This window comes from Sinohyriopsis cumingii, chromosome 1 (assembly GCF_028554795.1).
Source record: "Sinohyriopsis cumingii isolate HCF-2022 chromosome 1, ASM2855479v2, whole genome shotgun sequence".
In the NCBI taxonomy this organism is placed as follows: domain Eukaryota; kingdom Metazoa; phylum Mollusca; class Bivalvia; order Unionida; family Unionidae; genus Sinohyriopsis; species Sinohyriopsis cumingii.
In genome coordinates this window covers 166,958,968-167,168,055 of record NC_142961.1, presented here as the reverse complement: position 1 = coordinate 167,168,055, position 209,088 = coordinate 166,958,968, and the positions used below count along the sequence as shown (strand labels likewise).

Genomic DNA, 209,088 nt, shown 5'->3' with positions numbered 1-209,088 from the left:
AGAAACTGAAACAAATGTTTTCCCTCTCCTGGTTGCATTGGATGCTATATTGTTGCTAGGAACCCAACCTCAGCAAAATTCTGGTAGAACATATACTATGAAAAAATCCATTTAGTTTGATAAATATTGAATCAGCTACTCTGGGTAAGTTAAATACAGGTTTTCCATTCAGTTGCTATTGAAGTCATATCACTGCAAGAGGAACAACCCTGCACATAAACAATGTTGACATAGCATGCCAGATGGAACATTCCTGCAGAATAAACCTGAACACAATGCTGAAAAACGTGCCAAAAACAACATTCCTGCAAACTTTGATCCAACTGGCCTGGCAGTGTTTTTGAGAAGTTGAGAATAGAAAATGTGGATAGACAATATGCCTCAAGTGGTTTTTGGCCAGGTGAGATAAAATTAGGGTCTATTGTGAGTGGAAGAAGTATAAAATACAATACAAAATACAAAACAAAACTGATTTAATTATTAAGAATTAATATTTCTATCAACAAGTTTTATTTTTCAAAGCTTACATAATTAGATGCTAAATGACTGGACATTTTATAAATACATGTATACATAAGACTGTACAAATAGTTTAAAAAAATATATATTGCAAATACTTTTCTGTGAATATATCAAATTTAAATGAACAAACTAAATAAAATTAAGCTAAATTGTATTAGATCCATAAACAATTTGTGCGACTCCCATTAGTTTAATACATTAAAGCTGTTTATTTTGATGGAAGAAAGATTATTTTCAATGTTAACTGAGAGGATCACTTAGATGTAATAGTGTGACTTACTAAAGCTTAGAAGTTTATGTTTGGCTTTTCCCAAAATTAATTAAACTAGATCTGCAAAAAACGTCATTTTGCAATGTGCTTCTCAATAAATCTACAAGTAAAACATGAAATTTGCTAGTCAAAATTCAGATAAAAGCTGAAGAAAAGTTTAAATTCCCTCATTTCAAATGACAATTTATAAGTCAAATATTCTGTTCAACTAATCCAGTTTCTCTGTGCCTGTTAATTTAACACTTTCATTTCAACCCATTCAAATTATGTAAATCTGAAATTTGACTGAATGTCAAGTAAGATGTCACAATACTTACAAAAAAGTATTATTTCTGACTGTTAATGTAACTGTTACAGGATCTGTTGAAGATCAAACAAGTCAGTTTTTTGTAATAAGACTGCATATTTTAAGTGGTCAAATAATAATATTCTTTCTACTCTAAGAAGTGAAGATTACACTTTGAGCTCACTGATTACTTGTGATTTTTTTCACCCATTTTTTTTCATGAATATCTTGCCCAGGAATTTTTACTCAATGAAGAGACATACTATGTTGAATTATAAAAACATTAATTACCCAATATTATACAGAATAGCTATAAAAAAACTGATTTTAAACAACAAAGCCAAGCTAATCAGCTGACACTAACTTTAGTCACCTAAACCAAATAAAGTCGTAATTGATGCAGCTATAATTATAAGAATAAAATTAAAATGCCTCATCTAAATGGTTTTAACTGATCGATACAATTTTACTTTTTCTTTTCTTGTAACACTGCTTCTTGATACTGCTGTCTTGTAGGTTGGTCAATAATTCTGGGACAAGATCACATTCATGGGTATGACAATTCTTATGTGTAACTAGCATGGACATCCTTCAAGGGCAAATAAACAATCATGTAGCTAGCCAAATGTTAAATTCTGCCCAGTCCTGTAACCATGAATGCAGATATAGCTAATTATTTTTTTTATATAAACAATCAGAAGAAAACAAAGGTAAAGACCTTTTGTCAGTGAATTGGAGACACCGTAATAGGTAGAAAGATGGTTTAGAAAACCCCAAATAGCAAATTTTAATGATCTGATTTAAGATGAAGCAGATGATGATTGCCTTTTTAACAGTTCTATCAGGTAGACCAATGTATTGTTAAAAGCAAAAATATGGAATCATTTTTATCCCTTGCCCTAAAATTTCTATTTGGAGACAGAAGGATTTGTAAAAAATTTCATGTATAGGAAGTTCATATTCATATAATAATATTAATAATAATAATAATAATAATAATAATAATAATAATGATGATGACCTTATTTAAAGAGGGTAACACAATTAGCTAAAAACTAATCTACAAAGGAATTTATTTATTTAAGCTGCACCTCTGAAGCCATTGGATATATTGGGTTCAGAAGAAGGAAATAGAGTGGGCATTTCTAATCTCAACTGGAATACTATTCCAGAGCAGAGTTCCAGAGTATTGGAAACTTTTTTTAAAAAACTCCTTATCTGGCTTGGGAATTTTATAGTTTGGTAGACATGGATCACAGGTGGGGAGTATTACCAGGTAGCCTATACTGGAATAGTGATTGTAAATATTCAGGAGCATTATTATGAGATATCCTGTACATTAATTTGGCTTTTCTCAAACAGATTCGGTCTTTAATACGTAATATTTTTAACCTACCAGCTAAACTTTCCTTGCTTTCTTTCTGGATTGATATTAGCCCAAATGCTCTTTTTTGAAGATGTGCCAGCTTTGCTATGTTTTTATCATTTGAATTACCCCATACTGTACTACAGTAGTCCAAATATGGTTGTATGTAACTGTTATAAAATAGTTTTCTGTGCCTTTCAGGGAGAAAATGTCTTATCCTACTGAGAAGCCATAAACTTGAATTGACTTTTTTACTGATATGTTTGATATGTTCAGTCCATGATAGGTTATTATCTACCAGAACACCAAGTAGTCTATCATGACAAACCATTTGCAAATTTTTATCCTTACATGTCAGACACAGTTCATCATTACCATGATTTGTCCTTTTTTGCCATGTTGAGATAAGGAATATTTTAGTTTTACCAGTATTTACCACCATGCCACTGCATGTGCACCAGTTGTCCAGTTTGTTTAGGGCATTCTGTAAAGAAATTTCGAGTTCATGCTTTGTGTTTTGGATGTCTGACAATGTTGTGTCATCTGCATAAAGATCTGTAGATGATATTCAGTCTCTTAGTAAAAGTGGTAGGTCATTAATAAATAAAATGAAGAGTAATGGACCTAGAATTGAGCCTTGTGGTACTCCATATCTAACTGTTTCAGGTTCAGACAGAATATTATTTATGTAAACAAGTTTTGTTCTCTCATTTAAGTAAGAAGTAAACCATCTAATTGTTCTTTCATCACAATGGTAGATTTTCAGTTTCTTCAAAAGGATTTCATGATCCACCATGTCAAAAGCTTTCCTGAAATCTACAAATACAGTTCCTATTATTCTACCTTGGTCAAGTGCTTGAAGCCATTTATCAGTTAGGGAGATCAAGGCATTCTCACAGGAATGGTTCTGTCTAAAGCCTGATTGATTTGGGTGTAACAGCAAGTGTTTGGTTAAATATGACATGAATGAGTCATGGACATGTTTTTCAATCAATTTGGACAAGATTGGTAGTATTGAGATTGGTCGGTAGTTATCAACATCATCCTTAGAACCTGATTTGTGAATAGAAGTTACTTTTGCAGTTTTCCATATTTTGGGGACAGATGAGGTTGCAATACTTAAATTAATTATGAATGTTATGCTATCTACAATAGCAAAGGCAGAAGATTTAATGAGTCGTGGACCAATCTGATCAAGTCCTGTAGCTTTCTTGGTATCAAGTTCACTGCGACATTTTTAAACAAAGTTTTTTGACACTGGTGGGATAGAGAAACATACCTCCTTAGAGATTTTGCTGCTGCAGAACTTTTTCGGTTCATTAAAGTTGTTTTCTATCACTGGTTCTTTTAACTTTGTGGTAATGTTGGTGAAAAAATCATTGAAAACATTTGCAATGTCAGTTTCATCAGTGACTATCGTGTCATTTACCAGAAGTGAGTGAATTTTATTTGTCTGTTTTTTGTGCGTTCCTCCAGTGAGTTCATTGAAGACTTTCCAAATGGAGTTTGTGTTGCTCTTTTTGTTTTCATGCAATGATTGATAATAAGTTTTTTTAGCTTTTTTAATCATACTTGTTATTTTATTTCTCCATACTTTATATTGTGCATGGTTTTCCATAGCCTTGAATTTGTCTCGTGTTTTCATAGCATCTAGGATTTCAGTAGTAAGCCAATTAGGTTGAATTTCAGTCTTTGCTCGATGTACTTTCAGTGGTGCATGCTTAGATACTACATCCATGAATAAGTCAGCCCACACCCTCATAGCTTCATCTATGTCATTCAAATTTTGGATCATATTCCATGGAACTTTATATAGGTCACTGAGAAATTGTTCTTCATTAAAATTTTTGAACGATCTGTAAGTGATCGTTTTATGTGTATTTTATAAGGAAGCAATAGGCATGATGTTGTACACTTCTTTAATTTAGGTCATATTCATTACCTAGACTCGGGTGACGTGTACGGATAACAATAAAAATACAAGTCAGCATTTTGCTGTGTATAGTTTTCATTGAAGAGTTCCAAAAAGTAAATGGCAAATCTTGACCATAAATCTAATATGTACACCACTCCCTCGATAACTCGCACCCTGATAACTTGTGAACCTACTTATAACATGGGGTCAGGCATGGATCCCATTTTTTAAACCAGAAAATACCCCAAAAATTGATCTATATTTGTTGAACTTGAAGAAAATCGAGATTAAAATTGGTAACAGAAACTTTGATGAATTGCTTGTTTTGTCATAAAAAATGGTTGATAGGACCTGGAAATTTTAATCAACACTATGAAATATCAAATTTAAAAAAGGTCATATAATTTTTTACATTTTCTTTCCAAAAGACATTCCTAGCACACCTCAAATAATGATATGTAAGGAAATTTTGATCAATGAAAATGTCACTCACACAGAGTGGAGGCAGTACTTTAATAAATAAATACAAATTAAATAATTTTTTCATCAATGAAATTTGTTTCTATCTTTTAGTTCCTTTTAAGTGTAATCATCATAAATGCAATGGGTCCTGTTGTAATTAAACGTAAAATGTGTCAATCTACCGTAACAGCTATGTCTGCGAGCGTTTCTCTGAGAACCTAATTAAGTGCCAACCTTGTTTTGATAACTGACTTTCGGAAGTATTTGTTGCATCGTTGCACTGAATTAAAAGCAGGCCTCCTTTGTATTATCACATTAATTATGTCTTTTTAATCAAATAAAGGAGGTGATATAAAATAAAAAGTTAAAAGGCATGAAAATCATACAAACTTAAAATCTAGTGGCCTTGGTCATATGTCGGGTGAACTCACTTCATCTGATCAATCGAACACTTATAAATGTTATTGTGAATGTAACATAAACTACCTTAAATTAACCAATTCTTTCATAAACTGTGATCAAAGATAACAAGGCAGCCAAGCAAAATGAATACTTCATAAAATTAAGATTTTGATTTCACAGAAACAGACCACTGGGCAAGCAAGTTTCAGAGAATTCTTGAACTGGCACTTAGAGATATTCTCAAGGATGATAAGAAGTTTCATTATTAATTCCAATTAATTAATTCACGACATCAATATTGTACTAATTGAGCAACACTAAAACTGAGTTTCAACATAGACGATTGTCTTAAGAAATAAATGTTGCATGTTTTTGAAAAAAAGGAATCTTGTTTGGTGGTGTATCAACAGTTAGTCTAGTTCCTTGCTCAGTGGACTCCCGATTTGGCAGGATAATATTAATACCACTACAGGAACCAGACTCTCAAGAAAACAAAAAGCAGTGACATAATACACAGATTTTTTCCCCTACATGTTATGGTTATTGAAACCAGTTGGAATGATCTTTCATATCTTGGACATTTTGAAAATATATGTTATTTAAACTGAATAACGAACAACTTTATTAGAAAAAGCTTGTTATTAAAAGTTCTTATCGACGTGATTGTAAAATGAGGATTAAGTCAATAACAGCCCAGTTTTCTAATACAGCTCTCCCACACCCATGGCTTTCATGATTTTTTTTTCAATTTTGTGGAGGTCCCTCAGTAACTCGCACCTTGCTTATAGTGCGGTCTATGTTTGTTGACCCCATTGTGCGCAAGTTACTGAGGGAGAGGTGTAAATGAAGTTGAAAAGGGAAATCTTGGATGGTTTTTATATTTTTACTCCTGATGTGAAAGTGGATTTGATGCATGGATGAATGGTGGATTTGATGCATGGATGAATGGTTGATTTGATGCATGGATGAATGGTGGATTTGATGCATGGATGAATGGTGGATTTGATGCATGGATAAATGGTGGATTTGATGCATGGATGAATGGTGGATTTGATGCATGGATGAATGGTTAGCCAGATGGAAAAAGAACTTGCAGATATTGGAACTACCAATAGCAAAGGGCACATCTAGATTACTAGTCATTCATTCATATGTATGTATGTATGTGTGTGTGTGTGTGTGTATGTATGTATGAATGCATACATATCTCTGTGTGTGTGCATGCATGTACGTATGTGTATGCATGTATGTGTGTGTATGCATGTATGTATGCCTCTGTGTGTGTGTGTGCATGCATGCATGTATGTATGTGTGTGTGTGTGTGTGCGTGTGTGCATGTTTCTGATTTTTAATGTAGCTTTAATGCTATGTTGTCTGCAGTGTGGCAGTTTACAGTGATGTCTAGCACTGTCGCATCATGCCGCTGACATGCAGCATAATGTCCCACCTAGTTACATTATCCTGACACCAGGCCGACCAGTCCTCATACTAACCTCTTAATGCTGAGCGCCAAGCGAGGCGGCTGCTAGTACCATTTTGATAAGTCTTTGGTATGACTTGTTATATAAAGCTCTTTTCTCATAACAACAAAAGTGTAGTGACCAATGTAAAGAAAAGACAAATGGATAAAAAAGTAAAAAATATTGAACTCAAGAAATGTGATCAGCGAAAGACACATGTACAGATCTAATATATACATTGTACAGTATACAGATCCAGTACTTACAATGTACATGTACGGATCCAGTACTTGCAATGTACATGTATAAATTCAGTATTTTACAGTGTATACAAATTCTCAAATGCATGTGGAGTCTTGCCAAGCAAATGAAAGTGTGAATAATAGATGGACAGATGGACAAACAAATCAACAAAAGCACAAGAAAAATATTGAAAAAGAACTGTCTTGAACTGTTTTTGAGTTATGTTTTGGAAATGAAACAGGGATGGATGGGCAGATGGAGTAATGGATGAATTAAACTATTTTTTATTTACATTCTGCCCAATGAAGTTATTCTCATAATTTTTTATAATTAGTTTTTGATTTGCCATAATTAAAACTTTAAAACTGTCTCATCTCTACCTTTAATTCCCCATCACCTTATCATTTTCCTCAGTTTTTATGGCAGCAAAAACAATAAAAACTTAGCAACCAAAAATTTGCAATGGCCACATCAATTTTTAAATAGGACGAAGGTTAGAAATGCACCACTCTGAGTTCTGAAAATTAACAAAATTACACAGTTTTCAGGATGTGGTCTCAAAATTTCCCTGCTAGGCTAAGAATTGTCAGTCCCTTGCATATATATGTACCTATTTTAAAAAGTATTTTATGGATCGAAGACCGTTCTAATAAAGCAGTGTTATCTATTCTTTCCATTAAATGTGTGGAATAATGGGCAAATTCAGTGTATTTGGATGTATGATATTGGTCAGAATCATTTCTGATCTTGGTTAATACTATCCTTCAAGAAAATAATCTCAAAAACTGCTGTGGTGTGTACCAGTATTTGCAGTTTGAACATAAAAAAATAAAAAGAACACTTGTAAGATGACGTGAACAATGCTGTGGAATATAAATTATAACACAACATAGCACAACATGGTGGAATATAAATTGTAACAACATGGCAGTTTTACAATTAAAAAAATAAACAAGCTAAATCAAACATTGGAAAGACAGATGACAAAACATATGTGTACTAGGAATCTAAGCATATATGCAAGAAGTGCAGTAAAACCTGAAACATTCCAAATGTTCACCTAACCAGAGTGAACACTGAAGTTACATGGTTTAGTGAAAATTGGCTTTTCCACATCTCTTGACTGCTTCTTCTGGACATGTGTTCTAGTTGAAAGCGGTGCCAAGACAAAAAAATAATGTTAGTGTTTTAGGACATTCTTCTATACTATAAGTTATATTTGCATTAACAACCATACCCAACAAGAACAATGCAAGGCACATACTTGTATTATTGGATCTGCTTGATTCTACATAACAACATGTCATAAAGAGATTATATGAAAATAAATAATAATTTAGGTAAAATTTAGATGAAATCTATTAAAAGTTGTGTCTCAATCCATGTCCAACTGTATTACTTTTCTATAAAGAGAAGGAATTTCACTCAATATGCTATCAGTCTGAGGAACAATGAATTTTTGTTTAATGAAAAAACATTCATAAAATTAACAGCTCAGTTTTTTTATATCATAAGACAGTGTCAAATGTTTGAAATAATTGATAAAGCAAATGAAAATTTTAATATGATAAATTCAATAATCTCATGGTTGCATTAGGAGTACAAAGAGAGATGGAGGCATTCCCTATCTACAAAGTGATATTTTGGATGGTAGCTCAACCATCTCAAAAGGCAACTGCTAGTTTCCTTTTCAGTTCAGTTTTGGTTTAAGATACATTTAACAGCTTATCAATTAGATCTAAACTAAATACAACAGTAAATAATACTTATGGGCCATAAACCGTGCAAGGAATAGAAAAAGTTTGGATCATGGTGTCCATGGCTAGATATGTAAAGTAATGCATTCACAAAAAGCTGTATTCTACAACCACATGACTTTGACAATGAGTTCACCATGTACAAGAAAAAGCTGTATTCTACAACCACATGACTTTGACAATGAGTTCACCATGCACAAGAAAAAGCTGTATTCTACAACCACATGACTTTGACAATGAGTTCACCATGTGCAAGAAAAAGCTGTATTCTACAACCACATGACTTTGACAATGAGTTCACCATGTACAAGAAAAAGCTGTATTCTACAACCACATGACTTTGACAATGAGTTCACCATGTACAAGAAAAAGCTGTATTCTACAACCACATGACTTTGACAATGAGTTCACCATGTACAAGAAAAAGCTGTATTCTACAACCACATGACTTTGACAATAAGTTCACCATGTCCAAGAAAAAGCTATATTCTACAACCACATGACTTTGACAATAAGTTCACCATGTCCAAGAAAAAGCTATGTTCTACAACCACATGACTTTGACAATGAGTTCACCGTGTACAAGAAAAACCTGTATTCTACAACCACATGACTTTGACAATGAGTTCACCGTGTACAAGAAAAACCTGTATTCTACAACCACATGACTCTGACAATGAGTTCACCATGTACAAGAAAAAGCTGTATTCTACATCCACATGACTTTGACAATGAGTTCACCGTGTACAAGAAAAAGCTGTATTCATACCATATGACTTTGACAATGAGTTCACAATGTACAAGAAAAAGATGAAACTTAAACTATGTAGAGAAAACTATCTAAATTATGAAATAACTAGAAATCTGTCCATATGCCACAGATGACCCCACCAGTACGATGCAATTAAGGGCAAAATACTTTATCAAACTGGGGTTGTTAACTCCATTAAATTTTGCTGGAAAACATTACAAATCAAACTCGACCTAGATCTTTTAACATGAAGCCTCCTACCAATTTGTTTTAATCCATGATGTCTTTCAGAAGTAACTGAGTTAAAATTAAAGGGCAAAGTTCAAAACCAAACAGGGTCCACAACTCCATAAAATACTGCTAGAAAATGGTGACAATCAAGCTCAACCTAAAACCTAAATGTAAAGCCTCATACCATATTTAATTTCAACTAATTAAGTCCTTCAAAAGTTACTGAGCAGAAATGGAATTAAAGAGCAAAGTTTTAACTTAAATAGGGGGCAGTATTCTGTAACATTTTGCCAGAAAACATTGACAATTAAATCTGATCCAGGTCTTCTTAATGTTACACTTCATTACAAATTTGATTTCAATGCATCAAGTCATTAACATGTCATGGAGAAGAAACATGTCTGAATGGCAAAGTTATAAGTCAGACAAGTGCCATAGCTCTAAATAATTTTGCCAGAAATGGTGAAAATCAAGCATAACTCTGATCTTCTTATGCCAAATTTAATAATTTTGCAAAAAAATGGTGAAAATTTAACCTGATCTAGGTCATTTTAATGTACAGTTTCATACCAAATTTGATTTCAACACATTAGGTTTTTAAAAAATTTGGGATGGGATGGGACATTATGTGACAAGATGGGATGGGACATGATATAATGGGACAGGATGTGAAGTGATATGATGAGCAAATATTGGTGACACTATATGCACACCATAGTTATGTCTGGGGCATAAACCTATTCCAGGGGCATAAAAATTACAAAATTTGATTTTGTCTCTTGTCTTCACTTTCCCCATTTCTGTTGCACATACACATGAATGCTTGCTTTTAGTGGTAAATGGAAGCTCTGAGATCAATAAACACACCTGAATACACTAGTATAATATATTTTTAAACTTAAATATTTTGGCTTCATTTATTTAAAGTGTGCTAGATATTATTTTGATTGCCATCTGTACAACTCCTGTAATGCTGCATTTAAAAATATTCTTATTGACTACTTGAATAATCGCCAATTTATATCAAACAATACTTTAGCAAGGTGAAATCTGGAAGACAGGGGACATTCAAAAGACAATGGACAGCTTTTAGCTGACATCACAAGCTTACCTCCCTTTCAGTCATATCTGCATCATTCATCCATAGCATATGCTTAGTTGAAATGAATTTCCTTGACGACAAATTTCAACATTTCCAAAAACATGTGTATCTTGTAAAAGCTGTATAAATACCTAAAGCATCTAACCAAAGACATATGAATTCATACAATTATATTCTGTGGCCCAAAGGCATTGTTTAAAAATATACTGCTAAAAATTTATAACTGGTCAATCCATGTGCAATAGCATATTATTCCATATTTGCAACATATGTCAATTAAAATACTGCATGCATTTAACTGAAATTAGTAATATGTACAGTCCTACCCACTTATATCATCACCAGTCATGTTGACAAACCACTTGTACTGACAAAAATGCAAAGTCCTGAGCCCTGGTCTTTTGTTACAACCAAATTTGTCATGCCTGAATTTGACACTGAGATAAAAAAAATGTATATGTTGCCAGAAGACCTAGGTCACAACTTGAACAAATCTTGTTTTCTAATTGTTTCTGATGACAAGATGCCAGTTTTGACAGATACTTTTATCCACAATTATCTGATGCAGCTGCAGGATTTAATGTTGCCATCAAATCAATAAACAGGCATTTGTTTGGATCTCCAAAGTTAGTCTTTCATGGTGACTTCAATAGTGCATGAACCCTTCATCAAAACAAGCCAGCTACAAACATTAATAAAAAGAATTTCATCACTAATCTTGAATAAAGGCAATGGATTATGCTATGGATAATAACACTAATTACATATGTTACTCTATATGTGTGTTCTGGAATTTGTGATTTACAACTACTGCTTGAGCATAATTGAGACTTTTAAAAAAAATTGTTCACTAAATGTTTTGTGATAAGTTGACATTAACATTTATAACGCAATTTTGAGAGAATGCATAACTTGTGGACCATGAACAGTTTGATCCCCTGGGTCGCCTCAATAACATAACTACTGTTGCCTCAGTCAGACCAAAAACTAAGCCGATTTATTTAGCATGTAAATAACAACTATGCAGCTACGTTTTACTGGCGACAATGAATATCATAGTAAATTCTTTAGTCATACATGTTGGCTGATGATGGGATATAGATCAAATGAGAACATTTTTTTACATGTGCTTTTTAACAGGATGTAACCATTACAGAAATTTTCTAACATGTGACTTATACTCTAATTCATGGATTTTTCACACACTTGTACTTAATGTGTTGTGGACTTTATTACACAAAGGTAACAGACATATAAGTTGTCAAGATACAAGTGTATTTCACACCCATTTGGTCTTCATTTATTCAAAATTTCTTTTGTCTCTTTCTCCAAGTGTAAAACCTACTCAATAATGACAGGTCACCCCTTAAATTCTTATTTCATATGTATGTGGGACAAAGAGTAATTTGCTTATCTCAGCCCCACCCACCCCATCTCGACATCTGCTTATGTTGCCAATATTACCTCAGGCCCAAGGGTGTCATGATAAATGGGTAGGACTGGATAGAAAATAACTTCTCAATTAAAAGTAAGACCCTCAAATCATTTGGTTTTAAATTAAAAGATTTTCACTAAACATTTTTTTTAAGTTATCCACTGTAGATGAACAGTTATAACTTTTTCCCAGTATTTAGTATGTGAATGAATGAATATTTCCATCTTTTGCAGTGCTTGTGAAGACTGGTATACAAGAAAGATGACACATCTTTTTTCCCCCAGGGAACTAACTCAGACAGGACTGAAAAACTCTCTTTACTTGGTGGAAAGGCATAACATATTAAATTATGTACAACAGATCTGAATCTGTGCTGTTTTATGATTTGAAGTGAACAGCATAGACCTTATCTGCCAGCACATTATATGACACAGCTGATCAAGATCTATGGTGTTGGCATGGTAGGTAAATGGCACTGTTTTCAAGTGTTCAGAAACAACTTGAGATGAAGGAAAAGTGGTTTGACCGTCAACAGCTTCAGTCCTTTTCTCTTAAAATTAGTGGGTTTCTTGTATCTGAAACAAAAAATGGCACAGTGAAAGGCAAAATTTACCTTGAATACTGTATTTTGATATTAAACCTCTGTTACTAATAAAACATGTGGTAGGTGTGTGACAGCATAAAGCATCTAAATATCACTATTTGCTACAATGTTCCAAAAGTAGGGGATAGGCTAATGGTGCTAATATTACTATTTGCGACATTGTTTAAAAAAGAGAGGATAGGCTTATGATTGAACATGGTCCTAATATTGTTATTTTCCACAATGTTCATAAAATAAGGGATAGGCTTATAATTGAATATAGTCTTAATATTGCTATTTGCTACAATGTTCATAAAGTAAGGGATAGGCTTATAATTGAATATAGTCTTAATATTGCTGTTTGCTACAACGTTCATAAAGTAAGGGATAGGCTTATAATTGAATATGGTACTTTTATGTCAGATTTACTTTAATTAGAATTTGTCTTGGTCTAAATAAATGGTTTACGCAGAACAAAAATGGACTTCCACAAATGTACTCATTCTGCTAAAATTAGTGGCACAGTGTAATAAAAATTATAAAAAAATAAATAACTAGATATTAAACCTTATTCTGGGAATCTCTGGGGTTTTTTTTGGTGGGCTCTAAATTCTGCATTTTGTTTCCTTTAAATTCTGTGATGATTTCATTATATTCTCTGTAAAATTTCAGTGCAGGTCAATTTCTTCAATTTCTGTTTGATACAAACTTTTTTAATTCCGAGATTATTTGTATAGACAAAAAATTAAAAACACTTCATCCAGCAAACTGTGAACAACGAATTGTGGTCCAAAGGACAAATGTAATTCAAACAGAGGATATTACACATTTGGCCATTTGGTATAAAATTTATGAATTAAGTTGAACAAAAATATTATATGGCACAAGCTGTGTGCAGTGAGTGTCATACTGTATTATTCAATGAGTTTCTTAAATAACATGTCAAATTAACACATGTTTAAGACATTTGTTTTATAAGTTAATGTTAGAGACTTTGCACTACTTCATGTTGTCGCTATAACATTGCAAAGCTTTGTTCAATCTGACATCATAATGCTAATGTAGGTGAGTGCTATGTGGTAATTATACGTTACTGCATTAGTATGGGAAAATATGAAGGAGTTTTTTTCTGATTAATGCTACACAACCTTGGAAGTGCTGTATTATTCTGAAAAAACAAGTTCTTATTTTCCAATACAAAAGCAGTAACCTTTTTGTTATATACTCATTTCTTTTTCCTCCCCCAGGCTTAACAATAAAGGAATACACTACCAGAAATAAAGTAATTGAATTTATTCTGTATTTCAAAGTAAATACACAGCTGTACATTCATAAATACACAGTAATGATATTAATGCACATAGAGCAACTCCCAGGAACCTTTGACCTTTGTCACATGATAGTTTTAAAACAATTCTCATTTTGGTCTACTTAAAAGTGACATACACATTGAAAATACTTTTGCATTTGGTCTGGAATGGATGGTTTTGTTGTTTAGTTTATCCAACACATTTCTGCTTTTCTGCTTATGATGAACTGAATGTATTGGGTCAATTCAGTGTAGTAAAGAGAATGTGATTTCAGTTTGAAATGTCGTCTAAATTATGGTACAATTTCGGTTTGTATAAGGATTTTCATGATATGGGTCATGTCATTTGGATTTGCAGAACTAAGAAAGTACATTTTGGGGAAATTCAAGATATATAAATGTAAGTATATTTATTCCTATTCTTATTACGAGCTAAAGAAGATATATGTTTATGCCCTGTCACTTGCATGCTCGCTGTTGGATGAACCAAGCTATGACCTATATCATACAGTGTATGTCTTCTATAGCTAGCCTAACATTATATCCAAATAGTTAAATGTGGAAAACTGCAAAGCAGCTGTTGTGTGACAGTCCATGTAGTTAGCAGAAAAAATACTTTTTTTTTCATCTTGGCTTATTGGCTCTGTGGCTCTTAATTTCCTATCAAACCTTCAGCTACATTTTTTTCTTGAATTTAGTGTTTTGACTGACAGGTAAAATGGTATGTCTCTGATAGATATGTTTGACTGACAGGTAAAATGGTATGTCTCTGATAGATATGTTTGACTGACAGGTAAAATGGCTGTTGTTGTTGTAGGGTTTAATGCCATTTTTCAGCACACGATAGGCTATACATGGCGGCCAGTATTAATGGTGGAGGAAGAACCCGGGAAAACCCCGGAAAGAACCACCGACCCACGAGAAGCTACTGGCAAGCTTTCTCACATACCTACATTAGCCGAATCCGAGACTCGAACCCACGCAGACAGAGGGTAAAACGGTATGTCTCTGATAGATATGTAACAACCCTTGGCCTCAATATGCATTTCTGTGCTATTTTTTATAGACCCTATACAGCACACTGGCCATAATCTGAACCATTCTATTTGCAGAAAGTTACAAATATTTCTCCTAAATAACCATTTAAATGATGAAATTAGTATCTTCAGTTACTGCATCTCTCATGTTTGTTGCTGAAATTGAGAATGTCATGTTCATTTGTTTGCTTGTTTGAAAGTTTCATTTGTGACTCAGTGAACTCATCCAGACTGTTAACTTTATCATCTCTACTTTCAAATAGACAAAACAGCTCATTCAGTTTATTCACAAACAAATGTAATAAACTGAAAGTATAAGTGTCTGCTACATGAATGTACATTGTTTGTTTACAATCAATGTAGTTCCTAATACAGTAAAACCTGTCTTGAGAGACCACTGCTATGAGAGACCGCCTGTCTTGAGAGACCAGGTTCTCCATGTACAGATTTAGAGATTATATAGTGTTATAACCTGTTATGAGAGACCACCTGTCATGAGAGACCATTATGTTTTGGCAGAAGGGGTGGTCTCTCAAGACAGGTTCCACTGTACATCATACTATTTTTAGACACATGTATCATGCAATATGAAGCAGCGCAATGTGTGAAGATACTGAACAGTAATGAGTTAATGGAGAAAAAAATGAGCATATAATAAATTTATATTTCAGTGGTTCATATCTCAAGGGGATGGAACATTCAAATATTTTATACCTAACTTATTTTGCTAATTCTCTAAAGGTTAAAGTCTTCTGATACAGGACCTAAGATCAGATAATATTCTCATATTCATATTGAGACTAAACAAAACAATCTGATTGGCCAGTGATTTAACCAATCAGACTCAGACTCTGGAAGGATCAAAGCATGGGGCACAACTTACTTACAAACTAACACAAATATAAGTGCTACCTACTTACTTACAAACTAAGACAAACATAAGTGTTACCTACTTACTTAAAAACTAAGACAAACATAAGTGTTACCTACTTTTGAGCTTACTGTAATAATTAATAATAATTAGCGACCTAAGTGTTGCACTAACATTACAACTGGTAACTGATGCAATAGCTTTTGTTAAAATTGTTCTTGTTAAATCCATAAAGGATTACCCTATTCTAGAGTCTCCAATTTTGAAATAAAAACAGTATGTAAAGTTCCCTCTCCAATGAGTAACCCTACAGAAAAGAACTTGCCAATATCTGATGAAAACAAATTTTTTCATCATTCTCTCAAAGCTTCATTGCATTCTGTTCAACTAATCTTTTTCAACATCCCAAAGATGGTGTTGTGTTTAGGCTGTGACCTATTCCAAGACTGTGTAGCATCTCAGTTGTGACCTTAGATTCATCAACACATAAAAAACATAATGGAGTAATTTAACCTAAATAATACTGCTTACATCACTGCTAAATAGTTCACTGAATACTTAATTAATTGAATATTTAGTGAGATATGTATCTGAACTTATAAAAGTATACTTGCAATTGAAGCATTACTTTGGATGGCTGTGAACTTAATCAGTGACAGCAGCAATAACAAATTTAGATACTGACAGAAAAATGTAGATCTATTTTTAGCACATTTTACAAGGTTCTTTAATACATTGAGATGTTGATGGAAAAATGGAGCAGAGTGCAAAAACTTGGTGAATGATTGTTTTGCCATAAGATATAATGTCTCACCTACGAATTATTAAAGGTGATACGTGAAAAACCAGACCAAAGAAGATTAATAGGGCCAGTTTAACCACGTAACACTAAAAGACAAAAACCTAAGTAACACTAAAAGCAAGACAAAAACCTAAGACCCAATAGGAAATTCATGTAAGGCTCTTAGACTCCTGGTTTTTGTAGGGTTTTGAAATTGAGATAAAGTTCTAACTTTTTGAAAAGATTTATTCTGTATAATAACCATCACCATAGATATAAAAAATGAATAAGAAGCCCAGGACCTGACTGATAAGTCCACAGCCCAGGACCTGACTGCTAAGTCCACAATCATGACATTGCTGTAAAACTTGAGTGAGTATGGCAAAGAAGGAACTGTTTTTGCTTCAAATTTTTTTATTCATTCAATGTAGGAATAAAATCTATCTGGAGTTTAGAAAATATAGGCAAATGAAAAAACCCAAAACCTAATCCAAATATGTTATGACTGTGAAACTAACCCCAAGATCAAAAGGGTGAGATCATGCGTCACCAAATTAACTGTTGTAGCTTCATAGTTATTCATACGAAGTAAGAAGAAAATCAATTTAAGATGTTTAGGAAATAAAACAAATGAAGACCTTTAACTAAAACCTTGATGCAAATATTTGATAACTAAAGTCATAGGAGCAAATAAGTGTGTCACAGAATGAACTGTCTTAGCTTCAAATGTTTAATGTGAAGTATGAAGAGAGTCATACAAAATGTTTATAAAAAAATTAGCTTATGAAAAACTATAACATTAAACCTTAATGCCAGATTTATATGACTGGGACCTTGACCCCGAGGCAACAAGGTGAATAAGCATGTCATAGAATGAATTATCTTAGTAACTTCATAATAATTCTTACCAAGCATGATGAGAATTTATGAAAGAGGTTAAGGAAATTTATGCAAATAAAAAACTTTAACCAAAACCAAAATGAAAGGTTGATGCCAACAAATCAGCTTTCTCTAGATGTAATTTGAAAAGATCTCACCAGTAAGTCAATGAGTTAAAAAAATGTAAATAAAGTAGAATGATGATGGTAAAATTACAATTTACCTTTACAAGTTCAACCTGAAAATTGGAATGTAGCATGATCAAATTATATCAATGCACCACTGGCTTTTGATGATGAGCTGATTTTATCATATCTATAAATAAAAGTAGGATGACTAATTTTTTTCTACTAATATCAAGTACTGAAAAAAGGGCATAAAAGTTGTGGATGGATGACATTAAACTCTAGTGAAGTTCATTCAAACACACCTGCCATTGTAACAAGCCGAGTATCAAAATTCCCTGCAGTAAAAATCACAATATACAGGTGGAAGCCTTTATTGATGTGATGCTTCTACCTGACATGGTGACATAGATAATTGTATTTTGGGACATTCTTCACAAAATTAGGGATAACCATAATGTGTCAGTCACTATCTGCTCAGGTTCTGATTGCACTGTCACAAATTGAATGTTTTATTGGCTTAAATAATACAGTTAACACCTGAAGAAAGTACAGGAATCCTATGCATCTATGTATCTCAGTCTTATTTCTATCTTGCTGCCAGGCCTGGCTCTAGGATGTGCGGGGTCCAAGGCAGCATGCATGGCCCAAGGCAGCAAGCAAAAAAATTGCATTGCGAAGTTGATTCCCTGAAAGCCCAAGGCCCAAGGCGGTTGCCTCATTCGTCTTGCCCGAGGGCCAGGCCTGCTTGCTGCCAGCTAAGTCACCCCTCCCTCCCTCTCTCTCTCGCTTTCCTATCTTAAATTATTCTATTAGTGTGACAACAAATTTTTTAACTAGACAACAACAAAAACCAAATTTGGATTTCATGACATTGTTTTTGTTCGTCACAGTGTCTTTCATTTCTGAAATGTGTACAAAGTAAATCAGACATAAAAAAATTAGGTTAACAGCATGTTCTAATGTAATCTGAAAGCAACGTGCATAGTTTTATCACTTGCAAAATTCACTTCACAGAGATTTTGGTTAAATTTGCCTTTGGGTTAACAAACTGTGATAAATATAGATTCACATAATCACCAAAATTATAAAAAAATCATGGAAATGCCTTTTACTTCCACATTTACCTTAATATACAAAGCCACTATACACATATATCAGTGAAAACAAGTCCACTTTATCAAAATAATTACCTGTTCAGTCTTTTATTTCAATGTTCTTTCTGGAATCAATGTTCAAAGAGGCTATTTTCTGTATCTCTATCGCATTTTACAACTAATTTTCATTTGTCATTGACATGGAAAACTTGTATTCATCTCTGAGCATAACTGATTTTAGTCAACTCACAATTCTAGCACAGCGGGACCATCTTTAATCTCATCTTGTTCCATGAAAGCCCAACATCTGGTGCTGACAGTCTGCTTCTTTGGCTTGTAGTGTTGGAACTCAAAAAAAATGGCATAACCTGCAAAGTATGGAGGATGTTAATTCCTGATTACAAAAAGTTATAAATTCTATGGCAAATATTTACTTACTTCAACCTACTAAAACAGTATCTTACTTATGAAAAGAAGCAGTATGAAAAATAAATGCTTCCTTAATAAATCTGAGCTCATAGAGAGATGTGCATTGTGTTATTAGATAGATTGTTTCATTATACTGGCATAGAGAGATATGGACAGAACCAAATCAAAATGTCTCCATTGCAAGCAGTAGAGACAGAACAATTTTCTTTGATGAATCCAAATACTTGATACAAGCCAACAAAAACCTACCTATCTGCACAACTGAAGTCAGACTGCACGATGTGCAAGGACATGACTACAAATTACTGCACCATGATCAGACTGCTCCATGTGCAAGGACTAGAGTACAAATTACTGTACCAGGATCAGACTGCTCCATGTGCAAGGACTAGAGTACTAATTACTGCATCATGATCAGACCACTCCATGTGCAAGGACTAGAGTACTAATTACTGTACCAGGATCAGACAGCTCCATGTGCAAGAACTAGAGTACTAATTACTGCATCATGATCAGACTACTCCATGTGCAAGGACTAGAGTACTAATTACTGTACCAGGATCAGACAGCTCCATGTGCAAGGACTAGAGTACTAATTACTGCATCATGATCAGACTACTCCATGTGCAAGGACTAGAGTACAAATTACTGCACCAGGATCAGACTGCTCCATGTGCAAGGACTAGAGTACTAATTACTGCACCAGGATCAGACTGCTCCATGTGCAAGGACTACAGTACTAATTACTGCACCATGATCAGACTACTCCATGTGCAAGGACTAGAGTACAAATTACTGCACCAGGATCAGACTGCTCCATGTGCAAGGACTAGAGTACTAATTACTGCATCATGATCAGACTACTCCATATGCAAGGACTAGAGTACTAATCACTGTACCAGGATCCGACACCTCCATGTGCAAGGACTAGAGTACTAATTACTGCACCATGATCAGACTACTCCATGTGCAAGGACTAGAGTACAAATTACTGTACCAGGATCAGACAGCTCCATGTGCAAGGACTAGAGTACTAATTACTGCATCATGATCAGACTACTCCATGTGCAAGGACTAGAGTACAAATTACTGCACCAGGATCAGACTGCTCCATGTGCAAGGACTAGAGTACTAATTACTGCACCAGGATCAGACTGCTCCATGTGCAAGGACTAGAGTACTAATTACTGCACCAGGATCAGACTACTCCATGTGCAAGGACTAGAGTACAAATTACTGTACCAGGATCAGACTGCTCCATGTGCAAGGACTAGAGTACTAATTACTGCACCAGGATCAGACTGCTCCATGTGCAAGGACTAGAGTACTAATTACTGCACCATGATCAGACTACTCCATGTGCAAGGACTAGAGTACAAATTACTGTACCAGGATCAGACTGCTCCATGTGCAAGGACTAGAGTACTAATTACTGCATCATGATCAGACTACTCCATATGCAAGGACTAGAGTACTAATCACTGTACCAGGATCAGACAGCTCCATGTGCAAGGACTAGAGTACTAATTACTGCACCATGATCAGACTACTCCATGTGCAAGGACTAGAGTACAAATTACTGTACCAGGATCAGACAGCTCCATGTGCAAGGACTAGAGTACAAATTACTGCACCAGGATCAGACTGCTCCATGTGCAAGGACGAGAGTACTAATTACTGCACCATGATCAGACTGCTCCATGTGCAAGGACTAGAGTACTAATTACTGCACCATGATCAGACTACTCCATGTGCAAGGACTAGAGTACAAATTACTGTACCAGGATCAGACTGCTCCATGTGCAAGGACTAGAGTACTAATTACTGCATCATGATCAGACTACTCCATGTGCAAGGACTAGAGTACTAATTACTGTACCAGGATCAGACAGCTCCATGTGCAAGGACTAGAGTACTAATTACTGCATCATGATCAGACTACTCCATGTGGAAGGACTAGAGTACAAATTACTGCACCAGGATCAGACTGCTCCATGTGCAAGGACTAGAGTACAAATTACTGCACCAGGATCAGACTGCTCCATGTGCAAGGACTAGAGTACTAATTACTGCACCATGATCAGACTGCTCCATGTGCAAGGACTACAGTACAAATTACTGTACCAGGATCAGACTGCTCCATGTGCAAGGACTAGAGAACAAATTACTGTACCAGGATCAGACAGCTCCATGTGCAAGGACTAGAGTACTAATTACTGTACCAGGATCAGACAGCTCCATGTGCAAGGACTAGAGTACTAATTACTGCATCATGATCAGACTACTCCATGTGCAAGGACTAGAGTACAAATTACTGCACCAGGATCAGACTGCTCCATGTGCAAGGACTAGAGTAATAATTACTGCACCAGGATCAGACTGCTCCATGTGCAAGGACTAGAGTACTAATTACTGCATCATGATCAGACTACTCCATGTGCAAGGACTAGAGTACAAATTACTGTACCAGGATCAGACAGCTCCATGTGCAAGGACTAGAGTACTAATTACTGCATCATGATCAGACTACTCCTTTCGCAAGGACGAGAGTACAAATTACTGTACCAGGATCAGACTGCTCCATGCACAAGGACTAGAGTACTAATTACTGCATCATGATCAGACTACTCCATGTGCAAGGACTAGAGTACTAATTACTGTACCAGGATCAGACAGCTCCATGTGCAAGGACTAGAGTACTAATTACTGCATCATGATCATATTACTCCTTTTGCAAGGACGAGAGTACAAATTACTGTACCAGGATCAGATTGCTCCATGTGCAAGGACTAGAGTACAAATTACTGTACCAGGATCAGACTGCAAGGACTAGAGTACTAATTACTGCATCATGATCAGACTACTCCTTTTGTAAGGATGAGAATACAAATTACTGTACCAGGATCAGACTGCTCCATGTGCAAGGACTAGAGTACTAATTACTGCACCGTGATCTGACTGCTCCATGTGCAAGGACTAGAGTACTAATTACTGCATCATGATCAGATTACTCCTTTTGCAAGGACTAGAGTACAAATTACTGCACCAGGATCAGACTGCTCCATGTGCAAGGACTAGAGTACTAATTACTGCACCAGGATCAGACTGCTCCATGTGCAAGGACTAGAGTACTAATTACTGCACCAGGATCAGACTACTCCATGTGCAAGGACTAGAGTACAAATTACTGTACCAGGATCAGACTGCTCCATGTGCAAGGACTAGAGTACTAATTACTGCACCAGGATCAGACTGCTCCATGTGCAAGGACTAGAGTACTAATTACTGCACCATGATCAGACTACTCCATGTGCAAGGACTAGAGTACAAATTACTGTACCAGGATCAGACTGCTCCATGTGCAAGGACTAGAGTACTAATTACTGCATCATGATCAGACTACTCCATATGCAAGGACTAGAGTACTAATCACTGTACCAGGATCAGACAGCTCCATGTGCAAGGACTAGAGTACTAATTACTGCACCATGATCAGACTACTCCATGTGCAAGGACTAGAGTACAAATTACTGTACCAGGATCAGACAGCTCCATGTGCAAGGACTAGAGTACAAATTACTGCACCAGGATCAGACTGCTCCATGTGCAAGGACGAGAGTACTAATTACTGCACCATGATCAGACTGCTCCATGTGCAAGGACTAGAGTACTAATTACTGCACCATGATCAGACTACTCCATGTGCAAGGACTAGAGTACAAATTACTGTACCAGGATCAGACTGCTCCATGTGCAAGGACTAGAGTACTAATTACTGCATCATGATCAGACTACTCCATGTGCAAGGACTAGAGTACTAATTACTGTACCAGGATCAGACAGCTCCATGTGCAAGGACTAGAGTACTAATTACTGCATCATGATCAGACTACTCCATGTGGAAGGACTAGAGTACAAATTACTGCACCAGGATCAGACTGCTCCATGTGCAAGGACTAGAGTACAAATTACTGCACCAGGATCAGACTGCTCCATGTGCAAGGACTAGAGTACTAATTACTGCACCATGATCAGACTGCTCCATGTGCAAGGACTACAGTACAAATTACTGTACCAGGATCAGACTGCTCCATGTGCAAGGACTAGAGAACAAATTACTGTACCAGGATCAGACAACTCCATGTGCAAGGACTAGAGTACTAATTACTGTACCAGGATCAGACAGCTCCATGTGCAAGGACTAGAGTACTAATTACTGCATCATGATCAGACTACTCCATGTGCAAGGACTAGAGTACAAATTACTGCACCAGGATCAGACTGCTCCATGTGCAAGGACTAGAGTAATAATTACTGCACCAGGATCAGACTGCTCCATGTGCAAGGACTAGAGTACTAATTACTGCATCATGATCAGACTACTCCATGTGCAAGGACTAGAGTACAAATTACTGTACCAGGATCAGACAGCTCCATGTGCAAGGACTAGAGTACTAATTACTGCATCATGATCAGACTACTCCTTTCGCAAGGACGAGAGTACAAATTACTGTACCAGGATCAGACTGCTCCATGCACAAGGACTAGAGTACTAATTACTGCATCATGATCAGACTACTCCATGTGCAAGGACTAGAGTACTAATTACTGTACCAGGATCAGACAGCTCCATGTGCAAGGACTAGAGTACTAATTACTGCATCATGATCAGATTACTCCTTTTGCAAGGACGAGAGTACAAATTACTGTACCAGGATCAGATTGCTCCATGTGCAAGGACTAGAGTACAAATTACTGTACCAGGATCAGACTGCAAGGACTAGAGTACTAATTACTGCATCATGATCAGACTACTCCTTTTGTAAGGATGAGAATACAAATTACTGTACCAGGATCAGACTGCTCCATGTGCAAGGACTAGAGTACAAATTACTGCACCATGATCAGACTACTCCATGTGAAAGGACTAGAGTACTAATTACTGCACCATGATCAGACTGCTCCATGTGCAAGGACTAGAGTACAAATTACTGTACCAGGATCAGACTGCTCCATGTGCAAGGACTAGAGTACTAATTACTGCACCGTGATCTGACTGCTCCATGTGCAAGGACTAGAGTACAAATTACTGTACCAGGATCAGACAGCTCCATGTGCAAGGACTAGAGTACTAATTACTGCTTCATGATCAGACTACTCCTTTCGCAAGGACGAGAGTACAAAGGACTAGAGTACAAATTACTGTACCAGGATCAGACTGCTCCATGTGCAAGGACTAGAGTACTAATTACTGCATCATGATCAGACTACTCCATGTGAAAGGAGTAGAGTACTAATTACTGTACCAGGATCAGACTGCTCCATGTGCAAGGACTAGAGTACAAATTACTGTACCAGGATCAGACAGCTCCATGTGCAAGGACTAGAGTACTAATTACTGCATCATGATCAGACTACTCCATGTGCAAGGACTAGAGTACAAATTACTGCACCAGGATCAGACTGCTCCATGTGCAAGGACTACAGTACTAATTACTGCACCATGATCAGACTGCTCCATGTGCAAGGACTAGAGTACAAATTACTGTACCAGGATCAGACTGCTCCATGTGCAAGGACTAGAGTACAAATTACTGTACCAGGATCAGACAGCTCCATGTGCAAGGACTAGAGTACTAATTACTGCATCATGATCAGTCTACTCCATGTGCAAGGACTAGAGTACAAATTACTGTACCAGGATCAGACTGCTCCATGTGCAAGGACTAGAGTACTAATTACTGCATCATGATCAGACTACTCCTTTCGTAAGGATGAGAGTACAAATTACTGTACCAGGATCAGACTGCTCCATGTGCAAGGACTAGAGTACAAATTACTGCACCATGATCAGACTACTCCATGTGAAAGGACTAGAGTACTAATTACTGTACCAGGATCAGACTGCTCCATGTGCAAGGACTAGAGTACAAATTACTGTACCAGGATCAGACAGCTCCATGTGCAAGGACTAGAGTACTAATTACTGTACCAGGATCAGACAGCTCCATGTGCAAGGACTAGAGTAAAAATTACTGCACCAGGACCAGACTGCTCCATATGCAAGGACTAGAGTACAAATTACTGCACCAAGATCAGACTGCTCCATGTGCAAAGACTAGAGTACAAATTACAGGATCAAACATGTGCAAGGACTAGAGTATAAATTAATTGCAGCAACCACAAAAACCACTAAAACTGGTATACTACATAACTCAGTAATCGATCAGAAAGTTTCTTGATGAATATATTTAAGACATTTATTTATTTTTACAGATGGTTGATAAATATTCATGATAATATCAAAAAGTCTGAATCATGGTAAAGTGACTTGTCATCCAGTAGTAATGACTTGTCATCCAGAGTTCATTATTTCCTACATGTTTTCTGGTTACATTCACCTAAATAATCACCTATGATGACTACCTGACTGTCAATAATGCATATGTTACTGAAAACAGCAAAACATGTGATCTGGCTATTGACAGATGCATAACCTTGTTGGACAGGGTTACAATTTGTTTATGGACAGTCAAAACTGTTCCCAGGATTATACGACTTAGGAATAACTGCCACTGTCACAGTCTGTTGCACTAATGAGGGATTCCACAAACTCTGAAGGGCAAAAGCTGTCCATTTCTTTTTGCCTGAGAAGCTGGTTTTTGTTTGTTTGGCTTTAGCTGCTAACTCAAAATGTTTTTCTGTACACATTTAACACTTTGCACATTAAACTATGTTACTGTTTCAACATCTTTTCATTATTTTTTATGAAGAATCTGACATTTTTTCCACCGTATAATGTACATGTCTTCAAGGTATCAGGGCCAAACTTCAATTTAAAAAGGATAATCAAATAATTATTCAATAATGGGTATTAGGGTTCATACAGCTGTTGGTACATTGGTTTAAAAAAAATCAACATTTTCCAGACTGGCTTGAAACTTTTTCCAGATCATCTGTGATATCACATATAGTCGCTTATAAGTTGATTCAACTATAAGTTGACCTCCCCACTTTTAGGGCTATAAAAAGCTAATTTCTTTGACCATCCTATAAATTGGATTGTATTTTTCTGTTTGAAGAGGTGATCAAGTACCTTCCAGTTCACATTTGGTACATCCATTGCAAGTTGCACAAGTCCTCGTGTACCAAAGGAAGGGTCGGCATCCTTAAACATAATATATTCTTCAGTGGCATGGCTATGGAATTCAGAAGGATAAAACTGTGTGGCCAAGCAGCAGTGGGTAAATCCTACAACTATTTTTAGGAGGGTTATTTTGCGAAAATAAAGCTTCCTACAAAAACGAAAACACAAGGTCAATAACGTCAAACTGAAGCCTCTAACCGAATGAGACTTCTTCTTGCTTTTGTATCACTGAGAAATCAATGATGTCCATATTGTACAAATATAATAAATATTATGAATTTTTATATTGTGTTCGATGTAGAGCATCCACCCACACAAATGGATTAACAACAATAATAACAAAAAATAAAGACAACAATAACAAAAAAACAAACAAAAGCATGTGCTTACAGGCAAGTATGTGAAATATGGTACAAATAAATACAAATTTATTTCATCTCGTACAAAGACAGGTGGTGATATTGCTGCTTCACTGGGAAAATTACCAGGGCCTCTATGGGCTAATTATCCTGGTGAGAAGCATCTTCTTGATATAATTATTGTGGTCCTGGAACCCAACCTGACATCCAACTTGACGAGAAAGACCAACCAAGACCTGGAGAGTATCCATCAAATGCGACTGATTAAGCATGCCATATTCATGATGTCATGTACTGAAATCCAGATTTACAACGTTGACATTGCAGACGTGAAGCTGATACACATGTTCAAGTCTGTAAAAATTAAATCTCTCACAGAATCATTAGCTAATTGGTTGGTAAGATCTGCAATGAAAGGTAAACTAGTGCTAGGGGCTGGTAAAAAATCATAGATAACTATTATAATGGAATCGATTTATTATAGCCCAAGAGGATATTGGAGGGGTAGAGCAGTGATTAGTGAACTTTTGATGCAATAAATGACACACATTCTGCTGCTGCAAATTGGTTAGCATGACAGGCAATATGGCAAATTTATCTACCACCCACCAAAAAAAATTCAGTACACACATTTTGATGTCAGCGCTCCCAATGAAGTTCATCAAGCAGATATTTTATTTTTACCACATGATACTATTAAAACATATCAACGTCAATCACGCACATACAAATACACATTAACTGTCACTGATGTTGCAAGTAGATATGAAGAAGCAGAACCACTATCAACAAAAACATCAACTGTCATTGCATCTGCATTTGAATGAATTTATCAGTGCGGTGGTCTACAATGGCCACAGCTACTACAAATTGATCCTGGCAAAGAATTTCTTGGTGCAGTAACGTCGATGATGAAACAACATAATGTCAAAATTGTACTTGGACACATCGCAATTTATCGCAATCAGGCAATTGTTTTAATTGAACACTTGCTGAGCAGTTGATTGGCTATCAGTATGCGCAGGAAATATCCTTGAATAAAGTTCAGAAAGACAAGAGATCTCATGAATGGGACCAAGTGTGATAGCTGTGCTAAATAATGAAATTACTCGTGCAACTTCTATGCAACCCATCAGCGCGATCACAAAAAGACCAATAGAATGGCATGACTCCTTCTCAAAACAATCAGTACTAGGTAATGTGACTGTAAGATATTTAGATGAAACTGGTGAACCTCAAGGTGGTAAAAAAAAGAGAGACTGATCCTATCTGGAGTGTAACCACACATAACATTTCCAGTGTGGTAAGATCGAAAGGTAGAACTGCAATCCACACTCTTGATTCAACTGCTCCTCAATGTGGATTTGTATGCAAACAATTACAAGTAATTCCTGAGGATACACAATTACGACCATCTTCACTTCTGTGAAAGCAGGACATCAATGCCTCTACATCGATTACACTCAAGATAGGTCAGCATCACATTTTCGCATGTGTGACCAAGATTACTATTAATACTATCCAAGGTAAACTGTCTTGGATTATTATTCGAACACTGCCACAAAATTATTGTGTTACAACTTGCACAATGATTATTTTATATCTGAAAATGAAGTCATAGAGTAAGCCAAGAAAGGTGATATTCATCAAGGCCACTAAAATACTGTGACTTACATTATATAAACTAAATGTGATAACATACCTGGTGGGAGACTATCAATGGATTTCTGTATATGAACATCTATATTAAAGATTACATAGTTGTCCTCTTTGGCTATTGCTACTGGCGTATCTTGAAGTGACGTCAGATCTGATCCCTGGGAGTCTGAAAGATACAGAATAATTCTAAAAATGTAACCTGATGAAATGCTGAATGGTAAGCTTACCCATAATCAAACTTTTTTATTTTTTTTATTCTTGGAAGAAACAAAGATATAATGGTTTAGAGGAATGCAAATGTGCCCTAAGTGCAACCATGTATCACTGTGTGCTAAGCATATATGTACTACATATGGTAAAGCACACCCTCACTATAAGGCCCTTTAGTATAACAATATTCCTATTATAAGACAGGTGTGGTCATGGATCAGATTTTATTTCCTATATATTTATTTATTATATACTCCTTTTTTTTGCTGTTCTTAGTAAACACCGCTAAGTTATTTTCAGTCTCATCTGGAACTCACAGCTCATTGATTTCTCCCCAAAAGCATTGATTTCTCCCCAAAAAGCATTGATTTCTCCCCAAAAGCATACCATTCAAACAGTTTGCAAATTGTAAATGGTGGTGGATTTGAGCTGTTGTGCAGAAATGAAATTGAGAACCGATGGCTTGAAGGATGGATGGACATCATAAAATAGTAACCTCATTCTTATGTCAGGTTTGTAACAAATTAAACACATACACATATACATGTGACACAGTTTATTACTCTCTGATCCCTAACTACAGAAGTAAAAATATAAAGCAGAAAGTATAAAAATTACCCATCAATATTAAACAGATAGAGAAATGGACAAATAGGTGTGTAGCTTGATAGGTAGGGAGGAAGACAGATATTACTTGTATACATAGAAAGGAGCATTTGTGATAAAATTGCTAATTCTGTGCTTTGTGGGTTGCTGTAATTATAATTAATGATGACACATTTTATGGTCATCTTATTTGTCACAATGATACTAGTTTCAGTCAACTTCTTTCTCAACAAACAACCTGATGGTGATGAGATGACCTATTCAGCTTGATTTTATAATAAACCTGTGCAAGGGAATGGTGTCAGAGATAACCAACACAAGATGTGATACCATATGTATTTTGTTGTATGAGTAATAATCAGTTTGAAGATTTATTTAAAAACATGTGAAGAATGAATTAACTAGACGCTGACATCTTTTGTGACAGAACGACATCTGATTCTTGGTAAACAAGCACAAAAAACCATCTATAATGCTATGGTTAATTTTTACAAGTAATACTGACAATGACAGCTACAGTGCTAAACAGGATACACTGGGTCCAGCAACGTCCCAAACTCAACACCATCTACACTTCTTAAATAGTAAGAAATTCTATCATTATAAACCAGATTTTAGAATGGACAAATGACCAAATATTCTTCTGCACTGACCTTGTGATCCAATATAGTCACCATCTTCTGCTTATTAGCAAAAGTTTTTTTCAAACAAAAAGATGACACTTTTCCTGGTAAATATGACTGCATGAAAATACAATGGTCAACTTTCAGCTAAAAGTTTACAATATGGAGTGAAAAGAAAAATACCATACTGATTCTGAGTTTTACAAAATTCAATCTTCTATCTGTGGTTGAAATTTCAGCTCTGTAACTCAACTTGTATGGAGCTATGCCAATTTCCAGTCACCCTCTCACAGCTTTGATTGGCAACATTCAAACAAGGAACAGACAGAAAATTTCCTTGTAAGGCCATTGCAGTGGAACTGGATGAGACAAAACTACATAGGATGCTATAAGATGGTCACAAACCCAAGTTTTGAATTAGAAAATGGTCAGCACTGTATTTTGTACTGATATGTATTGTATATTGCATGTCCCAAGCATTCAGTTGAAAAAAATGTCCATGCTACTTTTGTAAATGTATTTGTTTAGTGGTGTAGATGGATGTACACATACATTAAATCATCACCTTCATACTCAGTTCATTTGTCATATTTTAGACATAGAAATCTTGCAATTGTCATGAGTCAAAGTGTAAATGTTATGAACTTAAATAAACTCATGACCTCTTTGTCTGCTAAATTCTCCAAAAATAGTTACCCTCTTGAAACTGTGATTTACATTACCTTTGACGGAGACTTGAATACGGGGGTCAATGTACTGTGTGGCATCCTTTAGTCCAATCTTCTCAATCCGAATGGTTAGCACTGACTTACCACCAAAGTGAACTGGCTTAGGTAACAGACTCCCTTTTGCTGAAAACAGAGAGTAACACAAGTATAATTCATTCTGATATAATGGTTCAGTGATTTTGTTGTGTAATGTAAATATAAGTAAGATGTTTAATACAGCTTTTTAAAAAAAATGTCAGCATGCCATAAATGTCATTCACAAATTACAGTTCTCCCTTCAAGTAACATTTGTCATTAACACTCTAACACATGCTGATATCCATGAACTATCAACTAATACTATCTGTGACAACAGTGTCAGCATCATGTGATTTCCAGGCACAATGCCATCTCAACAGACTTTCATGCTTAATGTCTGTCATCTAATTGCACTCTATATCATAAACAAATTAAAACTGTAATACCTTAAAATGTTTCAGTGCGCACTAAAAACTGAACATTATTTCACACTGTGAAAGTGTCAACATTAAATACTTGATTTCATGTCATGTGTTTGTCTTCTCTGGTGATAGGGCAATTAGTGTACCCTCTTGATAGTGCTGATAGGCTATTAGTGCATCCTCTTGATAGTGCCGATAGGGCAAATAGTGCACAGCTTTATAGTGTTGATAGGGCAATTAGTTCACCCTTTTGATAATACTGATAGGGCAATTAGTGCACCTGCTTGATGGTGCTGATAGGGCAATTAGTGCACTCTTTTTGGTAGTGCTGATAGGATAATTAGTGCACCCTCTTGATAGTGTTGATAGGGCAAATAGTGCACATCTTTATATAGTTGATAGGGCAATTACTGCACCCACTTGATAGTGCTGATAAGAAAATTAGTACACTCTCTGTCGTGCCGATAGGTCAATTAGTGAACTCCTCATTTATAGTGCTGATAGGGCAATTACTGAACACCTCATTTATAGTGCTGATAGGGCAATTAGTACACTCTCTGTCCTGTTGATAGGACAATTACTGAAAACCAATTTATAGTGCTGATAGGGCAATTGGAGCACCCTCTATAAAGTGCTGCTCATACAAGCCATACAAGTAACCCACATTATATTTGACGGAGTTGTATATTTAGGGATGTTCCAACAGTGCTGTGTCTTACTAGTGCATACAAATACAAAATATGGTATTTTAATAATGTGAAATTACAATATAATTGGCTTTCATTAGCTAAGAGCTTAAATTTAATAAAATAAAATTTAAGTTTTTATTATAAAACAATTCAAACAATTTAATGGGATTCGTGACCATACCCACATTATAATGATGAAGCAGTGGTATATTGATAGGCACTGTAATGATCAACCACTATTAACTGGAGGCAAATGTTTTTAGAGTTACCTCTCTTTGTAAATCATAATACAAAACAATAAAATTACACTAAGACTGAACAAAGTTTGTGCACACACTTTTAGAAGCAATTATCTTTTTATTACATGGTTTACTGCAGCAATTATCTTTTTATTACATGGTTTACTGCAGCAATTATCTTTTTATTACATGGTTTACTGCATAATGACTTCAGAATTGCTGCCAAAGTTTTATGAAGGTATATACATGGAATTATAATTCCATTTATATGAAACACAGAAGAAAATGATGGATTTTATTATACTGCAATGGACATAATTCTTGATAAATGTTCATAAGAACCATAACCCTTATAATAGGATTGTTGTTGTTGTTGTGGGGTTTAACGCCATTTTTCAGCACACGATAGGCTATACATGGCGGCCAGTATTAATGGTGGAGGAAGAACCCGGGAAAACCCCGGAAAGAACCACTGACCCTCGAGAAGCTACTGGCAAGCTTTCTCACATACCCACATTGGCTGAATCTTAGACTTGAACCGCCACAGACAGAGATGAGATGGCAGTGATCCGTAACGAAGAGCGCTTTAGACCACTCGGCCACTCGGGGCCCCTTATAATAGGAAAACAAGTTATTAGATGTGTTACTGCCATATCAAAGTCATGTGCATAATTAAAATAGAAATTTATATTACCAAATATTTAAACAGCCATCAGTTTATTTTACTAAAAAGCTGAATAAAAATTCGTAAATAATTCAAAACTGAAAAACAGTATATTACATGTCCCCAAGACTTTTATTGGTCATATTTAGTCGACTTGGTTTTTTAATAATCACATGATAAACTATACTGCAACATAACAAAATCTGAGAACTCAAGTACTGCTAGAACAAGAAAGTTAAAAGAATGCAAGACACACCAATTAACCCTTCTAGATGTCACATCAAAGTTAATGGCATATTAAGTGAATGCACACAACCAGATATGTGTACATTTAGAATTACTGGCAGGTGATTTTGAGATAGTCAAATTATCTCCTTTGTAAACCTTGATGATGTAAACCATGATGCTAAGAAGTACTCAAGCAATTAAAAAAATTAAAAAGCAACCAACATTTTTAAAATATAACATTTTAAAATATTCCATGACATCAATTTTTAACACCTCTATATACCTCTTTCTCTTTGTTCCTCACCTTCAATTTCATAAAATCTGGAAGATAAAACAAACACTTTATGAAAATCTTGTAAACAAATCTCAATACAGCCAAAGCGGTTCATACCAACAACTCATGTAAAACCATCTGTGAAGTGGTTTTTATTGACAAATGGTTTTTAGATTCAAGAACATGTACTGATTTTTGTTAGGACCCAGCCTTTATACATAGGTGATCCATAATATAGAAAGGAATGCTACAGCAGGTTTGATTGCCTAATTGAACCTCTCTCAGTCTTTTAGACAAAGAATATGACAGTTGATAATACATGAAGCAGCATCTTAAAGTAATGAAGTATGATTACAGTATCAAAACAATACAGTGATTAAACCCAGTCTGTCTAACACCCTTAAAAACACCCTGAAGTGATAATGGTAAACTCTGCAAGAGGCTAATTTCCTAAGAGTAACTGATTAAGGAAAGGTGACAAAATCAATAAAGCTGGGAGTCTGTTGTATTAAAGAAAATGAGTATTACAGTTGTGTCTCCTATGCTTGGATATTGTAAAAAAACTAAATTTTTGTCTTATACATCTAGAAACATTTTAGAACAAGTGGTATTACAATGTCTTCTTCTATTCTTCTGTCTTGGGATGTTTCTGATCACAAATATGAAAATGCATGCCATTTTTGGGTTAGAAAATGTTGGGTGACAAGAGAGATTTTTCTAAATATCATTAATTGCATTTGCAGTTAAGAATAAAAACAGCATTTAGTGAAAATCACTAAGCATTGATCCAGCTGGATAGAAATAGAGGGGCATTCCATTCCCTCCCCACCTTCGGTGCCCCCCCTCAACACCCTTCTAGCTTCTGCTCGCCTCTCCAATAATCACTAAATCTCATTCATTTTCCATTTATTCCACTTAATTTTTTGTTTATTTAAAGCAGGATAAACTGTTTATTTAAAGCAGGATTAATGTACTTTTATCTGTTTCTATGTCTTCAAGATTAATGCGAAATTTCATTACTGGCATTCAGTCTTTGTATTATAAACAATGTGCTTCATTACAAAAAGTGTCCAAAATGCTACAAATGTCCTTCTTTCCATCCACACTTTAAGAATTACTTGCCAGAAAACTGCTAAGGTAATAAAAAGTAGCATAAAAACTGAGCTTTATTTAATTTTAAAGATAGGTTCCTGAAATTCATCATTTCAGCTTCCAATACTTTCAAATACCAGAAATATTTTGAAAAAGAAAATAAAAGTGGTAATGCTGGCACCTGAAAGAAGTGGTCAATTTGGTAGATTTAATGCAAATTTTCAGTTTGAAAATATCAAAACCTTTGCATTGTTTGTGTGATTTTTTTTGGTCCTAGTTATATGAGAAAAAAAATCTCTATCCAATTATACTGAAACATAATCTGGGTACCACGAACAATACAATATACAACCACCCTGTATTTAACAATCCTCGATGTAGGCACTAGTGGGGCATGGCTGAATGGGGATTACTGACCAATGGATCTCACTGACCTTGACCGGTGGTCAAGGTATGCTGTCTTGAACTAAACTTGAGGTGCAGAAATTTTTATTTTCTTACGATATTTACCTTAACTGTGACCTGTGATCTTCAGACCCCAGAATTTAATGTTTCCTTATTACCCTAAGCGCAAGCCATTCACCAAGTTTGGTCAAAGAACTTACAATATAACAAAAGTTACTCTGTAAAATCCACTTTTCTTCTAAGTCACAATGACTGTGATCTTTGACCTTTTGACTACAAACTCAGTAGATCTCTTCCATACTGTAAGTACAAATCCTCCACATGCTATGATCAATAGTCTATAATTAAATAAATTATGTGAAGAAAAACAATTTCCCCATCACTCACATTAACATATGAATTGAAATCTAATAAGTTTCTTTCCTACCCAATAAGTCCTCGACAAACTTTGGTGAAGGTATATAGTCAAGAACTTAAGTTATTGTGAAGAAACCATTTTTCTTATTTCAGTCACAGTGATTATGTCATCTGCATATTTTGGTGAAGGTATATAGTCAAGAACTCAAATTGTTGTGCAGGAACCATTTTTCTTCTTTCATCCACAATCACTTTGACCCCTTCACCTATTTTTATCCTAAACTCAATAGTTTTGTTCCATTATCAAAGTGTAAGGCACTGACAAAATGAAGTCCACATATATAATGTAGAACTAATGTTATTGTGCAGAAACCATTATTCTTCTTTCAGTTAGTGATCTTGACCTTTGACCTTTTCACCTGAATCAAACTGGCTTCTTCCTTAGCCCAAGTGCAAGCCATCCACAAAGTTTTGTCATGGTCTGTGATGTACAACTACTGTTACTATGCAGAAACCATTTTTCTTCTTGCAGTTATGGCATGGCTTCTTCCTTACCCTTAACAAATCCATCTGCAAAGCTTGGTAACTGTGGATGGTGGATGTGAGTCACTTTTTCAGGTGTCATATTATCTCTAACTGCAGCTGCTCTCAGCCAAAGAAAAGTTTCACTTTTTTTAAATTTCTTCATCACAATAATAAAAAGCACACTGCAATTAGTGTGTCTAATGCACCCTACTTACCAAGTTCATTTATATGGTGGAAAAGGTAAACCCAAGCTTTGTGCACATTATATATATATATCCACCATCAAAACATTATTTTTTTTTTACACTAATATACAGTCAAAATTTGTGAAGACCATTCATGGGACTTTAGAAAAGTGGTCTTATTTCCTTGTTCTAACACTGTTATGGAAGTGAATGAGTATACTTCCTTATCATTAGACTGCCTAATAATGAAGTACACTACCATGTACATGCCTTATAACATTAACTATGTTTGTATTAATGACCTTATAGTGAGAGAGTGCTGTAATGAGGTCTACTAAAAGTTGTCCCCAATATCTGGGTTTGTTATCATTGTAGTGGAATGGTCTTAAAAATACTGCAATTATTTTAAAACCAATTATCACACAAAGAGACATCTGCCACGAAATAATCTGAAGTGCTTCAACAGCAAACAAGGGAATTAGTGTACAAGAAGACTCTCAGTTGAATGGGTACACAACAAGACTCTCTCAAGTTTAAGTTTATATTGCCTAATTTGTTATATGGTACAATATCCTTAATACACTATACAAATATAATTTTGTAACTAAAATGAGTGTCTTCTGTCCATGTTAGACAGGTGTCTTATATATAAAGGATGGTGATAGATGGTTTTCAAATTAACATTCAGAACATGCTGAATTTTGGGGCCAGCAACTACTAATGCAAATAGTGAAATTCTTCAAACAAATTGCTTGTTCATTCTAAACATTATTGCTTTCAGGCCACCAGGCAGGGAACAATTTCAAAATGCTGATAACAGAATGGTTTTGAACTGGGGTTCCTGAAAGGATTTTTTTTATGAATGTCATTTTATATTGATGTGCCCTGCAGATTGCAGTGTAGTGTATAAAATTCATCATGGCCATTACTGGTTGGTGGGAGCTGTCTGTGCCTGAAGCTGGGCTGCTACCACATCAACGGGGAAGTCCTTTGACCGTGTATTCAGTAACTTCTTGAATGCTGTAATACAACACAGTATCCTGGATATGACATGTACAAAATTTAGTCACACAATAAATTACAGGGAACCACTTTACAAGAAAACCCGAGAAAACAAATAGAAATGATTCTTAAAATAGAACTTGGCTATTAAAGAAAACAGAATAAAACCCTAGATTTTGCAACCTTTAAAATTTCAATTAGTACTTTGTTATATTGCTCAGTCCAAGTCGGTATGCAACTAGGTGTTACTATTTGCAAATGTTAAGTGTGTGGTTTAATGTACATGCACAAGACTTATGTAAAACACAATGTAATTATATATATATATATATATATATATATATATATATATATATATATATATATATATATATATATATATATATATATATACATATACATATACACACACACACACACACACACACAAGTGGACAAGATTTTGTATGAATCCCTTTCTGGCAGTGATCCAAAGTATGATGTATTCATAAAACCTAAAAACTTAGACCCTGACCAAAAAGAAGATAAAAAGATTTTAAAATACTTAATCTCAATGAATCATTCGTATAAAAACATCAACAAGATTAACATAAAACAGACTGGACTGTGTATCTCATTTTATCACAGAGATGAGAAATTAAGCACTGTAGTTTTCAAACTTTGAAGAAAGAAATTTTAATTCAAGCTCAAAATTAGATATAACCACTGCTTTAGAGTACAAATGTACTCAAACAGAGATTGCCAGTTGAAGAACCAAAGTTCAAAAATATTTCAATTATTCATATAATAGTGAGGAAAGTTGTTCATTCCCAACTGGGACTTTGGGCTCATGTTTATTCCCAAATGGGTTAAAACTATCCCAATTCATAATCGGAACCAAGTGCACTTAGTAGACACCTACAGAGACAACAAAATTCAAATTCAAGCATTTCCATCACTTTTCCAAGACAAGTAGTGATAACAAGATTTTCAAGACAAGTAATGAAAACAAGATTTTCAAGATAGACACAACTAACTGGCATCAAATGAAGTCTTTAGTGAAAACTCCATGCACATATGATGACAAATAAAAGAGAAATAGTGATATAAAGGATTTGCAAAATGGCCTCCATGGTCTGATTAGCACCATTTTCATTTAGAACCAACTAGACATCAATAAAAGTATTTTAGTGAAAACCCCATATTGATACAACTATTCAGAAGGAGTAGCGATAATAACATTTTTAATACTGCTGCCATGGTAGCCATGTTGTATGATAGATCAGCTCAATTTCATTTAGAACCAAGCAGACATCATACAAAGAATTTTAGTGAAAACTCCATGCTGAAATGACCATCCACTCAGAAGGTTGTTGTTGTTGTGGGGTTTAACGCCATTTTTCAGCACATGATAGGCTATAAATGACGGCCAGTATTAATGGTGGAGGAAGAACCTGGGAAACCCCCAGAAAGAACCACCGACCCACGAGAAGCTACTGGCAAGCTTTTTCACATACCAACACTGGCCAAATCCAAGACTCGAACCCACGCAGACAGTGGTGAGACAGCAGTGATCCGTAACAGAGAGTGCTTTAGACCACTTGGGGCCCCTTCCACTCAGAGGGAATAGCAATAACAATATTAATAGCAAGATTTTCAAGCTTGCCACCATGGTAGCAATACTGGTCATAAGATCAGCACCATTTTCATTTATGACCAACTAAATGCAATAAGTAGTCTTTCAGTGAAAAACCTCATGTTGATTCAACCATTAATTCAGTTGCAGTAGCGATAAGAAGATTTTCAATCTGTGGCGACATCATAACTAGCATTTTATTAAAGTCAATATCTGTCTCACTGTGACAATATAAATTCTATAGGAATGTCACACAGCAATGCCAGTGAGATAAGCAAAGCTGCCATAGTTATACAATTACACACTTTTACAAGACCTTTGTAAGAAGCATAATGTTTGGTTAAAATTACATCACATGATGCATAAAACAGAAATTAGTTCATTACACTAGAAGAGTTCAAGTTATGTAATCATGCACCATTTATGTGTGTGTTGATAATATTTGTAAGGATAGTTAAAATATAGTGGTTATTTATTACTTGAAATATTATTATTATTATTACTATTATTGTAACAATTCGTAGTTAAATGAACTGAATTTCAAATTTACATGATTCATGATGAGGTGAAGCTTAACAAGTGGTCCAAGTGGGTTTGATATCATTTACCTGACTAATATAACAGGTGACCGTTTCACTAAGCAGATGTATGTTGTAGTGTAAAAATCCATCTTATAGAACTACCTCCCAAACTTGACGTCATGTTGATTTTACCTATTTTATTATATCCCAATAAAAATTCTTTCTAAAGATGAAGGCATAATTAATATGCACTATCAGTCTTCTTGCAAGTGGCTTTCATCACAGCTATCACTTTAGCCATCCATGCTTTAGAACCTACTGATACACAATGCAACAGTGCTGGTATGCTTGCTTGCTTCCCACTAACCTTTAATAAGTAATGTGTTCAATAAAGATCCCATCACCTAATTTAAGGCCTGGCACTCAAAGGACACATGTTCTTATGTCGTCTTGTTATGTAATTAAGATAATCCAGGATAATTACTCAGCCATTATTTTTGTTACCTGCTATGGCCCAAGTGCTGATGTATGACTTTTGATGCTGGTTTGTCTTGGTACTGACACAGTCACATGATCAGCTTGCGACAATGGAGTCTACTGAGAGTGTGATATAAAATATATTTATTTCAGTGTTTTCCACACATATTACTCTTTAAGTTAGGCAGATTTTTCCGTATTGCCTAATTTTAGTTTTGATCTACTTAGTTACCAATGAGGGGGTGGGGTGGGGTGGGGTGGGGTGGATGGCATACAGAAAACTATTGAGGATTTATACCCACTTCTTTCAAACTATGCCCAATATGACTTCAAGAATGTTAAATAGCCCAGGTAATAAAATGCAAGGCCAACTCATTAATCAGCATCAATCACAACCATTATTTAAACAATGCAAGACAGAAGCTATATTTTAAGTCAAAATCAGATTACCAAATGCTTTCAGACTGGCAAAAAAGCTCTAAAATCAGATGTCAGATAAAACTGATTGTTATGCATGGATTTTCATTACTGAATTTGTCTCAGAGCTTAATGATAAAAGTATATATTCTATGTTTGATCAAAACTGGATCAGAAAAAAGGCCTCCAGAATGGAAACAATGTTGGCCATCCAGGTGCAACATCACCTAATTAATATTGCTCATTATCAAACTCCTCCAAGATTTTAATGTTATAAACCCATATTCCATGTTTGATTCAAATTTGATCAAAAATAATGAATTCCAGGGTAGTAAAAATCAAATACTGACAGATGGATGGATAGATGTACAATACACAATGGATAATGAATGCAGGGCTTTACCATAAGCAACTTTGGCCTCATGTCCAGGTGAGATAAAAATCATTGATTCTACACTATATATAAATGGCCTTTAGGTGTGCTATGGCCATTTACACAGTGTGTAATTAAATTAAAAGCTTCAAGACATCATGAAATGATAAACAATATGAAGTTCTGTTCTTAAATGACAGTTACAATAAAATTAGTGTTCATTAGATTTGACATTTATGAAACATGTTAACTCAAAGCATAAACTGTACATCTCGTAAAACTTAATTTTTGCATAAAAAGACATGCCAACTCTCATGATTTTGCCATAAGTCTTATGAAAATTACCCTTAAAATATGGACTTATGGCATAGTAGCAAAAACTACAGAAAAATTATTGTTGCCGAAAAGTCTGGATAATTGGTTCATCCATGTTTTATTTGGATCCGGGTTTCATCTTAAAATTAGTAAAATTAGTCAGGGAACCAGATTAACTTTACAAAAGCACCCAGACACTTTAAACTGCACATATTCGTTCATGTGAAGCATCTGCATGATCAAATTGTTGATTATAGAATTTTTAAAAATGGTGTCCAGAAAGTGATGGATGTTTAAGGGGAAAATAAGCTTCTACAAAAGTGTTACTAATCAACACAGAAGAACAAAAATGAGTACCCAGATTTTTATGAATAAAAGCTGGAAAGGAAACAATTATGAAAATTGGACATCACGTGTCAATTTGAGTATGTCTCGTGGTGGGAGTTATGACTGCCGTCATCATGTGAAATGGAAAACAATTTCCAAGAAGTATGTCAAGTTGAGAGATAGCAACAAGCCACTGAGCTGCATAGGGTTTGGAACTAGAGTTTGTGCAACTGTACTAATGGTAAATAAAGTCCACATGTACTTTACAAACTTTTCAGTTGAACATACTGTTTATTGTCGATGTGACGAACTTTTAATTACATTTTCCAGCTTTACAATAGCAGTTATTGATATTTTGTTACACATTACTGAACACTGGTCAATCTTACGAAGAAAAAAAATCAACTGCCTTACTGAGACGGACTCTTCAGAGTTGGCAGGTCTGCATAAATGACATAAAATGTATACTATATATATTCATTTGTAAGTTGAGTCAAACTGCAAGCAACAATGATCTTTAATGGCTGCAGCTAAATGTACTTGCAGCTCAGGGTCTATGCTTTCTGTTCTATTGATTACTCCTAACAAACTGCACATACCCAGATCTGATGATGAATTATGCAATGGCAGATCTTGTTCAGTGCAGTTTGCAGTTGGAGTAGTCTTATAACCGAGTATATAAGGAATATTTTTATCTTATGACCACTAAATAACATTCTCTAAACATGACATGTACATCATACTTACTGGATTCTATTTTCTTCAGATCATCAAGAGATATGCCCTCTATTGCACCCTGATGCTGAAGTATGATGAGTCAGCATTATTGCATTACAAATTACATTTCTGTATAATGACATATTTGCATCATAAAACATCAAATGCTTATAAAATTGTTTCAAATAGCATAAAATCCTTTAATAGTTGTTACTATTAAACTAATGCATTACATTCCTTTTCTAGGATTCCTGGTCCCCAGTCCAACTATTTATTCCCTTCTCCAGGTAGTATTGGAAGGCTAGAACTGAAAGAGTGAAGTCCCAGTCTGACTCCTTAGTAACAACCAATATTCAGAATACCTTCCACTTTTGACTGGGATCTAGAGTACAGGACATCAGAGGATGGTGTAAGTAGGGGATCTTTTAATAGTAGCATTACATAATTAAAATTAGTTTTACTCCCTGCTCCCCCCCCTCCTCCAATAAACGTCATTTACCAACTGGTGCAGAAACCATTCCATTAGGACCACATGGAAACCTCTGACAGGCTGTCCACCAGGATATTCATCTTGCCAAGAATATGGTGGATTCAGAAAGCAATCTAATGAGAAGGAGCAAGTGTACACCCATGATGCCCAAGGTAAACTACTACTGATGTGTTGTCTAAGGCAACCATAATGCATTGATGCCTGATAAGGTTGACAAAACTCTGTAATGCTAGGAACACTGCCAACATTTCCAAGTTGTCTATGTTAAGAGTAGATTGCTCCTAAGATCAAATCTCTGAAGAATTGCCCCCTCTGGCACCCCAACCTGAATCTAATGTGTCTGTGTAGAGAAAGGTGTCAGGTTCTGGTGTGTGAATTGGAACTATAGTCAGAAACATTTTCTGAATTGGTGACAAAAAAGGGGCAGTGAAAGTCAGCTCTGAGTGGGATTCAAGCTGATAGTGGGTTCTTGTGTGTTGTCCAGTTTACCCGAAGCAGGAACTGGAATGGACACAAGTAAAGTCTCCATAATAAACAAAGCTTGCAGTTAAGTTCCAAGTTGCCAGGAAAGGGATGTAAAGTCATGCTGATGACAGGGCCTTGGCCAGAGAAGCCATCAAGAGGGACAAGATTTGATTTGTTATTTCCAAAGGAACATGAAAACCTACTCTAAGTTGGTGAGGAAATTCATCTCCATTTATATGAAGCCCTGAGAAGGGACACAATCTAACTTCTCAGGTTGGGGATCAGACCAAGAGGAGTCACCAGTGACCAACAGTGGGTCAGTTCCTTCAAATAAGAGTCTCTGAGGATGCTGTGTAGGATTGGCATCCCTTAAGATCTCATGCAGCTGCTACGACCCACATCACCCAGGTAAAGGCTCTGGGGTGGAGGCAAGGATGAACAGAAGAGCTAGAACCTAAAATAACCAGAAGCATTTTCTGTAGAATGAAGATGGGAATGTGAACATACACATTCTGAAAATTGATGGAGTCTGCCCAGTCACAGGGTTTAATGGTGTTTGTGACCTAGAATGAGGTCTTCATTTGAAGAGGTATTCCCAAAGAAATCTGTTTAAGGTGGAACTATAGATAATGAGCCAAAACTTTCAACCTTACTTTGACACCAGCGAAATCAGGAAGAGAAACCCAGTATCTAGTTGTTTTCCACCCTCTCAACTGTGCATTTTCACTGAAGGGTGTGTACCTTTTCCCATAATTAAGCCAGTTTGGACTGGTGAAAGAAGATGGGGCCCATGACAGGGGAGGATATTCCTGGAAACAATAATGGTAGCCATTTTTTAATGTGGAATGGCCCGTACATAGGTCCATGATGCCCAATGAAACCCCTGAATAAAGGGTTGTATGAGTACTTACTAGATCCTGGGAAGAGAAAGACATGGCAGGAGAGGATGAAACTCACTTGGGCCAACCACTTCCCTAATTGGGAAAGGGGGAGGAGTCCAAAGACTTTCTCCACTGGCCTCTTTGATTGCCTCACTTACCAAATAACAGGCTGGAGAACTTTAAACTGAAGCTACTTTTGAGACTGTTGAGGCTGTGCATGCTTAAAGTGCTTGTGACAAGGTGTCAAAAGCTGATCATGGTGGGGGCACTTCTTGTAAATTTGCTGGTCCCTCAAATCATGTGATGCTATGGATATGAGGAGACCTCTGAAGTGTATCTTTGCCTCAATAGGTACAAACCTTAAAAGGTTCTTGCTGTAGTCTACCAAGATCATAGCTGCCTCTAAGGTAGCATTCCTTTATTGTTGAGGAAGCTCTACCAACTCCACTGGCATGGAGAGTGCATGAGGCCACCACAAAGAAATTGGCAAGTGAGGCAATTTTCACTAGAGTATGAGTCTAAAGCTCTATGGTTTTTTATGGGAGATGAGCCCAGGCCCCAGCTGATATCCTCAAGTGTAATGCATCTGAGTCCATGTAAGGGTTCAGGGTCACAGACAAAGAATAAACTTGATAGCTGAAGGAAAAGCCAGTGACTGAAGCATAGACAGGGGTACAGACTACCCATCGCAAATGGGATTACTGATTCCTTCTAGACCATCTAGGAGGTGAGTGGTGGCTTCTACCTTTTTCTTAGACAAGGCCAAAGGTGACAGAGCAAGTCCATGGATTGTCATGTCTGTTCTACTTTGAAACCGAGGCAAAAATATCAAGGACAGAATGCTGGCAAGATAAGGCTCACTTCCTGGAAAGGGGGTTCCCACATCATGTAGGGATCAAACAAGAATATGCAGAAGAGAGAATGCTGATCCAATCCCCCTCTCTAGTTGGGCAAGCACAACATGACTCCCCATCCTTGCAGGGATTAAGCAACAATATAAAAATGAGGCGGAGCTGCATCTACCCAATCTGCCTGGTGACAGGTGCTTGAAACCTGGTGACTGTCAGATGGCCAGTGCCTTGTGAGTAGTGTCCAGTGAGTGGTCACTGGACAAAGACTGGCATGGCAATGAACTCTTAGGTGTCTTTTCTTCCTTGGAAGCAGCAAAGGAATCAATCCCTCACCTGTACTAATGGCATTGAAATGAGCATAAAGGATCCTTGACTTTTAGGTAGTCTCCAAATCATGGAAATAATGCCACTTTCCTGCCCCAATGCAACCATTGTCTTTTCCTTACATGCAAAGATAGTCAGACTGCTCCTGGGAATGTAGAGGGTTGTCCAGTGATGTGGAGGAGGAAGAGAGGTCCTCTTTTGTGGAGTGACTTTTTCCAAAGACCTACACTTGATCAATCCACTGACAACAAACTGGGTCATCTCTATGAGCATGCACAGATGGGAAGGCAGGTTTCGCAGGATCTTCCTTGCTTGCACTTGCCTATACATTGCAATGTAATAAGTTCTGAATCAGGAAACAAAAATTCAGCAAATAAATATCCAGAACCATAAAAAGGAAGACAACAGTGATACAGTACACATGTGCCATACATGAGACCAAGAAGAAGAAAAAAAAAGGAAAAATATAGCTAAAGAGTCAGACTGGGGTCACGTTTTTTTCCTTCAATTTTATTCCTCCAATACTAACTAGAGGATGGAATAATTAGCTTAGACCGAGAATCAGAAGTTCCACAACCCGAACTTCTTTTTGCAAAACCACAAAAATATACCTTCAAAAATATATGAATGTCGATATAAATTATTTTGAATACTGTTATGGTAAATATAAGTGATGTTTATCTGTTTGGTGAATTTGTTGAAAAGCTACTACCGGTAATTTTATTATGCACTGGTTAATTTAATAAGAAGGAATGATGCCTACATCTTCTGTAAACTGGGGGGGAGGTTGTTGTTGTTGTAGGGTTTAACGCCATTTTTCAGCACAAGATAGGCTATACACGGCGGCCAGTATAATTGGTGGAGGAAGAACCCTGGAAAACCCCAGGAAGAACCACCGACCCACGAGAAGTTACTGGCAGGCTTTCTCACGTACCCACGTTAGCCGAGACTGAGACTCGAACTCACGCAGACAGAGGTGAGATGGCAGTGATCCGTAACGGTGAGCGCTTTAGACCACTCAGCCACTCGGGGGCCGGGGGGGGGGGGGGGGGGGGGGGGGGGGAATTGCGAAACTCATTATGAACATGTCAAATGATACTTTTCTACTAAGAAATTCTGTGAAACGACTTTTAATTCCTATGATACAAATGATATGTCAAACAAACAGAATAATTAATGTAGACAAAAGTTAGATAACATTTGTTTGATGCTTCTACTAACTGTAGTTAAGAGATTATTTTTGCACACCAACTACGATTCAATTTTGTCACTTTGATGGTTTCAGATTTATCTCCATGTCATTTCAAACTAATTAGAATGGTTAGATAGCATGTATATTTATGGAAATTGACAATACCTTACCAGAAGGGCTTTGCATCGCAGGTCAAGACATATTGCTATCTTGCTAAGAACACGCTGCAAAGAAAGAGAAAGCATAAAATGAACTTTGTCACAAAAACTGAAAGTGAAAATAAAGAGGAGTTAAAATTCTTGATGTCCATATATACTTAAGTAAGCTGTGTCCTGCTGCAAACAACAAAGACCTGATTTGCCCTTGCATAATACACCATCAGCTTAGGGTCTGTGTTGTCTGCTCACTGATTAGGCCAAGAAAAAAGTCTGATGGAACATCAATCAACAACAGATCTACCCAAGTATATATTGTAATTCAAGCAATTATAGAAAAAGAAAATGCGTAATTGTTTTCAACTCTAGCACTTATTATAAATAAATCTTTCACTAAACATCACAAAAGTCCTTTCTCAAATTGAGATTTTTGAATGTCTTTCTTACTGCTTGGTTGTTACAATGATTTTTTTCACCAAACCTTCATCAGGCATGAGGGGTTCAACAGACCCACACTTGGCAGGCACAGAATAATTCTGACCTGCCAAAAAAAATTGGAGTCATGTAAGTGCACAGACAAAATCTTCAGAGAATTTGCAAGCAGTGAAAAAAGTACTGGAAAATGAAAAAAAGAAAATTTCCAAAGTTGATATTACAGCCAATGGTATGATCTCAAAGTAATAACAACCATATGCAGTGTTGCCTTATTTGGAGACTGGTATAATAATAATTAGTGGTCTGAGTCCTTAATCATGGGTTAATTACCACGCCTAAAATCACACTCACTTATAGAAAGGATCACACTACCATATAAAAATTAACAGAGGATAGTTTTTCTTCAATCTAGATAACTGCACAACCTTTCTCTTTCTGTGAAAAACTGCATAAGAAGTGTACAACCAAAGCTATACAGTGCGACCCAAATATAAAGCACTCCACGATAACACGAATTTGGTTATAACACAGTTGTGCGTGGCTCCTGAACTTTCAAATATTCATTCGCACATGAATTTTTTTCTTTTTCTTCAAAGTATAAAAAATGCAAATAGTGTAAAAAAATGTATTAACATTTTGGGGAAGAGATTGTGTATGAATTCGAATATAATACAATCATGGCATGGTTCCTGAAATTTTAAATACATGTATGTGCATTTTTCTTGTACCTGGAAAAATATGTTTTTTAAAGTATGAGAAATAGTGTGTAAAATGTTTATTATAATTTGGGGGAAGAGTTCGCGAATGAATTCAAATATAATAAGATCATGACGTGGTTTCTGAAATTTAAGAATTTCACCAGGTTCTTTAAGTTTTATGCCAAAATAAACAGTATCGGAAATGTTACTTATTACTGATCCGTGAGTAAAGCCAGTAAGTTGTCTTTGTGATTGTCTTCATTTAATTCTGTATACAATTGTTGCTCAAACAATAGCTGACATGTGTTTTGCAGTGGTTGATAAAAGATTCTCAGAATTTAATAAACATCAAAAAATGAAAGCCACCAACATGTTTGCTGGACTTGGCGGTGTTATTAGATGCAATCAGTTGACCAGTAAATAATGTCCTCTTTATTAGCTGAAAATTGAAAGGGTATGAAACTGAACATGCATTCAGCTCAAAAATCTTTAAAAAAGCATTTTTCACATGTTTCTTTTGATATTCACAAAATCTGAAGCAAAGGTTATATGCATGCTGAAAGCATGTGTTGTTTGTTAATTATTCTTGCTGTAGTCATTCAAATGAATATGCGTTTAGTGTTAATTATTGGGAATTTACAATGGATAAAGCTACATGGAAACGAATATGAGAATATTTTAGCAGTATGACACAGACACCATTCATAGATCCTGGAATGTAATGAATTGTACATGTGCTTCGTCTTTTTTTAACCTAATTCTGCTGCTAATTTTTCCCCACTGAATTCAGACACATAATGATCTGTGACAAAATTACTGAATAGTTTAAATACGTGTGCAATTTTTGCAATGTAATTACATATAATATGGATTAACCACATGCCACAATGGTACAATATCAGACAGTAAATAAAAGGTATTAATACTCTGTTCATGCTATATATTAGACGTTGAAATCAGATACAATCTGTGATAAAATATTGAATATTTTAAATCTTTGTGCAATTTTTCAATGGAAATACATGCATTATGGATGAAATGCACGCCACGATGGCACGATAGTAAATGGTGTTGATACTCTATTCATGATATACATTAGACATGAATAAACGTATGTGTGCCAATGCATTGTTCTCTGAAAAGTAAAATAATGTAAAACCGCACATTAATGCGATCCCGCTATTAATGTGTTCCAATTTTTGGGATCACAATTATCGCATTATAGCAGGGTTCCACTGTACATGGGCACACCTGTACAACTCATGTTACATGTACACTGGTGTCAAACAAATTCTTTCCATAATAATAGTCTTTACCTGATGGCTTAAAAGAATATAAATCTAGTTCATCCTTCAGAACCTTACCTTCTGTTCATCTGTAAACAAAGGGGAATCACTAGTTGAATATTTCTGAATCTGTTTTGATAATCTGAAAAAATTAAGAAATAAAAATAACATAAGGAATGTTTGACACTAGATTTTTGTTCTCACAAACACTCACAGCAAATTAGGGCACATATTATGAAAATAATCTATTAGCACCATCTTTTTACAAAACAAATCAGGACTGGGACAAATTCACTTGTTCAATGCCCAGGATAAAATTACATTTGGCATGGGCAAGCTCAAAATTTGCAAGGTGCTTGCATGCAGTCAAGTCCAAAGCCATAAAAGTGAGAAGTAGCCTATCAGAAAAATATGTTTATCAATTTGTGTTAGGGAGAGTTAACATTACCATTAGTAATGAAATATCTCGAATGACAGGTGTTACTTTCAGAAATTTGAAAGATGTGATTTGATTGGTGAACCAAAATGTCAACAGAACATGACCTCTTGTTGGTGTCCATCAGATCTCCATGTAGCAAATGAGATCTGATTTTATAAAGATTGAGAAGACCTGACAGTATGGATGTCAGTACATATATACATTGATTAAAACTAACTAGCATACAGGGGGAATGGAAATTCCCTTTGTAAACCCCAAAATACTACCCATTCCATATTGTTATGGTATAATTTACTTTGACATTTATTCAAATGTTTTGGAAAATGAAAAGTAAAACATAAATTTGGAATATGCATATAAAATTATCACTACAGCTTTTGTAATCCATTTTAAAATTTTGTGTGTTATGTGTGAGTAAAATTTATATTTATATACTCTCAGTACCTTGAAAACTGCACTGCTACCCATTTTTAATCACTACTTTATATCATTTATACATTTTCATACTTAAAATTAAATAGCAAGGCTGGTCAAGACCTTTTCACTGACATCTTTGTCAATATCCATCATAAAATTATAAAATATGTATTAGAATGGAAGGGACAAATTGGTATTTCTTCTGCTATTGATATTAATAGAATGTTAACTCTTACTAATAACTTAAAATAGGATAAACTGCTTTTCAGAAAGAACACTATTACAGCTAACTTATAACTTTATACCTAACACAGATAGGTTTCTAGTTGGAAGGGAAATTCACACTTAATGTGCCTTTGAACTTACTGCTTCACTGATGATTAAGAACCTCATCTACACATCAAAAGAGAATCAGTAATATCAAGCAGCTTTTATTACCTGTGTTACATATAGTTCCTGATTTCAATTAAAATACATGATTCTTCAGTGAACTGCAGTTTTCCGATACCATTTACAAAAAGAAAGTTTTTGACATCATTAACAGAGTTGTCTATATGCCTGATTCAGAAAAGTGCCAATACATAAATTCTCTTATACTGCCAAAAATATATATGTTTGTTCATTATATTGATTATTAAACCTGTAATATTTTTTTAATGCAAGACAAGGTGAGAATGCAGTTTAATATTATTTTAAATGACCTGCAGAACCAGTTATTAAATAGTGAGAAAAATTATTCTTTCTCTCATTTATTATGGAAATTGTAGCAAATGAACGTGTTCTCTAAAATATTAGCATTCACTCCAGACAATTCAATAAACATAAGCAATTGAAGATTGGTTTAATTTAATTAAATCTGTATCTGCTGTATTCTACAAAACGTTGGATAACTGGCTCCATTAGGTGAGCGGGTGTTAGCAACCTTTGATAGCCATCGATTGCCTCAACTGGTTGACCCCAAAGGTCAAAGTCAGTCCCTCTTTTAAACGCAGCATGCCAAGATTCAATAGCTTTCTCTTCGTCTTCCAAGTCGTTCATCTCCCCACCATTATTGCATTTAGAAAAGAAATGGGACTACGATGTTTGTTTTTATTAGAGCTTTCCACTTCCTGATGCCGACAGGTGCTCCCGTCAACCATTCTATTGTCATAACAAAACATTGTTTCTTACATAATTACAAGCATACCATCATTTGTATTATTAGCATAAGACAATAACTGTATAATATTATACATCAATTTGGAATTTAAAATATGGGTTTTCGAAATCTACATGCTTTACGACAATTATCCCTTTTCCCATTTTCAATCACTACGCGTGCGCAATGTAGTATAGTAATTGATTTCCTGTCGGGATTATGCGGAAGCAATACTGTGTAGTAAACAGTATTTATGTCGATAAACGACGTAGATTACCCACTATGACAGCACTGATGCTGTAACATGGACCTTCAGAATGTCAGCTAAGACACTTATCCATTGTTAGGTAGAATGGGGAAAGAACTGGAAAGGGAAAAGTTGAAGGTCATTGTGTTGAGGAGCCAGTCGAGTAGAGCACCATGATTGGCTTTTCTTTTAAGATTTGTGATATAAAAACTTAAACTCTCCTCCTACATTAACTCTCGATAGGAATGTTTCCTACAAGCTCAAGCTCAGATAGCTTCTCATACGACTTCTTTTCAGAGGAGAACTTGCCAAAATGGAAAGGGATCTTCTTGCAAACACTAAATGTGGTAAGTGGGCATTGACAGCTAGCAGTCAGCTGATAACTTCATCAGTCCACTGTTCACGCCTTGGTTCAAAATGATGTGATAGGGACACGATGCACACCTTGGGTCTTTTGTGAATTGAACAATGTGGTTATGGGTAATTAGCCAAATGATTTTGCTTTGATTATATAAATGCCATTTGACAGATAAGGGATGACAAATTGAAGATGTTTAAAATACAAGTAGAGACTACTACAACTACTACCATCAGTACTTTTTCTTGTCATCGTCCAATATCCTAGTTTACAGCTTTCATTAAGTTACCTGTTATAGCTGTTTCTGCACCCATGGATAAAGGGTAAAACCTTATTTGTAGACTTGATATGGGTAGTACCAGTCATGTTGTATCAGGGGTCAAAGTACCAGGTGAAGTGGGTGTCTTAAACACCTACAAAATGTAAGCTTTACCTTCTTCTGTTAGGAAAGTGAAAATGACTTCACCCTGACATCATTTAAACATGCATTGGGTGACAGTCGTTTGTGACTTTTTTAGAGACTCCTGCCACCATACAGGTAGTTCTGTCAGTGTTTGTGTGTGTTGTAGCCCATTGTGAAATGTATTGCATGCTGACAAATTATTGCACATTCACTGGCATGTGTTTAAATAGCTGACCAAAAGCCTTTTCCTGAAAAAGTTATCACTGCCAGATTTGCACAAGTTACCATTTGATGATGAAAAAATACCAACTTGTGCTTCAAAACTGTAACATTAATATGTCAATAGCAGTTTGTCCTTAAAGAATAGAATCTGAGAACAGCACTTCCTAATTTGAACCAAAAAGAATCCAAGAGTTTAACTGCCATATTTGCATTATTTCCTTATAAAGGAAGTTTTGAAACCATAAGTGAAAAGGTCATGGGGTAATAATGGTGGACAGTAGGAAGTACCTATTCATTAGATTGTCATTTTTGTATAACTCATTGTACAGAGTAAGGAAAATATACAGTTCATAGAAGGCAGTGGCTAAATATTATGTGATAGAAGATTTAGCCTAAAAATATAATTAGTGTGACCCTACTATAACATGATTGTTAGGGTCCAGAAACAGAGATCATGCTATGTACTGGATCATGTTATAACCAGCCAGGTCAATTAGCTGAAGACAATGATGCTTTACCCTCCCTCCCCAAAAATTAGGGGTTATAAGTTGATTCAGTACTGTGGACTCGTTGACACAGTTATTAGCTTGTTCCTTAATAAACAAGAATTCTTTAAAATAATTATTGCATATTTAATAATGATTTGTAGGTTTACAAAATCAACAACATAAACATGAATAGTTGAGTACTTGTTCTCACCATTCGAATCTCTTTTTTTATCCATAATAGTAATTCCATCAAATGTGTGCATAAAGAAAAATAATTCTATTTTTAAAAAAACATTTTCAGTAAAATTCATAATTCAGATGTTGAGCGTTTCTAAAACGAAACCTGTATTTAGGCTTGATTTAGGCTTGAAAAACACATGTACTTGGTTGAAGTTCACACAGAAGATCAAAGGTTTTGACTTCATAATGCAACAGGTGTGTAAACTACCAGAACCAAGCTTGTCAGTATACCATTTGACCATGTGAATTCTGATCTGTAAAACATGTTGAGCCAATCTCTAAACAACAAAGAAAAAAATAAACAAACCCAATATTCACTGGAAAATTTGTTTTATAAGCAAAAAGCAGGGAGTATAATAATTATATTAGCCAATCTCTCCACCCCTATACCTTTAATGGTTTTGTTCCGGTCAGTGTTTACACTGGAAGCACAGTATCTTGTGTATGTGTGAATGATTTGAAGCTAGAAAATAAAAAGGATACAGATTAAAGGGGGGAGAGGGTTTACAGGTTTGTGACATTGACCAAAACTGCTGAAATTCGGTACATAAACATGTTTCAGTGGGTATGTATGAGGTTGATTGTGAAGACATCAGCAATCTATTGTATTTCCATAATATGATAGGTCAATTTATTGACATAAATTTGGGTAAGAAGCATTTGTAGACCACCACATTGTTTGCTTGACATAGGAAAACTATCATCAAAGCTAAGTGCATTTGTTTAACTCCAGACTTAACCCTGCCTGGGGCTTCAGACTTGAACAGAAAAATATTTATTTACTGTATCCCGTTATCTGTTGTAAATACCCACTAATTAACACTGACATCTATTTGTCTGAAAAACTAAAGCAACAATAATTGTTAAGGAACAATGGGGTAATTTTTATTAGAAATGCAGAATAGTATTCAATGGTTAACTGACTGAACCACAGTTGAGTACACTACGAATGCCATGTGCATGTGCTGATGGCTTTCATGTTTATTTTTTTATATATATATATAAATCATTGTCCCATAATTTGAATAACCCTTAGTTGTGAGATTAACTTTGATGATAGCAATCACAGAAATTTTTTTATTTATAAATTTGGATGAGACTCTTTTTTCTAAAATTTCAATGATTCTTTTTACACAGAATGCATTGAAGATACATGGAGAAGACTTGCTGGCATTATTGTTCGTAGTTCTGTAATAATAAGATTAACACTAATCAGCTGTTTATTCAGCTGACTTTCTTTCAAAACTAAGCTATAAATATTTTGGTACAAAGCTGTGTACTTCTTAAAGTAATTGGTGAAATTATTGTAAAATCTTGTGAGCCACATTATGATCATATTATATCCAATATATGTTCTCTTCCTCAAAATGATAATTAACTTTCTACATATTAATTTTCATGCTTTGAAAAAAATATTTTTTTTCCACAAACAAACAAATTTACAAATTTTCAGGAGCCATGCCATGAGCATGTTTTATTCAAATTCAAACACAATCTCTTCCCCAGAATAATAGTATATAATATTTCTCGTATTTTGAATAAATATTTTTGGTATACAGAAGATATATAAAACTTCTGGAGCCATTCCAGAGTCTTGTTATATCTAAATTCATGCTATAACTGAGCATGTTATGTCAGGGTGACACTGTATGTAGGCAAGAAACATATAGGACAATGTTTTGTTGTGGGATTTAGGAAGTGCTGTAAGGTCAAGGTTGTTTTCTGACATCACCCATTTTTGGGAAAATACAGCAAAGGTAGTCAAGCAAATACTACTCAACCAATGCACGATATTTCTACAAGTACATAAGCAAGTAATACAACCATCAATTTGCAATCATAACAATGGATTGTTGCAACAAAACTTGAAAGTGAGTGGCTGTATTAAGAAAATCACTCATTCTAAAAATGGATGCACTCACATGTCATGCATTTGTTCTTGGCTGTATTGATTTAGTTGGAAAGAAGGGCTTAGTTCATTCATACAGTGACTTTAATGCCTTGGTGTGTTGTCTGCGAATATTTAAAAAAATCACATTCAGAAAATTTACTATAAAAGGTAGTTGACAAGATTTCTAAACTGGTCTGAAATGACCCTGTAAACTGTACACGAGAGCAAAGTGCACAAGTGTCTTCACACTGTTCATCATAATTTTCTTGTTGCCAATAAAACATTACCATCCATATTGTATACAAAAAAATATTTAATTTTCATGCTAAATTATACATGCACAGTGTTCATTCCAGAAGATGAAAAAGGTGGCACAATGGCCCTTCAAATCAAGAGTATGGTACTTGAGAAAGAGTCACAAATACAATACAGACATCACATTTTTGGGAAAATCCACATTTCCATGGTGAAAATGATTCAGGCCATAATTTTGCTGGTTATGGACCAGATATAGTGGTCATCCTAGATGTCCTTGCCATGGCTCATAGTAGATTGATTAAGTTTGATTGCTGTTAGTTGGGAAGTCTTAGCAATATAATTATGTAATAGTGGATGTCCACTAAATTACTTGGAATTCACCTGTCAGCTAGTCATTACAGTATGTTCTCTTTAAGTTGTATAAAATGCCAGTTTGATATTCAAAGACTCGTCCACTAATACATTGACATGTGTATTAGCAGAGATGAAAAATACACTTCTGAGTGGAGAATCCAATGAGAATACCTAACTGTTTAGAAAAATATAATTTTTTTTAAATGAGATGGTGATTTTGATGTGGCTGAAAAATAGAGATTCCATGTGTAAACAAACAAAAAGAAGAAGAACTCACAAGCAAGTGTTAACAGTTTCATGAAAGAAAGAAAGACGTTGAAGCAATATATAACATGATTACATGAATTTTTTATTTAGTAATTGAAATAAAGAATATGAAAAATGCTGTGATTTTTTGTTGTCATTGCCCCAGTCACTTTTAAACTGTTTGGTTGATATGTTCCCACACATTCATATCCGTTGTTTTCACATGACGTCACAAAACATGTACTTCCATGTCTGCCATTTTGAGCACCTAGCCCCTCAAACCGGCACCTAATAACATTGTTCTTCCGCATAATTACGAAGGCACGTCTCATTTTTTGCATAAGAATATAATAATACATCACATTCTGTTTTGCATGTCAACCACACGAGACTGAATGCATGACTTTTCTACTTGTTTTCTTCAAGTAAAAAGTTTAAATTTCAACAATCTTAGTTATTCTTTCATAAGCAAATAGATCGATCGATAAACAAAGCAAAAACTAATGGATAAAGAAACAAGTAGAAACATTTAATGATTTTCAGTTTTCATGGGCTGAAATCATTCATTTGGTTATTGTTCAAGTTAAAAAGCTAATTGTTAATATATAATTTCATATTTCTAAAAGCATTTCAGGAATACTTTGTTTTGACATTAAACACAAAGTCATGTTCCATTTTGCACGTGTTTGTTTGAATACACTGAAGATGAAACGTCTTTTTGAACGGTTATCGCTTTCATTCAGTATCATCCTACGTCCATCATCTCCACATCAAATACAATATTTGACCATACTAATTAAACTGGTTTGTCAACTGTCTTTTGGCACAAACACCTGTTGTTGTGAAAAGTATTTGTACATAAAAGTTATGGCATAAAACACATGCTATGAAATTTTAATTCATAACTGATATTTTATCCCGAAAATCATTGTCCGGAAATACTCTTTCAAGATGACAATCTTAGGGATATGATACGACACACTTTTTAAAAATGTAAATATTGTCTGTTTGTAGAAAAAGAATGCATTTCTGTTTGATAGCAATATACATGATTACGGTTCAGATTCACTATTCTGTCTTTCGATAAAAGCAAGGTAACTTCCAGCCTTATTTTTATTTTCGTTCTATAGGGCACTTAATTTTAAGTTTAATCTATGCATTGTTTCAATGACATAAATGTCCTTATCAACAGTTAAATCAGATTATTATCTGAATATACATGATGACTGATGTTGACAAAGGTTTGTTAGGGACTCAAAATGGCGGTGCAAGGTGCGCGTGCATTGCATTGTGCGTATTTGCATACTCAATCATGACGTCTGTGAAAACAACCCATAGAACATTCTTTCAATCCACATGATGCATGCTGCAGAATTGTTCCCAAACAGCAAACAAATATTGTTTAGGTACTGACGTCTTACATTCTGATCAGATTATCCTTTTTACGAAGTCAACTTGAATATTGGTAAAACATTTTGTTGCAAAAAAAACATGTACAAAATGCATATATATGGGTGGTGATGGTTAGAAATTAGGCCAACAACGTGAAATTACTAAAATTATGCCCATAATCACCCCAATAGATTTGAATCTTTGGAAACCAAAATTAAGTTTAAAATAACTTCAACAAGCTGTGGAACCTTCAGAATATACTTTTTAGACAATTCCAGCTGAAAACTGCACACACCCAGATCTAACGATCACATTACCGTATATTCTGGCAGTTCTGGGCCTGTACAGTTTGTTAGGAGTAATCAGTAGAACAAACAATATAGACCCTGATCTACAGGTGCATTATGATAAAGCAGATCAGTATGTTGTTTGCAATTATACTCAAAAGTATGTATATATCATAAGTAGAAATGAAAGCAATAGTTGTTGTTGTATGGTTTACACCATTTTCAGCACCTTTGTCTTTGTGGGTTCGAGTCTTAGGCTTGGTCAATGTGGGTATGTAAGAAAGCTTGCCAGTAGCTTCTCATGGGTTGGAGATTCTTTCTAGTGTTTTCCTGGTTTCTTCCTCTTTCATTTATACTGGCTGTCATGTATAGATTATCTTGTGCTGACAAATGGAAATAAACCCCATAACAACAACATACACATGAATACATTTGGAATGTCATTTTTTGCTGAATTGCTGCTGCGATAAAATAATTAGCATGGATTAGATAAATGTGGTGGTACAGATTACAAACCACATCACCTTGTGTTGATTTGTAGAAGTCAAGTGGGTGTTGTCCATTAAAAAAAATCTTCTTGTGTGTGTGTGTGTGTGTGTGTGTAAATAATGAATAATGCATTGGCAGATATGGGTATGTGCAGTTTGTTAGGAGTAATGAGTATTGCCTGGTATCAATAGTCCGTACCTTAGTATACAATTGCAAGACTAAACATTAAAAATTTTCAGTACATCAGTAATGTTTATTACCTCTGTTATAGACACCCCATTTTTCTGCAAATATCTCATTGCCATTCTTTACTTCTATAAAGGAGTGGCTGTCAATGCCATCAAATAGTTGGTAATTTGTTCCACTCATTTACCACCTCTGGCTACAGTATTATTTTTATATATCAAGCCCATTGAAAGATTCCTTAATTTCAGGGATAGCCCTCTGGCAAAATATTTCTTTGATTAAGGTGAAACAAACTGTCATGCTTGATTCTACTTATCCAGTTAGAATTTTGATGTTTATATAATGTCACTTATAAGATATCTTAATCAAAATCATGTTGGATTCAACTTTATTATTCTTGTACAGACATTTGCTTCAATCCGTATTAATTCAGTCTTTAATTACTCTTTACAAAACATATGAATGCACTATGATGACATCTGTTAGCAGTTTCATTTCCACAAGGTAACTTGTCCTGTCCACAATCTCAGATGTCATGTTTAGCATTAAGCAACATTCTTGTTAAGAGTACATTCAATTAATAACATTTCTTTTTAAAGAAATACTGTTTTAAGTTTGTAAGCCAATGCATAATCTTCATGTAGAGGCTTCAGAAACATCCCATGCAAATTTTCAGGAATATGTCCAGATACATTATAAATTTGTTCAATATGTACTTATATGATACAATATGAAACATAATCACAACAGATCCTAGGAATATTTTAATGAAACAGTCTATTCAGCAAAGACATGCTTTACAAACTGAGTCATGTTACAAAAGGATATTAAAGCTGTGCAACAAATGAAAAGGTTGCTAATTAAGTGTGGTGTAACATGCACATGAACCACTCCGGTGGCCTAGTGGTTAGAACGTCCGCCTCAGATGCGGGAGGTCATGGGTTCAATCCCCGGCCAAGTCATACCAAAAACTTTACAAAAATGGTACTTACAGCTGCCTGGCTTGGCGCTCAGCATTAAGAGGTTAGTGTTAGGACTGATAGGCCTTGTGTCAGGATAATGTGACTGGGTGGGACATCACGCTACATGTCTGCAGCATGATGCCCCAGTGCTAGACATCACTATCAACTGTCACACTGCAAACATCGTAGCGATATGACTGAAAAATTGTTAAAGCTATGTTAAAAATCCAGATCACACACACACACATATATGCACATGATGGTAGGTGTCATCTGTATGTTTAATGGGTAGATGGGGGGGGGACATTTGAGTTTCTAATTGTTATTATTAAATGACAGGGATTCACTTATTCTAAACCATGTACACTTTTAAGTTTTGGTAACTGTTGTATCTCTTCAGAAGATCCAGAAAGGACAAATAACAGTGAAAATACCTATTCAGATCAAAGAACAACTACTTTTGATAGGTTAACAGTGAGGGTGACATTATTGTTAAAATTATAAACAGAAGAAAATGGAAGAAAATCTATAAAAATCTACTTACCAGAAAAAGCTACAGCATCAGCTATTCTAGAAGTATACAAGTTGACAATGTTAATAACCTAAATTCATAAAATTTCCTGGTTCTTTTCTAAAACTTATTTTGTGACCTTTCTAACACCAGTTGTAAGTAACTTCAAACTGAGGCCGGCCTTCTTTTCCTCAGATAAGCTTTTATTAGTATTGCAGAGTGGGAGCAAACCACTTGTAAGAGCTTGATGAAAACAATTGTAAAGCAAACGTCTGGTATGGACTTAAGTGAACAAAGTCAGCAGTATTCTTGACAGAACAGCCTTCTAATTACAGAGAAACACTGGTCAGCCCTGGTTTGAAAATTCACTCAACTGCTGAAAATTGTCATTGGCCATTTTGAGTTAGGTGAGTGAATTTTCAAGATAACCTTTTTAGAGCTATTCCATTGACTTTACATAATTGGTGCCATCATCAGATGTGAATACTTACATGACCATGGCACTGAAACTTGCATTTTAACTGGTTGTGGGAATTTATTACATAGATGCCCAGTTAACTTATAACTGACTCATTTCAGAGCTGATGGATTGACTGAAGGGTTATCTAGCCCATTATATATACATTGTTATGAAAATGAAAAGTGAAATTAAAGAAACAGTAGACATTCCCTGATGCTAGCTGATATAAACTGTATTACATGTCACTTAAAACTTGGGAAACATACATTATATATTTACATATAAATTGAGTCCAACTGAACACAGCATAGATCCTGATCTGTTGTTTTTTCTACTGATTACTCCTCACAAGCTGTACAGGCTCAGATCTGCCGGAACATTATGCAGTGGCAGATCTGGGTCTGTTCACTTTGTCATCTGCTTTGTATCGCCATCCTCCAGTGGACAATATTATTGCAATAAAAGTCTTATCAACCACACTGGATTTATCAAGCACTCTGTGGACAATTACTGTATTGCAATAGAAGTTTTATCAAGCACTTTTTGTAACAATTATTGCAATAGAAGTCTAATAAAAATGTCTTAGGAAGCAGAATGTCTGTGGACAATTACATCATTGCAAAAGAAGTCTTATCAAGCAGTCTGTGGACAATTACATTATTGCAACAGAAGTCTTATCAGGCACTCTGGGGACAATTACGTTATTGCAGTAGAAGTTGTATCAAACTCTCAAGTAGTTGGCATGTAATCCCTCCATGATAGTATTTACTGATTGTTCTTTGTTTTTATTTCTATACAGATAAATCTGGTTTCTCAAAACAACATATGTTTTGACATAAAGCTGAAAAACTAGCTCTGAGACATGTTACATATATAGAGGGAAACTAACAGGCATTGACACATGTCACATATATAGAGAGAAACTAGCTGGCACTGGGACATGTCACGTATATAGATGGAAACCAGCTGGCACTGGGACATATCACATATATAGATGAAAACCAGCTGGCACTGAGACATGTTACCTATGTAGAGGGAAACTAGCTGGCACTGGACATGTCACATATATAGATGGAAACCAGCTGGCACTGGGACATGTCACATATGTAGAGGGAAACTAGCTGGCACTGCGACATGTCACATGTATTGAGGGAAACTAACAGGCACTGGGACATGTCATATATATAGAGGGCACAGGAACAGTGACATTATTACTGTATATCCTGCTCTCATACAACAGTCTGCTGTTGGCACTTACAGCAGTCATAATTTGTGCTACAGCATCTTAGCATATATATTATGTTATAAATATAGTGCAGTATTTTGTTTCTTGTTAATTAAAATGATCATGTGCTTATGCAGTTTGCACCTGTCGGCTATAGTGGAAATGTTAGTGGTAATAGTCACTTCACTATTCTGCAGAGAAAACCACTGAATGTAAAGAGTATGAAGGCATTATTCAAGATCTCCACCCAAGCTTCAGAGCTAGTCAGATCACAGTTCCATTAATTATGGGATTGAGAATGTTTAAATGTGGATTCTCAAGGCACTGGACCACGCCTTAGCGGTTTGCTATTTTAAATATATGAATCATAGTTTTTCCTCTGTATATTCAGATGCATACATGTAACCCTCATCATTTGTGTTGATCGAATATCATTATCTTAATCTGATATAGAACAAGTTACATGTTCATTATTTGTATCATGAAATTATCAAACAGTGAAAATGAACTTGCCTCAAAACTCGTGTCTTGAAAGGATGGAGCAGTCTGCTTTACTTTGAAAACGGAAGTCCCATCCTCTTTTCTGTGAACTTAGTATTGTCTGTTGGTAACCCTTATTTGATACATGAGAGACTAGAACTTCAAAAAGATGGATGTCCTGGAAGCCACGACTCCCACCATTGAGGGTGCCAGTGATCACGTGTGAATAGTAGTTGTGCTTTCAAGATACAGTTTCCTCAATTTATCTGAACCAGGATCTTGTATGGCCACTGGTTACTACACATGTATCTAGTAGCATATGAATATTATGTTTATTAACCCTGGTAAAACCATAGAAGACCAGACTGCCCCAGTTACTGTTGTCACCCATGTTATTCTGAATGTTGTTGTGTAAATATTGTATACTAAAGCCTTTTCCTCACAGATTAACAGCTGGATACTTCAGGAGAAGATACTAGTAAGTTAAAATATGTCATTATTTTGTTGCACTTACTGCTATGTGTTATGCAAAAAGATGGTGTTTCACTTGAAGAAGGAAGTCTGTAGAAACAAAAATAAGCTTTGTTACCTTCAGTCATGCCAGTTCCTTTTCCATCTTTACATATTTACATATGAAATACTGTATATTTATGTAATCATTACTTGTATTCTCCATTTCATTAAGGCAAAGGAATATAAAACAAAATGTAATATGCATGATTTGTCAAATAATTTGAAACAGTACATTGCTAAATGGCAGATTTAACTTTTCTTAATATAATATACTGTACGTACTCACTTGTAAGGTGAGTCTGACTGCAGACTGTTTAGACTTAGATCTGCTGTCATATAATGTGCTGGCAGATCTGGGTCTGTGCAGTTTGTTAGGAATAATCAATAGAACAAACATCATAGACCCTGATCTGCAGGCATATTATACCATGGCAGATCATAATCTTTGTTGTTTGCAGTTTGACTCTGCTTATAAGGGAGTACTGATGATATGCAGTTACTGGGCCACCATCAGTATCAGAAATATTTCATGATTTTGATACATTTTCTTTTTCAAACTGTCAAGATACATAGAACATGAATTAGTATTTTTATCATTTGGATTACCTACGTAAGATCATTATCTGTAGAACAGGTTGTTCATTTGTTGTTAAAATCTTGTAAATTGCTCGGGTCTGATTCAGTGAATACTTGCATGAAGCTAACATGGTAGATTGTGCACTTCTTTCATTTACATGTATTTGATGAAACTGCCATAAAGAACATCTGTATTAAATAATCAGATTTCTTAAGCAGTGTGTTTTTTAAGATCCTATCAACTGATGCTGCAGAAATGAACCTTTATTAATAAAAAATCTGTCTTGAAAGGCCACTTTTCAGATTTTTCAGAGGTTGCCATTTAAAACGAGATTGACAACAGATCCATCTGCCAGGTTCAGAATAGATTTGCTGTTTACATTAAGGGCCACTGTCCCTGTACAGAAACAGCATCGATGAACTATAATGGACCAAACTGAGAACAGAAACAGATATATATTTTTTTTATAATTAGGATTTGTTAAAGTATGCAGTAGTTTCATCCTTTAGTGATAATGCTTAGGGACTAGTGATGATGTTTTGAGTCTTGAGCTGGAATTTGGTAGGGCTGGGTGTGGTACTGGAACATGTAATGGTAGGTAGAGGTTGAGTTGTTAAAACTCATTTAGTAAAACTTTAACAATTTTACCACTGTTGTTTTGACTTAGATAATATATAGAAGTTGAAGTGTTTCTGTATCCTATATGTCAGCCACTACAGAGTTTATATAGTTCAAGTTCATCTGACTTTATGGCTGCTGATTGGTCACTGCATCAACCAATCCACTTCATACTTCTATTGACTTGGCAATTAAAGATAAGTAAGATAGAAAAAAATATTATAAAAGAGATAGAATAGCAAGAATTGATATAGTAGATTAGTTTCACAAAAGTAAAGCTTATGTAGATATGGATATAACTTTTATTTGTGTTCATTTAAATTTTAGGTGTTTTTTTTTTTCTTTTTTAAAGGAAACTCCTGATTAAGTATCACTTGAAATTACAGATTGATATTTTAGAATTTAAGTATGGTATTTACCTGTGCATGATGCACACTCAAATGCAAACAAAATAGATCTTGAACTTCAGCATACAGTAATGTTGCTGGTAGAAAAGTAATCAGAGGTTTGTAAACTGTTCTGTTCAAGAAGGTTAGGATTCAGGGACTATTTGAAAGGGATACAGGGACTGTTTGACAGGGATCCAGGGACTGTTTGAAGAAATTACAATTTCTCTAATTTGTAGATAGAAAGAACTGATTCACTTCATGATATTAGTTGAAAACAATTACCTTGTGATAGATGAAGAAACAATAGCATGGTTGGAAATAAAATCCCCCTCCCATTAAAATAAAGGGTCAGATCCATATACTGTTACGACTGATTCTTCAGGACTTACTGAAGTTGATATGTATTATTGGGCATAATCTTTGCTTATCTGTAAACATATTTATCCCATATCACCAGAGTTGGTGAAGTTCTTGATGTGAAAAGGGGACAGAATAAAAGGTATTTACTTGCTTCAGCAGCCAAAGCTTCTCAGTTGTCACTGTATCACTAAAGCAATGAAATGAACATAAGAAATTTATAAAGTCAAGCCTGTAGTAAGCAGCCACCATCTGGAAATAAAATGCTACATTTCCAATATTTACCTTCTAGTCAGGCAAGTAGGTCTATGGGGGGGGGGGAACTGGCAAAAAAATATTGTTTAGCTCAACTGAGGCCTTGTGAGCTTTTAATATGGCCCTACTTCTGTTGTGCATTGTCTGTCAACAGTTGTTTCCACATTGGAAACCATAGTACTGATCTGATTTTAATTAGACTTGGAATATGGCTTTTTATTATTAAAATGTATTTCAAATTTGATAATGAGTTACACACATTAAATAGGTGATCTTGCATCTGATTGGCTGTCCTTTTTTTCCACTCTAGAGGCATCATTAAAACCTTGGTTAAGTTCTGCAGTGAGCAAGATGTAGTGTAATACATGTACTAATGAGGTGATCTTGCATTTGATTGGCTGAGCATTTCACACTCTAGAAGCCATATTTCTGACTAGTTTTGGTATGTACCAATCAACAAGACATTTTGTGGTTTCAGTAAAGCATGTTAATGAGGTAATCTTGCATCTGATGGGCTGACCTTGTTATCACATACATGGTCAGATTTCTGATCCAGTTTTGATACAGCTTGGAATACTTGCTTGTATTGTCATGTTCTCAGAGTGAGATCCACACATACCCGGTACTTATGAGGTGATTTGCATATTTTGGGCTGAGCTTAGTACTGAAGTAAAGGCTTTACTTTTGATGTGACTTTGATTAAACTCATGCATAAATGATAGGGACAAGTTACATGCTAATTGCATGTTAATGAGGCAGTCATGCATCAGATTGGATAATAATAAGAACAACAGTAATAATAATAATAATAATAATAATAATAATAACATTATTTAAAGATGGTGACAGTTAACTGCATGGAATTAATCCTCCTTGTAGCTGTCTGTTATATGATGCATATTTACATTCAAAGTACATGTACAGTACATAGTTACAAATGCACACACACCATTGATAATAAGCTGTATTTACAAATGGACATAATAAACAGAAAATTTAAATGAACATGTTAGGTACATTGTGTATATACAGTACAAAAGTAGTGAGGCAACAAAGTGGAAGGTTAGTGAATTTATACTTGAAGTTTGCAGTGTGTGCAAGATTTGCAAATTGTTGTCAACTATCACCCCAAGGATTTTGTCATAGGTAACCATTTGTAGGCAAATTTCATTCAACTAAGATTCAGTATATTTTTTAATTTGCTTTCATTTGTTTGGTAGTAATTATTAATACTTTAGTCTTGTCTGTGTTTACTTTCATGCCATTTTCGATACTCCAGGAATGTATTCTCAGTGAAGCTGTCTGAATGAGACCTCTTGGTCTGATTCTAGTTGTTTGAAATCTGATTGTGGGGTATCATCTGCATATAAGTCAGTAGATGAAACACAGTTGCCTATTTTCAGTATTTATGAATATGAGAAAGATTAGTAGGTCTAGGATTGAACCCTGTGTTATTCCACATGTAATTGGTTCTTCTGTATAAAAACTGCTGAAAGAGCTTGATGGAAGCCATATTTCTAATCTGGTTTGGTTCAGATTTAAGTGTGGACTTAAATCATAAAGATCTTTGATGGGCTTCATTGATAACGAGCAAGTTCTGTGCATGTTTATGATGTTATCAACCATATGATTGGTTTAGTTTGCTATAATAATAATAATAATAATAATGACCTTATTTAAAGAGGGTAACACAATTAGCTAAAAACTAATCTACCTTGAGGCCCTCATACAAAGGAATTCATTTATTTAAGCTGCATCTCTGAAGCCACTGGATATATTGGGTTTGGAAGAAGGAAATAGAGTGGGCATTTCTAATCTCAGCTGGAATACTATTCCAGAGCAGAGTTCCAGAGTATTGGAAACTTTTTTTAAATAACTCCTTATTTGGTTTGGGAATTTTATACTGTTTGGTTGACATGGATCGCAGGTGGGGAGTATTACCAGGTAGCCTATACTGGAATAGTGATTGTAAATATTCAGGAGCACTATTCTGAGATATCCTGTACATTAATTTGGCTTTTCTCAAACAGATTCGGTCTTTAATAGGTAATATTTTTAACCTACCAGCTAAACTTTCCTTGCTTTCTTTCTGGATTGATATTAACCCAAATGCTCTTTTTTGAAGATGTGCCAGCTTTGCTATGTTTTTATCATCTGAATTACCCCATACTGTACTACAGTAGTCCAAATAGGGTTGTATGTAACTGTTATAAAATAGTTTCCTGTGCCTTTCAGGGAGAAAATGTCTTATCCTACTGAGAAGCCATAAACTTGAATTGACTTTTTTACTGGTATGTTTGATATGTTCAGTCCATGATAGGTTATTATCTACCAGAACACCAAGTAGCCTATCATGACAGACTATTTGCAGATTTGTATCCTTCCATGTCAGACATAGTTCATCACTATCAAGATTTGTCCTTCTTTGCTGTGTTGAGATAAGTAATATTTTAGTTTTACCAGTATTTACCACCATGCCATTACATGTGCACCAGTTTTCCAGTTTGTTTAGTGCATTCTGTAAAGAAATTTCGAGCTCATGCTTTGTGTTTTGGATGTCTGACAATGTTGTGTCATCTGCATAGAGATCTGTAGATGTTATTGAGTCTCTTAGTAAAAGTGGTAGGTCATTAATAAATAAAATGAATAGTAGTGGACCTACAATTGAGCCTTGTGGTACTCCATATCTAATTGTTTCAGGTTCAGACAGAACATTATTTATGTAAACATGTTGTGTTCTCTCATTTAAGTACAAAGTAAACCATCTAATTGTTCTTTCATCACACTGGTAGATTTTCAGTTTCATCAAAAGGATTTCATGATCCACCATGTCAAAAGCTTTCCTGAAATCTACAAATACAGTTCCTATTATTCTACCTTGGTCAAGTGCTTGAAGCCATTTATCAGTTAGGGAGATCAAGGCAGTCTCACAGGAATGGTTCTGTCTAAAGCCTGATTGATTAGGGTGTAACAGCAAGTGTTTGGTTAAATATGACATGAATGAGTCATGGACATGTTTTTCAATCAATTTTGACAAGTTTGGTAGTATTGAAATTGGTCAGTAGTTATCAGCATCATCCTTAGAACCAGATTTGTGAATAGGAGTTACTTTTGCAGTTTTCCATATTTTGGGGACAGATGAGGTTGCAATACTTAAATTAATTATGAATGTTATAATGAATTTAAGTATTGCAACCTCATCTATCACTGATTTGCTGATCAAAGTTGGAATAAGGGCTTTTATCATTCAGGTCTGGGGCATTTTTGAAAGTGACAAGGTCCATACAGTGAGATGATCTTGCATCTAATTAGCAGAGCTTTTTGCCATTCATGAAGCCATGTTTTTGATCTGGTTTTGATCAGATTGCAAGATTAGGGTTACATGTATGTGACTAAGATCTCACATGAGTTCCATAATGCCAGGGATCTGCACAAGCTAATGAGGTGATTCTGCATGTGATTGGTTGGGCTTACAGCTCCAGTCTTTATTCCTTATGCACTTTTGATCAAAATCTAGCACTTTTATTTATTGTGAGATTTTGATGAAACTTGTTAAATAGGTTAATATTATCAGGATCTTGGACAAGGTTGATTAAGAACAAGATCCAAACATATTAATGAGTTATTCTTGTATTTGATTTGCTCAGATTATTACCACTTGATCAGATTTGTGCTCCATAATAAGCCTCTATTATCATTGTCATAGGTTCAGTAATAAGCGAAATCCGCTCATGTTAATGAGATACCTTGCATTAGATTAGCCAAGCTTGTTATCTTTCTTGATTTAGAGACCATGTTTCTGATGTAGTTTGTATAAAACTTTGTGAGTTTTATATTGTCAAGATTTTGGATGACTTTAACAGCAATATATTTTGCATAATAAGTATGTCTTTGTCTTGAGAACAAATTTTATTGGAATATGGTATTTAAAAAAAGGTAAAATCAGTATTGTAAAGTTTGAGAGATAGTTTATGTTGGATGAGTTCTCATGATATTCTGTATGCCAGCTTAGTGACATGGACAGCTATTATGTCAGGCATCTGAGTACTATAAGGCCCACTTATATCTATTGTTATTTATTTCACCTGTTAAAAAAAACCTGAAATATAGTAATCAGGTAAGCCTGATGTTGTCATGGAGGCATCAGCTAAATGTTTAAGTTCTAGTGCAATCCCATAACACTAAAACTACTTGTAGGAAACTTGCAGTATATATATTGCTTAGCAATTATTATTTGTTTTACTTGCAGTGGTGAGGTAAAAATACAACCTCAGATATCTGCATGTTTGTGTATAATTCAGTATACATTAACTATGAAGTTGACTTTTATCTCAGAAAGATTGCACAAGTAGACATTTCACTTCTTTTCAAAGGAGTATTGATTACTTCTGGGTCATGCCCCTACGATATGGGGCTGAGCCCCAGGATCATAACTTGAAAACTTTTGATTCCCCATATTGTGATCATTATCTTATATTTCTTAAAGCTCACAATGGATTTTTTGTTCATATTTTGGTTGATTCATTATGAAGCTATGACAGTTCATTCTACAACAGGCTGACTTGCCCCTTTGACCTTGGGGGTGGATGTCCCAGTTGTAGAAATTTTGTGTCAAAGTTTTGATTGAAGTTTTTTCTTTCTTTGTTTTCTTGTATTTCCTAATTGCCGTGATTGATTTTTTTCCATACTTTTGGATGCATCTTTGTCATCTTATACATTTGATCTTGGATATGAGTTCACATGCTTTACAGCAGTGCTTTAATCTTGGGCTTAAATTGCAGCCCTTGAACTTGTTTGGGACCAAACTGATGATGATATTTCACTAATGCTCTAACTTACCATAATTACTTTGTGGTAGACATGAATGTGGGTTTCTATTTTAAAAGATTTTAAATAGTATCATACCTGGAATTTTATTCATTCTTTATGTGTGATCTTGTATAGCTGTGTAATTTGATTCACCTGGATGAGAGAGAAATAAAATATAACATTTGCACTAGGAAGTAAAGTGTGGCAAACTTTCACCATCTTACCACAGTTATGAATTTCTCTTCCTAAATAAGAAGGATTACTTGTGAAATGTTGGAATATTTAACGTGTTCAAAATTTGATGTTTTTACATAGCTGTGGTTTCGAGCTATCCAAAGTTGCTTAAATTTGTGTAGGCTGGTGTGCATTGATTTGTGCTACTCTTACCATCAGTACTTGCTTAATAGATGAGACCAACTGCAAAATGCACAGATCTAGATCTGCTGTCACATAATGTGCTGGCAGATTTGGGTCTATGCAGCTTGTTAGGACTTATCAGTAGAACTAACAACAAAGACACTGATCTGCAGGCACATTATGCTATGGCAGATCTGAATCTTTGTTTTTTGCAGTTGGACTTGACTTACAAGTGAGTATGGACAGTAGTTGAATATTTGTTCCGAAGTAAGTGTGATTGTATAGAACTATTATAAAAATGTATTCTGTCACTAACTGTCCATAAAATAATAGCTTTCATAATGATTCAGAAGATCATAAACCCTTCTTATCACATGCACAAATAGAAAGATGTATTGAGGACTGATTTTGTACAATATTACATAGTTATTGAAATCACATCAGTTTTCCACAGCAGAAATTCAGCCTAGCCAGTCTATGGTGGGTTGTAAAATCGCTAAAGATCTTGTATACTTTTTGTTGACTGTTATTGGAGTTAATAAAGTTGTATAACTATTTTTGTTTTTCATTATTGAATAAGAGACAGAAGTTGCAGCTGCAACTATTTACATCCAGTGTCTTCCAGAGTTGATAGTATCACAGTACACATAGGAACCACATCTATTTACATCTAGTCTTTCCAGAGTTCATTGCATTACAATACACCTAGGTACCATATCTGTTGAATCCAGTTGTCCAGAGTAGATAGTTTAAAAAATACACCTAGTAACAACATTTATTTACATCCAGTGTCTTCCAGAGTTCATAGTATTAAAATACACCTGGGAACCACATCTATTTACATCCAGTCTCTTCCAGAGTTGATAGTACTAAAATACACCTAGGAACCACATATATTTGCATTCAATCTCTTCCAGAGTTCATAGTATTAAAATACACCGGGGAACCACATATATTTACATTCAGTCTCTTCCAGAGTTGATAGTACTAAAATACACCTTGGAACCACATCTATTTGCATTCAGTCTCTTCTAGAGTTCATTGCATTACACTACACGTAGGAACCACATCTTTTGACATTCAGTCTATTCCAGAGTTCACAGCATTACACTACACCTAGGAACCACATCTTTTGACATTGTCTCTTCCAGAGTTCACAGCATTACACTACACCTTGATAAAAAGTGACCTCATATTGATCACATCATATTGAGTTATGCCATAAGCATTGATTTAACAAATTTCATTAAATTAATAAGCATAGTATTCAGATGTCAAAGTAACACGTTTTCATTTCATTTTAGTTCATGAATATTGACTTCACATAGAACTATATAAGGCAGAGAAAAAGTTTAAAATCTAGGCTGTGCCAGGCAGTATTTGGATACAAAATTTAAAGAAAAAAATGTGTGGGTTGATTCACACATTCTTTTTTAAAATTTAGTGACAAAATCGTTTCCCATCTTTTTTGTGTGCATAGAAATGTAATATAACAGGTCATCATCTGCTCGACTAAATGGTATGTCCAGTAAAAACAAAATCTGATTAATTTAAAAAGTACATGTCAAATAAATTAAAAATGCAATGAAACCTGTCGATAACAGACACTTAAAGGACCAAAGAATTGTCTTTTGTGGACATGCGTCATATAAAGGTCATTTGGTTCAGTACATATAGATGATTTAAGTCCAGAAGAGTTGTTCTTTACGAGCATGTATATTGCATATGGAGTTAAATTGTATTAGTAAAGATAGGAAAAGTGGTTGAGAACTGTTGTCCTTGATGAGCAAGTGTCCTATATGTGGAACTGGAACTTTGACTGTACAGTGTAGCACATTGATAGGTCCTTCAAGCTTGCTTTCTAAGGTTTTTTAGGCTTCCTTTGGCAGCCAGAAATGAGCCCTGTCTCTATCACATATTTTGAAACCTTGCAGAGAAAAAAAAAATATCGTCAATTTACTGCAGTTTATGTGGCAAAAGTACTGGAGGGTGGACATGGGTTGTTTTTTTTTCAGTTGGCTTTGAATGCTGCACAAATAGAGTATCAGCACCATGCCTTTAATGTGCATTTTTTTTAAAGATCCAGATAGGAAAATAGAGCACAACATCAAGATATAATTGTCACTTTTTGCATCATTCGTCTATCATTCTGCCTGTCCATCTGTTCTGACTTCTTGTAACCAGCACTGTAACCCTTATTTATAATTTGTTTTTAATGTAGCCATGCCTATTAAATCTTTCTTCTTTTTGGGTCCAGTATTAACAGAGTTGTTTCCCTTTTCCCATCAATAATGCATCCCCACTACAACAAATGCTATGAATCTGCACAGCTCAGGAACCATAAAACCTATTCAAATGAAATTAGTGTATACATGGTCTCATACCTTGCTTACTAGAAAACATGATAGATTTACCAAACAACATGATTCAAATTTAACTTTGTAAATCAATTATTTTATTTACTTGGTTTTGTTTGTTTATCAATATATACCAGTACATTGTTTTATTCATTTAATGTGTTTAATTTAAACTGATATTTTTGTTCACATTGAAAACAAGTTGTACCTGCTATTCCTTGACATTTGTGCTAGCAAAATGTGTATAAAACTTATTTATGGTAGAAATCTTGCCAACATATGATGAGGTAGATTCAAAGTATCCCTGTTTTCAATTCATGTACATCTATGCCTATGTGGAGGCAAAACACTATTATTTTTTTTTGTGCATATATATAATGCTATGTAAAATTTGTTGTGATTTCACAACTTATGTAATGGCATGGAACTCCTACACCTATCAATATAGACTTAAAACCATTGGATATGATGGGACATAGGGGTGGGACACTTTTGCATGTATTATTGTGATTTTAAAGATAACTGAGAAATGCCTGGGGTTAATACTGCCTTTCTCAAAACATCTAACTATTAATTGTACTCTTTTTTTTTTTAATACATGAAAACGGAAAGAATTCAGTGTTTCATGTGGAAACGACATTTTTGGAGAATTTACAGGCTTCCAGAAAGAGCATTTTGTGAGACTCCTCATTTATCCTTTGAATATCTCATTTAAATTTGCCTATTGAAAGTATTTTAACTTTCAAGACTTTATTGTTGTTGTACAGTATGGAAATATTTTGTTGCTCCTATTTAGAATCCTAGCATCGCTGTCAGTTGAGATTAATTATGTATCATTAAATCCCAGTTATTCCAACATTTAGTTATGTACTGTCTGTTAGGTGTGATTGCATTGTGTATGTATTCCCATTTTTAAGCAAATTTTTGTTTTGTGAACAAATTTTACGTAGACCTTGAGACTTGTTATAAAACTGATTCCACTGAAGTTAGTAAATTGTAATTAATAAATGTCTTACCCATATCTGCCACCATAAACCTATCACTCCATAAAAGAGGTATTGAAGTATTAACCATTATTTTGTAAAAATTCATTTTTACAGAGGCAGTGATTATTAGTCCAAGTGAAGATGTCTTAATTATAGTAATTCATTCCTTTCTCTTTTTTTATCTGCAGGTTCACCATCAGACCCATCCATCTCTTTCTGCCAAAGAGGATGCTTTAGAATACATTGAGACCCTGATACTTCAGCTGCTGGCAACATTGTGTGCATGCGAACCACACACAGTCCCAGATGTAGAGGAGAGGGTGCAGAAAACCTTCCCTGACCCCATTGACAAGTGGGCAATACGTGATGCTCAAGGGGCTATTGAGAAGGTGGACAATAGAAATAAGAAACACTCGCCACTTGTTCTACCTGTGGAGAAAATCCATCCACTGCTTGTTAAGGTAAATATTTACCAGCTTTCCCTAATCATCACATCCCTTAATCCATTTTTTCCTTTATAAACATTTGCCCCCTCTAATTTATATACCTTCACAGTTGACCTTTCACCACTTGCTGATCATGCTAATCAAATAACCAATCAGCGACCATAATTAGACACATTCCTAACATTCTTTACATCCATCATTAGCGAATTAGTATTGTAAATATTTTAAAATTTTGAAGGGGTTCATCAATTTTTCCATTGATGATGATAAAAAGATGGGGACTTTGTAATGCTGATAGCTGATATTCCAGATTGTTGAAATGGAGGAGTTAGATTTATTCCTTTCCTGAAACCTAAACAGAACTTGGATGCAGTGAAAGGGCAGTGCATTGCAGTAAATATTGCAAAAGTTTGGAAAAATCTGTAGAAAGTGCAAAATGATGTTGAAAAATGAACAATAAGTCAAAGTTTCAGATAAATTTAATTTCATTTAAATTTCTTGAAGTGAAAATGATTTGGAAAAAATCCTTAAAATGTTGAGGACTCCAAGCTGCTTGAGAAGGGTCTTCTTGTCTCAAGCCAAAGCAACTTTAATATGCTCAGGATGAGCTGATACAGGCATTTTTCCATCTTACATATTAAATCATAATTCCAGTGTGAAAATAAATTGTGCAGGTCTTAATGCTAGTATCAGTATTTTCCAGTATTATGACCACCATATGAGATCATATTTGTAATTAGAAGAAGTCTGTTCTTTGAAATAATTAGGGTGTTGAAGGATTTTTGATGTATTCGAGCATGAAAATGACAGGGGTTGTTGTGGTTGGCGGTGAGACCAAGAACACATCATAGCACTTGGAATACAGTTCAAACATGGATGTAATCTGCTGTGATTGTTTTTTCTCTTAGACTGTAAAAGACATGTAATCCTATCAAGCTTTCCATGTCATTAATTTGCATAGTTGATGTTTTCTCTCCCTCTCTCTCTCTCTCCCTTTTGGGGTATTTCCCTACCTCACTAGGTTTCAGCTCACGTGTCAAAACATTGATGCTATTGAGATTCCCACTTTATAACCATTCATGCATATTAACTGGGCATGAAAAGTCAGAGATCTAATCTTGGAGATGACATTGACCTCAGGGACCATCCATACCCTTTGGGAATTAGCCCGTGGGTACTAACTAAGAAACTTTTAATATGCCAAACCAATGGGTATTAGCCCCAGGGTAATAACTAGGAAACTTTTTATATGCCAAGCCAGTAACCATGTATACTCTTACTTGTTGTGAAAAGACAAATTTATTTTTGCCACAGACATTGGTGCCATGGTCCATCCTTACCCCCAGTGGGCTTGGTGGTGGGGTCATATCTGGTAGGTTGTTGAGATCCATATATACACTTACTATGCATAAAAAAACATATATAGACATACCTTTTATGGGCAAGAAAACTATTTGGTAGCACCATATTTAAATAAGTGTTTCATTTGGATTTTGTTTTGTGTAAATGGAACTTCATGGATCAGTAGGAAAGGTAAAAACAAACACTATATATTGACAAAGAGGTCAGATCAGGTATACTGAATATATAATTTATTTGGCAACATTTTTTTTAAACTAAAGGAATTAAATCTTAATTGACATCCATTACCAGTTATTTTCAAAGTCAAACAAATGATTTGAAACACACACTCACAAACACACACGAATAAACAAACAACAAATGCCGATAAATGTGTGACTAGTTTTCGATATTCTTATTAAGGTCAATATATTTTGAAAAAAAGGAATGTCGTCGTTATAAACAATTACATTACTATCATAATGACATGCATTACCAGAACAATCTCATATGTATGTTGCGATATGAAACAAAAACAAATTTCTAATGAAAGCTGAATCAGTGAAATAAAAATGCAGAGACAAACAGTCACATGTACAATTATATATTTATATTCCTTTAGTGAATTTTTTTATAAAATTGTATATAATGACTTAGTATCGAAACCAGTAACTTTCTTAATCAGCGTGTTCATTTGTCCATGCACTGTATCAATTGGAATGAAAAAAGTCATGTAAAGAGTGATTATTTGTATTCTCATGTATTGAAACATTAGAGAAGAATTGAGGATCTATACAATTTTTTTATATGAAAGTGGTGATTATTCATTCTCATAGAAACTTTTTGAAGCTATTTTTCCATCATTGCATATTACATATTTTACTTTTACTTTTCATCATTTGATATGCAGTCAGTTATAACTTAGAGAAAATAATTCTTTTGTATTGGAGCTACCAAGTATATATTATATATTTCAAATCCAATTGCTCAGCAATTAGCTAAGAGATAATTTAGTAAATGGTTATTTTAAATCACGTATCAGTAAGTAATTACATATGTGATGATGGTCTGTGAGAATTACCATAGATGAAATTATTGGGCACAGGTGACAATTCATAATTACTACCAACTTTGGTGAATGAAATATCAATTTGGAGCACGGTCTTGATGACTGGACATCAGAGGAAAATTTTATTATACCCTCATTATCTTACAGTCATAAAATAGTTATGCTGTTGCATCTCTAAAAATGTATTCAACCTTACCAAAACTAGGTCATTGTGACCAAGTTTTCATTCTTTGTGACTCTGAATTTTCAGCATTCCATTCATTGCACCCTTATTATCTTGCACCATATTTCAGCAGTACTTTTTCAAAATTGGTATATAAAGTCATTTCTTCAGGATTTCTACTTAGAGTGCAAATTCCATCTCATGTATTTTCATCAGGGATTATTTTCAATTTAAAAGGGGAGAGGGCAGTTTTTATATGAGAAAAGTGTATCTTGTAGTATGTTTCACTAAACATGTGTCTGATGTGTCTGATAAATAAATTTTAATAAATATACACGTGAACTTCTTAAGATAAAATCTTAAGGGACCAAATAAAATATTCAGTTTTGAGGGGTTTACTGTTTATTGAGGTTTTCATATTTCACCAAAATGAGATGCAGTCATATATTTTCCCTTAGTTATACCGTAATGTGTATATTATTTTGATATAAAATAGGTATTTCTTAATTATTAATTTCCTTTGTCATTTCTGAAAACATTACATTCCAGACAGGTCAAAATGGGACATTACTTGTCTACATAAAAAGATTAAAATGGCTTTTTTTAAAAATCATTGCAAGTTCATAAAACTATGTATGCTTGGTACAAACTTGTGTATTCAGATTTCAAATCTGTAAAAATGTTTTGCTGGTTGGAAAAATAATGTTAAAAAATGTAATTGTTATCACTCCACTGTTACATATGTACTGTCAAGAGACTTTATAGCAACAGCATCATCAGAGCAACATTAAGGTCAGGTGCTTAGTTCAGAAGTCACCCTAACCAAGTTGTCATGCCACTTAGCATACACAAAAGCCAAGAGGTACATAAAGAATTAATATTGTAATTTGAAAATGAAAATAGTGGAACAAAATCTAGGACTATATCAATATTTTAAAGTACATTCAAGTACTAATACATTACAGACCCAACATGCTTAATAATCGATACATCATATGCAGATATTTCTGTTCTTAAATTACATCAGGATTACTATTGGTGGCCAAATGTTTCAAGAAAGTTGGCAAATTAAGGGGCAGCGAATAAGCTGAATGCAAAATATTATCAACAGATGTGGTGTAGCTTATTCCAGCACCAAACCTGTCAATCACTGGGTCCCAAATTGGTATTGAATTTTAAATAGAGAAATATAATTGTATTTATCCATCCTTGTTCTCACATTTTAAAAATATTAAGCAAATGATTCACATGGAAATAATTGTAAATTCCTACTGTAATGTTTGAAGTTGTTACTTGATGGCATACATGATGAATAGTCAGATTTTATATACTTCATAACCATAAAGTTGCTGCTACTAATGTTTTTATTCATGATGTAGTTGTGGTAGATTTATTTATTATTATCCAGACAATAAAATAAATCATCATTTACATATCTAATCTGCCTGTCCTATGAGTTACAAGTTAATGACAGCAATATTTGGAATGAAAAACTGACAGTTTTCTTCCACTTGTTATTTTATAGAAGATGGGATACTAGACCACTGATGAATTTGATGTGAAAATGAAGCATATAAAATTTTGAATATTTGCCCCACAGGATTGGTTGTTAGTCCTAATCATTTTGTTTTTGCTAACATTTATACTTTAAGTATTTACACTAATTTAGTTTCAGCACATGCAGTTTTACTTCTGTACATGTTTTTTCTGTACTCCACTGTTTGTTATTGTTATTGTGTGTGTGAGTTTAGTGTTTTGGTATTACAGATTCAGTACAGTGATGTCCAATGTCCTTACACATGTTCTATGGTATGTATGGTGAGTGAGTAGTATGTGAGTTGCTTGCATTGCACGTGCCTAACATGCAACTGCCAATTACATTAACAAGTTCCTTGTTCCATTGTTTACTCCTATCATGACGTTCCAGGAGTCAGCTTAAACATTTCTGGGTGCAATACGTTACTCAATATCTTGTAAATGGTATCAAAGAAAATAACTATTGTACTTCAGAATACTACACGTCGCTGGTAAGGTTTTTAGTAATTACATTGTGATTGTTTTATAATAATTGCGTACCTGTTTTGGTGTATTTTCTGTATGTGATATATTTGTTTACTTTTAGTTATTTATATATTTCATGTTTATATGTTGAAGGTCTTCTTCTTCTTTGTCTTTTCTTCTTCTGGTGATTTGTTTAGTCATCATTAAATATGATTAAAGTACAAGAACCCATGGAGACATAACTGTTATTTCTCCCATATACTTGCTATAGGTATTACATTTCTAAAATATTACTAGCCAATAATTATGATAGAACATTGTGTCAGAATTGTTCTTTTGTTGGTCTTTGTTGGCAAAAATGTCAAAAGTTAGTATCCAGTGTATGGATGCAAGCTTTGTTTTAAGTTTAAAATCCAGTAGATTTAGGATTATTTAGGTGTATATTATACAACATAGTCATGTGATCTGCAGATAAACATGATCTATATTGCTTCACAGAGCCTCTGGTACTATATTGCAGACAGTTGGAAAGGGTTAACTTAGCCATGTCTAAATATTACTATTAACCCATTGTTTACAGTGGTTGTCATCTTTGCCAGTGTTTGTCTTAGTTTTACTATAACCATGGCCCTAAGTTATTTAATAACGCTTGACTGACCTCATACCGTATGTACTTGCTTCTAAGTTGAGTCAAAATGGAAACAACAAATAGTCTATCTTCTGTAGCATAATATGCCATCAGATCAGGGTCTGTGCTGTTTGTTCTGCTTATTACTCCCTCAAACTTCACAGACCCAGATCTGCCAGCACATTATGCAATGGCAGATCTACGTTTGTGCAGTATGCAGTTTGAATCGACTTATAAGCTAGTACACACAGTAACTGTTATTTGGCAGCTACTTGGCCACATGTTGAGTAAGTTTCAGTTTTAAAGTTCATCTTGGTGTAAAACTTTTAACCTGGAACCACCTGGCATATAAAATGTGATGGAATACTTTATTAAGGTCATTCGCAGGAATAAGATTTATTTTTCTTTTCCCAGGAGGTCCTTGGGTACAGAATAGATCAGACTGTGACTGTGTACATTGTAGCAGTGCTGGAATATATTGCTGCAGATATTCTGAAGGTAAGAATATGGAGAAAAGTCAAATTGTCAGAACCAGTCTACATTCCTGTTTTGTTTGTATCTTGATGCATTACATTATGCTTTGTGCATACACAAATTGCCTTTCATTACGAAATAAAGTATTCCTTTTGCAGGTGGTGTATTTTTCAAGACAAAAGTTTTTAGTTCTGCTGTTCATTGACCAGGAGAGATTGTGTGATAGACTGTTCTTGGTCCATTCATCAGCACAAGCTTGTTATCATTACTCCTTCTAGACCACTTCATGGATTGCCAGAAAGCTTTTCACACACATTCATCACAAGGTCTTATTGGCACTAACTGAAAATGGTCCTGCTGGGACATCCAGATTGGCCAACTCGGAAGTCATCTTAAAAATCTTGTTATCGCTATTCAATATATGATAATATCAACACAGAGTTTACTGTACAAGACTGTTCATGATGTCCAGTTGTTCTATGACGAACATGTAGCTGATCTAATGTCTGATACGGCCATCTTGAAAATCTTGATATTGCTGCTCCACTTGAGTGGATGATCATATCAACATGTGGATTTCACAAAAGACTTCGTGTGATATATAGTTGGTCCAAAGTAACATTTGTGTTGATGTGATATCCAATAGGACTAAAGTCTTGAAACTTTTGATATTACTACTTCTAAATGAAACGTCATATCAACATTGGATTTTCACCAAAAGACTTTCCATGTTGTCTAGTTAGTCCTAAATGAAAATGGTTTCACTCAGACATGCATTATGCACCCACCCACCCTCTTAGCCATCTTGAAAACTTATCATTTCTCTGCCTGAGTAGATGGTCATATCAACATGGAGGTTTCACTTAAATATTTCTTATGATACACCACTCCTTCGATAACTCATGAACCTGCTTATAATGCCAGGTGAGGCATGGATCCAATTTTTTAAAACTAGAAATATAAAAAAATGGCCCCAATTTGTTGAACTTGGGGGAAAATCACTATCACAATTAGTAACTGAAAGTTTGAAATATCATTGAAAATGGTAGATAGGGGCTGGAAATTTGATTCAGCATTATGAAATTTTCAACATTTAATAAGAAGTCATAATTGTTTATACATTTTCTTTCCCAATGACATTCTTAGTATACCGTAAATAATACCGTAAATAACAATATTCAACGATATTTTGATCAATATAAATGGTCCTAGTGGAAGTATTATTTTAATAAATAAAAACCAGTTAATATAGTTTTTTTTTTAATCAAGTGAAATTTGTATTTTATTACTATTGTTTAGTTAGGTTTAAGTGTAATGATCAGAAATGCAGTGTACCCTCATGTGCTCAAACATAAAATGTGTCCATCTACAGCCATGTCCATGAGCATTTCTGTGAGATCCTAAATAAGTGCTGACCGTGTTTTGATATCTGACTTGCAAAAGTGTTTTTTGTAATGTTGCACTGAATTAAAAGCTGGCCTCCTTTTGTATCACATTAATTGCCTCTTTTGTATCAAATAAAGAATGTGGAATAAAAGAAATGTTAAAAGGCATGCAAGTCTTATATGCGTAAGATCTAGCGGCCCTGGTCGTATGTTGGTGAACTTTTTTCAATTGATCAATTGAACACTGTTATAAATATTACTGTGTACTTAATATAATTAGACCACCTTAAATTAAGCTACTCAATCATAACTGTGCTCAAATATAGGCAACCAAGCAAAATAAATACTTTGTGAAATAAAATAGCTTTGTTTCAAAAGATATGCATCATTGTGAAGAAGCAAGTTTCAGAATTGGTACTAAGAGCTATCCTCGAGGATGAGAAGAAGTTTCAGTGTTATTTGCAATGAAATCAGGGCATCAATATTTTACTAACTGAAATGTACAAAGGTTTAGTTTGACGTACTTGATTGTTACACGAAATAAATGTCACTAGTTTTTTGCAAATATAATCTTTTTTTTGGTGTATCAACAGTTAATCTACTTTCTGCTTTGGAGACTCCATACTTTGAACTCGGCAAATGTTTTTGCATACATGTGAAAGTTTTTAAACCATTTGGAGTATTGTTAATGATCTTTCATATGTTCGTTATCTTGAAAATAAATGTAATTTATACAGAATAACAGACAACTTTGTTAGAAAAGGTGATTGATTGACAGTTATTCTTGAAGCAATTATAAAAGAAGATTTCAGCCATTAAACAGCCCAGTTTCTGTGCCCCCCTCCCCCCAGTTTTGTGTATATATTTGGTGAATTAAAATGGTGGTAGCCATTTTGAAAATCATATCAATACTCCTCCTGAATGTATGGTCAAATAAACATGAGTTTTTCACTAAAAGACATTTTGTGATGTCTGTCTGGTGCTAGAAAATGGTGCTGATCTGATATTCAATATGGCTATCCTGGCAACCACTTAAAAATGTTGTTGCTACTCTGCCTGAATAGAAAGTTATAACATCATGGGGTTTTCACCACAATTCTTATGATGTCTAATAGGTCCTAAATAAAAATGGAGCTATCCTGACATTGCATACAGCCACCACAGTATCATATCAGCATGGAGTTTTCACCAGAAGTGAAAAGTGATCCATCACAGCCACCAGGGCAGCCATCTTGAAAATCTTGTTATTGCTACTCCTTTTGAAAGGAGAGTCATGTTGATATGAGGTTTATACCACAAAACTAATTTTGATAATTACCTGGTCCTGGATGAAAATGGTGCCAAGCTAACTTAAGATGTGGCTGCCACAATGAACAGATTGAAAATCTTGTCTCCTGAATGGATGGTCATATCAACATGGGGTTTGAACCAGAAATTTCCTAATGTTGTCCAGTTTGTCCTAAATGAACATGATGCTGATATTTTATCAGCATGGCTGCCACACTGGATAATTTGAAAATTGTATCACCCAAGAATACTGTAGCAGGGATGATTCAGCTCTCAACAATTAAACGGAAGAAATGGTCTTACCTTGAATTTCTGGAAATTCTTTTCAGCCTTTGAGTATCAGTCCTTTCATTGTTTTCTTCTCATAACAGTCTGTAAAATTAAACAACTAGCTCAGTGCTTGTAGGCATACTGCAGTATAGAATAATACAATTCAAACATACACATACAAAAAATGATGGAAGGTATCCATAAGATCAATAGGCTTAGATAATTTGTCTCCCCTTTCCCACTTGAGGGAAGAGACATTTGTGTTGTGTTGAACCAAACCAAAGCAAACTGGATATTTAGATTATATTTTTTTTGTTTGAGTCCCAGTATCTAATTAGGTTCTGTTAATAGTTACCTTATTTTTCAGTTTTATTACTCATTTTTTTTAATTTATTGAACTTTGACCATGTTGAAATCAGTTTATGAAAAACCACTTGAGGTAGACAAATGAAAATTTGTATATGCTTTTGCATAGATGACTTCATTAGAATTTCATACCATTGTAGTAATTTTTCAAATTCTTTTTAATATAATTTAAGTTTGTGGATAGACATTTTCACTTTGGTACAGAAACTTACATGTTTTGCAGAACATTATAGCTTTTTAGCTGTACTAGTCATAGGCCAGGAGAGTTTATGAGATAGCCTATTGTCCTTCATCTGTCCATACATGTTTGCACACACATTCATCACAAGGTATAGTTGGTGTGAAATGAAATGGTGCTGCTTGGAGATCCAACATAGTTGCCATGGGAGACGTCTTTAAAATCTTGTTACTTCTATTCCTTCTAAACAGAAGTCATTTTGATACAGGGCTTTATGATTAATCCTAAAGGAGAATAATGTTGATCTGTCTGACATCCAACATGGCTGTCATTGTGTTCATTTTGAAAATCTTATTACTGCTTGTCCCGGATTGCCGGTTATTTTTACGTTGGGTTTCACCAAAAGATTTATGTCTAGTTAATACTTTATGAAAATGATGCTGATCTGACTTTCAGTATGGCCAGTACAGTAGTCATTGTAAAAATCTTGTTATTTCTACTCTTCCCAAATGGATTTTCATATCTTTTTTGCCAAAAGACTTAATAAAATACTTCATAAAATATCTAATTGATCCTAAATGAAAATGATGCTGATATTACATTCACTACAGTGGCTATCTTGAAAATATTGTTACTGCTTCTCCTAAATGGATGCTCATATCTACTAAGGAAATCCAAGATATGGTTTCAACACTCATTAGTTAAAAAAAAGAAATGGTCTTATCTTGGATACCTGGAAATTCTTTCTCTTTAGTTAGTAAAACATCAGTCCCACTGAGGAGCTTGCATGTTTTTTGTTTTGTTTATTTGGTCTGAGATTCTGTTTGCAGTGAGGGTCTACACGTTATCAGTTGGTGAGGCAGGTCTGTTTAGCATGTAGGATATCTCAATACTTCCACTTATTTCAGTGTAACATTCATTAGTAGACCTCTCCGTATAGGACCACTGCTCCCAAAGGACATTATTTCTAGATCCATTCTCTTGTATCTATGATATTTTTAAACCATTATATAAACTACACCTGTCCATAAGGGACAAATTTAAGTTGCTTTGTTTCTCCTTTGTAGTCAGGGGTCAGTGTAATTAGTAAAAAAGAAGACATCATTTGTTATTTCAAATTGTTTCCAAGATCTTATCAGATATCCAGACATTTTCTCAAAATATCAACTAGAGACCTTGAAAATCTGTTAAAGGTCACCAGAATCAAAATTATTTTGAGATTGTCATGGAGAAAAACAAACCCATTCTAGTTGTTGCAATTGATAGAACATTCTGGAAATAAACATCTGTATGTATTTAAATGAGCAGTACCAGCAACTAATTGATTTTTTGTTTCAGTTGACAGGGAACTATGTGAAGAACATTAAACATTCAGAGATCACATCCCAGGATATCAAAGTAGCAATATGTGCCGACCAGGTGAGATCATTTTTGTTTCATAGGGATTCCAACCTTTCATCATTAATTTACTGTTTTCAAGTACTGCAGGGAAGTTTTACATTTGTATTCTATTTTTTTTTAATTGAAGGTGAATGGTGACAAAAAATCATTTTTGTGGGCTAAAGAAAGTTCAAGAAAGAAAGAAAATATTTAATGCATTTCAAAGGATCACTGTCTCTAGTATTGTACTTCCCTTGAATGATATCACATGATTACTTCCCTTGAATGATATCACATGATTACTTCCCTTGAATGATATCACATGATTACTTTCCATTATTACAACATGCACTCAGTGCTATGTAAATTGCATATAAAACTGCAAATTATAGACAAGATGTTGTAAGTAATGGTTTAAACTGCTTATTTTTGTTTTGTTAGCTTAAAACTTAGATTTATGAAATAAAAGGTCCATTTAGTGGAAATTGTTTGAGTGATGTGTATTGTTAGCTGAAATTGCCTAAGATCTATTGGAGTTAAAGTAAGGTGATGACTTTGAGTTAAGGTCAGATGCACAGACATTTTCATCAGAGTTGCTAGATCCTGACAAAATGGCACTTTGGGCTGGTTCTGAGGTATTTTTTCCATCAAGAAACAAATAATATGGTATTTTTTTATATATTATGTTTTTTGCCATATATTTTTTGCCAAAGATATTTGACTCTCCATTCAGGGTTCCCACGCTACCGGGAAATCATGAAAAAGTCGAGAGAAATTATAATTTTTTCCAGACTGTGAAAAGTCCTTGAAGTTCGCAATTATTGAAAGTTGGAAAACCCTGGGAATTTTCTGCCAACACTTGATGCCTGAAACAATCACGTAATTGAGTAAGAAGAACCACTGACCCTTGAGAAGCTACTGGCAAGTTTTCTTACATACCCACATTAGCCGAATCTGAGACTTGAACCGACGCAGACAGGGGTGAGATGGCAGTGATCCGTAACGGAGAGTGCTTTAGACCACTCGGCCACTAAGGGCCCTTTTTATTGTTGGTTACTGTTGGCTTGTGTACTGATCATGGTATTCAAAATAAAAAGGTTGATATTATAATAGGAGGTTTCTGAAATAAGTAGAAAAATGTTTGTAGAATACAGTATTATTTTTATTGGGTTAAAATTGACATAAAAATACCATATAACTAGTCCCAGTCAAATGTATATGCATTTGACCTTTGTCCTAGGGTCATGACCATCAGTTTAACTGTTGACTTTTAGATTTTTTATAGCCTCAGTTACGGTATTATATAATGTACTTCTGCATCATACAATAATATTGTGTCAGGTTTGATGAAATAGTAACTTTCTAAATTGTTATTAAACTTTTGATAGTCTAGAAAAGTAAATGTTCACTTTTTCTCATATAAAAATTTTCTTTGTATTTCAGTGATTTTTATCAAGTGTTAGCCTGATGCATTGTACATGTTGTAATGGTGAATGACCCATGGATAAATATTATTTATTATATGCTCATTTTTTTCTCCATTAACTATACATTGTCAGAATTGTTCAGTATTTTACGATCTTGAACTCGCACGCACTTCATATTGCACTCATAAAGGAACTACTTTCTATTGTAAACAAACACTGGATGCAGATGCCAGCACTTTTGATTTGTAAACAAATCATGCACACTCATATAGTAGGCGCTTTACATTTTGGTTGATTAAATTTGTTTCTGAATGAACTAAAGTAGATGTTTCATGGACTGCCACATAACAGCTGCTTTGCCATATTCCACGTTAACTTTTTTGATACAATATTTCTGATTTAGGCAGGCGATAGATGCCAGATTTCATAACATTGCTGGGTTCCTACAAATAACATGCAAGTGAGAAGGCATAAACTGTCTTGTTTTGCTGGTAATAAAAATGGCGAAACATCTACTTAAGTTTTACATCCTGAATTTCCTCAAAATGTACTTTCTTAGTTCTGCAAATTCGAATTATTATATGAGCCATGTCATGGGTTCTCAAGCTTGATTACACATTTCAAAATTGTACTGTAATTTCGACTATATTCCAAGTGCAATTACATCCTCCTTACTGAACTCAAAATGAAATAAATATTATATTCCATAGCGTCTTTTTGATAATTGCAATTGAAAGACTTCATATTTTCTCCACATTATGATTTCAAAACATTCAATGACAGAACAGAAACACACTTGCAGATGTCAACACACTGCTCCATCGCCGCTGTAATCTAATGAACTGCATGTTGAATTTGCACAGATAAATCTAGTCCATAATCATGAAATATCATAGAAACAACAACAATACCAAAATCTGTTTATTCCAGGTCAAATGGAAAAGTTGTTGCGATGCGCATTCATTCACAATATGACAGCAAATTTCAATTTTAAGTAGACCGAAATGCCATTTTCTTTTGAAAAATATGTCTAGCGTGCAACTAAATTCAAATTTATTTGGGCAGAGTTATATGCGCATTATTAATGTTGTGCAGTAATGAATCTGCGCATGTGTATTTAGTTTGGAATACAGTATACATTCAGTTACTTTGTTTGTTGTAGTGTATTTTTGTTTAATTAAGCCTTGGGTAGAATAAGGAAATGAGCATATACATGTAATAAAAAGGTTACTGCATTTGTATGGGGAAATATGAACTCATTTTGTTGGATGGATATACTGCAATCACAAGATCGTGCAGTATTTCCATCCAAAAATATTTTCCCATACAAATGCAGTAACCAATAAGTATTATACTAACATATATAATCTGTGCTCAGTGGTACAAAATGCTTCTACAGAGCAGAGTATTACTGCATATACTTGCTTATAATTCGTGTGTAACTGCAAACAACAAAGATCCTTATCAGTTTTAGCATAAATCACATGCATATCAGGGTCTTTGTTGTTTGTTCTACTTACTACTTGTAACAAACTGCACAGACCCAGATCTGCTCGTGCATTATGTGACAGCAAATCTAGTTCACTGCAGTTTGCAGTTGGGATTCGTCTTATAAGTGAATATTTACAATAATACTTGTTATATCTTTTAATATAGAAATACTTATAATGTCTTCAGAGTGTGAAATGATTTCTGGTACTTAAAATAGACCAGGCGAATGCACTATGTACATTTCGGTCATAATTAGGGTAGAATGATTGGAAACATTAATAACTGGGAAAGAAACAGCTCAGTTACACCTGTGAAAGTTTGAGCTTACTAAAAACAATACTTGCACTACTATATAACTATACAACTTTGAAAATGATGTTCATGACTTACTTCAGTCAGATACTGTTTGGCAGTGAACTGAAAATTGCCTCATGTTTTTGTGTGCTGATATTGTATCGAAATGTTGACACATGAGTGAAATAGATGTGTGTATTATGGTAATGTTAAGATTGGTATCTGTGCTGCTGGATTTGGTATTTTATCAATATCAGATACACCACCCCAACCTATGACATCACAGCAAAGGAAAGTCAGCAAGCCTGCATTATCTTTGGTGAAATTGTTAATCCAGGCAATTGCAAATTCCACTTTGAGTTTGTAATTGTTTATCTGATGGTCAAATAATGTTGAGAATATTAAAGTAGACACAAAATTACACGTCATTATTATTTTTGGAGACCATGTCGGTTCACTTAACCATTTTGATGATTCTTTAAGGATTCAGTTATGAAATTCTTTTAGATCAGTACTTTTTACATTGGAATCTTCAGAAGGTTACATAATAAATTATAGTACTTTTTACATAGGGATCTTCAGAAGGTTACAGAATAAATTATAGTACATTTTACATAGGGATCTTTAGAAGGTTACAGAATAAATTATAGTACTTTTTACATAGGGATCTTCAGAAGGTTACAGAATAAATTATAGTACTTTGTGCATAGGAAACTTCAGTAGGTTACAGAGTAAATTATAGTACATTTTACTTAGGAAACTTCAGAAGGTTACAGAATAAATTATAGTACTTTATACATAGGGATCTTCAGAAAGTTACAGAATAAATTATAGTATTTTTTACATAAGGATCTTCAGAAGGTTACAGAATAAATTATAGTACTTTTTACATAAGGATCTTCAGAAGGTTACAGAATAAATTATAGTACATTTTACATAGGGATCTTCAAAAGGTTACAGAATAAATTTAGTACTTTTTACATAGGATCTTCAGAAGGTTACAGAATAAATTATAGTACTTTTTACACAAGGATCTTCAGAAGGTTACGGAATAAATTATCTTTTGTTGTTGACTTAAGCGGTAAAATACAATAATACATGAATTATACTCAGACCAATGTCTGTGGGCTTGCAGACCAGTTGTGTCTCTCCAGCATACTAGGTAGATATTGTCATCGGAAATCATATTCAAATATCTTGTGATATAAATAAATGCTACCAAACTGACCATTTGAAATCATGTGATACCATCTTGCAGCATGATTGGCACAGTTTGTAAGTATTATTATAATAATGAACATATTCTACCAACTTATTTTGGGAAAAATGAGAGAGTGTGTACGGTTAAGTGAGAGATAACAGTTTGCAGCTGAAAAGATAAGTGATTAATCAGCTGTCATTGATGGATGATGTCAGTGTGTATGGTGAGATTTATGGTGGTATAGAAAACTACCCTTTTCCAGCTTATTGTTTTTTGACAGTTATTGACTTGCAGACATTAATACTCAACAGGTTTGACTGGTTATAATGTTTCACAATGCCTAGTAATATTTTTGGTCAATAAAAATAGTTTCACTTTTCTGTTGATATTAATTGTGATCTGGTGGGGGCGTTCTTATGTGTACAGACATATGAATGTATCATTACACCACTACAGCATACTCTATTTGTTCTTTATCCTTGTATCTGTACAACCGATTATTCTGACAAATGCCATGCCTCCTTATGAGTGGATAATCAGCATTCTACTGTATTGGATCTTGTGTTTATGTTGCCTTGTTTTGCTCAGACTTTACATCCAAGAGGCAATTTAAGCTATGTGGATGGAAGATGCTTTTATATATATATATATATATATATATATATATATATATATATATATATATATATATATATATATATATATATTCTTGCCTTGAGACAGATACTGTTTTTAATTTTTGTTGACCATTGTGAAAATTGATGTTTAGAAAATATTCCAGTTAAATTTAGCAAATAAAAAGTAGGAAGTTGATAGTTGTCTAAGGTTGATAACAACAACTGCAATATACACATGTTTATCTCTTGAAAATATGTGTCCCATGTCTTACACGAGATGTTTTACTCTGTCCACTGAGTGTGAAAATATTTGCCCCATGTGTTGTTAAAGATGTTTTACTCTGTTCACTGAGTTTGAAAAGATTTGTCCCATGTGTTGTTAAAGATGTTTTACTCTGTTCACTGAATTTGAAAATATTTGTCCCATGTCTTGTGCGAGATGTTTTACTGTGTTCACTGAGTTTGAAAATATTTGTCCCATGTGTTGTTAAAGATGTTTTACTGTGTTCACTGAGTTGAAAATATTTGTCCCATGTGTTGTTAAAGATGTTTTTCTCTGTTCACTGAGTTTGGTTAGGAACTTTGCAGGCTTCGCAGTCTTAATTATTTACCCAAGATGGCACGAACTGATAAAATGGTTAAAGTTTAACAAACTAATTTTTGGGAAGAAGATTTAGGTAAAAAATGCTTTGTGCGAAACCTTCTTTTAAACAACAGAAAGGCTAGCCAGCAGCACAGGCAATGATGACCATAAATAAAGCTAAAACTGACTGTGCTGCTTGCCAGCTTTTCCGTTGGGAGAAAGAAGTCACACATGAATGCATATAGTGGAAATCAGAGGCATTGTACACATTCCTTCTTTAGCTTTAAGTAAGCGTTTTGCATTCACAGACATTGTTACAGTTATGCAGATTGACTTGGTGCTTATGACAAACATAAATGTAACAGTTGTTTATTTGTTAGGATGAGTTTAAAAGTCTTCAAAAGTTGGAACAGGCTCATAATGACTTGGTTTATAATCTTCCGTTTTAGGTGCTGATGGACATGTTTTCCCAGGAGGAAGAAGTGTCCCTCCCCCTGGTGGAGGAACCCACACGACAAGAATCCTTGTCATATGAGGGAATTGTGAAGGACTTTATTTTAGAGGAGAACCAGTTCATGAGGGACCTCAACATGATCATCAAGGTCTTTAGGATCCCCTTTGTCAAACACTTTCCAAGGAGCAAGGTGAGTTTTCCCAAACCTAAAAGTGACCCATAGGGCTGGAACTATCATTGGTTTCCATTGAAATGAGTTGTTGGGCTGGAAGCTAGTGTGTTAAAGGTTAAATAAACACAATTAATGCATGCACACAAACACACACATGCACATTGTGGACAGCTAGGTTTTAGTCTTTTGATTTTGTCAGTAATGGCCATAGCCAGGAACTCTGTTAACCAAATCCATACATCACCAACAATCCATATCCAACCCTTGACAGCAAAAGCAGTGGCCAGGAGCTCTGATAACCAAAGGAATATTGCACCAGCAATCCATATGTAATCCTTGCTTTAATCCAGATCCCCTCCCAGGATCTACTTGTCATCCATATACTAGATGGCATTATATCCTAGAACTACTTATTAAAGTGTTCAGTTACAATGGTCTGTTTGTTTTTAAAAACATATGCATAACAATAAGTAAGAATTGTCAAGAATTCAGTGCGGTATTATAACATCAAATTACTCTGCTTTTGTATGTTTATTTTTCTTGCTTTCAGGATCTGGAAGTGATATTCAGCAATATAACTGATGTCTACACTTTCACAGCCAACCTGTTGGCCTCTGTCGAAGAGCAGGTAGAGATAGCCGCAGAGAATGAAGCACCAACAGTTGGCATCTGCTTTCAAGACATGGCAGAGGTACAATCTGTTTAGCATTTTGTTATTTTTTTTATTCAGTTGTCTCTTATACCCAATATCAATATTATTAGACTACATTGGTTGTATTTCAGGGTCTTTACGATAAGTTTAAATTCTTTGCATAGCTTTTACACTTTGTCAGGCACTATTTACATAATCTTATACTTTAATTTGTTCTATTTATTTTATCTGAGCATTTATAATCTTCCTTTGCGGCTAATGAAATTGAAAACAAAAGCAGTGAATTCATTGGGGGTTTTTTCTGTATTTTATTCCATGGCTCTATGGAAAATCATATTTTATGGTTGGCTGGTAGTGGTCTAAATTGGCAAACCAATATCACGAGTACTGGAAGTGTAATGTAGTTGTCAGTTAAATTGTCATGGGTATCTGTATTCAAAGGTTGATTCTTTTGGGTCTTTTGGAAAAAGTTGTGGTTCATAGCTACCACATAATCTACAGTTACTTCTTCAGTTATGTTATCCTATCATAATACCTTAGGAGTAAGAGCACTACCTCACAAATGCATCCCTCCTAGTTTAACTTTTAGCTATAAAGAAAGCAAAAAAAATTCTGTCCACATTTAAAATTGCAGAGGGTACTCATGCAGTATACCTGGAAAGTGTAGGATGTGAATTGGGCCACATGTGTGAAATTGCACATTTTGGAAAGAAAGGTTTCAGTTTTTGTCTGACAAACAAAAGGCTAAGTAGACAAACACTATCAAAGAGGACACCACCTTGGTCAGTAATTTCCTTTTGAAAGCAGAGAGCACTACTAAGGTAAAGAAAAGTAGGTGAACCAAGGAATCCCAAATAGTCCCGGATCTGCCTTCATCTTTTCAACTTTTGCAAAAGATATTATTTTCTGTAGAGAGCCATTCAACACGTCCTGTTAGGTTTGAAGCAGATTGACATTGGTTAGCATCAACTCAGATACTGATGCAGTCTGGGACCATTTACAGGGATCCATTATCCCCTAAACCCATCCCAGCAACATGAACACAGAAAAGATTGCTCCAGAGGCCTAGTGGTTAGAATGTCTGCTTTGGATGCAGGAGGTTGTAGGTTTGAACCCTGGCCAAGACATACCAAGACTTATAACAATGATACTAACAGCTGCTTTGCTAGGTGCTGAGCATTGAAAGGTTAGTAAGATGGCCTGTTGTCAGGATAATGTGACTGGGTGGGACATCATGCTACGTGTCTGTGGCATGATGCCTCAGTGCTAGACATCACTATAAACTGCCACACTGCAGACATCATACCGATATGACTGAAAAATTTTGAAAGCAACATTAAAAATCTAAATCACACATACACACACACACACACACACAGAAAAGAGCAAAATGAGGGTCAGGGTGTGCGAAATCCATACTTGGCCATCAGATATATATTGCTCAAGGTCAGTACAAATTCTGATCAGGCATAGATTGATGCCATAGGGGACTACTCACTTTGATAAAGTATCACTTGTCCTGGTAGCAGAATTCCAGCACTCAAGGGGATAACCCATTCGGATAACCCATTCATTACAGTGCCAGGATGGACCAATGTTACTCTATATTTAGTTTAGTGCCAAGCAGCCCAGTTTCTGTTGCAGTCATGGTCATTCAGTAGTTACAAAATGGTCCATACCTATGACAGATTCAGGTAGGCCTGGTGCCTTTATAGACACAGCTCAAATCAGTGTCATCACTGACTAATGTTGAATGGTTATAGAACAGCCCTTGACGACGTATTATTATGGTCCTGAAAACCTCAACCATGCTTGGACCATGGATGATACAGTCAGTGATTATCTTCAAATGACGATACTATATTCTAGATGTGCTTTAAGTATGGTTTGGATTCATTCTTGGCAAGTATTGCTAATACTGTCTCAGTTATTGCAGATAGTGTGTGCATCACTCCACTCATCACTTTATGAAGAACTACACTCACAAACTATTGTTTTTGTTTGACCCAATGATGACTAGAGAAAACTTAGCCTTCCATACGTCAAATTAAGAATTTTTTCACCTGCTACCACCTGAATGTTGCCCACCTCCTGCTCCATCAGCAGAACTGTATAAAGTCCCAGCATCCTCGTGGCCAAGAAAGATCAGCCCACATTCAAGAAGTTAACACAGTCTGGTTGAGTGGTTTACTTGCAATATTGGCTAGTAAGGCAGTTAAAAGATCCAATTTTGACAAAGTGTACAGATAAGACACACATGCCTTTATTTCATACAGTAATCCACGCTGTAGACTGAGATTAGCAAACCTGGGGATGTCAAGATCTTCAATACAGATGGACTTGGAAACACGTCATTGACTCAATGCTTAGTCCAAAATGTCATTGAAATAGGCTTAGTGTTTGACCTGGTCTGTATGTCAGTCTTTCAGCAAGTGAAAAATAGCTAAGCTTCATCTACCAACATTGTCTGTTGGCCACATGTGTGAATCATTTTTACAAATGGTGCATATGCTGAACAGGGTTATACAACACACACTTACCAGTGCCATGACATTGACAGTGAATGTACAACTCAGTCGAAAGACATGCGTAACTCTCAGTGTCTTCTTTCTTCAAAGAACATCACAAGGCCACTGTTAGTTCTTGGTGATCTTTACAGAGAAGAGCATAGAAACAGGAATAACTCCTCTAGGGCATGCCAAATGGGGAAATATCCTTAAAGACCCTATATGCATTCAAAAGCAAGATGGTTTTCAGTGACCAAAGATGACAAGAAGCAGAGATTCCCCACTCTCTCTCTCCATGCCAGCCGCCTTCCTTTATCATATATTCCTACAGGGGAACTCTCAGTTGGTTAACTGTGAAATGTTAAATACATTGCCCGAATGATCCATGCTTCCTGCAAATTGTCCTTAAACGGCTTCAGATTACATTCAGTGCCCTTCCCCATTGTCCAAGGCCCCCAATACTTTGAGTGTCCAGAAAGAGTCTTTCAGGGCCATAGTTCTGAATCAGGTTATAGACAATCTTCTCAGATAAAGGGTGTATAGAGATCTCAGATAAAGGGTGTATGGAGATCTCAGATAAAGGATGTATGGAGATGCTATAACTTGTTCTGAATGCCACGTGTATGGGATACTTCATAGTAAGTCATTGTAGAATTGCAAGATGTGTATCTCTATGTTCAGACATACAAGTACGCCAGGAAATTCCTGAGGTTTGTTGGGACATAGTATTTTAGTTCAGGTCACATCTCCTTTGGGCCATCATCAGTTTCATTTCTACCCTGCCTTGGTGATTTCAGGTAATCAAGGACAAATCACACATCTTTCCATCTCAACATTTCACCAAAGAATTCCATGACTGCTGGGTCTCAGTGCAGCAGCAGATCTTAGTCTCAAGTCACTTGTATATGAGATCCTGTCCAGTGATGCTGTTGTCTCTGTAGTGACTGAAGCTTTGCACACTGAAGCAATCAGTCCTTGTGTCCAAATATATGAATACAAATCCCAGCAAATGGGAGAACCTCACTTATGGTGGGTGTTCCATTACAGGTCAAGTCTTCAGGATTTGTATGGATGCCAGCACAGAGGGTTGGGTCCCACATGTCCTGCCATTGACTTGGGAAACCATTGTGCTCTTGCCTCCTCAGAACCAACTTTTGCATGTCAGTATATTTGAGATGACAGCAATAGCTAATGTATATCATTGGTGGCAAGACAAGTTATATGGAAAGGGCATACTTATCCTATCTGACAACTCCAGTGTGGTGAACTCTCTCCACAGACCTGTGCGACAAGTTGGGGATTTTCTCGGGTGGTGTCATCTACAATAAAATCCAGAATCAAGTTTATCACACCCTTCCAACCTTCCTGATCTTATATCCTACTGGCATAGTGTGCATTCCACTCCAGTAATAACTGAAGTAAGGACAGAATTGGGTTCCAGGACCTATATCTGAGTTAGGACAGAATTGGGCTCCAGGACCTATATCTGAGATCACTTTAATATGTCTCCCATATATGTGGGCAGACAACTTTTTTTTTTTTTAATAGTTGAAGGCTAAAGTTGGGAGAGCTGGGTTAGTGTCCTAAGACATTATGATTGGGTAAGCATTATCAAAGAAACATTTGTATTCTAAAAGTTGGATTTTTTTTGAATAAATGTGATTTCTCTGGATTAAAAAGGGAAAAGTGAGAAAAAGAAAGGAATTTTGTTATGTGTTTAAAGTTGATACATTTAGAGTCTTTCTGAGAGGTTATCCTGGTTTAACATGAAGCAGGTGAGAATGCATGAATCTTCTGGATAGGATGTTAACTGATTGCAGATTAACCTCCCATCAGTGCTGGTACATATCAGCAGTGGAATTTTCAGGGTCAAGCTAGACTGAGTGCTTTGCTCAGGAGTGCAACCATAATGGCTTGAGTGGAACCCAGATTCTTCACCTTCTGATACTACAAGCCTGAGCCCAGGATATAACCTAAACCCCAAACCCTGTGATCCTGAATCTGTGGTGTCTATCGTTAGGCAATGTTACCTCTCAGTTTTGTTAGTGTATGGTTTATTTCTGATTGTAGGATATGGCCTTTAATTGTTATGAGAAATATGTGGAGGACATGTTGGCACCTAGAGGCAAGGAGAGGTTGCACACCCTACTACAGAGAGAAGATATCAGTAAAACTCTCATGGTAACTTTCTGTTCATTTTATTGCAGTCTTGAAAATTGCTTTCTCTTTTCTTATTATAAAAAGGACATAAATATCTATACTTGGGAATATGTTACTTATAGTGAAACTTTTATTTGACAAACCCCTGTTGGCTGATGAGTCATATCTTTAAGTTTTTAACCAAAACTAGCCTTCAAAATTCAAACTACAACAATCTGTCAATGTTCCAAGTGAATTCATATACACACAGGAATTTTTATTTCTTCAGCTGCTATCATTTTCTAAATCGAGCTCAGGTTATGTCTTAGAAAGTTTATTAAAAAAATTATCCCATGTTTTCCCTTTGTGCTAATGTAATGAGTTTTCATAATATTAAATTATGTAAATTAAGCATATTGAATTTATAACAGAATTTTCACTGTTTATTCATTGGTATAACACATTTTGTCCAATTATTTTGCGTCAGAAAAGAAAAAAAATCTTGGCAGATTTAAATATGATGTTCAAAAGAGTAATATTTTGGCAAACTTAGTTGTCTTTCAAAATTTTTAAAAATTTTATGCATGTGAAGATATTGTTATTTATTGCATTTTTGTACTTTGCTCACAGGAAGACGGGCATGGGTTCAAGGATGCTATGAAGTATGTCCTTCCCAAGCTTCTTCTGGGACCAATCCATCACTGCCTTCACTACTTTGAAGTCCTCAAGGTCAGTTCATTCAGTTGTCAAAGGGAAACATGGTCTAATATTATACTATACTAAGTCTTGTTCTTTTAAATGCAACAATGATATTATTAGCAATGGGCATATCTGTGCTATATTTTATACGCTCACTGCAATAGTAGAAATGAACATAATTTGTTGCTGTCAGTACATCTGTACATTTGACCTGCATCCATTCACTGCAATAGTAGAAATGAACATAATTTGTTGCTGTCATTACATCTGTACATTTGATCTGAATCCATTCACTGCAGTAGTAGAAATGAACGTAATTTGTTGCTGTCAGTACATATGTACATTTGACCTGCATCCATTTTATTACAATAGTACAAAGACTATTTATTAAACTTAGAACAATGAAATGTAATACACTTCATTAGTAGATGACCTAGTTAGATTTGTATGGCATTACAGTTTTTTCTATTTTTAAACATTTTAGCATACATTAAATTTCTTCAGAATCCTCAATAGTGAAATTGCTGACATAACTGAAACTTAGAACAAAAAAGTTTAAAGCCTCTTTGTACAGTTCATAATTTTATTGGGATTTTCTTGACTCCAAAGTAATATGGGGAGTTCCTCTGTAAATTTTGCTACAAATAATCATGTAACATTCAACATCAAATATGACTTCTATTACTGAAAATAGAAAATCCTTTAAATGACTGTTTCAAAATCCTCTCTGAAGAATCTGACTAATTGGACTGCAAGCACATTGGCATTGAGGGCTTTCAAAGTTACATAAATTATATGAATCTGCCATTACATATAGTTAATGCTACTAAAAATAGAAGAACATTTAATAATTTTTTTTACAAACAAGCATATTAGAATTTGATGGAAAGCAGCCTAGGTTTGAGGCCTTTAACATTTTTAGAAATGATGCCCATTCACCATCAAATATGGCTGTCATTTCTAACCCCCAAAATATTTACTTAAATAATGAGCAGTGTCATTAGAAATGTATGCAGAAAGCATCCAACTTACCCAGATTTCTTGGCTGACTACTCTTACATTTGACAGATGTCAGAAAGCATCCAACTTACCCAGATTTCTTGTCTGACTATTCTTGCATTTGACAGATGTCAGCCAGGTGAGTGATCTCGAGATGTCTTGTTGTTAGTGGTATTTAGGTTGATCTGTCAAAATTGTAATTTAAAAAAAAAGCATGGTTAAAATTGGTCCTTTTGCTTTTTTTATGCAGGCTTTGATTAACTGTAGTGCCACTGAGGAAGATAGGGACTGCCTGGAGCAGGCAGATGGACTGCTTACAGCACTCAAAGCCATGCTGGAGAAGAAAATCACTGGCAGCTTCCTCAAGAAAAAACCATGGTTAGTGCCTCGATTTTATAGTTATTTTGAAGTGGCAATCATGCTGATATCATGGCTTTTTTGGCATTCATTACCTTATGATGTACTGTTGAGCCTGCCTTAAGATGAACTTATTTTAACCAATCCCCTGTCTTTAACAGTCACATTTTAAAGGTCTTTACATGAAGATTTAGAAGAAATAATCTTGTATTAAGCAGCTACATGTCTTATGAATCCAGGTGTTCTCTTCCATAAGGTGATAGCTGTAGACTAGTATTAATATTAGTACCCTTACTCCTACCATGTGGACAGGGTACTAACAGGAGCATATACGTGTCAATGGAGCAAGCCGGGTGTGATTCACACCCGGTGCTCTTTTAGCCTAATAATAACACTTTAAACATAATCCTTGCATATAGTCCAGTAAATTGAGTAGTCCTCTTATTTAATACCGGAAGTATCGAAAATCATTATAGGAATAGTTGTAAAATCTCGTTTACCTTTTATAGCCGATATTTTCATTTAGATCGTCCGCCATATTAGTTCAAATAATGATTACATCTGTTCTCAGCCTCGTTTGTTTGTGTGCCATATAAGGACATTGACGCCTTATTTGGAAACTTAAACAAATCGTAGTAAAAATTTGGTGCTGTTTGAGTCAGAAATTCCGCGCATTAAAAGTAAATACAGTTTATCGGCAACTTTGAAATTCCACCAAGAAGCGATTATTTGCCACTTGATTGATAATAATATAGCATAGACTATCCAAATATGGTCTGGCAAGCCTTATGTAGAAAAGGGGTCACGGCGAGAGTCTCGTGTTATCTGTCATGGTGGACACGATGAAGTTAGTGAAACCATGCCAATTTATTTTATCATGTAAGGGCTTAATAAATTCAAAATAAGCCAAACTTCTTTCACAACATGATAATACTTATGTAGTAGATTTCTACAGTTTGTTTTTCTGACTTTAGTGATGATATTTTTTGCTCCGTTACATGATATGGGATCAGTTCGTAGCCTCAACCACAACAAATCAAGTTGAGGCTACGACATCATAGCTAGCTGTAGACAGGTTTGACTGTGTATAAAATGAACATTTTGATAAGACCATAAACTCGTGTTTCTGAAGTGTCTTATCTTTAGGAATATATCACCATGGTTCTGTAATGAGCAGAACATGGAAAATTTGATACCATAATTTGTTGCAGCCAAAAGGAATGTGTGTGTGTGTGTGTATATGTATATATATAATGGTAGTTTATATATATTGATTGTAGCAGGTTTTTCATTACAGTTGTATTTCTTGTTAAAAATTCTAAACTGCATTTATGGGTGACAACTCCAAATTGAAAGTGCCTTTACTGGTTCCTAAGTATGTTCTAGTGGAATAATCCAAAGTGCCATTACTGGTTCCTAAGTATGTTCTAGTGGAATAATCTGAAGTGCCATTACTGGTTCCTAAATATGTTCTAGTGGAATAATCTGAAGTGCCATTATACTTCCTAATATGTTCTGGTGGAATAATCCAGAGTCATAAGTTATGTAGATTACATTATCACAGGAAAAAATTATTATTATTAGTAAAATCGCCATGTTCCAGACTGATATTATTAGCTAAAATTTTGTCCTTGGTCAATGTTAATAAATAATATGAGATAGTGGGACCTTTGTCAGAAACAGTAGCATTTTTAAAACCTGTTTCTTAATTTCTGATAATGTTCTTTCAGTTTTTTCTGTCAGTGATTTAAAAATGATGATTACTGTCTTTGGAATTGCAAAATTTGCTCAGTTTTGATTTTTTTGTAAGTGTATCTTCCTATTTCAATTTCCAGAGAATGATGTGAGATCTCAAGTTTTGTTTAACTCATTTTGTAGCCTTGCTCTCACAGCTGGCTTTGGCTTTCATTGCTATGCAATGAAATTGAAACTAAGGCTTGGGGTAAAAACAAAGTGGGAATAAAAAAAATTGGGGCATTGGATGGCACTGTGAGCATTAAAAAAGGAAGATTAAATTTAATAACAAAGAATGCTATAAGATTAATTTTCTTGTTTATTTGCCTAGCATGACTTTTTTGACATCATGCACAGTATAACCATGCTGATGTCAGTGCATGCACAAGAGATCAAAATGTATTCACTTGATATGAATAATCCTCAAAGCTTTTACTGTATTTTCCCATGACTGATATCATTCAGTTCTTTGTACAGATACACTGTGGGCAGGCCAAGACTAGCTTTTATACATCTTCCATTGGGAGGAATGTATTATGCTATGATGTTGTCTTTATGTTGGTTTGTTGCCAGTTTGGTTATCACAGAGTCACTTTAGTTGTCCACCACTGGGTAAAGGTCATTGTGATTGTAACAAGGAAAATGGTTACCACAAAATACATTGTATTCTTCACCAACTACAGTTACCAAACTTTGTGGATAGCTTGCATGTGGTGCAGGACAGTATCATATTAATGTAGGGCTCAAGATGACTTTGAATTAAATAAGAAAAATGGTATCTGCTTAATAACTTGAGTTTTCCAGCATCTGCAGATATCAAACTTTGTGGACACTTTGTATGCAGTATAAGGCTGAAGTCACTGAGATTGAGAAGAAAATGGTTCCTGCATGATAACATTATTTCTATGCAACATATCTCAACTATACTAAGTGGATGGTTTATACACAGTAAGGAAGAAGGCTACAGGTTGTGGGGGTAAATGTTCAAAGGTTAAGGTCACTGACACAAGAATAGTTTCTGCACAATAATATTAGTTCTGCATCACAGACCTAGCCTAGGTTTTGTGGGTGGCTTGTACTTAGTTTAAGGAAGAAGCCAATGATTTGGGGATAAAATGGTCAGTGGCCAAGATTGAAAGAAGAAAATGGTTTCTGTGCTAAAATATATTGTGCCATTCATGGTGCTTGTTTATACAAAACATTTCCTATCCGAAGTGTATAGGTTGTCAACATTTATTGCTATTTTAAAATGCTATAGTATATATAATTTTAATTATTTTATCAAGATAATTGAGTTTTTGGAAGTACATTTTCTCATAATGTTTAAAATTCAGGTTGCTTTTTTTGATGCAATGTTTTTTCTTCTTAAGGATATAATAGTTGAATCTAAAGCTAGAGGTTCAATTTTCTTTAAAACATCATACATACAATTAAGAAAGTATTTATAATAATGGTTTATAATCTTGTTACCTTGAAAACCTGTGACCCTTTCCATACTTTTATGGGACACTGATAAAAAGTTGGCCTTAAAAGAGGTGTCAACTCACATAAGAGGGAGATGAACAGTACTGTAAAAGTAGCATAGTTTGTACAACCATTAAAATTCTTAAATTTACATGATTCTGTGAAAATTCTTTCAATTTCTAAATTGTTAATTTTATCTTGGAATTGAAAAACTCCTTGAAATTTTCCAAGAACTCCTTGAATATCTGAGGGAATACAAAACAACAAAATATATAACTTTTCTATTTAGAAATGATTTTTATTTACATATTGTCACAAAAATATGTATAAATAAGGAAAATAGGGTAAAAATTGTTTGGATCAAATAACACACACATATGTAGCTAACAGCAGTAATATATGGAAAAGTTTCAGTTCCTGTAAGATAAAATACTGCTTGAAGACTTAGGAAATCCTTTCATGATGGCTGTATGAATCATGTCCTGGAATGAAAGACAAGGTGTTCTCCCATCAAAGGCTGCCCTCCCTTGAGTTTCTAACATGCAGTCTTCTGTAATTATGTCCCTGCCTGTATAGACATGGATGTGTACAGGAAACCTTGTGTCCATCTGTCTGTTCATCAATTCTTTCTGAAGTCTAATTAGTGCACTTAGTCCCATAATTGGATTGCCATGAAGTTTGGTAAATATGAGGGTTATCACATGACAATACTCATATGAACAATAAATTGCTTCTGCAATTGTTATTTCTTGCCATTTTTTTCTTGCAGCTGAATGCAGTTTATAATCTTGTAAAAACAACAGATTTCATTGCATTTCCATGCGATATTATGATCATCATTGGAAGATACATACATCTACAGATAACTGTATTGTGGCTATCTTTTTTTAGAGTTATTGCCCCCTTTTTTTAAATTACCTGAGAGAGAGAGAGAGAGTGAGAATTGTGAATGCAGTTTGCCTTGCAATTTTGCATAGATTGCACTCTGACTTGGTAAATATTATGGTCATCTTCTAATCATTTTGCTCCCATCATTTTTGTAAGATTTATTTTGCTTTTTGTCTCTCAGCTGGATGCAGTATACGACAGACATTTGGGAATGTAACTACTCTTGCTGTTTTAAGATCATCAGATGACATGTATGTTGACCAGTCATTATACAAGCTATTTTCACTATATTTACTGTTAAGATTCATCTCAATCTTGGGGTAGAGGTGGGTGTGGGAGAGACAGGGATATATTTACATAAGCAAATTGATCACTATTCCTCAAGTTGTCTAAATAATTATCAGAATCATTATGTCATTACTGAGTAAAGATTGTTTTCAGATATTGTAATCCTTTGGTCTTTTTTTAGGGAAATCTCTCTTAGGTTACAAGGCAGAACTGGTCGACAAGCAGTTGTACAAAAAATGTACGAGTTACAGAAGAGCATTGATGGTTGGGAGGGCAAAGATATATGGCAGAGCTGTAGTGAATTTATTATAGGTATGTATCAAGATTTTATTTATCTTATTTTTTTATAAGGCTATAGTTTTTTTTATTTATTGAGACATTATTTTTTTTTGTGTATTGTACAGCATTTTGTCACTCAGGATGTGGGAGGTCATGGGTTCGATCCCCGGCTGAGTCATACCAAAGACTTACAAAAATGATACTAACAGATGCCGCGCTTGGCGCTCAGCATTAAGAGGTTAATGTTAGGACTGGTCAGCCTGGTGTCAGGATAATGTGACTGGGTGGGACATCATGCTACATGTCTGTGGCATGATGCCCCTGTGCTAGACATCACTATAAACTGCCACACTGCAAACATCGTAGCGAGATGACTGAAAAAATGTTACAACTATATTAAAAATCCAAATCACACACACTTGATAATGCTTTGAAGAAACATATAAGTTGGGAGAACTGGATGGGGTTTTCAGCTGATAATGAATCAGTGATGACTGGAATTCATAAAGGAGTTGCATCCTATATTTTGAAAATGTCTCCATCAGTGTACTTAACAGGTTGTCCCTGTCATTTGATGCACCTTGCTGTGGGAAATATAGCTGATGAATTAGAAGGAAAGTTCCTGAAGTATCGACCTGACAATGTACTTCATGCAGACAGAGTTGATTTGCAGTGGCACCTTATTTCTCAGCTCGAAGACCCTATCACTGGAAGATATACATTTCCTTTTCTTTGTCATGTTGTGGAGGAATGTTGGTTCTTTACCATTTTAATGCTGACTGAGAGATTGTTCAGTATTGTTAACAAAACTAAAACTGAGTTCAGATGCAGGCTCAGTAACCCAGTACTGTGCTCTGCTGGGGTGCAAAACACTCCTGGTCTCAGCTTGTGCAAAGTGTTTTTGAAATGCAACATGACGGTCTGTAGCTTTCTAAAGCTGAAAGTGCTACCTATGAAAACTTGAAGCAGTAATTGATGTCAAAAGACCTGAGGGGTAAATAAATTATTTTGTACATATGTTCATTGAATTTATCATGTTATATGTGGATTACTCTTTATCTGCTCGGATTAGTCTTTTTGTCCACTTGGATTACACTTTTTCCACTCCAGGGGTTGGTGTATATGCACATGACAATTTGATGCATCATCATACCTTTATCATGATAATACTATATATTACAACAGCATACATGCCAAACATTACGCCTTGGGCATAATCAAGATACTTTTTTTCACCAAATTATGTTTTACACTGTCCTGTATATGGATTATGCTTTTATTGGTATATTTAAGAATAAACAAAAATAAAGCAATAAAAAGTTGTTTTTGCTATTACTATTATCATCTCTTTAATTTCACTCATAAATTTGAGAACGTTCTTTAAAAGATTATTGCTGTGTAAGAATAGTGTAAGTGTACTTTCCTTATTTGCTATTATAGCAACTGTATATAACCTGTTTCCAAGAAAACAGATGGGTTTCTTCAGATATGAACTTTTCCTCGCTGATTCATTATATTGATAAGCTAGCTAGTTAGCGGACCAATCTGTACTTTTAAACAAAATGGCACCAGATGTTATGCAAAACACTTTACGATGTGAGTTGTGTAATGTTATATGATGGAAAATATTAGAGCCAATGGATTTTTTCAAACTTAAAAATGTGTCAGATCACAAAAAAGGATAAATCAACACCACATTACAAACTGTATAAGAAGAATATGAGAGTAATTTACTACAGCATTCTGAGCAGATAATCATGCTCATTGCAGAATTCCCGTTCACATTCAGCAAAAATTGCACATGCAGACTAATTACATTGAGTGCAGAATACAAATAATTTTTCAGTATATTTTTTTTTTTTTTTTTTTGTATTCTAATTCTAATCCATATGGATCTACCCTTTGTGACAAGAATTTTGACTAGCTGCAGACCCTGGTTAGTAGCAAAATTAATGTATATTTTTCATATGTGTGCTGTAAATCTGGCATGTAATATACAGATTACACATTTTACACCCAAATTACTCTCTTTTGCCACTTATAACAGCAATAATTATGCTTATATCTCTCAAAAGGTTGGCATGTATGCAACAGATTCAATGTAAAAATGTAGTTCATAAAATTATTTACACTTGTAAGCAGATTACTAGATTTGCAGACTGGTTTAATTTGTCCCCTGGTATTAGTATTGTATATTATTGTTAGTTTTAACAATCCAATAAGCTTAACATTCCTGAACCCTTTAAAGCACAAGCATTATGTTGTAAAATAGTGATAAATTATTATGACAGAGCTGTTCACATAAAAATGAACATTATGCTTTATAATAAAAATTATATTGGGATTATGATACTTATTACTGATATTGGGAGTACAGTATTGTGACATATTAATCGTATTTGGTCTAGTTTATTGTGATACATACTGATCATATTGTCACTAGAGTATTGTGACAGTGATTATATTCACACTAGAGTATTGTGACATGTTGATCATGTTGTCACTAGAATATTGTGTCATATTGACACTAGAGTATTGTGACATGATCACATTAGAACTTGAGTATTATGACACTTATTGATCATATTGGGACCAGAGTATCTGACACAAATTATTCATATTAGGACAGCAGTGTTGTGATATTTATCATATTGGGATCAGAGTATCTGACACAAAATATTCATATTGGGACAGCAGTGTTGTGATACCTATCATATTGGGATCAGAGTATCTGACACAAATTATTCATATTGGGACAGCAGTGTTGTGATACCTATCATATTGGGATCAGAGTATCTGACACAAATTATTCATATTGGGACAGCAGTGTTGTGATACCTATCATATTAGGATCAGAGTATCTGATACAAATTATTCATATTGGGACAACAGTGTTGTGATACCTATCATATTGTGACATTAGTGGCAGTATGCAGCATTCATCACTTTAGTTAATTGGTTTGCTGGGATTAAGAGGGCCAAAGGTCTGTGATGCTAACTGACTTCTTTATTGCACAGATGGAGTCCTCAACAAGCACATGAAAGGAAAGACCACAGAGCGACATGTTTTCCTATTTGATAGTTTAATCATCCTTTGTAAGCCAAACATGAGACGGGCCTCTGTAACGGGTCCACAGGGGGAGTATAAATTGAAGGAGAAATTCTACCTCAGGAAGGTGGAGATCAGAGACAAGGATGATACAGAAGGTGAGGATTACTGTTTGAAGATCGTAAGAATTCAACCAGAAGGGGTTCTCATTTGATGAATAATCATTTTTGTATCGCCAGCAAAGCATATGCAAGATACAGTGAACACTTTTCCAACTATGTTGGCATCAGCATAAACTTTTTGTATTTAGACATTGTTATATGTACAGTAGGTCGCAGTGATAAACTTTTTATGCTCCATTAATCACATTTTTGCATTTAGCTCTGGTTCAATAACAGTGTTGGACATATAGTCATGAAACTTGATGGTGATATTCATTTTTAATGGTGCTACTCAAAACATGAAAAAGTAGGTGTCAATGACTTACTTTTCATGCTCCAGCAACTTTTCAAGTTTTTTTATACACCTGTCAAAGGTGGAGTTTTCTGTTAACAGTGTCTGCCCTTCTATCTGTCTGTTACCAATTTTGTTTCAGCACAATTACTCAAGTTGTCCACCATCTATAGTTATCAAACTTTGTGTGTGGCTTGCACTTTGGATATTGAAGAGCCCTGTCAATTATAACAGCAAGAAGAAAAATGGTTTTAGCAAAATAACAACCGTACATACTAAACTTTTTGGATGGCTTCTGATCTAACCATTTTGATTTTAAAGGGAAAATGTCAAGGTCACATTGATTGAAAGAATAAATATGGCTTCCACAGAATAACAAAATATATTTTATGTTACTGTGGATACAAAGTGAGCATAAGTAGTATACAAATTTATGATATTCTGTCATAGGGTACTAGCATAAGAAGTATAAAAGTTGATGGTGTTCTTCCATAGGGTACTAGCATCAGATGTATACAATTTTGATGATGTTCTGCCATAGGGTGCTAGATTAAGGAGTACAAAATTAATGGTGTTCTGCCAGAAGGTACTAGCATCAGATGTATGCAATTTTGATGATGTTCTGCCATAGGGTGCTAGATTAAGGAGTACAAAATTAATGGTGTTCTGCCAGAAGGTACTAGCATCAGATGTATACAATTTTGATGATGTTCTGCCATAGGGTGCTAGATTAAGGAGTACAAAATTAATGGTGTTCTGCCAGAAGGTACTAGCATCAGATGTATACAATTTTGATGATGCTGTGCCATATGGTGTTAAATTAAGGAGTAGAAAGATTATTGGTGTTCCGTCAGAGGGTACTAGCATCAAATGTATACAATTCTGATGATGTTCTGCCACAGGGTGTTAGATTAAGGAGTAGAAAAATTATTGGTGTTCTGCCAGAAGGTACTAGCATCAGATGTATAAAACTTTGATGATGTACTGCCATAGGGTGTTAGATTAAGGAGTAGAAAAATTTTTGATGTTCCGTCAGAGGGTACTAGCATCAAATGTTTAAATATTGATGATGTTCTGTCACAGGGTGTTAGGTTAAGGAGTAGAAAAATTAATGGTGTTCTGCCAGAAGGGTACTAGCATCAGATGTATAAAATTTTGATGATTTTCTGCCATAGGGTGTTAGATAAGGAGTAAAAAATATTGATGATGTTCTGCCATTGGGTACTGGCATACAAAGTAATATACATGGCTCTGCCTCTTAATTAATTGCATAAGAAGTTTAAAAATTGTTTGTTTTCAAGAACCACTTCTGTGGTAAATAAAACTACAGTACAGTAATTATATAAACCCAGTTGTCTATAATATATTTTCAATTTAGGTGGTTAATGTTTTCTTTTGATGTACTGTTTTTAAGACCATGCCAAGGTTTAAGCTTCCATCTCTCTGAGGTCAGTGGGAATTTCCTCTAGCTTTTCTGGTTAAATTTCAGTTCAAAGCATTGATCACTTCACACCAACTTTTTATATATTTTTAGCATGTTGTGTAAGTTGGTGGAACTTTATGTAAATTTAACATAATTCTTCTGTTGACAAGTTGGTTGCAACGTGCAGTCCATCAGTGATAAATACAAACTCAGATTCTGTGGCATCATCCTTTATTTTGGTACTGTTGTTGTTATTGCTGTTATTATTGTTTCATTAGTTATTGCTATTGTTATTGTCATTTTTTTCTTCAGATTATAAGAATGCCTTTGAGATCCAAGCCAAAGATCATCCCAATAACAGCATCATTTTGGTTGCCAAATCTGCTGAGGAGAAAAGTAATTGGATGGCAGCTTTAATAACACTTCAAACCAGGAGGTAATTTTTCCATAATGATATTGAACTGATTTAATATATGATCTAAAATAGTAACATGGTAAAGAAAGCATGGTGTTTCTTCACTCATTTGGTTGCTTTCATGCATGAACCACCTCCCAATTAAGCTGTTTACTGTTTTAATTATATTTTAGTTTCTTTGGAAAATTCCATAAAAATACAGTCTTTGGTTAGGGGTATTAATATTATGGGCAAAGTTTTTTTCCCCTGAAAAATGCTGTATGCCACAGCTGTATTCACTCGTTAGCTTTTCACTCAGCAACAAGTTAAATCAGTAGGATTTATAATCACTCTGAATGACAGATGAAATGTTCCTAATATAAATGAAGTTATGTACAAAGAATTGCTACCTGCTTGAACCAATTCATGCAAACTGGTTGATAAAGCTTATCAGCTATGTTATAAATAGGCACATAAACACTTTCTGAGGTTCTCCAAAACTGTTGGTGTTAGAATGACATACTATCGACAGGTGGATAAAATTATGGATAAGACTTAAACTTAAAACAGATATCTGTTACAGTAAGCAGGTCGGAAAAGTCTTTTCTTATTATGCATACAGTTAGCAGGGTTGGAAGACATAGAACCACTTTTCCAGTAGTGACAGCATCTATATCATGGTGAGGATTAAGTGTTAAAGTTCATATCTGATATTGTGGGCATACAGCATCACAGTATATCAAGGTGAGGATTAAGTGTTAAAGTTCATATCTGATATTGTGGGCATACAGCATCACAGTATATCAAGGTGAGGATTCAGTGTTAAGGTTCATATCTCATATAATGGACTTACAGCATCACAGCTATATCAAGGTGAGAATTAAGTGTAAAGGTTCATATCTGATATTGTGGGCATACAGCATCACAGTATATCAAGGTGAGGATTAAGTGTTAAAGTTCATATCTGATATTGCGGTCATACAGCATCACAGTATATCAAGGTGAGGATTCAGTGTTAAGGTTCATATCTGATATAGTGGGCATACAGCATTGCAGTATATCAAGGTGAGGATTAAGTGTTAAAGTTCATATTTGATATAGTGGGCATACAGCATCACAGCTATATCAAAGTAAGGATTCAGTGTTAAGGTTCATATCTGATATTGTGGGCATACAGCATCACAGTATATCAAAGGAAGGATTCAGTGTTAAAGTTCATATCTGATGTAATGGGCATACAACATCACAGCCATATCAAGGTGAGGATTCAGTGTTAACATTCATATCTGATATAGTGGGCATACAGCATCACAGCTATATCAGGGTGAGGATTCAGTGTTGAATTTCAAGTCTGATATTGTGGGCATACAGCATCACAGGATATCAAGGTGAGGATTCAGTGTTAAAGTTCATATCTGATATAGTGGGCATACAGCATTACAGCTATATCAAGGAAAGGATTCAGTGTTAAGGTTCATATCTGATATTGTGGGCATACAGCATCACAGTATATCAAAGGAAGGATTCACTGTTAAAGTTCATATCTGATATAATGGGCATACAACATCACAGCTATATCAAGGTGAGGATTCAGTGTTAAAGTTCATATCTGATAGAGTGGGCATACAGCATCACAGCTATATCAAGGTAAGGATTCGGTGTTAAAGTTCAAGTCTGATATTGTAGGCATACAGCATCACAGGATATCAAGGTGAGGATTCAGTCTTAAAGTTTATATTTGATAATCACAGCTATATCAGGGTGAGGATTTGGTGTTAAAGTTCAAGTCTGATATTGTGGGCATACAGCATCACAGTATATCAAGGTGAGGATTCAGTGTTAATGTTCATATCTGATATAATGAGCATACAACATCACAGCTATATCAAGGTAAGGATTCAGTGTTAAAGTCAATATCTGATATAATGGGCATACAGCATCACAGCTATATCAAGGTGAGGATTCAGTGTTGAATTTCAAGTCTGATATAGTGGGCATACAGCACCACAGCTATATCAAGGTGAGGATTCAGTGTTGAATTTCAAATCTGATATAGTGGGCATACAGCATCACAGTAATATCAAGGTGAGGATTCAGTGTTAAATTTCAAGTCTGATATTGTGGGTATACAGCACCACAGCTATGTCAAGATGAGGATTCAGGGTTGAAGTTCAAGTCTGATATAATGGGCTTACAGCATCACAGTATATCAACGTAAGGATTCAGTGTTAAAGTTCATATCTGATATAGTGGGCATACAGCATCACAGTATATCAAGGTAAGGATTCAGTGTTAAAGTTTATATTTGATATAGTGGGCATACAGCATCACAGTATATCAAGGTAAGGATTCAGTGTTAAAGTTCATATCTGATGCAGTGGCCATATAGCATCATAGCTATATCAAGGTGAGGGCTCTAATGTTAAGGTTCATATCTGATACAGTGGTATACAGAATAGCACACTTCACTGGTAAGACTGCATTTCACAGAATTAGAGTGTACAGACAAATAGAAAAATTGCTTCAGAAGTTACTGGTCAGCTATGGATATTTCTAGCTTTGGACTGTCATTCAGTCAGCAGCTTAGTATGTTGCAGTTAGTATTGCTTTAATTTTGATTCTTCTTTAAATACATTATCCAATCATAATACCTTAAGAGAACTACTACAACCTTACAAATCTAGCCCTCCCAGATAACACTTTTAGCTGAAAGAAGCTAAAGGTCATCAGTTCACCTAGATGGCAGTTGGGCAGAGTGTTCTCCATTTGGTATATGGATTGATGGCAAAATCCCTGAATATCTCAGTTATTTAGATGGCAGTTGGGCAGAGTGTTCTCCATTTGGTATAGGGATTGATGACAAAATCCCTGAATATCTCAGTTATTGAGATGGCAATTGGGCAGAGTGTTCTCCATTTGGTATAGGGATTGATGACAAAATCCCTGAATATCTCAGTTATTGAGATGGCAGTTGGGCAGAGTGTTCTCCATTTGGTATATGGATTGATGGCAAAATCCCTGAATATCTCAGTTATTTAGATGACAGTTGGGCAGAGTGTTCTCCATTTGGTATAGGGATTAATGACAAAATCCCTGAATATCTCAGTTATTGAGATGGCAGTTGGGCAGAGTGTTCTCCATTTGGTATAGGGATTGATGGCAAAATCCCTGAATATCTCAGTTATTTAGATGACAGTTGGGCAGAGTGTTCTCCATTTGGTATAGGGATTGATGACAAAATCCCTGAATGTCTCAGTTATTGAGATGGCAGTTGGGCAGAGTGTTCTTCATTTGGTATAGGGATTGATGGCAAAATCCCTGAATATCTCAGTTATTTAGATGACAGTTGGGCAGAGTGTTCTCCATTTGGTATAGGGATTGATGACAAAATCCCTGAATATCTCAGTTACTACTTCTGCTCATGCTAAAAAACATGCTGTAGCCATAAGAAACCTCACAAAAGCCAGATTCAGCTTTGGGAACTTATTATTGTAAGTTGTAGTCCTTTCACATCTGAGTGTACTCCATCTATTTTTCCAACATTTTTCTTTTCTTAATGCAGATGAAGTATTGCCCTTTCAGTTTTTTTACACTATGTCATCTTCTTACATTTTTGACAGAACATGATCACTTGCCTGGGTAGCCTGTGTGACATCACAATAAGATTGGGCTACAAATATTTTTATATGCATGCATTTTTCTATGCCTTCAGCTAATTTTTTGTATATGTATAATTACATCATTACTGGTACATGTGAGTTTTCTTTACCAAGACATTTTTAGCATCCAGTCACCATGCTTTAGTGATATTACCTGTACAGGCCATCCTTGAACCTTCCTACAGGTAGTATTGTAATTAAGATCATCTTCTGTCACTATTTTCCAGGTAACCGCCATTTTGTATAGCTCTGCACCCACCCTGTGTTCAAAACAAAGACAGGTGCAGGCCCACAGGTTTATAATTTCTCCTTGCTGCATGTGATATTGTCAATATATTATACCTATATGCTTCATTGTTTATTAGACCGTCTGTTATCAATTTCAGGGTAAAACTTTTTAAGGTATAGATCTGCACTGTGTTCAGATGAAGGTTCAGTGCCATGCAGATTTATAAGGTCTGATCTATTTGTCATACAGATAATGCCATGGACAAAGAGCATACTAGCAAGCTATAAGCCCAGCCTTTATCCTCTAACCTGTTTAACAGTCAGATTCATTAAGTCTCCAAACAAGCCTCTAAGGAGACCAATTTAGCTCCTCCCACAACCTCTTTGTTGATACAGGGATATTGGGAAATCAGCAGAAAGATTTAAGGGCACATATAGAACACAGACCTCTGAAAAACCATCCATTCAAAGCTTGGCCCTTTGAAAGCCACAAAGTTCTTGCAAACCAAAGTGGATAAAACACAGAGACGGTCCAATAGTTCTCTCCAATGTTTCTCCTCTCAGCAGCCTCCTCCTCTAAAAGAAATAACATCATCGCCACTTCATCATTCCCTTCCATTAGGAGGAAGACTCCAGTTCTTTGCTGCTAAATGAGACAAGATATGCCATGATGATCCATGGACTAGCCAAGTGGGACTTTACATCACTTTCAACACTCCTCCTCCTCTGTCCAGAGTCCCAACAGTTGCAAATGTTCCAACAGACCCAGATAAAGCCACCACTACGCAGCAAGAAATAATCAACCTTTTCCAGAAAAGTGCAGTAGAACTTGTTCAAAATACAAATGATCCAGGGTTTTATTCCAGATTTATCTTGGTCCCAAAGGCAAATGGCACTCTGCATCATATCATTGTTCCATGCACCATCATCATTCACATCCCATGGTACTTGATGGGAACACCGCAGCGCATTTTTAATGCTGTCCAAGATGGAAACTTAACAATCAGTGTGGACTTAAAAGATACATATTCTCATGTCTCTAATCACAAAGCTTTGAGGAAGTTCCTGCCATTTGCCTACAATAGCATCATATACCAATTCACTCATCTTCTGAACTAAGTAATGGCACATGTCTGAACCATTGTTGGCAACATCAAGTAACCTGGATGACTTACTGCAAAAATGTAAGTTGAGTTATATCTTAGAACACGACATAATAACCCTTGTTACTCTGCTTACTAATCTGGGCTTTCTTGTGAACAAGGACAAATCTGACCTAGTACCATCTCGACAATTTGTTCATCTAGGTATGGAGTTAATTACACAGGCAAACATAGTATGTCACATTCAGGAATTCAGTTTTTTCCCCACCTACTCAAACAACCTTTACAGCAGTTATTTCATATCTACCCAGAGCTGCTGAATTGCAGGTCTGGATCATATTAAACAGGCCCTCAGAAATAATCAGTTCTCACAACCAGTCATGGAGAAAATCACTCCAGCAAGAAGGTCTTCCACTCTGAAAGCATATGAAGGCAAATGGCAAATTTTCACACATTGCTGTACAAAATAACATATCCTACCTCTCAAGGCATCTGTACTGCAATGGCTAACTTCCATCACTGGCTCTTTGAATAGGGAAAGTTAGCACTGAGTATGATGAAAGGTTACTGCTCCACAATCACTGACACCTTTCATCATCACAGAAGAGAGGATGTTGGAAACAATTTATCTAACCTTCTGTCTAAATTTGGACTGCTCCAGTGGCAGTGGTTTAAGCATCCACCTTGGATGTGGGAGGACGTGGGTTTGATCCCTGGCCAAGTCATACCAAAGATTATAAAAATGATACTAACAGCTGCCTCGCTTGGCGCTCAGCATTAAGATGTTAGTGTTAGGAATGGTTGGACTGGTGTCAGGATAATGTGACTGGGTGGGACGTCATGCTATATGTCTGTAGCATGATGCCCCCAGTGCTAGACATCACTATAAACTGCCATGCTGCAGACATTGTTGTGATATGGCTGATTTTTTTTTTAAAGCTACGTTAAAAATCCAAATCACACACACACACACACAAACATTCTCTAAATTCAATTATACATGGCCAAAAACATTGTCTCTGGCAAAAAATGTTGTCTATGTGGCCAAAGTGTAACCTATCTTGGGTACTAACCTGGCTGAACAAGACACCTCTTGAACCACTGTCAAGGGCATCTCAGGTCACCTTTCATACAAGACCTGCTTCCTCATTGCATTAGTGATGGCAGACAGAATCAGAAAGATACATGACCTGTCCGCAGACCCAGATTATATGCAGTTCTGGCAAGATGGGTCAGTTTCACTCATGATTGCATCCTCTTTCATTGCCAAGAACAGACTTCCTTCCATGAGTGACCAGACTTCTGTTATGAAACCACTGTCTAGTCTGGACACTTCAGTTCAAAGCCACCTGCAAGATAAAGTTTGGGATTTAAAGTGGAGTCTTAATACAATAGAGTGGCTGCATTGAGGGAGATCACACCTATTTTACCTCTCAAGAAAGGACAGGACAATATATCAGCACAGACTATTTGTCCTGTATAAAGTGGGTTATTTGCTCTTCATGTAGAGAAATAACCCCAACTCAAATGAACTTATTACGCATTTTGGCTCGCTACGTTAGAGCAGTTGCCACCAGCTTAGCATTTGACCTGAACTGTTCTCTAGCTTCATTATTCAGGCTATGGGATGGAGATTCAGTCCACATTCTCTAGCTTTTATCTCCCAAAATCTGTCACCCTAAAAGGGCTCAGTTCAGTCTGGTGGGACCTAATATCCACGGCTCAAATGTTCACCTTAAAACGCAGCTTCATGACTTTTGCTGAATTTTTCAGGGGAAAAATTTTCCATATGTGAAGCCACTCCTCTCCAGTTGGGTAATCTAGGAGCTGTCTCACATACCTCAGGGGACTGGAGATGGTATCTCCAGGGTAAGGGGATGTATCTTTCTCCACCTCTTACCTATTCTCCTACGGTATTTTGATTGGGTAACATAGTTAAAGAAGAAACTAATTTTTTCTACTAAAACATTTCTTCTTGAATACTTACCCAGTCATGATACACATAACCCTCCAATCCTTCCCTCAGTTACAGCCATAGAGCGCATGCCTTATGCTTCAGTAGCAACTGAGATATTCAGAATTTTGCCACCAATCCCAGTACTAAGGAGACCTCACTCTGCCTGACTGCCACTGAGGTGGGCAGATAAGTTTTAGCTTCTTTTAGCTAACTGTATTATCTGGGAGGGCTGGATTTGTGAGGTAGTAGTAGTAGTCCTCCTAAGGTACAATGATTGGGTAAGTATTCTTGAAGAAACATTTTACTAGGAAAATTTGGTTTTTCAGTATGCTAGAAAGACGACTAGATGCAGTACTTAAGGAAGAGGAGAAGCAAACACCTCTGAGGTTACCACCACCAGAACATTATAGGTGAGTTAGTTAAAAAGGTATTGGAAAGTTAGCTGCAACTTGAGCCATGTTTCAGGTTTGAGATTTTTCCCAGTAGGAATGTGTTTAGGAATGTTCTACCAGGTTTCTTCATTTTAAATTATATTTCCTAAATTAGATATTTGATTTCTGTTACAGTTGTTTTTTAAAATACTTACTTATAGTTGATGTGTTTTATTAAATGTGTCTAATTAACAGCAACAATTAATACAATTTTATGCTCAGTTTGTATATCAAGTCAAGGAATACTTGTTTCTGAAATAATTTGTACAAATGAATGCCTGTATAGAACATTCTACCATCTTAAATATCTGCATCACATTTAAAGCCAACCTTTCTTTAGAAATGCCAGAAAAATGTTTAAAATTTTCATCATAAAGTGACCACTCAAGTCCTCTAAGTGGTTAGAGCTTCTTGGATGTGGGAGGTCATGGGTTTGAATCCCAGCTGAGTCATAAATCAGACTTATAAATGGTACACCGCTCCCTCGATAACTCGCGCCCGGATAACTCGCGATCCCGCTTATAATGCGGTGTCCGTCTTGGCTCCTGATTTTTTCCAGAGAAAATGTATTTAAAATATCTTTAAAATATGCTGAACATGAAAAAATTATGATAAGAATTCATAAATTAAACCTTGATATATTGCTCGTTTTATCATCGAAAATGGTGATTAATGCTCGTAAAAATATAATCCATATTTTGAAATTTTCAAGTTCTAAAGAAGAATTAATTTCAGAGATCTCGAAAACGCTTAATTACACGTATTTGGACGCCAATTTTTGATCTGAGACGCAGAAAATCACTGAGGCGGGAGTCCTTTGTACGCATGTAATAGGTGCATGGGAAAATTCAAAGATTTGCCGGTCCTGTTTCAGCCACCTGCTTTGTGGGAAAATGTGTTCATCAGTTAACTGTGCTGATATTTACAATGACAGAATTCAATGACTGAAAGACTCTTTGATGTACTGTTGCCATTTTATAAGAGTACATTAAAAAAAAAAAAAGAACATGATGCAACAGCTAGGCGGCTAGTTCGAAGGCTTTTGACTGGCGGCCAAGTGAGAAAATGTACTGATATTTAGTGATTGAATTCAGAGGCAGAAAGACCCAGTTTTAAAATCCTAGTGAGACCTCTGTTTAAAGATATCATATATTATGTAAGTTTTTATGATAAATAGTTGTCAGTATACTGTAAATAAACAGTCTGGTGAAATAGCGATCAATGAAAACTTCTGGTAAATGCTAACAGGTGGCAACAGAAAATGAAATAAACACCAATTAAACGTCTTCCTATGTGAAAGTCACATTCTAATCCTTTAATTCCGTTTAATTGTAAACATTATAATCACAACATATTCTGTTCATTGAAAACATGAAAGGAGTCAATCGACTGTCACATCGAAACCCGTGAGTACTTCTGTAGAACCTAATTACATGCCAGCTTTGTTTTGATCAACAACTTAGGGAAGTATTTGTTGCATTAAAAAAAGAATAGATTACAAGAGACCTGGGGTGCTGGATTAAGGGTCTTGGAGCTGCCTTTGACATAAAGCAAAACAGTAACAGAGACAGCGACGATGATAGTGACTTCGAATGTTTCAGTGAAACTGATGTCATTAATGCCGAGGCTGTTTGGGAGAAATTCGTACAGACTTATGGTCCTGAGATGGGTGTTTCTCTTGATGATATGGAGGAGTGGATTTGTGCTGACAATGATTGCCCCACAGCCGAATACATGTCAGATGAAACTATAATTAATTCTATAACGAACAAATTTGCAGCAGAAGACGATTCTAACTGGAGTAACACAAGTGTTGAAAGTGATGCAGACACAGATGTTGCACCCCCACCCCCACCCCTCTGCACAGGAAGCAATCAGATATTTTGATATTGCCATAAGGTGACTGGAGACCCAAAATGTTGACTACGTAAAGCTCATGCAGTTGAGAAATCTGAGGGATTTTGCTCAGTGACAGAGAAACCAAGGAGTAACACACACAAAAAAAATTAACTGATTTTTTTCAAAAAGTGAATTGATATTTGTCAAGCGTGGCACAAACGGCAAAAATTAACTTGTTCTAATTTACGTTGTTTTAAATTTGTAGACCAATTAAATATGTTAGTACTGATTAACCCTTGTTTTTTTTGTTTTCCATTTTACTTCTATCGCATTCAAATCTATCTATCTATCTATCTCTCGATCGACACTGTTTCTCAAAAAAGAGTCGATCTTTTGTATATAAAAAAACGTCTAATTTGGATCAAACAATAAAACTAGAATGTATCCAATTCAACATAAAAATTAGTGACGTAGTACGCAATGTGTGAAGTGGTACACATGTTAAACAAACGGAAACCATGTGGAATAATGTTTTCGATGATCGCCTCAATATACTGTAATTTATCCTGAAATTAATGTTATCCTATGAGGAAATAATAAAGTACACCATTGTGAAGAGATATTTATTAACAGTTAATCTCAGATCGATTATAAAGTGAGTATTCAACAGTATAATCTGCCTACCCCCCCCCCTTATTTTTCCGTTATGTCGTCAATCACTTTATTGGTTTTGGGCTTATTTTATAGGTCCCTCGATAACTCATGCCTCACTTATAGTGCGGTTGATGTTTCTGGACCCTGATGTGCACGAGTTATCGAGGGAGTGGTGTACTAGAAACTGCCTTGCTAGGTGCTCAGCATTAAGAGGTTAATGTTAGGACTGGTCGGCCTAGTGTCAGGATAATGCGACCAGGTGGGACATGATGCTACATGTCTGCAGCATGATGCCACAGTGCTAGAAATCACTATAAACTGCCACACTGCAGACATCATAGCGATATGACTGAAATTTGTTTAAAGCTACATTAAAAATCCAAATCACACACAAACACCTTAAAGTTACAGTTATTAAAAAATTAAATTTTTTAAAACCTTTGTGACATCAATCAAAATAAAATTCAATTTTGTTTTGACAGATTAAAAAAGAAGCAACAGTTAAGTCAATAACTCCTTTTTCTTTGTTGATCAGATTCTAGGGAGTAACTTGTATGGAAAAGTGCTAATCAGGAACTGTCAATTGCTAATATACTACTTTTAGCAAAATAATTGGGAAGGAGAATGAAAAGAATAGTGTTAGTGTTTTTAATAAATCAGTAATTATTATGAATTCTTTCTTATATGTCCACCATCTAACAGAGTGTATCATGTTACGATTTTGTCCAGTTATTAATCTGTCCATCTGTTCCCTGTTTCATTTTGCACAATAATTCAAGTTCTCCCCCATCTACTGTTGCTATACTTTATAAGTAGCTTGCATTTGTGGCAGGAAAGAAACATCAGTTTCAGGCTCAAGAGGTCAAGGTTACAGAAACTGTTGGAAGGAAAGAAGCTTTCACTTAATAAATTGACTTGTATACCAGATGGCTTGACCATGCTTAGTAAATGATTTGATTTGAGATAAGAAATAGCCTTTTAGATTTAAGGTTAAAAGTTCAAAGGTCAAGGTCTCAGTGGCTAACAATAAAATGATTTCTGCTGGACATGTTGGTTTTTATTGCCAATTTGGCAAGACTTTGGATCACTTGCATTTAAGACATGTAAGACACCTATCCTTTCAGGGTCATTAAGTCAAAGGTTGTTGTCACAGTGACAGTGATGGAAAAAAATTTAGTTCTGTACTGCATACCCAGAGTAAACTTTGTAGATGGCTTGTATGTGAGACAAGGAGGACATTTAAAGCCCATGCCCCAAAACATGAACAAAATGTGTGTCTGGCACATGTTTTAGACAAGAAAGGCACTTACACATTTGGGCGTCAGTGGTTCAGAGGACATTGCCACTGAGAATGAAAGAAGAAAAGTGGTTTCTGCAAAATAACTTGAGTTCTGAGTCTTTTACCTTAACTAAAGTTTTGTTGATGACTTGCACTTAAGATACAGAAGACACAAATTAATTCAAGATGTAAATGGATGAAAGAGGATTTCATATAAATAAATATAATAATACTATTTATCACATGGCATGTATGTATTTTACTGTTTATGTAAATTTTCTTTTATTGGTATTATTCATGATTTTGTAGTGGATATGCCTCTGCTAGGAAATTGGTCTTATTGTTTTAACAAAAGGAACATTGTGTTTAGATCGAGGATTATAGCATAAACAAAATCAACAAAATTTTATAGCTAATAAAAAAATTGCATTCACCAAAACTAAAATTGACCTGTGTTTTTTCTGTCAGATTTGCAATTGAGGACTCAGAGGAGAACATAGTGTTTGAGGAGAACCAGCAGTCCTCAGTTGAGAGTCCCCTAATTAAGGGTGGGACTCTCTTAAAACTAGTGGAGAGACTTACCTACCACATGTATGCTGATCCTAAGTTTGTCCGCACATTCCTGACAACCTACAGGTCGTTCTGCAGTCCCCAAAATCTCCTGGATCTGCTAATAGAAAGGTAAATGAAAAGGATGTTGTTCTCTTTTTATATTGTTGTCATTGTCTGATGAGACACAGGCATTGGCTTGGTTAGAGATATGCATTATCACAGTGAGCCAGGCTTAGCATGGTAAGACATGCATTATCACAGTGAGACAGGCTTAGCATGGTGAGACATGGATCATCATAGTGAAACATTAGCATGGTGAGACATGATTATACTGAGACAGATATTAGCATGGTGAGACATGCATTGCAGTGATACAGGCATTAGTATGGTGAGACATGCATTATAATGGTATAGGCAATAGCTTGATGAGACATATGCATCATAGTAATATAGGCATTAGCATGGTGAGACATGCATTATAGTGATACAGACATTAGCATTGTGAGATATGCATTATAGTGAGATTGGCATGTTGAGACATGCATTATAGTGATACAGGCATTAATATGGTGAGACATGCATTATAGTGATATGGGCATTGGCATGGTGAGATGTGCATTATAGTGATACAGGCATTAACATTGTGAGACATGCATTATAGGGATACAGGCATTAACATTGTGAGACATGCATTATAGGGATACAGGCATTGTGAGATGTGCATTTTAGTGATACAGTCATTAACATTGTAAGACATGCATTATAGTGATACAGGCATTAGCATTGTGAGACATGCATTATAGGGATACAGGCATTGTGAGATGTGCATTTTAGTGATACAGTCATTAACATTGTAAGACATGCATTATAGTGATACAGGCATTAGCATTGTGAGACATGCATTATAGTGATATGAACATTAGCATGGTGAGACATGCATTATACAGGGTCTGTAGTGGACCTTGAAAACTTTGAAAAGCCTTGAAAAATGAATGGTCTCTCAAGGCCTTGAAAACACCTTGAAAATTCAAAAATATTGTCTGGGTACCTTGAAAAATGTTGATTTTCTTGAAACTGAAAGGAATTAATAAATAGTTTGCGTTATACAGATTTAAATATAAAGGAAAAGGAAATTTAAAAAAAAAAAGAAATCAAAGCAAAGCAGTCTCTCGCTAAGTTTGTGCTGGAACAGAAATTTCCACATCTGGCCACTGCGCAGTCGTACATTTTGAACTTCCGATTGTATATGGCCCGGATGTAGCCACAGTTTAAATTCTAATCATTTGTACATTTTGAAATGTCTAGATGCCAATTCAAACTTCGGTGGCTAGATGAAGAAAACTATAAAGTTTGGATTATGAGAGCTTTGCAAAATGCAAATTATGCCAGAAGGATATTGATTTGCGTGCAGTGGGAGAGAGTGCTTTTCAGCTAATACGGCAAAACACGAAGCCTTCAGCATGAAATCGTGTTTGATGAAAGAGGTATCTATGAACAAAGAGATTCAAGTTTTAAAGTAGAAACTGTGTAAAGTCTTAATTATGAAATTAGTTTGATCCGGTTCTTTTTTGGTTTGAGTGGAAATAGGACAGAAAATAATTGCAATGAACATGATAAATCTAAAAATATAGAATACAACTAACTGAGAGAAATATTATTACAATATGAAATAGGTTAAAATATCCATATGCTGTTTTTATATAAGTGATAGCGTAAATAGAACATAACATTCTTACTTTTTGTTTGTTTTTTGGGTGTCAGTGAAGAAGAAAAGCAGGTACTGAAAAAGACATTGAGACAATGACAGCTGCTGATGATGACTATGCACTGAAAGCAGAGACTCGTAGTAAAATTTACATTATCGTGACATCAAATAGTTTGAGGAAAAGTGTTAAGAACAAAATCGCTGAACTTGGAGCTCTTGAAAAGCAAATTGATGACAAGCTACAAGAACTGAAAAAATCACTCTAAAATATTTTGGACTCTGTAAATAGTGTAATGTAGACAGAGTAAAATGAACATTGTTCAGTGACTGTACATTATTCTAATGCCCGGATGTAGGATGTTTAGGAATGGGAATGATATTAACGTAAGAGTAAGCATTAAGTTGTATTTAAGTACGGTTTCATTGATGTATCCTTTAAAATTAATGTAAAAATGAACCTTGAAAAACACGATAAAAAACCTTGACAAACCTTGACAAAACCATTAATATTTTGAAAGAAATATGCTACTAACCCTGATAATCGTGTCACAGGCATTAGCATTGTGAGACATGCACTATAGTGAGATGGGCATTAGCATTGTGAGACATGCATTATAGTGAGATGGGCATTAGCATGGTGAGACATGCATTATAGTGATACAGTCATTAGCATTGTGAGACGTGCATTATAGTGTCATAGGCAATAGGATAGGTAGTTTGTGGGCTGTTGATGTTTTGTATTTAAGTTTTTGCAAGTTAGGTACAGTGGGGGAGGGGAGAACACATCAATACACCAGACTTGTGGGTGTGAACAGTGGATTAAGATGAATACTATTTCTTACTTTGTAATTATTGCAGAGCTAGTTTTGGCATCAGCTTTTAGTGTTGGTGTTTTAAGCTTACAACCAATTTTTATTCTGCTCCATGTTTAGGTTATAAAGGAATATTTAATACTGCTATAAACAAATAACAAGTTACATTAGCATAATTTCTTTTACATAATTAACAGGGAAACTTGATTTGCAGGCATTTAGTTATATTAAGTTGTTAAAGCTTTATATAATTTCATGAAAATGTAAAATTAATTTGTGATGACTGACATAGTTGGGATACATTTTAAAGCAGTAGTGAAAAAGAAAAACAGATTTGATGATTGATTTTTACCTTGATTACATGCATTTCTCCCATGTTAGATTTGAGATTCATGAACCCCCAGTTGATCAACCGATAGAGGAAGAGGGGCAGAATGACACTCTGATGATACGGGATGATATAAAACGCTTCCGCAAAGAATATGTAAAGCCAGTGCAATTTCGGTAAGTTTAATAACTTGAAAAGCAGTCATTATATTTCTCTGAGATTGAATACTTTTCTAGAATTAATTAAATTCTTTGCTTAAAAGAAGGCTTTTGTTGACAACATTTACCAGGAGTACTGTAGTACAATTTAAAATGAAGTCATTACATTGTTATTGATACTTAGTAAATTTAAATCTTGTTTATGCAATCTAAGTGATACTTAGTGAAGTTAAATCTTGTCCATGCAATCTAATTGATACTAAGTAAATTTAAATCTTGTCTATGTGATCTGATTTTACACTTAGTAAATTTAAATCTTGTTGATGCGATCTAATTTTACATTTAGTAAATTTAAATCATCTCTATGCAATCCAATTGTTACATAGTACATTTAAATCTTGTCTATGTAATCCAGTTGATACATAGTCCATTTAAATCTTGTCTGTGCAATCCAATTGATACATAATAAATTTAAATCTTGTCTGTGCTATCCAATTGATACATAGTAAATTTAAATCTTGTCTGTGCAATCCAATTGATACATAGTAAATTTAAATCTTGTCTGTGTAATCCAATTGATACATAGTAAATTTGAATCTTCTCTATGCAATCCAATTGATACATAGTAAATTTAAATCTTGTCTATGCAATCCAGTTGATACATAGTACATTTAAATCTTGTCTATGCAATCCAATTGATACATAGTACATCTAAATCTCATCTATGCAATCCAATTGATACATAATAAATTTAAATCTTCTCTATGCAATCCAATTGATACATAGTAAATTTAAATCTTGTCTGTGTAATCCAATTGATACATAGTAAATTTAAATCTTCTCTATGCAATCCAATTGATACATAGTACATTTAAATCTTGTCTGTGCAATCCAATTGATACATGGTACATTTAAATCTTCTCTATGCAATCCAATTGATACATAGTAAATTTAAATCTTCTCTATGCAATCCAATTGATACATAGTAAATTTAAATCTTCTCTATGCAATCCAATTGATACATAGTAAATTTAAATCTTGTCTGTGTAATCCAATTGATACGTAGTAAATTTAAATCTTCTCTATGCAATCCAATTGATACATAGTAAATTTAAATCTTGTCTATGCAATCCAGTTGATACATAGTACATTTAAATCTTGTCTATGCAATCCAATTGATACATGGTACATTTAAATCTTGTATATGCAATCCAGTTGATACATAGTAAATTTAAATCTTGTCTGTGTAATCCAATTGATACATAGTAAATTTAAATCTTCTCTATGCAATCCAATTGATACATAGTAAATTTAAATCTTGTCTATGTAATCCAGTTGATACATAGTCCATTTAAATCTTGTCTGTGCAATCCAATTGATACATAATAAATTTAAATCTTGTCTGTGCAATCCAGTTGATACATAGTAAATTTAAATCTTCTCTATGCAATCCAATTGATACATAGTAAATTTAAATCTTGTCTGTGTAATCCAATTGATACATAGTAAATTTGAATCTTCTGTATGCAATCCAATTGATACATAGTAAATTTAAATCTTGTCTATGCAATCCAGTTGATACATAGTACATTTAAATCTCGTCTATGCAATCCATTTGATACATAGTAAATTTAAATCTTCTCTATGCAATCCAATTGATACATAGTAAATTTAAATCTTGTCTGTGTAATCCAATTGATACATAGTAAATTTAAATCTTCTCTATGCAATCCAATTGATACATAGTACATTTAAATCTTGACTATGCAATCCAATTGATACATGGTACATTTAAATCTTCTCTATGCAATCCAATTGATACATAGTAAATTTAAATCTTCTCTATGCAATCCAATTGATACATGGTAAATTTAAATATTGTCTGTGTAATCCAATTGATACATAGTAAATTTAAATCTTCTCTTTGCAATCCAATTGATACATAGTAAATTTAAATCTTATCTATGCAATCCAGTTGATACATAGTACATTTAAATCTTGTCTATGCAATCCAATTGACACATGGTACATTTAAATCTTGTCTATGCAATCCAATTGATACATAGTACATTTAAATCTCGTCTATGCAATCCATTTGATACATAGTAAATTTAAATCTTCTCTATGCAATCCAATTGATACATAGTAAATTTAAATCTTGTCTGTGTAATCCAATTGATACATAGTAAATTTAAATCTTCTCTATGCAATCCAATTGATACATAGTACATTTAAATCTTGACTATGCAATCCAATTGATACATGGTACATTTAAATCTTCTCTATGCAATCCAATTGATACATAGTAAATTTAAATCTTCTCTATGCAATCCAATTGATACATGGTAAATTTAAATATTGTCTGTGTAATCCAATTGATACATAGTAAATTTAAATCTTCTCTTTGCAATCCAATTGATACATAGTAAATTTAAATCTTATCTATGCAATCCAGTTGATACATAGTACATTTAAATCTTGTCTATGCAATCCAATTGACACATGGTACATTTAAATCTTGTCTATGCAATCCAATTGATACATAGTAAATTTAAATCTTGTCTGTGTAATCCAATTGATACATAGTAAATTTAAATCTTCTCTATGCAATCCAATTGATACATAGTAAATTTAAATCTTGTCTATGCAATCCATTTGATACATAGTACATTTAAATCTTGTCTCTGCAATCCAATTGATACATAGTAAATTTAAATCTTGTCTATCTAATCCAATTGATACATAGTAAATTTAAATCTTGTCTATCTAATCCAATTGATACATAGTAAATTTAAATCTGGTGTAAACAAAATGTGTTGTATAAGATAATTAGCTTGCTCTGTTTAATGACTGAACAGTGCTGATCTCTGATTGTTATTCATAAAGGGTTCCTTTTGAAAATGTTGCTATTCAGTTTTAAAAATGTTAAGAGCCTGTATATATGAGAAAAGTAAGTTGTAAACAATTAAAGAATGATTATTTGGACTCATGAGATTTGTATTTTGTCCATATAATCACCTGGGTATTAATAAAAGTAAATAGAACAAATTATTTTCTTTAAACATTAATCTTGATAATTTAACAGTCTTCATTATCCAGAAATCTATGCTGAAATGGTTTTTATGAGATAAGTTTGACTTGACTGTAATTTTGATGATTGTATTTAAATATTTCAGTGTTGTGAATGTGTTGCGGCATTGGGTAGACCACCATTTTTATGATTTTGAGAGGGACCAGGGTTTGCTTCACAAGCTTAAGGAATTCCTTGACACAGTGAAAGGAAAAGCCATGAGGAAAATGGCTGACTCCATTCTCAATGTCATACAAAGGAGGGTAAGTTTTATGGATATATATAATAGCCATAGTAACTCAGTGGTTAGTGTACTGGACTTATGACTAACCCAGTTGCAGGTTAGAATCCTCACTGGATCTGCATGGGTATGATATGTCCTTGGGCAAGGCAATTTATTCCATTTGCCCCATTACTAAATCTGTGTTGCTTGCTGTAAAACACCAAGCCAAACCAAACTGCAGATCTCAAATGTTTTTGTGAGGCTAAATGTTTGGGAACCATTAAAAAAATTAATAAGATTTACTCACATGAATAGCAACAAAATTGTTTATGATAATGTGCATATTTTAACTGTTTTAACATTTTTTAGCAACTTGGAGATAGGGTGAGATTGAAAAAATAAATCCAGTCAAAATTTATCAGATTGTGTATCCTACCCTAATTAGATAAGCAGTTGTTAAAATATCACAAGTTAAAATTTAAGAGTTCCATTTTTGGATGAAATAAATGAATTTAATTTTTCCTTTGAATGCATTCACCAATTACATTGACTGTGAGGAGAAGCTCCAATACCTCTTGAATCTAGTGATTGCGGAAAGATGGAATATTTTATCTTTAGCAGCTGTACACCATGTAAACAATGGGAAGAATCTCTTCACAATCCTTTTCCTTACCTACCCTCCCCAAAATAATGGGAAGAATCTCTTCACAATCCTTTTCCTTACCTCCCCTCCCCAAAACAATGGGAAGAATCTCTTCACAATCCTTTTCCTTACCTCTCCTCCCCAAAACAATGGGAAGAGTCTCTTCCCAGTTCTTTTCCTTACCTCTCCTCCCCAAAACAATGGGAAGAATCTCTTCACAATCCCTTTCCTTACCTCCCCTCCCCAAAATAATGGGAAGAATCTCTTCACAATCCTTTTCCTTACCTTCCCTCCCCAAAACAATGGGAAGAATCTCTTCACAATCCTTTTCCTTACCTCTCCTCCCCAAAACAATGGGAAGAGTCTCTTCCCAGTTCTTTTCCTTACCTCTCCTCCCCAAAACAATGGGAAGAGTCTCTTCACAGTCCTTTTCCTTACCTCTCCTCCCCAAAACAATGGGCATAATCTCTTCACAATCCTTTTCCTTACCTCCCCTCCCCATCACTTGGTGACTAGGGTTGTTGACTTAGTTTTAGCTTTTGTGTTATATGATGTACATTATATCTTGTACCTCTCACAGAAATGAAGTTAATATTTCTGGATTATTGACTATCCATTTACAAAGTTGGTACAGTATTGAGAATAAAGATATTTACTACATATTGTAACCATTATTTTGTAAATTGTTGATATTTGTTTGAATTTTGTGCAGAAAAGAGCGAAAACAACTTTAGTAGAGTTCAACAAATAATTTATTTCCCAAGAATACAAAGTGAAAATTTAAAAGGAACTCGCTGTGAATTAAATCACTAACAGTCTTAAAAGTTATATAACAGGTACAAAAGTGTTCAAAATAAAGGCCATTTAACAAAAAGGTGTTCCCATGTGGCAATGTTGGCAAGCTTGTCCGGTTTACAGTCATGTTCTTTGTTCAAGCGCCTATTCCTTAATTGTTGAGAACTTTATGCTTTGATAGCTGGCTTTAAAAACTCCTGAGAACCTAATTATTTAAGATTACAACTGTGGTATTAAATGTGTTACTTCAAACATGTGTGCCAGATGTTAGCAGTGATTAACCTAATTACTCAACTTAATTATTGTATTATGGATTAAGCCTGTTTGCTTGCACATGGAAATGAATGTTGGCAATGGCTTTAAGAAGTACTTCACTTTCTGGTATTCATTGTTTTTCATCTAAAAAATTTAAAAACAAAACTCAATTCACTTATAGCTGGAATATGTATGGCATGTATTTTAGTGTTACATATTGTTTCAGTTATTATTATTTCAGTGGGGTAGGCAGCTATACATTTTTCCAAAATATGACCCAGGGAGTAAGTCCTTGTGGGTAGGGAGAACCCTAGGGTAAATACAATTGCATGGTGTGAATTTGTCTTTTCATGTCCAATAGTTACAATATATGGCATTATGGTAGTGATCTCAGTAGTCAGAGATCATGGTCAGTCTAATAAGACAATAATGGTTCTTGCCCATTAAGTTTAATTAAAGACTATACAACATTGTCCATTGTCAAGGGAATTGAGACCCAATCTCCAGAATCAACATTACCATATTAGTGCCTACACAGTGAACTATTAAAGACAACTCAGACATTAAATTTTGTTTTTGTTTTCAGACAGAGTGTCCTGGTTCAGAGAGAGAGTTCACTTATCAGAAACCTCCTCCACCTATTGAAGTGCATCTGGCTCGACAGAAGGAGCAGTTTGATGTTCTCACAGTTAGTATTGATACAAAATAATACATACAGCTATATAATGGTAATGACAAAGAGTCTAATTGCTAATATTTCACCTCCCAAGAAATATTAAAGTAATTAAATATTTTCAGTCTGAAACAATAAAAAATACCAGTTGGCATTAAAAATTGGCATTAAAAATGGAAATGCACTTGTCCCGGTAATAATTTACCTTTGAAATTTACCAAAAATTATTTTTAGCTCTACTGGCCATAGACCAGATGAGCTTTGCCAATTATCTGTCAGTTTGTCAGCACAAAATTGTTATTGCTTCTACTCGTAAACTATGACATCTAAAATGACAGTGGTGCCAGGCAGGGCTCCATTATAGATTCCAAAGTAGCCATCTTGAAAGTCTTGTCGTTGTTTCTTCTGGTTGGCTTGTCATATTGACATTGGGGTTTTGCCAGAAAGCTTATTATGATGACTTGTTGGTCCTAAATAGAAGTGTTGTTAGTTGGATATTTCAGCCATCTTGGCAGCTGTCTTGAAAGTCTTATCATTACTCTTCCAGAATTGAAAGCCATATCAGTGTAGAATTTTGAACAGAAAACTTCTAATGATTTCTTGTTGGTACTAAATGAACATGGCACTGACTTGACATCAAGTATGGTTGTCATAGTACTCATCTTGAAAATCTTGTTATCATTACTCATCTTAAATGGAAGGCCATTTTGACATGGAACTTTGACCAGAATGGTATGTATGGTGCCATATTGGTCTACCAGAAGACTTCTTCTGATACCTAGTTGCTCATAAATGAAACTGGTGCTAATAAAAAATCCAGTATGGTTGCCATGATGGCCATCTTAAAACACTTGACACTACTCTTCCAAAATGGCTGGTCATATTGACATTGGGTTTTCATTTGAAGTCTTGAAATGATGTCTGCTTGGTCCTAAATGAAAATAGTGCTACTCTGAAACGACTGTAACAGCAGCTACTTTGAAAATTTTGTTATCGCTGAAGACTATTAGAGATGGCTTCAACCCTCAGATGTTTAAAGGAAGAAATAGTCATATGTTGAATTCCTGGAAATTCTTTTCGATCAATAGAGTGTCAATCCATTAGGGGATTTTTGTTTTTTAAAAAGAAAATTTATCTCTGGTTTTGATCAACATATTTTAATACATCTTCTTCTTTTTTTTATATTGCTTTATGTCTTTTATGCCGTGTGACAGGGATCAACATTTTATCATCATGATCAATTTAGTTTGAGTATATGTTTTGCATGATAATGCTTACAGAGGTTGTTGAATGCTACTAAAAGCTTAGTAGAGGCATGCTATGTATTTGCTATTGTCCATAGAATGATAAAGGAGGAAGAAGCTATTTCATTTTGAGATCCAAAATCAGCAGGAACTATCATGTCAATATTAATTTCCTATAGGTACTGTTGTTGGATGTCTTTTTTGTGTGGAAACAGTAAAATCAGCTTATGAAGCTGGACAAGCTGCAACAGTGCTGCAAAAGTCGAGGCTTTCTTATATATTAATTATTGTTTGGATTTCTTCTGCTGCTGATTCTGTTGCATATTCTTTCTTACTAAGTTATTGTAGGATTAATGATGTTTGTATATGAATCTTAAACAGACATGATAAACTATGAATACAGAAGTAATGATTGTTACCACCAAAGTTTTTGTCCTGTGCTTTTTTTTCAGCTTCATCCTATTGAAATAGCAAGACAGATCACACTGTTGGAGTTTGATTTGTACAGAGCAGTCCAACCTTCAGAACTAGTAGGAAGTGTCTGGATGAAGGCAGACAAATACAAAACATCACCAAATCTACTAAAGATGATTGAATTTTCCAATATGGTATGTTCTGCCTTTGTTGGAGTTTGGTTTAAAAGTTTTTGTAGTGTAATTGGTTAATAATGAGCCTAAAGGAATAAGTAAATATGTATAAAAAAAAGAATTTTAGTCTTAAAATGAAATGGTAAAAAGTACGTGAATTTAATTTATATTCAGAATCAAATTAGCTCTTTGCCTAATCTATAAATTTCTTGAATCTATATTTCAAATTACTGACCATTATGGTTTCTGATTTTATGGTTTAATGTGAGATTGTGTATTTATATCGATATTTACATTTGCACCTGTTGAATGGAAAGATATACAAGCTATCAAAAAAAGTCACAAAAAAAGGACCAGCTTCAAAGAGAATTAGTTGAACTGTTTATAAGTTGTTCATTAATAATCTGAACAGACAGAGTCTGTCATTAATAATCCAAACAGACAGAGTCTGTCATTAATAATCCAAACAGACAGAGTCTGTCATTAATAATCCAAACAGACAGAGTCTGTCATTAATAATCTGAACAGACAGAGTCTGTCATTAATAATCCAAACAGACAGAGTCTGTCATTCATAATCCAAACAGACAGAGTCTGTCATTCATAATCCAAACAGACAGAGTCTGTCATTAATAATCCAAACAGACAGAGTCTGTCATTAATAATCCAAACAGAGTCTGTCATTCATAATCCAAACAGACAGAGTCTGTCATTAATAATCCAAACAGACAGAGTCTGTCATTCATAATCCAAACAGAGTCTGTCATTAATAATCCAAACAGACAGAGTCTGTCATTCATAATCCAAACAGACAGAGTCTGTCATTAATAATCCAAACAGACAGAGTCTGTCATTCATAATCCAAACAGACAGTCTGTCATTAATAATCCAAACAGAGTCTGTCATTCATAATCCAAACAGACAGAGTCTGTCATTCATAATCCAAACAGACAGAGTCTGTCATTAATAATCCAAACAGACAGAGTCTGTCATTAATAATCCAAACAGACAGAGTCTGTCATTAATAATCCAGACAGACAGAGTCTGTCATTAATAATCCAAACAGACAGAGTCTGTCATTCATAATCCAAACAGACAGAGTCTGTCATTAATAATCCAAACAGACAGAGTCTGTCATTCATAATCCAAACAGACAGAGTCTGTCATTAATAATCCAAACATTAATAATCCAAACAGACAGAGTCTGTCATTCATAATCCAAACAGATAGAGTCTGTCATTAATAATCCAAACAGACAGAGTCTGTCATTAATAATCCAAACAGACAGAGTCTGTCATTCATAATCCAAACAGACAGTCTGTCATTCATAATCCAAACAGACTAGAGTCTGTCATTCATAATCCAAACAGACAGTCTGTCATTCATAATCCAAACAGACAGAGTCTGTCATTAATAATCCAAACAGACAGAGTCTGTCATTAATAATCCAAACAGACAGAGTCTGTCATTCATAATCCAAACAGACAGAGTCTGTCATTCATAATCCAAACAGACAGTCTGTCATTCATAATCCAAACAGACAGAGTCTGTCATTCATAATCCAAACAGACAGTCTGTCATTCATAATCCAAACAGAGTCTGTCATTAATAATCCAAACAGACAGAGTCTGTCATTCATAATCCAAACAGACAGAGTCTGTCATTAATAATCCAAACAGACAGAGTCTGTCATTAATAATCCAAACAGACAGAGTCTGTCATTAATAATCCAAACAGACAGAGTCTGTCATTCATAATCCAAACAGACAGAGTCTGTCATTCATAATCCAAACAGACAGAGTCTGTCATTAATAATCCAAACAGACAGAGCCTGTCATTAATAATCCAAACAGACAGAATCTGTCATTCTTCCATTTTTACATTATGGTAAATATGTTTGTCAGTCTTTTCTAGCTTTCCTACTATGTTAATTTCAAACATTTGTTTTTGCAATAATTATATTATTTGCTTCCCCTTGCCTTGGGCAGGTTTAATCCTGGTAGCGATTTTGAAAACAGAAAGCATCAAGGATAGTAGAATGCACAACACTTAATCAACTCATTCATTCATTTCTTGCCTAAATGGCACTAGGTGGATCCCTAAGATTATCCACTTTTTCATGTTTTAAACAAAGCAGAGTTCTCAATGTAAACAGTTAACCTGCTCATTCTCTTTTTCCAATTCCTGGAAAGTCCATTTTCAATGAAGGGGTGAGAGTCCTAGGACTGCAAATATATGGAATGTAAAACCTGTGTTGTCTGTATCCAATATTTCAAATATTTAGTTTGATTGTTTATCAGAGTAATTTAAAAAAATAAAAATGGCAGCTTAAATCTTTGTAAGTGGATTTGAAGGGATGAAATTCCCAGAGTTACAGAAAGTTGTAGAATTAATTGGAACGTAGAATTAATCGGAACTTATTGAAGATAATGAACTAAATCACATCTGTTTCAAAAAATAGAATTGCCCAGCAAATATGGTTTGAAACACAAACAACATGACAGTGTTAGGTACCATATTGGTATTTTTGACACATTTTTTTTTATCATTATACAAACTGCCAGGGGAGTGGGCAAATAAGATATTTGCATTTTTCTTTTTCAGTTCACATTTTGGTTGGAAAAGTGCATCATTGAAGCAGAGAACTTGGAGGAGAGAGTGGCAATAGTGTGTCGGTGTATAGAGATCATGACGGTTTGCCAGGAGCTCAATAACTTTAATGCAGTGCTTGAAATTGTTAGTGCATTGAACTCTGCACCAGTACATAGACTAGAGCATACATTCAGTGTAAGTTGGAGCTTAAATTCTGAGCAGAATATTTCATCATGCGAGTGGATATTCAATTGTCTCTTTTTTTCTTTTTCTTTTTGCAAAAGTGGAATATCATTTCTACCTGTGACAGGTAAGTTGTGTATCGTGTGCATGCTTAGTAATGGATTGTACACAAATTCAGTTCCAACAGGTAATTATTGCGTGTACGGAAATCCCATTATGCAGCAATGAAATTTGTCTGTGTCGGATCATGGGTAATAAGTCAGGGACAGTCGCAGAGAGTGAATTAAGCACTCTAAAAATGAACTTTTGATGTAAAACTGTTATGCAGGAAAGTGATATTTATGTTGCCCACTAATGACACCAATCAGATTTATTGACAATTCACTTGGTTGTTACCAAGTTGATGAAGCCAAAATGCTTGCTGTCAAATTATTCCAGTAGCAGTTTCTTTTTTTTTCTGTCATAAACTTTTAAAAATATCAACAGCAGCAGTTCACTGCATAGGCTAATAAAGAGACATACAGATTTAACTTTACACCACAGCACTAGTACCATCAGCATCAACAACAAATCCACTACTGCAGGAATCCTAATCATATATATTTCCTAATGACATATTGAAATATATCAGCAGGAGAAAAATGATATTGCCATAGTGGTGATGCCACTTTCATCACCACAATGGCAATAATAATATCACTTTTGGAACTACTTTTCTTTTTAGGAAGTATATCTACCTTTAGGCATGTTCTTCAGACCTGTATTTCCATATTTAGACCCATCATTAATTTGACAAAATGCACATTTTGAAGCATTATGTGTACAATCTAAATTTGTAAAAGTTGCTGTCCAAAATTATTGTAAAGTTTTAGAACTTATTTTTAGTTATGTATCAGTGCAGCTGATAATCATATTTACACAGAATGGAGAAACAAATCCATGCAAAGTCTTTTGCCTTAAAAAATACATAACAACAGAAAATCTATTTTATTTTAGTAATTTTAAGGAAATATTCACTTGTGAAGTGGACGCATTTTGTATTCTCACTTGTGATTTTGCCACTTGTAACAATACACTTAGGAAATATTTCCTTATATCTACTCAAAAAATGTAGATATCGTTTTTATAGTATATGAACAATTTCTTTTGGTATTGTAATTCAGATTTATCAAGTCTCTCTATTTTGGTAGCCTAGGATAATCTCTAAATAGTGTCCATTATTTAATATCACACATCTAATCAAGTAGTTGAGACTGACCAGTAGTTACTGCTTTGATGTTAAGCTCTGTGTCAGCCAGTGCAACTTCCTCCTGGACACAGTCTGGATAAGCAACTTTTAAAGCCACACCCTGTGATATTAATAAGCAGATAAAACCAGGTCCTGCCTATGGACACATTCCTGCTCTTTACGTTTCCCTCACATTGTGGCTTACTATAGTGCCATTGGATAGTGCCATTGGAATGGCACAATAATCACAGTATTTTTTGGTTTGTTTCAAGACAAAGTGAAATCAGTCTTTAAAGGACGCTCAGGGAACCTCACAATTATGACTTATATGCATATATATCTTGCTCATGGAGGTTAAGTATTTCACAAAACCTGTGAAAAGTAGGGTTCATCAATTTTTCTTATGTGAAGGCATCCACTAATGCAGGTTCCTCTATATAATACATTCCCATTGGAAAATAAGCTCTGCTGATTCTCAAATCCAGCCCATACGGAAATAGCAAGAAATGGTGTCTTTCCTGACTAGACAAAGCGAAGAAATTCTACCAATTACCTCCTCTTAACACTGCTAGGTAGCTACCTATCAACATATGTTTAGCAGTTTAAGCTTTTTTCATGTATGTGTGATTTAGCTTTTTAACGTAGCTTTAACAATTTTTAGTCATATCGCTATGATGTCTGCAGTGTGGCAGTTTAAAGTGCTGTCGAGCACTGGGGCATCATGCCACAGACATGTAGCATGACGTCCCACCCAGTCACATTATCCTGACACCAAGCTGACCACTCCTAACACTAACCTCTTAATGCTTAGCACAAAGTGAAGCAGATTGAAGCTTTTTGCTGTTGTATAATCACCACATTGCCTCCTGATATTTAAGAAAAATCAACTTGAATCCTACCTATCCATCTAGAAAGTTGGTATAATATTGATTATTAATGTATTTGCTACAAACTATGATTATTTTTGTATTTTGATCAGTAATTTTGTGAACTTTTAGTTTTATGTCCTCCAGCATGATACCATTTGTGCTTCTTGTTTGTTTTGTTTGCATAAACTGCTTGAATTTTGTTTCCCCTTTTTTATTATTGAGTGCAGTATTACGATAAGAAAACATTTATGGGTTGTTATTTTTGATTGTTTTTGTCAACCTTGCATGTAGCGATACTGGTCATGGACCTGAGTAATTTTTTGGATGGTCTATTGTCTGTCATTTGTCATCCGTCTGTTCATTAAAGCCAGTTTTTTATCACTGTTCCTCCTAAAATTCTTGGAGGATTGCTTGGAAAGTTTACACACATATTCATCTCATACTTTAGTTGGTCCTAAATTAAAATTGTGCTGCTCTGAAAATCTTGTTATTGCTACTCCTTGTGATACACATGGATATGTATAGTGCTGACTTTTAAAAAACATTGTTTTATAAGGTGGATTACTGATTTTTTAACATTGTTTTATAAGGCGGATTACTGGTTTTTTAACATTGTTTTATAAGGTGGATTACTGGTTTTTTAACATTCTTTTATAAGGTGGATTACTGGTTTTTTAACATTGTTTTATAAAGTGGATTACTGGTTATTTAGCATTGTTTATAAGATGGATTACTGGTTTTTTAACATTGTTTTATAAAGTGGATTACTGTTTTTTTTAGCATTGTTTTATAAGACAGATTACTGGCTTTTTAACATTGTTTTATAAGATGGATTACTGGCTTTTTAACATTGTTTTATAAGGTGGATTACTGGCTTTTTAACATTGTTTTATAAGGTGGATTACTGGTTTTTTTAACATTGTTTTATAAGATGGATTACTGGCTTTTTAACATTGTTTTATAAGGTGGATTACTGCTTTTTAACATTGTTTTATAAAGTGGATTACTGGCTTTTTAAGATTGTTTTATAAGATGAATTACTGGCTTTTTAAGATTGTTTTATAAGATGGATTACTGGCTTTTTAACATTGTTTTATAAGGTGGATTACTGCTTTTTAACATTGTTTTATAAAGTGGATTACTGGCTTTTTAACATTGTTTTATAAGATGGATTACTGGTTTTTTTAATATTGTTTTATAAAGTGGATTACTGGTTTTTTTAAATTTTATAAGGTGGATTACTGGTTTTTTTATACAACCTCTAGGTTAGTGCAGCATATAGTGGTCACTTCATTTAAGCTTGACATGGCATCATCAGTGGTTTTGTCCATATAAAAACATTGGTCAGATTGAATGTTTGGGGCCACACATCCAATTCAAACCTGGTAAGACAAGACATCTTTCTTCTCTCATTTGCACTGAAACCACATCATTCTTTGACTCTGTGCTTACTTCCCATTGGTATTCCATAGCTCCATAGCTGTTTGTTGGTCATCTTGAAGATATGCAGAAGCAGGCAGCACAGCTGTCTTTATGGCATACTCCAGCCTTTAGGCTACGTGAGTCTCAGCCGCAGTGGAGACTGTCATTGGCATTAATAATGAAGGCCACCTGGTGAAATATCTGGCAGCAGTAAGCCTCTCTGTTTAAGAGGCAGTTTAAAAAAGGGGAAAGGAAACACTGCTTCTCTTTACCCAAACCTCCCTATCATTGCCAGTGACTTGAGACCCCACCAGCCCAACAACAACCTGTCTCGTGGTACAAAGCTCACTTTTGGTATGCTTGGATTGACCCTTTTCCACAAAAGTAAGGGGTGATGCAGGTTAGTTTTGGAGGGTCTTTGGATTTCATTTATCTGGTCCCCCCTGCACTTTCATTTTCCTCTTCTGTGGCAGACATCCCATCTGATCCAGAGAAGGTGAAAATTTGCACAAAGTGATCTGGTCTTTACTCATCAAGTGGGTCATGAGATAGTTTGCATGTTGAATTCTCCTGGATTTTATTTTAGGGTTTTTCTTGTACCCAATGTCAACAGGAAGCTCAGGTTAGTCATAGATCTCTAAAAGCTTAGCAATTGCTTAGCCTTGCCTAAGTTATAAATGGAAGAAGCAGGGTCTTTGAGGCTTTTATTCAAAAACAGTGCATATTTTTATATCCCTGTGCACCCCATGTGTTACTTCAGAGTTTAATGCCATTTTGTTTGGTTTGGCTTCCAAGGAACTCTATACCTTGTACTCTTATATCAGTCTCACACTCAGACTTCAAGGACTGGTCCAAGATTGGCCACATATCCCTTTGAATGCCACCATCTCAAGTGGTTAAATTCTTTCTCTGGCTTTTTGTGGAGAAGAAGGCTAGCATTTTTCAATAGCAAAAGCTACAGTTACATGATTTCTGATATATTTTGGCATCATGGTAGAAGGGATATAGGTTAAAATAAGGATGTATCAGACTTGCAGACCAATTTTGACATGAAAAGACCCAGATCACTCAGTGTTTCTCAAGTGGAATTTTCATGGGATTTGACATGACTCAACACAGATAAATTCAAGCCTTTATCCATGATCTTGAAGCAGTTGCTATTTCTTTTATGGCAATGGTTTTAGCATGCATTTTGAACATTTTGCATGCATTTTGATGAACCTGAACCATATCCAGATCAGATCAGAAGATTCTATGGGGCTGTGATGAAACAGGGATTCATAGCTAAGAACTGGCTACCATTGATGAACAAACAAAAGTGGTTATCCCAATCCCACTGTGTGACTGATATATTGGGATAGGTGGCAACACATTACCTGGTCCTTTCTTTCAGGCATTACTTTGATGAATGGATAAAAGTCATGGGTCACAGCATCTCTTTGCACTGGCAAAGGCTGTTAAAGAGAACATAACCCCTATTGTCATGGCTGAGGTATGTGATATACACTGTGTACTCTGAGGTATGACAAGATTAGATACGCTAAATGAAAGTTTCAGCTCATAAGGTTTGGGTGATCTCTGCAAGTCTCACATTCAGATTCAGCATTTCCTTCTGAAACATTACTGAAGCTGTTGGTTGGCATGCACAGCCAACCTTCTCCAGTTTCTGTTCAAGATCTAGCATTTACAGCAAAAAGAATTGAATATGGTGGGTCCTATGGCTGTCACAGATAACCATTAGATCCATTTGACGTCAGAGAACCTACTAATGGGTGTGGATTTAGTGCTTTCACTAAATTTACCCAAATTTTCTCTGAAGAAAGCATCATTCATATTTTTAATCAGTATATAGATATCATATATTATTTGACCAATGGTTTTGCTGTCTTCATGTTACGAGAGTTTTTTTTATCCTTCATATAGTCTCTAGCTACATTATGCCAAATGGTATCTGTGGTAGCAGTTGGATGCACGTGGATTTCTTACTCCTATTACCCGTTTTCCTAATGTTAATGTGATAAGGGAATGTATTCAACCGAGAAAGTAAATTATTTAGTAAATTATGTTTCTCCAAGAATACTTATCCAGTCACATTGCTGTTAAACCATGCCAGACCTTTGAGTTAGCCTCAATCACTGTTAAATGCCAGAATCATCAAATTAGATGATTTTGTGCATCTGAGATAGTACCACAACCTTACAGTATAAGGTCACTGTTACCAACATTTGACATTTTACTGGATTATGTTATTTTGCATTTACCATTTGTATAATACTTTTCAACTTGGAATGATGAAACTTGCAGTGTGCCCTCACCCCAAGAAACTTGTACACCCATACAGATTTTAAAATTGAAATGCATCAAGGATATAAAAAATGCACAAACCTTACTCTTGTCATTCATAGGTTTATAAATTCTAACTCAGTTGTCACCAAGCAGTCCCTAACATTGTTATTTTCTTCATGTTTCAAACCAAACGAGGTTTTCATTGTCAACGAGGAGCCTGCTCACTTTCACTTTAACTTGTTACTGGAAGACCCCATTTTCAGTGAAGGGGTGGATGCAAGGCCTATACAAGCATAGAAGGGAAACAGTTTGTCATCTGCATCCAATGTATGCTGCATCTTATTCTAATATTTCTTTAATAAATTTAAAAAAAGGTGGAGAAAATGCCCTTTCGTCTCATTGTTATGGAAAATTATGGAATCATCTAGAGTTTATAGAACACTATGAACTACATCTTTCATGCTGTGTGAACAACACAGGCTTGAACACACAAATATGGATGCTGTGTTAGTTTTGAAGTTCTGTTTTATTTAAAATACGAAGAAGGTGACAGTGTAAGGGATCACTAAGTTATAATCAAGTTAGATCCTATAAATCAGTGAATTGAGTAAGTTTTGTTTATTTTTTTATATCCATGCTTTTCACTTTTAAAATCATTAGAGGGATACAAGCTCATGGGAGGGAGAGTACAGAGAAACTCTAGCAAGAGGAAATATCTTTATGGGTACTACACCCTCATCATAAAAATAGGTGACTGACCCATATTTTGCGCATTACTTTTGTTAAATTATATATTTTTTATTGTTCATGCTTAAACATTAACGTAAATAATTGTATGAATTTCCGTTGGTATCCCACCCATGCAGAAAAATTACTGTGACCTATATTTCAGATTTTACTGGCTTAGGTTAAACTTTTTCATTTAGCTATGTGCATACTATCCTATCAAGAATCATGAAACTTGGTTCATTTCAGTAGATTGACCTCTCCATTGGCCTAATGGTTAGAGCATCTGCCTCGGATGCAGGAGGTTGCAGGTTCAAACCCTGGCTGAGCCATACCAGAGACTTATTAAAATGGCTTTGGCTAAGATTTTCCATTTAGCTCATGATCGCAAGTTTGCTATATTCATACTCTCCTACCTAGAATGATAAAACTTTGTGAGTGGATGCATCATGATAAGTTCTACATCCTTATTGTAAGAAGTCTTTGTGATGTATTTCATGTTTCAGTGACTATGTTGAAATTGTGTTTAAAGTTCATTAAAGTGTTGCCATTCATGTTCCAATCAGGAAACTTGGCAATTGGCTGTATCTTTATTAGTAATATACCTTTAGAACCAAAAGGTCATTAGCTTTACTAATATAGGTTTAATTGTGTTTATGACCACAAAAATTTTTCCATTCTATGTATATCCTAGCCCACTCATGAGGTTCTTTCTGACCAGAGCCATATGAAGCAGGAATAAATGTTTATTCTTAGTAAACTTTCCATATTACTGTGGTGATTTTACGTTGCAGATTGTGATAAGTTACCCTCAACAGGTTAACAATGTATTGTAGACATGGAATGTGGACTAGATGAGTGTAGAGCATGCTGCATGCTTTATCTGTAGTGGCTAATCAAGGTAATTACTGATGCAGGACAATGCTTGTATTACTGGCAATTTCTCTATGATTACTCAGAACTGCTTCTGGGGGCCCCAAGTGGCCGAGTGGTCTAAAGCGCTCTCTGTTACGGATCACTGCCATCTCACCTCTGTCTGCGTGGGTTCGAGTCTTGGATTCGGCTAATGTGGGTATGTGAGAAAGCTTGCCAGTAGCTTCTCGTGGGTCAGTGGTTCTTTCCGGGGTTTTCCCAGGTTCTTCCTCCACCATTAATACTGGCCACCATGTCGGCTAATGTGGGTATGTGAGAAAGCTTGCCAGTAGCTTCTCGTGGGTCGGTGGTTCTTTCCAGGGTTTTTCCTGGGTTCTTCCTCTACCATTAATACTGGCTGCCATGTATAGCCTATCATATGCTGAAAAATGGCATTAAACCATACAACAGCAACAACAGAACTGCTTCAGTGGCCTAGTGGTTAGTGCATCTGCCTCGGATGTGGGAATTTCATGGTTCTAACCCTGGCTGAATCATACCCAAGACTTATAAAAATGGTACTAACAGCTGCCTAGCTAAGTGGTCAGCATTAAGAGGTTAGTGTTAGGACTGGTCAGCCTGGTGTCAGGATAATATGACTGGGTGGGACATGATGCCACACATCTGTGGCATAATACCCTAGTGCTAGACATCACTATATACTGCCACACTGCAGACATTGTAGCATTATGGCTGAATTTTTTTTAAAGATATGTTAAAAATCCAAAATACACACTCAGTTACTCAAATGTTCACCTAGCAAACTCAGGCTTGCTGCACTGGACACTGATAATAACTTCTATGAATGACGATAATTGTTAAAAAAAAAGTAATAAATACAAAAACAGCATTAATCTCTGGTTGTTATCACCTTATTAGTGTGCTTTCTACATTGAAGTTCTTTTTTGTTGTTTGTTTTATGCCCTGACACAGTGCATTGGTTGGTTGGTTTGTTTAATAGTGTGTCAGCACATTACCGGCTATATAGTCTCTATTAAAAGTTAAATTTTTATTTTGAAAAAGATCAAAGTTAAAATATAATCAGAAGAGGAGAAGAAATTCAAAAAGAACACTTTAATTTAAAAAATGGCTGAAATTTCTTTGTTAAGATCACTTTATGTCTGATCTTTCATCATGATAATTGTTTGCAATGCCTACTGGGGACTACTAACAGCTTCACAGAGGACGATGTAAATGTTGGTTACACACTGCATGATAATCGATGTTTGCAATGGCTACTGGGGACTACTAACAACTTCACAGAGGACGATGTAAATGTTGGTTATACACTGCATGATAATTGATGTTTGCAATGGTTACTGAGGACTACTAACAGCTTTATAGAGGACAATGTAAATGTTGGTTACACATTGCATGATAATTGATGTTTGCAATGGCTACTGGGGACTACTAACAGCTTCACAGAGGACAATGTAAATGTTGGTTACACACTGGTTAAAAAAAGGCAGAGCTGAATTTTGCTGTTAGCTACACATTTTCTTTCTCTACTTTAAACCATTAAAAGGAATGTGAATAACATACAAAAAGGGCTTTCAATATCAATAATAAGTGTAACATATCTGTTATTTTTTTTAACCTCCGTCATGGACCATTAAAATGATTACAAAGTTTGTTATGACCACCCTAGCAGAAAGTTTGAGCAGTAGTTGAAAGGTGAAATGAATGACTCACATGGGTTGGGCTAAAAATAGGTTTGGTCCTAAGTAGTAAATTTGCCTTTTCTTCCAAGTACCTGAACTTTACTTTTGTTGGACTACATATTTGAGTGACAAACAGAAAGTTCGTAACTTAATGCAACCTGTTTGCAGGTAAATTGTTTTCCATTCCAATTTCACTGTCAAAATTCACCAGAAACAGAATTAAATAGTCCCTTCCTTTTATAAATAAGTGGATTTGTGCATTTAAAGTAATTTGTCAGCACATGATATTCTATAAATGGCATCCGGTATATTTGGTAGAGGAAGAAGCTGGGAAAACTCTGAGAAGAATCACTGGGCCAGGGAGCTATTTGCAAGCTTTCCCACATACCCACAATGGTCAAGCTGAGGCTTGAACCCATGTGGACATAGGCGAGATGTCAGTGATCTATAAAGGCGAACATTTTTGACCACTTGGCCACCTAGTCTATCCTCCTCCCCCACAAAAATAATGCATGTAATTAGACTTTTAGAAATAATTGCAGTGATATTTACAAAAGATGAAGAATAATATGGTTTTAGTCAGTGAGAAGCTTGCACATTTCTATCATTAACTATGAAGACATATGTAGTACGGATCGATACATTTCTTATAACACACTGTATTGGTATGAACCCTGTGGTTTGTGATATATCATTGTACAGTCAACACAGCAGAATATTACAGAATTTCACTATGTTGTTACTCTGCCTTTTCTTTGTGTCTTCTACAGGAGGTCCCACATCGCTTTATGAAAGTGTTAAATGAGGCTAAAGAATTGAACTCTGACCATTTCAAGAAATACACTGAAAAATTACGTTCCATAAATCCACCTTGTGTTCCATTCCTAGGTATGTACTCTTATAATTGTGGTTATGATGATAGTGATAATTGGAAGGTGTTGGGAGAGAGATAATAGTATATTTTATTCAGTAATTTAGGCCACTGGACCATATTACAAAATACAAGTAAATATAATGTGCACAGTGGTTTAAAGAAGTTAAATACGGTATTCATCATGAATATACATACATAATTTCCAATAATTGGTGCATTATTTTATAAAGATGTTACTACCTCTAAGTATATTATTCACCATTCATTTGAGTTATCAAAGATTGTCAAAGACAAAAAGCTGAATTGATGTAGTAAGAAAATTTCTTATATTTAATATATTGCTATGACTCATTAGGGATACAAATTTTTCTACAGACTGAAAGAGATAATAAACTTCATTGAAGTATTTCTTTCTTATATTGTAATAAGCTGGACAAACACAAAACAAAATGGAATTCATCTTCTACCAAATAAACATTATTTTTCTGGCATAGTTTGCAATACATATTTCTCGCAGTGGGGGTGGGGAGAGAGAGAGATGTTGAACTTACAGATAGAAAGTTAAAGAATGAGGTTTAATTGTGCATCTTTTTTTTTTGTAACAAAAGATAACTAGCATGCAGTCTTTTATCCAGATGGAGCAGATTATGCTTTCTTTACTCTTGAAACAAAAAAAAATTTATTAAAAGCGCATTATATGGCTTATTCTGTTCTATTCAAGGAAGACATTGGACATTTATTTGTGATTCTGAGACTTCTGTTGTATGCTTGTCTTTAAAATTGTTCATACACCTGTATCTTCATCTTTTTCTTCAGGGATGTACCTGACTAATATTATCTACATTGAGGAAGGTAACCCTGACTTCCTCCCAAGACGCACAGAGGGGTTGATAAACTTCAGCAAAAGGCGGAAAATAGCAGAAAATACAGGGGAAATACAGCAATATCAAAATCAACCTTACTGCTTGACTGTGGAATCAGACATAAGGGTAAACAATTTTAACTTTTTGGACCTTCAGAATTATATTGGAATACTATATATATATATATATATATATATATATATATATATATATATATATATATATATATATATATATATATATATATATATATATATATATATATATATATATATATAAATACAGATGTTTTCTAAAAGGTGAATTTCTTTAAATGCTTTCCGACATAAATAAAGTTTATATTAGGTACAACAAACATTTCTTGAAAGAGGGTTGCATGTATTGATGCATAATGAATATATGAACATATGTGTATATATGCAGCTTTCCATTTTTATAATGTGGAAATTGAAGTTCATTACTTCTGACTGTGTTATGTTATGAACTGCCATAAAATGTATTCTCAGACTTATTGAATGTGTACATCTGGATGTTAAGGGAGATGGGGAGGTGAAGGTGCAGATTTGGGTCTGTGCAGTTTGCAGTTGGAATTGTCTCATTAGCGAGTATTTACAGTAGGTCATATTCTTAATGACTCAAAACTTGGGTAATTTGTTAGCCTTTTTGGTTATAGACCAGGAAAGCTTATGTCCATTGTCCATCCATCTGTTAGCACATGTTTGATATCATTACTCCTTGCTATTTGAGGATTGCCATGAAACTTTACACACATTTATCCCAAGGTCTAGTTGGTCTGAAATGAAAATGGTACAACTTAACCATTCGAAATGGCCACACATAGTGGCTGTCTTAGAATCTTGTTATTGCTACACTGCCTGAATGGATAGCCATATCAACACATGCTTTGACTGAAAGATTTCTTGTCATATCAAGTTAGTCCTAAATAAACATGGCACTGATTTGTTATCCTTATAGCATCATAGACAGCCTTCTTGAAAATCTTATTATTGCTACTCTTTCTGTAAGCAAAGTTGTGTCACCATGGGATTTTCACCGGAAATGAAAACAGTGCTGCTTGGACATTTAATATGACCACAACAGTGGCTATCTTGGAGATCTTGTTATTGCTACTTCTCCTGAATGGATGGTCATATCAACATGTGGGTTTTTGCTGAAGACTTCTTTTGATGTCTAGTTAATTCTAAATAAAATGCTGCTGATCTTTCATCTGATATGGCCACCATGGCAGCCATGTTGAAAATCTATTGCTAATTCTCCTAACTGGAAACATATATTGGCATCGAGTTTTCAACAGAGGACTTCTTATGGTACCTAATTGGTCCTTAAAGAAAATTGTGATGATCTGACATCCAATATGGCCAACACATTGGCCATCTTGAAAATATTGCTGTTATTACTCCTAAGTTGATGGTGATATTGACATGGGATTTTCACAAAAAGGCTTATTGTGATATCTGGTTGGTCCTAATGAAAATGATATCAGTGTTACATCCAGCATGGTCACTACTGTTGCCATCTTGAAAATCTTGTTATGTCTTCTCCAGAAGAGTGTATGGTCATATCCACAGGTAATCCGAGAATATCAGAGATGGTTTCTACATTCAGAAGTTGTAAAGAAGAAATAGTCTTATCTTGGATTCCTGGATACTCTTTTCAGCCAATAGAGCATCGGTTCTTTCATTGGACTCATGTTTTCTTAAATACTTACATAGACATTACAAATCTAGTTTCAACTTTGGCCAGTGAAAATCCATTTTTAACAATAGTCATTCAGAGAGTAACCTCATATGTTTGAGTCTCAGCTTGACCAAGTTGGGTCTGTGAAAAAGCTTGCCAATAGGTTCTGGTTAGTCAGTGGTTCTTTCTCTACCAAATATACTGGTTGCCATTTGTAGCCTCTCGCATGACATAAAGTATCATTAAATCTCATAAACCATAAACCTTTATGGCTAGTCTTTTTAGAGTCAGATGTAGGTTTTAGATGCACTAATATAATTTAAGAGACCATTGTCTATTGCCATATGAAGTCACATATAAGGTTAACTAAGAAATGCTAACAAATACTGGCATGAGGATCTGGCACATTTGATTTACACAAAAAGCTTTTAAAGTGTCCTAGACTTTAGGAACACAGTAGCTGAAACTTGCCAAATAAAAAACATAGCTTATTAAAGAAAAAAGCAGCCTAAGGAACAATTTCTTTTGATAACAAACATAAATATAATATTTCAATAAAAATTTGAGCTCATGAATATCCAAAAGTAGGCATCTGTTTGCTTATTACTTTTGTAGACAGGACTCTAATGTGACTTATATCCCAAATCTTATTCTATAATGGACAGTTGTAATTAACAGTTAGTGGACTGGAAAGTTTGACTTTTTCATGTAGGTATAAATTGTATGGCAGAGTTTGCAGCAGATTTATCAGGTTTGCATTGCATATACAATTTTTTCTTCCATATGGTAACCAAGCAATTAAAAACAAATCAACATTTATTATTAAAAAGGAATTGTTAATTAACAAGTTCAGCCAGAAGTGTGTTCAAGCCAACATGTGAGGGCTATTCCAGAGTTGAAAATGGGATCAAAACATACTTTTCAAAATAAAACCACTTGTTAAATTCAAATCATACAGGCTTTAGTCACTGACATGCATGAAACACTTACTAAAGTCTTGGTGATCTCCACCATCCATATCTACTCCCACCACATGGCCACTTAATTCTGGAACAGTCTGAACAGTTGCAGTTTTTACTTAATTTTTTGCTTTTTTTTGTTTCAGGATTATTTGGAAAATTTAAGGCCATTAGAGGATTTTAAAGATGAAAAAGAATTTAATGACTACTTGTATGCAAAGTCTTTAGAGATAGAGCCAAGAGGTTGTAAACAGCCCCCTAAGTTTGTAAGTATTTACAAAGTGGTTATATTGCACTGTGAATTTTAAAGGGCTAAAGTTGAACCCTTATTAGCTCACCTGGCCATAAGGTCAAGAGAGCTTATGGTAGGGACCTTTGTCAATCATGCTTCATCCATTCACTTGTTATTTACAACTTCTCAAAAACTGCTGACTAGAATTTAACCAAATTTGATTGAAACATCCTTGCATTAAGCTCTTTTAAATTTGCTTAAATGATGCCAAACCGCCACCAAATATGGCCACCATTGCTAAAAATAGGAAAACTTTGACCAGCTTCTCAAAAATGACTCGGCAGCATTTGACCAAATTTGAAAGAAAACATCCTGGCATGCATGGTTTTAAAATTTGTTCTGATGATACTGATCTGCTTTCATCTGCCATTGTTACTAAAAAAATAGGAGTAAACTTTGAACTACTTCTAAAAATCTACTCAACATAATTTGTCCCAATCTGCCCGAAAGTATCCTGGTATGATGGTCTTTAAAATTGTACTAGTAGATATTGATACAACATCAAATATGGCTGTCATTACTAAAAAAATAGGAAATCCTTTTAATGACTTTTCCAAAATCCCTTAACAGAATTTAGTCAAATTCAGCAGAAAGCATTCTTCTTTAGATGACTTTCAGTTTTATACAGATAGTGCTTGGCTGCCATTACTAAGCATGGAAAAATTGTAACAACACATCTCAAAAACCATTCAGCAGAATTCAAACAAGTTTGACAAAAAATCATCTTGACATGGGTCTTTTAAGTTTGTTCAAATAATGCTGATCAACCATGAAATGTAGCTAGTTATGAAAAACAAAAAAATGTTTAAGCGACAGTTCAACAGAATTTGACTAAATTTGACAGTCTCCTGGCATAAAGGCCTTTCAAGTTATGCTGGTCTGCTCTCAGATATGAGTACCATTACTCAAAACCCTCAAATTTGACCATATTTGAAAAAGAGAAACATTCTGGCATAAAGGGTTTCCAAATATTTACAAATGAAACACTTGCCCTTACAGATCACTGACATTTCATCTCTGAGTGGGTTCAAGTCTTGCTTGGCCATTGTGGGTATGTGAGAAAGCTCGCCTTTAGCTTCTCATGGGTCTGTAGTTCTTCCAGGGGCCTTCCCGGGTTCTTCCTCCACCAAACATACTGATGCCTCATGTTATGTGCTGAAAAAAGTCCCACAAAACCCAAAATTATCCATTGGACTTGTCATATTTTAGCAGCTAACTAACTATGTGGAATATTAATGGCACTTTCCCTGATAGACCTCCCTATATTATTATTCTGGTGCTCTGATAACCAGTTTGAGGGAAAAGGGGGTAAAGAAATATTAAAGTAAAACCAATGATTTTCAGAGAGCAATAGTTTCTTCTCAAAATTTACCATTACATAGGTTTCCTCTTTGGTGCCCCATATAACCATTAAAAGCCATGAGCAGAAGTGGGATCCTTCCACGGGCATTTGTATGATGACTAAGAATAATTTATTTCTTGCATATTTGTGCTAATAATTCGCATCAGAGGTTTTATGTAGTAGAATTTTTATTTTCAAATTTACTATACCACTATAACAACATTTGCCAAACGTAGTCACTCTACGTTAAAAATCCAAATCACACAGGCTTTAGTCACTGACATTTATACACATCGTCAGCTTTAGATTGACAAGGCATTTATGCAACAGAGCATATCTCTGGTATATATATTATATGTTTATGATGAATGCTTTTGACAGTTTTATCATTCACATGGAGTAGAAATGGTACTAAAACCATTGTTTGTAGTTCTTACTCGAGGTTTGGATTGGTTTGGTGTTTTATGGCACAGCAACACAGACAGGTTATTAAGTGCCAAGGCAATGGGACAAAAGTGCCTTGCTCAGCAATATGGTAGCTAACCAGGCCTGGGTCATAGTTGCCTCTTAGCATGCTGGAGAGCACATCAGGTCTATTTTATATCCCTGAGTCCACAAGAGGTATCATACTTCACTATTTCTTTCTTGCCATTTCAAATTCATTAATGGTGTTGCAGTTATTGTTGTTGGTATAAACACCAGCATTTAGCTTCATTTTCCTGATATTGTTGCATCTATCATGGTCATATAATTTGATGGGTTCAGTTAATCCATTCCCACATCATTCAAGACAGATTGTTCATTTTATCTTGCTTTAACACCTTTTTTCAGGCTCGAAAAACACAGTATTCTTTAAAGTCCCCAGGAACAAAGCCAATGTCTCGCCACAGTGCAATTACATCACGAAGCCACACTTTCACATTTAGTTCCTTCGCTGGTGGCTATACGCGTATGGAGGAGGACCAGGATGGTTCATCACTTAACAACTGCACAACCCCACCCACGCCAACTACACCTATTAGTCCCTCAGCAACCTCTCTGGCCTCGGACGCAGTGTTTGCTAATGTCAACATTGGCCAGGGTAAGTATCAGAGATTGGAACATTCAATTCAATCAAGAATTATGAATTCTAGAGTCATGTTTGTATACTATCATTCAACAACTTTATACCTTATTTCTTTGAATACAAAGCCTTAAATATGGAGGATAATTACATCTGTTAATGATGCCGTCATTTTATGATAATATATGTGAAACAAGATTTCATTTTTGAAGGTTTAGCATTTTTGAGGAGATAAAACATCTGAAAAGCATGGGTTTAGCTTATGTATCATTTTTAAACCTTGATGTAAATTTGTTTCTTTTTCACTTCTTACTTTTACTATATTGCATTTCAGTGAATTTGTGCAAACATATTTTCTCAGTAAATGTCCTTGAAACTTTTTTTCCCCCTGGTTTACTATATATTCACTCAAAGTTCTGTTGTTCCCTACATAGATAAATTTTAAACATTCCACATTGTAACATTATATATTTTTTAAAATATTCTTGATTGTACTCTCTCAAATTTATTGTTTAATTTTCTCTTTCAGGCAATTTATCAACAAACACTTCCAATGTTCCCACAGGGGACTTAATCAGCATTGTTTCTTCAATAGGAGATGAGGAGTCTGTGGGGCAACTTCAGCCCCCTCCCCTTCCACCCCGCCGGAGAAATAGAGACTCCACTAATAGTGATGTGTTCATGAGATCCAGTTCTCCTCTTCCCCCTCAGTTACCCCCCAGGACTGATCAGCCCCCTCCTGTACCTCCCAGAAGGGAGTCCAGTCACAGTACATTTCATACATTGCCAAGGCCCCATAGTGTATCACATCCCAACCCCTCACAAACTTCAACACAATCTCGCAGTGTAGTACAATCTTATAGTGAAAATATGTCATTCAGTGGAATCAGTCATAATTTTAGTGCTACTTTGCCACGATATGGAGACAGAGACTCCACAAATATTGCAAACATATTCAATTCCAATGGAGCAAATGAGGAAATTCCACAACTACCACCAAGAACGTATCGCTCACATCATTCTCGGAAAAAGAGTAGCTAGGACATATTAATGTATGGAAATATGACAAAGAATCTATGTTATTTAGAGAGTCGGTTCTATTGATGGTAGTAAAATGTGGTGTTGGGTTTCATATCTGCCTTCAGCAGTGACATCAGTGTTGCATTTTATCAGTAACCCTTGCCTATATGCTTTTAGTATCTTTCATATAATTTTGTTGATTACCTTGTACACAGTCATGTCACAGCTTTGTCTACCATCATGCTCATGTGAATGCAGGCCTGTTCACACTTCACCTATCAGACACCCACATGTATATGTGTGTAGAAGGTCACCACTTCATAAAAGACAAAGTTGTGTATCTAAGAGAGCTACTGTGATGTGATTGCAATAAAGAAATGAAATAGCTTAAGCGTCAAGTCAGAATCTGCCATTGTGATTATTGTCTCGATGTAAGATCTATGTGCATCTGTTAAGCACCACAATTTATTACTATCTGTAGAACCACGATTGTAATGCAGAAATATGAGTGTGTGTGTTTTCTGTCAAGTCTTTGTGTTGCAGAGCTCACAAGCCTGGATTTTAATTCAGTATGTATACCAGCAGGAATACTTCTGTTAATCACAGAATCACAGGCTGTTTAGAAATTCTCGTGATATTTGTCGTTCTCTGGAAATACCTTGGAAGCTTTAATTTGTACTTGAGTGACTGATTCAGTCTTTGCAATTATATATATATATATTTTTATATATATATATATATATATATATATATATATATATATATATATATATATAAGCACTGCATTTCTACTGTTCTTAACCAAAAGTGAGGTCCCACCTCAAAACTGTTTAGCATAAGACACACATGTTAAATTCCAATAAAATTATTATTGCTGTATTTTAATGAATTGTGTTTAAAAAAGAAAAGATGTTTTGAATTTACATAGGTCTTTCCTAGAGGCAGTTACAAATATGGACCTTCACATTTTGTTAGTCTAAGCTCAGGCTAATACAAACTGCCAAATAAATTTCACTGATATTGAGTAATTCTTTAATGTTCTGATATTTTCCAACATATTATGTATAGGATAAACCACAGAGAATTCTAAGCATTTTGAAATATAAAGCTCTTGAAATGAAAAAAGTTGTAGAACTACTTTGGCTTTTCAAAAATGAAATTACTGTAGAAGTCTATGCTGTTTTTGGATTATGGAGTATGTTCATAGCAACATGCTATAACGTTTTGTTTGAGCTTTTAATTTTTTCCCTCACATTGTGATGTAGTATGAGCCAATCTTACACATGTATTATGGTGAAGAAATGGAAGAGTACAAATGCGCCACGGATTCATCTCATTTTCTCAATGCTGTTAATCTAGGTTTTATAAGATAACAAGACATAGGTACAGCTTGTGATGTACAATTATAGAAAAAACAAAAATCACTATTTAATACAATGTTTTATGGAGGCAATATAATGATAATAATAACCGTATGATATTGATGGGTAAAGCTGCCATACAGATCTTCTGTAAAGTAAGGTTTTGTGGAACACTCAATATGTTGTATGTGATACATCTTTACAAACTACCTTAACACAAACTGGAACATTGTGAACATTGCCACCAACACTGCCACAGTTACTGCTTTAACTACCTGCAAATTATTTGAATCGTGATGTATCCTTTCATTATATATAATCAGTTTTTAATTACCACACTATTTTTAATGAATATCCTTTCATTAAAAAACTATAGGAATTTTCGAAGTGGGAACTCAAGTTTGAAAAAGTAACACTGGTGGTTGGCTTGAATATTCACCCAGTGCTATCAGATGAAATCCACACACTTATATACAGATAATAGACACCTCCATTGATATTTGCCCAAGACATTATCCTGTTCACTTAGCAAGAGGAGGCAGTGTTTGCTTGCATTTTTAGCTCTACTAGTTATCGACTAGAAGCACTTATGGGATGACCTGTTGTCTGTTGTCAGTTATCGGTTTGTTAGCACAAGCTTGTTATCATTAGTCCTCCTTTGAAGATGGCCATGAAATTTTAGATGCAGATTCATCCCAGCAATTAGATGACCCTGAATGAAAATGGTGCCTCTTGGACATCCATTATGGCTGCTGTGGTGGCCATTTTGAAAATCTTTTCACTCCTCCTGACTTGATGGTCATATTAATATGGGATTTTCACCAGAAGACTAAGTATGATCTCTGGTTGATCATTATCAAAACTGATGTCAATCTGATATCCAGTATGGCAACCATAGCAGCCATCTTGAAGATCTTATTATTGCTACTTCTCCTGCACAGAAAGGTTTTCACCAGAAAAATTGTGATTATGTCTAGTTGGTTTTAAATGAAAATGATGTCGATCTGACTTCCAGTATTTCCTTACTAGTGGCCATTTTGAAAATCTTGTTATCGCTAATTCTTATGGATTGATGGTCATAAAAACCTGAGGTTTTTTCACTGAGCTGAAGCTGTTTAGTTGGTCCTAAAAATATGGCAATGATTAATGGTAACCATTTTGAAAATCTAGTTATCACTTTTCCTTTTGACTATGTGTAGTTGGTCCTATATGAAAAGGATGCAATGTGACCTCCCAGAATTTGACAAATCTTGCAACAGATGCTATTATAAAACAGTTGGTCATTCAAACATTTTTCTTGCCATATATAATAGTTATTCCTGTATTAAAATGATGCTGATCAAACATCCTAAATGGCTGTTATCAGATTATGTCAATCTGACTTCCGATATGCCTGCCATGGCTTGGTATCACTAATCCTCCTAAATGGATGGGCTTACCGACATAGGGTTTTTCACTAGAAGACTTTTTATGCTGTCTAGTCAGTACTAAATGAAAATGTTGTCTCTTAGACATCCAGTATGGTTGCTATGGTAGCCATCTTAAAAATCTTGGTATCACTAATGAATGGATGGTATTATCGACATTGAAGTTTGCACTGGAAGTCTTCTTATAATATCAGTACTTAGCATTTAAATAAAATGAAATGTTCTTATCTTGGATTTCAGGAAATTAATTTTGGCCAGTACAGCATCAAGCCTTTGAATGACTTTTGTTTAAAAATTAGATCAAAATAAGAGCCATATAGTAAAATTTAATGACAACTAACAACTTAATACGAGGCATTGGTATAGATGAAAGTAGATTTACATTGCAAAGTAGAGTGTCTCTTTGCAAAAACATTATCATTTGATGATTAGTTATTATGGTTATGTCCCCATGACTTTGTACACATTCTGTCTGGTGAAGATCTGAACCTACTTTACCCATCTTTCTCCCTTTCTCTCTCTCAAAATTGAAAATTTGGAATGGCAAGGAATAGTGAAGTAGTTACACAGATTTGAACTCAAGCATGACAGAAAAATGAAAGTTTGCAATTATATAAACAGTGTTTCTTTGTATTTTTATCAGCAGATTCTTTTCAAGAGGCAAGGCAAATATTAAGCATCAAATATTGGCACAAAAGCATTGTTTAAATGAACCTATTGCCACATCTGTCAAATTCTAGCACCTGCTAATGCCTATTGTGGGTAAAGTTGTGAGCAGTTAGTTAATTTTTCAGGCACAGTGTCAGCTTGTTAGACATTTCATGTCTGATGTTAATCACCAAGATGACTAGCACTATGTACTCAGTACAGATTCAATGTTTGTAATGAAGTCTTCAGCATATGGTACAAATTAAGATTTTATATTTTGGGGTCAATCTAAAATACTGGGTATGCTAATGAGTAGACATGGTTATTTCTGCTCTAGTGACTTAACCATTATTAAACATGGACTGTGCTTACAGCAGGAGTACATTGACAACTTTGGACTATAATTGCATGAAATTATGTTGTTTTGCATTATTGAAATGCATTTATTTTTATTTTAGCATTTTGTTTGATTTTTGTTTTTTGGTACAGAATATGCAGACACTGCTTCTGTCGAGCTGATATTCCTCCTTTTGAAATCTTAGAGAAAACTCCATGATTGAATAAACATTTACTAAACAGCCTTCAGGTGAAATAAACATGCTTCAGGTGAGATAAAGCCCATTATTCTTGAAACTTCTGAGTAGGTTATTAAAGCTGAAGCTCAAAGTTCATAATTCAGAAGTCATGCTTTGAGCATACCTACATCAAAAAAGATTTAGTATATAAGGTACTATGAAAATTAACATTTTATAATTGGAACTTTTTTCTTATTATTATTACTAAATGAAAATAATTTTAGGCTTTGAGGTTGAGATTATAATTTTTGCTTAGAAAGTTTTAAGAATACAGTGCAAAGCCTTGATGGAACTCTAGTCTGTCTATAGATGACCTTGGAACTGTCTTCGGTATCTTTGTCTTCTAATTGTTTGCCATCTTTTTTGATATGCTTAATTCTTTAATATTTGATCTAGCACTCACTTTTAGCTCTCCGACTATAAGACCAAATAAGCATAGTATAGGCTTGTGTTTGTCATGTGTCCTCAAATGCTTGTTCATCACCAATTACTATTTTGCTGCTTTCAGCTTCACAACAAGATTACAGTAAACAGTACATTATTACTATAGAAACCAGCAGGGTTTTAATAGTCCATTTGGTTGATACTGAAATTTTTGCACAGAAACCATTTTTCTTTTTTCAGTTCAAGTTACCTTAACCTGTGACATTGTGCCCCCTAAACCAGTAGACTTCTCCATTACCCTAGGTGCAAGCTATCCACAATGGTTGAAGTATGTCTTATAGAACTAATGTTATTATGCAGAAACCATATTTCTTATTTCAGTCACTGTGACACTGACCTTTGACCTTTTGGCTTGAAAATGACTAGGGTATTTTCTTACACCAAGTGCAACCATTCAGTTTGGATGATGAAGAACCGAACTGATTGTGTAGAAACTTTCTTTTCTTCTTGCAGTCACAGTGATCTTGACCTTTGATCTTTTGATCACCAAAATTGAGATGGTTCTTGTTTACCCCAAGTTCATCCATCCACAACTTTTTGGTAACTGTAAAATTTTAGAGAACTTGAGTCGTCGTACTTTCAGTCACAGCGACCATATTGTTTGATTCTTTGACCCTGAAATGAACAGGTTTAATCCTTACCCCAATATTTAATGCTTGGAAACCAAATTTGGTAACAGATGAATGGACGGATGTCTTAACACAATGTTGTACAGTCAGTATTGGAAGAAATTTATACAGAAAGAATCCAATAGACCTAGATTTCTTGACCTGCTTCTTGCATTTGGCTATTAGGCAGATGTTTGCCAAGTGAGCAAACTTAGACCCACTTGAGCCTATTGCTCATTTTGGAAGTCAGGTGTTTTTTTGGGTAAGAAATCATCCATAACCAATCTTACTTTGATTATCATGCTTTTATTTAGTTTCTGTCTTCCTCCTTGATTACCCATTATTTTGACTGCAAAGTTTGAGGCAGTTTTAATGTAACTAATTTCTTTAGCCAGATAAGTAAAGTAAGATGGGAATTGGAGTGACAAAGAAAATTAGGAAGCTCTCTCATACTCTTTTATTTTTTTCATTAGAGAGAACAAGCAACGAAATGTTTCGACCTTCTGTTAGTGTTTGTTATTCTTTTGCCTCTGGTAGGTTTAGCAGTACACACTGTTAAATCAGAAATATTCATGGAGGATTTAATTCCATTGTTTTTTTAACAGGTAATGATTATTCACTAAATGAAATCACTTTAGAAATTAGAATTGTTGAGTGAATATTAAGGTGCATTACCTTCCTTTGTTGTCATTATTCTTTGTGTCTTGAAAATTAAGATTTTAGGTTAAGATTCTATGGGTAAGTTCACGACTCTAATACAAGAGCACTTTAGTGCAGTTCACAAGAGGAGCATGGTGTTCTATGTAACCATTGATGATGTTTTATTAATCATTTGAAACAAAACTATTTTACATTTAAGAACTTTACCAATATTTCTTTCAGTTTTAATTTTATATACGAAATAAGTAAAATGTAATTTAAAAAAATTGAAAGATAAAAGTAACCAATGTTTTATTTGAAAAGCAGTTTAAATATAGTTGATTGTATTTTCCACAATTTATGCTCACATGTCTAGAAGAAGCAAAGAAGATAAATAATATTTCAGTCAGCTTCCACAGCCTAATTGACTTGACATGAATTTTAGTGAACTTTTGGGTTTGGCACATCTTTCAAACTGTAGAGACATTACCATTCGAGGTAAAGTCTGTCAAATTTGATTTATTAGCACTTATGAGTAGCTTTTATTTCAAGAAAGGGACTGAGAATATATATAGGACACCTATATAAGGTCATTCTCTCCGTGTAATTAGAACTATTTACAGCTCTGTTAAGTGGTATGTTTTTATGTGATGATCTCAGTGTTCTTTTTTGCAGAAATGTTCATTCTGTGATTCTGAAATATTCTGAGAATGCAAAGAATATGCAGTGTCATTGTGTTAGCTTGCCCAGCAGTTACAGACTTGGGGGCAGGTTGTTGTAACATGTTAATTGTTTAATAGTTGTGCAATTCTTTCTAAAATTACTTGATGTTTATGAATTTAATGCATCATTACTGTTAATTAGGTCAACAAATTAACTGTGTTTTTGTTAATAGCTCTCAGCTATGGTTTACAGTTATGGTTCTTGAATCAGCTTTTTTTAAGGATGGTAATGTCTGATTTACAGCGATTTTAATGAATTTGCCACATTTGTTTATGGAAGCCTTATATTATATGGACAGGAAGCTACTGTATTTTGCCCATACCATATGGACAGGAAACTACTGTATTTTGCCCATACCATATGGACAGGAAACTACTGTATTTTGCCAATACCATATGGACAGGAAACTACTGTATTTTGCCCATACCATATGAACAGGAAACTACTGTATTTTGCCCATACCATATGGACAGGAAACTACTTTATTTTCCAATTCTGTATGGACAGAAAGCTACTGTATTTTGCCTATACTGTATGGACAGGAAACTACTGTATTTTGCCCATACTGTATGGACAGGAAACTACTTTATATTGCCTATATTATATGGAAAGGAAGCTACTGTATTTTTCCCATACTGCATGGACAGGAAACTACTGTATTTTGCCCATACTGTATGAACAGGAAGCTACTGTATTTTACCAAGTCTGTATTGATAGGAAGCTGCTGTATTTTTACCCATCAACAGGAAATGTTTGTATTTTACCCATCCAGAATGTACAGGAACTTCTATATTTTACTGATACAGTATGTACAGGAACTGCTATATTTTACCGATACATTATGGACAGCAAATGCTGTATTTTACCAATACATCATGGACAGGAACTGCTGTATTTTACCAATAAAATATGGACAGGAGCTACTGTATTTTACCGATAAAGTATGGACAGGAACAGTTGTATTTTATTGATAAAGTATGGACAGGAACTGTTGGATCCTACTGATAAGTAAGGACAGGAACTGCTGTATTTTAACGATACATTATGGACAGGAATTGCTGTACTTTACTGATACAGTATGGACAGGAACTGCTGTATTTTACTGATAAAGTATGGACAGGAACTGCTGTATTTTTAGTGATAGTGTATGGACAGGAACTGCTGTATTTTAATGATACATTATGGACAGGAATTGCTGTATTTTACTGATAAAGTATGGACAGGAACTGCTGTATTTTACCAATACATTATGGACAGGAACTGCTGTATTCTACCAATACATTATGGACAGGAACTGCTGTATTTTACCAATACATTATGGACAGGAACTGCTGTACTTTACCCAGTATAATGTGCAGCTGACTGTACAGTACTTAATCTACAGACAACCAAGATGATACAGTTTTTCTTTGATTTAGGAAAACTGTTTTTGTAATCTTGTCTTCCAGAAGCTAAGACTTAGGTTCTTTAAATGACACTCTCTTGAACATTTCTTTCTAAAGTAATTCTAAACATCAAATTGTTTTTTTAAGTAGAGAAATTGTTAAAATCACATATCATGACAAGGTCCGATTGGTCCTAATTGAAAATGCTGCTGATTTACATTCATTATGGTAACCATATTGACTATCTTGAAAATCTCTTTACTGCTACTACTTCTGAATAGATGGTCATATTAATATGAGGTTTCAATAAAATGATTTCTTATGGTATATGGTTGGTCCTGATTGGTGCCAATCTGACAACCACTATGGCCTCAATGGAGGCCATGTTGAAAGTCATATTGCTACACCTCCAGAATGGTAGCTGTTATTGATGGGTTTTCACAAATAACTTAAATCTAGTCTTAAATGAAAACAATGTCAGTCTGACATCTATTATGGTATCCAACTTAAAAATACTTGTCATGGCTACTCTTCCTGAATGGGTGGTCATATTGGCATGGAGGTTTTCACCAAAGGACTTCTTATGATGTTGTGTTGCTCCTAAATGAAAATTATGCCACTCTTGCGCACAATATGGCCGCCACCCCATCTATCCTGAAAATAAAGTCATCACTCAAGAATATCAATGATGGTCTCAACACTTAGCAGTTAAAAGACATTTTACCTTGAAATTATTTTTTGCGGAGTAGAGCATCATTCCTTTCAAGGGACACTTGTATTTATTACTGTAAAATACACTTTTCAGAATCTTTAGAAATGCAACTTTAAAATGTCTTTTACTTATAAGGAGTTAGTCACAACTATATTTTCTAAATTACTATAGCATTTGTAATATGCATTAATGACTGTTAGTCACCTGCCATCATTGTCATATTATGATTCCATCTGATGTCACTTTTCACCCTTTTGTCATCATTCGCTGTAGCAAGATGGATTGTTTTAATTTCCCTCATCACACATGACTTTTGTGCAATGAAGTAAAAATCGGACTTAAATTGTTTTATCTGACATAAAATATGGACCCTATATTTACCTGTATTCTTGTTCACTTGAGTGTTTAAACAAGTTCAAAAATGTAATATTGTATTGAATGAGAATCCCTTTTAGTAGCTTAAAGTAAAGTAATCTTTTCTCAAATGAATATGCATACCAGTAGGGTGATATTAAATTATTGCATGTAACTCTGTGACAGCAGAAATATCTAAGCAGATGAATTATTCGAGGCAGAACCTAGCTTAAGTACTGGAATAACTTGAATACAGTAAATGACCATTTGATGCTTTTATACAGAGAAAATGATCCTGAAAAAACTTGTTCATCTTGGTTTCACAGTTTTCATATAAATAGGTTACATTGATATCTTTTACTTCGTTATGTTCCTTATGCAGTAGTCCTGTGCTGCTGAATGGAAAATATACTATACAGATTTCTCTCAGAAAACTTCCTTACTTTAAATGTATGAAGCTGGGGCAATAGAGTGCTATAGATATAGATGCAACTATTGTCAGTCATGTGATAAATTTTATTATAATCCTATGGAATGGCTTCCAGAATGCTTGTTTGTTTTATTATGTGCATAAGATGATTTGTAATTGTGAGAGCATAAAAGTGCAAAGTATTATATTACATATGTTGGATACATGAATAAATGAAAATAAAAGTATTTAAAATTGTTTGTTTTTGTCTCACCTGTGTAAGCATAGAGATATATAAAAATCACTTTGCCTGTGACAGCTGTGTCAGCATTGTTGTCAACCATGTAAAAGTATTCCATTATACATCAGCTGCTGCATTCAAGTTAAAATCGTTACTGTGGGTTGCAACATTATACTGTGATATGCTAGAAGGCTTTATCTTGATTGTCTCACCTGTTTAAGCATCCATTTTTTTATCTCAAGATCAGCTGCTGTATTGATCATATTAAAGGTTTAAGGTTTTGTGCGCAGATACGGAAAGAATTGCTGTCATGCCTGTCATGCATTATAGTCAACAATATTCAAGTTTTATGTGATTATGGTAATCATAGACACAGGTTATTTCATATAATATTGACAAGCAAATGAACATGGGTGAGACACCAGATTATATGAAAAAGTTGATATCCTAGAGAGAAAATAATTTTTACAGTGATAAGAAGAATTCTCTTGACCAATACAGTTACTATTAGTATTTCAACAAGATGTGTTGAAGCAAAGATGTTGTTTGAGTGGTTATCCAGACAGCTGTTTGGTTTTTAAAGCAACTAAAAGAAAAGAATATTTTACATAATCTCCAAAATCACTGTGCTAAATTTAATCAAACTCTGTTCAAATATTCCTTATTAGATATTCTACCAAAGTTGTATTTTTGCCTTTCTACCAATTGTCCAGCCTCTTTACCGATAAAGTGAAAGTTGTAATTTTGACACCTCAGCAGAACAAAATTTTAATCAAGCTTTGTGGGAATGTTTCGTGTAAGCTGTTATAATTGTTTCTTTGTAGCCTTCACAGCAACCCTTTGGCTTCCATAGCAACTAAATGTTGAACATATTTTTAAAAAAATATTTTCATTAAAACCACTGAGTGATTTAGATATGTTTTTGTAAGTGTTCCTTATTATTTGTTCTATCAAAGTTAGGTGGAAAACACATCTAACATTTTTCTCATACTCCCTGAGTAATTTTAAATAAAAAAATTGTACGAGTGTTTCATTTTCAACCAAAGCTGATTTTCTGAAGTCTGTCTTTTGAACTCTTCACTTTCATGGCAACCAGTTGGAAACATTGTGACATGCCCATGTCAATACCTGTTACATTTGGCATTAAGTCTTGTGTAAGACAGGTCAATGATCTGAAGCCCACTGTCAGATGTACACCGAATATTTTGGAAGGTACTGTCAACTTGTCCTGCTTGTGTAAAAGAACTGTATGCAAGAAATATCCAAGCATCCATATCTGTAAGTTGAATAGTTTGATTGTAAAACTCCTTAAAGATACATTTATTAGATACATACGTGTGGCTTTTCTGAATATTCACACATCACATATACTGTCTTTACTCTTAGATATAGAGCGTCTGCCTCGGATGCGGGAGGTCATGGGTTCGATCCCCAGCCGAGTCATACCAAAGACTTAAAAAACAGTACTAACAGCTGCCACGCTTGGTGCTCAGGATTAAGAGGTTTGAACCCCAGCCGAGTCATTCCAAAGACTTATACAAATGATACTAACAGCTGCCTTGCTAGGTGCTCAGCATTAAATGGTTAGTGTTATGACTGGTCGGCCTGGTGTCAAGATAATGTGACTGGGTGGGACATCATGCTACATGTCTGTGGCATGATGCCCCAGTGCTAGACATTATTATAAAATGCCACAATGCAGACATCTTAGCGATATGACTGAATTTTTTTAAAGCTATGTTAAAAATCCAAGTCACACATACACACACACACTCTTAGATAATCATGTTTTTTTCTCGGTTTTAGTATATTACATTTAATGTTTTTGATCTTTTGATCTTTGTTTGATTACTCACAGCTTTTATCAAAATTTGGTGCACCAAAACTTTGCCGTTTTTACTCTTTGTTCAGCACTTATTTGCGGTTTTTCATGTACCATATTTACTGGGTTGTTTTTCAGCAGAATGAATGCATTGAGCCTTGGGCTCCTTGAGATAATTATGTTACATGTATTTATTTTTAAAGTCCGCTTGTGTGGAGTGAATTGCTGCTTCTAATACCTTTACTATAACAATAGAATTACTACTACTACTTTTATTTTTTTTTTGTTGCTGATGATTATGAGAAAGAGACAGATGCATAGTTTATCACAAAGGTTATTTACTATTCAGAAGTGTAAGGGTCACACAATTTCAGAAAGGGTCAAATTCAGTATGCACAGGGTATACTAGTACTAGCAATGGAGTCCAAAGTAGAATTTGTACATTATGTCTACGTCATGTACTGGCAACCTTTCAGAACTGCTGTGCAAGGTCCACTCAGTTGTAGAGTGCTACGTGTCGTGTAATATTCGTCCCTTTAATTTAATTATCATATTTAGTACATACAGTAGTTGCACCACACGCCTTTACCTGTTCAAAGTTAATGCTCATTAAAAAAAGGTGATACTTTTTTAAAACTCTACTCTGTCCATTAGCACAAGTTTGTTATTACTTCTATTAAACCTGTCTGCGGCGGTTCGAGTCTAAGATTCAGCCAATGTGGGCATGTGAGAAAGCTTGCCAGTAGCTTCTCGTGGGTCGGTGGTTCTTTCCGGTGTTTTCCGGGTTCTTCCTCCACCATTAATACTGGCCGCCATGTATAGCCTATCGTGCTGAAAAATGGCGTTAAACCCCACAACAACAACAACAACAACTTCTATTAAACTACTTTGAGAATTTATGGAAGACACACATTTATGCCGAGGTCTAGTTGGTCCCAAATATAAATGGTGCTTCTCAGTCATCCAATATGGCCACCACAGCAGCCATCATGCAAGTCTTTTTATCGCTACTCCTGAAAGCAGCATTGGGTTGTTACTTAAAGACTTCTTATGATGCCTAGTTCATTCCAGTGAAAATGGCACTAGTCTGATGTACAGTATGGCCACCATGGCAGTCATCTTGAAAATCTTTTTACCACTACTTCTCTGGAATGGAAAGTCAAACCAACATGGGGCTTTCACCAGAATTCTTATATCGAGTTTGCCCCAAATGAAATGCTTTTATTTTGACGTCTAATATGGGCACCATGGCAGCTGTCATCATTGTTTCTCCTCCTGAACAAGCCATGAGGCTAACAAGTTTGCATTAGACACTCCTTTTCACGTTGTCGAAGACCGCCTTCTTAGATGATGAAGTGTTGTGTTCTAAACAGGCCTCCTGTAACCAATGTTTCTCATTCAGACATCTCTGTATGGGAGCATAGTTACCCAATCTTGATGTTGACATCTTGGGGGACCTAGAGTTTGGATGCAGTTGAGTACACCAAGTCTCTGAAGTATGCCCACTTTTCTTCGACTTTATATATTGATTGTATCTAGTTGGCTGCAGAGTTCTTCAACAAATGACTATTTCAGATTCTGCTGTTTCATTTTGGAGACATTAAGCTTTTTGAACCATCTTTTGCCATGTGGTCGTCTTCTAGGCTGAATCTGGATATTGAGCTTGGAGACTTTGAACTTATGGTCAGTCCACCATTCTACATTTTTCATGACCCTTATCACTCAGACATCCTGCTTGTCATTTCTTCTGACGATGAGGTAGTCAATTAGATGCCAATGCTTGGAGCGTGGGCGCATCCAAGACGTCTTATTGCTGTTTCTCATGCGGAAGACTGTTGGCGATTAGAGGGTTGTGTTCCGTGCATTCCTTAGTACATGGAGTCTGTTGTTGTTACCATTGATAAAACCATTTTGCCAATGGCACCTGGCTAAATCTGGTAATCTGTTCCAACACTAGCACTAAAGTCAGTACGGATGATGAGCTTGTCTGCATTTGGTACTTCTGCAAAAAGAGACTCCATGTCTTAATAAAATTTGTCTTTATATGTCATCTGGGTTGGCCATAGTGGGTGCATTGGCGCTGATGAGAGTTGCATGACTTTTTGCAGTCACTGGGGGTATTATTTGCATTAGTCTGCTATTCACATATTTTTTGGGAGATTTATGATCTTGCTAACTGTGAATTGGCGGCAAACCCAATATGAGTTTCACATTGCTCCTCGTTACCTCAACAACTCCCGAGAGGGTGTAGCCGGCCTCAGTTAGGTGGGTTGTCATTCCTCAGCTAAGTGACCTTCACTCCGGGCTACAATCTGGATGTTGAATTTGGTCAGTTCTCTACCAACTAGAGCTGTTCTTTCTGGTCTATCTGCTGTTATACTGTCTATTATTGTGCATACGTTCAAGGCACCGATAGTGAGTTGCGTCGCCTTTGTCTGACCTAACAAGACATAGATGTCGCTTAGTACTTTAGTACTGGACATTACAAACAATTTTAGTAATACCATCCACAAATATATATTGGATAACCACAGGGCCGGCGCCAGACTATCTGGCGCCCTAGGCAAGGTTAGATTCTGGCGCCCCCTCACCCCGCGGCAAACTGAAGGTTTTGTATACGCGTAATTCCACGGAAAAACTCGTGGCCTACAAAAACACGCGAACGTAATTACGTCCTGAAAATTTCGTATACGCGCGATTTTCACTCACTAATTTTGCTTGTTCCGGTCAGCCTGATGTTTCGGTCAGACTGAATCTACCCGATTATTTGTCCCTGTATGAAAATAACCTGGATAAAAAACGACTCTCAATAAAACTGAAATTTATTTATTTATTTTTCAAAACTGTTGTTGATTTGGAGAAATTCGCCCCCTGAAATCAGCGCCCTAGGCGGCTGCCTAGTTTGCCTATATGGTAGCGCCGGCCCTGGATAACCCAACTACATAATGTATTGGCACTCGAATGTGCAGATGCTATGGAGATCCTGATTAAATATTAAAGAGTTGTTAATGTTCGAAAATACACACACCTTTTATTTCATAACAGCAGCAATATGCGTGTATAAACGGATACGGTATAAAAAAAAAAAAAAAAAAAAAAAAAACGTGTACTTGTACGGGTAATTCTAAAATGTAAAAAACAAAACAAACACAACTAATTTCCAGGTGCAACTCGCCTGGCACCTCTAAACCTCAAGGCGCCAGGGGTTCGCTTAAGCAGCAGAGGGGGCGAATCGGACATTTTGTCCAATCGTTATTTTGCTTAATTATTACTTTCTGCACTCAACGATCTAGTGTCGTCAGCGCCTGGTAAAAAAAAAACGACGACGTCGTTGGGGGATCGTCGCGTCGTCATTTGGTTTAATTAACACCTTCTGCGCGCCGATCCCCAGCGTCGTCAGCGTCCGGTAAGCACGTCGACGACCGCGTCGATGTCATTGCCCCCTCTGCTGCTAAGAGGTTATTTACAATGAAAATTATTTACAACTAACCGAATATTTGGTCAAGTCCGATACGATATCGTGTCCGAGGATCATGTAAATTTATCGTTATGAATCCATGTGGGGTCGACTGAGCATGACTAAAAAAGTTTCGAAAAACATTAAAGTCCATGTCACCGCCGCACCATGTCTGCCAAATATTTCGTAGCGTGTGTGTATCAACGCCGTTGAATACAGCAAGAATATTGCAGTTATCTCTGATTACTTTTGGAATCTGAGTGTATCGTTGAGTGACATATATCACGTCAGTGTTTTTATGCCTGCCTCTGGAAAATATCCTAGCTGGGTTCTTTTGATTGTCTAACATAACATCATCGTACACGACTAGATTGTTAACGTCGCCATCAATATCATCAATACCCGGTGCATCATTGATATCCGTAATAAACTCAATAACATTCTTTTTAGCGATCGCTGATGCATTCTCGTTGAAATCTTTCAACACCTCGTAGCATCGTTGATCATCTACGCTAGGAGCAACCAAATACAACTTATCCCACTTCATCCATCTCATTATTAAATTGAGTAACAATTGCGTCTTGCCGGATCCAGATGGTCCGATGATAATCATCCGGATCGAGTTTGGTAACGCTGCAACATGCTTAACTGGTTCTCTTGTTTTAGTCGCCGAAAAATCAATTATATTCATATCTCTATACATAAATTATGGATCTATATTGTGTGAAGTGTAGAGTGCGTACTGGCACAAATGATATGACAACCGTTACGACAAGAAATAACAGATCGGCGCTTACTGGTAAGTGTGTACAATGCGGTACAAAAAAATTTAGATTTATTTCTATTAGACCCGGAGATGTTTTAAAAAAAAGCGAGGAGGTGACATCGCAGCCAAATTGGCAAAACTCCCCGGAACACCGTGGGCAAAGTATCCAGGAGAAAAACACCTCCCAGGATATAACTACTGTGGCCCCGGAACACGATTAGATATTAGACTCGATGCTCAGGATCAGCCCAATCCAGGTGAGTATCCGATAAATGCTATTGATAAGGCGTGTCATGCTCATGATGTTGCTTACAAAAGTAGCGATCTGCAACAGCGTCATATCGCGGATGTAAAATTAATTCACGCGCTAAATGCTATTCCTGATAAATCCGTCAAAGAAAAATTGGCCTCATGGTTGGTAAAATCGGCTATGAAAGGTAAATTAATGATTGGCGCTGGTAATTAATAACAATCATCCAAGAAAAACGATGGATTCCATCTATTATTCTCCGAGAGGATACTGGAAGGGGAAGGCCGCAATTGGTAAGCTTGCAAGCGCTGCAAAGGTAACAAAGACCACTGCGGCTAATTGGTTATCCAAACAGGCTATATGGCAAATCTATCTACCACCGCCTAAACAAATCAACTTCTCGCGCTTTGATGTCAGCGTACCTAATGAAGTTCATCAGGCTGATATACTATTTCTGCCGCATGACAACGGTTACAAATACGCGCTAACCGTAGTTGATGTTGCGAGTCGATACAAACAAGCGGAACCGTTGAAAACAAAGTCAGCAACTGAAGTAGCCGATGCGTTTGAGCGGATTTATCGAAGAGGTCCTCTGCGCTGGCCAAATCTATTACAAGTTGATCCTGGTAGTGAATTTCGCGGCGCTGTTTTATCAACGCTGAAACATCATAGCGTCGCGATACGACGAGGTCATACTGCGCTACATCGTGATCAGGCAATTGTTGAACGATTCAATCGGACTCTCGCTGAACGGTTATTTGGATATCAATACGCGAAGGAATTCATTCAAGAAAAACGATCTCGTGAATGGGTCAAAAGGTTGCCAGGTGTAATTGCAGCGTTAAATAACGAGATTACCCGAGTAATCAACATGAAGCCCAGCGACGCGATTAAATACGAGTATATACCCGGAAAATTAAAAATAAATAGCGTTTCTAAGCCGATTCTTGGCGATGTCACTGTTAGATATCTATATGAACCAGGAGAGCTTGAAGGCGGTAAAAAAAGGGCTACCGATCCTATTTGGAGTGTTACCACACATAACATATCAACGATAACACGATCAACTGGTAGACCACCGATCTATAGACTGGATTCAACTGCTCCTCAGCGCGGATTTACACGCGAGCAACTACAAGTGATACCTAACGATACTCAATTACCCCCGCGTGGTCTTAACTAGCGCCGTTGCGTCTATTACACTCAAGACAGGTCAACCTCACATTGTTTTTGACATGACCGAGACTGTTATCGATCCTATCCACGGTAAATTGGCGAGTGTCTTTATCCGAATAACGCCAACTCATTATGCAATTGCAACTCGCGCAGTGATTATTCTGTTGTTGTCGTAGCGAGATTATTAATTCGGCATCAATATCAAAACGCCGCTGTTTTTTTTTATCCTGTTGGCGGTAACCCGAGAGTTTTCTATCAATGACGCTTGCATCGATGGTGACTTTGTCGCCGGCTTCGTCGGTGGCTTCGTCAATAACAATTCTTCGAAGCTGATTTATCCTTCGTACTCTGGACACTGCAAGATAGACTAGATTCGACCATTCGATGCGATTATCAACTATCCAAACAATTGTGTCCGTGATGGTTAGTCCCTGCGAGGAATGTATTGTTGTTGCGTATCCTAGCGTCCACGGGGATTTATCAGCACGTAGCGCGTCCTCGACGACGCTGATATCAACGAGCACGATATCATTCAGCACGAGAATTTGTTTTTCTGTCCGGCCTGGAATTTCAACTTCAATGTTCTGCCGCCGTGTGTCCGCGGGTCTATAACATAACGGCACTGGACGCGTTGGAAACTTTTCCTTATGCAACGTAAACAACTTCCGCTGAAGTGTGTCTCTGACTATCTTTCTACTCGCTACAATCAAATCGTTTGGTCTCCATGTTTCCCAGAATTCATTTAACGGCGTTTCCGGAATCACCTCGCGAATTATTTCACATTGAATTCTATCCGGCTGTAATCTGATTAATTTCTTAACCTCGCGCAGTTGTTCATCAAGTGCTCGGTAATCAGTATCGGTTTCTTCATAATAGTCCACAAAACCCCTTAACCAATCATGTGGACCCTCGCCGACAAATGGTGGTGGTTGGCCATGGTCCCCACACATGATTACCGCTGTATTCGCGCGCAGCAACCACTCAAGAAACATTTGTAAAGTATCTAACGAAACAGTACATATCTCATCCCAGATGATAATGTCGGGAATAAATTTTTCACCCATTCGATCAGGAGTCCACTCACCGCCGCTGTATCGAAAAAAGCTGTGATAAGTAACGGCGTCAACATTTCGTTGTTTTATCTCTCGCGCTAGTCTATGGGTCGGTGTAAGCACGATTATACTTGCCCGCGTTCGAAATAATTCAATTGCCCGAGTCGTCTTTCCTGACCCGCCACAGCCGCTTAAATAAACCGTCTTGTGTCTACAAATTGGATCAGAACACGATGGTGCATTAGACCATTCTGACAATTTATCACCGCGTAAGTAGTTGTTCTCAACGGTGACATCTGCTGACGGGGAATAATCGCGTCGTATTTCATTTTTAATTCTCCATGTACCCCAACTCTCGTCCGGACTAGTAAACTCGGCTACGTTTTCCTTATACTTTACGTCTATGTAAAACGAATCAACGGCTACTCTAACCGCGGTATCGGGGAATCTATTTATCATCGAGAATAAATTGATAGCGGCATATCCCAGCATAGACGCCCTCAAATGTGGATACGCCGGGCTGTCTCCATCGCTGTAGGTAACAACTGTACCCAACCTCGTTCCATTGGACAAGAAAGCTGTTTTGCAGTTCACGTATCTATTTTTTGCCACTGTGTCCTTGATTACGAAATCATATTCTGCGTCATCTATAATCAGCCGTGAGCAATATCGTTTGTAGTCGTGGTTTTTTCCACCTTGTGTGAACTTACCAATTATTCTTCTACCGAGATCTTTTGCCTCGCGGTTTCGTTGGTTAAATATCCTCCTGGACCATTCGATGATATATTCCTCGTCGGCATCAATGTTTTTTCTGGACTCGTCAATTATGCTATCTAGACGCTCCGGTTCTGGTAACCAGACTTCAGTCTGTGCCCGGTATGATATAATCGCGTCACTGACAATCAACGAAACTAGCATGCTACAATCAATCATATACCGTAGCAGCGCTATTGGCAGCCATCTCTTTTCAGCCATGTGTCTACCGATCCAAATATAGCAACAGCGATGGAGTCCTGCCGCGAATTCAAATGATACTATGCGAGCGAATCCGGTTAAATCAAAATCAGGCAGTGGTCCATTAATAGCAACACGAATCATTTCATGACTGGGGTGTCCAAATCGTCTAAAGTACTCAGCGGCGGATCCATACCCGAGAAAACTCGCTGGATAACAGGCAACCATATCAACCGAGATCATAGCGTCGCGGTTGTATTCAGTGTTCCATAGTCCACCGTGATAGTATTCCAAACAACTGGATTGTACATCCGGTAGAAATTCCCTGCGCGTTGGTCTCCACGCATTTTTCCTTGCTGCAACATGAGCTACAACCGATGGAATCGTAAAACAATTTGTTAGCAGTTGTTCATCATGCTCCTCAAATTCTATGGCGGTTTTTTTCATCCTGTTGTGAAATGCTTCAGTGCGATATAATTCACCGTTTGGTCTTACAAACTGATCAAAGGTATCCGCATCGTTTTCAGCGCTGCGAAGTAACCACATTGATACAGGGTCGTTTTTACACAAGTAGGCAATAGCATCAAATAGTTTCCTCTCCGCGAGAAAACCGTCCTTGGAGAATTGTTCTCCCAGGAATTCTTCGGGTATGTACTTTACTGTTCTATCCCGTGGAAATATTGTGATCACGGGCGTCCATGCGTGTTCGTTATGATCAATAATTTTGATTGGGGCTCCCTTCGATTTATACTTCGATTCGTATAATACTTCACCGGTTATCGTTGTAACGGTTATTGGAAATCTCAGCGATGTTTCTAATCTCGCTATGTCGCTGATGGTTGCTCCACGCTCTTTTACGGTTAGTTCCCACTGGTTGATTTTGCTACGTCGTAAATCAGTCAATTTGTTTCCTCGACATGCATTTGTAAAATGCTCTATTATTCGTTCTGCTACACAATTTATCCCAGTTGACTGTTTCATCGGTTTCAGTTTTCCGATATCAGGTTTCTTATTTAACGGGTATATTCCATAAACAACTGCTGTTTCAGGATACGCTCGTTCATAGTATGGTTTGTCAATTCCGGTTAACAACCCCGGCTTGGAGTCGCGGCTGACAGTGACTGTTTTCTTGTCGCTGAGAACTGGTTCAAATTTATCACGCATGATCCAATCGCCTGATTCCACCCGGACAATGAATTTTACTCTGAAGAAATACCTTTTACCGTCAAGTTGTGATATTATCATTGCTGCGCGGTTGTCGTTCATGGTAGCATCAACAATGCCATCAATTCGAAATGTTGACCAACTGTGAGATGCGCCATCACGCTTGAATTCATTGATACAATCGCGTATTTTACTCAACAGGGTTTTATCGTTTATTAACGCTTTTGATGTGTCCTTGAGGACTCTATCGAGATTAAACCTAATATTTTTCCGGGGTTTAATTGCTGCCAATCTCTCGAACTCATCCATATAATTAAAACAAGTATTTAAATGAAAGAATATAGTATAATGAATCACTGCAAATGGTTGATGATTGGGTCGACAACCCCGTGCAATAAATCATGTAGAGGTGAATTCTGCGGGTATCATTTACAAAGCGTTCGTAATGGTTCTCTTGGCCCCCTCCCGTGCTTGGTTTGCCACGTCGGTGTAAGAGGAAAATCACAGTTGTGTATCAATTGTGGCGGAAAGCGATACAGGGAACTAAAACGCTATTATGACAAGCGAATTAAAAACGCCGTCATCAACCCCACCGCCGACTTCGTCATCAAAACCCCCCAAGACTACGTTGAAAGATTCATAATTAAACCAAATAATAAATTAGACAAGTAGTATTATTATACAAATGGACCAAGAATTTCAGCCGCATCCCCTGCTCGTCAATTACGAGGCATCTCGCGACGGTATTGTTAGAAATCGTAGACTGAAGAAGCCGGTTGGATGGAAAAACAATCACGGGTATTTAATGTTTACTGCTGGAGGGAAAAAATATCTCTGTCACAGAATCATCTATGAATGTTTCCACGGATTGATCAAAGATACTCTCGTTATTGATCACATTGATTCTAATTATCAAAATAATAGACTGTGTAATCTGCAAGCCATCTCTCAGAGTGAAAATAGTAAAAAAGGCCAAACTGGTAAATACTCAAAGAAAGTAAAACCCGTAAAGTCATTTGATACAACAACTCACGAGGAAAAAATATTTCAGTCGATGAATGAGGCAGGAAAATATTTTGACATTTGTATCGCCTCAATACAATTTGTTGCAGAACGAATATATCAAACAGCGATCTCAAAAAAGACGGGTCATAGAATTCGATTTTCATATATAACATCAAAGGGAGATAACTCGTTTTGTGATAGCGTCGCATGACAAGAGTTACGTCCCTTGAAGTCTAATTAATGTTGCGTCCCTTCAAGTCCAATTAATGTTGCGATTAATTAATCATTTTACGATGAAAACTAATGAAATACACGCTATTATCTAACAGCTGTATTCTTTTTTTTAATGTTTTATTTGAGTATTTGGTTTCATTTAAATGCCGTGAAACACCATTAATAAGTATTTAAGGATTCAAACGATTCAAGGGAATTCAAATTAACACACACCTTGTGACTGACGCCGCTGTATTAGTCACTTTATATACAAGATGACTCGTTATAAGCCTGGGGCTTTCGAAAGCCAATTCAACTAATCAAAACTAACCCACGCTCTTGACCCGGGCGTGTGGTTGTCTTTTGTTCACAATCATGCAACCGGGTTAATTTAATTGGGTTGCTTTTGATTGGTTGAATTGGCCGTAGAGTTCCGCCCCGCCGTTTTATGTTTGTGCTGTCTTGTGCCGTCCCATCATCCATCAATCATTTCATTGTAAATATATTCATCCTTAATTAAGTACATGTAGTGATGTCCCCCAAGCATATCTTCTGGGCGGTCTACGATGACGTTTGTCACCCTAGGCCTCCCTCCCGGAGATGTATGCTTTGGGGTTCCAAGATGTGAATGTCCTTAATTAAGTATATGTATATGCCTGCAATCTGCCACAACACTCGAGTGGAGATCTACGGCATTGTACTGTCCATGTATGCCTGCAATCTGCCACAACACTCGAGTGGAGATCTACGGCATTGTACTGTCCATACAAAAAACGGGGTCAAAAATGGCCCCAATAATTTTATTAAAATTTTTGATATTAGAAATAAGATGTTTTATAAGAATAATGAATATCGAAGACATCAATAATATATTAACTGAGATTTCAAAATTAAAAAATCAAGGAATTGAATTATCTGATGGTCTCGACAGTGAAAAAATATTATCCGATTATGAGATTATTAATGAACAGTCGAAACGGGGGCGTTTTACCCTGGCCCGCGAGTATTTTTTTATAAAACGATTACAACATACGATTAATGAGAACCTGTACCACAATGACGCAAATGCATTCATTGGACTATTTACTGCCGTTGAAATAATACGAAAAAAACTCGGACGTGTTTATGAACGACGCCGGGAGATTTCTAGTAAGATCAAAAACATTAGAAGGATTATAGACGAAAACTCCGTGGAGCCCCCGATGGTACACTCGGCGGAAAATTAGAAAATTGCGGATCAATTTACAATAATGGTAGGTGAATCACTTACTACTCGGCTAGCCAGAGAGCGGCTAGCAGCGCTTAGAAAGTTTATACCGTTACGAGACAGAGTGAGAGAGAAACTTCAAACGCGACAACAAATGCAAACTGATTTTGCTGTTGGAAGTGAACAGTTATTTGCCCCGGTAACTAAAGCGACTAAGGATGTTACGGCGGCAACTGTACCCGTTCTTGGTGCGCTTGAAAAGATAGCGGCTCAGACCGAACAAACAAAAAGGTCTTTAGAAACACTTCCTGCAAAAATAGCGGCTGCTACAACACGGAGGCCGCCACCACTCGCTATAACCGAACCACAAGAACCCTATGTTACAATGGCCGACGAAGAAGAACTAGGCGCTACTGCGAAAGAACCAGAAGAAGAAATACCAGAAGAAGAAATACCAGAAGAAGAAATACCGGAAGAAAAAGAGGGGAATATACCCCGTATTGTACTCAAGAAGAGCACAATAGATGAAATTAGAGGCTTCAGCAACAGGGAAGAATTAATTAATTTTACTGCCAACAATTTTGCTAAGAACATACGAGATAAGAAGCATATCAATAGCGGTTACGAGAAAAATATAAAGTCGTTAAAGGACTGGGCAAGAATAGTGTATTTAGCGAGTAAACATAAAGATGCATTACCACATCGTAGTAAATCCGATTACGACGCATTCCACAAGGAAGTTAAGAGTATAACACCAAAAAAAGGAAAAGGATACTCTGTTGGTAAAGAATCCTACGGCGTTACCTGTCCTAATAGTGTTCTCAGTGATATATCACGGCTGGAAGTACTAATCGGAGGAAAACGAGCCGGAAATAACTCTACGGAAATAATCAATGAGGCCGCTGATATTTGCAAGCGGTTATTTGCAGGCGGTATTATGGACATTAATGCATATCGAACGCTCATAGACGAACTCGTGGATGATTAATTGGAAAACTGGTGTTTTTAATAAGGATGATCATACACTACAACCACGATAAACCAGTACTCGTCTACGTGGTAAACTCACGATTGCCTGTTTACCGCGCGTACTATGGAGATGGTCTCGGTAGCACCATTGCGGGGTTATTTACAAGAATGGCTCCAAAAGTAGCGCCGTTAGCCAAACAATTAGGAATGAAGGCTATTGATGTTATTCGTGATAAGGGTATTAGTGCCATTGGAGATGTTGCCGGAAGGGCGTTTTCTGCCGCACGAGACAAACTAATGTCATTGGTGAAATCCAGGAGAAAAAAACAGAAACCACCGGTAATGCCATCAACGACAGTGATGCCTGCAAATGTCAGTAAAGTAATAAATAACGCCGTGGAAGAAAAATTAGAGTCATTGGCGACGACTCCGTCGTTGGCGACTTCGCCATCCGCCGATGCGGCAACCAACGCGCTCATGAACGCGATAGCGGGAAGTGGTTTAAATTCAAAGAATTTACGACAAAAAAATCGCAATTGAAAACATCAACATGATAAATAATAAAATGTTTGCGCGAACCGCTGATCCCGCGTTTGATATGGATGCCCCAGTGCGCAGGGATGATTCTGTCCGTGATTATCAATATTATTCTTATTATGCAGCGCAACCTGACCTACGATCGCGAATTGAACTTCAAGTCCAAGATACCAGTAAATACTTTCTGCCGTGTGAAGCGTTTATCGAAATTGAGGGAGAACTCGTGACAAATGCCGCCGATAATACACCATACGCAGATGACCATCGTGTTCGAGTTGGCTTCGTCAACAACGGTATCATGGCGTTATTTGAGAGCGCCAGATATCTTATTGACGGACGAGAAATTGAATCAATAGAACGCGAGGTTGATGTTGCAACAACGATAATTGGGTTGGCGAGATACTCGGATGATTATACAAGATCGGCGGGCCCATCTATGATGTTTTCGAAGGACACCACTAATAACGCTGATCATCTTCAGTACATCAACGTGCTGGCGGAAAGAGATACCGCATTTGACCCACAAGCTGAAGCAGCCAATCCAGACCGCAGGGTAAGACCGGGCGCTGAGTTCAATATCATAAAAAGTACTAACGATAATTTTAATCTAGGATTTGCAACACGAGTAGGAATGTTGCAAAGACCACGCCGAAAGTTTTCATGCGCGATTCCACTCCATCACATATTTGGATTCTGCAGAAATGTCAGGAAGGTTATCTATGGGGCTAAGCATACAATCGCGCTGACGCGAAGGGGCGATGATAACAATGCAATATGGCGTGCTGCTGGCGTCGCTGCCGGTAAAGTCATTTTAACTAAAATGGCATTGTGGATGCCGGTGCTGACTCCATCAGTTACCACGGAAGCACGATTGTTAGCATTTATGGAACAGGGAGGGAAATCGCTGTTGAGTTGGCTAGCGGTAACAACTGATGCTAAAGAGGATAACGTCGCCGATACGTTTACATGGCACCTGGCGTCAAAACAGGGTGTTTCAGCCCCGCGTCATATATTCATAGCGCTACAGAATAGGGAACGATTGGGCAGTCAAGAACGCAGCCATATGATATTTGATCAATTAGGAGTCAGGGATGTTTCGCTGAGAATAAACGGACAACAGGAACCATCCGAGGATATACAGCTTAATTACGGCGACAACCATATCGCACGTGTGTACCATCGATTGCTGTCGTATATGGGTCGTGATCAAAACGTCGACACTGGTTTGCAAATATCACAACTTGATTTTAAAAACCTGTATCCGATTTATTATTTTTCGCTGGAACATCTTGATTTAACGAGACAATCCGTCGTTGATATACACTTCCGAGCTCGTATAGACCCGGCTGGTGTTAATTATAGAGCGGTTGCTGTCATTCTCAGCGATAAATCAATGCTGCTAGAAGGTGTTGGTGGACGAATGAGAATCGTTGATGCGCCAGTGGAAAACATGTAATTGAAAGCACAAACGCGTTTACAATAAATGTCGTATAGTGTCGTCAGTGTAGAGTTGACTGATGGTCAAGTCAAGAAATTACGATCAAAGTCGGCTAAACAATGCGGAACCACAATAACGCTGAAGCCGTCGCAGATGGCGGGTGGTAATCATAAGATATCGTTGACGGCGCGTCAAATAAAACATTTCAATGATGCGATGAAGAATAAAAAGGGTGTTCAAATAGATTTTTCAGCCGCAGCAATTAAAAACATGGAAAAGACCGGTGGGATATTTCCGCTGTTAGCTGCGATTCCAGCGTTGATTGCCGCGGCCGCACCAGCAGTGGCTAAGGCGGCTGCGTTGGGGGCCGTTGGTACCGCGGCGGGAATGGCATTAAAGAAGGCAACCGGGAAAGGCTACAAAAAAAAACGACCCGTGGCCGGAAAGGGTCTAAGACTACCGGGAACCCCGTATTCATGGTACTCGGGAAAGGGTCTAAGACTACCGGGAACCGTTTATTAACGCAGGAGTCAATGACTCCTGAGTCAATGACTCCCATGTCTAATTTTGATTTAATAGACGCCGCAAACGCGTTAGCGATAAAAAACTTCAGAGGTGTTTTTATGAGGGATCAATTACCGGCGGCACCAAGGAATATTGAAACAGGCATAATTAACCTCGATGGGTCCTCCGGAGCGGGAACTCATTGGGTTGCATACGCGATTGATCCGCGTGCAATCGTCTATTTTGATTCATACGGGTTAGCTCCGCCGAAAGAGTTCATGCGGTATATCCGGGCGTGTTCAGCCCGGGCGTGTTCAGCCCGGGTTTTTTATTCCACGCTGCCAACACAGCAGTTAAGTGACCCACCGATATGTGGCCGTGAGGTATTAAACGTACTTTCGGCGATTTCATCATCGCGAAAACCACCTCATGTGGTTGTAAACGAATACACTAGTGGGGTCGTAGAAGCTCAACGGATTTTAGAGAATAACATTTACAATAATAATGATTGATATTTGGGGACGACCGGTTTCGGCGCTGAAAGAATCCACGGAAACGGCCGCCGCCGACATAAAAAAAATAATTGAGGATGAAATCGCTGATATGTTGAATTTAACAAGTGTTGACCCGGGCGAAATAGTTGTATTTCAAGACCGCCAGGGTAAATTGAAATCCGGTAATGTGTCACTGAATGACGTTTTAATACGACAGCGTGATGCCGCCGAGAACGCTATTGCGCTGTATACCAGCGACGGACGAATCAAACCGGGTGAAGATATATCGATGATAGATGGAAGAATAAGTATACTTGGCGACAATTATATAACCATGTCGGATTCGTTAAAAAATTTGTATAATAAATTTAACATACAAGCAATTCAGTTCGAGGGGGTACAAGTATCTGTCGCCGGTATGCAATTCATTATCAATAGTTTTTTTGGAACCGCGATGATAGCCGAACCAAATCTTAAAACAATAAGAGATGCTATTTTGGAGTTTACGGCGATGTCGGCCAATTTACCCCCGTTGCGAAAAAATGTTAACAGGATCGATGACAACTTTGATAAATTCTTTGGTAAAAAAAATACCAAGCCGGATGAGATTACAATAACTATAAATGATATCACTGCGTATGGACAGGAAATAAAAACAATCAAAACTGATGTTGCAACAAACAAAAAGAGTGTAGACGCGCATGAACGGGAAATAGAAATAATCGGCGCTAATGTTGCAACGATCATAAATAATGTAGACTCGCATGGACGGAAAATAGAAACAATCAAAACTGATGTTACAACGATCATAAATAATATGGACACGCATACACAGGAAATAGGAACAATCAAAACTGATATTGAAGCGAATAAAAAAAATATAGACGCGTATTGGCGGGGAATAGGATTAATCAAAACTGATGTTGCAGCGAACAAAAAAGGTATAGACGTTCATACATATGAAATAGGAACAATCAAACTTGATGTTGCAGCAAACAAAAAAAGTATGACCGAGAATACACGGGAAATAGAAACAATCAAAACTAATGTTGTAACGATCATAAATAATGTAGACGCGCATTGGCGGGAAGTAGGAATAATCAGAACTGATGTTGAAACGATTAAAGACGGACTACCGAGAGTAGCAGAGCAATTCGAAAAAATAAAAACCCCTCATGAGAACATCATCAACACAGTATACACAATTCGGCATGGATCATTCGATTGGACTCCTACACAGAATACAGTAAATATCACCGCAACTGTTAAGGGTATTTATCGACTGACACTGGTTTCAATGATGCAGTTTAATATATTATCGTCGAGTTCATCCGGGTTTAACAATACAATATCAACAATTATAGACAAGAACGCAACTGAACAGTTTACAATTTATGCCGTTGATGGAAATCTAGCCCGGGCAAACATTACATGGTATGTGGAATTTGCAGCGAATCTAAGTAATTAAAAACACTAGCTCTTTTAAAATAAAAATGACCACCAAGGAAGTTGAATCAGAGGTATCACCGACGTCACATCAATATCGATTCGATACCGCAAAAGAATTTTCCGCGAACTTGAAAACGCTTTCCGAACAATACCGTGTAAAAATAAAAAAATACCGTCGTAAAATAACCGCCATCGACGCGGTCGTGTACTCGGTGTCGGGTATAGTAGCTGGCGCCGGTGTTATTTTATCCACGGTGACCACGATAACCCCGATCGCTGTTCCAATCGCTGTCTCCGCAATGACAACAGTTGCTGGAGTTGCCAACGCAATCACTAGGAAGATATCATCGTGTTTTCAGAAAAAACTCAACGAGTATACAGTAAAACATCAAATAGTATCCGACGCATACTCGAAATTATCCGGGTTGATCTCGTTATCGATTGATAATTTGTTCGTATCCGATGTTGAATTCTCCACGATGGTCCAGTTATATAGCTCCGCGATGTCAAAAATCGAGGATTTTCAACTGGAAGCCGAAACCACCTGGTTGTTAAAATTAGACACTAAAGACAACGAATAATAATAATGTCGCTGAACCCCGAAGGGTCTCAATTACTTCAGCGGATCGCGGAGAACACCACTCCGGTACAAACAAGTATGATATCGATAACATCAACGAAACCCGAATTCAGTGTGAACTTCCCATCACCGGTTCCAGTAAAGGAAATAGCGCTGGCAAAATTGCGAGTATATCACAGTTGGCCTAATATCCGAGCGGACGCATTTAACGGACAACAACCTAATAACTCGCTGGTTTTTGCACGGACAAATAAACCCGATGGGACCCCAAACTGGGAGGAGGTTACAATACCAACTGGGTCATACCAAATAGAGCAAATCAATAAAGAATTTCAACGCAGGATAAAATCGATCACAGGAAAGGAATCAAAAATCGCTATTACGGTTCATGAACCGACGTTATCGTCGACGATTGAAATAAGCACACCGGGGTATATGGTTGATATTTATAACAGTTCAATAAGAACCATACTAGGTTGGCCTGAGAATCCACCCGCGGACACCCCCCCATCAACTATCCTCAGACACGATAACGGAGATGGTGGTAGGCATATTGCTCCATACAACGTAAATATTGCATCGGTGATAGCGATTAATCTAGTGTGTGATGTTATCGAAGGGAGTTACCAGGTGGATACCAAGCAATCAAATCAAGCTCAACAGGGGTATATCCTTTATTCGTTTTCACCAACAGCCCCTCCGGGATTTTTAATCGTTGAGAGTCCGATTAATCCGGTCTATATGCGATGCCATGATCGGTTTTTAACGAGAATTAATTTTAGACTTACCGATCAGTCAAATAACCTAATTGATCTACAGGAGGAGGAGTTAGTGATCACTCTGTTTGTAAGATCATTGTAAATAACCTCTTAGCAGCAGAGGGGGCAATGACATCGACGCGGTCGTCGACGTGCTTACCGGACGCTGACGACGCTGGGGATCGGCGCGCAGAAGGTGTTAATTAAACCAAATGACGACGCGACGATCCCCCAACGACGTCGTCGTTTTTTTTTTACCAGGCGCTGACGACACTAGATCGTTGAGTGCAGAAAGTAATAATTAAGCAAAATAACGATTGGACAAAATGTCCGATTCGCCCCCTCTGCTGCTGCTTAAGGCAGTGCTGTCCAACCCGCGGCCCACTGGCTGATTTTAAATGGCCCGCCAGAGCTCAAGCAGCTATATAGTCGTTGCTTTTCAGTTTTCTGCCGCGGCCCTCGGCTTCAAGAAAAACATTTTTCAGTGGTCCATGGTGTAAAAAAGGTTGGACAGCACTGGCTTAAGGGGTGTATTTTATAACCAACTCTCGCGCTTAGCGAGCCAACAATTGCAAAATTGAAAATCAATCTGGACAACCCTCTGAATCTCTAAAATTTCGTTTCGCACTGACCCAGTTTACAATTTTTAAGTACTAGATTTCTTCGTGAGAATTGTATATGCTGTTGCAGAACTTTTAAAAGACCGTGAATATCCGCTTACTGTATATCTATGGTGGGTAGATTTAGGTATCCAGCCATCAGCTATTTAATATTTCTGTAGTTTGCTTTTGTCCGTAACTTTCCAGCTTCTTTTTTATAGTTTTTTCAATGCAATTTATTTAACTACATATTATGTATTTTATAATCTTTGTCAATTCCAGGTTTCACAATTATAATATGGCCAAGCTGTTGTTAAAAATATATCTCGCTCGACATCATCATGTAACTCAATTATAGACTCAGTTTCTGATACTGTGTTTAGTGCAGCATTAATTTACGTTATACTTTTCTTTATCACCGATGAGAGAGTCTATAAAAACTAGATATGGTATTGTTAGCAGGTCGGTGTCAGTACTGTTATCTTCTATTTCTAACAGAGTCTTTATATCATAAAAGTCCAAACCAAGTACACGAAATAATAAACATTTATCAAGTGTGTCCATGAGCTTACGTTTTTTTTTTTTAGAAACTTGTGTTTCCTTGTTTAAGCTAGTTTGTCAAACTCGTCGTGAATCTTCTTTATTCGCTCTGGATCTGGCTTTTTACCGCCATGAAAGTTTGCTTTTACAAGGTTTAGATTTATCAATAGTAAAAACATTTTCTTTATTTAGCTCAAACAGTGTACTTACCAAATATTTATCAACTTTAGCAGCAGAGAGGGTGAACAGACCATAGAATTCCGACAAAACAAATAAAACAAACAAATAAATCATCTCGTAGAAAGGTCAAGATTTTACAAATGAACTTTTCCTTGAGATGTTTTATTTCTGTAATGGACGATTGTACTAATAAAACCTCAGTTTGAAATAGTATCTGAAAAAATAAAGTACTCTACGTGTTTATTTATTTCTTGTTTATTTTTTTGACGACCAACGTTGGTAGGTACCCTCTCTGCTGCTATTAATTTACCACCATACCAAGTTTGATGAATATTTTTCAACGCGTTCTCGCTGTTCTTTCTCCTCATCTGTTTCATCTTCATCTGAATCTTCGGAATTTGTTCTATGTTTCAAGTAATATTCAAGTTCTGATGGTGGTTTTTCTATTTTTGGATTTATGTTCTTTCTGTGTTTATAATATATCATCAAACTTCTGTATCGATCTCCACCGCAATTTTTGCAAATCTGATATAATCCTCTAACGCCGTTGTTACATCCAACACAACTTCGTGGACCAGCATGAAGGTTTTTCTTTATAAGATAATTATGTTTCTTGCAATATTCTCCACGGCACCTTTTGTTGCATTTATCTGTTGTTCCTTGACGTAGCCACGCACACTTGTTCATTACATTAATGATATCTGTTTAATTAAATTTAATTTTATCATCACCCCTGTTACCCAAATATTTTATCAATACCCACACGATATCTTGTTCTTGGATCATGTAAATTTATTGTTATAAATCCATGCGGAGTAGCTTGCGCTCGTGAGAAGAAATTTTTGAATTTAATTATATCCATGTCACCACCACACCAGGTTTGATGAATATTTCGCAACGTGTGTGTGTCTACGCCATTAAACACAACTAAAATGTTGCAGTTGTCTCTGATCACCTTTGGAATTTGTGTATATCGTTGAGTAACATAGATCACGTCTGTATTTTTGTGTCTACCTCGGGAAAATATTCTGGCTGGATTTGATTGTTTATCTAGCATCACATCGTCGTATACAACTATATTATTAATAAATCCGTCTATGGAATCTACGGATGGTGCTTCATCAATGTCGGTTATAAACTCTATAACATCATTATCTTCATCCAGTAATCGTGCGTTTTCATTGAAATCTTTAAGTACATCATAACATCGTTGATCATCAACGGATGGTGCTACTAAATATAATTTATCCCATTTCAACCATCTCATTATCAGATTAAGTAATAATTGCGTCTTACCCGATCCAGATGGTCCTATGATAATCATTCTGATGGAGTTCGGTAGCGCAGGATGATGCTTAACTGGCTCTCGCTGCCGAGCTGCTGAGAAATCAATTATATCCATATATATTATAACATGAATTTATATTGTTTACGCTGTAGAGTTAAAACTCCAACTACTGATTTAGCTACAGTTATAACAAAAAATAAAAAAATAGCGTACGGTGGAAAATGTTCTATATGCGGTAGAAAGAAATTTTCGTTTTTACCTAATAGGCGCGGTGGTGATATTGCTAATTTGATGTCAAAGTTTCCAGGTGCTCCATGGGCTAAATACAGCGGAGAAAAACATCTACCAGGATATAATTATTGCGGTCCTGGTACTCGACTCGATATCAGGCTCGATAATCAAGATCAACCAAAACCAGGCGAGGAACCAATAAATGCTATTGATCGAGCTTGTCATGCTCATGATGTAGCTTATAAAAGTCAAAATCTACAAGATAGGCATATTGCAGATGTAAAATTAATTAATTCATTAAATTCTATAAAAAATAAAAATATTAGAGAATCATTAGCTAATTGGTTAGTAAGATCCTCGATGAAAGGTAAATTAGCGATTGGGGCTGGTAATTAATAATGGAATCAATTTATTATTCACCGAGAGGATACTGGAGAGGCAAAGCAGCAATTGGTAAACTCGCTGATGCAGCAGCGGTTAAACATTCTACTGCTAAAACGTGGTTATCTAAACAAGCAATATGGCAAATTTATCTACCACGTCCTAAACAAATTCAGTACGCGTATTTCGATGTCAGTGATCCTAATGAAGTTCATCAAGCTGATATTCTGTTTTTACCGCATGATACTGTGCGTGGAAAATCGTACAAATACGCGCTAACCGTAGTTGATGTTGCAAGTAGATATAAAGAAGCAGAGCCGCTATCAGCGAAAACATCATCTGAAGTAGCCGATGCGTTTGAACGAATTTATCAACGAGGACTCGGACCACGAGGTGGTCTACGATGGCCACAGCTACTACAGGTTGATCCTGGCAAGGAATTTCTTGGTCCAGTATCATCGTTGATGAAACAACATAATACCAAAATACGACGAGGGCATACTGCAATTCACCGTGATCAAGCAATTGTTGAGCGATTTAATCGAACACTTGCTGAGCGATTATTTGGATATCAATACGCGAGGGAATTTATTCAGGATAAAAGATCTCGTGAATGGGTTGCAAGATTACCAGGCGTGATAGCTGCATTAAATAATGAGATCACACGAACAACCAACATGAAACCCATTAGCGCGGTCACAAAAAAAAATATACCAACACAACGAAAAGATGTTGGAAAACAAAAAATATTAGGTGATGTCACAGTCAGATATTTATATGAGCCTGGTGAACCTGAAGGTGGTAAAGCGAGAGCAACTGATCCTATTTGGAGTGTCACCACACACAAATTATCTACCGTGACAAGATCCACTGGAAGAAATGTAGGCGTTTCCAGACCTGCAATCTACAGATGAGATTCGGCCGCTCCTCAACGTGGATTTACACGTGAACAACTACAAATAATTCCCGCGGATACACAACTACCACCAAAATCACTCCGGTGATTTCGATCACTTAACTAGCACCCAAGGCGCTGGCGCTAAGGGTGCCTGCACTCAAGGCGCTAGCGCCTCTACGTCGATTACACTCAAGACAGGTCAACATGGTATTTTCTCGTATATGACCGCGACTATTATCTTTTCTATCTACGGTGAATTGTCTTGAATCATTACTCGAATATCGCCATAACATTATACAATTACAACTGGCGCAATGATTGTTCTGCTGCTGTTTTAACTCAATAATAAATTCAACATCAAGATCAAAGTCGTGTTTATTTTTTTTATCAGATTGTTTGCATCCGATTAATTTTTTTCTTATTATATCATCATCGATGATGTTAAATTTATCAACGATTTCAGGAATTATGATTCTACGTAATTGAGATATATTTCTGACCCTCGATACCGCCAAATAAACTAAATTTGACCACTCGATGCGATCGTCTACAATCCAGACTCGTGTATCAGAAATAGTTAATCCCTGAGACGAGTGGATCGTCATGGCGTATCCCAACACCCAAGGAGATTTGTCAGCGCGTAATGCATCTTCGACCACACTGATATCAACGGCGACAATATCATTTAATACGAGATTTTGTGTCCTTGACTCTGTCAAGGGTCCTGGAATATCAACATTAATATTCTGTTTTCGTGTATCTGATGGTCTATAACACAACGGTACGGGTAGTTCTGAATATTTTTCTTTATGTAGTTGAAATAACTGTTGTTGTAAAGCGTCTCTGATTATTTTTCTACTTGCTACGATCAAATCGGTGGGTCTCCATAATTTCAAAAAATCACTCATTGAGGTCTCTGAGATCACTCCACGTATTATTTCACACTGAATTTTGTTTGATTGTAATCTGATTAATTTTTTAAACTCCTTCAAATTTGCATCAAGAGCTCTATGATCATCATCTATTTCTTCGTAATAATCAACGAAATTTTTTAACCAATCATGTGGAGATGGTCCAACAAAGGGCGGCGGTTGACCATGATCGCCACACATTATTATGGCGGTATTTTTTGTCAACAACCAATCAAGAAACGTTTTTAATGTATCCAATGAGACCGTGCATATCTCATCCCAAATAATTATTTTAGGTATATATTTTTCTCCCATCCGTTCAGGAGTCCATGTATCTCCGCGCCACCGAAAGAAACTATGATACGTACACGATTGTACTTGCCGCTGTTTCATCTCACGTGCAAGTCTATGTGTGGGTGCCAGCACGATTATATCTGAATTTCTAAAAACATTAATCGTTCGAGTTGTTTTGCCGCATCCACCAGGTCCATTGAGATATACTGTCTTATATCTGGTTATTGGATCACTCAACGATGGTGCCTTCGACATTTCTGATATTGTATTACCCTCACGATAAAAATCTCTCATTGGAACATCTGCTGATTCTGTGTAATTGTGTAATAGTTCCTTTTTTATTCTCCACGAACCCCATCGTTCATCATTACTTGTAAATTTCATAACAGGTTCTAAATATTTACTTGAAATATAAAACGAGTCCGTTGCGACTCTGACTGCGGTCTTGGGAAATCTATTAATCATCGATAATAAATTTATAGAAACATAAGCCAACATGGAAGATCTTAGATGAGTATATTGCGGGGATACGTCATTTATGTAACTAACGATCGTACCTAATTTTGTTCCGTCGGATAAATAAACACTCTCTCGATTTACAAATGTATTTTTCGCCGTTGTATCAGCGATTATAAAATCGTACTCGGCATCATCTAGAATTAATCGTGCGTGGTGTCTTTTATAATCATATGCACCACCTTGAGTAAATTTACCTATAATTTTTCTACCGAGATCTTTTGCGGTTTTGAGTTTATTAGGAATATCATCCTTAAACTCGCTAACAACTTCAGAATCTGACATGGGCAACCAAACTTTGGTCTGTGCATGATATGATATAATTGCCTCACTGACCACCAACGATGTCAGTATCATACAATCTAGCATATATCGTAACAAAACTATAGGTGCCCAACGTTTTTCACAAAAATGTCTACCAAACCAAACATAACAAATCTTGTGAAGATTTTCGTTAAACTCGAACGACTCAATACAGGCGAATCCAGTCAGATCAAAATCAGGTAATGGTCCATTAATTGCCACTCGCGTCATCTCGTTTGTAGGGTGACCAAATCTTTCAAAGTACACAGAACAATCTCCGTATCCCAGAAAACTTCCTGGATAACATGCAACCATATCAACCGAAATAAAATCATTGTAATTGTATTTGGTATTCCATAATCCGCCATGTCCATATTCGACGCAACTTGCGCGTACGTCCTCGAGTAAATCAAATCGTGTTGGTTTCCATGAATTTCTTTCTCTGGCGAAATGAGCCGCAACAGATGGAACGGTAAAACAATTAGTTAGTAATTTGTCAGTATTTTCCGCGTGCTTGCACTGTAAAAACGTCGCAAGATTTTTCATCTCGTCATGGAGGGATTCTGTGCGATATATTTCACCGTTTGGTTTGACAAACTGATCAAATTCACCCTCCTCATTACTTTTAAATAACCATACCGATACAGGATCGGTTTTACTTATTTCTTTAATAAAATCAAATATACTCGTATCTGGGGGGTAAAATCTAACAGTTCGATCACGTGGAAATATTGTTACTGCGTTAGTCCATGCGTGCGCGTTATGATCGATAATATTTATTGGAGCTCCTTTCGATTTATATTTCGATTGGTACAGTACTTCTCCCGTTATTGTCGCCACAGTTATTGGAAATTTTAATATTTTTCCTAACTCAGCAACATCTTTTATTGTAGCACCGGTATCCTTAACCGAATCAGCCCACGAGTTTATTTTTCACGCCTTAAATCAGTTAATCCATTTCCACGCATCGCGTTTGTAAAGTGTTCTATTACTCGTTCAGCCACACAATTTAACCTTGAAAATTTCATCGGCGCTAGTTTATCAACGTTAGGTTTTTTATTTATCTCATAGATTCCATAAATAACCGCTGTTACAGGATACGCTCGTTCATAATACGGTCTGTCAATACCCGTCAGTAGACCCGGTCTGGAATTTTTACTTAATATGATAGTTTTATTATTGCCAAGGACAGCATCATATTTATCACGGATAATCCAACTACCTGTTTCTGTTAATATAATAAATTTTACTCTGAAGAAATATTTTTGATTGCCCTCGTATTCAGCGATGTAGTTAATGATAGTTGCCGCTCGCTTGTCGTTCATTGTAGCGTCCGTGACAGCGTCCTTGACTCCGTCAGTGCGTATAATCTTGAACGTTGACCATGTATGAGATGCACCATCCGTGTAAAATTCTTTCTTGGCGTCGTGAATTTTCGAGATCAAACTTTTATTTTTCGGATCAACCAGATCTCGCACTGGCAAGTCAGAAGATAATCTGTCAAGGTTGAATTTATATTTAACAGGCCTAGTTTGGGATAATCTCTCAAACTCGTTCATATAATTAAAACAAATATTTAAATAAAGAAAATTATATATATATACAATGTCTCAATGTAGATGGTTGATGATCGGCTCAGTAAATCGATGCAACAAATCCTGTAGAAAGGAATTTTGTTGGATGCACTCACAAAACATACGACGAGGAAGTCTAGGACCAATACCATGTCTACGGTGTGGTATTGGAGTGCGAGGAAAAACAGAATTATGTGGAAAGTGCGGCGGGAAACGGTTCAGAGAACTTAAAAGATATTATGACAAAAAAAATAATAGCGGTGAAAACGCTATAAAATCCGTGAGGGATTATATATCAAGATTTCAGACAAACAATGATTTAAACGCATAATATTATTATAATGGAGCAAAATATATTTGTCCCACATCCTGTCATAACAAACTATGAATCAAATATTAATGGTATCATCAGACACTGCAAGTTGAAGAGACAAGTTGGTTGTATTAATAATCATGGTTATCTAAGGTTCACATGCGAGGGGGGAAAGAAACATTATTTATGTCATAGATTTACATACGAGTGTCACAAGGGTTTGAGCAAAGACGGTCTTGTTATTGATCATATTGACGGGGATACTCAAAACAATAATTTATCGAATTTACAAGCTATCTCTCACAGCGAGAATAATACACGTGGAAATACAGGAAGATATAAGACAATCGGAAAGAGGGCGGTAATTTCCACAAACATAGAAACCGGCAAAGAAATTATGTTTCAGTCTATGAACGCGGCTGCGACATATTTTGATATTAACTCGCGTGTGGTAAAATACGTCGCAGAAAATATAACCAGATCTACTTTCTCGAAAAAATATAAGCAGAAAATTACATTTCAGTATCAATAACTATCATCACCACATTATTAACTATCATCACCACATTGAATTATTTTTTTTAATTTATGTCACAGTAGGTCCTCCATACACTACTGAATTTTTGATTATATAAAAGGGAGATTACTTTGTAATATATAGTTTTCTTTTGATTTTTTATGATCGTAATTAGTCAGTTTAACTAATTACATCGTAATTAATTACATCGTAATTAATTACTCGTAGAAGTATTATTTATGTTTTTTAAATATTTCCCCATCATACAACATTACGAGAGATCATGATAATGTTATTGATCCGCAGGAAGCTGTGTGTAGAACAGAAACCGTTGTCATGGTAATCGATCTGCAGGTGTGTGTTCATGCCACTGTTATTATTGATTCTCAGTCTGCTTAGGAAAAATGCTGTTATAAATACAGAAACTGTTATTATTCAGAAACCGCTGTTTTATATTCAGAAACTGTTATTATTCAGAAACTGTTATTATTCAGAAACTGTTATTATTCAGAAACTGTTATAAATACAGAAACTGTTATTATTCAGAAACTGTTATAAATACAGAAACTGTTATAAATACAGAAACTGTTATTATTCAGAAACTGTTATAAATTCAGAAACTGTTATAAATACAGAAACTGTTATTATTCAGAAACCGCTGTTTACTGTAAATATTGGTTCCTTAGCTATATAGCTAACTATATATTAACTTCCAAAACATATGTTCGTAACAAGGTTTGATAGCTCAATCAGTATGGTATTGGACTGTGACGCTCGCGGTCCAGGATCAAACCCCCATGGCTGACAATTTGTCGGTGGTGTACGCATAATTGCGATTTTTATAATAGTGGGGGGGAACCGCAAACCCCCCCCCCCGCTCAGCAAAATTCACCCACAATATTGACTTGTGGTTGATACATATTTTCGTATCACCCACTGGATTAATTATTGTGGGTGGGTTTTTGCTGAGCGTACATGTTTGTACTGTCCTTAGTTAAGTTATATGTTTGTGCTGTCCTTGAAACATCCCGACGAACTCGCTAAACACTCGATAGGTGTTCTAGGGATATTTTTTTTTTATTTTAAAGATTCATATATTATAAAATGAACCATGAAAATATCAATGATGTAATTGTCGCTATTAAAAAATTGAAAAAAGATGGAATTAATGTATCTGATGAACTTAATCCTGAAAAAATAGTTTCTGACTTTGAGATTTTACAAGAACGTAAAACCCAGGGAACACACACACTATCATCTGAATACAGGCTCATGAAACGGATTCAGGCGGCAATGTTTCAGTCGCTAGCTACCGTAGAAGATGATCATGTGAAGGAGTTCGTTCCTCTCTCTGCCGCCGTAGAAAGAATTAAATCGTTATTATCCCACGAGTATGAGGCAAAGAAAACGATTAGTACTCGTATAAGACAATTAAGAAAAATTATGTTAGATCGTGAAACGATCCAGAGTAACTTCGTTACTGGTGAAACGGTCCAGGGTAACTTCGTTACTGGTGATAATGAAAATGAAAGTTTTGGTAACTGGGGTCCATGTCAACGCTGACCACGTGTATTGGTAGTCAAAATCAAAAAAGTTCTAACTTTGTCAAATTGTTCCTAATAAATTTTATTTATTATAAATTAATTTTATTTATTAATAATATTATTTTTACTGAGGATTTATTTGTTTTTTTACTGAAATTTAACAAAATTGTACAAATTTCTTAATATTGACTACCATTTACCCCATCAAATTTATTGTTGTTGTTGTTGTGGGGTTTAACGCCATTTTTCAGCACACGATAGGCCATATATGGCGGCCAGTATTAATGGTGGAGGAAGAACCCGGGAAAACCCCGGAAAGAACCACCGACCCACGAGAAGCTACTGGCATGCTTTCTCACATATCTACATTGGCTGAATCTGAGACTCGAACCGGCGCAGACAGAGGTGAGATGGCAGTGATCCGTAACGGCGAACGCTTTAGACCACTCGGCCACTCGGGGCCCCCCCATCAAATTTACAAAATTGTACAAATTTCTTAATTTGAGTACCATTTTCCCATCAAAAACATAAAATTGTACAAATTTCTTAATTTTGACTACCATTTACCCCATCAAAAACATAAAATTGTACAAATTTCTTAATTTTGACTACCATTTACCCCATCAAAAACATAAAATTGTACAAATTTCTTAATTTTACAAATTATTTATTTCTGAATTATTATTTTATTTCTGAATTATTATTTATTTCTGAATTATTATTTGTTTATAACTCTGATGGGTGAGTTGTGGTACTTAGATTTATGTGAAATGATCAAATTTTCAGAAAAAAATAAAACATTTTAAAAAAGATGAATTAACTCATCGGATATATTTATTCGACTTTGATGCTGGAGTGCGCCGGAGTTCATCTAACTGTTAAGAAATCCTCGTGTGTAAAAACCCTCCATTACATAAAGATCTACGACAAAAGTCTTACGACAAAAGTCTTACGACTTTACATACAGATTTATTACAAGCTCTTCTTCACGTATGTCAATTAAGCGATTAAGGTGGTCTGTGAGTTTAAAATTGATTCGCGTTAACATATTATTGTGACACCGTAAATACACAGGATTAGTTGGTTCTTGCACGATTAAACTTCCAGGGGGAACTTGTGGTGTGAACGTGTACAGGATGTATCCTTGTTGAGCTTGATTTGATCTTCCGAGATCTATTTGATAGCTGCCATCGATTACGTCACAAACCAGATTGACCGCGACCGTCGGTGTTATATTAACGATCCCCGGAGATACGTGTCTTCCGCCGCCGTGTGGATCATTATCATGTCTAAGAACAGCTGCTGGTGGAATTAATTTTCTCCATGCATGGAGTATTTTAGGAAAAAACTCATCAATGACATCATTGATAGATTTTCTTAACTCGGTTACACTATACCCGGGAAATTTATAATTTGGTACATCGGCTTCTGTTAATTTATATTTTTCTAACCATCTTTTTGCATCATATCCTTCAAATGATTCTAAACTAACCATCGCTTGAACTATTCGGTTATTAAAATATTCCATATCTGATATAAGCTGATTTAATATTTCCACACGCGTGATGATTTTTTCACGCGATGACGCTGATATGTCAAAAATATGTTCGTTAAAATATTGATTTAGTTGATCTAGTTGTTTTTTACATTCTTGATTGATTTCCTGAAAATATTCAACAATACTACTTCGACGAAGACTAAAACTATTTGCTTCTTCCCCGGAATTGTTAAAAGCCCATAACTCATCATAACTGAGAACGAAAAACCTGCTGAGCATCGATTTACCTTTTAAAATACGTAGTTTTTCCCCGTATGATGGATTAATTTCATGATATGATTGTCTATCCGTGACATAATCAGACTTTTTCGGTTCTGGTGGTATCGGTGTTATCGGTGGTGATATTTCAGGCCATCCAAGCACGGATCTTATCGTGGATTTATAAATATCAACAGCATAATCAGGCGAGTTTATTTCAATCGTCGAGGACAGGGTGGGTTCATGAACATTAATTGATATTTTTGATTCTTTTCCTGTTATTGATTTTATTCTACGCGCAAATTCCTCACTGATCTCTTTAATCTCGTAACTGCCGGTTGGTATTCCAACAACAACCCAGTCAGGTGTTTCATCGGGTTTGTTGTTAGCAAATACGAGCGAATTATTTGCTGGTGTACCGTTAAATGATTTTGATCTGATATTTGGCCAGCTGTAATATACTCGTAATTGTGCTAGTGCTATTTCTTTTACTGGAATTGCAGTGGGAAAATTAACACTAAATTCAGGATTAATTGAACTTACCGAGATCATCGTTATCTTTGGCGGAGTTGTGTTGGTCACGATCTGCTGGAGTAATTCTGTCATTATTGATACTTGTATCTTTAATACCTTCGTCGTATATTTTGGTTATCATTGAAAATTCGAAATCAGATATAATTCCATCACTGAGACTCGCTGATAACAACGAGGATAATTTCGAGTATGCTACCGTCGCTGTATGTAATTTTATTTTGTAATCGGATAATTTTTCGTTCGTACAAGTACATATTTTTTTTGTGATGATATTAAGCACACCTGCAATAGTTGTTGCTGCTGAAATACAAATAGTTACAGCTACTGGTGCCATCGTTGTCAACGCTGATAATATGACACCGGTTCCAGCAACAACAGCGGATACTGAATAAACAATCACATCAACGATAACCAATCGTCGTCGATATTTTTTTACTTTTACTGTATATTGATCAACTTGATCTTTTAGCGCAGCCTGCCATTCACGCGCTTGATTGTATCTGTATTGTGCACCGTCCATATATATTTTTATGCAGTAACCAATTGAGGTGTTTCAGCTACAAATTCCAAACACCACCAGAAGGATGTTGCGGTTAATTTCTTATCATCTGCTTCCAGAATAAATATTTCTTCGGTTCCGCTATTTAATACAACAGATACAACCCCGGAAAACCTGTCTGTGGAATGACGCCATGGAAACGTTGTAAATATTTCAAATTTTGCAGCACTAAACACAGACAGCCTGTACACGCCAGTGACTGTTGCGGTATATTTGATAGTATTATTTTGTTTTGACCATGTTGCAAATCCCGATGATACCGTGCATACGATGTTTGTAATATGCCCGGGAGTTATTTCAGCTGGAATTTTAATCAAATTTGTTTTGTTGATAATCTCAGGAATTCCCGCTACGACGTCTTGCTGTGTTTGTTTGATCGTGCCTAGGTCAGTTTTGATATCAGAAAGTTTCATGTCAATGGCGCGTGGAGTACCGAAGAATTTATCTATGGCATCATCGATTTTTTGAAAATTTCTTCGAAATCTTCCAAAAGCTCCTGCGTGAACATCATATTCGGCCCGTAACGTGGATAATTTACCGTCTACGGTGCCATAGTTGACATCGACGTATTTTTTTGTTGCTGCGTCTTCGTCAGATGTTGGATCTCTTAAAACTACTATTTTGTTCCCGTTCATGCTGAGTTCACCCATCATTGTGTCACCGGTGTTTCTCACGCGATTAGCAACACTTTTTGCAATTTCATCTCTGATGGTTTTAAGTGACATACTTGAATCTCTGATTCTACCACCGTCAGTAAACACGGGAATATTATCTGTAACTGCACCAAGTACTCGCCGGACTATATCATTCCATTTGATATTGCTAGTTTTTAGTTTACCATATCGATCCTGAAAAATAACAACTTCATCTGGGTCAACCCCAGCCAGGTTCATGATATCAGCGAGGTCATCCTTAGTCACATACTTCGACAGATCAACGTCGCCGAGCTTTTTCTCAACGCGTGAAGAAGATCTTCCGTAAATATCAACCATTATATAAGATCCGTTGTTTAAAACGCCTTACGCGCAACATATCGGTTGCTTGTATAATCGTGCACGACTTTATGTGGCGGCCTTAATGATTTTGATATAGCGTCGAGTACATTAATTACTTCACGGCCGCATATTGGCGGATCTGTCATTGTTTGTGTGGGTAGCGTTGAATACCAAACTTTGGAACCTCTGGTTGTTGCGTGGAGTGGTGCGACATACTTGATAAATTCAACAGGTGGAGCTAACCCGTATGAATCAAAATAAACAATTCCACGTGGATCAACCGCGTATGATACCCAATGAGTACCAGGTCCAGAACGTTCATCGAGATTAATAATACCTGTTTCTAGTTTGTTTGGTTGTTCCGGTAATTGATCTCGCATAAAAACACCTCTAAAGGCAGATATTTTTAATTTTTTAGCGGCATTAAGTAAATCAAAATTTGATGCTGGAACGTCTAACGAAGTGATCCTGGAAGCCTTAGGCCTCTCCCCCAACGAGATCCTGGCAATCTTAAGCCGCGCCCCTTTTTTTTGTATCCTTGCCCTGTTGCTTTCTTTAGTGCCATTCCAGCGGCTGTTCCAACAGCAACTAACGCGGCCGCTTTTGCTACGGCTGGAGCAGCTGCAGCTATTAATGCCGGAATGGCCGCAAGTAGTGGAAATATACCACCCGTTTTAACCATGTCTTTGATGGCGCTCGGGGAGAGATGGAATTGAACTCCAGTTTTTGATTCTAGGGCTTTATTGAAATGTTTAATCTGATTATTTGTCAACGATAATTTGTTTGGACCACCACTAATATGATCTCGTTTTAGTGATATTTTAGTTCCGCATTTGTTGGCGGTTTTTGATTGAAGCTTTTTTACCTGACCGGGGGTCAGAGTAACATTAACATGACTATACGACATTTTTATATAAATAATATTTTTCTAAATAACACGATTAAATATTTTCCACCGGTGCATCAACGACCCTCATTCGACCACTGCCACCTTCAAGTAACATGGCTTTGTCGCTAAGTATGACCGCGATCGCTCTGTAGAAGCCGGGAACAATTGGTGGACCGGGTATATCAGGAGGAGGGTTAGTAACATGAGCTCGAAAGTGTATATCAACAACAGATTGTTTGGATAAATCAAGATGTTCTAGTGAAAAATAATAAATCGGATATAGACCTGTAAAATCTAGTTGTGATATTTGCAAATCGGTATCTATATTTTGATCACGTCCCATGAATGACATTAAACGATGATATGCGCGCGCTACATGATTTTGATCAAAATTTAACAATATATCCTCAGCCGGTTCTTGATGTCCATTTATCCGTAAGGAAACTTCATTAACTCCAAGGTTATCAAATATCATATGTGAACGTTGTTGATCATTTATCCTAGCATTATCTTGTAGTGCAATAAAAATATGTCGTGGTGCAGAAACACCCTGTTGTGATGCTATATGTCATGTAAATAAACCATTAATATTGCTTTGAGCAGCATCTGTGGTTACTGTTAACCATGATAGCAATGATTTACCGCCTTGATCCATAAAAGATAGTAATTTTTGTTCCTCAGTAATAGATGGAGTCATTACTGGCATCCATAGTGAAAGTTTTGATATATTTACTTTACCAGCATCAGCAACACCAGCACCTCGCCAGATTGCATCATTATCATCACCTTTTCTTACGAGCACAATTGTGTGTTTAGCTCCAAAGATGACTTTTCTAACATTTCTGCAGAATCCAAAGATGTGAGATAATGGAATTGCACACGAAAAATTTCTATCATTTCCCGACAGCGCTGTTCGGCGTGTTGCAAATCCCAGGTTGTAAGTCGCATTGACACTTTTTATAATATCAAAAGCAGCAGCTGGTCTGGCTGCGTGTTCAAAGTCAACTGTTTGTGGATCAGATGCAGTATTTTGTGGTGTCAGTAATTTAGTATACTGAACATGATCAGCGTTGTCAGTAATATCCTTGGCAAACATCATTGTTGGACCGGCTGATCTTGTAAAGTCGTCAGAATATCTCGCCAGACCAATTATTGTTGTAGCAACGTCGACATCATTCTGAATTGATTCAATATTTTTTCCATCAATCATGTATGTGGCGCCACTAAATAATGCCATGATCCCGTTGTTGACAAAACCAACACGCAAATTAGCAGCATATGCCGTATTAGCTACAACATTCGTTACAAGACTACCTTCTACTTCAATAAACGCCTCAGCGGGCAAGAAATATCTACTTGTATCATGAACCTGTAATTCGATTCTCCCCCGCTGATTTGGTAGTCTTGCCTCATAAGAATAAAATTGATAATCACGTACCGACTCGTACTTAAGGACAGGTGCCTCCATATCAAATGCTGGGTCTGATTCGCGCCTGAACATTTTTATTATAGTTACCATTTTTCAAATGATGATCATCGTCGACGAAGACCACTTCCTGCTATTAAATTTGCTGTTATATTTTTTTCTGCTTCTTCAGATATCGCCGCTAGTTTTTGATTTGCAGCCTGATTTATTATTTTACTTACGTCTGCGGGCATCACCTCAGTACTTGCCAGTTTCACCGGTGGTTGTTGTTTTCGTCGCAATAATCGTGCTAGTCTTTCTTTGATCGCCGAGAACGCCTTACCAGCAACATTGACAATTGCACCAGGAGCTTTATCACGAACAATATCAATAGCCTTCATCGATAATTGTTTTGCTACAGGTGCTACTTTTGGAGCTATCCTTGTAAATAATCCCTGAATAACATCACCAAGTCCATTTCCGTAAATAACACTATAGATTGGTAATCGTGAGTTTACCGCTCTAACCTGTGTGGGTTTACGATGATTATTATGCACAATCATCTTATTTTATTTACCATTTATCTAATCGCGGTGACTAATCATCAACGAGCTCATCAATAAGTTCTCGGTAAACTCCGATATCCATGATACCACCTTGAAATAATCGCCGACAAATATCAACTGCTTCATTGGTTATTTCTGGTGAATTATTTCCGGCACGTTTTCCTCCTATGAGAACTTCTAACCGTGACACATCATTAATGATATTATCAGGACAAACAAAATTATTTCCCAGACCACTTCCCGTTGCTCCTTCTTCTGCTGTTTTCTTAAATAGTCTTAAGGGTGATCTTTCCTCTGCTGATTTTCCAGGTAGCTCTTTAGACCTTTTAAGTTCCGGCTTCAACCTTTGCTGCGGCGAAGAAGATTGCTGTTGTTCTATTTGTTGCAGAGGTGGAGGAAGCTGATACTGGGAGGACTCTCCTTGTCCTAGTTGTTCCCGTCTCCCTCTAAGTCTATTTACTTCTTCATTAAATCTTTTAAATTCTTGACCTCTAGCTTGTTTTTTATTGTAATATACGCGATATATCCATTTAATGAAATCATCATCATTTGTTTTTCCATAAAAGGGTTTTAAAAAATTAGATTTATTAGATATATTTTTTGATATCATCTCAGGTAATTTCTCTCTTTCAGTTTTTCTAATTTCCTCAACAACTCCTTCGTTAAATCTTGCAATTAATTTTAAGCTCTCTCCTCCTGATTTGGATTTAGATGCAAGTTTTTCTCTCACATCGGCGACTTCAGTACGAAGTTCTCCAATACCTTCAAGTATTTCCTCACCAACAGGTGGAGGTTGAGCTGCAGCTATGTCAGTTGGAAGGTCTCGTAAAATCTTCTTTGCCTGTTTAGTTCTTCTTGCTATTTTTTCTGATACCGGAAGAAGATCTTCTTTGATGACAGTTGCAACTTTCTCAGTAGCTGCAGTGACGGGTTTAAACAGTTTTTTAGTGTCTTCTTCATACTCAACTTTTGCTTCTTGCTGCGCTTGTAAATTTTTTCTAAATGAGTCTTTGACAGGAAGAAATTTTTTAATTGCTTCTAATCGTTCTCGAGCTGTTTTTGCAGTATGAGATTCTGGATGTATCATTTTATTATAACATAATAATTTAATTAATATCAGCAGAAGAGGAGCAGCAGAGAGGGTACCTACCAACGTTGGTCGTCAAAAAAATAAACAAGAAATAAATAAACACGTAGAGTACTTTATTTTTTCAGATACTATTTCAAACTGAGGTTTTATTAGTACAATCGTCCATTACAGAAATAAAACATCTCAAGGAAAAGTTCATTTGTAAAATCTTGACCTTTCTACGAGATGATTTATTTGTTTGTTTTATTTGTTTTGTCGGAATTCTATGGTCTGTTCACCCTCTCTGCTGCTACTTTTAACCACCGCTCCTCACATTCGCTTACAGGATAGTATTTACTAATTATATCAAAGTCTCTGATCGCTTGTTTCAGTTGATGTCCTCTCATTCCCGAAACTCTAGCAGAGTTATCAATGTTCTCGGTTAAACCGGGGGAATGTAACGTTAATTTGTTCGAGAAATTATATTTATCGCTCTTGTTTCCTTAGCACTCTCTGGATTCAGCGAATCAAAATCGGCTATTTTAATCTCCGTTTTCGGGTTTTAGAATAAGATTATGAAATCCCTTTGCGACTCTGATCGATGGAGGATCAACAGACATTATAGATTACAGTAGCATTACAATCACAATGACCTATACTAGGTCATCGAGTGTATATATCTGAAGCATTGACAAACCTTGGTAAGGATATTCAGCTTCCGAAACATAAATCCGAAAATACGAGTACTTGTTTGTGGTTACTTTAGAATTAAGTGTATATTGCCGAGAAACATGAACATAAACACTCAATACCGTATACAAAGTAGTCCAAGTTGTATCATCGGTTGATCTTTCGAATCTCCAGTTATATATATATATATATATATATATATATATATATATATATATATATATATATATATATATATATATATATATAACTGGCATCAAATTTCAGTATACCTTGTAGTTGAAATTTCCAAATCTCGACATAATTTTCATTTGTTAAATCTGATGTTACTGATGGGATTGTTGTAATGTATATCTTATTCGATCCCATGTTCAGATTTCCCACCATAGTATCACCGGATTTTATTACAAAGTTGTCCTTGACAAACTTGATATTTGTTACAGAATTGTTATTGGTCAAAGTTGTTTTTATCAAGTTGAGTATTAACTATTGATTTCCCGCCCATATCTATATCTCCAGCCATCGTCCCACCTGATAATGACAACTTATTACCATCTATCGAGCTAAGTTGTGTATACCTTACCGCTTGCGAGTTATTTATGTTAGAGGGGGGTATTCTGTTTCAAGATTTACAATCTTTTACTCATGTTGACATTTCCCGTCATCTTTCCACCTGACAACGATAACTTACCATTACTGACCACATTAAGTCGGGCAAAACTTACTGTTTGTGAGCTATCTGCGTCGATAGGTGGATGTGATGTCTCAAGGTCTAGCACTCGCTGACCTGATATACTTAACTTACCGGTTAACTTTCCACCAGGTATTGACAACTTACTGTTGCTGACAACATCAAGTTGTGCAGTGCTTACGGCTTGTGTGTTGTTCATTTCACCAGTCTGCACTAGGAAGCTGTCTATGTGCTGTCCTGCATGAATGACTCTGCAGGACATTCCGTTGTAAGTGTTCTTGATCAGCAGATGAAGATAGTAATTTACAATTTCGTTGTTAAGATCAATCTGGCGAGCTGATTGGTCTGTAAGTGTCATCGTGATAGATGATATTTGATTTTCGACACTAATAGGATAGTATATTATCCGTCTCGGATTGACTTGCATTAACGAACCCGGTGGGACATCAGGGCTAAACGAATAAAGCGTTTGTCCTTGCTACCTTGTGCCGTGTATGACCCATTTGCAATAGAAGAGTTTATCAGAATTGTATTTACATCTGGGATGTTGACGGCTGACTCGCTGTCATATGATACTGTCACAGATGTGACAGATCCGTATTGTTGTTTATCAAATCCAAAAAACGATCCGATTGTGTATTGGCTACTAAGATCAATAAAAAAATTATTTTTATTGTTATTCTTGCTCGTAACGTGTTGTAGTTCGAAATGACCTCAAAAATATCAGGTGATATACCACTACTGCCAGCGGTTATAATATATTTTATCGTTTTGTTCATATCTGTGACGTATTAGGCGCATTGTGTTATCTTAACAGATTTCCAGTAGATGACACCATTGGTTTTCACCTTGAACGTAAAATCATCGTTGACGTTAGTTTTAACATTTGCCATAGATTTTAACATTTGCCATAGAGTGCCAAACAGTAGCTGATACTAATCCGATCTATTCACGATTTTGTCTGACGATTACAATAAAATTGTCTATAAAATATTATCTACACCTTGCCGACGAGATAACCGGAAAGAACTCTTGCACGTAGTTCGAGTATGTTGAATATATCGACGAGAACGCTAATGAACGTAACAAGATGGGCATCAGAACATTTAATTCTCGAGACGAAGATGTATTTTTGCTGCCGCACAAAGCAGTACTTGAAGTGCGAGGTAGTATTAAAACAAATAATGCTGATTTTAATATTAGTGCTCAATTTGCACTCGTGAACAATGGTTGGAATTTGTTCAAAAGCGCCAGTTATCAACTCGCCAATTAAACAATTAAAGATATTTCTATGTAGCTACCAGATACAAGCACAATCTTAAACGTTGTGTCGTTTAGCGATGATTACTTTAGATCTGTTGCATCAAATATGATGTGGTTCAAAGAAGATGGAAACAGAAATGTTGCTTCAAATGAGTTCACTTATTTTACTGTAATTAATGCTGGAGCTGATGCTGCTGATGATTTAACTTAAGCAAGAATTTTTTTATTGCTAACTCTGAATCTCTTGGAATCGTTGCACCAGCAGATGCTGTAAGGACTTTACTGACAAAAGTTTGTATTCCTTTGGAATCCCTGCACCTGCCGCCGCCGCTGATGAAACTGCAATGCTGGCATTAGTAAATAGGATTTTAAAAAAATTAGAAATCGAACATATAATGTAGGTTATACTAAGCGAAGAGCGTTTACAGGCGGATCAAAACAAATTACGATTATGTTACCGTTGAGAACAAGTTTTTTTTTCTGCGTCTGATGTTTTCCATGGTTTATCCGAAGACGCTGTTGATGATGTGTTTAAAGAAATTTTTTACCGAAGTCCGTAGTGGCTTTTGCGCGATGATGGGTATTTAGATCGACGTAGTATTTCACCCATGAAGATTGTTTAAACTTGAGAGGTCGATAAACATGTTCAAGAGTGAGTCCATGTTGAAGAGCTTGCTCGCGCAGTCGATGATATATCTTGTAGTGTGTTTTGTAATGGAGATTAGGTACGAGTTTTTGGCGTCTCTGATTCCGAATTGGGTTTTTTGTTTGAGTTGTTCCGTGTGATGAGGAGTGGTTCAACTCAGAAGAGATAATCGTTATGAGCGTCGTGGAGATGTTGTGGATACTCCAGATCGACTTCAACGAAATATCCCCAGCTGTCGTGATGTCCCATTTGTCTTTCTTGGAGAAACTGTTCTCCTGTGATCCAGTGAAAATCCCCATTGGGAAAGGGTTGTGTCATGGACCACCGATAGAGATTGTTGGCATAGAGGTAGAGGATATAGGTGGAGGGTTCAGTAGGATCGAAGTGTTTCGTGTATTTGTTGTTGGCTACGACGTGTTTTTGACTGATGGCTGAGATGCCTCCTCGAATCATGCTCTACGTGATGATAAACAGGTCTGGATCTTTGAAGAGCTCAAGCTGCACTTGACTCGTCCTCAGAAGTGCATCCCAATCATGCTCTACGTGATGATAAACAGGTCTGGATCTTTGAAGAGCTCAAGCTGCACTTGACTCGTCCTCAGAAGTGCATCCCAGGGTTCCAGGTGAGGAGCAATACCAGGGTGGATCGAGTTGATCCTGATCTACAAAAATGCTTCTGAAATGTTCAAAGACATCCATGAGTACAAGTACGACCTTTTTCAGTTACAGGTCGTGATAATCGCCGAGAGTGTGACATCCGAGATCGTTCCATATCTTATTCGCGTACTGATGCTCTTCCTCCTTGATATGGGAGAGATGTAAGTGAGAACAGAAGGCATCAAGAACGGGTAATGAGGTTTCATCGAATCTGGACCACGAATCGATGTATTTGTATGGATAAACTACTTTTCGCTGCAGGAGAAGAGTGTGATCTCCAAATTCATTTTCCAGATGCGTGAACTTAGGACATGTTTTAGCGAGTTCTTCTAGCGACGACTCTATGAACTGGAACGATTCGATGAAACGAAATGGCCCAACCGAAAACGACATGAATTTTTGAAAATTGTTGGGGATGCATTTGATGTGAGTTCCCACATCGACGAGAAGTGTATTGACTCGTGGATAGGTGAACGCTGAGATGATGAAGCATCCGTCGTATCCTCGTAGATTATGAGTGATGACTGGAAGGAAGTCTGGCTCTTTGAAGCATAGATTACAATCGGTATGAGCAGCTCCTCGATAGTGACCGGTAACATGACAATGATCTCTGACTTTTTGATCATGAGGTTGAAAGTACTCTTCGCAGATGTGGCATTGCTATATTGAGGTGTGTTGTCTCCGTTGTGAAGAGGTGAGTGGAGTGAGTGGTGTTGGATTTTTTTCGTATGGCTTGAATGCGTTTCCATTCAGTGAAGAGTTGCTCAAAGAATGATGATAGTAGGTGATAATAGTGGAAATACGCTGCTCTACCGACAAGTTTTCATCAATATGGTTAAAGTCAAGGACCGTTCTGGGTCGACTAAGCTTTGCCGTAACAATTCAAGCTGTGCCAAGTCCTCTTTTAAGAATTTAATGCGCACGTTCACTTTATCCTCGTCCATCTCAGGCACTTTTTCTCCCACCAGACACAGCGGATATATGTTTAAGCAACAGGTGATTTGCGTTAGCTGATTTAACCTTACAAGATCCGTCAGCATGTCATAAATCGCTTCCAGTTCAACATAGTCCAGATACTGCTGTGATTCTATGACATGTAACATATCATCCATAGGTACCTTTTGTTGATAATTTTAGAGGTAGTAATACAACAGGGCGATTTTTCTACGTTGAGATTGACTTTTTCAAAGTCATTTATCGCTGCAAATATAAAATCCCTATCTCTGTAAACCCACGAACTCCAGTACTTTCTTCGATAGGTTTCACGGTCGTTTAGTTTATCCAAAAGTTCCTGAGATGACTTTGGAGCATTGACAACGTGTTCTCGTGGAAGAACAATTCCTTTCTTAAAAACGCTACTAAGCTTTTTTGCAAGATTTCATTTGGATGAAAAGTTACTAACTACGCGTAGTAGGCTGCCACCACATTCAGTTCGATATTTTCATGCACACTAAATATAATCACGTTAAAAAGTACTTTTATAGACTTGTTGTTCTAAAAAAAAACTACCGATAGTTCCTCGTCGTCGATTCATTCCCCATCAGAGCGTTTATCGAGTTCCATCACTGCCATAATCGTATCTACGTCCTCGTATTCCAGTCCCACCTGCATAAAAACTTACGTTAGATGATAGACTCACTCAGGGCCCGATTACCTCGAAAGCGTAATCGGGGTACCACTTTGTCCATGCAGTCGTTATCTTTTTTGTAGGCCTCATCGTCTTCCTATAGTGCAAACCGTCTCCGCATTACGTAGCACGTGCTAACGATGAGTCTTACGAGGTCTGGATGTAATTCTTGAATGATATCGTGGACGAGACCCTCTATGGTTTTGATTAATCGGGCTGACTTTCGATCATTTCAAAATACAAAGACCGTCCAGTATCGATCGATGACCTCTCTGAGCTGCTTCTGACGCATGTTCCCCACAGACGTCATCTTTCCTTCAGTCGTAAGCCTCTTCCAGGGATAATTTACCCTCATTTCTTAATTCGTTAAGTTTCTCGTGATTCCTCGTCGTCTGCTTAAGCATATGCTGATCGTTGCTTGCGTAAGTCGCCTCCTGTCTATACGTATCGTCGAACAGCAACTGGTACAGCTCCTTAGCGATGCGCACAATTTCCGTCACCTAAACAAGATCGCAGATGATCTAAACGAGATCATCCAAAGTAAATAGTTGCAAATAACTCAAGCCATGAATGGTAGGATCTCCCATCAGCTCTACCAGTTTAAACGTATAATATTTCGTAGTGGTTGGTTGAGTAAAATTTGGCCATAGTGAATCCGAGAGCAAAATATCGGTGGTGCCATCTGTTTTAGTACCATCCAACCTCCAGGTGAGAATTTTCTCCGTGCATCCCGGACGTCCTTGTAGATGAAACTTCCATATCGACACGGCAAAATGAAGTAGGACTTTCATCCAGAAATTAGAGGAGACACCACTCGTAGCCCATCTGCTCGCGGATCTAGCTCGCGTGGTAAGAATAGAAAAGACGAAGTAGACTTTGTGTTGAGCAGAATATTCCGACGAGGCAGAGACCATGATACCAATTCGGTTATTCCTATTTCCAGATAGCAGTGGAACCAGACCCGCGTGGTTTTTCACTTGACGCGTATCTACGTAGAGTTTAATGACGAGGTCGATATCGTTTGAAGGCATCGACTGCATGAAAATTTTATTGTTGTTCATGCTGATATCCCCCGTCATGGAACCACCCGTACGTGACAGCGGATAATTCTTCACATTTCCGTAACTGGATGCCATATCATCACTCGACATAGTCGTCTTGGGAATATTCTTCACAGCGTTTCCCGACATGGTGATCACTCCTGTCATAGTCTCTCCTATTGTAGATAATTTAGTGCTTGCCAAGGAATTGAGCTGAGCATTCGAAATCGCTTGAGAGTTATCGGTGATGGGCCATGTGGTAGGAAGTCCGTACAACTTCTGGTTTCGCATGGTGGTCGTTCTGTACAAACTTATCCGGGTATCGTTGATATTCACCAGGTAGAAGTAACCGGAGTTGTTAATGCGAAATCATTCTACTATTTGAACCACAATGGGGATATAATTGCCACTAGTATCGCTATCAATCCAGAGGGAACGATTTGAAGTTCCAAAATTATACACCATCTTATGCACCATGCTTGCTCCGATATTGAGTCCAGTCATCACTACATGTCATGGATTTTAAGCAGTGGTTCCAGGGGCTGCTGAAGTCATCAATACATCGCTTGTCACTTGACCTGATACGGAAAATGTTCCAGTCACTGCGACATTGCCATTGAATGTGACATCCGCATTATCGTATTTTCCAGTCCGAGACACTTCGAGATCGAGGCTCTCACGGGTTGAGAAGATCCCGCTGTGGTTGAGGGAAGTCCGTACAAACTCATGCCACACATGTTGTGATTTCCCATCATCGTTCCTTCTGTCAGCGATACTTTTGTCTGCCCGAGGAGATTGACATGAGACCATTGTGCAGCATTGGCATCTCGAGGTGGATAACTCACGTCGTCGAGATTATTGATACTGGCAACGCTCATGTTGAGATGACTCTGCACGGACTCCCCTGAGCGGTTGACTGTCTGGTCTATCACTCCGGACGAAGAGCTACTTCCCGATCCGATTAGGGTTCCAAAGGATGTGTAAAACATTTTGCTGATATACAGGAAATGAACATCATTAACTTCGACAAGGAGAAAAAAAAAGCGCATCCACATAATTTTCTATATCGGATTGTCATTACATGATCATGGGTCCGACGGATCGAGGAAAAACAAGTCTCCTCATGAACATGTTCCTGAATAATATGCTGAAGAATATGATAGTGTGGTCATATACACGTTCAATCCTCGTCTAGGCAAATAAAGTACGCTGCATGAGTTTGGGAACACCGTGAACGACACTGTTTCATGATAGCAGATCCCGAAGAGATTCAATCTATGGAAGACCTGGATTCTGACCTGCACAAGATCATCGTGTTTGACATTCAAATCGATCTCGAGAACATTAATAAAATCTGAGTGTTTCTCGTTATCTCGGAACAAGAGCCTCAACAGCCTCTATCTCACTCCGTCGTACTATGACGTACCTAAATACGTTTGACGAAACCGTAATGCTTTGCGTTGTTTTCAGGACTGAACAGCCAATATACTGACATGATTGCGAGAGACCACTGCAGTGGCATCTCCGCCAAACAATTTAAGGACAGGTATACCGCAGCAAAGTCGAGTTCTAAACATTTTATTACCTTTCATCACCAGATGGAAACGACTTTGGAACGTTATCTGAAAGGCTCTGACTATGAAATTTTACCTTGCTCATTAGTAAAGTACTGTCGTTGGAAAAAGTCAGCAGTGGTCGGTAGCGCGAGGATGTCCTCAAAAAGTTTATAGGTCAACGGGCTGCTTTACGTCAACGCGTCCTCAAGGATAAAGTTGGTCAGCAGACCTTTCAGCGTGATGTGTCTGGACAATTGTTCAAACCCGTCCTTACAAAGATCGGCTGATGAATACTCTGAATCGACTCATCAACAACATCATCGCTTGCTGAAGGAGTCTGCACCACCCGCTCCCAAATGTGGATGGATAAACAGTGAAAGAAAAAAAGTATTGCCTAGAGAAGAAGGTTATCACTGATATACCTCATACTGAGGACATGAAACGACGATGGAAGGCAGAAGCAGAAACACTGACTTATACCAAGCTGGTGGTGAAAGGAAAACAGCCTGAGGAGAAAAGAAAACAAGGAGAATCTAAGGACGAGAATGTGCAAGTATCCAACACAGACTCTTCTGATGTAGAAGGAGAAAGACTTAGAAGAGGGGGTAGCATTCCCACAGAGATCGCCCCGTGACTCAAGTTGCCGATCGCTTCTAAATAAGTGGGGAATGTCGGGGTGAAAGTAGATAATGACATCGCGCTCATCTCCGCTGAAATATGGAACAGCTTCTTTAATATCACCGCCAACAACAATTGATTTTCGTATGTGGTCGCGGTTCAGCAAAAAACTATCACGATCTCCTCAAGGGATATAATGTCACGGATATCGCCAAGGAAATCTCTCGACTGATCACCGCTAATGGAGATGTCTCTGCCAATATTAAAATAAAACCTAATTACTCTACCCTTCGTACCAGAATCACCCTCTCCGGAAAATAAAATGCACGATTTTACATCACTCTCAACCAGATCTCACCTAGGATTTACCATGGATACTTCTCTTACTCAAAATAGAGTGTACGAAGGAGATCTATATGTAAATATCACTGAAGTTAAGATCCTCCGCATCAACTGCCCGATCACTCAAGGATCGCTCTCCTTGATATACACAGCCAACAACGTGATTTATTCCACGTCGATTAACGTTTCTCCAGACTCACTCATGCAAATTCGTCCTAATCCTTTCATTTGCTATACCATCTCGAACACTTACTCAATCTCGGAAATCACAATGTAGCTGACCGATCAGTCCGGAAATGTCGTCGATAATAACAACAAAATTATCTGCACGTGCTTTGAAAATCCGCATAAAAACGTTCGTAGATAAAATAAGCAACGACGAGACCTTTACGAGTGCAACAACGTAAAATCGTGGGTGAGAGTTTTAATCCACCTAGTTTTCTTCGATACAAGCATCACTTTCAGGTATTGCCGCCAAAGCCGCACTGATTGCTCTCAAGGCAGCCAAAGCATGAGCTACCAGAGTAGTCTCTGACGCGGGAATGGCTGTAGAACATAAAATAGTCAGCAAAACTGTGCAATCACCAGCTGCACAGTTGCTCGGAGATCTGTCTAGGGAGGCCAGACGGGCTCATTAAAAAAACTCCGCAGTGGTCCTCGTCCATCGATCCAAAAGAATTTTACCTGACCTGGATAGAAAGGATGGATTACAAGGTCCCTTCAAGGGCGCTATCATTTCCGGGTATGGATTATAAAGATTATGGTATAAAACAAAATATATCATGTCTTTCAATAGCATCATATATTCGAGATTTACTCCCGATTATCGTCGTCACAACGATGATACTTACGTGGATACTTCGAGTATCAGGACACGAACATTAACAATCTCAACACGTGAAAAGCATCGCAAAATAGAGACGCGTGACGAACATGTGTACCTGCTTCCCCAAAAAGCCTTTCTGGAAGTCCGGGGAAAATTGTGGAAGCAGATAATGATAACGCTCACGATGCTAGATCTCTGATCTCACTCCAAATTAACGGATAATCGTTATTCAAGTCAGTACAATATCAGCTGAACAATCAGACCGCAGAAGAAATCAATGGCTACTTACCTCAAGCCAGTACCATCCTGAACTTAATCATGTACAGCGATGACTACATGCGATCTTGCGCCACCAACATGTGGTGGTTCAGAGATACCAACTCAGGTTCGGCGGTCAGCAACTAATTTCCTGCCAACTCAGATCTGCTCCCTGTGCCAGGTTAAGTGGATACGGCTAATGTGACTGGAGATACTTTCAGATCCAATTTCGCTTTTTGCACGTACTACAACGTCGGATTTGCTGATCGATGCGTTCTTACCGACAATGCTCGGAATATCTGCATGATGCTCCCTTTCATCAGTATCTTCATCTTTGAGGTATGTCGAGATATGCGCACGGTATTCAGAGGCGTCAAGCACACGCTGTTCCTGGAAAGAGACTTACCCGCTCAGTACCTCTACAAAGCAGCAGCAGTAGCCACGGAGGGACAATTCAACATGACGTGGTTGTCACTGTGGATGCCTAAAATCGCACCATGGACAACTCACACGCTCAAACTGGAATCGACGTTGGTTCGATTCACCATGAAACTGTACTTCGAACAGCATCGCATTTACATGCAGCAATTTGCTGCGTCTCAGACCACCACGTCGTGAAGAGGCGCCACCAATCCAAGCAGCGAACAGAGCAGCGAGATAGTTCACTTCAAAACAAACACATTTTTAAACATCTCAGTCTGTCTCGCATTCACCTCCGCATTAACTCCAGACAATCTCTAGAGAGAGAACTCAAAGCAACTTCTCTGCGGCTACACGAAATTATTCTCGCACATACATGATGCTGATGGAAGTCATGCAAAAGTACCAAGACGTGAATACAGGCACACAAGTCTCACTGGACGATTTCTCTAACTTATATCCCATCTTCCACTGTGATGCTGTGATGTCTCCAAACATTCCGAAAGTCTCAAAGACATCCCTGATGACATCGAGAGCCGATGGACTGTGGCTCCAGGAGCTAACAATTACGTCTGTTACGCACTGGTCACCTCAGACCGATTCATGACGCTGAAGTACTCAACAGAAAAATGAATATCCTTATATAGACAATGCCTCAGCTCAGGAAACAGTCGTAGGCGTGACGGTCAGGAAATAACGATTTACATTATTACATTCGTCAAGACTATGGCACCCAAGTTATTTCTTCCCTCTTTGCACCGTTAGGACTGGATGCAGCCACAGGAGCCATCACCGGAGCTACTCATAAAGCGGTCATAGGTAGAAGATTTCGTCAAAAACGAGCAAGCGTAATATCACCCACTGGATATCGAAATGTCACAAGAAGAAAAAAACTAATAGCATTTCATATCCCACCATGTCGTACGTTCCAGTCGAAGTCATTCTGTCACTTCAGCAGAAGAAAAGTATCGATGTGGCAGCCACGCACAAAAGACATGTATCTGTGAGATTGAAGGTGTCAGCTCTCATGGGACCCGATCGGATCACGCTGATTCATCGTCAAGCGACTTCGGTCCCTAAACCTAAAGCTGAGCGGAAAGTCATCGTCCTGACCTTATCCGCATCTCAGCTCTCAAAACAAGGATGATTTATCGGACCTCTGTTAGCAGGAATCGCTGGATCGTTATTTCCAGGATTGCTTGGCCTCGAAAAAGGACACCAGCTGTCGAGAACTACGCGTGGCAAGGGCATGAGAAAAGAAAGGTATTAAGCAGCTTCGATCCGGAGAACCTCTTAGGATCAAGCGTTAAACATTTCAGAGGAGTCTTTTCTAAAGATCTGCTTCCTGAACATATCACCTCCGACGAGAGGTCGCCATCGTCAATGATCCTCATTCTGGTGATGTGGAGTATTTCGATTCGTTTGGTTTTACCTCCTCCCGGTGAAGTTGTGCGTTATCTCCACACAGCTCATAAAGGAACTGTGTATGACGGTTACAATAGGTCGACGATAGCATCATTGGATAGTACTGTATCGACATCCAGAAAATAAATCAAGGACACTCTCCCATCGAGACTGTTTTAGATCTAAAATAATGTGTATAGTACCGTAATCTCGTGGTGTCTTAAGTGTAAAGCCAAAACGGACAGTGTCCAAAATGTGAACGGTTGTGTTTATGTATAAAGTGTCCAGAAAAGTCATTTCCGTCTACCTAAGCAATATCTTCAAACAAAGAGTTGCTGATGGTACTCCAAATTTAAGGGCTTTAGAAAATAAGCAAAAATTGCAATACCAAGGCCCAAAAAGAATTGTTTAAAAGAGTCTCAATAAGCTGGTCCACTTGTAATTGCTGCGACACCATTCCCAATGACACAATGTGAGATCATGTCATTCCTTCTTTTCATAATGAATGTCTTAAATTTCGAGATCTTAAAACGGTCAGTTTTAAGAAATATAAATGTGACATTGTATATATTTTTTATGTGCTCACTTATGTTTTTGCTCGTGTTACGGACTTGAAACTGATTGATTTTCAGAATAACTAAATTCACAATTTTTGAGCCATTTTTTCCACATTGTTCTGTATATACTGTTTATATAGCACATAACAGAAGGCCTCGTTAGATTAGTTCCTGTCATTAACTGAATTCCCTTCTCTAAAGTGGTTATTATTATTATTATTATTACACAATACAATTCGCAGAACTACCCTCACCCACATTAAATATTAAACGCTAAATCCTGAATATGTACAAACCATTTCCGTTCTACAAATAGTAGAGCAAAATAAATGCTTATTTGTAAACCCAAAACGAGAAATGCATCATAATAATCTATTC

General features: G+C 36.1%; 2 protein-coding genes across 3 annotated transcripts; one reads left to right on the top strand and one right to left on the bottom strand.

Annotated features, from left to right (window-relative positions):
- Positions 1 to 456: 456 nt before the first annotated feature.
- LOC149808331 (axin interactor, dorsalization-associated protein-like) lies at positions 457 to 50,265 on the bottom strand. 2 transcript variants are annotated; one of them, XM_089975884.1, is made up of 10 exons: positions 50,064 to 50,265; positions 48,364 to 48,427; positions 45,882 to 45,935; positions 41,539 to 41,593; positions 36,674 to 36,764; positions 33,190 to 33,227; positions 30,641 to 30,769; positions 28,523 to 28,645; positions 19,136 to 19,253; positions 457 to 12,778 (listed from the first exon to the last, which is right to left on the bottom strand). In XM_089975884.1, exons 1-10 carry the CDS (start codon positions 50,177 to 50,179, stop codon positions 12,685 to 12,687), a joined length of 882 nt encoding a protein of 293 aa, XP_089832010.1. In that variant the 5' UTR covers positions 50,180 to 50,265; the 3' UTR covers positions 457 to 12,684. The 2 variants fall into 2 exon arrangements, with proteins under 2 accessions (XP_089832010.1, XP_089832011.1); XM_089975885.1 differs by having other exon boundaries at positions 33,211 to 33,227.
- Positions 50,266 to 50,487: 222 nt separating this feature from the next.
- On the top strand, positions 50,488 to 158,475 carry LOC149808330 (son of sevenless homolog 1-like). The gene is made up of 24 exons (XM_089975882.1): positions 50,488 to 50,873; positions 72,385 to 72,657; positions 78,259 to 78,342; positions 83,143 to 83,223; positions 89,247 to 89,441; positions 89,974 to 90,114; positions 94,653 to 94,763; positions 95,352 to 95,450; positions 96,670 to 96,797; positions 101,332 to 101,462; positions 104,448 to 104,636; positions 106,667 to 106,790; positions 114,022 to 114,105; positions 118,367 to 118,579; positions 121,349 to 121,471; positions 124,630 to 124,786; positions 127,026 to 127,127; positions 128,809 to 128,964; positions 131,547 to 131,729; positions 141,592 to 141,709; positions 142,512 to 142,684; positions 145,362 to 145,481; positions 147,681 to 147,930; positions 148,442 to 158,475. The coding sequence occupies exons 1-24, from the start codon at positions 50,772 to 50,774 to the stop codon at positions 148,951 to 148,953; spliced, it is 3,849 nt and encodes a 1,282-aa protein (XP_089832008.1). The 5' UTR covers positions 50,488 to 50,771; the 3' UTR covers positions 148,954 to 158,475.
- The last annotated feature ends 50,613 nt before the right edge of the window (positions 158,476 to 209,088 follow it).

What these genes read in the sequence shown, in the direction of transcription:
- LOC149808331 (XM_089975884.1), bottom strand. Translation starts at nt 50,179, where the DNA reads ATGAACGACTTGGAAGACGAAGAGAAAGCTATTGAATCTTGGCATGCT. An exon ending in TGCGATGCAAAGCCCTTCTG is followed by an intron (nt 41,594 to 45,881) that starts GTAAGGTATTGT and finishes ATCATACTTCAG; the next exon opens with CATCAGGGTGCAATAGAGGG. An exon ending in TGAGGAACAAAGAGAAAGAG is followed by an intron (nt 30,770 to 33,189) that starts GTATATAGAGGT and finishes CTCTGTTTTCAG; the next exon opens with CAAAAGGGAGTCTGTTACCT.
- LOC149808330 (XM_089975882.1), top strand. Translation starts at nt 50,772, where the DNA reads ATGTTTCCTACAAGCTCAAGCTCAGATAGCTTCTCATACGACTTCTTT. An exon ending in TCTTGCAAACACTAAATGTG is followed by an intron (nt 50,874 to 72,384) that starts GTAAGTGGGCAT and finishes TTTTATCTGCAG; the next exon opens with GTTCACCATCAGACCCATCC. An exon ending in CTGGATCTGCTAATAGAAAG is followed by an intron (nt 118,580 to 121,348) that starts GTAAATGAAAAG and finishes CTCCCATGTTAG; the next exon opens with ATTTGAGATTCATGAACCCC.